At 50.2% G+C, this 284,037-nt stretch overlaps 16 protein-coding genes across 24 annotated transcripts in view; 7 read left to right on the top strand and 9 right to left on the bottom strand.

The window, feature by feature from the left end:
• LOC144945365 (fructose-bisphosphate aldolase, muscle type) overlaps positions 1–3,419 on the top strand; it is a 17,671-nt gene extending 14,252 nt beyond the window's left edge. For both annotated transcript variants that reach the window (XM_078873850.1, XM_078873851.1), the window contains exons 6-9: positions 215–298; positions 460–634; positions 1,706–1,905; positions 2,265–3,419. In XM_078873850.1, coding sequence (XP_078729976.1) covers positions 215–298; positions 460–634; positions 1,706–1,905; positions 2,265–2,357 — 552 coding nt within the window. In that variant the 3' untranslated portion in view covers positions 2,358–3,419. The remainder of the gene's footprint in view (positions 1–214; positions 299–459; positions 635–1,705; positions 1,906–2,264) is intronic.
• Positions 3,420–5,551: 2,132 nt separating this feature from the next.
• Positions 5,552–10,989, top strand: LOC144945438 (uncharacterized). Its single transcript, XM_078873958.1, has 3 exons — positions 5,552–5,762; positions 8,261–9,268; positions 10,392–10,989. Exons 1-3 carry the CDS (start codon positions 5,609–5,611, stop codon positions 10,733–10,735), a joined length of 1,506 nt encoding a protein of 501 aa, XP_078730084.1. The 5' UTR covers positions 5,552–5,608; the 3' UTR covers positions 10,736–10,989.
• Positions 10,990–13,748: 2,759 nt separating this feature from the next.
• Positions 13,749–16,594, bottom strand: LOC144945466 (uncharacterized). The gene is made up of 2 exons (XM_078873984.1): positions 15,955–16,594; positions 13,749–14,884 (listed from the first exon to the last, which is right to left on the bottom strand). Exons 1-2 carry the CDS (start codon positions 16,160–16,162, stop codon positions 13,749–13,751), a joined length of 1,344 nt encoding a protein of 447 aa, XP_078730110.1. The 5' UTR covers positions 16,163–16,594.
• Positions 16,595–75,380: 58,786 nt separating this feature from the next.
• LOC144945465 (uncharacterized) lies at positions 75,381–83,715 on the bottom strand. The gene is made up of 8 exons (XM_078873983.1): positions 83,630–83,715; positions 80,746–80,883; positions 79,712–79,985; positions 78,872–79,021; positions 78,022–78,092; positions 77,471–77,544; positions 76,866–77,016; positions 75,381–76,434 (listed from the first exon to the last, which is right to left on the bottom strand). The coding sequence occupies exons 1-8, from the start codon at positions 83,713–83,715 to the stop codon at positions 75,381–75,383; spliced, it is 1,998 nt and encodes a 665-aa protein (XP_078730109.1).
• Positions 83,716–106,562: 22,847 nt separating this feature from the next.
• SMYD4 (SET and MYND domain containing 4) lies at positions 106,563–122,241 on the bottom strand. Its single transcript, XM_078873957.1, is given in 16 exon segments — positions 106,563–107,033; positions 107,036–107,241; positions 109,961–110,084; positions 111,170–111,286; positions 112,287–112,440; positions 113,058–113,114; positions 113,116–113,219; positions 113,975–114,181; positions 115,152–115,393; positions 115,608–115,827; positions 116,355–116,617; positions 117,089–117,309; positions 117,588–117,833; positions 118,803–118,892; positions 119,431–119,575; positions 121,990–122,241. Coding segments are annotated over 16 exon segments (2,721 nt in total). The 5' UTR covers positions 122,220–122,241; the 3' UTR covers positions 106,563–106,938.
• A 1,159-nt stretch (positions 122,242–123,400) lies between these two features.
• On the bottom strand, positions 123,401–130,043 carry HSCB (HscB mitochondrial iron-sulfur cluster cochaperone). Its single transcript, XM_078873849.1, has 6 exons — positions 129,247–130,043; positions 128,047–128,143; positions 127,721–127,810; positions 126,836–126,977; positions 126,174–126,221; positions 123,401–124,275 (listed from the first exon to the last, which is right to left on the bottom strand). The coding sequence occupies exons 1-6, from the start codon at positions 129,582–129,584 to the stop codon at positions 124,181–124,183; spliced, it is 810 nt and encodes a 269-aa protein (XP_078729975.1). The 5' UTR covers positions 129,585–130,043; the 3' UTR covers positions 123,401–124,180.
• Positions 130,044–131,142: 1,099 nt separating this feature from the next.
• Positions 131,143–138,134, bottom strand: LOC144945436 (protein DGCR6-like). The gene is made up of 5 exons (XM_078873955.1): positions 138,005–138,134; positions 135,640–135,800; positions 134,455–134,555; positions 133,681–133,821; positions 131,143–132,610 (listed from the first exon to the last, which is right to left on the bottom strand). The coding sequence occupies exons 1-5, from the start codon at positions 138,079–138,081 to the stop codon at positions 132,533–132,535; spliced, it is 558 nt and encodes a 185-aa protein (XP_078730081.1). The 5' UTR covers positions 138,082–138,134; the 3' UTR covers positions 131,143–132,532.
• A 602-nt stretch (positions 138,135–138,736) lies between these two features.
• Positions 138,737–160,989, top strand: SART3 (spliceosome associated factor 3, U4/U6 recycling protein). Its single transcript, XM_078873844.1, has 20 exons — positions 138,737–139,324; positions 146,796–146,922; positions 147,302–147,406; positions 148,175–148,359; positions 149,558–149,663; positions 150,620–150,744; positions 151,844–151,999; positions 152,371–152,509; positions 152,904–153,011; positions 153,210–153,287; positions 153,772–153,830; positions 154,393–154,502; positions 155,289–155,401; positions 156,031–156,107; positions 156,297–156,447; positions 157,399–157,683; positions 158,567–158,847; positions 159,474–159,626; positions 160,003–160,184; positions 160,662–160,989. The coding sequence occupies exons 1-20, from the start codon at positions 139,112–139,114 to the stop codon at positions 160,879–160,881; spliced, it is 2,973 nt and encodes a 990-aa protein (XP_078729970.1). The 5' UTR covers positions 138,737–139,111; the 3' UTR covers positions 160,882–160,989.
• Positions 160,990–162,179: 1,190 nt separating this feature from the next.
• Positions 162,180–183,629, bottom strand: VPS9D1 (VPS9 domain containing 1). Of its 4 annotated transcripts, XM_078873847.1 has the most exons (16): positions 183,118–183,627; positions 177,574–177,670; positions 176,598–176,702; positions 175,563–175,785; positions 175,049–175,160; positions 174,717–174,779; positions 174,407–174,459; positions 173,509–173,596; positions 172,982–173,067; positions 170,293–170,741; positions 169,588–169,791; positions 168,797–168,926; positions 167,373–167,635; positions 166,724–166,802; positions 165,759–165,863; positions 162,180–164,918 (listed from the first exon to the last, which is right to left on the bottom strand). In XM_078873847.1, the coding sequence occupies exons 1-16, from the start codon at positions 183,202–183,204 to the stop codon at positions 164,819–164,821; spliced, it is 2,244 nt and encodes a 747-aa protein (XP_078729973.1). In that variant the 5' UTR covers positions 183,205–183,627; the 3' UTR covers positions 162,180–164,818. The 4 variants fall into 4 exon arrangements, with proteins under 4 accessions (XP_078729973.1, XP_078729974.1, XP_078729971.1 ...); XM_078873848.1 differs by lacking the exon at positions 166,724–166,802; XM_078873845.1 differs by lacking the exons at positions 162,180–164,918; positions 166,724–166,802 and having other exon boundaries at positions 165,452–165,863; positions 183,118–183,629.
• Positions 183,630–185,269: 1,640 nt separating this feature from the next.
• Positions 185,270–203,124, bottom strand: LOC144945360 (testin-like). Its single transcript, XM_078873843.1, has 8 exons — positions 203,076–203,124; positions 200,758–200,843; positions 198,117–198,777; positions 192,772–192,893; positions 191,435–192,239; positions 190,928–191,143; positions 190,477–190,635; positions 185,270–189,425 (listed from the first exon to the last, which is right to left on the bottom strand). The coding sequence occupies exons 1-8, from the start codon at positions 203,094–203,096 to the stop codon at positions 189,234–189,236; spliced, it is 2,262 nt and encodes a 753-aa protein (XP_078729969.1). The 5' UTR covers positions 203,097–203,124; the 3' UTR covers positions 185,270–189,233.
• Positions 203,125–206,706: 3,582 nt separating this feature from the next.
• RNF10 (ring finger protein 10) lies at positions 206,707–231,844 on the bottom strand. Of its 2 annotated transcripts, none has more exons than XM_078873841.1 (17): positions 231,491–231,844; positions 228,497–228,696; positions 226,074–226,273; positions 225,062–225,152; positions 222,749–222,933; positions 222,167–222,303; positions 220,152–220,309; positions 219,062–219,202; positions 217,969–218,215; positions 217,218–217,351; positions 216,232–216,349; positions 214,596–214,697; positions 213,116–213,283; positions 210,654–210,754; positions 209,845–209,902; positions 208,210–208,386; positions 206,707–207,028 (listed from the first exon to the last, which is right to left on the bottom strand). In XM_078873841.1, exons 1-17 carry the CDS (start codon positions 231,600–231,602, stop codon positions 206,937–206,939), a joined length of 2,421 nt encoding a protein of 806 aa, XP_078729967.1. In that variant the 5' UTR covers positions 231,603–231,844; the 3' UTR covers positions 206,707–206,936. The 2 variants fall into 2 exon arrangements, with proteins under 2 accessions (XP_078729967.1, XP_078729968.1); XM_078873842.1 differs by having other exon boundaries at positions 228,497–228,687.
• Positions 231,845–235,970: 4,126 nt separating this feature from the next.
• On the top strand, positions 235,971–241,560 carry LOC144945464 (uncharacterized). Its single transcript, XM_078873982.1, has 5 exons — positions 235,971–236,192; positions 236,973–237,096; positions 239,782–239,846; positions 240,415–240,543; positions 241,098–241,560. The coding sequence occupies exons 1-4, from the start codon at positions 235,971–235,973 to the stop codon at positions 240,451–240,453; spliced, it is 450 nt and encodes a 149-aa protein (XP_078730108.1). The 3' UTR covers positions 240,454–240,543; positions 241,098–241,560.
• Positions 241,561–246,207: 4,647 nt separating this feature from the next.
• On the bottom strand, positions 246,208–255,089 carry SIRT4 (sirtuin 4). Of its 3 annotated transcripts, none has more exons than XM_078873839.1 (6): positions 255,010–255,089; positions 253,804–253,908; positions 252,454–252,980; positions 251,503–251,616; positions 249,107–249,265; positions 246,208–248,388 (listed from the first exon to the last, which is right to left on the bottom strand). In XM_078873839.1, the coding sequence occupies exons 3-6, from the start codon at positions 252,976–252,978 to the stop codon at positions 248,230–248,232; spliced, it is 957 nt and encodes a 318-aa protein (XP_078729965.1). In that variant the 5' UTR covers positions 252,979–252,980; positions 253,804–253,908; positions 255,010–255,089; the 3' UTR covers positions 246,208–248,229. The 3 variants fall into 3 exon arrangements, with proteins under 3 accessions (XP_078729965.1, XP_078729963.1, XP_078729964.1); XM_078873837.1 differs by lacking the exon at positions 255,010–255,089 and adding an exon at positions 254,442–254,796; XM_078873838.1 differs by lacking the exon at positions 255,010–255,089 and adding an exon at positions 254,442–254,796 and having other exon boundaries at positions 253,804–253,883.
• A 610-nt stretch (positions 255,090–255,699) lies between these two features.
• Positions 255,700–263,363, top strand: NIF3L1 (NGG1 interacting factor 3 like 1). Its single transcript, XM_078873954.1, has 8 exons — positions 255,700–255,766; positions 257,333–257,573; positions 257,849–258,212; positions 258,960–259,119; positions 260,399–260,534; positions 261,243–261,381; positions 261,908–261,991; positions 262,284–263,363. Exons 2-8 carry the CDS (start codon positions 257,355–257,357, stop codon positions 262,466–262,468), a joined length of 1,287 nt encoding a protein of 428 aa, XP_078730080.1. The 5' UTR covers positions 255,700–255,766; positions 257,333–257,354; the 3' UTR covers positions 262,469–263,363.
• A 798-nt stretch (positions 263,364–264,161) lies between these two features.
• MRPL16 (mitochondrial ribosomal protein L16) lies at positions 264,162–267,889 on the top strand. 2 transcript variants are annotated; one of them, XM_078873953.1, is made up of 4 exons: positions 264,162–264,369; positions 265,677–265,748; positions 266,127–266,275; positions 267,100–267,883. In XM_078873953.1, exons 1-4 carry the CDS (start codon positions 264,273–264,275, stop codon positions 267,577–267,579), a joined length of 798 nt encoding a protein of 265 aa, XP_078730079.1. In that variant the 5' UTR covers positions 264,162–264,272; the 3' UTR covers positions 267,580–267,883. The 2 variants fall into 2 exon arrangements, with proteins under 2 accessions (XP_078730079.1, XP_078730078.1); XM_078873952.1 differs by lacking the exon at positions 264,162–264,369 and adding an exon at positions 264,451–264,627 and having other exon boundaries at positions 267,100–267,889.
• Positions 267,890–268,885: 996 nt separating this feature from the next.
• Positions 268,886–277,173, top strand: MRM3 (mitochondrial rRNA methyltransferase 3). The gene is made up of 6 exons (XM_078873836.1): positions 268,886–268,964; positions 269,301–269,780; positions 271,947–272,191; positions 272,593–272,766; positions 273,422–273,584; positions 275,252–277,173. The coding sequence occupies exons 2-6, from the start codon at positions 269,497–269,499 to the stop codon at positions 275,658–275,660; spliced, it is 1,275 nt and encodes a 424-aa protein (XP_078729962.1). The 5' UTR covers positions 268,886–268,964; positions 269,301–269,496; the 3' UTR covers positions 275,661–277,173.
• Positions 277,174–284,037: the final 6,864 nt, after the last annotated feature.

The following is a 284,037-nucleotide window of genomic DNA, read 5'->3' as shown; positions in this document are numbered from 1 at the left end:
CTTTACAACGATATTACATGGGTTTGGAATTGATGAGTGCAGTCGCGCACTGCTGGTTATTAATTGTCCGATGACGTAGGCGGTACCCCGCATCTGGCTGTTTCGTGACCTGAAGGAGGCCTGCTGTAAGTGATCGAGCCGTCGCTGCACCTCGGCCCAGTGCCCGACTCGGTCAAATGTCAGCGACGAGTAACCCGACCATTTCTTGCTGCAGAACGGCCTGGTGCCCATTGTGGAGCCCGAGATCCTCCCCGACGGAGACCATGACCTGAAGACCTGCCAGTACATCACCGAGAAGGTAGGCCAACGCACACCCTCCCCGGTGATTCAATTGTAGGCGAGTAAGGTACGCACGTCGAGGTCGTTTTCCCACCTGGAAGACCGCCGACGCTTCCTCGCGGCGCCTGAAGAGCTGTGTTTGTGTGCGCCCGCATCTCCCTTCTCCCGTCATCTCCGCAGGTGCTGGCCGCCACCTACAAGGCGCTGAGCGACCACCACGTGTACCTGGAGGGTACCCTGCTCAAGCCCAACATGGTGACCGCCGGCCACGCCAGCACCACCAAGTACACGCCCGAGCAGGTCGGCATGGCCACCCTGACCGCCCTGCGCCGCACCGTGCCGCCCGCCGTTCCCGGTAAGACTCGCCGATGCCCGGGCGCTCCTCTCTCTCGCACACTCACGCACTCGCAGCACCCCCGCAGGCAAGCCCAAAGTGGGCACCGGGTGGGCGGCGTTGTTCGTGGACGGGATTCCCCACCGCGAAGGGTTGGGCCGAACCGTAGCGTCGCAGCTTTTGTGATGCTGATTGCTGGGACGACACCTGTCGCGTAATCCCGTGGGCAGCCAAATGAGCGTAGGAAAGTACACGGACAAGCGGTTGGTGGAAAAGCTCGACCTTGCTGTGATAGGAACTAAAGTATGTTAGACACGTGCCAGTTGCGGTGGGGGGGGGGGGGGGAAACCCCAGAGAAATTGTCAAGTGTGTTAGGAAAGTGGAAGGAAAAGGAACGGGCAGACAGACCTAAGATGGACAGAGAGCATTGTAAATTTAACTTGGGAGGACAGCATCCCAGTATTTCCTGTTCTACTTTAGTCCTTTGCCCAGTGGGTAAGGTGCTTGGCTCGAATTCTCTCCATCCTGTCCGACCTTGAGCTTTTTTCTTCACCTCACTTTTCGTGGCCGCTCCCCACCAGCCTAGGACTACTTAATAAAATCCACATGTATTTATTTTTCTAGATTATTACAATTCGACTTTTGTCCTCCTATACTTGCTCCAAAAGGACCTCATCACCCTTTCCCTCCATCCCAACTGATTTGCCTCCATTTGATGCCAAAACCATCATCCCCAGACTTCCTTTCTCAGAGTAAAAGTTTATGCTGCATACAATGCCACGCTCCATACTTGAGGTCTTCAAAACTCTCTTCTACAACTTGCTGCTCACCACTGTTATTAATTAAAAAAAACACAGCATTGTGGCTCATATTTCCAGTTTGTACGGCGTATTTTTCACCATGGTGATGCCCATTTCCGACCACGTGATGAGAGCTTCTCTGGGAACCGAGCCTGCGTAGTGATAAAAACAACATTAGCCAGCACGTGAGTCTGTGGCGTACGCTGTGGGATTTGTTTTGTTTATTTCCGAGTCTTTATTCCCTGTGTGTTCTGCTGCTACTCTGCCCCGCCCGCCCTTCACCCTGACACAGGCATCACCTTCCTGTCCGGAGGACAGAGTGAGGAGGATGCCTCCATCCACCTGAACGCCATCAACAAGCTGCACCTGATCAAGCCATGGGCCCTGACCTTCTCCTACGGCCGCGCCCTGCAGGCCTCCGTGCTCAAGGCCTGGGGTGGCAAGAAAGAGAACCTGAAGGCCGCCCAGGACGAGCTGATGCGTCGTGCCAAGGTGCGAGGCGACGGAGGAGACGCGGGAACGTAACCGTGAAACGAAGAGATGTCATGGCCTCAGAGGTTGGGGTGCCAAGCCTGTTGGTGCTGCTGAGAGCCCGGGCTCGAATCTGCGTTTCGGATGCCGGTGATTGAACCGGATTCTCAAGTTGTAGCCAGCGAGTTAAAGGTCTCGGCCTGGTCCTCAATGACCCAGATGGGAAAGTGCCTCTACCCTCAACCATGTGGTCCAGGTCATGGTTGAGATTTTACAAAAATTTGGGGGTGGGGGCGCGGAACATTGGAACACAAAGATGTCCTTTAACAGCGTAACGTTTCTAACCTGCCGTGCTTCATACCCTCCCCCCCCCCAAACAGATCAACGGGCAGGCTTCCAAGGGCGAGTACAAGCCCACTGGCACCGGCGCCGCTGCCGGCGAGTCTCTGTTCGTCGCCAACCACGCCTACTAGAGCGGCCACGTGGCCCACCCCGTCCGCCCCCTTTCTGCACACGACCGCGAGAACGGCGCCCACCTGCGGTTCCCGCATGACGCCGCCTGCTGTCGACGTTACCACCACCACCACCGCCACCACCTGCGGCCGGCTTGGCAGCAAACTGTTTAGCGTCTCAATTGTACCGGAGCTCTTAAAAAAAAACACGCGACAATGGCATTCGATAAGCCAACCGTGTGTCCGATGGTTGAAATTGTATTGGCAAGGTATTGGCTTGTTCTGGTGTGTACCGGCTGATGTTTCAGGAACAACAACATCCGATGTTTTTTGAGTGGTACTTGAAAATATTGCGTTTCGAGATTGCAATACGTGTTCCAACGATCGAGAGTTCCGCCCGCAATTGAGCGCTGGCAGCACCCCCCTCCCCGTCTTCCTGTGCCGTCTGCTCTGGTGTTGCATCTCAACCCAGCCACCGTGTAGTCTCGTGTACCGTGGTCGTGTTGGTTGTGTGTTCGTGAGCTTGTACCAGCAGACATTGCTGTAATCTATACAACTTGTAGCCAATCTTGAGCAAGCAGATAAAGTAACCACCAAAAGAGTAACACTCCTGGTTCCCTGTATGCTGTTCGGTAGAAAGGAATATTTGAAATGAGGTGGACCTGTCATTTCTGAACGTATACTATAGACTGCCTATCAGAAACATAGTGGGCAAGAGAAATGTCGCAAAGGTGATGATTATTGTGACTTTAGACTGCACCAGTGGACTATTATTTGTGCGCATAGATAGATTGCTCTTCAGCTATTCCATCACGCGAAGCTAATGGGTCTAGTTATTTCACGTTTGTGCATTATCCTACTCCCCAAAGTGAGCGTGTGTGTGCGTGCGCGTGAGCGTCTTTAACCTGTTGTTGTGTTGGGTGTTGCTGCTTATTATAGAGATTATTAACATCGAGGGTTCAACCCGTCTCCCCAGGCTTATGAATGTGGCAGGCGACTGCTGGTCATGTAATGTACAGTGTCTGTGCTGTGAAGAGGTGATGTGCACTGAGCATGAGCATACAATAAAAAAGGAGACTTAGATATTGAGGGTGGTGTGTTTTTATTGTCGTCGCGAGCGAAGGGCGAGGAAATCGTAACGTCGGGCGCAATTCCAGGCTTTCGCGACCACTATTACATCCAGCGGAACGTCACGGAACTCGATTGTAAACGTTGTGGGCAACGCAACACTGGTGGGCTGAAGTGACTCTTTGGGACACGTTTTGTTTACGTGACAAGCCTTACTGGTGGTGTGGCGGCGGGTTAACGACACATTTATCCTAGCGCGTTCTAACCCAAAAACAACCTTTATTATGAATTCCAAGTTGCGTCTGCTCGTACGCGCACACATCCCCCGTTTGTCAATCCACTGCTGGATGAGGGGTCTCCCCATGCCATGATCTGCATGGCTTGGGGAATGCCCTTTGTGTCAAAGGGTGCTCAATGCACACAAGAAATTATTTTGAAATTGGGGGAAAAAAATGTAGGCAATGGGGTCCCCCAAATTTTTTATTCGAACGGTTTTTTTAATCTCATCCTCCAAAGGTTGGCGTCTGGGATTTTTGAGGGGTTCATCTTTGGGAACTGAATATCACGCCGATTATTCCTCCCGGGAAAGCTGCACTAAGTCCCATGGCTTCAGGAGGGTCCTGCCTTTGGATGTTTGACCATTTCCATTCATGGGGGGGGGGGGGGGGGGGAAGAGGTTTCGGTACCTGGACGCAGGGGATCAATCTTCCGAAGGCCACGTGCTGCGCAGTACTACCACCTCACCGGCCAGGTGTGCGATGGATTACAGGTGTGCGCCAACACTCTCGGCTCGTATATTCAACTCGTCTCCCTTCACCTTCACAATCGTAGCGAGAACCACAGAATCTAAATTGTAGGTAGCTGGAGTGTTTAATCACGTCGCAGTATTGCAATATTCCGAACGAAAAAAAAACAACCGCTTGTCTTTTCCTACTGAAGACAATTGTGGTACCGTGCGCGCACACACGTGTATCCAATATGTAGGGCGTGTGTGTGTACAGTCCACATGTTCGTCCCTTCTCGACCGCCACTGCTTGTTGAAGGCCTCTCCACGCTGTGTAGGTCACGAGGGCCTCCCAATGGAAACAAAAATGTAAATATCGTCTCCGCATTTTCCATTTTAAGCGCCCAACAATTAGGGGCTGTAGGCAAGCGGCAAACGTGTCACGTGGGAGTTGGGCTGGGGGTGACCTCGAACTGGCGAATCGTTCCCTTTGGTTGTTTAGTTTCCCAATGCACACGTTGTGTAACCGTGTAGGGGGTGCTGACCAAGCCTGTTCAACGTAACAGTACAAAGTGTCGGTACTTTGACCAAAGCTGAAATATGCTGTGTGTCTCTTTACCAGATAAACAAGTATAACCCGTAAAAACAAAGTTTTTCACTATAAATCCTTTATATGCGTGGCGGCTAGGGTCCTCTCGTCCTCTGGCTTGAGATGGCTGCCACCTATGGGTCAGATGATTGCCTGCCACCATTAAGCAATTGGTAATTAAATAGAAAACATTTTTTCCTAAAAAATGTAAAATTTTGGAAAAAAAATTTCACGAACATTAATTGTCACGCACAACGAGTCTGTGTGGAAAATGTCAGCTCGATTGGATCACGGGAAGTGGGTTAAAAAACGACCGAAAGATTTGCACGGTCGTAAGCAAGCAAGCGAACTTAATATAAAGGATTTAAAAAACATCAACATTTGGAGTGTCTGGACCCCCTGCCCAGAGGTTGATAAGTTTAACTCTGGACCGGATCAGCCTCAGAGTTCTAAATCGCTTTTTGTCTAGTGCTAACCATTTTAAAAATATGTAAAGTCTGAGAATAGGTTTTTCCCCTTTTATCTGGCAACAAAACAGGTGTGAAGTTGTTAAAACACCAAACTGGCCCAGAAGAAGGCTGATCGGATGTGTAAACAAAAAAAGGTGCAGTTCTTGTATTTTTGTTGTTGTTGGATGGACAGATATGGGAAGGAGGCGTTTTGTCTCATTGATATTGTTTACTTAAATGTTGTTTACTTGTATTGACCACAACGAGGCCAACCTTTTCACCAACTCTGCGTTGCGTGGCAAGGCCGAGCTGGACTATCGCTGGGACCCACTTTTGTTTGCACGTCGTATCGGGGTTTCTTTTTTTTTTATAAAAAAAAAACCCACACAACACACGCACACGGCAAACAGCGAGACGCGCATGGCACACACCGCTTCCCGGAATGTGTGGGATGGGAGTCTCTCGGATTAATGTGCAACCACTGGTCCGACTCACAAGGCACACGGGGGTTTATCTGGGCGGGAGGTTCCTCTCTGCTGCCGCTGCTGCTGCTTCTTCTTCTGATCGGTTCCTTTGGGAGCAGAGTGACTTACCTGGTGAGTCCCGCTGTGGAACAGCACAGGGGTGAAAGTGTGTGAGTGTTGGTGAGTGGGTGAGTGTTAGTGTGATTGGGTGTTAGAGAGTGTGTGAGTGTTGGTGTGAGTTGGTGAGTATTTTCGTTGAGTGTTAGTGTGAGTGGGTGTTAGAAAGTGTGTGAGTGTTGGTGAGTGGGTGAGTGTTAGAGAGTGTGTGAGTGTTGGTGTGAGTTGGTAAGTGTTAGTGTGATTGGGTGTTAGAGAGTGTGTGAGTGTTGGTGTGAGTGGGTGAGTGTTAGAGTGCGTCAGTGTTTGTGTGAGTGGGTGAGTTGTGAGAGATTGTTGGGGGTTGGTGTGAGTGTTGGTGAATGTTAGTGTGATTGGGTGTTAGAGAGTGTGTGAGTGTTGGTGTGAGTGGGTGAGTGTTAGAGAGTGTGTGAGTGTTGGTGTGAGTTGGTGAGTAGGTGAGTGTTTTCGTTGAGTGTGCGAGTGTTGGTGTGAGCGGGTGAGTTGTGAGAGAGTGTTGGGGGTTGGTGTGAGTTGGTGAGTGTTAGAGAGTGTGTGAGTGTTGGTGTGAGTGGGTGAGTGTTAGAGAGTGTGTGAGTGTTGGTGTGAGTGGGTGAGTGTTAGTGTGATTGGGTGTTAGAGAGTGTGTGAGTGGGTGAGTGTTAGAGAGTGTGTGAGTCATAGTAACTGAGCGTGTGAGTGTTGGTGTGAGTGGGTGAGTATTTTCGTTGAGTGTGCGAGTGTTGGTGTGGCTGTGTGGGGGTGTTCGTGGCGCAGTGGTGAGCGCGCTGCGTTACGGACGGTGTGTAGAGAAACATCGCCACTGGGGAGACAAAGGCGGCCGGGAGTGGTGCTGGCCACTCACCCCCATCGTGTGCCGTTCCAGCCTTCATAGGCGCTACTTGCTAACAGAACTTGCCCCTACAGTCTGTTCAGGCTATACGGGGGATCTTTGTCTGTGTGTGAGGCTGTGTTTGTTCAGCTCAAGGACAAAATGTCACCATCCCGACTGAGTGAAAATGAAACGAGTCAATTGGTGGTAACTTCACTGGCAGTGGCACACAAACACAACAACAACTTTTATTAATTTTTTACCTACATGACTTTACCGAAAAAACCTAAGAATAACAACAACAGCAGCAGCACTCAACGCCATCGTCAATAACAGTGGCGGCATTACAATGATATATTTATAATAAAATGATATACTGAAAATTGTAGTTATATACTCTTTGGGTCTTTCGGTAAAGTAACGTAGATAGATTTTTTTTATTATTAAAAACTAAAACATTTTTATTATTAAAATTAAAATAATAAAATTATATTTTTATAAATAATAAAATAATATTGTTTTTCCTCTATCTACGTGACTTTACCGAAAGACCCAAACAATATGAATTCCTGCAGTCACGAAAGCTTTAAGTCAAGATTGTAGTTATAAGTTTATCATTTTAAGGCAATAGCCCTTCAGCATAGCAGCGCAAATCAATGTTTATTTTAAAGGCAGTGTTATTGAGGAATGTGTTGAGCTAATACTATTAAACACACACCAAGCCGTTTGCGTACGTAGCAGGTAGCGGACTCTGATATATACATTTACTTAAAAAATTTAATAGTTGTTTTTTTTAAATCGTCTACATTGAATCGCTAGCCACGTGCTGCATTTGAGATCGTTCACGGGAATCATCCCTTAGGTCCGAGCCACTCCGCTCCCTCTCGCCGATAAGATCACCGACACGGCTCGCAGGCAATGCCATGTGCCGGAAACACATTTTGAAAACAACTTTGAGTGCGAATGTTGTCGAAGCGCACGTATTGGTTACGCGATATACCTTACACATGCGTAGCTGTTCACGTGCCAATGTAATGCTGGTCAACTGGAAAACATTTCAACATCTTAATTCTTCTCAGGGCCAGATGGACTGCATAGTTGCAGTCTTCCAAATCTTTATTTCCTCCCATCTCTCAGACCTCTCGACGTGCGATTGAAGATGGCCCATTGCCCGAAACGTCACCTATTATAATTATTTTCCTTTTTTAAGGCCACAGTGATTCTGAGTGGATTGTAAATGTTGTAGATTTGCTCTCCAACACACCGGTGTAGTGCTGGACGAGCAACGAATTGGCACGTTCTGTTTACGTGACAAACCCTGTTACTAGTTGGCTGTGTCGGGTGGTGGCGGGTTTAACGATACATTTGTATTTACGCAATCTAACCCCAAAAAAAACCTATATTATGAATATTGTTCGCGAAAGCCTCCTACTACGTTTAACACGTAGGCTTTCGCGACCAATATTATTCATAATAAAGGTTTTTGGGTTAGATCGCGTAAGTAACCCTCCACCACCCGTCACAGCCAATTAATAAGGGATTTGTCGCGTAAAACAAAACGCCAATTAGTGACGACTTCAGCCCACCGGTGTTAAACCGAGCGGAGCTCTCTCGCCACACGGCCGCCGTTGATGTACACTCTCATCACCCGCCCCCCCCCAACGCTTCTTCCCCTCCGTAGCACTGCGGTGTGCACGGTCAAGTGGGAGCATGGCCAGTCGACGAGAGATCCTCCTCCTCCTCGTCGTCCTCGCCGCGGCAGCTGCGTCGCCCTCGCTCGGCCAAACCATCTCCTGTCCGCCCGGGTGCACGTGCAGCCGCTCCAAGCACCTGGTGAGCTGCCACGGAGAGGCCCTCACCTCGCTGCCGGCCACGTTGCCGGACAACACCGACATGCTGGTCGTCAGGGGCTCGCTGCTCACGGGGGCGCTGACCTTTCCCTGCTGGTCGCACCCCCTCGACTACCTGGAGATCGCCGACAACCGGGCGGCCCTGCGGCTGGCCCACGACTCGTTCGGTAACCTGCCCCACCTCGCCCTGCTCCACTTCTCCGGCAACCGGGTGGCGGGCGGCCTGCCCGCCGGACTGCTCGTGCCCCTCAAACGACTCCGCTGGGCGGACCTGTCCAACAACAGCCTGGCCGAGCTGCCCGGCTCGCTGTTCGCGGGCGCCGCCGCGCTCGGCTACCTGGACCTCTCCAACAACGCCGTCGCCTCCCTGCCGCCGGGGATTTTTGAAGATCTCGGCAACCTCGACACGCTCTTCCTCTCCGGCAACAACCTCGCCGCGCTGCCCGGCACGGTCTTCGGCTCGCTACGCCAGCTGGAAACGCTCGACCTGTCGTACAATCGTCTCGGGTCCGTGAGCCGCGTGCACTTTGCCGCCTTGAGCGCCCTCAAGGACCTCCGTCTCAACGGCAACTTCATCCGGGCGATCGACGTTGCCGTGTTCCGGCCGCTGGCGAGCCTCGAGAGCCTGTCGCTGGCATTCAACGCGATCTCGTCGGTGCCGAGCCAGGCGTTCGACGGACTGAGGAACCTCACTCGACTGGACCTGGCTCACAACAACCTGAGCGCCGTGGCCCAAGGGCTGCTGTGCGGCGTGAAGAACCTCGAGTGGCTTTACCTGGCCAACAACTCCATCCAGGAAATCACGGCCGACATATTCGTGGAGAACGCGAAGCTCAAAGGTCAACATCGATGCGCGCGTGCATGAAGATCACAGCACGTTCTGCGGTGTTCGTACTTCCCATTCAAAAAGAAAGGAAACCCTTTTGGCAGGGGAGGGTAGGGGGGGTAGGGGAGGGGGCTTTCTGGAGCTCCGTCTAGTGGAGGCTTACTCTTTGGTTCTTTCGGTAAAGTCACGTAGGTATACAATAAAATAAATTAGATCACGACGTTTCGGGCGCAACACAAGCGTCCGTCATCAGGTGGGACAACCACAGCAAGAAACAATTGCTGAAGTGGGCAAAAGGGAAGCCGTGACAAGAGGCTATGTAGGTAAGAGAGGGCGGAGGAGCAAGTGAGGAGAGATAGAAAAAACTTCAAATCTAGATTTTAGTGGAGGCTTATTCCACCAGCAGTGGTCTGAGCAATGCATTGCAGGGCTGAACCTCTACCCTTGACTACTACTGCAGCATTATTAGCTTTACAAGACAGCTTGGGGGGCTCGGGGGGCGGCTGTGCACACAAAGACAAAGATCCCCCATATGGCCTTAAAATACTGTTGGGGCAAGTGCTATTAGCGAGCACGAAACGCCACACGAACGGGTGGGTGGCCTGCACCACGCCCGCCCGCCTTTGTCTCCCCAGTGGCGATGTTTACTACACACCGCACCAGGTACTCATTTGGGGCCGAGTCGACCTAGGGGAGGCCCAGGAGCGGTTCAGATATAATCGTTACCAGTGATGGCCGTGAGCGGGAATCGAACTCGGGCCACCGGGTTCCTAACGCAGCGTAGCGCTAACCACTGCACCACCGCTCCCCCACACACGCGCACACAAAGATCCCCCGTGTAGCCTCGACAGACTGGAGGGGCAAGTGCTGTAAGCGAGCACCTATAAAGGCCGGCACGCCACACGAGGGGGTGATTGGCCAGCACAACCTCCGACTGCCTTTGTCTCCCCAGTGGCAATGTTTACACACCGCACCAGGTACTCATTTGAGGCCAAGTCGACCTAGGGGAAGCCCAGGACTGGTTAAGACAATCGTCACCGGTGTTGATCGTGAGCGGGAATGGAACTCGGGTATCACATGCAGGCCACCACCATTGACGCCGAGGCGAATTCCCCCGTGTGTCTGGCCTCTTTCAGGGGTGCGCTTGGAGGGAAACTCTCTGCAGAGGTTGCCCGAGCAGCTGCTGCAGGGTCTCGCCTCCCTGGAGGAGCTCCACCTGAACGGCAACCGCCTCTCCGAGCTCCCCGACGGACTCCTGGCCGTGAACGAGTTGGGTGTCAAGGTGCCCGTCTTTCTCGACTTGTCGCACAACGAGCTGAGCGCCGTGCCCCAGGGGATCGCGCGAGCACTCGTCGAGCGGATGTTCATCCTCATCCTGCACGACAATCCGCTGTGCGGCGCTCCGGTGCAGGGCCCGGGCAAGGACCACGTGAAGAAGGCGTGCAAGCTCGGCACGAGCGGAGGCACGGCGAGACCGTGATGGTTGTGGTTGGAGGTGGTCCCGTGGGGTCAGATGGTCGGTGGGCCGAGATGGCACCACGGGAGACACCTGGGTTCGAGTCCAGGCTGCTTGGCGTGTGATTCATAGCGGGGGAGGGGTGTTTCAAGGGTGGTGAGTTAAGAACGGTCACATCTTGGTCACCCTAATGAATACAACACAAACACGCACGTTGTCGTGTTTACGGGACTGCTTTTGTTAATCGTTGAACGAAAGGGGCCGTCCATAAATGACGTCACGCACCTAGGGGGGGTGGGGGGGTCAGACATTTGTGACGATGTGTGACGAGGGGGGGGGGGTTGAGAAATGTGACGTCACATCAAAATGCGCAACTTTAAATAATTATAGGCAACACGTTCTGCTTAAATAAATAGACTTTTTAATAAATGTTTTCTCCTACAACATCAGAGTGCAGCGCCACATTAAATACGCACTACAATGACAATAGTTTAAAGCGGTTTTGAAGCATGTTTTATTTTGGGGGGGGGGGGGCAGAGCTTTGTGACGTTATATTTTAGGGGGGGTCTGACTTCTTGTGACGCCGTGTGACGAGGTGGGGGGGGGGGTCAAAAATCGTCCAAAATCGCGTGACGTCATTTATGGACGGCCCCAAAGTTTTAAAAAAAGTATCTCCTTCTCGTGACACGGTGCCGAGAGCGAGAGACCCGCCGCTCCTCGAAACGTTCGGTGAAAATGTGAAAGTTAAAACATTAACCCGTAAAAACTAAGTTTTTCACTATAAATCCTTTATATGCGTGGCATCGGTTTTATTTTATTATTCATTTCTGTTTTTCTTGAGTAAGAATTACAAAGAGCAAGACAATAAATTGCAGTACGTGTTCAATGGGCCACAACCCAGCCCACATTGGTCTTTGAAACGGGCGGCTAGAGTCCTCTCGTCCTCTGGCTTGAGATGGCTGCCACCTATGGGTCAGATGATTGCTTGCCACCATTAAGCAATTGGTAATTACATATAATTTTTTTTCCCTAAAAAGTGTAAAATTTAGGAAAAAAATTTTCACGAAAATTAATTGTCACGCACAACGAGTCTGTGTGGAAAATGTCAGCTCGATTGGATCACGGGAAGTGTGTTAAAAACGACCGAAAGATTTGCACGGTCGTAAGCGCGCAAGCAAGCAAGCTAACTTAATATAAAGGATTTAAAAATGGCACGGCAGCGTTTTAGGCCGTGGCCGAGGCGATGGCGTTTCCAGCACCTTCGATAAGCGCGGTCGGCCACGTGTGGTGCGCGAAAGACGCCCGGCACTTGCCCGTGGGTCGCCGTCGTCGTCGTTTCACTTGACACGATCCCTGTTGGCGCACGTGGCATGTCGGCGTTGTCGGTTGCTCCACAAGTGGATGCAAGTTGCGCCCTCTCGTGGCTGCCGTGAAGATGACAGACCGGGGGGGGTTCAACTGCAGAGGTCGCAACCGGGTACCCGATACCCGTACCCTACCCGATACCCGGCTACCCGTACCCGGCCGGGTACGGGTAACCGTTTGCGACCCTGGTGCGGCTGGGTACGGGTAGGCCGTGAGTCACTGGTGAGTCACCGTTTGTCACTCATTTCCCAACGTTTTGTCTCTTCTCACAATTCAATTTCCTAGAATCAAACCACCCGCGCCTGCAACATGGCTTCATCCCAGAGGTCGCAATCGGGTACCCGATACCCGTTTAATAAAAAAACACACATCACAGCACACGACAAAAAGTGTCGCCATTGTATATGTACATCCCTTCTGTTAATCGACTGCTGGATAACGGTTTGCCTCACCCCACGGTAGTTTGCCGAGGTAATTTTACGATTTTAAATCACACTGCGCCCCACACAGCAGCAGATTGACGCAAGCGCTGTAATGTGTTACAGGGATACAAACAAACGCCGACATATTTTGCAATTCAGGAACGTTTATTGTGAAGTTTTCCAAAAAAATAAAAAAATATTACTCATTCGCACCATTTACAGGAACGCGAGAGCCACCGGGAGGAACGAGCCCACGTCACGAAATTAAATTCTCCACTTTAGCAACAAAAACAAAAGCCTTGCAAAGTACATTTCATTGCAACAAAATACATAAACTCAATACCGAGGCCAGCTAGTTATTCCCTTTTCCTAGCTAAATCAGAGGCGGAGTAAAAAAAAGAGAAATACATCTTGAAACAATACACGGGACTACAAAAGTCTCTTGGCGAGTTTTCCCATCGATCGGCGGTGCCGTGGGCACAAAACTTGAAAACAGAAATTATAAATGTCCTCGGAGAAGCAAGAGAGGTGGGGGTATGGTTAGGGTGCTGGGCCTGTGCTGGACAGTCGCTGGGTGGATAATGAGGTTAGTATTAGGGTCTAGTTGGCTCGTTTGGGAGGTCAGGGGTTGGGGGTTAGTGTTTGGTTAGCTACTGCGGGTGTGGGTTAGGGTCTGGTTGGCAAATGCAGTTCGGCGTAGGGGCCAATGGCTGCTTGGATAGTATTGTGGTTATAGGTACTGCGAGTGGTTGACCAAGATGGTCAAGCTAACGGTGAGGATTTGTGTCTTATTGACGACTATATTCGTGTCTGTGCGTCCGTGCCGGCACGCGATCACGACAAGTTCTGCCCGTGCATTCGCTTTGATCACAGCGATCGGGGAAAACCCAACGGGTGAGCCTATCGTCGTTGACTTGCACATAAAGTAGTACTCATTCATTCGACCCAGGAGAGACGATAAGACCGAATCGACAACCCGACCAGGATTTGAACTCCCGCTTTCTTCCGACTGAGAGCCGCTTGCTCCAACGCCGAACCACCAGGACCGGATCGCCACGAGGCTACAGAGAGGAAACCGCTCAACGCGCGGCCCAACCTCGACGCGCCCCCTCGGCGCTTGCCTACCGAGCGGCCGCGTAGAGACCTGCGGGGCACCTCAAATCGATGAAAGTCCCTTCTCTCCGCCGGTGAAACCGGCCAGAGCCCTCGCCGATTGAAACCGTCGGGTGTAGGAGAGGGGACGCGCAAAGTTAGCGAGACACGTGCGCCAGGGAGCGCTCGTCTGGCTCATCGGTCGAGCGGCACGAGTGACCGCACGCCCTGCCGCCCCCCCCCCCATCGCCGCGCTCGCTCGCGCCCCGGTCGCGCGACGCCGTCTCCGCACTTCCGCGGCATCGCGGCGCCAGCGCGGCGCTCGAAGGGGACGCGGCGCCGTAACTCGCCGGGGAGGACGAGGGGATGGAAGAGGAGGAGGACGAGGACGAGGAGGAGGAACGTCTTCCGGGGGCGTCCAACTCCGTCTCCGCACTGGAGCTGGACAACAAGCTGGGCCGGCGATCGCCGCGCCGAACACGGGAGACTCCGGGAGCCATGAACATGTAGATGCTGGGCAGCGGGAGGAGGGCCGCCGTTGGGCGACGCGGGAGCGTGTCGTACGCGTCGCACGGCCTTGGTCGCCGGGCGCTGCGGCGCGCCACAGCGACGTCGCCCCACGTCGTTTCCGCCGTGCCCTCGGCATCGCTCATTCGCCCGTCAGAGAAACTGCCTGCCGCGCACCGCTGGCAAAACGCGGCCTGGTGGCGTCTCGCGTCCGCGTGCCGCATCAGCATGTACTGGCCCTGGCGGGCGACGGGCGGCGATGGAGGGTGGCCGGCTTCGTGGGTCGTCGTGGCGGCGCTGCCCCCCCGTGGTTCCCCGCGGGGCGTCACGGTGGTGCGGCGATGGCTCCAATATTGTCGAACGGCGGTCGCGCCGGCTCTCCAAAAACTTGGCGGCGGCGCCGTCGGGGAGCAATGCCCGACCCGGACCGGTTCCGCAGCCGCCTCCGCCATGCTCACGGTATTCACCGAGAAATAGGCCGAAGAGGCTTTGGCGGCTCGCCCCGCTCGCTCTGCCGACGCCTTGCTGCCGACGCGCGCCCGAGACGGCGGCGGTGATTTGTCGCTGGGGCCTTGCTCGCTGTTGTGGAACCGCTTCCGGAAGAAGGCCGTGCTGGAGGGACGGCCTTCACTCGCGGCGTCATAAGTGAGGTAGCCGGACTGAGGAACAGAGGGAGCCGCGGCCTCGCACGGTGAGAAGGGAGCGCAGGGAGAGGGGCCGGCTCTGCTGCCGACGCAGAGTGCAGCCACCAAGTCCACTTCCACGCACGGACAGTCCGCTCGTCCGTCTACACACGGGGCACAACGACAAATTGTTTGTGGAATTAGCAGCGTTTGTTTGGTTACAACCAAAACATATTATTCACTTCACGTGCACCTTTACGCAGATAATCTTATAGTTTATGATTTTTGGGTTATGCCACGTAAATATCCGGGCCAATTCGTGTCGTCAAAGACACTGCACCACGCGACACAACCAAACTATATTGTCAAGTGATGTATAAGCATTTAACGTTGTGCAAATTATCGCTTAAGGTCCCCCCGGGCGAGTCGAAGAACGATCTTCACAACCAAGTTTAGCAATTAGATATGGACGATTCGTTCGAAACTACGTCAAAAACATCATCAGGACAAGATACAGGAAGTCAAAATAGGCATGTCACCTGACCTGGCTTCATTTTAAACGCTCTTGATCTTGGGAGATCTACATAAACCACACTGACCGGCGTGGTAAAGTTAAGAGCAGTGACATTTTCTTTCAGAAAGCCTAAGGAGACAATGAGGGGAGGCATCACTGCACCAGTTTCCGCAGCGTGTGTTCAATCACCGCGAGTTCCCTGGCATTGCTAGAATAATAAAAGTCCGGAAGAATAATTGAAATCGGAAAAGTCCAGCGAGTGTTCTCGTAAAATTAAAACTGGCGAGTGGCACCGTGGTCAATTGGAAGTTTGCGAGTTCAAATCCTAGTCGGGGGTGGGGGGGGACAGATCTACTTGGGGTCTGTCATCATCAATTGCGGTTCATAAACCGAGTTATAGTTATGAGGGACTGGACTCTGATCGTAATAATGTGGAAATGTAACCGTCTCAGGACAATAAATATCAATTAATAATATTAATGAATAGTGCCCTTCACCCAGAAAATCTCGAGTCGTGCAAATATATTAAAACAACTGTACGGATCTATTTTTGGTAGAGTAATCGGAAAATACACTACAGGATGAGGGCCTCTCCACACCGTGTCCGCAATGAGGGTCGTTGAACCATACTTCACCACACTGGTCAGCGGCGGGGCTAGGGCCAGCGCTACCGCCACTCGCGCGGTAGCTCGGGCGGGCGGGCAAGCGACGGTTACGCGCCAGGCAGCTCTTGCGGCGCACGCTGCGGCAGGGCGTGCCCGCCGAGCTCGGAGCTGTCGAGACGTCTCCGCGCCGTCGACGCCGACGAGCAGAGCTTGGGCCGCGGGGGCTGCGGCCGGCTCCACATCCGGCACAGCGACAGCTCCTCCACGGCCAGCAGGAGGTTGTGATGGATCGCCGTCGCCATGGTATCATCCTCCACCTGCATCTCGCAGCGCCAACACAACGGCAACAACGGGGGCGACGGAGACTTCGCATTTTGATTTAAAGCTTTCGTGACCGCAGGGATTCATATTCTTGGTTCTTGCTGTGGATTTCACACCTTGCAGTCGAAACGTCGTGAGAATTTTTATTTTTAATATTTATATTATTTTATTATTTCCTTTCTACGCGACTTTACCGAAAGAACCAAGAATATAGGAGACTTAGCAACCGGGTGTTATCCGCGTGCGTCGTGCAGCCGTCACCGACAGACGCGCTCGCACTGCCCCGTGCGGCTGCCAACGCCTTCGCGCCGACGGCGGACTTTCTTGGCCCGCAGCACGAGTGCAGAACCCTTGCTTTGCCGAGGGCCAAAAAGGACTTTCAAACGTAATTGGTGGCCATGCGTTAGTTGACACGCCAGGATTGCATGGGTGGAGCTACAGGACGGGGGGGTGGAACTACAGGGCGGGGGGGCGGAGCTACACAACGGGGGGGGGGGTGGAGCTACTCGTCAGGGGGTGGAGCTACACGACGGAGGGTGGCGCTATGATAGGGGGTAGAGCTACACACCAGGGGGGTGGAGCTATGATAGGGGGTGGGGCTACACGCCAGGGGGTGGGGCTACACGCCAGGGGGGTGGGGCTACACGCCAGGGGGGTGGGGCTACACGCCAGGGGGGTGGGGGCTACTCGCCAGGGGGGTGGGGCTACACGATAGGGGGTGGGGCTACACGCCAGGGGGTGGAGCTACACGATAGGGGGTGGGGCTACATGCCAGGGGGTGGAGCTACACGATAGGGGGTGGGGCTACATGCCAGGGGGGTGGGACTACTGCATTTCCTTTTTTATTATTGGACGAATGTTTCGAGCTGTTGGTTAAGAAAAGTGTGCTGGGGCGGGAGGACACGTCGCCAGAAGAGAAGACAGCCGATGGGGAAAGAACGCGGCCCCAGAGTACGTCAACCGCAAGAGATCGAGCGAGTCAATCGCTTCACGTGCAGGAGTGAAGTTGAGAGTGGCATCACAGGACCACGTGGGGGCGGATGACATAGTGAGGCGACACCTTGATCCGGCTGATGATGATGATGATGTTGGTGGTGATAACACACAAATATAAATCGATTACATACCCTCATCCAGATCTGTCCTGGTCCCAGATCCGAGGAATTGCCCAAGGTGATGAAGAAGCAGTCATCGCTGTGACCAAAGTACTTGATACAAAACAGGCTGATGATCACCCTGGCGGCATCTGCAACACACAGCCACACGCCTCGCTGCATTCGACAACTTACTTTGAGATTTATTTACGAGTAACTTGGTTATCTTAGTTCTCTATTTTGCACTCCGATTGTGTTTTTGTGTATTGCTTGTTGTTGTAACTTGCTGACCCACCTCAACTGGACATGTGGAAAAAAAATCTTCACAGCTGATCGGATTCCTCCTCAAGTCTAAATGTAGATTCAGATTAATTCACAGATCCATGCTTTGTCTACAGCAGCCAGGGTCACGGTCCGAAGGGCGGTCAGGATTCATGGGTCATCATTTAAGAATCGATTTACCTATGTTTGAGTTCTTTAACTCCATAACACTAAAAACTATTTTTATTTTAACAGCCAAGGTCCACTGAGCTATGTAGCTCTTTTTCAGAAGCGACCCATCACAATTCATAGCTCAACGAAGCAGTTCAAGTGAAAACTTATAGCAGCCAAATACTCTAAATGCGCTAAATGTGGAGGGGAAAACCCGGAGGACGGAGAAAAATCCACGTGACCACAGGGAGAGAGACACGCAAACTCCAAATATACAGCAGGCGTCAAGGTCGGCACCTAACCCACGACCTCCTCCTGTATACCAGACGAGTTAACATCTCGCCACCGCACCGCCCCTGGGATAGACTTCCCTTAAACCCGGGGTGGACTTCATTGGCCTAAATGTAACATTTAGGCTGCCAGAATTTCGACGGCCTGACTATAGTAGATACTATTGACTCCATAGTCGATTTTACTGACTCCATAGTAGATTTTACTGACTCTATAGTAGGATACTGACTCTATACTGTGAAGGGTGTTGTAGGTGTATCTAGTCAGTAGATACTGTGGACTCTATTGTATATAGGGTGTGTAGGTGTATATGCCTACAAAAAATTACTTTTTGGGGGGGTGGGGGGGCATCGACAATTGTTGGAAGCCTGTTGGATCAACTTTTTATCCCCACATCTGGAGGGAGCGGGGGGGGGTCCACTTTTTATAACTCTTTGACGCAGTCCTTCTGAAAGCCTCTGATAATTTAGTTGACGGACAAACAACGCCGGGCCGTTCATATAGATAATTCGCATTTCACGTTTATAAACATCGCATTACACACGTGTGCTAAGGGGGGGGGGGGGGGGAGACATTCCTGCCCCCCCCCCTCCATCTCCTGCCCACGTCTTCGTGGCCTGGACCTCGCCGAGCCCAAGTGCAGTTGCACCGCCTGCGCACCCCGATGGCTTCGCGAGCTCGGACCGCTCGCGAGCGAATGGTTTCCCCCGCCACGGGCCAACGTGGGTCATGCTGGGCGAGACCATTCACGTGGGTGTGCAAAGACAAAGATCCTCAACCCCCCACCCACCCCCCGGTTATCAGCCTTCACCCATCACTCCATCTCTTCTCGAGCCCGTGTCACTCACCCACCCACTCACCCATCACTCCACTCACCCTCTAGCCCGTGTCACCCACTCACTCACTCACCCACCCATAACTCAATCTCTTCTCGAGCCCGTGCCTCGCCTTCAATACGGCCAAACAAAGACAAGGATCCACCGTGTAGCCTTCACAGACTGTTGGGACAAGTTCTATTAGCAAGTAGCACCTATGAAGGAGGGGGGGGGGGGCAGCACCACGCCCGGCCGCTTTTCGTCTCCCCAGTGGCGATGTTTACTACACACCGCACCAGGTACTCATTTGAGGCCAGGTCGACCTCGGGGAGGCCCACGACCGGCTCAGACTGAATCGTCGCCGGCGTTGGCCGTGAACGGGAACCGAACTCGGGTGGCCCCGAGTTCACAGCGCAGCGGTGTGCTAACCGCAGCACCACCGCTCCCCACACCCCTACCTGTCCGCGGCCCTCTGGCCGGGCTCACGTAGTGCAGGTGCTCCGCGTAGAAGAAGACCCTGCAGGGCCCCGCGGGCAACGTGGCCAGCCCCAAATCTTGGGACAGCAACTCGCCCTGCCACGCGTCCAGCAGCAGCAGCTGCTGCCGCTGCTGCTGCGTCCCAGGACCGCCGCTGCCTCCTGGCGCGACCGACAGGGCCCCCCCTCCCCACGGGCCTCCCAGCTTCGTGCCGTCGACGGCCACCAGGGCCCGCAGGGCCGAGAGCCAGGCGCGTTGCTCGGCCTCGTCGGGGGCCCCCAGGGCGAGGTACGCCGAGTCGGTGAGCAGCGCGAGGCCGTGCGGGCAGCGCTCGTCTGACCGCTCGACCACGTGCATGAGGCCGCAGAGAGGCACCACGCGTCGCGGCCGCTGGCGGAGGCCGTGCAGGTTCACGAGGGGCCAGCGAGCGAGGCGGGCCAGCGGACCGCGGGCGTCCTTGGCGGGAGGGCCCTTGCCCAGCCAGCTCTCCCGGCTGTCGTGACACTCGAGGCGGGCAGAGGCGTCCGCCCCGCGCAGCACGAAATAGCGGCGGTGGCCGCTGCGTCGCTTCGTCAAGTAGCCGCTCTTCTCCACGTCCGAGTAGAGGGCCACGTGCCAGGAGACTCGAGCCGGTGGTGATGTTGTTGTTGGTGGTGGTGGTGATGATGGTGGTGTTGTTGTTGATGGTAACGACATTGTTGAGAGGTACCACGTTGGGCCCCACGAAGAGGTGGACAATTATTGAGGCTGCCCGCCACCCACCACGCACACAATTATTGGGGTTGCTGGGAAGGTGGCGAGAAATTTCCTTCCTCGGCTCGGGAAGGCGGACTACTCCCTCGTCTTGCCCTCCCCGTAACGACGGGCAAGAGATCTCTTCCCCCCAGCCGCTCTATCTATCCTCTCTCATCTCTCTATCCTCTCTCCTCTCTCTCTCATCTCTCTCCCCTCTTTCTCAGGGCACCTGCAGGGCACCACGCGTGTTCAGCTTCGTTTCATATTCCGCCATTTGCCTCCAACGCCCCCCCACGTGGGTTTGCGGGGCAGGGCCCCCACGTGGTCTCGGGAACGGAATATCTATTTATTTATTTATTCATTTGGAATCCGATGAGCTGGAAAGCTCTTTTCTAATCGTCCAATAGGGGGCACGGGGTAAGAACGTCACAACAACAAGCAGGAACAAAAAAAAACACGGAAGTTGTGCGAAGTACAAGAAAGGTAAACATCACCCCAAAAGATAATACAAATAAAACTAAACCATCCCCATCCTACCAGGCAATGCCCACTGAGGTATAATAAACTTACTTTTCATAAGCGACCTGGCTATCAGAAACGATAGCTTCAACAAAGTGGCCCAGCATTTGGACATTTATAACAGGCAAAATAATCTCAACAATATTAATGCATGCGGGCCGGGGGCCTCACTTCCCATCAATGTCGCTTGCGTTTGGGAATCAGTTGGATTGGATGTAAAAATATACATAAAATAAAAAGTTCACCACATATTTCCGCCCCCCCCCCCCCCCATTTTTTTTTACAAGAAGTGAAAAAAATATTGTTTCAAACACTAGTTTGGTCAACTCCTGAGCTGGGATAAAACTAAAACACGCACACGATTCAAAACGTTAAATGTTGTTTTCCAACACAGATTTGGCGTGAACCCGGAAAATCGTCATTAGTTTATTTCTATTTTCTTAGAATAGTAATCTGTTTATAATCTGTTTACTTGCGCGTGTGCTTGTGGCCGCCAGAGATTCACCTGACCCTTGATGAGTGAAGAGGAGAAGGAACGAGCCGCAGGTGATACTTATCTCACGGAGCGTGCGAGAACAAAAACAATGTGAGAATGAGCATGGCCAATCAGCCCGCGGAATAATCTAGTTGTTACTTGCAGTGCCGTATTGCCAAAAAAGTGATGTAATGGAATTTGCAATGAATGAAAAGGTTCATAAACTCGCGTACATAATTAGTAATCGGGCTTTTTCTCAATTAATTCGCATGTTTGGTACGAGCCCGGGTGCAAGCAATACATTGTCAGCCCCTGTACATTTCCAACCACTTTGTAGCCCCTTCAGCCATGCTCCCCCCAGAAACATGCTTTTAGATTCTTCAAGATGCTTTGTCTGCGATACATCTCCACATGATAAGCCACTTTGTTGAGCCATCGTTTGTGATAGCCAGGTGGCTTCTAAAAAAGAGTTACATAGCTCAGTGGGTCTTGCCTGGCAACATAAAAATAGTTGATCTTCTTGGTTCTTTCGGTAAAGTTATGTAACTTTAACGAAAGAACCAAGAAGATGAATCCCTGCAGACACGAAAGCTTTAAATCGAAAAATAGTTGAGTTTTATTTGTATATATTTTTTAGTTACTTATTAACCTTTCTTATACTTTGCACTCCTATCGCGTTTCTGTATTGCTTGCTGTAACGTTCTGACCCTATGCCCCTCCTGGAACATCTGTGAAAAAAGAGCTTTATAGTTCATCGGATTCCTTCAATATAAATACATATTCAGATGCTGGTAGCACCCGCCTGCTCACGCCGCTGCTTCTCAATCGGGAACCAAGCTGTGGTTCAGAAAACAGTGATAAGCAGTTGTCCGAATATGAGTCACTCCCGCGATGGATGAGCCAGTGCCCAGATGTTGGTCGCCCTTGAGTGTGCGTCGAGCGTGAGTTCGCACGTGCACAGACCATCCCGTGTGCCAGTCCATGCGGGTCACGTTGGTTATTTGACCTTTTGTTTCGCCACATCCACCCGCCCTCCCGACTCGCCACACTGCAGGTAACAAACACTTTCCTCTTTGAATCGTCCCTCGCACTGGGCCACTTTGGAATTCACTCCCGACGTCGCTCTCCCCCAAGCTCCCTACAATGGCGCGCCACGGTGGCTAGGAGATGTTAACCACGTCGCCTGGTATTCAGGAGGTCGTGGGTTCGATCCCGACCTGGTGTATATTTGGAGTTTGCGTGTCGCTCTCCCCGTAGTCGCGTGGATTTCCTCCGGTTTTTCCCTCCGCGTTTAGAAACATGCGTTTAGAAACATGCGTTTAGAAACATGCGTTTAGAAACATGCGTTTAGAAACATGCGTTTAGAAACATGCGTTTAGAGTATTTTGATGCTACACATTTCCACGTGATAAGCCACTTTGTTGAGCTATCATCTGTGGCCCGGTCGCTTCTGACAAAGAGTTATATAGCTCAGTGGGCCCTACCTGGCAAAATAAAAAAAATCGTTTAATTAAATAACCTTGCTCATTTCAAGAAACTCGTAGCTTCTTATCTATTACAGCTTTATCACAAAATAATCGTGGCTGTAGAGAATATGAGTAACACAATTAATAAGCATATTACGCCTCCTTCACACGTAAAAAAATATATTCATATTTTTTTACAAACTCCATCGGCTACGCCACCCTGAGAGTGTGTACATTTCAGCAGCATTCGTTCAACACAGAACAACTCTAGATTGGTTTCGACATTTAATGTCTCATCAGGCTTGCGTTTAAGGCAGAGTCCAAAGAAACGGTACAAATCCGCAATAGAGATTTTCGGGTTAGATCGCGTAAATATAAATGTGTCGTTGAACCCGCCACGACCCGACATAGCCAATTAGTAAGGTTTGCCACGTAACAAAATATGCCAATTCATTACTTGTATAAATATATATACAATTATTAACACATGAAGGAAGTTACTTTACGAAAGTGATGAATGTGAAGCTTCGGAGAAGGGGAGGGGAGGCACATCCAACATCTTGTGCAGAGCCAGAGAGGAGCAGGGGGGAGATTGTCTCGCGATCTAACGCCTGAGGACGGCTGCTTGCGTTGTGGCCGAAACGTCGTGAGAATTGTTTTATTATGTTTTATTTTTATCATTTTATTACTTCCCTTCTACGTGACTTTACCGAAAGAACCAAGAAGATGAATCCCTGCAGTCACGAAAGCTTTAAATCGAAATAAAAAAAACTATTATTACGGATGATATTGATCGGGAAAGCCTCCTCCTCCTACTCGGTGTTAAACTTGACCAGGCCGATCGGTGCGGGCTGGCAACGGCGGGGGTGCATCGGCGTGGGGACGTCGTACAGCAAAAACGATGGATTTGGCTGCATTGCGTCAATGTGTAAAGGATTGAACGGAGCTCCTGTGGGTAGCTTCGATCCCGACTGCGTTCCTGGGGTGAGCAGCGCGCACTTGCTGGGTCTGCGCCTCGGTTGTGGAATTCCCTGCCGTTGGAAATTCGTTGAACCGAAAATTTGGTTACTTTTAAGTCGCGTCTAAAAACGCATTTTCTCAAGTGCGTTTATTCTATTTAGCTGCTTCTTCTCTCTTGGCCTTTATCTTAATCTTACAATGCGCCTTGAGACATTAGTGGAAGGCGCCTTACAAATACATGTAAATTATTATTACTGTATAATAGCCAAGGAGGTTATGCTCAACACAAACAATGGGTCGCAAAACGGATTGCCAAAGGCTAACAATAAAGTGCGGTCAGAATTTCCGACCACTAAAGCGGCATTGGCAAAGACAACTGCCAACATAGTATACATATTTGTTTCGGAACAAGTTGTATCAGAAAATGTATTTATTCTGGAGGAATCCGATGAGCCATAAAGCTCTTTTTTACAGATGTCCAGTCAGGGCACGGGGTAAGAACGTTACAACAACAGACTGTACAACAACACGATACAAGAAAGAAAAAAAAATCACCCAAACACAAACAAATACAACACGAAACCATCCCCATCCTACCAGGCAAAGCCCACCGAGGTATCAACTTATTTCTTCAGAAGCGTCCTCTGGCCACAAATGATGGCACAACAAAGTGACCCCATCATTTGGACACATCGATCGGAGATGACTTGAAGGTGGCGAGTGTCGTGAGTGGCTGGCATGACGCACGCCTGCTCTAGAGGCTGCTACGGCTTCGTCTCCACCAAAGCTCGTTGTGAGATCGCGAAAGACTGAGATCGCCACACGCATGCACGTGCCGGGGAGATTGTTTGTTCGTTGAGATACAAGTGTCATGATACGTGCATTGCCTTTGTACGATTCGCCTTTTGGCGTTCTCTGGTCTGACACTGGTGAGACTAGGCCATTAATCGAAGGCTGTCTCTTGTGTAGGCCAATCAGTTTCAAAGATAATGCCCATCTATTAATTATCAGAGGATGATTGTATATTTTGCCACAAGTACGTGTGGTTAATGCAGAAATTGATGTCTTGCAAAAGGTATCTCTTTGGTGTTTGAACCTCGTAACGCCTGTTTTTATTGACAGAAAAGGGTAAACACCTATTCTTATTTTTCATCATGTTGAACTTCTTTTACACCGTACTTAGCAAACCGTGCTCATCGGAGGTGCGGGGGAAAGGACAACAAACTAAACATAACAAGCAGTTCTAAAGAAACGAGTTTGTCAATCCAGATGATGATTTTAAAGTGCCATAGCTCCCGTGGCTAACATCGGAAGGAAGAGAGCGTTCCAGACGGCCGCAGGAGCGCGTCTGAAAGCGCGGCGCGATGGCCGAGTGTTGTTGTTGTACGGGACAATCACAGCAAAGTAAACAAAAAACGACACCACGGACGACGTTAGTTTGAGAGTGTAATCACGTGTTTATTTTCACATTCGTGCTTGTTAACAAACGACGCTTACACGCAGCAACGCACTGCCCACACAATAGCGGCGATACGTCGAACAAATAGCGCCTCGTGGCAAGTCAACACTGCCGTGGAGAGCCTGGACCCCGCCATAGGAATGTGGAAAGTCCCACCACCGGCTCCGGTCCACGGAGAGATGTTGACGACCACTCCAGCGACAACCGCGCTCGTTTGAGCAGGAAGTCAGTCTGACGTTTGCCCATACTCTGGCAGATGCAATTTTATTTATTTTCTTGTGGTCATGAACTCCAGTGCAGCGTCGTCGCATATCCGACTCGCAGGCGGGATGTGTAAAAAACCAACTATCAGATGCGTGAGCAATCTATAGTAGACGTTCACAGTGTGGAAGAGTAGGCCAAATACTAAAGAACTCCGTCTCTCTCTCTCTCGAGGGTATTTGGATGGCGTTCTCCCAGAAGCGTCGTTGAGCATCTGGAGGAGCTGCGTATTTTGTTTACCCCCCTGATGTGCAATGAGTGACACCACCACCACCATCGTTGCACATGCGCTGCACTGCATGCGGATGGGTTAGTAATGGGCGAGCGCGCGCGCGTGCGGTGGTCCGATACGCGACGCTGTACGGGGCCTCCCGAATGTCAACGGATGCGATGGGTGTACCTACCGTCTTGTGCCAGCCACCTCTGTGCGCGTCCCGTTCCCCGCCGCTGAACGCGTGGGGGAGCGTGGCACTCGGGCAACTGCGAACCTGGCCACCCATCCCACCCCCCTCGCTAACAGCACTTGCCCCAACAGTCTGTCAAGGCTATATGGGGGGGGGTGATCTTTTGTCTTTGTGTGTCCCCCGCGTGTCCTTTCCGGCGTGCAGAGGGGGGGGGCAGGCGGCAGGGGCTTGCGGTTGGTCGCGGCGACCCTCCGGGTTGACGCGAAGCAGCGGGAAGCAGCAAGAGAACCCTTACCATTATTGGTTACAATAATGGTAACGGTTTTATTGCCACTCCCCCAGGGTCGTTCGTCTTCTTGAGCTTCTTCCCTACATTCAAGGCCCCCCCCCTCGCCCTAAGCCCAATACCGTCATGCTATGTTACACGTGTAATGCGTATTATAGGCCGTCGTGGGTTCGCTGTGCTCTGATAGACACATTCACCACTCTTGCAGAGATAACAAACCAAAAATCAATTAGAGAGCGATAAACATGCTGGTGGACAGGTGCCATCGAGATTGTGGAGAGTCATCGAGTGTTCGTCTCTGCGTCTCCACTGAGACGGTGTTTCCCCACCTGAGTAATGTGCAGAGATATGTCAATCAGCGAATATATCAATTACTTTACAGCGAAGTCGATTCCAAAAAAAAACTAATTACAACATATCCCTGTTGGGAAACGGTTAGTTTTTTTTTAAGTTTAAAATTATCTTCTACAGAATGAATACGTTTGCTTCTATATACAATTGAGCACACACGATTTTTGTTTTACAATTCTCTAAAGTGCAATTCTCGGTCACCCTACGTCTAGATTTGGCCCTCAACTCTGGAGAAGACTGCGGGAATATCCACGACTGGCTCCGAGTGAACGCCCGCTCATCGGGAGGAAACCCTTTGAGTCTTGACTCGGGGAGGCGACGCCGTTCGTGGGCCTCGCCGACGCAGACAAGGACATAGCCCTCCGCAGCACATCATATATACTGTAATGGTTCAGCAGTGATTTACAGTATAGTATGATATCCTGCACAGACGTGCTAGTCGGGAAGTCCCGCTTGTGGCCCATGTCGAGGCCAGCTGCGTGGAGTGTGCCACCCTCCGTGCCACCCTCCACGCGTTACCTAAACGAGACAAAACAAGACGACGCGGTCTGAACGCGCGAAACATTGAAGTTTTCGATCGACGGACACTCGGCTGTTATCCGCGTCGAAGCCCCGTGGAACCGCCATAGGGCCTCGTTTCTCACTCGATATATTTTTGCATCCTTCCCGGGAACGCTGCTGACTGGCTGGCTTGGGAGTAGCGATTACCGGTGTAAGGCACTACCACTAAGAGCACAAGGTACGCCTATTAACAACAATCCCATATTATTATGGTACACCTATAATCCTACAAGTAGGTTAAGGGATATACGAGGCGGAAGGGGTGTGGATGGCGCTCCTGACTTAATGAAGCGCTGCTAGGAGGCAAATAATCCCCAACTGGAGTGGCTTGAAAAGGTCTGAAAAGGACTGAAAAGGAGTGGCGGGAAATTTGAGTTGTCGAGGAAGACGCTGATAATAATCAGTTGCACAGGGGAAGAAATTGGGGGTGAGATGACGGTTAGAGGGGGGGGTGCAAAAGGAATGTGATGAGCAAGATATGAATTAATGAATGATGCTGTAGCATCCTCTGTTTGGTGAGAACGTATCGGCCATTTCCCGCATTAACGGCAGCATGACAAAGAAAACCCCAAGACCGTGTTCGCTTAACGCAGCGGCCATGAATCGCGACCAAATGTTCGGCAAAGTCCAGCCGTAGGCAACAAAAAATTAACCCGTAACAACAAAGTTTTTCACTATAAATCCTTTATATGCGTGGTGGCTAGAGTCCTCTCGTCCTCTGGCTTGAGATGGCTGCCACCTATGGGTCAGATGATTGCCTGCCACCATTAAGCAATTGGTAATTAAATAAAAAAAAAAATTTCCTAAAAAGTGTAACATTTTGGGAACATTTTTTCACGAAAATAAATTGTCACGCACAACGAGTCTGTGTGCAAAATGTCAGCTCGATTGGATCACGGGAAATGGGTTAAAAAACGACCGAAAGATTTGCACGGTCGTAAGCGCGCAAGCAAGCAAGTGAACTTAATATAAAGGATTAAAAAAATGGGGAAACGCGAGGTTGTGTTGTTGTTTTTTTAAAACCCCGCAGGTACAAAAGGCGCGCGTCGGTTTGACTCGTGATTGGAACGTGTTGTAACTATCGGGAAGGGCACGTTACAAACTTGCGGTCATTTCCCTTCCAAGTCTGATCTTGCATCACGGCATCTAGCCCCCTCTCTCTGCACCGGCAAGCTCGTGAAATTAATGTCACCGGTGTTTTAAACTCACAGGTTCAATTTATAAAAAAAAGTTAGTAACCCATCCCGAGTTAATGATTTAACTCTAATGAACTCGTACTTAAAAAAAACATCTATAGTAATTTTGGAGCTTTCGTGACTGCAGGAATTACTCTTTGGTTCTTTCGGTAAAGTCACGTATAAAGATAAAAGAATAAATTAAATAATTATTTAGTTTATTATTATTTTATCTTTATACGTGACTTTACCGAAAGAACCAAAGAGTAACATCTATAATGCTTACATGTGTAGCTAAAGTCCCGTAAAAAAAACTAATACAAATACACCCCAATCAACATTCGGAAAATAATCCGTGCTGGAGAATGATGAACCGCACTTTCCAGCACATTCGCCGACTGTGCCTGAGCTTTATTTATTGCTTTATCCATTCAAGCTTGAGGCCACTTGACCGTTTCTCGAAGGCTTTGAACGCCTGAAATTCTCTGCGGATTGTACTCGGCCCTTGCCCGATCGGTGACGTTCGCCTTCTTCACCTGTCAACGGCCGCGCGTTTCTGTGATCCGCGCACGCGTGAGCTGGGGGGGGGGGGTGCGTTTTTGTCAATTGGTCAATCTGCCCAAAAAGGGGGTCATGGTAAGCCGGGGTCAATTGCCATTCCAAGTTAAGTAATTCTCTCCTGCAGAACATCTGAACGTAGAGTACTTTCCATTCAGGCTGAAGCCACGAGATATATCTACACCGGATGGAATGGCAAAGCGTGATTGTCGTATGTGCCGTCGTAATGATATTCATGTTCAGCATTTGGCAATCCACTGCTGGATGAAATGCCTCCCCCAACACGCCTTACTGGCCATGGGGGTTGTTGAACATACTTCACCATGCCGGTCAATGTGGGCTGGTGAAGTGGGCCGATCGGGGGGGGGGGGGGTCGCGGTTTTGGGCGGGGTGGCAAGGCCCGGGACTAGTTTGAATAACACTCGCCACTGATGTTCGCCCTGGTCACGAATCAAACGCTGAGATCCCTTAAATTAATTACTTCTGTTCCAAACAAAGTCGGGGGTGGGGAGGGGGGCATCGCTTTCCCATTCCACCCCATCACTGAGGGTAAAGTTCTCGTAATTACGTGGCAATCAAATCGCTATTTTAAAAAAAATTTCATGAGCTGGATATTTGAACGAAATAATGTGTGAAACCAAATTTACCAGCGATGGGGGATCGTTATCGGGCCGCCGGATTCGTAGTACGGTGCGCTAACCACTGCGCCACCACTCCCCACTGTACTATAGAAAAAAATCAAAGATCCCCCATATAGCTTTCACAGACTGTTGGGGCAAGTGCTGTTAGCGAGCACCTATGAAGGCCGATACGGCGCACTAGAGAGTGGGTGGCCAGCATCATGCTCGGCCGCCTTTGTCTCCTCAGTGGCGATGTTTGCACACCGCATCAGTTACTCATTTGAGGCCAAGTCGACCTCGGGGAGGCCCAGGACCGGTTCAGATAATCGTCAGCGGTGTTTCGAACTCGGGTCGCCGGGTTTGTAGCACCGCGCGCTAACCCCTGCGCCACCACGCCCCACTGTACTATTTAGCAGAGGTGTGGACTCGAGTCATGTGACTTGGACTCGAGTCAGACTCGAGTCATGAATTTGATGACTTGCGACTCGACTTGGACTTGCATAACAATGACTTTGTCCCACCTATGAGATGTGGACTCGAGTCATGTGACTTGGACTCGAGTCAGACTCGAGTCATGAATTTGATGACTTGCGACTCGACTTGGACTTGCATAACAATGACTTTGTCCCACCTCTGCTATTTAGACACACTATTAAAAGCAAAGCGCGGGGACTGCATCTTGGTTCGTGCGTTTTGAGGCGCGAAAAGCCACACCAGGAAGAAGGGCGGCTAACCGCTGAAATGTCACTTGTGCAGCCGTAAACACAATTTGATTTTTAAAAACACGTAAAGCGGAGGAATTGCAGGACGGCGATAGTTTCGTGTCCGACGGACGGGAAATGTTTCTGTGAGCACCGATGAGAGCCCCGATGAGAGCCCCGGCGAAACGTGGGCCAAGACCTGGAACAAGGGCTGCAGGAGAAACGAGTGCACACAATCGCAAAGCATGGAAATCCCGAAATTAGGCGTAATATCCGTTTAAGAGAATTTACAGTGGAGCAGTGGCGTGCCGTGGGTTTTTGTTTTTGGGGGCATGGGCCCCCCCCCCCCCGTGGTGGAAGGAATGAAAATTAAATTTGGGGCCTGCTGTCCGATTTTCCCCCTCCCTTTCCTCCTTCTTCGTAGCCTGGGCCCCTCCGGCGTGTAGGCCCCACCGGTGCAATTACACCGCCCTCGATAGCTTACGTGCCCCATGCAGTGGAAAGTATCTACACAGATCAGTAAGAAGTTTTTGAAAAATTACAACAAAGATGAAGATTAAGTGAGGTCGAAGGTAGCGCGAGAGAGGAAGCCGGTGTGCACGGGGCGAGACACGTGTCTACGCTGGCCCAAGGGTGGCCTCAGGGGCCACACATCCTCATGTGCACATAAGCATGGGACAATGCACGCGGTGGCCGCGTCGTTTAGAGACTATATTTCCATGACAAATCGTCTTTTTTGATACTCGGAGAAAATGTTACTTTCTTGGATCTCAGTACATAACGGAAATTTGGCATTTAGTTCCTCAACATATTTGCCATACGCAAGGAATGGAATGAAAGTTGATTACACTTTGTACGACAATATTTCGTTTAAAAAAAAAGCAGTGGAATTTAACTATTTTGCTTCCCAAAAGTTTGGGGATTTTTTTTATGAGCAAGCGGAGTCGCTTTGTCGGCATCGAATTCGGTGGAAATATTTTCCATTTGCCTTCTTTTATTTATTTCGCGGTTGTAAAATTTTAAAAAAATGACGGTCCATTCCCAGCAACGTTCGTCAGAAAATGTTAACTGCCGACTTCTGACGATTTAATTCGAGAATTTGAATGTTTGGTCTGCTCTCACGACCACCGTGACAACGACGATGATTCACGTTGTGAGCAGTGCTCACTCGCCACACCGCGTGGCATCTGGAGCCATTTTTTGTGGCGGCGGTGAACATTTCTAGCACGTGGTGGCTCCAGTGTTTAGTTACAAAAAAATATTTCCACCACATTTTAAACTTAATAAATGTTATAAACGAGAATAAGAGAAATGCGTGTTTACGTTTCACGTCATATGGAGTTCACGGGGTAAAAAAACAACCAACCCAATAATTATTTTTATTTTACATAACAAAAATGTTTTATCAGCTCTACCACATTTCCCCTTTTTCAACTGCAGTACGTCCATGCAGACCGTAGCTACCGTGCATAAGTACACTTCAAGGGGTCGGACTACATCGCGTTGTAAAAATTACCGAATAAGACGAAACTCCGACAAGTTCAAAAAGACGATCGTTTACCTGTGTTCGATGAATTCTGGCGACGACCGGCGAGGGGCCTCGACTTGATGTCCCCTTCTCAAAAGTGTGCCCGGTGAGAGACAGCCACAGTGGGCACGTGCTTAAGTAACCAGCGCCGGAGACGGGGGCGTCGCTGGTTGGCTGGGTGAGAGGGGCAGGCAGGGCAGGGCGGAGGAGGGGCAGGGGGGGAGGAGGGCAGGGGCGGGTGGAAAGAGGGCCCCCCCCAGTTGGGCCTGTGCGTGGAGGGCGTGAGCATGGGCACGAGCTGGGGCCGCCTGCACGACCGCTGATAAGCGCTGTGCTTGCAGTCAGTCTCCCTGACCCCCCCCCACCACCACCCCCCTTTCTCCCCTCCCCCCTGACCCAGCGAGATAACGGATGACCACAATGCTGGAGAAATTCATGCTCCGTTTTTAACTCTTTGGCGACCAGAGTGTTTTTTTGTGTGTGTGTTGTGTTGCCCACCGGCTTGTTTACTAGACATCTTCCCCGGCCCTGTCATGTCACAGGGATGAAGTTAATCTCTGGTGGTGTGGGCACACAGGTTAACACCCCATCCGGGGTCAAGAGGTGGGTCATGGTACTTTGAAGTTTGTGCAATTAATGAAATATATCTGAGAAAATAAAGTGTCTTGCTGCTCAAGCAAGGAATGGGGCAGCACTCGTCCCTACAGGTGGCCCTGAGTCGGTGTTGGGAATTCCACATTCCTATGATGAGAGGTGGGGGGGGGGGCAGTCTAGATAAAGGAATTTTAATACGTGTGAGATTCATAAATTGGACCCCAATTGAAAGTTATTGGAAAATGATCTAACGTATAAATGGTCAAGATTACATATTTATTCAGTGGCATTTTAATTACGTGGTCACAAAAAAAATTAATCCGTAAAAACTAAGTTTTTCACTATAAATCCTTTATATGCGTGGCGGCTAGAGTCCTCTCGTCCTCTGGCTTGAGATGGCTGCCACCTATGGGTCAGATGATTGCCTGCCACCATTAAGCAATTGGTAATTAAATATTTTTAAAAACTTCCTAAAAAGTGTAAAGTTATGGAAAAATGTTTTCACGAAAATAAATTGTCACGCACAACGAGTCTGTGTGCAAAATGTCAGCTCGATTGGATCAGGGGAAGTGGGTTAAAAAACGACCGAAAGATTTGCACGGTCGTAAGCGCGCAAGCAAGCAAGCAAGTGAACTTAATATAAAGGATTTAAAAACCACACGCACCCCACAGTGAAAGCCACACGGCATGAAAATTTCACTTATTTTGTAACTGGGGCTGTGTGTTGTTTTGAGCGGTAAAAGAGAGGAATCAAGGAGGCAAATTACGATTTTTTTTTGTCGACTGCGACGAAAAGAAACGCAGCTACCAAGTTGAGCAATACGACACGGGATTCTTGGAAATTGGCCGACGTACGTCCGAGCTCCGACACGGTCGGTTATTATTCCGCGTCTCAAAACCCCTTCGCCACCCTAAACCACTTTAATTGCCAGAGGCCGCAATCCACAACAACACCCACAGCGTTGATAATCTAGGCAAAAAAACATTTCCACGAACGCGTCACTGCCAAAACAAAACCTGTCTTATTTATAGATTTCATTTGCTTCACTTGGATGTGCGCGGCAATTGCATTTCTCTAAAGTTTTATATATTTACGTGTTTTTTTATATTTATATTCGCCAAAGCAACTTTAGCGATGAGCAGTGAGCGTTCTTAAGTGGGGCGTTATCAGCTGGCTCAGGGGGTTCGTCGGGCAGCGATGTGCGTGGCCGTTGGGATGGAAGGGGGGGGGCCCTGACCAGATATTAATTCTGGCAACCCCCCCCCCAACTTTCAATCTATAAAACCCGAGCGTGATGACATGAAGAGAGATGTAGCAGAAGAGATTGTTGAGAGAAGAGGAATTTCGACACGCCGTAGAGATGGAGTAGAAATGAGAGAAAGCCGATTCAGACGAGAGATTAGGGCGATTCGCCGGCTCGGGTCAACGTGCGTGTGTTGTTGAAACCTCTTCCGAGCCAATCGGAGATGCTTGCTTTTGTTTGTTTGAATTTGAGCTGATAGATTTTACGCAAACCTATTTTTTTTTCACGAATCCCCCCCACTCCCTGCTCCATTGGGCTGCTTGGGTAGGGGACGTAAATCGCTAACGTTTGACGCCGCCACGGGTCGCGAGAAGCGTCCCTTATTAGCCCCCCACCCCCACCGCTCTCAACCAACAACGCCACCGCGAGCGGGCCACTATGTGGTCTAACGAACGCCCCCCACTATCGGGCGGCAGCCACACGTGGAGACCGGGGGTGGGGTGAGGGAAGAGCGTTGGCCTCTCCCTCCGTGATACGACTCCCCCGTGCCACCACACCCACCACCGTCCCCATCTGCGCTCTAACCACCACCCCCAGCACCACCGCCACCACCACCACCGCCACCACCATCACCAACATCACCACCACCATCACCACCACCACCGCCACCACCACCAACACCGCCACCACCACCAACACCGCCACCACCACCAACACCGCCACCACCACCGCTACCATCAACACCGCCACCACAGCCATCACCACCGCCACTGCCACCACCACCGCCACCACCACCGCCACCACCACTGCCACCACCATCGTCACCGCCACCTTCCACACCTAAGCCCGCCAGTAACCAAGGATTTGGGGGTGTGGCGGAGAGGAAAATGTCTCTCAAGAACTTCTGAGAAATTTTCTTTTGTCGTTGCGGCCGTTGCGACTTTGCCGTTCGAATGCTCACAAAAAGTCTCGCCCGGCATCCCACCCACCCACCCACTCGCCGCCCCCCCCCCTCCACCCCCAAGCCGTACGGACAGAGATGATAGAGCGGCAGGCCATGCTTTCGGCTGCATCATCAACAATATTAGTATTAATATTCACATATTGTATATATCGTCCGCACAACGTGATGTCATGGATGTCTAGCAGCAGTTGTTTTCGTCCAGGGGACCTCCAAATGACAGCAATGAGAGCTGATACCTGCTCATAATTTATGCACTTCGAAATCATCTCCAATGAAAACGCATTTCTGTAGAACTGCTCTTTTGCGTTTGGTGTGTTGCCCTTCCCCGTACCTCTCGATTAGCATGTTCAGCCTCTAATCAATCCACTGCTGCATTTCTCAGGATCGTCCCCCTGTTGGGGCAGCCATCTATAGGTCTTCCTCCGACCTTAAGGGTCCCGGTTTGTGCCAAGTTGCGTAACAATTCACCACTCGAGGCACAGGCAATGATTCACAGACACGCGCCACACCTCCGATTGGCACGGTTGGCTACGTATGGTGGAAAGAAGTTGAACGCACATTCATACGTACGTGCGTGCGTCCCTTCCTCCGAGTGGAATTTAAGATCATGTTGCTCGCAGTTAAAGCTCCACTTTATATTCAGGAGCGAATTCAATCCTCTAAAAACCTTTCTTTAAAAGAAAAAATCCAATTAAAGGTTCATTCCTCTATTTTGCCACGTGCATCATTCTTTTAGTTATCGCTCCCTCTTCATTCATGGCGCCTCGATATTTGTTTGGTGTTAAGGCGCTTTATGAGTGTAAATTATTATTATTAATGAATGAATGAGTGTATGTCTCCCCACACCTTTCGGACATGAGGGCTGTTTGGCTGTTTCACCATACTTCAACACACCGGTGGTCAGCGTGGATTGGCGAAAGGGGTGGCGAGAGATGGTCAAGATATCACTTTTGCCACAACATGGTGTCCATGACCGAGACCTCAAACTCAGGCGGCTTTTGGTCCGTAGCGCAGCGCACCAACCCACCGTGCCCACGTCGCTCCGCCCAGCCGCAGCAAAGAGATGCTGAAATAAAAGAAATCACTCACAGCTCGGGACAAGCATGAAGCAGTCGAAGATCCATCCACCCACACTCGGTGACGAGACAACACATCACCAAGTCTGGACTGCGGTCGTTCGTCAAAAAATCGAAGTCTCGTACAGGACCCTACCGTCAACCTTCTACGCCGCCAATGTGTCGACCATCAACCCAATCGGGACGGGGCCACGTGGCCGCAGCGGCCACCCGATGATGCCACAAACGTCAAAGATTCGGCGGCCTGCGAGTGGTGCGGTCACGAATCCAAAACCATCGAGCGCATCGCAAACACTCCGCCGCCGCCGCTGCTGCTGTGTTCACTCCCTTCAAGGAGGAACGGCTCGGCTCTCCAACACACCGGCGCAGTGCTCGACTAGTGACGAATTGGCCACATGGTGTTTACGTGACAAACCTTACTAATTGGCTGTGTCGGGTGGTGGCGGGTTGAACGACGCATTTATCTCTTTACACGATCTAACGCAAAAAAACACCTCTGTTATGGATTATATTGGTCGCGTGTTAAACAAATCCACTCTGCTTCTCAAAAGACAATTGAGTGGATAGTAACATCTACAATTGCATGTTTCATTTTCTGCTATTAATTCGTACGAAAGAAGGGTGTATATACTCACAAGCGTCCGTTGTAGAGTGCCATTCATCCAGAATGCGTCGTCGGATGTCGTCATGATGAGTGAGAGACACGCAAACTCCAAATATACAACAGGCATTGTCAGGCTCGGGATCGAACCCACGACCTCCTGCATACCAGTGAGATAGTTAACTTATCACCACCGTGATGACGATGAGAGAGAGAGAGAGACGCAAACTTCAAATATGCAACAGGCATTGTCAGGCTCGGGATCGAACCCACGAAGCACCTGCATACGAAAGACGGAACACGCTCTCACGCTGCTGCTATTTCTCCAAGGTGGAAAGAAAACGAAGGCGAGTGAACATTTCCGCTCAAATGCGTCACGTCCAAGAACAGTCTCCCGTCTGGTCGGCGAGGAATATGATTCACCACCACCCCCTTCCTCCTCCTCCTGTGATTTCGTCGCAATTTTTGGGACGCAAATTGATTCGAATAATCGACTCAAAGAATCGACACACCCCCCCCCCCCTTCCACCACGTGTTTGTGGAATGAGATGGCAGGGGCAGCATTTCCCTACGCGGCAATCACATGTAACGTATGAAAAATAAGAGTAGGAAAATAGGCGTTGTAAGTTGTTCCAACACAAAATAGAAATCTTTTGGAAGGAATCAAGTCTGCATGTAACCACGCGTACTTGCGGTGAACATGCAAACCCACGTGCTCTGATGATAATATACGGGCATTGTCTTCGACACTGATTGGCCTACACCAGAGACAGCCTTCGATGAATGGCCTCGTCTCACCGGTGTCAGACCAGAGAACGCCAAAAGGCGAACCGTACAAAGACAATGCCACACGTATCAACACATTCCTCCTGCGGAGGGAGCTGGTAGGAACGTTGGATTGCTCGGTCAATGGCCAGGGTCAACGGCGGCGTGGTGTATTCCGCAAATATGCCCGACTGTGAGGGCGGGCACAAGCCGGCGTGAGTAGGTTAAACGTTGAGTTTTATAAGGGCACCACGAGGTGACCAGCTCCTCCCCACCCAGCCCCACCCCTCCCACCCCTCCCCACCCAGACCCTCTCCACCCTCCCCTCTCCACCCAGCCCCACCCCTCCCATTTTTGGATGCACGACGGACGGACACAATAATCCCCTGTGGGCTGGTGGAACCAGGAGGTTCCTACCAGTATGACACTTGTATCTCAACGAACAAACAATCTCCCCGGCACGTGCATGCGTGTGGCGATCTCAGTCTTTCGCGATCTCACAACGAGCTTTGGTGGAGACGAAGCCGTAGCAGCCTCTAGAGCAGGCGTGCGTCACAGACCTGGTCTTCACCTGAGGACGGCTGCTTGCGTTGTGGCCGAAACGTCGTGAGAATTATTTAATCATGTTTTATTTTTATTATTTTATTACTTCCCTTCTACGTGACTTTACCGAAAGAACCAAGAAGATGAATCCCTGCAGTCACGAAAGCTTTAAATCGAAAAAAAATATTGGGGAAGAGAGTTTAGACATAAAAAACATGATACTAGCATGGTGAACATTTTTATTCACGATTTTTTAACCTAGGTCAAAGGTCACGGGTCATCCATAGCTCATCATTACTGCCGCAGAACCCTTGTGTAAGAGATATTGTTCGGTCGACTTAAGAGTTAATTCCTTCTTGATCATGTTCAATAAATGAAATGTCCACCAATAACTATGGGACCTTTTTTCCAGTATCAAAATGATGGAAAAACAAAGATAGAATTTACCCCTTTTTGGCAATAAAACAGGAGGTATGAAGATGTTCAAATACCAAATAGATAACTATTGCAAGGCATCAGTTCCGCATTAACCACACATACTTGTGGAAAAACATGCAAACAAACATACCCTGATAATATATGCATTGCCTTTGAAACTGATGCTGGCAAAAGGTCCCGTAGATTATCTTTGTGCTGTTCGCCCTTTGTCGCCTAAAAGCGAGGCTGGGTTAACCTTTGACACGCACGGTCGATGCGGCCCACGACATCACGTGACACGTCCCATAACCACCACATCGGGCCTAGCACCGCATCGAAATGTCATTCTAACCCAAAGTTGTCCGTCACTGAAACCACATTGGTTGTGCTAATCAGGCACCAGTAGGCAATATGTTTGACCCGGCAACAGCGGTGCGTTCATCTCACTGCTTGGCCCGAAGTGCATCCCCTTCTTCGCGCTTTCTGCGCGCCGAGAGTGAGGCCTAACTGCCCGAGGTGTTTGAAAGTGTTTCGTGCGCGGCCCTCGGCAAGGAAGGCCGTTCCCTCCCACCCCCTCGGCCCGAGACACCGCAAAGCCACATTGATGGTTTTGCGCCGTTGTCTATTATTATTTAGCTCCTTGCCACATCCGCTGAGACGCCAACAGATGTGGGTGCATCCACGTTTAGCTTGGTGTAAAGCAGAAGCCCACAGTTTGCGACGCGTGTTTTAGTTCCCTTTGTTGGGGCGGCGCATGGCAACGTTAGCGATGTTAACAATATTAACGCTTTTAACGCGACCCACATCAGCGTTACAAACGCAGCGTTGCATTTCATGATAATTAAATATTGAATTAAAATTTTCTTTCAAAAAAGATCATTTTGATATTGCGATCATGATTTGCTAGCTATATGTTTGATTTCGCTTATCTGTTATTGTTCGTTATTGATTAATTTTACTGTGACTTGTTGCGTATGTCGCAGTAAGCGGTGGTGTTGTTGTTTTTGGTTGATGAAACCAGATTTAAGAGCTTCTTGGCTCACGGGGTAATTCAAAATAAACTGAACTGAACCACCAGTTCTGCCATCTCAGGGTATTTAAAGGAGCTCACACTTTTCGCGCACAGGAATTTCCCAAGGCTACGGCGTGCTGAGATGCCGAGATGTTAATTTTCCTCTCAGCCGTGGGACGTTTCGACGCTTTCCAACTAATTTTGAAAAGCATTTATGCATTAGCCCCGTCCGTCCGTGCGTAATGGTAAACTGTTAAATAACGAAATAAAAAAAAAACATTTTACCAAGAAGGGCCATCTGAGCTCTATAGATTTTTTTTTTCAGAAGCGACCTGGCCACAAATGATATCTCAACTAAGTGGCGTATGATGTGGAAATGTATCGCAGCCAAATGGCGTGTAATTGGTTCTCTGCCGGACACGTGACCAATTAGGTGCAGGGTGGCACTCTCCCAAACCCATAAATGTTTAAATCAGGTAAGGCCCACCTGAGCTTTACTCGAAAGCTTTTTTACAGAAGCGACCTGGCCACAACGAAGTCACTTACCATCATGTGGGAATTCATCGCAGCCAAATAATCTAAACGCATATTTCTAAACGTGGAGGAAAAATCCAGAGGACCCGGAGAAAAAAATCCACGTAACCACGGGGAGAGAGACACGCAAACTCCAAATATACAGCAGCAGGCGACAGGGTCGGGATCGGGATTTAACTCGTGACCTCCTGCACACCAGGTGAGGGAGATAACATCTCCTAGCCCACCGTGGCGCCTATTCAATAAGTAATTGATAACAGTGACGACGTTTAATTGACGAGAAAATGATGGAAATAACTTGGGCACAGAGGTGATGGGAGGGAATTCCAAAGTCGAGCAGTGCGAGGGAAAGCAGAATTTTTTTTCTTATGAGGTGCCGTGTGGTGATTGAATGAGTGGGTGAGTGAGTAGGTGAGTGAGTAGGTGAGTGAATAGGTGAGTGAGTAGGTGAGTGAGTAGGTGAGTGAGTGGGTGAGTGTGTAGGTGGGTGAGTGGGTGAGTGTGTAGGTGGGTGAGTAGGTGAGTGAGTAGGTGAGTGAGTAGGTGAGTGAGTGGGTGAGTGTGTAGGTGGGTGAGTGGGTGAGTGTGTAGGTGGGTGAGTAGGTGAGTGAGTAGGTGAGTGAGTAGGTGAGTGAGGAGGTGAGTGAGTAGGTGAGTGAGTAGGTGAGTGTGTTTTTGTGTTGAACGCAGTGCGGATGAGACGAAGCAGTCGGGGTTCCACAACATTTACAATCTGAGTACATCTGCTGAATACTCAGATTGTGCATCTGAGTACTCAGATTGTAAATGTTGTGGATTTGCTCTCCAACGTACCGGTGTAGTGCTGTCCTAGAAACGAATTGGCACGTTTTGTTTACGTGACAAACCTTACCAATTGGCTGTGTCGGGTGATGGCGGGTTTAACGACGCTTTTATTTCGTCCCGCAAAGCCCTTTGCGTTGCATTCCATGCATGCGTTGTGCTATGGAGGGTAAACGACGTTTTGATGAGAGTCCTCTCACCTACAGACGGTCGCTTGTGTTGCGATCGAAACGTCGTGATCTATTAATTTTCTACCCACGTGATTTTACCGAAAGAACCAAAGAGTATGGATTGCCTGCAGTCACGAAAGCTTCAAATCAAGATATGGAGGGTAAATATTCTTAGTTTTTTTCGGTAAAGTCACGTAGGCAAAAAATAAAAAATTATAAAAGTAAAATAAAAAATAAAATAAAATATTTATTTTTATTTTACTTTTATTAATTTTATTAAGAATATGAATCCTTGCAGTCACGAAAGCTTCAAATCTAGAATATGGAGGGTAAAGTTTGATCATTTGGATTTGGACTTTCGCGCCCATTCACGCAAGCCTCGTGCGCGCTCTCAGAGCCAGCGAGGTCTCTGGGGTCGGCACGTGGCATTCCCACCGCCACCACCACCGCCACCACCCCCGTGAGGCTGCAGGCGCTATCTGTGCAGGTCGGCGATAGGCGATCGGCGACAAAAGGTGCGGGGCGCAGATGCAGCGGCGCGAGATCGCGATGTGGCCCGCAGATAAAAGGTGGGGGGAGGCGGGGGGGAGCCGATGGCAGATAAAGACGGGGAGCCGTGGTGCGCGCGCGCACACACACACGTGGTGTACATACGGTGTACCCATACACACGTGGTGTACACACACGCACACGTGGTGTACACACGGTGGTGTACACCGTGCGTGCGTGTTTGTGTGTGTACACCACGTGTGTGTGTGTGTACACCACGTGGGTGTGTGTACACCACGTGGGTGTGTGTACACCACGTGTGTGTGTGTACACCACGTGTGTGTGCACCACAGCACACCGCGTTGTCCGGGCAGCAGGCTGCTGGGAGAGCGAGCCAGGGCAGTGGTCTCGGTCGACCTTTCGCAGTGACGCCGGCTACCGGAGTCGACCGCTCAAAGTTGCTGCACCTCGCAGGTGCCCCTGTGGCTCAGAGGTCAGAGGTCCCGGAGGTGCGGATGGGGACAACAAACTAAACGATGAAAATCAGTTCTAAAATAAAGAAGTTTTCAATGTAGATTTGAAAGTGCCATAGCTCCCAATAGCTTCCTAATATTGGAAGGAAGAGCGCGTTCCAGACGGCCGCAGAAACGCGGTGGTCACCGCCCTCGTTCGATGGCTTTCCAAAAGCCGCTGCTGCCGCTGCTGCGAGGATGAGTTGAGCGCACTCCCCTATTGTATGCATCAAATGTCAATTGAATGGATCTCAGATGTAGCTCTGTTATGTCCGCTTCCGTGGGCTGTTGCCTAGGTGGGGGTCGCCCTGCCGTGCGATAGATCCCAATGGATGCTTCGTCTCATGGCGCGACACAAAATGCACGATTTTGATTTTTTTTTTAAGAGCTACAGCAACAGAAGCTTCGAAAAATTGTTAATGTTTGGTTGAGGTCAAGCCTCAAGCCACTCTCATGTTAACCCACAGGTCGCAGGGGTCGACTCGCCCGATCATCGCGAAGGTGAAAGTCGTCTCCAACATCAACAAGAGTGACCAATCCTGGGGAAATCCGATTACCCCGCCGTGTGAAATGCGGATTTTCTCCCGGTGGCTTCAGACCACCTAATGACACGAGTTGCCACCTCGCTGCTCGGGATGTCCGCAAAATGTTTGTTTTCGTTCTCTGTATTTTCTGGTCAAACTGTAGCAAGGGAGCAGCGACGTTGTTTCTGCTCTTTTGTCGAGATGTCAATCTCGACATTTCACTCTTGAGACGAGTCGCTACAACCGCCTTCATCCCGAGACGCGAGTCGAGAGCGGATGCATCAGGTTCCAAGACGACAACGACGCACGGACAAATGAGAATCCCAAGCGAAAGTCTGAATTTCAATCAATCGTCTGCAGGATTTTATAATTATGATTAGTTTAGAACTGCTATCGCTGTTATTGTCGTTGTTGTTGCTTGGGTGGCCATAGTGTGTGGGTTCAAATCACTGGCCTGGTGCGTAATTGGTGGCACGTGTTTACCCGCTTGGCTTGATTACTGATCACACGTGGGGGTCCGACCACTGGCAACGTTTGTTTCAGGAGTACAATCTCGTAGGGGTATATATATATAATTATATATATAATTATATATATATATATAATTATATATATATTATTTTATATATAAAATTATATTTGTTTATAATTATATATTTCATCTTCTTGGTTCTTTAGGTAAAGTCACGTAGAATGGAAATAATAAAATGATAAAAATAAAACATAATAAAATTATTCTCACGACGTTTCGGCCACAACGCAAGCAGCCGTCCTCAGGTGAAGAACAGGTCTGTCGAGAAGACAGAGTCTGAAATTCAGACTCTGTCTTCTCGACAGACCTGTTCTTCATTATTATTTTATTATTTCCATTCTACGTGACTTTACCGAAAGAACCAAGAAGATGAATCCCTGCAGTCACGAAAGCTTTAAATCGAAATTATATATTTGTTAAAAAAGGGCACCTTACATAAATGCTCATTGCAAATGAGTTCACAATTATCACGTCGTAAATAACCCATTTAGCGGATTCTCTTTAATGCGGATAGAAAGGTCGTGGTGGTAGGCGTGGGTGAAGTGGGTGGGTTGGGGTGGGAGGTGGGTGGGGTGGGTGGGTTGGGGTGGGAGGTGGGTGGGTTGGTGGACGGGTTGGGGTGGGTGAGGTAGGTGGGGTGGGTGGGTTGCGGTGGGTAGGTGGGTTTGGGGGGTGGGATGCAACAACACGAAAGCCCCCCACGCCCCCTCCTTCCCACCATCTCACCACCGTGGGGTTGGTGGCTTATCTGAGCACATCGTGTTTCCTGGGGGGACCGCTGGGCCACCTGAAGCCAGGATGTGTAACCCACACCCCGGTGGGGGGGGGGGTCCTAGCCTCATCTCCTCCGAGGAGCGTTGCCCCCCCCCCCCCGTTCTCGCCACAACCCGCCAGGGTTTTTCCAAGCGACGGGACAGGGGCCACTTTCCATCCCACACGGGGCCACCGCATTCCTGAAGGCGCGTGATTCGCGTGTTTGTGTCAATTAAGATGGTTTTTGTTTGCACATATGCCATGAAAGAAGATGGAATGTAAACAAAAAACTTTAACCTTAAAGTGTATTTCATAATCTTGGTTCTTTCGGTAAAGTTACGTAGAAGGGAAATAATACAATGATAAAAATAAAACATAATAAAATACAATCCTCACGACGTTTCGGCCACAACGCAAGCAGCCGTCCTCAGGTGAAGAACAGGTCTGTCGGAAAGACAGCGTCTGAACAATCAAACTCGGGTGGCCGGGTTCGTAGCGCAGCGTAGCGCTAACAGCTGCACTATTAAAACACAATTTGCGTGCAATGCGTCCTTTAATAGATGTCTGCTCACAGCACTCACGCTTTGTCAGACTAAAGGGATCATCTTTGTATCGACTAAATGCTGTTACTTATTGCAGAGAAGATTGATCGTCAAACATTTTCGGTGTTCTACACATCGCAAGAGCCGTACGATTCAGCGCGACGATGCCCGCGCATTAATCTGCCCTTTCGTGCTTTCGGCCACATTTTATTTCTGTCCCAGCTGCCAACTTTCGGTCGAACATCTCTACGATCACCACGCCAGTGTGTGTGTGCTTTTTTTTAAAATCCTGGTTACCCACGTGGGCATCTCTGTGTTGCCACTGGCGAGTCGAACGGTTTCACCAATCGGCTACAACGGGCGCGGTCACGACGCATCGATCCGTTCATTCATCATCAATTGATATCGATTAACCGTGTTCGCGACGCACGACACATCGAGTGGCGAGTCTCTTGTAATTGACGCTTTTTCTTCTTCAACTTCGTGTGTGTTGCACGACGTCTCCAACTTGTGTTTGGACTCTGGTACCACGTGCTCTGCTTCTTGTTTCTCGGGGTTATTTCAAGAGCGCGCTCCTTTCCACGCTTTGCGCGCTTTTCCGATTATTTTTTTTTGGTCTTGAACGTTCATCGCGGCGAGAACTTGAAACGTCGACAAGAAACCCACGCGGGCCTGGGCAGGACGCGTCACTACAAGGGTTTGATGGCCGGTGGTCGAGGCGAGCGAAGGAGTGGCAGCTCTATACTGACAGCAACACAAACACACAGTCACACAGACGAGAGTTCAGTGTGTCGATGTTATTGTTGATGTTCTCAAGCAGTAAGTGTCAATAATGTTAGTATTCATGTGATTCATCATTATTTGTGTCATTAATTGGTAGTATGCAGTTTGCTAGAGCGTTTAATAAAATGTTACGTCACAGGAATCAAACCGTTGCTCAGATGAAGGGGAGGAAACTCTGCCCGTCCACAGTTTGATAAAAGTGGGGAAACCCCTGGACTAGATGCGACACGACGTGGACATAATCAAAGAAGACGGGACCAGTTGTCGGAACGAAAATAACAGAGAGTTTCTGCTAAACGTTTGCATAGCAATGTAGTGCATAAGTCTTTGGTTCTTTCGGTAAAGTCACGTATAAAGATAAAATAATAAATTAAATAATTGCATACGACGTTTCGATTGCAACACAAGCAATCATCATCAGGTATAAATGAAATAGCAACAAAAATCTAACCAGAAAACTATAGACAGACATATAAGCAGACAGATTTCTGTCTGCTTAAACTATAGATAGACATATAAGCAGACAGATATCTGTCTGCTTATATGTCTGTCTATAGTTTTCTGGTTAGATTTTGTTGCTATTTCATTTATACCTGGTGATGATTGCTTGTGTTGCAATCGAAACGTCGTATGCTAGTATTTAATTTAAAGCTCCAAATTAAGAACGTAGTGCATTTTTATGCAAACGTTTCATCGATTGATGGACAATTGTGGAATGAGGCCTCGATCATACTCGTCTTCAAAAAGCGTGACGACACTGCCGTGGAAGAATCCCAGGCTAGTTAGCCTCATCGCACGCGCGTAAATCATTTCACACAGAGACCACCGAGGAACATATTCATGGAAAACTTGGATGCCACGTAAACCACATGACCGAGCAGGGTTAGGAAAAGGTTTCTCGAACGTTGACCACATGCACACCAACCATCAGATTCTGGAAAATATGAAAGGATATCCAATATCCGATACCATTTTTGCTACGGGAGTTTAATTAACCATACTTCACCGTGCCGGTCGGCGCGCGTTTAGTTAATGGAGGAATGGGACCAGTGTTAGCTGGGATAGTAGCACTATTAAAATTACATTTTAAAGAAAACATCAAAACCTTTTCAACAAAACGTTTGAGATGAAGTTATTCGACCCGAGTGAGACTGAGTGAGATTGAGTGCAAACGGATCAACCGATAGCATGCTCTTTTCGTGAGCGTAAAACAGGGGAACGCATGTTGCACCTCTTTCGCACCGTACGTAACAACCCGTGCAATTCGGAGGTACTGTATGTATGTTGAACTTCTTTCGTACCGTACGTAACCAACCGCGCCAATGGGAGGTGCGGAATGTGATTGGTGCTAGTTGGGGGCCTGGATTAAGAGTCACGGAGAGCCGGAGGTGTTATACATTGAGTAGGGGGGCTAATTGTACAGTCGTACCCCGGTTTTACGTCGACTGTACCGCCTGGACGTGACACGTGACGCATGCACCACCTGCGCGTGACACGTGACGCACGCACCGCCTGCACGTGACACGTGACGCAAGCACCACCCGCACGTGACACGTGACGCATGCACCGCCTGCACGTGACACGTGACGCACGCACCGCCTGCACGTGGCACGTGACGCACGCACCGCCTGCACGTGACACGTGACGCATGCACCGCCTGCGAGTGACACGTGACGCATGCACCAACTGTACCTGGAACATGTAACGATGCATCTATGGATATTGTTTGTTATGGCTCACTACATACATCAGGTCATACGTGTAAAATTTCGATGTATTTTCTTCAATCTATGCAAAAATAAATGAAAACAAAATTGAGCGGATAAAATAATCGACAAATAAATACAATGGAGACGGTAAAAACTATACAAAGAAGATTATGTTGATTGTTGAATTGAATTATGACCCAGATTTGTGACAATTCATCGACTCGAGACGATGGTGGCGGTGATGACGATTAATAATTAATTACGAGCCTGATCTCGCTTTTTGAAAGTTTGCTGAGCTAGTGGTGGAAAGTCCACATTCCCATGGAAAAGTCGGGTCTATCCATTGGGGACTTCTGCGTTAAGGTTGGGTGCGAGATGTTGGTTGTTATTTTTTTTGACGGCTTCAATCCCCCAGCGATGAAGACGAGCCCGTTCAGCAAAAAACTAAACTTTGGAGAAGTGGGATTCGCAGTTTTACCCCCATGGGGGTGGGGGGGGGGAGATATACACTTTGCAAATGTTGAAAGTCCTCCTGGTCTTCCCTGCCTGTGGTTGCAGACTTCTATATATCAAACTGGCCTGGCTCCCAACCTCAGTTTATTTAAGTTCCTCAAATGGCAAAAGTCGAATGGAATGGTTTCGTGTGTGTGTGTGCGCGCGACATCAAGCCGGAGAGATCTTTTTGAAGCGAAACATCAACACGATCGGTAGAATTAACGCTCAAGCCACGTACTACGGTGTTTATATATACGCAATGCATATAATTTTTCAGACAAAAGCTCATCGGTATGAAGGGGCGGCCCAGAAAGAACATCGCCCCTCAGAATAACAGCCCCTTCTGACAGCCCCTTTGTCAATCCACTGCTGGATGAGGGCCTTTTTTACGCCATGTGGTGCCTGGGGCCGACGGGGGGAGGGGGGGGACTACTTACTAATACTTGGTGAAGGGGACTGACCAGGACGAGTTCAGTCACGTAGAAGGGAAATAATAAAATATAATTATTATTATTTCCCTTCTACGTGATTTTACCGAAAGAACCAAGAAGATGAATCCCTGCAGTCACGAAAGCTTTAAATCGAAAGAGTTCAGTTCAACTTCAGGCCAACTCAGCCAATCATCCGAGTCCGGTAACAAAACAAAACAAAATTGCGACTTAAAGCTTTCGTGACTGCAGGATATCATTTTCTTGGGTCTTTCGGTAAAGTCACGTAGATAGGTTCAAAGAAAATAACAAAAAATAACAAAAAGCTACGACGTTTCGACCGCTTGTGTTGCGATCGAAACGTCGTCGTTTTTTGTTATTTTTTGTTATTTCCTTTGAACCCATCTACGTGATAATCTTGATTTGAAGCTTTCGTGACTGCAGGAAGCCATACTCTTTGGTTCTTTCGGTAAAGTCACGTAGGTAGAAACAATAATAGATCAGGACGTTTCGATCGCAACAACAAGCGACCGCCTTCAGGTGACCTATTCTTTTTTCTACCTACGCAACTTTACCGAAACAACCAAAGAGTAACCATCTACGTGACTTTACCGAAAGACCCAAGAATTAAAAAAAAACATAGCGGCACGTTTTGGGAAATCAACGGCGTTTTGTGGCGTTCGGACTGAGCAATGCGGGGCACGAGAACGTTGGGCATCGCTATCGCTGGCTCAGCTGCCGCGCTGGGGAGGTGCAATCCGCGTGGGGTTCCTTTGGGCAGGGAGCGAGGCCACCTGGGGTCTTTTGCCACCGCTAGGGCGACGAGAGGACGAGGATTTGTCGAAGGCTGAAAAGTGTGCGAGGAAGCACACAGAAACGCCTGCACAGAACGACGTTGAAAGACGAGCAAAAGGGGAACGCGTGGATCGGAGGGCACACGCAGGTTAATGGCATCGTGGAAAATGTGGAGAGAATGTCGTTGACTTTTCACGCCCTACAAGGGACAGTGGCCGACCGACAAGGATGAGAACGGAGTGGCGGCCAATAAATGGAACGCGTCCGAGAGGTCTTCACTTCGCGAGGAGATGGAGCGATGAAATCGCTTGATGCGCAGGTGCCCGGTCGGATCGTTACATCGCAGGATCGTGAGATGCGGCGGCGGCCGCGGTGGCTCGGAGATGCCTTCGTTCATCCAGCAGCGGATTGAGTACGGTCGATTTGCGACGATGAATAGGACGGCATTGAGCCCCACTAGGTTTGCCGAGGTCCCGGCGTGCCCGTAAGGGTTGAGATCAGATTGGCGGGGGGCTTGAGCTGATGAGATCGACGTTTTTCCAAGGGATTGTGTAAAACCGAACGTCCCTGGCGCAAGTTGCAGGGGGGGCGAGTTTGCAAAACGGAGCGGCAGTTGATTTTATTTTTTTATTTGTTCTGCAACAGCTGCTTTTGAAACCTCGTGCCGTGAAATGACAAATAATAAACATTGCTTCGCTTGCGAGGCGGTTGCGCTCTACGTATCTGATTCTCAGTTCATCGTAGCGAGTGGTGTTGTCAAAGTAGCAAACAAAAAAAGCAAGCAAAGAAAATAAATTATCAGAGTATGTTTTTTGTTTGCATTCTGACCACAATCATTGTGGCTAATGCAGACATGATTCCTTGTAAAAGGTTTCAGTTTGGTGTTTTAACATCTTAACATCTGTTTTGTTGCCAGAAAAAAGGGGGAAACCTAATATCAAAGCAAATAAAGTGTAACATTGTTAACGTCATGTTTTTCCCTCTCTCTCTCCAATGGTCTCAACTTGGTGCTGTTAATTTTCCCGGTGAAGCTTTTCATAGAGGTTGGATTGCCCTGTAACCAGGTTTAAGGAACGATGTCGTCGTCAGCTGGACATTTGAGTCGTTTGCCGATGTCCTTCTTGGACGTAAATCAAACAATTAGAAAAAAAATTTGGAGAGAAAATTAAAATTTGCACTGCAAAGTGCCAAGTATAGTTGGAATGTGCTCAACTCGTAACGAGTTGTCGTGGTGCCTTGCGGGGAATAACATCATCATAACATCATCATACACAGGAGTGGTGGGGGGTTTTTTACCACGGGAAAATTAAATGAAGCCCACCGTGCTCATCGGAAGTGCGGGGGAAGGACAACAAACTAAACACAAAAATCAGTTCCAAATAAATTCGTTCTCAATCTAGGTGATTTTAAAGTGCATAGCCTCCAGTGGCTTCTTCCTAACATCGGAAGGAAGAGCGTTCCAGACGGCCGCAGAAGCGCATTTGAAAGCGCCGCGCAATGCGGTGACCACCGCCTTTGTTCGATGGTTGAACCAAAAGCCGCTGCTGCTGCTGTGAGGATGCACATACAGAGCCGCTCCAGGTGAAAACTAAAAGTTTAGATAAATCTCTGCACGCACGGATCTTCTTATCGCGGTGTTTCGGAGCACTCATCCCACGCGTTCCTCTTCCCATCCCTCAATGTCATTCCAAGCGTCCACCTGCCCCGTGCTTCCTGGCACACGTTCCCATTGTTTGTCCCACATTCTTTGTTAAACCTCCACGCGTGACGCTCCACGTGTCATAAGCAGGCGCCGTCGTCACTAAATCGTCGGCCGTTTCGTCACGACGCGGCAAATTGTCCCGATGAGTAAAACGATCGTGGCTTTGAAACCAAGACACGAATTTCCATCATTTGTCCATCACTCTTCTTAAACCCAAAAAATTCCCGCCTCCCCCCCTCGATACGCACAAAACAATAACTGTGGCAGCCCCAATCTTTTGGCGCCATCTCACAAGCCCCCCCATCCCCCCAGCCACCCACCCACCGCCGCCTCTGGGAACTGGGAATAGGAGGTGGCGAAGGCCCCTTTATCTGATGCACGTTGGGAAACATGGCTTACACCATAAGAAGCGATATCATTCCCGTGATAAACACACTTTGTTGTGCAGTCGTCGCTGGCTGATGGGCCAGCGTTTGGGGGCCTCGAAAACAGACGCGCGCGCGCGCGAGAGAGAACGAGAGAAAGAGTGAGAGATAGAGAGATCGAAAGAGATAACAGGGGAGCGAGAGTGAGAGATCCAAAGTGAGCGAGCGAAAGAGAGAGGGACTTGACTTTTGACTTTTAAGCCACGTTTATTGCTGCCAGCAGCAGTAGCTGTGGAGCCGCTTCCGATACGGGGTCACCAACATCGAGCAGAACGACGTCACAATTGCGGCACGTGCGCCACACCGCCACGTGCAATGCAAGCGCCGCGTCGTCACGCGCCTCGCCCACGTAAAGTCAACCGGTCAACACGTTAAAGTCAGTGCACCGTTTGTGTTGGCGCAGAGGGCTTGATCGGTCCCCCCACCGTTCAAGGAATACACACGCGACCCCGGCAGAGAGAGAGAGTGAGAGAGAGAGCGAGGTAGAGAGAGTGAGACTTTTTGGTTTTGAAACAACTTTTATTGCCGCCAGCAGCAACAGCGCTGGAGGCGATTCCGATATGAAATACACAAAGTCACCAGCGAACAAATTAAACAAACGCTATAAATCCACGCGCTGTGGCAAGATCAAGAGAGAGAGAGAGAGACGGGAGCGAGCGAGCGATCACACGCGGGGTCGCTCCCGCGATCGATGTTGGAACGCCGCGCGCTCGCTCGCGACGGTCGGCGATTGGTCGGCGAGCGATGTTGGTTTCCCTCGACGCCGTGCAAGGCGACGATTTTAGACGCGAACGTCGGTTCTTCTTACGCTCACCGACGCGTGCGTCGGTGTCGACCCCATGGCACCTGCTGGGTCTGTCTCCGACACAGCCAGTAAGGTTTTTTTGTCGGGTGGTGGAGGGCGGTACGACACATTTATGCTGACGCGATCTAACCCAAAAACCTTTACTATGAATAATATTGGTGGCGACAGCCTATACGTGTGAAACTGGGTCTGCCCCGTGACCTCCTGCCAGCGGGCGTTCGACACTTCACGTGGCCTCAAGGTGCACATAGCCTGGCACAAGCGCCGTGGTGACGTCACCGCGACTTAGTGGCGAATGACGGTTGTTGTTGTTGTTCCGTGTGTGTGAGTGTGTGTGAGTGAGTGTGTGTGTGGTCTCTGTGTGTGCACACAACTCGTGGCGTGCGGCAGTGTCGCGGTTTAGCGCTAAGCTGCGCTACGAACCCGGCGACCCGAGTTCGATTCGCGGGCTCACGGCCACCAACACCACCCAGTGACCTGAACCGGTCCTGGGCCTCCCCTAGGTCGACTCAGCCGTCAACGAGTAACCTGGCGCGGTGTGTAGTAAACATCGCCACTGGGGGAGACAAAGGCGGCCGGGCGTCGTTGCTGGCCACCCACGCCCTCGTGTGCCGTTGGCGGCCTTCATAGGTACAGCTCGCTAACAGCACTTGCCCTCAACAGGCTGTTCAGGCTACACGGGGGAACTTTGTCTTTGCTGCAAGCGCCTTCGGGCTGGTAAGGAAAACGAATGAGATGGAAGGAACGAATGAGGCCATAACGAATGAGACTGAAGGAACGAGGTGCGACAAAACGAATGAGACTGAAGGAACGAGGTGTGACGAAACGAATGAAACGGAAGGAACGAGGTGTGACGAAACGAATGAAACGGAACGAACGAGGAGCGACAAAACGAATGAGACTGAAGGAACGAGGTGTGACGAAACGAATGAAACGGAAGGAACGAGGTGTGACGAAACGAATGAAACGGAACGAACGAGGAGCGACAAAACGAATGAGACTGAAGGAACGAGGTGTGACGAAACGAATGAAACGGAAGGAACGAGGTGTGACGAAACGAATGAAACGGAACGAACGAGGAGCGACGAAACGAATGAAACGGAAGGAACGAGGTGGGACGAAACGAATGAGACGGAACGAACGATGTTTACACACCGCACCAGGTACTCATTTGAGGCTGAGTAGACCTAGGGGAGGCCCAGGACCGGCTCACATAATCGTCACCGGTGTTGGCCACGAACGCGAATTTTTATTCTGGTCGCAGGTCCGTAGCACAGTGGCGCTAACCACTGCCCCACCGCTCCCCACGTGTGCCTCACACCGCACGACACACACACACGTGTGTGTGCATATACTGGGGCAGTGGTTTACAAACTGTGGTCTGTGGACCACCAATGGTGCACAAGGCCATGGAAAGTCATCCACGGAACTGTTTCAGATTTAGTTTTTGTTCCCCCAACCCCCCCTCCCCCCCCCCAGATTTTGTTCCCGCTTGTTGGTGCGCGAAATAGTTTGTTGATGTTTGGCGGTAGTCGATTGGGGGGGGGGGTGCAGGCACTTTGGGTGGGGGCACTGATTACACTGGTCAACACACTTTTTCTGGCATAAGGTATTCCAACGGTTTTCATGTAATTTTGGGGTGCTGATTCCAAATCTGGCATCTTTTTGTCTATCGCATCAGGTTTTTGAGATATCAAATATTGCATTTTCAATAAAAACTGTAGAAGAAAAATATTAAATAAATGTGGATATTTACATAAAATGATATTATAAACACACTCTCCTAAAAATACCGCACCGTATTGTAACACTAAAGTAGTCACTGACTCGCAACAACTTGCAATCATAAGTGACAGAGTTAATTTCGGGTAAAATCAATGAAAATGGGGTATGCCGATAGCATAAAAATTAGTCTAAAACAGCTGCAAAAGTCTAGGCCAGAAATTTTTTTTTTGTTGACCAGTGTTAGCGGAGGCGTCTTGCATTGAGGCCAGATTGCTGTTGAAGTTCAGAGGGGGGTGGGTGGTGGGGGGGGGGTCTCATCCGCTGCTCGCTTGCGGCAGGGCGAGCCGGCTCTCACGGTGCCGTCAGCGGTGGCCGCGGCCCCGCGATGAATCGAACCCCACAAAGTCGATGGATTCGCACACGGAGCAGGGGGGGGGGTGGTTTTTAATTATTGTTCTTCTTCCTCCGCCGATCGGCGATCCCGCAGCTGGGCAACGCGTCCGCCAAGGTCTTCCCCTCGGTGAATCCGCGAGCGTGGCGAGCGGGGCCAATGCGCAGTCGTCGTAGGACGGCATGCAAATCCCCCGGCGATGTGTAAATCGCTTCTCAGGGTCATGCGGTGACAGCGAGCTTCGTGTGACCTTAAGAAACACATGTGGCCATTGAAACACGTGGTGGTGGTGGTGATGATGATGATGTCGCTTGATGCAGTAGCAGCGTCAGAGCGGTGGTTGGCAGGGCCCTGGATTAAGGGATTTGAATGCCCACCCGCCCTGACTGCCCTCTGCACGCTCTCCGTAAGCCCCGTGGGGCCTGGTGCAGTCACACCGCCTGCACCACTCCGATGGCTGCGGTGCTGCTACGATGGAGCTATGGATACATGGGACGGGGGTGGGGAGCTGGGTTCTGAAGTCGAGCAGTTGAGGGCAGGAGCAAGATGAGAGGGGTTGTTATCCTGCCAGTGTGTGTGTGTAAGGTGTGTGTGTAAGGTGTGTGTGTGTGTGTAGGGGGCACAGGTGGTGCATCGGCCGGTCATCTCAGCCAGTCAACCCATGGCACCACCTGGGTCTGTCCCGAGACCTCCTCCTGTCAGCAGCGAGCCTTCGACACTTCACGTGGCCTTAATGTGCACCTGGCCTGGCACAGGCGCCGTGGTGACATCACGGCCACTTAGTAGCAAATGGTGGTTGTTGTTGTTGTTGAACTTCTTTCGGGCCGTACGTAGCAAATCGTGCTAATCAGAGGCTTTGCGGCGTTGGATTGGCATCTTCACACTGAAAATTACGTTCGTGCGGCAAAATCGGTACATGGTGTGTGCATGACGCTTCGTCTCGACGCATTGGGGAAATCAGGAAGTAGGATAATAAACAGACAAGGGTCGCTTAGACCGTGTAAAGTAAAATAAAATAAACTTTAATCTGCCAACGTAGTGGCCTTCAAATACAATTAATGTTGTCAGTTTGGCTGCTTAAAGAAATGCTGCTGGAAAGTAATTGTCCGATAGGTTAATGAACAAAAATGTTGTTTATCTTGTGTTGTTGTTGTTGTTGTTGATTCACATTGTGCAACAAACCTGTGTCTGAGTCTTAATGCAGTTCAGCAATAAGGCTGCACGGTCATCGCTATCCTGAATATCGAACAGGGTTTGTCGCTTCTGTTGGACAACACTCGCTATGCGTCGCAGGGTTATGCCGGTTGGTGGTGGTGTTGTTGTTCCTGGGCACGGTGTCCGACGTTTTGCTTCGAGCGCTTGGAGCGTCTTTCGAGAGCAGAGAAGCTCCCGGCACATGGGAATGAAACGTCGACAAAGAGCATCAGCACAGAGCCGAAACACACCATGTGAGAGCTCTTACCCCGATTTAACGGCCTGATGTTTAAACGGTCTGATGAGGTCCATTTAATCACAGGTAAATAATCATTGCGCAAGCTAACGGACACGTTTTGTTCTAAGCGTGAGATGGCTTTTGATTCTAGATTTGAAGCTTTCGTGACTGCAAGGATTCATACTCTTAGGTTTTTTCGGGAATCGAATTCGGGTGGCCGGGTTCGTAGCACAGCGCGCTAACCGCTACACCACCGCTCCCCACGACACACAGGCACACACACAGACAGACACACACCACACACACACGCGCGCTTATGTAAGCGAAATGGCCATGGTTGATTTGAATATCGGTTGAATAATTTTCGTGCTTTCTTTTCGACAGAGGTTTAATAAAGCCAACCCCCCATTTGAACAGTTTCAGTTCTCTTCTCGGAATAATGTCTAAAGTTTTATTTCTCGGCAAAGCAAAGCAGGTGATGAACACATTTGGGTTGAATAAACGCATCACTTCCCCCTCGGCAACTATGGGGGATTTTTCTGTAGTGGTTTTTATAAGTTTAAAAAAAAAAATTAAATGCCCCCAATGCAAATGCAATCAATGACCACATGGGGTTCCATGCCGTCGTGGTGCGATGGATGACGCGCAGGGAATTGCAATGCAGAGTTCGCCGGTTCAATGTATCGGCTCGGCAGTGTCAACAACGGTGCATCATCAGCACACGTGCGCACCCAACAACAACAACAAAACACGAAGATCGTTTTTTGTTAACACTGAGTTGAACATTTTTCGATTTAAAGCTTTCGTGGCTGCGGGGATTCATCTTCTTGGTTTTTTCGGTAAAGTCACGTAGAATTTCTACGTGACTTTACCGAAAGAACCAAGAAGATGAGTTGAACATATTTAATTAGTAAGTAGTCTGCTTTGTTTAATTGATTGAACAATCTGTTTTGTACTCATTGGTTCTTTCGGTAAAAGTCACGTCGGTAGAAATAAAATAAAATAAAACGAATCAGACGTTTCGATCGCAACATAAGCGATCTTCATCAGGTGGGACAACCACAGCAAGAAAATGCTCAAGTCGGCGGGAGAGCTGCCGTGTTTTGTATAGACGGCATTGTTGTTGTTGTGCTGTGGTTTTCTTATCAGCCCTCTTGGGTGTCCAACCTCAGCTGCGCGCCTTTTCACCTTGTTTCGTTTCATCCGCACTGGGGTTGTCTCACACGCGTCTCCCTTTTTGATGCGAATAATAAAAACTAAATCGTAAAAAAAACCCACAATCTATATAATATATAAGAACGGGAGACAGAGCAGAGCCTCACCATTCTGGCGAATTGCCCGATGATGCTGGATGCATTTACCAGCGAAACGTCGTACTCAAAAATTGTAAATGTTGTGGTTTCACGCTTCAACACACCGGTGGGCTAAAGCAGTGAACTATTTGTCTTTTGTCAACGTGACACTTTTTTACTGATTGGCCGTGTCGGGTGATGGAGGGTTACGACACATTTATAAATAACGCGATCTAAACCCAAAAACGCTGATTATGAATAATATTGGTCGCGAAAGCCTCACACGTGTTAAACTGACACACAATCTGTTTTCTTAAAAAAAATGTCGTTGCAGACCCCGCGGTTATTAACGGCCCCACGGCCACGGGTTGTGTGAATCGGCAGGCCACGCGCAGCGCAGTGATGGGTACCGAGGACTTTCAAACTCTTCCGAGACCGTCTGGCTCAGTGGTTATTCTCAGTCTTGTTTTGGCTACTGCACCCCCCCCCCCACACTTGTTGAATTGAGTTTCAACCGAGTACCCTATGATGAGCGTCAATGTTTGAACCAATTGCGTTCATTTGTGTGAAGTATCCTAACTTCGCGAGTAACTGCTGGTTGCTCTCGGAAACCGCATCGTTTATTTCTAGATTTGATGAAGGAAGCTTGTGTTGCCTCCGAAACGTCGTGATTTTATTTAGTTGTTTTCATTAATTTTATTTTATTGATTGTTTTACCTACGTGACTTTACCGAAAAAACCAAAGAGAATGCACATTGTTTAGGATCGTCGAGTTTAGAAAAAGGAGATTTTATATCACGTTCCAGGTTCCCATATGCATTTAAATATTATCGTAGTCATTGCATATCGTCAGATTCACGCAACGTGATTGTCCCGCAATGACTCTCACGTGTGATGATAGAATTCCACGCGTTTGTAAATCTACTCGCGTAACCACGTGGGGACGTTGCCACGTGGAGACCTCCAGGAGTGCGCGTGCGCCCGGTTGAGAACCACTGGTCTGACCGGTGTGGAAGAGTAGGCCAAATACCTTCGAGAGCTTGTGAAAAAAATTACTATAAAGCTCAGTGGATCTTACTTGGCAAATGTATGTTTAATAGCTTAATAGTTTTAGTTTTTCCCGTGCTGCAGTATGAACCTGGCCAAGGCAAGCATCAATGGTGACGTCCGAACCAGTCCTCAGTTTCCTATTCATATTCTTAGGTTTCTTCTGTAAAGTCACGTAGGTAAAACATTAAAATTAATAAATGTAAAATAAAATAAAAATCACGACGTTTCGGAGGCAACACAAGCTTCCGTCTTCAGGTGGAACCGTCACAGCCACGACAGCTGTATCAAGTAAATGAGAGATTACAAGAGCTACCACTCCGTATATATAATGTTTGGAGAGGGGGAAGGGCCAAGTACGGCACACTTTTTATTAATATGGTAAGGTGAGGCTTAAGACTAAGAATAGACTGCATAACAAAAGGCTGAGCCTCAATTTCCTACCAAACCTTTACCAATCCGCCCTGAGCAGCCTGGTGAAGTATTCTCAATTAACGCTGCCCTCGCCATGGGGAGGGGGCCTTCGTCCAGCAGTGGAATGACTAAGAGCTTGAATGTTGTTTTGTGGAATGAATGAATTCGCAGGCGGTTCGTGACGGAACGAGGTGTTGGTATTTCACAATGTTCGCTATCGCGAACAGACATTGAGCAAAGCTGCTGCTGCTGCTGTTGATGTTAATCTTAAAGGAATATTCAGTTGCCCGTGATGGGCATTTCATTTGCAGCCGTTCGGATGAAGACCCTTGCCACGCCGTGTCAGCAAGGCAGTCGTGCAGGAGGGGGGCGGCGTGGGTGAGGGGGGTGAAAGAGTGGGGGTGTCTGATCTTTTGACCATACTTCACCACACTGATCAGTGGTGTGTGGTTGGGGCAGAGGCGAGCGGGCCCACTCTTGTTACCCACGGGCCCGGAATGTTAACTCGGGTGGCCGGGTTCGTAGCGCAAGCGCACGACTCACCACCCCCTGCCTACTCCACTAGCGTCGTTTGTTTTCCTTTTGAAAATATTACTGGGGTCTAAATTTCGATTTAAAGCTTTCGTGACTGCAGGGATTCATCTTCTTGGTTCTTTCGGTAAAGTCACGTAGAATGGAAATAATAAAATAAAAAAATGTAAACATAATAAAACAGTATAATAATATAACTATAAAAAAGTATCAATAATAATTTATTTAGTATTTTATTATGCTTTATTTTATTTATTTTATTATTTCCGTTCTACGTGACTTTACCGAAAGAACCAAGAAGAAAAAGATTATTGGGGGCCTCACAGTACCTGTATCCCTGGGGCCTACAAAGTCTTAATGATGCCCTGGGTGGGAGGTAGGGGGTTGGGAGGGGATCCCACTGGAGTTGTTGTTGTTGCTGCTGCTGTTGTTGTTGTTGTTGTTCGCTGCCAGTTGAGCAATGGTGAATGGAACGGCTGGCGCGTGTTGCTTGCGCAATGCGCAAGGCGCCTCTCGCGGGCTCTGCGTGCGCAAGACGGTGGAGGCGCTGCTGGAAACGAAGCCAACTCAGCAAATCGCGTAGAGGGGGCCCCGTGTGGTTCAAGGGTTGCCCCAGATTCATACAAAAAAAACATTTTTGTCTATCACATCAGGTTTTTGAGATATCAAATATTGCATTTTCAATAAAAATTGCAGAAGGAAAATATTAAATAAATGTGTATATCTGCATAAAATTATATTATAAACACACTATCCTAAAAATACAGCACCATATTTTAACACTAAAGCAGTCACTGACTCGCAACAACTTGCAATCATAAGTGACAGAGTTAATTTCGGGTAAAATCAATGAAAATGGGGTATGCCGATAGCATAAAAATGAGATGTGATAAAGCAAATCTGAGATCAGATTTGGAATCAGCACCCTGAAATTAGTCTAAAACAGCTGCAAAAGTCCAGGCCAGAATTTTTTTTTTTGACCAGTGTAATAAGCTCATCATTGTAACAACATTGTTACCATTGTTTTGATTAGTCGATCGCCTTCATTATTTCAAACAAATGTGATGCAAATTAAGATGTATAATTTAGTTGTGGGTCGATCGCGTGAGCACAATGCCAATGTGTGTGTGTCGTACACCCTCCTCCACCCCAACACAAGCCAAATAGAATATAGTTGTCACTTGAACTAGACTTATAGAGCTATATAGCTCAGTGGGCCTTAGCTGGTAAATTAAAAATAAAGTTAAAATCATGTTTACATTAACCACACTATTTGCAGTCAAATGCAAACAAAAAACAATACTCTGATAATGTATGCATTGCACCATTTGAGACTAGGCTCTAAGAAAAGCTGTCTCTGGTGTGGACCAATCAGTTTCACGGACAATGCATAAATTATCAAAGTATTGTTTTTTGTTTGCATTTGACTGCAAGTATTGTGGTTAATGTTAACACGATTCCTTGCAAAAGGTATCAGTTTTGTTGCCAGAAAAAAGGGGTAAAACCTTATTAGTATATGTTGGTACTGGCAAAGGAGGCCTCGTGATGAAAATGTACTGATGTTTGTTTTTAAACCTCATTAGAGCCACACACTGACACGTGCAATGCTTACACACAGACACACTACACCGCTCTCAGGAGTACCAGACAGCACGGGCACCATGCAGCAGCATCACTCACTCACAGGGACAGCAGAAACAGCAGCAGTAGCTGTTGCTGCTGTTTTCAAATCCTGCATGTGGCCGTGAACCCGCTCTGTCATTGAGGTCTGCACAGATCGGGGGGTGGTGGCGGATGGGGGGGGGGGGCTCTCGGCACAGCAACGTTGCCTCCTCTTCCTCCAGCAAGCGGAACATCACACGACTCATCTCAAGTTCATTTATTAGGTATAGCCCTGTGAGACATTCGGCTCTTGAATCGGGTGCAACCGCAACAAACAAAACACAAAAACATGAACAAGAAAACATCTTAAAGTGACTATGTGCAAACATAAAATCCAAGAAAAAACAGCAAAATATTGCAGAAAAAGCACCGTACATCAACGCTGTGTGCAAAAATCGCAGTGGGATGCAAGTCAAATAACAACAACAACAACAACCACAAGACAACTTAGATTAAGGCCATCAGTCTAACTCCGTAATACAACAAACAAACATGGCCAAACCAAAAAACGTTTCGAAAATCACCAAAATAAAGCCATGAATGCAATGGAACAGTGATCATAGGAACTGTCACCGAATTTTCACAATAAACCACGTCAACAACATGTACCACCAAACCCTGCAGCCATAGCTGGCTGCATGAGTCACTCCACAACAGCAGGAGCATCAGTCGGAGTGTCAACATTTTTCAATGCACCTTTAAGATCAGCGCACTAAATCAAAACACAGGTCATACTTTGCAGCGATCATCCGGAGCGAAACATTTTATTTTAGGCCACTGAATTGCAGTAGCAGCTAGGGGTGTACAACTCCTCTAAAGCATCTAAAAGAAGTCGGTAGGTGTCGCTACGATGCTGCTGAGTGGGCCCTCCAAAGTCAAAGATGTTCTTAGGTTTTTTTCGGTAAAGTCACGTAGGTAAAAAAATGTAATTCATAAAAGTAAAATAAAAATAAAATAATTTTATTTCATTTAAAAAATAAAATATTTATTTTATTTTATTTTTATTTTTATTATTTTTATTTTTTACCTACGTGACTTTACCGAAAAAAAACACCTACGAATATGTATCTTTGCAATCACGAAAGCTTCAAATCTAGAGTCAAAGATGTGGCTCGACAAATGTGCGCGCGCAGCATCCCGAATCCCGTAACGGTGATCGGTGATGACAACTGCCGCGTTGCAAGTGGCGCACACGCACACGTAAGAAACAAACAAACTAATACAACTTCTTGGTTCTTTCGGTAAAGTCACGTAGAAGGGAAGTATTAAAATAATAAAAATAAAACATAATAAAATAAAATAATATAATAATATATTATTATGTTTTATTTTTATTATTTTATTACTTCCCTTCTACGTGACTTTACCGAAAGAACCAAGAAGATGAATTCCTGCAGTCACGAAAGCTTTCAATCGAAATTTAAACTAATACAAGTAACACCTTCCTCCATAACGCTGGTGTTGCCTTAATTGGGTTAGATATATAATACGCCACGTGTTCAAGCAGTCACCATTCTTCATAGACGAGGGTGGTCCATAAATGACGTCACGCGATTTTGGACGATTTTTGACCCCCCCTCCCTCGTCACACGGCGTCACAAAAAGTCAGACCCCCCCCCCTCAAATGTGACGTCACAAAGCTCTGCCCCCCCCCCCCAAAACCATATTTCAATTTTGAAAATAAAACATGCTTCAAATCGCTTTAAACTCTTGTCATTGAAGTGCGTATTTAATGTGGCGCTGCACTCTGATGTTGTAGGAGAAAACATTTATTTAAAAGTATATTTAATTAAGCAGAATGTGTTGTCTATATTTATTTAAAGTTGCGCATTTTGACGTGACGTCACATTTCTCACCCCCCCCCCTCGTCACAAATGTCTGACCCCCCTCCCCTAGGTGCGTGACGTCATTTATGGACGGCCCCTTAATGATGAAGCACGTTGCTTATATCGGCCGACTTACGCCCGTTGTAGGCAGCAGAGGGCAGTCTCGCCAACTCGATTGTAACGCTCTGCAGTGCTGTACTGCACTTCTATGCGCCCGCGTGACATTGTATGTACCGCCACGCATGCATCGACCCGTACTGACGAGGGTTCTTGTAGGCCCTGGGCGCTTGTGTCTCGTTTGGCCTTCAGTGATAAGTCTCTACAGCTGGCACTGCTGCTGCTGCTTCCCCGTGTCACGACTATTGCAGCTGTCGCTCTGCTTGTTTCAGGTGTAGGGCAACAAGGCCGCCTTTGTCTTCCCTTGCACTGCTACTCTCTATTGAGAATGAGGTTTGTGCGCGGGGGGGGGGATACAATTCGAAGATGTTATTTGCTAATTTTGCAATTTATAAATCTTGAAAAGTTCATCGCCGGTGTTAATTTATCTCGCCTTATGAAAAAAACGACTGACACGACTCTGCCTCTTGGTATATACACTGTGCCTATCCTTGCTGTATAAATATATTGATTCAAGAAGATATTTTAGTTACATTTTTATAATACATACAAACAAAAAACCATGGTCAAAATGTGTTTTTGTAAGCCCTAAGCACAGTGGCCCTGGTGATTGAGTGAGTGGGTGAATGAGTGAGTTAGTGGGTAAATGAGTGAGTGGGTGAAGGAGCGAGTGAGTGGGTGAAGGAGTGTGTGTTTTCGTAGGCCCTAGGCACAGTGGCTACTGTGGCTTATTGGATAACACGGCCCTGGTGATTGAGTGAGTGGGTGAATGAGTGAGTGGGTGAAGGAGTGAGTGAGTGGGTGAATTAGTGAGTGGGTGAATGAGTGAGTGGGTGGGTGAAGGAGTGAGTGAGTGGGTGAATTAGTGAGTGGGTGAATGAGTGAGTCGGTGGGTGAAGGAGTAAGTGGGTAGGTGAAGGAGTGAGTGAGTGGGTGAATGAGTGAGTGGGTGAATGAGTGAGTGGATAAATAAGTGAGTGGGTGGCTGGGTGAATGAATGAGTGAGTAGGCCCAGTGCCCACTGTGGCCTATTGAATAACACGGTCCTGGCCAAGGCAGCGTCAAATGTTCAACCCCCTCGCCTCCCCATGTCAAGCGCGTCTCAGGCCGGAGCGCAGTGCGCTAACCACCGCACCGCCGCTCCTCGGGCACCAACGCTCATTCAGTCGGACGTTGGTAATTGATTCAACAACAACAACAACGAAACCGGCGAAGAAGTTGGGAGATGGAGATGATTGTCGCGGAGGTGCTGGCAATGTATCTTTGATGATGCAGGCCGCTGCTGCTCTCCACATTCAGGGGGCGGGGCCGTGTATGGCCAGATGGGCTTTGATCGTGTGGCCCTCTTGGCCCCAATGAGCTGACGGGGCAAACGGCACTTCATAGGAACCTGGAGCAGCACCCAGCACCCCCCACACACATCCCCTGCATGTGCCCCCTCCACCACCACCACTTCCACCACTTCCACATGCCACTATCACCACCACCACCACTTCCACTTGCCACGATCACCACCACCACTACCACCTCCACCACCACCTACAGCCCCATCTCTCTACCACCACCACTTCCACATGCCACGATCACCACCACTACCACCTCCACCACCTCCACCACCACCTACAGCCCCATCTTTCTACCACCACCACCACTTCCACATGCCACGATCACCACCACCTCCACCACCACCTACAACCCCATCTCTCTACCACCACCACTTCCACATGCCACGATCACCACCACCACCACCTCCACCACCACCTACAGCCCCATATCTCTACCACCACCACTTCCACATGCCACAATCACCACCACCTCCACCACCACCTACAGCGCCATCTCTCTCTACCACCACCACCACTTCCACATGCCACGATCACCACCACCACCTCCACCACCACCTACAGCCCCATCTCTCTACCACCACCACCACTTCCACATGCCACGATCACCACCACGACCCCCATCCACCATCATCACCCCCCTTCATCACTACAACGCCTTCAACCATCACAAACCACCATCACCGCCACCATCACCGCCACCATCAAAGACAAAGATCCCCCGTATAGCCTCAACAGACTGTTGGGGCAAGTACTGTTAGTGAGCACCTGTGAGTGACAGAACGGCTAACATCACGCCGCGCCGCCTTTGTCTCCCTAGTGTTTTACACACCGCACCAGGTACTAATTTCAGGCTGAGTCAACCTAGGGGAGACCCAGGACCGATTCAGATAATCGTCACCGGTGTTGGCTGTGAGCGGAAATCGATCTGGGGTCGCCGGGTTCGTAGCGCAGCGCGCTAACCGCTGCGCCACCGCTCGCCACCACCACAACTCTCTCCACCATGACCACCACCTTCACTACCACAACCCTCTCCACCATCACTACTACCACCCCGGCCATCACATTCCACCACCATCCCATCCCACTTCCCTCCATCACTACGTCGACCAGCACAATGACACCATCACCACCATCATCACCAGCACAATGACACCATCATCATCATCACCACCAACACAATGACACCACCACCATCATCACCAACACAATTCCATCACCACCATCATCATCATCACCATCAACACAAGGCCACCATCACCACCATCATCTCCCCCACCACCAGCACAGACCACATTTCACCACCACCCCTTTTCACCAGTACCAGCTCTACCACTACCACCTCAACCACAACCACCACGGCGCTTGTGCCATGCTAGGTGCACATTAAGGCCACGTGAAGTGTCGAAGGCCCTCCGGCAGGAGGTCACGGGTCGACTGACTGTGGTGACTGGCAAATGCACCAACTGTGCTGCTAAGGCAAATATCCCCCGTGTAGCCTGAACGGACTGTTGGGGCAAGTGCTGTGATCGAGCAGCACCTATGAAGGCCGGCACTGTGGAAACACGAGGCGGGGTGGGTGGGGTGGCCAGCACCACGACCTCCACCACCAACCCCCATGACCACCACCCCCTCCGCGTCTGCTCTCTGTGTGTGTGTCTCTCTGTCTCTTAGAGGCTGGGCGTGTCACGCCGCTCTTAATGAAAGGGTAGCAGTGGCAGCAGCAGTTGTTAGCGAGTCTCTGTGACTCGCGATGCGCCTGTGATGTTGTCGCTGACTGCACGGGTCGTGCCGCCGCTGCTGCTGCTACTGATGATGCTGCTGATTACTCGTAGGTGGGCAAATGCTCTCTCTCTCTCTCTGCCTTTGTAGTGAGGGTAGCAACATGGCAGGGCAGACAGAGACCACGGGGCCCACCCGTTGGCATGGAGCGTGTGCGTTTGTGTTGTTTTGTTTGTTTATATCCGTGTGTGGTGCGTGCGTGTGTCTAGTGAGGAGCGGTGGTGTAGCGGTTAGCGCGCTGCCCGTATAAACACGGCGACCCGAGTTCGATTCCCGCTCACGGCCAACGCCAGTGACGATTATTTGAGCCGGTCCTGGGCCTCCCCTAGGTCGACTCAGCCTCAAACGAGTACCTGGTATGGTGTGCAAACATCGCCGCTGGGGAGACAAAGGCGGCCGGGCGTGGTGCTGCTACTCCTCAAGATGTGGCAATGCCAACACCAGATGCGTTGGCCTGTACAGAATATTGGGGAAACCATCCCCCTGTCAAACCCCTCGTCAGTGGCCCTGCCTTATTACAGACCAACTCAGACCTTATTGGTAACCCCCGTGCACTTATAAATCTCAACGTTCATCTTACAAAGTGCCATCAAAAGGGAAAAACACAAACAAATAGACAAAGAAAATAATCTAGATTTGAAGCTTTCGTGACTGCAATGATTCATATTCTTAGGTTTATTCGGTAAAGTCACGTAGGTAAAAAATTAAAATTAATAAAAGTAAAATAAAAATAAAATAAATAAATAAAAAAGCAAATATTGCCCGTATTGAAACGCCTTACGCCGTATGGACCTGAAAACTGAATTTCCCCGTACAAGAATACGGAGGAAAGCGTGTGGGTTGACAGGCATGGAAAAGACTCCGTGTAGAGGTTGGACAGGAGACGCGATACGGAGAACACCACCTTGCTACTACTGCACTAGGGTTGCCACATCTGAGGTTACAAAAAGAAAACGCGAAACATGTCACGGGAATAATAAGAATAAGACGATCCCACGTTAGGGGCCGTCCATAAATGACGTCACGCACCTAGGGGGCGGGTCAGACATTTGTGACGATGTGTGACGATGTGTGACGAGTGGGGGGGGGGATTTGAGAAACGTGACGTCACATAAATAAATATCGAATTGTTATAACAACACTCCTACAACATCAGAGTGCAGATAGTGCCCCACGAAGAGGAACACCTGGGACAACCGGAACAGGTGTTTTTGTGTGAGTCTCTGTGTGTGTTTGTGTGTGTGTCTATGTATGGTTGTGTGTGTGTCTTTGTGTGCCTCTGCGTGTGTGTGTTTGTGTATGGGTCTGTGTGTGTCTCTGTGTGTGTGTCTGTGTGTGTCTGTGTGTGTCTGTGTGTGTCTGTGTGTGTCTCTCTATGGGTCTGTGTGTGTCTGTGTGTGTGTCTGTGTATGGGTCTGTGTGTGTCTCTGTGTGTGTTTGTGTATGGATCTGTGTGTATCTGTGTGTGTGTGTCTGTGTATGGGTCTGTATGGGTCTGTGTGTGTCTGTGTGTGTGTCTGTGTATGGGTCTGTGTGTGTCTCTGTGTGAGTCTGTGTGTGTGTGTATACTGGGGAGCGGTAGTGTAGTGGTCATCTGCGCTATATAACCGGTGACCCAAGTTCGATTCCCGCTCACGGCCCACACCAGTGACTATTATCTGAACCGGTCGTGGGACTCCCCTAGGTAGCCTCAGCCTCAAATGAGTACTCAGCGAGGTGTGTAACCGTCGCCACAACGGCGGTCGGGCGTGGTGCTGGCTACCCACCCCCTCGTGTGCCGTTCCGGCCTTCGTAGGTTCTCGCTAACAGCACTTGCCCCAATAGTCTGTTACAGGCTATACGGGGGATCTTTGTCCACTGAACAATACAGCGGTTCCGCAAATTAAGACCACTCCTGCCCCCCCCCCATCACACAACTAAGGCCGCTAAGGCCACGATACAGAGACGTCGCGTGCCCGCGCCTCTCGTCAACGCGGCGTTCCTAAATCGTCGCTGCTCCAAGTGCATCTTGTGTTGTTGCTGGGCCGTTCGCTTCGCTTTGCCCATCGGTGGTGTAGCTTTGTCGCGACGACGCGGCGCTGACGTTTCGCGCTCGCATTCATAGCTTACCCTGCACGGTATCCACGCCGCAGGCTGCGTTCCTCCCTCTGAAACAAACAAACAAAAATATTTTTAAAAAAAATATTATATTATTTTATTATATGATATTATTTTATTATTTTATTATATTATTTTATTTTATTATGTTTTATTTTTCTTATTTTATAATTTCCCTTCTACGTGACTTTACCGAAAGAACCAAGAAGAAAAAAAACACAAATATCCCACCCCCAAAAAGTCGGAGTACTAAAGGAAGTTGGCGCGCCTATGAGCGTGTTGTAATTACCGTGAGCGGGCGGGCGGGCGAGTGGGTTATGAGTGATGAGCGCGGCTGTTGGTCATTAAGGGACAGCTCGCGCGGAGCAGGAGGAGGAGGAAGTGGCATGGAAGTGGCATGGGGGCTGTAGATCCTGGGAGGCCATAAAGAAGCCGATGTCCTCCCGCTAAAGTCCACTTGGCACCTCGCTAATGCTGGCGTCTGCCGCTGCCCATAGATTTCTGTCACAGGGTCAATAAACATCGCCTCCCCTCCAACATCGTCACCTCCCTGCACTTTCTCTTCATCAACCCCTGCATTAATTGAACCGCCCTGCCCTAGTGTATAGAAATAACCAACACGCGATAAAGAATAACGCGTGAATTACATTGGCCTGCTCTGTGGATTTTAGGCCAAGTCTCCTATTCATATCCGTAGCAGCGATGTCGTTGATTTATCATGGGCGTTATACCTTTAAGAGTCATCTCTGCATTCGGTTATTGCAGCCAACAATCCCTTGATTAAAGTCGTCGCCTCTCCAGCAAAGCGTTACTGAGCCTCAAAACTCGTTTTTGTTGTTGCAAATTCACGTTTGACCAATTCATGTTTCAATATTATTAATGTCATCTACCTTTGCAGGAAAAATGTTCGAAGAGTTTCAAGATGGTGTTTTGTTATCAGGATTGAGCGGTCATTGAGATGTTTAGCCAGTTTCGTTTTGAAGGAGTGTGGGGACATACCAGGAGATAATCAAAGATCCGCACAGATGGATTTGCGAACCCACTCTCTGTGCCACCTTTATCATGATCATACTGCCAGCCCAAAAGCTCGAGAATCTCACTGTTCTTTGTGATCTCTGCGTAATCCATCAACTCTGTCACCAACATACATGCCTGGTTGATCTTTTTTAATGTAATATTCACTTATAAGACCAAAAGAGATTGACAGCTTCATCGGATTACTAAGGTATACATAAATCTCCTGATTCTGCAGCTACCCAGAGCTTCCCAGCAGTAATGTACTGCCTTTAACGTGGACGTCCATAATTATTGCAATTAAACGAAAGGGAATAGATGTCGGCCGATGGGCTTCCCAGAACCGATACTAATCAGCAGCAATCGTTGAACAAAGCAAACTCAGCAGAGTTACAATTGTTAAACTTTACCGCTGGGTTGATGGCCAAATGCTATTGGATACGACACTCTACACGACGGGGCCGTGTATCTATTCCAAAAAAGATAAATATAATTAAAACTATATTCTTAGGTTTTTTCGGTAAAGTCACGTAGGTAAAAAATTAAAATTAATGAAAGTAAAATAAAAAATAAAATAAAAATCACGACGTTTCGGAGGCAACACAAGCTTCCGTCTTCAGGTGGAACAGTCACAGCACGATAGCTGTATCAAGTATCAAGTGATACAGCTATCGTGGCTGTGACTTTTCCACCTGAAGACGGAAGCTTGTGTTGCCTCCGAAACGTCGTGATTTTTATTTTATTTTACTTTTATTAATTTAAATTTTTTACCTACGTGACTTTACCGAAAAAACCTAGGAATATGAATCATTGCAGTCACGAAAGCTTCAAATCTAGAATCATTAAAACTTACTTAAGTTGATTTTCGTCTCTCCACGTGAAAGAAAAGAAACTTGTCTCTCGGCCCCATGGGGGTTTTATCCGATAAATATTCGATCATTATTTAGCATCCTCTTCCAGGACGGTTCTGTAACGCAAGGTGGGTTCCGAATGGCAGTCTCTTCATCTCGTGACTTGATGCTAACACACAAAAAACACGATTTGAATATAAATAGGAGAATACGACTACATCACAAACGGCCGAGAACAACCTGCCCTTCAACACGTAGCATCTGCAAGCAGAAATCAACAAATAGTCGGTATCCCGTCGACGTCTTTGATTCCACATCGCTCCTCGCCGTTCGCCCCCTTTGCCCTGCCTTTCGGATCCTGCAACTGTTGCGCAGCTGACACGCCCAGCTTCAAAGGTCTTGCCTGTGCAGTGTCCCACCATCTGGCTCGAGGCCTCCCCCCCCCCTCCTCTTTGACACATCCCTGAAGCCCGTCCCACCACATGGCTCCAGAACTTGTCCGCTTGGGCACCGCGTTTCCGGCTGCCACCCTCCAATGACTCTGTCGGGCAAATTGGCCCTCCTGCCACTGTGCACCACACGTGTCTCCACTCCCCTCGATGGCATCCGACGTCAGGGATCTATCTGTGCATTATTCCGTCTGGCTCTCACCCCCCCCACACACACACATCGGAGCCTTCAGATGTGCTGACGGTTTGCCACGGACTGACTGCCAAAGCGCCGATGTTGGCAAAGCAGGCCAAAGTTAAAGGGGAGGTCACGCTGAAGCTGACTCTGCCGCCGTTGTTGTTGCGTTGATTAGGAAGAAACTGGGAGCTATTGCACTGTCACAGAGATGTTGAAAACTCATTTCTTCAGAACTGAATTAGCACGGTGTTTGGCTACGTACGGTGCAAAAGCAACCCCCCGCCCACCTCCTACGCATTTCACAAGTAGTACTAATCACATATCTGCATTTCCCAAAAATATGCTAAATTCATCTTGATATGCAAATTCTTTTGTCAAGGCGCTCTTCCCCTTCCAACCCAGCTTAAATATACGCTCCAAGCGTGGTGGTGTTTCATTCAGACGCTGTCTCCCCGACAGACCTGGTCTTCACCTGAGGACGGCTGCTTGCGTTGTGGCCGAAACGTCGTGAGAATTATTTTATTATGTTTTATTTGTATTATTTTATGTTTTCCCTTCTACGTGACTTTACCGAAAGAACCAAGAAGATGAATCCGTGAAGTCACGAAAGAAGCTTCAAATCGAAATTTACGTTCAACATAGTACATATATTTGACTCTCTCTTTAACCCCTCTAACGCTTCCCTCCCAGGGTGGTCACCCTTTGAAAACAAAATCGCTCTCCCGCTCCATTGGTTCCGACACCGGGTGAACAGACAGACACGAAACTAACACCACGATGCCACGTCCATCTGCAGTGCTCGCTTCCACTTCATCAGCACGGTCGGCTACGTGCGGTGCGAAAGAAGTTCAACACACGCGCACGTGACGGTGCATCAATTGACATCGTTCCTTACGGCTCACGCCATGACATCGAGTCAAAACCCGTGCCGGAATATCCTCGTAGCAAAAGTAGCTACATATGTAGCTACATATGTAGCAAAAGTAGCTACATATGTAGCTACTTTTACAGATGTAGCTACTACATATGTAGTAGTAGCTACGGGCCCCGCACTTTCAAGGGCCCCGCGCTAAACGCTTTCAAGCTATCAATCCCGATTCAGTGATTCTGCACTTGCTCTATTAATATAGTACTATACCGCCTTCAACTTTTATGAACGACTGGGTGTTTAAGGTTAGCGATTTGTCGTATTTTCTGGCTGTATAGCAAATGAAAAAATACAATTACTTTACTATGCAAGTAAAAAAAACGTGTTTGAATATGTACGTGTTTTTATTTTATTTAAGGCCCCTTTGTAACATATGCTACAGGCCCCGCACTATAGCTTCATCCGGCACTGGTCATAACCTGTTTAAAATGTCGCTTCACGTCAGCGTTCGTGCGGCTCTCTGCCCCGTGCAGTAAACACACAGACGCTGCGGGCTCTCAGCCTCCAAGGCCGACGTGGCCGCAAGTTCCCTCCGCCGATCCTGCCCCGACATCTCGAGCGACCGCAATTCACCGACAGTCAAAGGGCCCACGGGTGGACGGGGGGTGTGGGTGCCTTCTCTTCTCGCGTCTTTGTTAAGTAACAGCGAGCGTTTTGCGATAAACACCCCAAAAGTGATATCACCCTAGGGTGCGGATGGGGGGGGGGGCTTTCGCGTCCTGAAGCAGCAGACATTAAGAGGCGAGAGAGAGAATTACTTTGCGCGATAATGGCCTCACCTCTGCTGACCCTCTGCCCATCTCCCACCGCTCGATACCCTCCTCCTGCTCCTGCATGCAGCTCTGTGCCCAGACACTTGCTGCGTCCGCTTGATTCACTCATTTGTAACGGGGCAGCTTTACGAGCCCTGCCTCGGTCTGGGAGAGAGTTTAGTGTCTCAAGTGCTCCGGTTAGCCACCGCCAACCCAACCACCCCCTCCATCATCATCTCGCTCACCCCCACCCCCCCCCCCTAAGGACCGGCTTAAAAAAAAGAGGTAATTTCACGCCACTCACTCTGTACGAGTGGGTGGGTGGGTGGGAGCGAGAGCAGAAAATTGGTCGCTAATGCGTCCTGGGGACACCTCCAATTCCCCCCCACCCCCCACTCCCTTCGTAAGCGTCGCCCTCGCAGCAAGCGAGGTGGTGGCAAAACCCGGCGCCTGATGGCTGAGTTATGGAAATGCGCGCGGCTGCATCGTCGTGAAAGCGTCGCAAATCGAAACCTCTCCACACCATCCCCCCCGCCCCTCCCTGGCACGCGCGCACGCAAAACAAAGACAAAGATCCCCCCTATAGTCTGAACAGACCGTTGGGGCAAGTGCTGTTGGCGAGTAGCACCTATTGAAGGCACGCACGGCACACGAGGGGGTGGCGTGGCCAGCAACCACGCCCGCCCGCCCTTGTCTCCCCTGTGGCGATGGTTACGCAGCGCGTACTCATTTGAGGCTGAGTCGACCTAGGAGAGGCCCAGGACCGGTTCAGATTATCGCTACTGGTGTTGGCCGTGAGCGGGAATCGAACCCGGGACGCCGGGTTCATTGCGCAGCGCGCTACCCGCTACACTACCACTCCACACGCACACAGACACACACGCACAAACACACACGCACAAACACACACGCACACACAAACACACGCACACACACAAACACACACAAACACACGCACACACACGCACACACACAAACACACGCACACACACACGCACACACACAAACACACACACACATACACGCACACACAAACACACGCAAACACAGGCACACACACACGCACACACGCACACACACGCAAACACACACGCAAACACGCACACGCACACACGCACACACACAAACACACACACACATACACGCACACACAAACACACGCAAACACACGCAAACACACGCACACACGCACACACGCACACACACGCAAACACACACGCAAACACACACACGCACACACACACACGCACACACACAAACACACACACACATACACGCACACACAAACACACGCAAACACACGCAAACACACGCACACACACACGCACACACACGCAAACACACACGCAAACACACACACGCACACACGCACACACGCAAACACACACGCAAACACACACGCAAACACACACACGCACACACACACACGCACACACACAAACACACACACACATACACGCACACACAAACACACGCAAACACACGCAAACACACGCACACACAACGATCTCAATAACAGCGCGCGAGTGAATCTCTTGCGCGTCGCTGAGATGCAGCAGAGTTGGTGGACTAGAGTCATGACAGGTGGACACGGATTGGTGGGATTATTATGGAAGACTCGGGTAGCTCAGGTTTTCGTGCGTTGTTGATGTCATTACCATTATTTTCAAATCGATCTAGTCGTTGTGAATGTAATCACCGTCAGCATGTGACACGCGTGAGAGTGGCCCGCTACCCTTTGTTCTTTCGGTAAAGTCACGTAGGAAGAAAAGAAAAAATAAAATAAAACAAAAAATAAAACATCACGACGTTTCGATCGCAACACAAGCGATCGTCCTCGGGCTGAAAAAAATAATCGAGCAGTGGAACTGCTGAACCCAAGTCATCACGAACCACAATTTGATCCGGGGGGGGATCTTCGATGAGTCCCAAGACTCGTCGCAGGAATGGTCCTGCCGCCTTGGGACGCCCGGCGACTAACCTGGGCTCGTGGGTGTCTTGCTTGTGGAGGGTGAACGGGGAGGACGAACAGGCCAATTGCTCAGAGAGCGTCACGCACAGCTACCTGGCACGTAGTTTCGTGAGTTTACCACGCAGTTGGCTTTCGCCAAAAAAAATATGATTATCCATAATAAGAGGTTTTGTTTGGGTTAGATCGCATGAATGTAAATGCGTCGTTAAACCCGCCACCACCCGACACATCCGATTAGTAAAGGGCTGTCACGTAAATAAATCGTGCCAATTCGTTACTAGTGCAGCACACCGGTGTGTTTTAAACGTTGTGAGTTTACTCTCCAACACACCGGTGTGCTGTACTAGCGACGAATTGGCCACGTTCTGTTCACGTCAAAAAACCCTTACTAATTGGCTGTGTCGGGTGGTGGCGGGTTTAACGGCACATTTATAATTACGCGATCTCACCCAAAACAATAAAACCTCTATTATGGAGGATTTCGTGAATCCGTTTCTTGAACTGCCCTGGCCACCTCGCCAACACAGCGAGGCCGAGGGGAGTCCGACACACACCGTGAGTTCCAGAGTTTAGCAACGTGGGGTCGGCAACCAAAACATCAAGAAGAGACATTTTAGTAATAGGTTTTTACCCCTTCAACTGGTACAAAAACTGACACCTTTATACAAGGGATCATGTTTGCAATAACCACAACACAAGCAGTTAAAATGCAAACAAAAATTAACAACTCTGATAATGATAATGATATGCACAGAGTTGTTTCTTTTTGTTTGCATTTTGACTGCTTGTGTTGTGGTTATTGCAAACATGATCCCTTGTATAAAGGTGTCAGTTTTTGTGCCAGTTGAAAGGGTAAAACCCTACTACTATATTTTGCCACTGGTAAAAGAGGTTCTCATAGTGAGAAGATAAATTTTGTTTTCGAATTGAGTAAGAAACTCAATATTTCAAGGGCCGTAATGCCACGTGGTGAACACGTGACACACGATGGCCCCTTAATAAATCACGGTGACCAAGCAGCTCCTTAAAGAGCCGCAAGTTGTCGACACTCTTGGCCTAGCGAACAGTGGCGGATGATCCTAGTAGCAAAAGTAGCTACAAATGATACGGGCCCCGCACTTTCAAGGGCCCCGGGCTAAATGCTTTTAAGCTATCAATTCCGGTTCAGTCGGGTGTTTAAGGTTAAAACAGTCTGCCTCAGCAGCAGACCACGCTTTCCCACCTGACGATGGACGCTTGTGTTGCGCCCGAAACGTCGTGATTTATTTTATTTTACACCTACGTGACTTTACCGAAAGAACCAAAGAGGTGGGGCAAAGTTGAGAAGCTTCGAGAAACCACCAAACACGACACGCCAGTCGATGGAATTACGATGGTTATGACGATGACCATTTGAAATAATTATTGATTTGGCGTTTAGAGCAATAGTCGTTTCAATATTTCAAATTAATAACAAACAAAAAACCCTGTGAGTCATTTACAGCAATAATCGTTTCAATATTTTTTTTTAAAATGTATAATAAAAACCTGTGAGTCACCGAAACAATGCCACGTGTCAGATCATGGGACAATTAAAGTTTATTTTAAATAAGCGGAAACTTTACACAATATACACCCACACACACACACGCGTATAACTTACAATCATAATAATAATACTCTCTCGGCAACATGCGCACGCAAGCCATAAAATTAAATTACAGGTCACACGACGAAATGTACACTTAGACTTCTACGCGAGCGACACTTTCGCAAATGATCGCTTCGCAACATCGGTGCAACACTTAAGAGGACGGCGGCACGATCATCTATCGGATAATGTTTCGTTATCGTACACCTTTTGCTATTGGCGTTACGTCGTCAGAGGCAACAGCGTCCGCCCGGTAGCGCTAATCAGCGAGTAGCGCACCACCACTCCCTCCCCGGGTATACAGGAGGTCGTGGGTTCGATCCCGACCCTGACACCTATATATTTTAAATGTGCGTGTTTCTCTCCCTCTCTCTCTCCCCGTGGTCGCGTGGATTTTTCTCCTTTTACATTGAAAAACATGCCTTTAGAGTTTCGATTTAATTCTTTCGTGACTGCAGGGATTCATATTCTTGGTTCTTTCGGTAAAGTCACATAAAACATGCCTTTAGAGTGTTACTGCTATAAATATCCACGTTGATAAGCCACTTCGTTGGGCTATCATTTCTGAAAAAGAGCTATACAGCTCAGTAGGCCTAACCTGGTAAAATAAAAAAGTTTATTTTTTTATAGGAAATGAACCCCCCCCCCACCCCCGGAAGATTTACTTAATCTCAAAAGTGTGACTTTAGCTGCCTCCCGATTCTGTCTACACGATCCACCGCTGACACCCTCTGCCCAAGTGTGTTCACTGCACAGCATTATTTTCCCACGTGGGAACGGTGAAACAACCCTTCAACCGTTCACTTCGACGGCTACTGTTGTGGTGACATCGTAGGCGACGTCTCGGAATGCCCGTTCAACAACGGGCGGCTCAAACCGGGATTGAACCCCGAGAGGTCAGCAGCAATTGAGCAGCTCTGCGCTCTTGACGTGTTCGATACAAACTCATCACCCCCCCCAACACCCACCCACCTCCGAAGCCACCCAATCACCGCTGCGTCACTGGGATTATGTTGAGTTATAAATAATCACGAACGCAAAACGATGTCTCGGTCAGAGCTCGGTGTGACTCGTGCCATTTGCGGTTTGGCACCACCTGGAGAGCTAAACTCAGACCGCGGTGGCGATGGGTGAGGCTGTGAGGTCACGTGGCTGACTGCCGGCAATGTCAGTGTTTGGCGGACGGAACTGCGCATTGGCGACGTGCGGTGGCTTCAATGTCACTGTCCATGATGATATTGATAATAATAATAATAATAAAAATGTCATTTATTTATCCAGAAAAAAAAAACTAATTCAGGAGGGTTTTTCATTGACCAAGTCCATTCACGATGACTTCTTGACCTCGATCTTCAGGGTGTGTGGGGCCCAGTCGCTGCCGCTGCTGCTGCTCGTGCTGCGAGCTCAGTGGATGAAGGCCGGCCCCGAGCACTGGCTGTACCAGGCAGCACGCGGCAGCTCGCAGCTCGAGTAGGGCATCTGTGCGGCGGCGGCGGCGCTGGTGGCGGCGGCGGCGGGCTGGTACATGCTGTAGAGGTCGTAGAGCGGGGCCGTCCCCGCCCCGTGCGTCGCGAAGCCTCCCAGCAGCAGGCCCTGGCTCACGGAGGACTGCCCGCCCAGCGCCGGCGCCGCTGCCACCGCCGCCGCCGCCGCGTTACAGCCCTGCCCGCCGTACGCTTGGTTGGCGCTCGGAAACGCCCGGCCGGCGTAGGCCTGGCTCAGCACCGGCGCCTGGTAGCCGAACGCTTGGCTCCCGTACGCTTGGCTCCCAAATGACTGGCTCCCGAAGCTCTGGCTGCCAAATCCCTGGCTCCCGAAGCTCTGGCTGCCAAATCCCTGGCTCCCGAAGCTCTGGCTCCCGAAGCTCTGGCTCGGGAAGTTCTGGCTCGCGAAGGTCTGGCCGAAAGCGGCGGCCGCCGCGGCAGCGGCCGATGCGGCCGCCGCGTTCGCGTTGCTCTGCGTCACCTGGCCGCACGCGAGCGGGGCGCCGGGCTGGAACCCCGGGGCTTGGCCGCCAAGGGCTACGGGGGAGGTCTGACTCTGGGTGCTCTGGCTGTGCGCGGCGCCGTGGCTGTCGCTGTCGGCGCGACAGCCGCCGGCGGGAGAGACGCTCGTCTGGCTGGAGTACGAGTGGCCGCTGGAGGAGCTGTGGCTGCTGAAGGGATGGTCGTCGGGCGAGCTGCAGGCGTGGCTGGCGGGGCTCGGCCCGTGGTCTCCCGCAAGGCTCTCCATGGGCGCCGCTGCTTCGGCGACGGGGCACTCGAGCCAGGAGCCACCGGTCACGGCGCCGGCGAAGGCGGTGGACGAGGCAGGGAGGGACGCCGGGCAGGCGGGCAGCGCGGGAGGGAACGGCAGCCCGGGCAGCGAGGATGGAGAGGTGAAGTCCCCGCCCAGCTGCTCGGGAAACGCGCTGGAGCACGGGGCGACCTGGTCCTCCAGGGGACTCATGTGGTGGGCGCTGCGGAAGCAAAACGAATCGGCGCGTTAACACGGACGCCGCACAGACAGCGGAAGGGGGTCGCTCGCTTCCAGCGTGCGGAAACACAGCCGCACAAAGTGTGGTTTATAAAGAGCAGACGGTGTGGTTGTGGCCATCGGATCGGTGTCCCCCCCCCCCAATCATGCCTTTCGTGTCACGTGACACCACCGTGCTCTGTATGATTTCCAATCGAGTGACCGGGGCGTCAATGAGACGAAATGAACCGTGCACATTGCATCGCTTTCTGAGATTCCCGACACCTCCTGGGCTAACCAAGCCGGTCGTCGAACCAATCGCTGGCACTGCCTGGCGTCTGTGCCCAAGGCAATGCCCCTTGTCCCATCCTCAACTTGCAGCGGGCCCAACCGCTTCCCGGGCACCGCCCCGGTGACGGCTGGAGCGGCTCTCACCTGGACAGCAGCCGGTGGTGCTGCTCGCCGGGCGTGCCGCTGCCGAACGCGTGGATGGGGTTGGTCTGGGAGCCCCCCCGGTACAGCTGCGCCTCCTCGCCGGTGTCGGCGTCACCGCCACCGTAGCCGTCGGAGCGAAGCTGCTTGGCCTCTGAGGGCAGAGGAACGGGGCAAGGGGGGTTAGCGCGCTGCGATCACCAACCGGTGGTCGCCACCTTGTGCTGGCTTCTCTGAAGTGGCTGTTCGCCCTCTTTGTTTAGCTCGCTGCTGTACAGGGACAAGTCCCTAGGGGCGATTTTAAAGGTCCCGGTTTTTGCCACTTGAGTAAAAACGTATCACTCAAAACGACGCATTTCAACGTAGATATCCACCAGTACCGCTGTGAGTTATTCTTTCCAATGCACCTTAGAGGTGGCAAAACCCGACAGGGGCAACTATCTGGACCCGGTCCCGTGGTGCCCCTCGGTCGACTGGGCGTTAAACAAGAAAAAGAAGAATAAGCGTCACCTATTAAGTAACGCGTCTCATAAGTTGTCTCCGTTAACCGCGCGCTCGCCCCCCACTGCGGGAACGGCGTGGTCACTGCCTCCAGGGTGTCATCCTACCTGATGCCTCGTCTGCGCCCTCGTCCTTGCCCAGGGGCCGCTTGGTCGCATTTCTTGATCTCAGCTTCCGAATTCTGGCAAAGGGAGAGGGAGAGAGGGAGAGAGATCACGGTCATCGTCTGTACACGGCACTCATGGCGCTGTGGACGGACCGCGTGTATGCCTGGCAACAAGTATTACGGACTGTGGGTTTAACCTCTCATACGTGTCAACTGTAGATGATGTATCGGCCCTCTTGCACCGTACAGGTGACGAGTGATATCCCAAACTGGTCCCGCGGTTCTCCACGCATGTAAAATGTGTATGGCCCCCTTTGTCAATCCGACGGCACAGATGGAGATCAGTCCACATGTTGCCGTGCCGACTTCTCCGGAAACGCCTGCTCGGCAGGGGGTTTCACGGTCACCCGTGCGCTCCGCCAACCCTCGCTGCGCGTGCCCCACGTGTGCCATCACGATCACGACGATGGCGATGACGGCGATGTGAACACGGCCGAGCAAGATCTCCGAGCGCGTGATAAAAAATAAAATGTTCTTTGCGTGCAAATTCACCTCTCGTGGTTGAGTCCGTCCTCCCTGAAGCCCTTGGCGAAGGGATTGGTGGCGATTTTTAGCTTCGTGATCTGTCAAGAGAACAACAACACGGCCGTGATTATAGCGCAATGGGGGCATCGCAGCTAGAGCGCTGTGCGTGTACGCGCTGTGCGTGTACGCACTGTGCGTGCTTGGAGCGGTAAAGTATTTACAGGCTGCGGGTTAAACGTCGTACTCAGATTGTAAATGTTGTGGCTTGGCTCTCCAACACACCGGTGTGCTGTACTCGTGACGAATTGGCACGTTCTGTTAACGTGACAACCCTTACTAGTTGTCTGTGTCGGGTGGCGGTGGGTTTAACGACACATTTACATCTTGATTTGAAGCTTTCGTGACTGCAGGAATCCATACTCTTTGGTTCTTTTGGTAAAATCACGTAGCGGTGAGCGCTGCGCTACAGACCCGGCGGCCCGAGTTCGATTCCCGCTCACGGCCAACACCGGTGACGATTATCAGAACCGGTCCTAGGTCGACTCAGCCTCAAATTAGTACCCGGTGCAATGCGTAAACATCGCCACCGGGGAAACAAAGGCGGCCGGGCGTGGTGTTGGCCACCCACCCACCCCCTCGTGTGCCGTTCAGGCCTTCATAGGTGCTCGCTAAAATAGCACTTGCCCCTACGGTCTGTTACAAACTACACGGGGGGGGGGATCTTTGTCCACGTGTCTGTGCAGCTACATGCTGGTCCCCACGGTCTGTTAAAGGCCACGCGGGAGGTATGGTGAGTGGGTGGGTGGTGGGGGACCTTTGTGTGTTTTTATTTTATTTTTCCCCGTAGCCGCGTGCATCCGAAGGGTGTTAGACTCACCAAGCTGTTCTGGTAGGCGGTGACGGCGATGAACGTGGTGTCGGGGAAGCTGAAGGTGAGCGGGCTGTGCGCCGCCGCCACGCCGCGCCAGTCCGTGTCGCGGACCACGTAGAAGCAGGGCTGGTACTTGTGCATGGAGTGCAGGATCAGCTGTGAGATAGAGTTGGGGGAGGGGGGGGGTGGCACGCGTTAATATTGACCACGGTGCTTTGTGATGGTGATTGCAACAGCGGCGAGGACGGCAGCGGCGGTGGCGGTGGTGGCATGAAAAATAAAAATTGGTGTGTTACCCTTTTCTAGAAATAAAACTGGAGGTGTTCAGATTTTTCAAATGCCAAGTTGAGAGCTTTTGCAAGGCGTCAAGTACTGGACTAAGCACACGCAGTGGTTCTGTGGTCTAGCATCCGTTCGTGCGCAGCGTGAGTGTGCGAGTGGTGGGGAGCGGTGGTGCAGCGGTTAGCGCGCTGCGGCCACGAACCCCGGCAACCCCAGTTCCATTCCCGCTCACGGCCCACTAACACCAGTGACGGTCACGGGCCTCCCCTAGGTCGACTCGGCCTCAAATTAATACCTGGTGCTGTGTGTAGTAAACATCGCCACTGGGGAGACAAAGACGGCCGGGGCGTGGTGCTGGCCCACCCACCCCCTCGTGTGTCACAGTGCCGGCCTTCATACGCGCTGCTCGCTAACAGCACGTGCCCCCACAGTCTATCACAAGCTACCCGGGGGGGAATTCTCCACGTGTGCGCGCGTGTACCTAGCGTGGCACGGGCGCCGTGGCGATGTCACTACCACTTCGTTGGGTGTTGTTGTGCGCGCGCGCGTGTGCGTTCTGCTCACGTGTCCGCTCTTGCTGAGCGCGTTGTTGGTGAGCTTCGCCTTGTGGAAGGACACGGGCTGGCGCATCCACTGCGCCCCGCTGCTGGGCGAGCTGGGGTGCACGTAGAGGCGGCTGGGCATGCTGAGCTCCGCGGGACCGCTCGCCTCCCAGCGCCCCTCCGCCTCGCGCCACTTGTACTTGACCTCGTCGGCCGGCACGAGCTCCATCAGCATGAAGTAGTTGGCGTTGGGGTCCAGGCCGGAGAAACGCAGCTTGCACGGGGGGAACGAGCGCCTGGGTGGTGGTGGTGACGGCGGGGGTGGGGGGGGAGAGATTTGCTTAACAGGGAACCCTCAACATCGCAAAGCTGCCCCTCCCGCTATCACCACCACTATCACCACCCCTTCCGTTGAATCTCAGCTCAATCATTCCGATCCTCTGCCATCATCGCAATCATTTCAACGCAGCCTCGGAGGCTGATGGTGATATTGGCGGGGGTAGGTGAGCGTGATGGTCGTGGATATGGTGGTGGTGTTGGCATAGAGATGAATGGCAGGAAGGTGATGATGATGATGGCCATCCCGTTTACTATGGGAGTCCAGTTTACCATGGGAGTCGAGTTTACCATAGGAGTCCAGTTTACTATGGGAGTCCAGTTTACCATGGTAGTCCAGTTTACATGGAAGTCCAGTTTACTATGGAAGTCCAGTTTACCATGGGAGTCCAGTTTACCATGGGAGTCCAGTTTACCATGGGAGTCCAGTTTACCATGGAAGTCCAGTTTACCATGGGCAGGGCGGCTCATTAAGGACTGCTTCGTGACCGTTATTTATCAAGGACCACACCGTTTCGTATTCACCACCGCAATGCATTGTGGCCTCTTGAAAATATAGATTTTTTTTTTTTACCGATTTCTAAAAAACGAATGTCTCGACTTCTTGTTATTGTTTTGGTTTGCCGACCCCTGGGGCTCAGGGCAATCACCCACTTGCTGTACTGCCATCACTGCAACGGGCCCGCCTCGGGCGTGCGTAGCCGCGCTCCCCGGCCTCACCTGCCACTCTTGGTGATGATCATCTCCGTGCCGATGGCGTTGAACTTCCTCCACAGCTCCGCGTTGTCGAGCGTGGCGGCCACGCCGCTCTGCGCCGAGCCCGGGAAGGGAGTCGAACCGGCAGTGGCCTGCAGGCAGCTGAGCGGCAGGGAGGGCGGAGCGTGGCGGGGGGCAGCCCAGTCTGGTGGTGGGGGGCCGATGGCAAGGAGGAGGGGGGGGGCAGAGAGAAAGGAGGAGGAGGGGGGGTGATGGAGAGACGAGACAGAACGAGAGCAACGTGAATGAGCGCACCTTCCGAATGGCTACGGTTGGCTACGTACGGTGCGAACGAAGTTCAACATACATATATATACACGCACAAATCGACCCAATGCGATGCACGTAATAGTTCAATTCCCGCTCACGGCGAAATATCTCAACCGCCTTTGGGCCTCCCCTAGGTCGGCTCAGCATTAAATGAGTTACGGTACCTGGTGCGGTAAAAAAATCAGTACAGGGGAAACAAAGGCGGTCGGGCGTGGTGCTGGCCACCCCCCCTCCCCACCTCGTGTGCCGTTCCGGCCTTCATAGGCGTTGATGTTCAGGCTGCAATGCGGGGGGTGGGTGCGACCTCTGTCTTTGCGTATTTGAGTGTGAAAGTGTAGTGGTGGTGGCGATGATGGTGGTGGCGGTGGTGGTGGTGGTGGCGGTGGTGGCGGTGGTGTTGGTGTTGGGGCAGGCAGGTCGGCAGTGTAGGTATTCGCGCCTGCGGGGGTGTAGTTAGTTAGTAGTTGTTGTTGTTGTTGATGGTGGTGTGGTGGTGGTGGGGTGGGTAAAAGAGTCCGCGCCGTGATTCACTCCCCCGCGCGCCTGTGAAGCTCCTTTCGCGTGAGCGTGCGAATGAGTCGACACCCGCCCGCCTGGAGGTTAACAGACAGCAGCGACTGCTCCCCCCCCCGGGTAGACTTGGCCTCGCCGCGGGCACGTGGAATGTTCGCCACAACCCAGAAGTTCGTTGGAGCCGGGGGGAGATGTCAACGGGGGACTTTTTAGTTTTGTTTTTGGCAGTCTCAAAGTGTGGAAAATAAGAGTTGGGTTTTAATTCCTTTCGATTCCCGCTCACGGCCAACACCAGTGACGATGATCAGAACCAAACTTGGTCCTCCCCTAGGTCGACTCAGCCTAAAACGAGTACCTTGGGGCGGTGTGTAAACATCGCCAATGGGGAGACAAAGGCGGCCGGGCATGGTGTTGGCCACCCACTCCCTCGTGTCATAGGTGCTCGCTAACAGCACTTGCCCCAACAGTCTGTCAAGGCTACACTATGGGATCTTTGTGTGTGCACGTGTGTGTGTGTGCGTGGTCTATCATGGAAAATGAAAGTGGCGTAACAGATGACGCTTCGAGCAATGTTGGGTCTTCACGGCACAAATATAGCGAGGCGAGAGAGAGAGAACGCGTGGGGATCATCCGAGCTGGGGACTGAACTTCACACCATGGATCCTGATGACAATTTTATTTGTTTCCAATGTTTTACAGATGGACAGGTTTTTTTTGTGTGTTTATGTTTTAAATTGTCATATGAATAGAGTTATCGTCGGTAGTAGCTTTTGCCAGATACATGCTTCAATGCTCAAAGGATATATTACGAAATTGACTAATATATCCTTTGAGCATTGAAGCATGTATCTGGCAAAAGCTACTACGAAATTGACTAATTTGTATATTTTAAAGAAACTCAATACGTTCGTCGATGACAGTATGCACTATGCGACGTTTCGGGTAATGGCCCTTCGTCACAGCACATAGCCTACGTGCTTGTGAATGGGGGGGGGAGGGCACGTCAGTGCTCTTAACCAACGTGTTGAGTCCTGTTTGGTTTTTAATTTGTCTGTTTAGTTATTTAGCTGTGAGCGTAGCCTCGACGATATTTGTCTCAACATTTCAAATGTCTCCCCCACCGAGAACACCGCAGTGAGTGTGCCCACTGCACCGTCGTTGTCCGTGTGCGCGTGTGTCTACACGCGTGTGAGTTTACGTGCGTGGGGTGATTCATGTACCGTTGGCCTATGTACGTGCGCACGCTTGTACGCATTTAGGCATGGATGTCATCTGGTATACATAGATGCGTTTAGTCCTACACACATGCGGTCCGCGAATGGGGAGATAATCATGAAATAATATCGCGTAGACTGCACGAACGGCAAAAGGAGTAATGAATGGCAAGATTCGATACGATCTGGAGACCATACTGAACATGTTAAGAACATGCGTGTTAAGTACAACTGTGCATGCCTGCGAGACTTGGACATTGAAACAGACTGACAGAGGTGAGATATTGGCACTCCAAATGTATTGCCACGGAAGGATACTGCCTCTAAACTGGACCCAAAGAATGACCCAAACGTGCTCAAATCATACACACACGCGCTCATATCACACTTATACCCGGAGACGGTCGTGGCTGAGTGAGTGATGCAAATTCTAATGATGCCCTCTAAGGGATGGACATCTATCTGCAATGTGTCACAAATGTAAAGCTGCGTCTATGCTTACAACCTCGCGAAATCACATAACAAATGTTGGCAGTGTTTTGCCAACCAAACGTTCTGGACAATCTTTTTTTTAAACATGATTTTATATATTTCCAACCTGGGCTCACGAAAGTTTGAATGTGGAAGCTTGAACATCACTTTTCGGACACTTTTTCAAGTGTGCGCGCGCGTGTCTACACACACACACGTGTGTGTGTAAGTGTCTGCATGTGCATGAGCGTGGATAGTCAGTCGCACGTATGCGCTGCTCACCTCTGGAGAAGGCTGCTCCGTCTCCCACGTGCTGATGATGATGATGTTGCTGCTGCTGCGGATGATGCTGCTGCTGATGATGATGTTGATGCTGTTGCCTGCACATCCCCGCGCAAGGACCAGTGGTCATTGGCGCCAGGGGCAGCGGCCGGTGGAACGGCATGAGCTCTCCCGTCTCAAACATTGTCTCACGACTCGCTCTTTCTCACGACTCTCTCACGGCTACTCTGTCTCACGGCTCCTCTGTCTCACGGCTCCTCTGTCCCAAGACTGCCTCTCCAGGGATGCGCGACTGCTCGCTCTGTGCGAGTCTACGAGGCTGACGGCGCAATTTGTAAAAGGTGGAACTCCTTTGATCCTCACTTCAACTCCTCCCACCCAACTTCGCTCCTCCTCTTCATCCACGATCCCAACATCCCCCCACCACGACCGCGCCTTGTGGTCGCTAGATCATAGCGGATCTTCCGATCGTTTCATAGGTCCATCCGCCCTCCACCCACCCCCCCACCCAAAGCTAATGACAACTCTCCCAGCAATAACCGCGCCATGTGGTCTCTTCAATGTCCAGCAGCAATGTGTGGAGGTGTGAAAGGCGGCTGGTGGTGGTGGTGGTTGTGTCCATGGGCCCTGCAAGGCACCGGGCCGCGTTGCGCCTTTGAAGTCGCGTGCGACATCGAGAGACAACAACATCATCATCATCATCACTGACCGACCGGGCTGCCACCGTCATAGGAATGTGGATTTGTCAACAGCTGATTCAGTACGCGGGCGATAGGGGCTGAGCACCGCTCGCTTGAGCAGAGACACTGAGTTATAGACTTTATTTCAATTTCTTCTCCACCTGGGTCAATTCGCCCGTTAACGCATCTGATTTTTTGTTATCCACTACTCAAACCCAGCGTATTAATTCCTTAAACAACATCGTGTACTCGTTCTTTACTTATCTAGGAAATTCTCGGCGAATTTTAAGACTCTTTTTAAGAGGGTTACTGCGTTAGGGTGTTTTGTCCAATTTATCTTCAAACACGTGCGGAGTATATATGTTCTTGTTTTGATATATATTTACACGGCTGATTTAATTTGCTGTTATCCTTAATACAAATTATTCGAAACCTTTTATTAAATCGTAATAATTATAACAATTACGCAACCGTGATTATTCGTTCAAAATTATAAAAACCGTTGACTGGACATCAATTAGTCTGCACGTAATGGAAGTTAGTCTATCCGTACAAAATAATACCTTAATTTGCCTAAACTCTAAACCCAGGTCCATAGAGTAAGTTGCATTACACGCGACACGTGCAATACCCCGTGTGGATTAATCTCGCACATCGCGTCTTGTTCTTGAGGAGTGGTGGCACAGCGGATCACATGCCGCGCTACGAACCCGATTCCCTGCTCACGGCCAACAGCAGTGACGATTATCTGGACCGGTCCTCGGCCTCCCCTAGGTCGACTCAGCCTCGAATGAGTACTTGGTGCGGTGTGTAAATATCGCCATTGGAGAGACAAAGGCGGCCGGGCGTGGTTGCTGGCCACCCACCCCCTCGTGTGCCGTGCCGGCCTTCATAGGTGCTCGCTAACAGCACTTGCCCCAACAGTCTGTTAAGGCTATACTGGGGGGGTGTCTCTATCTGTGCATCCTCGCAGCAGCAATAGCGGCTTCTGGTTGTCCATCGAACCAAGACGGTGGTCACCGCATCGAGCGCCGTCACACGCCGCTTCTGTGGCCGTCTGGAACGCGCTCGTCCTTCCGATATTAGGACACCGCTGAAGCTATGGCACTTTGGAAATCGTCGAGATTGAAAACCTCATTTCTTTGGGACTGCTTCTTGTGTTTAGTTTGTTGTCCTTCCCCCGCACCTCCCATTTGCAGGGTTGGCTACGTGCGGTGCGAAAGAAGTTCAACGTACTTACATATGCAGTATAAATATAAATAAGTATTGTCCTAAGGAGACAATGCACTTACAAGGAATGTTACGATGCGACTCGCCATCGGACAAATATTGACACGCGCTTTCGTAATTGGTGGATAAATTCAACTATATATTCAATAAATACTTGCGGGACAGTGATTCATTCACTCGGTTAATAATTATAAGATATAATCTTTGCGTGCGACAAACGGCGAACGAACGCGCGCCACTGCTGAGCCGGGTCGCTGCCCCGAAACGTTTGAGACGGGGATGTGAAACTCTGAAATACCCGAAACGTCGCCTATTACATATATATTGTTTTCATTGTAAGGCCACGCAGTGTCGTTATTGACAAATGTGTTGTTGTTAATTGCGTTTGTACACCACTGCCAAAGCAGCAGCAACAGCAGCAGCGGCACCATCGCTACCACCAAATAATGTGTTCATTATTGCGGCGTAGGATGGATGAACACACACACACATATATATACAACCCGATAAAAGCGTCGGAGTTGAACAGCGAACTCGTCTCGAGCGTTATTCGCCCCATCGGTCTTTCTTTCGAGTACCCTGCCGCGTGCAACAGCCAATGAACGAGGGATTGCCCGAGCGTGCCAACGCGATGCCCCTGCCGAAAATGTATTCGTGTGTACGTTGAACTTCTTTAGCGCCGTACGTAGTCAACCCGTGCTGATCGGAGATGCGGGGAAAGACAACAAACTAAAACAGTACACATATATGCAGTATACATACAGTGTATGTACACAGTATACGTGTGTAGTGTTAGATCCTTCCAAACAACTATTCTCTGCGCACAAGCGGCATGGAAATGCAAATGCGCACCTTTAGCAATTTTTCTTTGGAATGAACGCAACGCGTGACGCAGGGACACGTGGCATCGTGCACGGCGCGGCGCAAGATGCACTGCTCACGTCCCTGGCGAGTGACATTTGTGAACCGCTTCTCATTGGGGGGGGGGCTCTTGGAGGGGGGGGGCTCCTGGAGGGGGGGGCTGAGTTGACCTAGGGGAGGCCCAGGACCGGTTCAGATAATAGTTACTGGTGTTTGGCCGTAAGCGGGAATCGAACCCGAGTCGCCGGGTTCGTAGCGCAGCGCAGCGCTAATCACTGCACCACCGCTCCCCCATACAATACATAGGCACGTGGAGCTGCGGTAGGTCACCTGTCGACGTCAAAGTTCGTAACTGGCTGAACAAAAACAGCGAAATGCCGCGTGGAGCAACATCGCCGATGACCGCCCAACACAACACGCGTATCCTGGTGAAACAACCGGAGCCCGACTCAGCTACCAACCTCGCATGCTATCGTGCAATGGCTTTAGAACATTCGCATTCTATTGCAGGCACGCAGAACATGGGTTGGATTCGAGCGGGGCTGCGTGCCGGATGCGGCACGGAGCCGCTCGTGAGAGGCTGGAACAGAAGAGAGAGAGAAGGGGGTGGGGGGTGGGGGGGTGGGTTGGGGGTGTTGGCCGACGTGGTCCATGCGGGACCCCGCGGGGAGCCGCGTCGCACGCACGCGGCACACGCAGGCGACAACCGCCGGTTGTACCGGGGCAGCTGGGGGGTGGTGGGGTGGTAAGGGAGGAGGAAGGGGGGGGTGTGCCCTGGAGGTAGCCGCCTTGAAAGCGACTTGAGCCGTGGAATTCTGGATTTGAAGTTTTCGTGACTGCAAGGATTCATACTCTTAGTTCGTTCGGTAAAGTCACGTAGGTAAAAAAAAATGATGACGGAGACTTGTGTTGCCTCCGAAACGTCGTGAGTTTATTATTTTATTTTTATTAATTTTAATTTCATTTTTTTTTTACCTACGTGACTTTACCGAAAGAACTAAGAGTTTGAGCCGTGGAAGTCCACGAGTGCGATGGGTTGGAAAACCTCGCGGCTCAGGAGGAGGCACATGCGGCTCTTCAAGGACCGTCTCGGGGTCCCCCGCCGACACTACGGTGTGGACCATGAGTCTGGAATCATAGAGAGGGAAATAACGAATTCATATTGTTGGGATCTTTCGGTAAAGTCACGTAGATAGGTTGTTATTTTCTTTCAAGCAATCTAAGTGACTTTACCGAAAGACCCCCCAAAATATGAATTCCTGCAGTCACGAAAGCTTCAAGTCAAGATTGAACTCGTTCATATGTTTTTTGTTTTGTTTATGCAAGTTCAAGATGTATCTGAGTAAGGAAGAACGAGTCTAGATTGTTCCACTCGTAGGAAATCGGAGACGGAGGGAGGTCGCTGTTGAATTGAACAGACTTTGCATCCAGACCGCGAGCCAATGACATAGAGCTGTGTTAGCGAACTTGTTGCAAAGTTTCGGGAAACGGGATCCACAAAGCATAAACCGCGCAGCGGAGCTTGGAGGAGTTGTGTAGCAGGAACAACGATAAACACACCGAGCACGTTCCGTGAATACAAGCGTTGTCATTGCCTTGTTTGTATTATGTGTCCCATGTTTCCAGACGTATGCGACTCCCTGTATAATTGCAGAGTAAAGCATAAAACGAACCCCCTTCTAATAATTTTCCAACGTCGAAAAAAACCCGTCGGTGATTTGTAACGCGGCATTATTACAAATCACCGTACGTGTGCTGTTCTTAAACAAATATAAAGTCTCGATTTAAAGCTTTCGTGACTGCAGGGATTCATCTTCTTGGTTCTATCGGTAAAGTCACGTCGAATGGAAATAATAAAATAATAAAAATTAAACATACTAAAATATTATTTTATTATGTTTTATTATTTGATTGTTTTATTTTTATTATTTTATTATTTCCATTCTACGTGACTTTACCGAAAGAACCAAGAAGAGAAATATAAAGTCTTCACGACAAAATAAATGGTTCGAAGTTATTCGTAAAGTACCGTCTCGGATTCACGCGCATGGCGAATCTGGTGAGTTCTTTGGGGTTTTTTTTTGTTGCTCCTCTCCTTTATTTGTGTTGCCGATCCCACGCGCTCAGGATGAAGACTCCGTCAAAGAATCGTCGACTCGAGTCAGCGGCTGCCGAAATGATGCACTCCCAGAAGAGCGTCTGGCTGACGTGACATGCATATCAACGTCCCTGTCGATTCAGTGCCCTGCCTTATCACAGACCAATTCAGACCTTGGTGGTCACCCCGTGCCCCTTATACATCTCAACGTTCATCCTCCAAAGTGCCATCACAAGGGAGAAACACAAACACATAGACAAAGAAAATGTTTGCCGTATTGAAACGGCTGTACGTGTGAGGGTCGCTAGCCCCCGCGATCCCTCCCTCGGTACCCCTAACGGCCGGGTTAACCTCATTACTCGCCCCCTCGCTGCTAGGCAAACCGCTGCTGCGTTCTTCACCCATGGGGTGAGAGCCGTCGCTCCAGGATTCCCCTCCCCCGCGGGTCCGCGTAGTAGGCATGTTTAATTACGTACGCGCACACCCACACACAGCTCTGCGCGGCACTCACTCAACCCTGACCACTCACGCTAGGATCGCGCACCTGTATTATACACGTCGTGAACGTGCGCGCACACACGCATACAGCTCCACACGCGATACCCACTCTTGCGCCACTCTGCGCCGCGCTCGCCGCTCACGTTATGATCGCGCACCTGGGGTACGCTGATTACGCACGCCGCGAGCTTACGCATACACAGTACCACACGCGTTCACACTTATAACACGAGATCACACGAGGCCACGATCAGCTATTAATGATTTATTGTCTGCTACGTGGGACTGGTTGTTGAGTCAGTATGAATCGACGAGGCTGCCTACTCTACTAACCCGGAACCTATTCCCTATTTATCGTTCACGAAACACTTTTACCTCCTTACTCACGGTTTGAGGCACTCGACGTTCCGTGGGTTTTCCTCGCTGCTTGCCTCGACATGTCGCACGGACGTCCGGAGGGCAGAGCTGGGGCAGTCCTGGACGTTGGCTTCTCGGAGCAAGAGAGCGATTTCCCCTTTGCGCTCCCCATTTATCCTCCCTACCTCAAAGGGAATGCGACTCTGGACAATAGGCTCGCGACCCTCTCGCATGCGCACCGCCGTTCCGGGCGCTTTTGATATGCTACTTAATGCTCTACCTGCGCGGCGCAAATTCCAATCAATCCGCTTTTGATATGCTAATTAATGCTCAACCTGCGCGGCGCAAATTCCAATCAATCCCTTTCTCACGCAGGCCCCCCCCCATTATCGCAGTTTATGCGGCGGCGTCCGTCACAAAGGTGCGCCGTGGGAATTTGTGCACGGCTCCCCGCGTGACCCCGCTCTCCCGATTACTCATACTAACAGCCTTATCCTTTAACTCCCCTAACAATGGTGCCTGCGTGTTTTCTAATGATGCTCCTCCATCACAATGCTTATTCCCTCTGCCTGCCCCGTCGATACTTGCGTGTGTGGGGTGTGTGAGATGCGTTTCCCCCGCGGTGGCCGAGTGGCCCCTCGCTGCGACCTTGCAACCTTAAGGCCGGTCGCAGCGCCGCGGTGCAAAGTAGCGTCGGGGGAGGTCGTCCAATTCCCTGGTCGCCGGAAACCGTGAAAGTTTAGTCCCGATAAGGGCTTCTCGAATAAAAACCGGTCGGCCAGGTGACCTCCCCACGGAGCTCTATGGGGGGGGGGGGAATGCGTGCGGGTGTGTTCGTGTGAGGTGAGGTGAGGGGGACGCGGGGTCGGCTCCGTCGCTTGGTGGTGGCGAGGTCTTAGATGGGGCGCCTGCTGAACGGCTTCGTGGCGGCGGCATGACATAGCCCCCTGAGGTGCTGGTCTCCGTCCCGGGTTGACTGGAGCACCTTGCTTGAGCCGCGCCCACGAGGAAACGCTGCGGGGTCCGGGGGGTCCGTCCGGCCCTCGTGGCTGGTCTCGGGGTGGGTGGCTCCGTCCTCTGCAGCTCCTGCGGCGGCCTCCTACTCCACTCCAGCGGCTCTCCCTGTACCTCGGTACCTGCGGGCTGGGGTACAAACTCAGAAGCTGAGGGGTTTAGGGGCCGTCGTCCGCGCCGTCCCCTGGCGGGGTCGGGGCGTCTCGGGGGCCCGGCGGGGCCCATGTAGGGTGCAAGACCCCCCAACACGAGGGGTGCGGGTACTCCGGGATTACGGGGCCTTCGAGTGACGGGGTTCTCTCTCGCCGGGGCCGCTTTCCACGGTTTTAAGCGGCGGACGTTGACCACCGTCTCTCGATCCCTCTCCCCGCCATAAATTAGTACCGTCCAGGGGGAGATCTGTCGCACCACGGTCCAGGGTCCCCGCCAGTAGGTCGTCAGTTTCCCCACCTGCCCGGCCCCGACACGAGGGGTGTGTAGCCACACCTTAGCGCCTGTCAGGAATAAGGGGGGTTCCATGCGGGGTCGGGTGCCCTGTTCCTGCCGCCGATGCGCGGCTTCCCCTTGCGGGTATGCTCGGCCTCGGGCTTCTCGCAGGGTCTCCAACAGGTGTTCCACGGGGCGGCTTCCCTCCTCCGGCTGGGGGGAAGGGACGCCGAATAGCAGATCTGCGGGTAAACGAGACTCACGGCCGAACATCATTAAAAACGGGGTTTGTCCCGTCGACGTGTGTACGGTGGTGGCGTAGGCGAAAAGGGCGTAGGGGAGGTGTTCGTCCCAATCCCGTTGATTTGCGGCCGCCATACGTTTGAGTTTCCCCGCTAGGGTCTGATTCATGCGCTCCACCATACCGTTCGCTTGGGGGTGGTACGCTGTGGTTCGGTCCTTCTGGATTCCGAACTCTCGGCACAGTGCCTGGAACAACTCGGCCTCGAACTCGCTACCCTGGTCGGTGAGGACTCGTTCTGGGATCCCGTGCTTAAGTACGTAGTGTTCCACGAATGCCCGGGCCACCACCAAGGCCGTTTTATCAGGGATGGCCACTGCCACGGGGTAGCGGGTGAAATACTCTACTGCGACTAGGATATATCGGTTGCCTCGATGGGATCGCGGGAATGGCCCCTGTAGGTCAATCCCGACCAGCTGATTCGTGCGGCTGACGCGGAACGGCCTTAGGGGTACCTGGTATCGTGCCGGTTTCGGCCCGCACTGCTGACAGGCGCGGCAGCCCTGTACCCAGGCCGCCACGTCTTGTGCCAATTTGGGCCAGAGATACTGGCGACGCAGGGTTTCTCGAGTGCGTCGTTCCCCATCGTGGCCCCCGAGTGGGTGGTCATGCACCAGCCGAAGCAGCTGGGGTCGCACCTGGGCAGGAACACAGATGCACCCCGGCTGGCCGGCCTCGGTTAACTCCCGTACCACTCCGTTCTGCACACACAACCGGGCATACAAACCGCTCCAGGGTCCTGGTAGGGCGCTCTTTTCCTCCCGCAGTGCCGCCTCCACTGCCGCCAGATCGGGATCTCGCTGCTGGGTCTGTCTCAGCTGCTCGTCGTTCAGGCCCGGGAAGGCGCAGCCGACGTCCTCCTGGATCCGTCCGATCGGGTCCCGAGCCGCGGGTCCCGCGCTTGCCGTGCGGTCGACGGGATCCTCGGTGCCACCTGTGAGGGCCTCTGTGGCGCACACTGCACTCTCTCTCGCTGGGGGGGGGTCAGTGGCCGCGGCCGCTCGGGGGTCCGTTGCCTGCCGGCAGCGTCCCCCCGTGAAGCACGGGCAGGCCTCCTCCGCCCTTGTCTCGGCGTCCACCGTGGGTCGCCTCGACAAGGCGTCCGCGTTTGCATGCGTCCGGCCAGCCCGATACTCGATTTGCAGGTTGTACTCCTGCAACTGCACCAACCACCGGGCCATCTGCCCCCGCGGCTCCTTGAATGTAAGAAGGAACTGCAGAGCATAATGGTCAGTGCGTACGCGACATTTCCTGCCGTACAAATACGGCCGGAACTGCTTACATGCGAAAATCACGGCGTACAACTCTTGGCGGGTCACGCAATAGTTAAGCTCGGCCCCACTCAAGGTCCGGCTGGCGTACGCGATGACTCGTTCCGTCCCATCCTGTACCTGTGACAACACCGCGCCCAGCCCGCTGCTGCAGGCGTCGGTGTCCAAAATAAAATCGGTGGTAAAATCGGGGAAAGCGAGGGTGGGGGCGTGGGTGAGGTGGTCTTTGAGAGTGGTGAAGGCCATCTGGCAGGCCCCCGTCCACTGGTAGGGGTGCTTAGGGGAGGTGAGTTGGGTGAGGGGGCGTGCAATCTCGCTGAATCCCTTTACAAATCGACGATAATAGGTGGCGAGCCCCAAAAATGATCTGATCTCCGTCAGATTCCTTGGCCGTGGCCACTCCACTACGGCGCGTACCTTCTCCGGATCGGTGTGCACACCTGCCTCGCTGACGCGATGCCCGAGGTACCCCACCTCGCGTTGTGCGATGTAACACTTACGTGGCTTGAGCTTGAGATGAGCCGCTCGCAGTCGCTGGAACACCTCTCGAAGCCTGGACCAATGCTCAGACAAAGATCTACTGAACACTATCACATCGTCCAAGTAAATCAGGCACTGTTCCCATTGCAAGCCCCGCATCACCAACTCCATCAGCCGCTGGAACGTCGCGGGCGCATTGGTGAGTCCGAACGGGAGTACTCGAAACTCGAATAGCCCCATCGGGGTGGTGAATGCGGTTTTCGGCCGATCCTCCTCCGCCATCTCCACCTGCCAGTACCCGGACGCGAGATCGAGGGTGGAAAAATATCGCGCTCCAGCGAGGCTGTCGAAGGTGTCGTCGATGCGGGGTATGGGGAAGGCATCGCCGAGCGTGACTGCATTTAGTTTACGGTAATCGACGCAGAACCGGGTTGACCCATCCTTTTTCGTCACTAGTACCACTGGGGCTGACCAGGGGCTCGCCGAGGGCTGAATTATGTTATCGCGAAGCATGTCCCCAACTGCCTCTTTGATTTGGGCGCGTTCGGGTGCGCCCACTCGGTACGCAGGGAGTTTGATGGGTCGGGCTGCACCGGTGTCAATTTGGTGCTTAACAAGATCGGTCCGGCCCACGTCCGAGTCGTGTTCACTGAATACGTCGGCGTACTCCCGCAGTAACTCGCGCAGCCGATCGGCCTCTCCCTTAGGTAAATCCGCCCATGGTACATGTAACGCGTCGAGCAGGGGAATGACCTCGGCTCGGGGAGTCGGGCCGACTCGCCAGGCCAGGTCCTGGTCACCCTCAGAACGACCGGGGTCCTCAGCCCAGAGTGCGAACACCGAGTCGTTAGAGTGGCGTGCGTGCAGGGGGTGTACGGTGGCTATCGGGGTGCGCCGCCGCAGTATCGCTGGGGTACTGTGGGGGTTAAACATCCGCATAAACAATCGGTCCCCATCTGCGTTTACCAACGTGGCGGATCCCACGACCCCATACCGTTTTGCCAACTCCGGGTGAGGAGTTAGCATTACCTCTCCTGATGGTCGGAGCGTGGGGTCGGTGGGGGATGTTGCCACCGGCACCAGCATCTCGGTGAGCGGGCCGATGGTGACTGCCGTCGCCAGGATAGCGGCCACAGGTGCGAAGCGGGGGCGCGTCGGTTCTCGTCCCAAGAATGGTATCCGCTCGCCGTTGCTCTCCATGGTGGCGCATCGCTGGCGGGGTTGCACGTTGAGTCCTAGCCGTTCTAAGAGGTCGGTACCTGCGATACACTCGTGACACAACGCACTCGACACGTAGAACTCCTGGGTGCACACCTGACTGCCTATGCGGACCTCTAGGGTGGCTCTCCCCAGCAGCCCCATTCCGGCTCCGCTCGCCGTGTGCAGCGCGCGGTCCGGTGCCTGCAGGTGACGCACGTCGACCCCGATCGCGCTGCAGTGCGCTACGCTCACGAGCGAGGCCACCGCCCCCGTGTCCAGCAGGATTCGGGTACACACTCCGTTTACCTCCCCTTCCACCAGCGACGTGGCCCCCGTGATCCCTGCCACCAGCTCCCGTAGCCAGTCGCCAGGAGTCACCGTTTCCGTGGGCGTTGTTGCTGGAACCTGTGTGGAGATCACTCGCTCGCCATTATTCTCATCATCGTCTATTTGTATCGGGACCGCGTCGATTGCACCCCTAGTTGGTCCGCTCTCTAGGGGGCGTTGGAGTTTAACCCCCGCGTCTGCCTAGCTCGGGTGATTTCAGGACAGTCCCTCACTAGATGCCCTCGGCGATCGCACATATAACATGCCCGGGGAGGGGGGGCGGCTCCGTAGTGGGCCCCCTGCCCGCTCCCTCTCCCAGTTTGTCGCTGCCTGGACTCCACCTCTAGTTGGGTTACCCTTCCCGTTAGCCCTCCCACCGTGGCGCGCAGCTCCCCCATCTCGGACTGGATGGCCTCAACGGAGGACTGCAGCTTGGTCATATTTTTATTCGCTTCCTCGCGTATATCTCCTATGCCAGCCTGTAACCCGGCTACCCACCCTGGGGTGGTCTCGCTGGGTCTCTGGGGCTCCCTTGCCTGTCCCCTTACTGCGATGGCGATCTCTTCCTCCTCGTCGGAGAGTAGGCTCGCCACGGCGCACTCTCGTCCCCTCCCTCGAGGCTGCGCGCGCTCACCTGAGAGTTTCTCGCATTTGCGCGCGCGCTCGACGAGGGTGTTAAAGGGGAGGCGTGCACCGTCTACATTTGGCTGCCACCACGGGGTGCGTGCCAAATATCGTTGGATTTTACCGGCGGCGAGGCCCTCAATTATTTTGGCCTCGTACTCTGGGTACGCGAGCTGGGTCAACATGCGTACATCCTCGGCGTAATCTCGCAGATCCTCGCCGGGTTGACGACGGCGTGCCTCTAAGGCCGCCTGCGCATCCTCCTCGTCATAGGCGCCGAAGCGCCGTTCGAGTTCGCACATTAATTTTTCCCACTGATTTTGTGCGCTTGCGGGCAAAGCTTCCACAAAGTCAGCTGCCCGCCCATCTAAATGTAACTCTAACTGCTGCAACGCCTCCTCATCTGACCACCCATTAACTTTTTTAGCCCCTCTGATGCTGCGGGCAAACGATTTCCATGATGGAATTCCTTTGCCCGTAAATGTGCATTTGATTTTAATCTGGGTTGGGGGGCCTCTTTCCCTTGGGGGTGCGGGGGATCGTCCCGTTTCTGACACCAATATGTGAGGGTCGCTAGCCCCCGCGATCCCTCCCTCGGTACCCCTAACGGCCGGGTTAACCTCATTACTCGCCCCCTCGCTGCTAGGCAAACCGCTGCTGCGTTCTTCACCCATGGGGTGAGAGCCGTCGCTCCAGGATTCCCCTCCCCCGCGGGTCCGCGTAGTAGGCATGTTTAATTACGTACGCGCACACCCACACACAGCTCTGCGCGGCACTCACTCAACCCTGACCACTCACGCTAGGATCGCGCACCTGTATTATACACGTCGTGAACGTGCGCGCACACACGCATACAGCTCCACACGCGATACCCACTCTTGCGCCACTCTGCGCCGCGCTCGCCGCTCACGTTATGATCGCGCACCTGGGGTACGCTGATTACGCACGCCGCGAGCTTACGCATACACAGTACCACACGCGTTCACACTTATAACACGAGATCACACGAGGCCACGATCAGCTATTAATGATTTATTGTCTGCTACGTGGGACTGGTTGTTGAGTCAGTATGAATCGACGAGGCTGCCTACTCTACTAACCCGGAACCTATTCCCTATTTATCGTTCACGAAACACTTTTACCTCCTTACTCACGGTTTGAGGCACTCGACGTTCCGTGGGTTTTCCTCGCTGCTTGCCTCGACATGTCGCACGGACGTCCGGAGGGCAGAGCTGGGGCAGTCCTGGACGTTGGCTTCTCGGAGCAAGAGAGCGATTTCCCCTTTGCGCTCCCCATTTATCCTCCCTACCTCAAAGGGAATGCGACTCTGGACAATAGGCTCGCGACCCTCTCGCATGCGCACCGCCGTTCCGGGCGCTTTTGATATGCTACTTAATGCTCTACCTGCGCGGCGCAAATTCCAATCAATCCGCTTTTGATATGCTAATTAATGCTCAACCTGCGCGGCGCAAATTCCAATCAATCCCTTTCTCACGCAGGCCCCCCCCCATTATCGCAGTTTATGCGGCGGCGTCCGTCACAAAGGTGCGCCGTGGGAATTTGTGCACGGCTCCCCGCGTGACCCCGCTCTCCCGATTACTCATACTAACAGCCTTATCCTTTAACTCCCCTAACAATGGTGCCTGCGTGTTTTCTAATGATGCTCCTCCATCACAATGCTTATTCCCTCTGCCTGCCCCGTCGATACTTGCGTGTGTGGGGTGTGTGAGATGCGTTTCCCCCGCGGTGGCCGAGTGGCCCCTCGCTGCGACCTTGCAACCTTAAGGCCGGTCGCAGCGCCGCGGTGCAAAGTAGCGTCGGGGGAGGTCGTCCAATTCCCTGGTCGCCGGAAACCGTGAAAGTTTAGTCCCGATAAGGGCTTCTCGGATAAAAACCGGTCGGCCAGGTGACCTCCCCACGGAGCTCTATGGGGGGGGGGGGGGGAATGCGTGCGGGTGTGTTCGTGTGAGGTGAGGTGAGGGGGACGCGGGGTCGGCTCCGTCGCTTGGTGGTGGCGAGGTCTTAGATGGGGCGCCTGCTGAACGGCTTCGTGGCGGCGGCATGACATACGCCGTCTGGACCTGAAAACTGAATTTCCCCGTACAAGAATACGGAGTACAGCGTGTAGGTTGACAACTATGTGTTTAAATTTTGATTTAAAGCTTTCGTGACTGCAGGGATTCATATTCTTGGTTCTTGCTGTGGATTTCACACACGATGATGATTGCTTGTGTTGCAGTCGAAACGTCGTGAGAATTTTATTGTTTTATATATTTGTTATTTTTTTATTTCCCTTCTACGTGACTTTACCGAAAGAACCAAGAATATAACTACGTGTATATAATATATATGTGTATGTGGAAGGATAGTTACGTGAAAGTAAGGCATACGTCAAGTGTAGCACGTAGGCTTTCGCGACCAATATTATACAACGACACATTAATATATTTACGCGATCTAATCTAAAAAAAAACCTGCGTTATGTAAGGCGTACGGTCTGATTCGAATTATTGTGTAACTGACACGTGATTGAGGGCGTGACGTCACCACGCACGAACCCGGCTCAACGCTGTGGGATGCGGGTGACGTAATCACGTAGACGTGCGCGGTTACGTCACCACAGCGCACTTGTCCACCCGTGCAGCCAGCCAGCCAGCAAAACTTTTTTTTTCTTTTTAAACGCACAAAACACCGCGTGGTAAAAGGGGTAAAGGTGCAGCCCTGCAATTGCTCGCTCACTCCACTGCTGGCGGAAGGCCCTCCGACTTAGAGATGGAGCTCTAGAGATGGCAAATCAAATCTGGAGTGGGATTTGGCCTACTCTTCCACGTTGACAAGACATCTCGAAGAGAGGGTGGGAGTTTCGTTTTAAACCTTTCGTGACTGCAGGGATTCATATTCTTGGTTCTTTCGGTAAAGTCACGTAGGTATAAAATAAAATAGATTAAATCACGACGTATCGATCGCAACAAAAGCAATCATCATTATCAGGTGGGAAAACCACAGCAAGATACATTTCTCTCTCCCACTTCAGCAAAACATTTCTTGCTGTGGTTTTCCCACCTGATGATGATTGCTTGTGTTGCGATCGAAACGTCGTGCTTTAATCCATTTTATTTTATGCCCACGTGACTTTACCGAAAGAACCAAAGAGTAAGAAGAACCGTTTACCCTTGCTGGCAGTGCAACAGCAAGTGCTAAGATGTTCAAACACCAAATATATACCTATTCTTAGGTTTTCTTCGGTAAAGTCACGTAGGTGTTGCCTCCGAAACGTCGTGATTTTTATTTTATTTTTATTTTACTTTTATTAATTTTAATTTTAATTTTTTTTACCTACGTGACTTTACCGAAAAAAAACCCTAAGAATATGAATCCTTGCAGTCACGAAAGCTTCAAATCTAAAATAGATACCTGTTTGTTTTCGAGGAATCAAGTAATGGCATTAACCACAAACGGTACTTGCGATGAACACGCATACAAAACATGCTCTGACATAAATAATTAAAAACACCAGAGTCAGCAGACCTTCTTTGTGGCTTTATCTTAGATAACAACGCCACAAGGCGAACGGTACAAAGGCAAAGCACATATCAGAGCATGTGAAGCTCGGGGTGGGCAGCTGTATCACGGGGTACATTTTGATACTGGCAACAAAAAGTCCCATGGCGTTGCATTGTTGTTGTTGTTAACTGGAATCAAACCAGGCGACCTCTGCAATGCAAACACATCCAGTGTGAGCTGACCATGAACATCGCCACTGGGGCAGCTTCTTCTGTTCCTTAGCTGATTTAAAAAAGATATATTTATTGGTGCAACATTGTGCGGCTAACCGTTAAACGGGTTTTACCGGTTTTAATGCGGTTACTGGTTTTGCAAAACAAAACAGGGCTTCACAACCCTTGTCAATATTGCGGGAGACGGGACTTACCTCTCACCCGCAATGAATTGCAAATCTCGATTGTTTTTAATCCAAGAACATTTTTTTTATTTTGTGCTATGCTGGCATTAAGTTGAAATAAAAAACATCGTCCATCCTGCCTCGTCTGCACAGTCAACCTCGCACGGAATAGGTTCGGCACGCGAAATCAAATCGTCGCGTGCAGAGAGATATCGTGTGAAAAAATAAATATGAAATCGGTTTGACCCTTTCTGGCAATACAACAGAACTAGAGTGGTTCGCGCGAAGCTGCAAGATGAACACGGCGACCCGAGCTCGATTCCCAAGCAGTGCCGGATTAAGCTCTTTATAACACATGCCTGTAGCATGTGTTATAAATGGACCCTAAATTAAAAAAAACACGTAAATATTAAAACACACATGTTTTTACTTGCATAGTAAAGTGCTTGTGTTTTTTTAAATGCTATACAGCCAGATAATACGACACATCGCTAACCTTAAACGCCCAGTCGTTCGTAAAAGTTGAAGGCGGTATAGTACTATAGTAGTAGAGCAAGTGCAGAATCACTGAACCGGAATTGATCGCTTGAAAGCGTTTAGCGCGGGGCCCTTGAAAGTGCGGGGCCCGTAGCATGTGTAGATACTCTTGCTACTGGGATCATCCGGCACTGCTCCCAAGCACGGCTCACGTTAGTGGCGAGCGAGATGGGAACCGCTCCTTGAGAGGCCATTCATCCACCAATGGATTGACCGAGGGCTGTGAACAGGGACGGCGAAACTGTGGGGTGAGCGTGGCAGCGTGGATGCGACGCATAGGGGTTCGAGTCCGTCACAAAGGGGGCCCAGAATCAACAGATAAAAAAGAGTTTAAAAAAAAAAACAACGTTAAGAAAATAAAATAACAAAATATTGTTTTCAAAAATATCAGCAACCCCGCGCCATCAGGAGCCGCATGCTGATGGGCTCTTTAAGGAACTGCTGCTGCTGCTTCTAGGGACGTTATTTGTTAAGGAACCGCCCACCATCTCGTGTAGATAGGTTCAATTTTCTTTGGTTCAATTTTCCTTGAACCTATCTACGTGACTTTACCGAAAGACCCAAGATTATTGATTTGAAGCTTTCGTGACTGCAGGAATCCATACTCTGTGGTTCTTTCGGTAAAGTCACGTAGGTAGAAAACATTATAGATCACGACGTTTCGATCGCCACACAAGACGATTGCTTGACAACCGTCGTGGTCTATTATTTTTTCGACCTACGTGCCTTTCACCGAAAGAACCAAAGAGTACCCAAGATTATTGCGATTTTTTTTTGCCCGAATTCGAACCCAAAGAGAACAATTGCCTCTTCTCGCGATGTTGGCGACGCAACGCTTTTTTGTCGCGACGTTGCTAGCTCGATCCCCCGCACCGCCCCACCTCCTCTGACCGCGATTTGAACTCCGTAACCTTGAGTAGCGGATCCCACGGATTCAGCACCCTCACCCCCTCCCTCCTCCACCTCTTCTCTGCAGGACTTTTGACGACGGCAGATTTCGCGTCTTCTCGAATGGGCTCTCCCCTGGGCGTCTCGGTCCGCGTTGTCTGCGCCACGCACGCGCGCGCGCGCCTCTAATGGGATTAGCACGAAGTTGTCAACTCGAGTACCACCCGCCTGGGAGTTGAACTCGTCACCCTTGCGACTGCGTTGACGCGCGGCACCTCTGATCACTACGTCTGCCCCCCCCCCCACGAGATTACAACGCGATTACAACGATTTACAGCCAGGGGCAACGACGACCTATTTTCAACGTTGAGTGATGTTTTTTGTGTGTTTAACTCCTTGTTTACAATATTATGCGAGGCTAGAACTCTGAGCATTATTTTCGTTGCACCCGTGCATTGGGTGTTAGGATTCTCTCTGAAAGCGGCGTGGATCGTGCAACTTGATGCTGCTCTAGATTTGAAGCTTTCGTGACTGCAAGGATTTATATTTTTAGGTTTTTTCGGTAAAGTCACGTAGGTAAAAAATTAAAATTAATAAAAGTAAAATAAAAAATAAAATAATTTTACTATTATTATGTTTATTTTACTTTTATTAATTTTCATAATAATAAAATATTCTATTTTTATTTTACTTTTATTAATTTTAACTTGACTTTACCGAAAAAACTAAGAATTTGATGCTGCTCTGTTGATACGACGATTGCCGGACGCGTTAATCGCTCGTGCTCGGTGCACGATAGACCGCGGGTGAATGTTTTTTTAATGAACACATTTTTTCGTTTAATAATTTTTCTTAAATCGTTTTACTTGTTTTATCTGTTTCATTCAGGGTCCCCTTGTGGTTTCCTGGACCCCGATGCGTCGCATCAGGCTGCCGTGAACCCCCACACATTATTGTCCCCCCCCCCCCTCCTGTTTACAGCCCTCCCCAGGAGCAGTTCCCATTTCACTCGCCACTGATATTAGCCGTGGCCGGGAATCGAGCTCGGATCACCCACCGAGTCCGTCTCGCAGCGCCGCCCCCATCACTGAAGCTCCCTGCACGCGGCTACCTGATATTTAGGAACGAAACGGGAGGATTTCTCCACAAATATGGCTGTCACCTGATGATGCTGGTTGTAATTGCAGGCGAAACGTCGTACTGGAATTGTAAATGTTGCGGGTTTACTCTCGAACACACAACCGGTGCGCTGCACTCGTAACGATTTGGCCACGTTCTGTTTACGTGAAAAAACATTACCAATTGGCTGTGTCGGGTGGTGGCGGGTTTAGCGACACATTTATATTTACGCGATCTGACCCCAAAATAACCGTCTATGATGAACGCAAGTCCTGCATTAAGAGACGACTATTGTGAACTCAACACGTTCCCTGTCAATAACAGTTGCCACCGTAATAGGGGGACGTATAGAAAGCGACGTTTCGGGTAACGACCCTTCTACATAGCACAATGGCTACTATTCAAACTCGATTATGTTGATGCCCCTATAGAGTTGTGTTTCCGTGTGCGTGCGTGTGTGCAAGCGTGGGGAGCGGTGGTGCAGCGGTTAGCGCGCTGCGCTACGAACCCGGCGACCCGAGTTCCATTCCCGCTCACGGCCACCACCATCTGAACCGGTCCTGTGCCTCCCCTAGCTCGACTCAGCCTGAAACGAGTCCCTGGTGCGGTGTGTAGAAAAACATCGCCACTGGGAGATACAAAGGCGGTCGGGCGTGGTTCTAGTCACCACTGCTAATCGCCAACAGCGCTTGCCCCAACAGTCATCTACAGGCTACCACGATAGTGGGGGGGGGGGGAGCTTTTGTTTGTCTTTGGAACCCGGCGTCGAGTTTAATAAACACGCAGCGCTGCATCTGTCGGCTACCGCGCGAACACCGCAGGGGGCGTGGGGAGGGGTGGCAGAGGGAAAGAAGCGGTGGTCGCTCTCCCAGCCGAGCTCCGCACACCCCCCCCCCCCCCCCAGGTCTAGGAGGAGACACTTTTGGCAGCTCCGCGTGTGAAGGCGACACCGCGCAAAGAGCAGAACAACAAACTAGGCCGGTGCGAGGAAGAGCTGCTGAGAGAGAAAGCGAGACGAGAAGAGAAGACCACGAGGCGAGCGAGCCAGCAGCAGCTGCTGCTGTGGTTTTGTGTTGGTGGTGGCGTGCAGCCCCGAGACAGAATCTTTATTTTTCCTGGAGAAATCCGATGAGCCGTGAAGCTCTTTTGTAACCGGGTGGGTCAGAAAGTTACGGCAGCAAATAATAACGCAACAAGGAAAAAAACTACTGGAGCGAAACATCACTAAAAATGAATACGTAAAAAAGATGAGATATCTAAGTACAAATTTCCAAAGTATATTCAGAACCGCGGGGTAATCCTCCCCACTGCCGCCTACGTAGCTTGCTTGCAGTGAATTCATGCTGCTGAAATTACGCACTCCCAGAAGGCCGTGCGGCTGATGGGCTGTGTAGAAGACATCCGCCTCCTCTACCGACGGCGTGGGAGGTTTTCCGTCGCTCTCCGGTGTGCTTGCGGATTGTACCGCGCGTTGGTCAGCACCGTGTCCGACGTTTCGTTCCGTGGTGCTGGGAGCTCCTTCAGGATGCCTATTGTGGAGCAGCTCCATTCCAAATGAATAATAACGTACAACTGCCGTTCATAGCCCCCCCGCGCGCACATCCAGACGCCGGGATTCCAAGTCTGGCCACACGTAACACGGCCACCGTTTGACTTGCTCCCAAAGAGGTACTGATTTTATCCACTCCCAGGAGGAACGATGGGCTGAGTCAACCCCCAATCACCGCACCCCCCCCCACACCCCAACCAGGAATTGAACTCGCAACCTATACCCCGATTGTGAAGACGCTCGCTCTACCTTCTGAAGCAAGCACCTGGCCCATTCTATCCAAATCCACGGGACCACACTGGAAACGAAAATGTAAGCAAAAGCAACTGTTTTCGCTGTTTGTTGTCCCCACCTGATGACGGACGCTTGTGTTGCGCCCGAAACGTCGTGATGTAATTTAGTTATTTTTCTTTTTATTTTCACCTTCGTGACTTTACCGAAAGAACCAAAAAGTACAAAAGTTGAAAGGTGCACAAAGGGGGCCTGGGGGAGGTGACCTCTTGAAATTTCGCCGAGAGACGGGAAGACGAACCACGTGGACGAGGCAGCGAGCGCCAATGAGAGACATCACCTTGACCGAGTCACGGATGGGTTTTTTTTTTTCCTTTGGGGGGTGGTTTGATGATCAGGGCCAGAATCTGCGTCGTCAAAACGCAGCTGACTGACGATGTAAATGTATGGACGACGGTGCTTCAGGGCATTTATGGATGCTGTTCTTTCATTTTCCCTCCGTCCCTCCCTCTCTCTCTCCCTCTCTCTCTCTCAAAGTTTCATTGAAACCATCGAGGCAGCTTCGACCCATCACCCATCGCCATCCTCCCCATCGTCGTCTAAGATCGCCAGGTACTAACGGCAGTGTTGCGCCACCGGCCCCTTCCCCCGGTTTTTTCCCAAGATCATCTCTATTCTTCTTTTTTGATGGGTTAGCTCTCCCCGGGAATTTCTGCAAGTCTTCCCGGGACGTTACGAGTCAGTTTTTGTCAATTCCGCGTTACCACGTCACTCAAAGGCAACGCATCCACCACGCGATTCGCCCCCTCCCCACGCCCCCCGCCAGCACCGTGAGATATTCTACCTCCCATGACTCGTCCCGGTGCTTGTTTTTGTTGGTTTGTTTGTCCGTCAGAGGTGGCAACGCCGGCTTGCTGCTCGGTGTAAACCAGGGGTGGGGAACCTTTTTTCTGCCAAGGGCCAATTGGATATGTATAACATCATTCGCGGGCCATACAAAATTATCAACTTAAAAATTAGCCTGTTATATTTGGTCAAACATTTAATTAACTCACCCCTAATGCGATGGCTGGAACTGCTTCTCTTTGGCGAGGCGTGTGATGATGTTAGCTGCTATTGATGATGTTGCTACTCGCAACTGCTTTTCCAGGTTTGCTCCTAGAGATTGATTGAATTTCGAGTCCAGCCTGCGGTTGCCTTGGCAGGGCCACACCAAATGATTTTGCGGGGCCTCATACGGCCCGCGCGCCGGACGTTCCCCATCCCTGGTGAAGTCCTGGGAAAGGGAGAAAAAAACAAAATGACCCGCCATCGAACCTGTTTATTTTCTTCCAAGTTCATATGACGTTTGTTTATCGATGTCTCGAGCCAGGCGCGCGGTGGGCATCGGGGGCAGTGGGCGCGTTTGGGGGTGGCGGGAGGGCTGGGAACCCGAGGGTCAGGGAAGACCCCGTCTCCGAAGATGGCTGGGAGAATCCACGGGCTCGAGGTGTCACCCACGGGCTCGAGGTGTCACCCACGGGCTCGAGGTGTCACCCACGGGCAGATGGGCCCCCCATGTGAGAGCGAGAGAGGGGATGGGCGCCGCGGTTGGCGGAGTGTGGGAACGCGAGGCCATCCTCCTCCTCGTCGTCGTTCCTCGTCAGCCTTCACACCTCCGCAGATTCCACTCGAGGCATAAACCAGCCGCGCAGGTTTTACTTCGCGACCGACTGCGTCCCAGGGTTTTCGCGGTTTCGCGGAGGTCATCACTCCCGGCGTGGTTTCGTGTCGAGCGAACGGCACAGTCACGAAACAAGGAGTCTGGAGTCGAAACGGCGAACTCTTCCCCCGCGGGCATCGCCCCTCGGGCCCCCTCCGAGTAGTACCCTGACCGAACATGCCAATGCAATGTCCCTACCGAAAATGTATGTGTACGTACGCTAAACTTCTTTCACACCGTAAGTAGCCAAACCGCGCTAATCGGATGTGCAGGGGGTGGGGGGGATAGGAACAAACTAAACACAAAACGCAGTTGTGAAGAAATGAGTTTTCAATCTGGATTTAAAAGTGCATAGCTCCAGTGGCTTCCGAATATTGGAAGAGCGTTCCAGACGGCCACAGATTTAAACTGAACACCGCTCATGAATGCAATTGAGTGCTAGAGAAACCTTATTATTCATCTTCATATCGCGCACGCGCACCTCACATTTTATTTCTCAGATTTCTCCACCTCAGGAATGTAAGGAAGTTACACCCCTGACATTGAAATGGTGATTGGGCCGAGGAATGCTCTGCCGGGTGGATTGTACCTTGTTCTTACAAGAACAAATCTTCCCGTCATGCAACGTGCCAGCAACATTTTATGCTACTTTTAACATGCGTTTATTTAGTAGTCGTTTCTTTAATTTTAATTGAGGAGTTGCCTGTTACTCGATAGCTATTAATAGTGAACATATTCATGTCAACATGAAACGTAGTCAAACAAAAGCATGTGTTATTGTTTTAATTCTCATCAGGCCACAGTGTGTAAACAAGTGCAGTCTCCACACTCGAATAATCCACTCTCTCTCTCCCATTCTGGCCTCTTTATATTTCTGTGCTATGAAGAAGTGTCATTGCCCCCAAAACGTCACCTATTATATTATTTTCATTTTAAGACCGTAGTCTTATTGACAGAATGTGTCGCGTCGAGTTCATCTGCTGAACAGATGCCATTTTTTTATTTAAAGCTTTTGTGACTGCAGACATTCATATTCTTGGTTCTTTCGGTAAAGTCACGTAGAAGGGAAGATTTGTTCTTGTATATTTTTATTCTTTTATTATTTCCCTTCTACGTGACTTTACCGAAAGAACCAATAATAAGATGCCATTTTCTTAATTCATGAATTCATGACCCGCCCACCCCGAGTGTAAACATTTTTTTTCAGGAGCGTCTCACATTGGCACGATGACAAAAAATTCCTCCGTTTTATTTCATTCGTCAAAAAGCTGTGGGAGGGGAGGGGGTGGCAACCAGAACCGTCTCGGCGACGCTTTTCCTGGATAAACCCGAGTGGCTAATTCATAAACCGAGGAGCGACAATTTCACACGCCTCCTCCCTCGCCCCCCACCCCCCCCATGTTTCCAGCCACATCCCAGGTGTCGCTGACGCCTCTAGTTTACACCGGGCGAGAACCCCGACTGCTGTAAGAGGGACACGTCATTAGGTGACGATGATGATGATGATGCGGTGGTGCACAGAGCACAAACAAACTCAACACGATCGTAAATCTCACTGCGGCTTAACAACAACGAAATCACTGGCGATTTAACGCGTAGTAGACTTTCGCGACCAATATCATCCATCCAAATACAGTTTTTTGTGGTTAGATCGTGTAAATTTAGATCGCGTAAATTTTTGATCACTTAAATTTACGCGATCTTAAATTTAGATCGCGTAAATTTACTACTAAAGGCACTCTTTGACACAAACCTAAAAAAACCTTCAATATTGATCACTGGCAATGTTTCAGGCAACACGCCTTCTTCACAGTGCATAAAGAGCTCAGAAGGGTAGAGTGGCCTCTCTTTGCGATGTGAAGAAGGGCCAATGCCTGAAACGTCACCTATAAACCTTCTCTGTCCAAGGCCACAGTGTTATTGAAGGAATGAGTTGAGTAAAAAAAATTCTCTATACAAAATATAAAAGGGAAATGCACTGCGGGGCCTTCCTATCAAAGAGTGCGTTTAGTGTTTCTCGACAAAGGACAATAATTACCAGCGGCGGTCTCCTGCCATGGGAATGTGGAGTTGCCAATCACAGGGCTCGGTGGTCAGTGATGGAGAGGACGATTTAACTTTCGCTCGACTCGCCGTGGCCAAAGAGGCAAGCTTCGGTCGCACCACGGTCCGTCGCGTCTCCCACACCTCTGCCCCTCCGAGCTCCCCGTGTGTTTAATGAACTTCCAGCGGGACCGTTAAACACGTGTGTGCAGGGAGCGTGGGAGTTTCCCTCGACGATCTTGCCAACAACGACCGCGGCGAGAACCACTTAATGCGCGTCAACCGAGCGGCGCTCCTGCGCTGGGGCGTTCGCACCTCGGCGCCTGGGCCATCGCGAGACGTGTCGGCCTCCCACAGGGAACCTCTGGTGGAGCTGCACGGGAAGGTGGGAGGGTGCGATGGGGGAGGAGGGGGGGGTGGTAGGAGGAGGAGGGGGGGGTGGCGGGGGGCTTGGTCAGGGGAGACAGGGGCGCGAGCAACCTCACGGTGTTTGACTAAATTTTAAAAAGATGAAGAGTATATTGGCAGCGGTGCACACGTACAAAAAACAAAAGACGTTTCAGACAATGACCTCTGACCGTGGCTCTTCATCACTTTGCAATGGAGGAGGGCTCCAGTGCCCACAACGTCACTGATTCTGTGTATTTTTGTACTCTTGAGGGGCAGTGTTATTGACAAATGTGTTGCGTTTTTGTTGTTTTACAGACAGGTCGTGCCCGGATACCAGAGGTCCAAAGTATCTCCCTGGGTAAAATGAACATGGGGAAAACAATTTTTTTCTATTGGCATGCTGGTGGTGGAAACTCCACATTCTTACGTAAGAAAGCGATGTCTGCAGGACAACGGTTTCCATCCCACACAGTGGTTCTAGTTTTATGAACCCTGCAGAGAGGATGACGATCATTGACCAAGCCAGACTATGATAGACATTTGAGCTTTCATTTTATTTTTCTACCTACGTGACTTTACCGAAAGAACCAAAGAGTATGGATTCCTGCGGTAACGAAAGCTTCAAATCAAGATTTAGCTTTCAACTTTGCAATTGCGATTTGAGTGCCCGTTTGCCCGTAGTGGTAGCTGCACTTGGGCTGTTTGTGGTTGTTCGGTGACAAAACTGGAAAATGCAGAGAGACTCCCCGAATATGAATCACGACTGCCTGCAAATTTCGTGCACATCGTCCTGGAAAATTCCGGTCGTAACCATTCGGAATGCTCGAAAATGTCTGCTACTGCGCGAAATGAACCTGCCGACTTGACATCCTTGCGCACCGTTCGCCACCGGCTCATCGATGGCCTCGCTGCGTGTTCCCTTAACGTGCGGGGGCTCTCACGAGGGCTTTGTGCCGCTATTTTTTATTTAACATTTTAATTTTGTTAACAGCCTCGACCGAAACGCGTCGCTGCCGTCGTGCCGGACGATAACCGACCGCGTTCACGCAGCGTTAGCCGCGCGGCACCGAGGTTCAAGGGACTCCCTCCTCCTCCGCGTGCCGCCCGACACCCGGCGGGGAAGCTTCTCACAGCCAGGGCGTAACATCGCCACGCGCGGTGCGGACGGTGCGACTTTGCGATAAGCACACGTGGCGGCTCGTCGTCGCTCGTGGCACGCGCGCCCCCTCCACCCCCCCCCCGCCCCAACCACGCTCCTCCCCTGGACCCCAACGACGGCGAGTGTCACGCTACCGAGCTGACACCTCTCGAGACGCCGGGTCAAAAGTCCCGGTCACGTCCGGGGTGCTCAAGTGCGGTGGAGTTGGCGGCCGGAGCGCGGTCACCGCCCATGACTGTACAAAGAAATCGCATTTAATCCAATTTGGTTTTACACGTGAGCTGCCTTACTTGCGGGCCATGACAACTCGATAGTGCAATCGCGATGTAGAGAGCAACTGGTAATGACAACCGCATCCTAAGATGCTGCTCAAAGCAAGTGAGGGAACTGCGTCCCGGGGGAAAATCAACAGCTGCAAATATTTTGGACTCTGTATGGCCAAAGGTAAAGGTGCGGCCCTGCAACTGCTGGCTCACGGCGCCGCTGGTAGAGCGGCCTCCACCCAACGGAGCTCACAAGGCTATTGTATATACTGCATTGGAACGCTCTTCCTTCCGATATTAGGAAGCCACTGGAGCTATGCACTTTTAAATCATCATCTAGATTGAAAACTAATTTCTTAAAAACTGCTTTTAGTGTTTAGTTTGTTGTCCTTCCCACGCACCTCCGATTAGCACCACTCGCGACGTACGGTGCAAAAGAAGTTCAACATACATATATATATACCATTTATATGAAGAGGCGTGATTGCCACGTGATGAACGCTGCAGGGCACATACAAGGCGCTGCTCCTTCGTGTTGATAAGAGTCTTTGGTACGGCTTAGGCAGAGCAAGCGTTACACCCACCCAGCGCCCCACCAATCCACGTGAATTTTTGGGGTGTGACGATATGTGCCCCGCGCTTCGGAGTTGGTAGCCGCAGTTGCACACCGTCTACTGCAGCGACTCCAGAAGTAGTTCTTCCACGTCACCTTACGGTTGGGGGGAGGGGAGGGGGGGGAGGTGATTCTCTGACACCGCCGCCTGCCGCCAAGCTGCGGACGGAGAAATCCTGGTCTCGTGGGCGCGTTGCCGACAGAACGTAGCTCGTTTGGGAATAAACGGAAAACCCGCCGCGGCCCACTACGACGCGGAGGAGCGGGAGAGGAAGGCGAGCAGGCAGCGGCGCATGTCACGCAGCTCCTGCACGGGGGGGTGGTCCTCGCCAAAGTGGAGGCTGAGCAGGGCGGCCGCTCTCTCTTCCACCTCCAACGCCTCCCGCACCTGGCGCCTGGACGACAGCAGCACACGAGCATCGTCGTGGGTGAGGCGGGTAACGAACCGTTCGGGGGGGAGGGGGGGCGCGGGGGGACCCATAACACCTGGGTCTGTCCCGTGACCTCTCGTCAGCGAAACGTCGACACTTCACGTGGCCTCAACGTGCACCGAGTCTGGCACAAGCGCCGTGGTGACGTCAGCGCCACTTAGTGGCGAATGGCGGCTGTTGTTGTTGTTTGTGTGCATGTGTGTACACGTGCGTACACGATGTGTGCTGCGAGTTACCCGTTGAAGAGGAGCTGCGTGAGCTTGAAGAGCTCGTAAGCCGTCTCGGGGCTGCCGGGCCCAAACCGCGCCTCCACGGACACCAAGCTGCTGCGGAGGTGGCGAGCCGCATCCTCCCACCGCCCTGCAGCCACCAACGCAGACGCGCGCATTAGCACGGCGGCATGGAGGTTCCTGGCACACCATGAGTTCGTCACACCGCGGGCTCTATCACAAAACAAGGTCGGCCACACCATGGGCTGGACACACCGGCGGACCAGCTGCACCATGGGGTTGGGCCCACTCCATGTGAGCGGCCACAACACGAGGTTTGGACACTCCGTGAGACTGGGCGGTATAAGAAACCGATCACATTACAAGGTTCGGCCACCTGGCGAGGCTGGGAACACCACGGCGTAGGGCGTGGTGGCAAAGGAGATCCATTGCTTTGGAGGCGAGCGTTGGTGGATCACGTGCAGATTTGCAAACGTGGGCTCCATGGTTGACCAAGAAATGGCAGTACAGCAAGTGGGTTGGTGAATGCATTTGTCGTGACCTTTTGAGTCTTGTTCGCCTTGCTACGAATATTCAGTTTCCTCTGCAGTCTACAAAGCTCTGCGGTCTACAAAGCTAAACGCTCATCATTAAAGTGCGATTGGTCAAACAACCCCAAGCAGGACCCCCATAGCATTACTGGGTGCTGCTGGTGTCTGATGCCTGGCCAGCCTATGCTGCTTGTTTCCTTCATCTGGGAGGAAAAAGCAGTACCCAGAATTCAACAAAGCGGTACAACCCGCACCTCTGATTAGTACGGTTGGCTACTTATAGTGAGAAAGAAATTCAACATACTCACGATTTAACTTTTTATTTTTTTATTTTATCAGGTAAGGCCCACTGAGCTATATAGGTCTTTTTTAGAAGCGGCCTGGCTACAAATTATAGCTCAACGAAGTGGCTTATCACGTGGAATTTTATAGACAGCCAAAAACTCTAAACGCATGTTTCTAAATGTGGAGGGGAAAAACGAGAGGATCCGGAGAAAAGTCCACGTCACTACAAATATACAGCAGCAGGCGTCAGGGTCAGGATCGAACCCACGACCTCCTGCACACCAGGCGAGGTAGTCAACATCTCACCACCGTGGCGCCCGCACTCATACATCACGGGACGGTGCACGACACCGCCGCACAAACGCACGCGGCGGAGACGCAGCCCGGTTGCTATGGTTACCTTGTACGGCGAGCACCTGCGCGAGGCAGTCCGAGGCCTCGCCCAGAGTGGCGTGGAGAGGGTTCAGCAGGCCACGGCCGCGGCGCAGACACTCGCCCAGCACCTCGGACGCGACCTCTGACCGCACGGGAGGAAGGGTGCGCACGGTGGTGGGGGGTGGGGGGAGGGCGGCACCGATAACCGAGTCACCTGACCGCCTTCCGCCGCTCCGTAAGCGTCGCCGACGGGAAACGAAGCTACGTCGGCAGCCTCTGGTCTGGGCCGAGTTTGCCGGTGCTATGCGCACCGCTTTTCAGTATCTAATAACAGGTCAGCTCGCACACTGTTGAACTTTTGAACTTCTGGGGTGTGATTTGAACTCCCATCCCCCCCATCCCCCCAGTATTTTTAAAAATTTTGGGTCCCCAGAAAACCCGTTGTGTGTACAGGTTTGTGTGTGCGTGCAGAGGTGTCTGTGTGTGCTAACAGGTGTGTACAGGTGTGTGTGGGTTTACAGTCGTGTACAGGTAAGAATATATGTACAGATGTGCATACAGGTGTGCATGGCATACAGATGTCTACATAGGTGTATCCAGGTGTGTGTGTGTGTACAGGTGTGAGTACAGGTGTGTGTATGCTGGTGAGCATGTCTGTACAGCTGTTTGTGCTGGTGAGGGTGTTTGTACAGGTGCGTGTACACGTGTATGTGTACAGGTATGTGCGTGTACAGTGGTGGCAAAATGGGCACTGCGTTTCAATCCCGGCGACGTGATATTGATTCCCGCTCACAGCTCGCATTTGCGACGAATATTAGAACTGAATCAGAATATTTGTTTTTACTGGAGGAATCCGATGAGCTATGAAGCTCTTTTTGCACAGATGTCCAGCAATGTGTTAATAGGCTGTAACTGATCCCGTGACTCCCCTAGGTCGACTCATCCGTAAATTAGTACCCGGAGAGTTACCGGGGAGGTAACGGCGGCCTTTGTCGTGTTGGCCACCCACAACATATTGTGCCGTGTACCGACTCGCGTTCCCCAACAGCACTTGCCGCCCGACAGTCTGGCAAGGGCTATCCGGGGGATCTTTGCCTTCGGTGCGTTGCACGGTGAGCGCGCGGCGGGGGGGGGTGCCTCACCGGGTTTCCCGTGCTCCTCGAACGCGCTCCGAGCGCGAGCGACCAGCGCACGCAGCTCCGCGTGCGACGCCAGGAGTGGCGCGCGTGGGAAGCGGAGCCCGCAGCGCACGGACGAGCACTCCATCTCCTCCACGGGCGTGCTCTCAACCCCGCGCTGTTGGCAGCAGAAGTGCGTCACGAGCCGTGTTAGTGAGCTGTGTGTCATGATATGTGTTGTAAGCTGGTCTTAGGCCTCCCCTTGGTCGACTCAGCCTCAAATTAGCACCTGGTGCGGTGTGTAAACATCGCCTACTAGAAAGACAAAGGCGGCCAGGCGTGGTGCTGGCCACCCACCCACTTCGTGTGCCGTGCCGACCTTCATAGTTGCTGCTCGCTAAAAGCACTTGCCCCAACAGTCTGCAAAGGTCACACGGGGGCAGCTTTGGCTTTTGTTTGTTTTTGAACCCAGCATCGAGTTTAATAAACACGCCGCGTTGCATCTGTCGGCTGCCGTGCTGCCGACACGGCGGGGGGCGGAGGGAAAGGAGCGATGGCCGCTCTCCCAGTCGAGCACCGCTCACCCCAGAGGCGACACTTTTGACAGGTCCACGTGTGAACGGGCGTGGTGCTGGCCACCCACCCCCCTCATGCACCGTGCCGGCCTTCATGGACGCTGCTCGCGAACGGCACTTGCCCCAACAGTCCGTTCAAGCAATACGGGGGTGGGGGGCGGGATCTTTGTCTTTGCGTGCGCGTGCGTGTGTACCCTGAGCGTGATATCTGTGAGCCGACCTTCAGGAAGGAGCCGCAGCTCTCGCAGAGGAACGCGTCGTGGGGGGGCGGCCCCCCCCCTCTCCTCCTCCTCCGCGCACGCCGCACACGCGCACTCGAAGCGGTACTGTGAGCGCAGCAGCCGCCGCCGCTCCGGCCCCTCCATCCGCTCCGCCTGCGGCCCTGGTACACGGTACACGCATACACGAACACGCATACTCCCTTAACCTAAGTTTCTCTTCCCCTACTTTTCCCTTCCCACATGAAAGTACACGCACACACGTCGCGCTCGGTCCCCACTCGGTGGGGCAGTGAGTCCAATCTCCTCCCTCCTCGACGGTATTTAGGTCTCCGGGATTTCTTTACCCCCCCCTCCCCCGCCCTACGTCGCGGTTCGTGCTCTGTATCGGGTTCTAAATAAAAGAAGAAAGAAAATCGGTTCGGATGGAACGCTACCTGCTGCTGCGAAAGTGCAGCGCCGGGACGGTGATGCTGGCCGCCGATTTTCGCGAGCACGGCTAAATCCCCGACCCGGAATAATCCGCCCCGCAGGTGACAACTCCATAGCTGTCAATCCGTACAATTCACCCCGTATTCTTGTACAGGGAAATTGAGTTTTCAGGTTCACACAGCGTACAACCGTTTCAATATGGACAACATTTTTTCAATATTTGTTTGTGTTTCTCCCTCGTGATGCGACTTTGTCGGATGAACGTTGAGATTTACAAGGGGCAGGGGGTGACCAATAAAGTCTGAAATGGTCTGTAGTAAGGCAGGGCGCTGACAAGGAGTTGACAGGTATGCAACTCCCTGGGTCGATCGTACGAGCGCATGGCTCGCGCGACCACCACCGTGCCCACCCCCCGCCCAGCCCGCCCCCCCCCCCGCCCGCCCAGCCCGCCCCCCCCCCCGCCCAGCCCGCCCCCGTGTGCGCCCACCGTAGCAGTGGAGCAGCTGCTCGCCGGCGAGGATCGGCGCGGCGGCCCGCACGGTGAGGACGGCGCCACGGAACGCGAGGCTCACGTTGGGGCGGCACGCGTGGTTGAGCAGGCTCGCCACGGGGAACAGCGCCACCGCCACGCGCCGATGCTCGCTGCTCTCCACCGCCGTCCCCGCCGCCGAGGGAGAGCGGGGCGCGGGGAAAGCTGCAAAGGTGGGGGGTGAGTGGTTATGTAGCAGTGGCGAGCGCCCAACAGGCATACGCCGCACATCACATACGCTGCACATACAACACACGAAACACGTATCGGTTTAACACGTGGTAGGCTTTCGCGACCAATATTATTCATGATCAACGTTTTTGGGTTTAGATCGCGTTATTTACAAATGTGTCGTAACCCTCCACCACCCGACACGTATGTGGAACTTATTTCGCGCCGTACATAGCCAACCGTTCTAATCGCAGGTGCGGAGGATATAATGATACAATGATCACCGGTCCGAGTCACATCTCACTCCAGTTCAGTATTGGCCAGGAGATTGTGGAGGACGGTGTGGGCGTGATGAGACCACATCGTGAGCCGCGCCCTCGTTTCACTCGCTCTTATATTCATTTCTACTCTCCGCTACGTCACCGTTGTGAAATTTGAACAAATCGGCCCCATGGGCCACGAGGGTGCGTGGCATTCCACTCATCCCGTTCTATCTCCATGCACTGTTGAAGCGCGAATTTTGATTGAAATCAAAGCGTCACGCAAAATGATTGTTTCTTGTCAGCATGGATCAGAGGTCGCAAACGGGTTTTGATTCCTTACCCGTACCCGTACCCGGCCGCACCAAGGTCACAAATGGGTACCCGTACCCGTATCCGGCCGGGTACGGGTACCCGTTCCCTACCTGTACCCGTACCCTACTCGAAATGAGTGACAAACGGTTACTCACCAGTGACTCACGGCCTACCCGTACCCGGCCGCACCAGGGTCGCAAACGGCTACCCGTACCCGTACCCGGCCGGGTACGGGTAGCCGGGTATCATATAGGGTACGGGTATCGGGTATCCGGTTGCGACCTGTGGCATGGATACACGTGCGGTGGTCAGACAGCAAAGACGGGCAACAGGGACACACAACACGTGTCATCGCGCAGCGCGGTGACGGGGCGCACGAACGACATCACCTGTGCCGCTGCTCAGCGTGGTCACGGCGTACGCGTTGCACCACAGCTGCAGCAGGTGGCGCAGCAGCAGCGTCCCCACCAGCAGCAGCTCGCCCTGGAGCTCGGCGGGTGCGACCCCGTGACCCCCGGCCCCCGTCGCCCCCTCGTCCTCTCGCCCGGCGCCGCTCCGCCCCGACTCCGGTGATGGCGCCGTACCGCCCGGCGCTCCGCTCAGAAAGGAGAAGCCCAGCTCGTGGAGGTGCCTGCTCACGACGACCATCGCACGGAATTTAAACCGGAGCGGGGGGAGTGGGCGGGAATCTACAGAGCCGCCCATTCCGGTTGTACGCACGCACCCACCGGTACGTATGCCCGTCACACCGCTGTGTGCCGTCATTCACACTACCACCGCCCCCCCTCCCCTCCAAAGAGGTGGTGGTGTTGCCCCCCCCTGACCCCCCGCCCCCCACCCCGTACCTGCACACGGCAGCCGCGGCCCAGGCAAGGGGCAGGATGTGCGCGGTGTCGCGCGCATCCGCGTGAGTCACCAGGTGGTAGGTGGCTCGGTAGTCGCTGCGATAAACCGCGTCCTCCCCGCACCCGGCGATCTTCACCGCGGACGCAGCCGCCGATACCGTCGGAGTTTTATCCACACGCGGTGTTTCGGCGGCAGCCGATCTCGGCGCCGGCGTTCCAGCTGCGTCCGTGGGCAGCGTTACGGGGATGTCATGGACGGACAAGTAAATTCAAATCCGTATTACATGAGACAATAGTGAGGACAGGCAACGGCAAATGAATCTAAAACACGGAATTATGCAAAGTGTGTGTCCATTAGCTCCCCGTTGTGTTTTCGTGTCATGCCGCGGGTTTTTCGGTGTCATGTCCAACGTTTTTGCCCCGCGTGCTAGGAGCTTCTTCAGGATTTGAATTCCTAAAGCAGCTCCCGGCAGGTGGACCGAAACGTCGGACATTACACCGAACAACACACGGGTACCACCCGATAACATGTCAGAGTTAAGCGGCACGACAGAGAAAACTGACTCAGTGGTATTTGCAAACGGAGTTGCAGCTGGGCTCATTTGCAGTCGCACCTCTAGAGCATTGTTCTTCACTCATTTTCAGAAGGGGGGCCGCACGTAAGGCCACCAGGGCCGCCAGTGGCCCGCGGGGCCTTGCAACGAAGACCGCTGCTCTAGAGGGAGTCGGTTTCCGCACGGTCCGTACCTATCTCCGCTTCGCTGCCGGCGCCACTGGGCGCGTCGCGCAGGAAGTCGGCGCACGTCCGCGCGATCTCCTCGTCGCCCCCGCTGGCTTCTCCGCTCACGGCGGCCGCGACGTCATGCGGCCCGGCGATGAGCAGAGTCCTGAGGCTCGCCTGTACGAAGGGGCCCAGGCCCTGCAGGAGGCCACGGCGCGCGAGGGCACACTCCACGCTGCCGTGATGGCGGCTCCGCACCGCCGCGTCCCGGCACGACTCCCCACAGAACCTGAAAGAGGCCAAGAGTGGCGCTCGATGGGCATTGAGATTCTAGTGGAGGTCAACAGGCTCTGCTTTAATCATGACAATAATTACTTAATCGTCCTCATGATCATCAGCGGCAGCCACGATCAAACTACTTTGGGACGGAGGCCTCCCCGTGCCTTGGGGGTCATGGGCATTATCTGAATATGCTTCACCACACTGGTCAGCTGGAGTTGGTGGTGGGGAGCAGGCGCTGTGAGCATAGAAGTACACTCCAACATTAAATTTTTCTGCACTGCCTCCTGCTGATAACGTCACCCTATAACATAGCCTTCATCACGGTCTAAACGAACGCCCGTCTACTCATGCCCCGGTCATTCTCGAGTGGCAGGAACATTGATGATTGGCTGATAGCACCGGTGACACGGACGACAGTAAGAGTCAGGGGGGTGTTTTTGTATCCGGGCATCATTAAGAGGCGATGCTCTTGGCTCACCGTGCGTAGCTGCAGCGCTGGCACGGCACCGGCAGCACTGGCTCGGCCTCGCGCAGGCAGCGGTGGCAGCAGCGCTCCTCCGGGGGCAGGGCCCCCTCGCGCTCCGCGTCGGCGTCGGGGGCGACGGCGCTGGCGAACGCCGGCTCCACGAGGAGCGACTCCCCCGGGTGGAGGTCGCGCGCCGCCACCAAATGCCTCCCCGAGTGCTCGCTCCAGCGCAACTGGAAGCAAAGGGCAGCGTCGGGAAAGGTCACAGGTTTCCTTCACAACTCACCCTTCCATTCAATTAATTTCTTAGGTGTCAATGTTATAACGATTTGGTTATGCACCAAATGATTGCTTTTAAATACGGGGAAAACTGCATCATAACTCAGAGAACACGGTAATCACATGGCAATCAAACTGAGCATTTTTAATCTCCGCTCTTGGACACGTCGAATTAGACTTCTCCGCGTGTCGCCCCTTGTGTCTCAGCTGGATGCCGCTTTTATCCTCGTACCTCCACAGACACTCGCTCCCCCGCGCCTCCTCCGTTCTCCGTGAGCGTCTCGTCACGCCAACAACCCCCGGCGCCCGAGACGTCCGGATTGCCCACGGCGGCGGCAGCGGCAGTGGGATTGTCGCCTGGGTTTTGCCGCGCGCGCTCCAGCGCGGCTAGAGCATCCGCGCGACGAGACAGTAGCTTGTGGGCGAGGCGCGCGGGGTAGCCGTTCGCCAGCGCGCGGCCGATGTCGTCCAGACAGGCCTGGCCATTCCCCCATAACGGGGGGGGGGGGGGGAGGAATTTCGTGAGTGAGGCCACAGCGCGCGACCCGCATTACAACTGCCAAAGTAAAACGCCCCGTTGCCCCCTTTCTGCGGCCTCCGTAGGGTCTAATGAGGGCGGGTGAGAGTGACGGCCGCCACGGGGGCAGTGGCGTCAGAAGTGAAGAGAATTTTGGACCACTGGGACACGATCGTTTCCTTCACCGATATCTCCTGGCAGTGTCTCTCCACTGCCCTCAGCCCGTCGCTGCGTACTTCGACTGAGACAGCTTCCATCCTGTCCAATGTCTAATGCATGAAATCAAGCACTAGCCCTGCCTTTGCCAAATTAGCCAATCAGGCACTATTGCTGCTATAAGGAAACCAGTCAAATCAGACACCACTTTTGCCGGACTGACAAATACACTACCCATACACCTGACCTTAGACCCATTCGCCTTAATGGCACTGGACCACTACACCTTAGCCCTGCTCATCTCTACTAAGAGGAGCCAGATGCTCACCTGCATCCATCATCGAGCCCTCACACCCTAGTCCTCAGACCCTTCTAATGGCTCCCAATACAAGCCCGGATCGACTACAAGATCGCACTGTCCTCAAAATCCTCCATTGCCTCGGCCATTTTCATCGTGCTTGACTCCCCTCCACGTGCGCTCCACTCCAGCAACTCGTGCCTCGTGTCAAAAACCTCCGAACCTTTAAACGGGAGGTCACTCTCCTGGGCGTCTCCATGTGTGTGCCTGCACTTCTGAAACCCTTCCTCTGTTCAAGTTGGGGCTCGCTGCACCGCTGGGTGAATTGTGCAGTTATGTTGAATTGTGCGATTATGGTTAACTGTGTGGTTCTGGTGAACTGTGTGGTTATGGTGAACTGTGTGGTTATGGTGAACTGTGTGGTTATGGTGAACTGTGTGGTTAACCGTGGGCATGAGTGTGTGAGAGCAGTGCACCTGGTGATGCTGCATGTGAAAGAGGGCGGCCGATCGGTTGGCGAATGCCAGGGCCTGCTCCTCGCTGCCCGGGGTTGCCAGGCAGATGCTCTGCGGTGGCACAAGATTGGTACGAGGAGGCACGAAACAGAAACGGCGATCAAATCAGAATCAGAATTATGAGCTATAAAGCTCTTTTTCTCAAATGTATGTCCAGTAGGGGCAGGTCAGAACGTTACAACAACACATAATACAAAAACTCAATAGAAGTACAAAGTATTGGAAACGTAAGAAAATCCATGAAAGAATATACAAGATTTAACTTGTTTTTCAGAAGTGACCTGGCCACAAATGACAGCTCAACGAAGTGGCCCATGATGTGAAGACTTATAGCATTCACGAGAGGTGTAGCAGCCAAATTCCTGAAAAAGCTTCCAGCACGTGGAGCGAATCGTCGGACATCATGCCAACAAACTATGCGCGGTACAACCCGGAAAAACATCATAAAGCAATACAGCACAAACCCAAAAACCCACGCAGTGGCTTTTAACATTGGTTGGAAATCGTGAATAAACGGCGCAGTCGCAAACGGTCTCTGTGCCCAGAGAGACGTGGAGCATGGGACCCCTCTGGGTGCCCGAGTGGTTACCCTGGAGTAGCAGGACGCAGCTCGGCCGTTCTGCTCCTGCTGGAAGAAGCGGTTTCCTTCCTGGCGGTGGCGCAGGGCGTCTGCGGGGTCCTTGGCGGCGGCGAGCGGCGCGCACGTGCGACGCAGCAGCGCCTCGTCCTGCTCGCTGTTGGCATCACGCGGCACGGAGAATGACGGCGGGTCACGGCGACGCACGCAACACACGCAGCACCCGCGCCGTGTCCTGTCTGGACGTCCAGGCAACTCTCGACTGGAGCCTGGACGATTGACTGAAAATGACAATCCATTACTTTTTTCCTGATCGATTACTGGGTGGCCCAAGCAATTTATCAGGAAAAAAGTAATGGAAAACCGTTGATCAATTACTGGGTGGCCCAAGTAATTTATCAACGGTTTTCCTGTTACCTGATTAGTCAAGTAATCAAAATGCTAATTGGTCGATAATACTCAGTGTTTATTCCCTGGTATGCATGGATATTCTCTGCCTACCCAGGTGTCCTCCCACATGTCAAACTCTCATAAATGGAAATGGCCTAACATCGCAATATAGGACCCTCCTGAAAGTGTTGAGATTCAGCAGTGATTTTTTTAATGGACAAATAACATCACTGTTATTTATTGGGAGTGCATTGCTGTTCCACTCTCATTTTAAATGGATTGAATATTTAATTTAAATTTTCATGACTCAAACATGTTTTCCTTGCATTAATCTTGAACGGTAGTTTACGTTCTGTTTTGCACGGGGTATATTTTACGTTTACGCTTGGCAGCAGTTTAAAGTTTGGGTGCCACGCAAGTCAATCGTTATTGCAAGGGCCTCTCGCACCGACAGAAGTGACGGAGGAGTGTGGCCAGCAAAAGGTATTTGATGGTCCTGTTTGGCCCTAAGTAAGGACAAGGGTCCCCCAACCCTGTGGGACAGGACCCGTACTCCCCACTTCACGTCGACTGCCACGGCTGGCTACGTACGGTGCGAAAGAATCCCAACGTACACACAGCACGCGCAACGCCCCTGCCAAGTCACGCACGAGCTTTGCACACTCGGCAAACCTCCAACACACCTACGTACTCATGCACACAGTTGACATCTTCCACACGAGGCGACACAGCACACACGTCGTGCCACGCTCCTCCCATCACATCCTCACTTGCACGCTCTGTCTCACATCTTGGAGGTGGCCGGGTGGCTCAAGAGGTCAGAGGGTGCCTAGCCTGGTACCGCTGAGATTCACGGTTCGAATCCAGTTTATCAGCAACAGGTGAACCCGTGTTTTAAACTGGCTTCCCAAGCGTAGTAAAGTTGATGGTCTCAGCCCGGCTCACCAATGTTCGCACACGATAAAAACCCATCACATGACAGTTGGTTTTTCACTTAATTTGGCTAAACCATCCTGTGCATTAGCGAGTTCTGGCAGAGATGTGAGAAAGGTCACTTAAAAGTAATTTCAGTAGAAGATCCGTGCCATCAGCATTGCTGGGTCGCTAACGAGGCTTGGCACTGCTCCCAGAGGGGTTTTTGTTTTGCCTCCGGACGTGCCGGCAGCACTTGGAGAAACACGCGCCCCTTCACACGATCACTGTAGTGGACTGGAGACTCCATGTGATCAGGTGCGAACTGACAGACAAAAAAACCACACCAGGATGAATCTCATTTGCAAGTGAGCGAGTGACCTGGGCCATTCGTGTGCCGGTAAGGAAGTCGATGATTTTAATGTAGCCCCAAAACTCGAGGACCCTGACGCCAGCTCTGGCCCACTTGAGCTATGTCGCTCTTTTTCAGAAGCGACCTGGCGACAAATGATAGCCCAATTATGTGTTTAATCGTGTGGAAATGCATAGCAGCCAAATACTTAACGCGTGATTTCGATTTAAAGCTTTCGTGACTGCAGAGATTCATCTTCTTGGTTCTTTCGGTAAAGTCACGTAGAAAACGCGTGATGTTTAATTCTAAATGTGGAGGGAAAAGCGGAGAAAACTCCACGCGACCAAGGACACGCAGGCTCCAAATATACAGCGGCAGGCGTCATGGTCGTGATCGAACCCACACAACCCCCCCGTGTGTGCCAGGCGATGTAGTTAACGTGACACCCGTAAGGCTGAATTCACATCGTACAACTACCGCCATTCGCCACTAAGTGGCGTAGACGTCACCACGACGCTTGTGCCAGGCCATGTGCACCTTGAGGCCACGTGAAGTGTCACATCGTACAACTACCGCCATTCGCCACTAGGTGGCGTAGACGTCACCACGACGCTTGTGCCAGGCGATATGCACCTTGAGGCCACGTGAAGTTGTCACATCGTACACGCACCCCGACACAATCACTCCAGTGGCGGAAATTCCACATTCTCACGGCGGAATGCGGGCTGGTTGAAAGGGATGAGGAGGGGGGGGGGAGAACCAGGCACAAGCAATGGAGAGAAGAAAGAGTGGCCATTCTTTTGCAAACACACCACACTGGCCCCCCAGTCGTGGGAATATGGAATTTCCACGAGGGTAGGTGGGGGGGGAGTCACTTGAACAAGGGGTTCCATCATCTCAATGGGTCCGGGCCCCACCTCCACTGCGACCAGCACCGGCGGACGAGCTTCGAGAGCGACGGATCGCCACGCTCCGTCTCATCTCTATCCCGCTCCCCCCTCTCATCCCCTCGGCTCCCCCGACCGCCCGGCTCCCTCTCGTCGCGCCCCGCGTCTATCCGCTCCCTGCTCCCCTTCTCGTCAACTCGCTCCGAGCCCCGAGCCTCGAGCGCGGCGCTCAGAGCCCTCGGCAGCAGCGGAGAAGCCATGCGGCCGGGGATGGATGGGGGTACACGCCGTGAACGCACTGTACGTACAGTACGCGCACGTGCTTATAGAGCCCCGCCCGCGCGCTAGCCCCGCCCACCAGCTAGCCCTACCCGCTAGCCCCGCCCGCTAGCCCCGCCCGCCCGCTAACCCCGCCCACCCGCTAGCCCCGCGCGCTTTAAACTATGACGTCACATCAAAATGCGCAACTTTAAATAAATATAGACGACACGTGCTACTTAATTAAATAGACTTTTTAATGCATGTTTTCTCCTACAACATCAGAGTGCAGCGCCACATTAAATACGCACTACAATGACAATAGTGTAAAGCGATTTGAAGCATGTTTTATTTATTTTGGGGGGGGGGGGGGGGGGCAGAGCTTTGTGACGTCATATTTGAGGGGGGGGGGTCTGACTTTTTGTGACGACGGGGGGGGGGGTAAAAATCGTCCAAAATCGCGTGACGTCATTTATGGACGGCCCCTTAGGTTTCAGGGATGTCTGTTCGCAAGTCTCAACTTTACTCCTGTCGATTCCAAACACTTTGTACACTAAACACGGGAAATGGCTTTAAAAGTTGTATGATCTCCTGTAGACGCCACTGGCTCTTCACGTTCTGCAGATGTAGATGCCACCACCGCCATCTATTGCGCGGCGGTTGAACTTACGACTTTCGGTCCGAACAGGCAACTGGACATCCAGACCGGTTTGTTCGTATCTCTGAAAGTTATCAAGTCGAATGTTTGTTAGCAGAGGAGTCTCTGTAAATCGCAAGTATTTATACTGGAGGATTCCGATGAGCAATGAAGCTCTTGTTTTCCCACAGATGCCCAGGGAACATATAAGGCAGCCATAAATGATGAGGCGAGCTTGGGCAGGACGTGTTGCTTAGATATGATGGCCAGTGGTCAATACTTAACGTTTGATTGGCAATGAAAGGAGAGAAAGTGCCATAAAAAGTGTTCCCACTACAGAAATGTGCTTGGTGGGTCGCTATATTGGAGGATTGTGAGATGACAACAGGATTGGGGCGTGGTCCCAATGCAGGAGTGGAACGATCGTGGTTGATGATGAGGACGATGTTGGTTTTAAGTCCAGGCTGTTGGCAATTTGGATGACTCCAATCGCTTGCAGCCATTTGTCAAAAGAATATTATACATCGTACGGACGACAGATTTTTGCAATGTCTTTTATTAAAACCAAATAAAACTCTCATATCCTTACACTCACTTTCATAAATATCAACTTCAAACGTTAAAATTACTGGACGCATTCCGCAGGTCCTTTTGTGCGTGCATTAAGCTTAAGTGCTATGCCACAAATGCCAATTCTGGAATCTCAAACAGCAGTGTATGAAATGGACCAAAACAATACTGTTGCCACACGTTAGTTTAAATGCTCACCTCAACTTGGTCTTCATATCCCTGTGTGACGCAGATCTAAACGGTGTCCAACCACCTCTGTATGCAAGAGTGTTTTCTGCAGACGTTACAGACTAGTGCCTTGCACAGTTTGAGGTGCAGTGCTCGCTATCCGCAGCAAATGGGCAAGGTCACATCTGTCTATTGTTGTGCGAGACAGAAGCAAACAAGGTTGATCTGAAACGTGAATAAAACATTTTGATAAGAGCTTTAAAAATTTAACAATACTTACATGTGATAAGGGGGGGGGGGGGGAACAGTGCCCCCCCGGTTAGTGCAGTGCGATAAACTCGGCAAACTTAGCTCCATTCCTGTCCACAGCTAAACATCAGTGGCAAGCGTGCATGGTGAAGTATGGTAAAACAATTCGCATGACCAAAACAGCATGAGAAACCTAGCACCAAGCAGTATTTACAATGGGTTGTAGATTATCTACGTTATCATCAAGTGCTTACCAACAAATACTATTCCCAATGAAATCAATTGTGCATCACGAGTTTCCCGCGAGTAGTTCGTGGAGCGAGCGGCGTGATCGTCCGCTCAAGAGTACTGCAGCCTCTTCTCCTTCACCTTCTCATCGATGTTGGTGAAGTAATTCATCTTGGTGAGGAGCAAACGCGCCAACGGGAAGTTGCCTGTGCCGAACACACGCAATGGAGGGGACGGATTTAGGATGGAACACACGCGTCAATTGTTCACCATCATCGTGGAATTTTTCATGACACGCTTTTCCACGTCATTACATCTCACCAGATCTATAAAACAACCAATCGTTTTATAAAGAAGCTTACTAAATGAAATGCAATGTATCAAAATGAGCGATTGGTGACCATCCGTTTCCTCGTATAAATGCACACGAGTCATTGTTCACAGCTAAATGGGAAGAAAAAATCTCAAGTCTGGAATGGAATTCATAGAAGCTTGACAATGCAGTACTACTGTGAGTCAGACCCTTCCATAACATCCACGCAATTATAGTACAAGGCACGCTCTGCAGTTATGTTGCGAGGTATCTTTAGAACGGTTGATAAATCTTCTTTTTGTCCTGTTTTTGGTGAAAATATGCCAGTGTCAACAACAACAGATAAAATGTCTATGATCATACATTTTGGCCATTTTATCAAGGTATTAATCTAGCCCACTGTCTCCATACTTAAGTGGGCATGTAATCGCTCGTTAAATTATAGTCTTACATTTACAAAAAATTGCATCAGACTCTGTAAGAATAATTTCAGATGTATTTAGAACTTTTATGCAACTATATTTTTATCACTATTCTACACGCACAAGGGTAAAATATCAATTTGTGAATCGACTCATGACCCCAAATCATGACAATAAAATCGTGCATGGGGCGATTCATTATTTATATAACCATGTTTCATCATGCTCATATCCATGAATAGCCATAGACATTCCATTTACTTAATGCGAAGGCAGTTTTTCCAAATATATCAAATTATATTTTCCACTTGGCTTTTCTCTGAAATGTTGAAAATGTCAATACAACAAAATATCAAGACAACAGGAGACATTTGTTGTGAATTGTTAGAATACCACTAGTCGCAGCTCTTTGCTGCCAGCTTCACCGTGAGCCACAATGTTACAGCGCCCTCCAGTGGCCAATCCCCTGCTCTGATCATAGGTTGGCAGAACAAAGTCATTTTAGTGGGAGGATGCGGCCCACCCGAGATGGCTAGGACAAGCGTGGAGATTGGCAAAATGAGTGGTGGGGGCAGGACAAGACGGTCACCAACAGCTGCAGTGAAAGAGTCAAAGAAAGAGACGCAAGACAGACAGAAAATACACAGGGAGACGGAGAGGCACAAAACACAAGAGGGATATAAGCCTTGCCCAAGATTAAGTATTGAGGAATAAAAATGGGGCACCCTATCCAATTTTCTCCATCTCCGCAACCTGGCACCTGAGCCCCAGTAATTGCACCGCTGGACACTGCCATGGGCCGAACTGGGTGTAATAGTAACTGTAACTGCTCCTGATACTCATGTTGTTAAGGAGTGACTCATGCAGCCAGCTATGGCTGCAAAGTTTGGTCGTACATGTTATGTATATCGTTTATTGTTAAATTTGAATCACAGTTCCTATAATCACTGTTACATTGTTTTTATAGCTTTATTTTGGTGATTTTTAAAACATTTTGGTTTAGCCATGTTTGTTTGTTGTAGTACAGAGTTAGCCTGATAACTTTAATCTACATTGCCTTATGGTTGTTATTGTTTGACTTGCATCCCACTGGGATTTTTGCACACAGCGTTGAAATACGGTGCTTTTTCTGGAAGACTTTGCTGTTTTTTCCAGGATGTTTCTGTTGCGTGTAGTCACTTTAAGATGTTTCTTGTTCATGTTTTTGTTTTGTTGCGGTTGCACCCGAGTCAAGAGCCGCATGGCTCACAGGGTTATACCTAATAAATGAAACCAAAAACTGAAACTGAACTAGGGTGCTGGAGTGGTGCGTGTGTGTGTGCGTGCGTGAGTCCGGTCAACAGTTCGAAAGATTGTGCACTTTGCTCACCTGCGTCGAATGCCTGCATGACCTCCTGCGTCAGCTCCTGCAGCTTCTCTGCAAAATAACGCAGATCCTGACTGTGACTTACATGGACGTGAATGCAAGGGCACTGCGGTGCCAAACACTGCTGCCATCAAAACAATAATGCAGCCAATCTGTTAGCACTAGCCAGGTCACGATTTACGGTGAAGGTGCGCTCATTAACGCACTTAGAACTATTCACCCCCGGGGCCCAAAATTAATGACGACCCAGGAATGGCCGTGAGCCCAACTCAACAGGGCATGATTTAAAATCGAATATGTTGGTTGGGTGGAGCAATTAAAATAAGGGAGCAAACATCTCTTTTCCACGGTGGTGTTGTAAAGCATAATTGTTATTTTTATGCTATAATAATTGTATCACCCACTTGGCTAAAATGTCATAGTGATTATCATTGTTATTTTATTAAATTTTTCCTGAAAATATTTCTGAAAAACTCATTCAACTTGAAAATAATTTGCACATTGTCATTAATTTAGTGGTTTCAAAATAGTTTTGCGGAGTAATTAACTGCATGCCGATTACATAACGTAATTTCCATAAAGGACATCGGGGCATCCCCCATGGCCAGTATCTACGCTGTCTCTGAAACGGAGTCACGTCGCTTCTTGGGGGCGAGCAGACTCACCCAGGTTGCTCCTGGAGATGTCTTCGATCTCCTGTAAGGAGTCGGCATCCTCAAGGTCCTCGTTGATCTCCATGATCTCCATCAGGAACTCGGGGTCCATGTCCTCCGTTGTGTCCTCCAACGATAGCCCATGCCGCTCCAGCTGAAACCCGTAAATACAAAAGGTCCCTCCCCATTCAGTTACGTGGAATTCAACAGCAGGTGATGTCAGTAGGCACCTATTTAAGTCAGCGCAGCACATAGGAGAGGGCGCAGTGGCATTAACCACGGCTACACGTGGTGCAGCGCCGATGTTGTCCCACATCACAACGAGTGCCCCAATGATTAGTGATGTTAGGCTGCGTCAATCAATGTAGAAGAAGCCCAGGCTGGTTTAATTACCACTCACCACGAGTTCAATGAAAAACAAATAAAAGCACTGTGTTGGCAAAGAAAATTACATTCGTTTCTCATTCAAAATACAGCGCAAGAGAAGCGTCGTTAGAAACCTAGCTTGGGTCACCAAGATAGCAGTCCAACAAGCTAACAAGCCTGCATTTGACACGGGGATAAAAAAAACGTAAACAGAGGAAACAACGGAGTAGGTTACCCCTGTTGGGCTGATGTTTTCTCCACACGGAGTGGGTAACATCGGACATCATGCAGAATATCACGTGGCACAACCCAACAATGCATTGGACAGCGAATAGAAAGTGATTGTTGTGAATTGCCAATAAGCCACAGATGCACGTGATAACTGGGCTATGCAAACATGCACTGCTGCAGTTCTTGCCGACAGCAAGCAGTGTGTGTGTGTGTCTGTGTCGAGGGGTCGAAGCACCCTCAAACGAGTGTCTGGTGCTATTTGTTTGTGTGTTGGGGGGTGAATTTAATCGGTTAACTTGCCAAGTAGACACCCCTGGGCAGCGGCTTCAGCAGCGTGTTGTAGGCCTTGTTCACAAGTGCAGACTGCTGCTGCGACAGGTCAAGCTCCCTCTGCACACACAAGAAACATGGGTGAAATGCCAATTACTTTAATGCAATGCAGATGAACAATTAACCATGCCCTGTATAATACGAATTGCCCATTACTTTAGGTGCGTAATTTAAACACCAATTATAAAATTTACATTTAAATTAATGTCATTCAGATACCGTCCATCTCCAGGTCCATGATTAGTAATAAGCGCAGTGCATTAACCACTGTGCCAGCACTCTTGGCAAAACATTACCTGGGACTTTTGGCTGAAGTTGTCTGGGTGCAACTGCCTCTGCAGGGCAAGGTAGGCCTGTTGTAGTTTCTGTAGGTTCACCGAAAAGGACTCGTTGCTGAAATGACAAAGGCCGCATGCCGAGTATTAAATAGCACAGAGGGCTTTATATTTAATCTCCGAGTGGCACTGGATAGGTTAACCCAGTTTTTAAGAGTGTTTTAACAAGTTTCACGCGTGGATTCAATGACAATATATTGAAGTTGTTTGTCATTCAATAAAGCGAGTGCATGTAGGCGTTACAAAAGTTATTTCATTTCAATTAACGTGTCGGTGTTTAATTAAACCCTTGCTGCACAATGACACTCGTTGATCCTGTGCGTCATATTTTGTTTAAATAATCTTTGTGTAGTGGTGTCAGCTTGCTAGAGATTTATATTTGTATGATGGGTTTGGGATTTTCTTCGTGCACGTTTCAGCTTCCATTGAATGTCCTTCATCGGTGTCCACGTTTCTGATCAATATGTAATAAATTGGTAATACGCACTCACTGGAAACCTTCCTCTGTAGGCACATTGGTAAAATGCTTTTCATGATCAAGTTCTGTTTTCCCAAAAGCACTCAAGACTTTTTCGCTTTTACAATTCCTCTTTCACAATTTGTATCCCGGGCTGCCTTCACAGTGTGTGCGATTTGTTTTCTATGTAACGTCGTCTTTTATACAAATTGCATCTAACAATAATTGCGGAACCGCTCACAAAGCACAACAGCTGATGCCAGCTATTTGTCAAAGCTCTTCAGTCCTATAGAGTATATATAACTGTTTTAATTCAATTAATGAGTGTTCACACACTCAATAACTGTCTGAGGTATACACACACCGACCGATTTCGCAAACGTGTTCACAACTTTTACTCATTTATCTCCACTCTACAGCCTTCTTTATCAAGTTATTATATATAATTTCCTCACTCCACTTATGATACACATTACTACATTCGTCATGTAACCCCAGCTGAGCCACTTCGTTCTCGTGACGGATATTAACTCCTGTAATTTCGAAACACTCCTGATGATTTTAGAGCCACGGTTTTGTGGGAGCTCGAACGAAGAATCAACAACGCTCCCCATATTCCAGTCAACATCCCCCCCCCCGTCCCCACATGTCCGTGCGGTGATTTCTTTCTCCACCACCCCCTAGGCTCCCCACTCGTCCCTCACCAGCCCAGCAGCTGGAAGAGCGAGGCCCCGGGTCGAGGGGGTTGCACCGAATGGCAGCGGGAACAGAAGAAGACGGAGTCGGCACCGACATCGCTCCGGCAACCCCAGCACCGCGACGATGCCTCCACGCCGGGCTCCCCGACCTGGCTGGCGCCGCACAGACGCCTCACGGGGCTCGGACACGGCCTCGGCCTCGCCGACGAAGAGACGGGGGAGGTGGTGATGGAGGAGGCGAAGACGACGGAGGAGGGAGGATGAGGAGGAGGACACGCCGCCGTCCTCGCGCGCAGTGTCCCTCTGGCCAACGCCGGCCACAGCCGCGCCACGCAGGGCAGCATTGTAAGTAAGGGGCAGCCGAGGGCTTGAGCAGGAGCCAGAGGAGAGAGACGAGATGGAGGGAGGTGTTATAAGCGGCGGTTCTCTTGGATCTGTGTCTTCTAAAGTGATGTCTCCGCCGACCCGGCCCACCTCGTACGGTAGCGATCTCCTGCGTGCGGCCTAGTCTCTTACGCGGCAAGGGCGCGCCTTCCCCCAGCAGGAATCTAGGCGAGGTCGGTGGTCGTCGAGGAGTCGCGCTGTCGACACTTTTGTTTACAGTAAGTTGAATGTAAACGAGCCCGTTGTTGTTGTTTGTTGCTTGTGTCGTTGTTGCTTTCTCCTACGGGGAAGATGCGTGGATTCGGCGGCGAGGCTAAGAACGATTGTGGTGATGTTGTTGTTGGCTCCGGCTTGTATCGATTCGTCAATTCAGTTGCGTTGGACCGAACCTCCCTCTTATAGCGCGTGAATCGAATCGGACGAGTGTGAGGGGCTTTGGCGATTACGTACAGGCAGTCCCCGTGTTACGGAAGGGTTAGGGTCGTCGAGAACGATCCGTAACCCGAATTCTCCGTATGTCGGGCACTGAACAATTTCCCACCAAAATCAAAGATAAAATCCCATGGCGGGTAATAGTTGTGCCTCCCCTATCCGATTGCTGGGTTGGTTTTCTCTCAGTGCTGCATCGCACTGCCGTCCGTTTTCTATCGCTGCCCGTATCGTATCGCAGTACATATGCTCTGCACTTCCTACGATTCTTTCATTTAATCGAATATCTACCCTAACACTACACATAATTATACTAATGGAACATACACTGTACTGTCTCCAATTTGTTTTTGAATACCACGAAGCAGAGAAAACAATTATTCTTTTTCACGCGATCATTGGATAACACGAAGGAGAGTGTGGTAACGTGTAGGCCTGCCAACGTTCTATTTGGCTCTCGTTACAGAGTGATTGAAGGAGATCGAGACAGGAAACACGAGGTTCACAGTGCAGACGAGACAAGACTGAAGACGAGCTGCAGGGTACACTCGAGAACAAGAGAAATACCGAGTACAAAAGAACCAGTACAAATGTAAATATACATGGGTCCGAGCAAATTTGAAAGCTCCGAGGCAGACAGAACAATGCAAATATGAGACGTAAAGACTTAAAAGTAGGATTCTGGACAGGTCATACCAGACATGACAAAACAGTACAAATAGTATGGGAGATTTGCGCTGTGCATGCCAAAACCCTCACTTCTGACCATGTGATCTAATATATAAAGGTGGTATGGTCCTCAACATGAGGTTGACTCTACATAGATAAGGCATGGTAATCATAGACGTGGTCATGCCCTCACAATTCTTAATAAGGCCTCATAATTCCAAGTGTTTTTTTCTTTTCTGGAAGTGCATGATCCTAGACACAGCCATGCCCTTGCATCTAAGAGGCGTGAAATAAATATATGTATTAAGTGTTGACACTTAAAAAAAACCATTATTACTAACTTGGTCACAATAAATCACAAAACCGGCAAACACACATTTGCTCTCCATAATTTATTCATCAGAATTTAGTAATCATCATACTAAAAACACATGCAGACATCTTTCACAAAAATCAGATTTTCACAGTAAATGGTCATTTCTGGCCAACTTAACATGACCATAATGCATGGTGAGGTCATACAAAAAGCTGTACTCTTAACAATGCAAAATAACGGATTTAATTCTCCACGCAGGTATTACACCTGCCCGGGCAGTGAGCAAACCCTGCGGACACCGTACTTCACGCATCACAAACGGATTCCCGTAACCTTGACGTTAAATTAAGCGGGGGGCTGGGTGACCTCAGTTGTTGCGAGAGATGTTACGTGAAGGTCACCTTGCAAAAGCAAGTTGGTGTTGTTGATGTTGTGTCAAGCACTGTCACGTTCCCACGAGCCACGGAACTTAGGGCTTGCCCTAAAGTCCGTGTGAGAATTTAGGACGAGCGCAGATACATCACCAAATACGGTTGGAAGTGGAAAAGTTTAATTTGCTAATAAACGTTTAGTTTTTGTCGAAAAGAATCTTGAACTTTTAACGGAAGTATTTCTGGGAAACACCTGCCCTACCCATGTGAAAACTCAAGTTATACTGGTAGGAACGAAGTGGACCAGACCACCAATAGATTATATCGTCCGTCCGTCCGTCCGTGTATCAACATCGCCCCCTACTGCAAACACTTGCCAGGACCCTACAAAAACCTTTTGACTCAGTGGGGCTTTCCTGGCTTAACAAGTGTAATAATACATTATGTTTATATTCTTTGGTTATTCGTTCCTACCAGCCCACCCCGCAGGGTCCTGTTTCTGAAAGTGGAAATTCCAAATTACCACGATGTCTCAGAATGATCACTGTTGACATTCCTCAAAGTGGTACTCACCTCATTCCTGCTACAGGGATGTTTATGAACAAATAACCCATAGTACACCCAATGTCTTAATAACAATTTCATTGTATATACCATCATTAATTGCTATATATGATCTCAGAAGCTAAGCAGGCTTGCACGTGATTATTGCTTGAATTGGCGAGCAGCATACCATGACGAGTGTTGGCAGTGCACAAAATCCAATGCTTCCATATCTTCACTGCCCGCCTTCAACAATCTGCATTTACCAGTGTGGTGAAGTATGGTCATATACCCCCATGGCTCGCATGGCATGGGGAAGCCCTCAACCAGCACTGGATTGACATAAGGCTGCACACATTCAGATTAGGATGATAGTTTGACACCCAGGTATGATTTGAACCCACAACCTTATGATCGTGAGTCAAGCACTCTATCACAGTGCCACGAAGATAACTGAACAGTCCACATGCTCATAGTCAGTGGCGTCCTCCACTTTGCCAAATTCAAACACAGAGGTGGGTGTGGTGCAGTTGTTGTTTGCCTCTTGACGGCATCGCGCCAAGATGGAGCGTCACGGCCATCACGTTCCTTCTTGCTCCGTGTGGCCCTCCTGCACTTTCATGATGAGGGACAGCAGCTGCAGCTGCAGCGTGATCTCCTGCCACAGGAAGCACGTGGGGACAGCACGAGTAACGGCACGGGTGAGAGCAAGTACTTAACGAAGAACAATGTCCACATTTACAGCTGGAGCCAAAGTGATGTAAGAATTTACAAGTTGATTTGTTTTACCCGGTGACTACTGAAGAGGCCAGGATTGTCTCAGTTGCAAGAGGGACCTGGTCATTGGTGATGAAGCAGACCTTTATCCACCACGGCAGTGAATATGACATCGTATAAAAAGTGGTTTACCAAATATAATTAATTAGCATTTTGTCATAAAATGGATAACATAAGGACAAAAACAGCTATTATGTTGTCACCCCAGACAAAAACTGTAGCAGGCTACTAAAGGGTGACTAAACGTCTCTTTAAAATTTTGTTACATGACGAAGTTTAAAAGTCATGCCAGACAGCCTGGAATGCACGACCTTGGTAAATACAGCCGTTATTTTTCTTGCATTGCATCTTCCTTTAAGATAAAGCTGCAAGATGCGAACAGTTTAAATATACAAAACACGCAAATAATAAAAACGGGAAAATCTCACTGCCAAGCTAAGCCAAACATCCAATTAATGTATAGGCATCGCAGCATGAATGAGAAACCAGCATCATTTAATAATTTTCCCTTTTATATAAATTACTTTATTTAGTCGTTATACTTTTTCATTTTTGAAGGGCTTGTCTGGTACTCAATAGCTCCTATTAACTAACAATGTATAAGCTTATTTAAAAACTGGGCATCAGAAAATATGTTTAAAATGTAATAATTATCAGGCCCCATGGTGTTAATTGCAGTCTTCAACCCTTTACTAATTTCAACTTTCTGGCCTCTCTATTTACGTGAGAAGGCCGTATCTTCAAACATAGCCAATGATACATTTTTTTTATTTTAATGTGTTGTTACTAATGAAAGTATTGAGTTGGTTTTGTTACTTGTGCTTGCGCACCCACTGCCAAAGCAGAAACACCAAACAATTTGTTTAAGTTTGTTCAGGTCAGTAACAAAGCACAAGCTCCGAATGCTGCCCTCATTATTGCGCGCGTCTGGAGCGAGTGTATTTCTGGTACTTGTGGATTCTGTGTGACGTAGAACCCAGGAACTCCGGACTTCTCGAGGGTACTCTGCTGATCCTCCACCTTTTGGTCCAGCTCCAACACAACATGCTCGTCCATGCTCTTCTGCTCTGCTTTTATCCTCTTCTCAAGAGCCTGACGTGCGCGCACACACACACACCGACACACACGTATACACAACATTGACGTCACCACAGCTCTTGTTCCAGGTTACGTGCACTTGGAGGCCACATGAAGTGTTGAAGACTTGCTGGCAGCAGGTCACGGGACAGACCCAGATTCTATGGTTTGACTGAGATGACAGGGAGGTGCACCAATTGTGCTCCCCACTGCGGCACCTATACACACATACTGATACATAAACATACATACTTTTGCACCTACACACAGACATACAAAATAAAGATCCCATAGAGCCTGTCATGGACTATTGCGGCAAGCTGTTAACGAGCACCTATCTAGGCTGATATGGCACACACGGGGGTCCTGGCCCGCACCACGCCCTACCACCTTTTTCTCCCCAGCACCCATGTCTACACACCATGCTAGGTATGATTCACTTAGACGTAGTAAACCCGAGTGAAAGTCCAGGACCGGTTTATACATTTGACACTAATACTCACCATAAATATATATATATACACACACACACACATACCAGTATGCACTCACAAAAACACACATCCATATACACATCATTTTGTAAATGACAGATTGATGTATATATGCAAGTGCATGATCCTAGACACACGAATACAGACGCATTACCTCCATCTCCCGCTGCTGGGCTGACTGCAGCAGAGCCGTGTTGTGAGGCTTGCAGCTCTGCAGCGCCTCATGCTGCCTCCGCAGCAGATCTTGCTTTAAGACTGCACACAGACATCACCGTACAGATTGATCGTGAAGGGAACTAAACCACAAAGCACACAACAACACTTTTATGTAAACATATTGGTAACTGAAAGGCATTATTGTCCCAAATACTAATTTTCCTTTCCACCCTTCACGGAACGCGCAAGTAGGAATAAGCGGTTGTGCGGCAGCCTCAGCGTAGCATCACATAAGGTGGGACGATGCTTATAGATGCGCTGTTTGCAGAGCCGTGCAATAATCAAACCGTGATAAGCTTGGCCTCGCGACATGTATGAAGCCGACTCGGAGCTAAGCTGGACCAGGGGTGCGGATAATGAAGCGTTCATGGCGTGTGACAGGCGTGCATTGGAAAAACAGCCTGGCGCTTTCTGAGCCGTGCCAAGTGCGACTCGGCACGGCCCCAGCGCGGCCCAGTTGTACAGTGGGAAACAGGTACAGTCTGTTCTCCTATAAAGCGTTTTTTCATGACGCGAATTGAATATAACGCGACGAATGTATCAGGGAACACATTTTTTATAACGCGGATGCGAACTGGATATAACGCGATTAAGTGAACGGCTGCATCACACAAAGCGGGATGCTGCTGGATGCTTCCCACACGCGCCTCAATCTTTGTTCAGCCTGCGTACGCATCTCACGTGTTATCGTGGACTGTGCTCTACCACGTATTATATATTATTTCTTATAACGCCATTTTCCATAACGCTGTGTTCTTTAGGAACGCAACTACCGCATTATAGGAAAACAGACTATAAATTTCGATTTAAAGCTTTCGTGACTGCAGGAATTCATCTTCTTGGTTCTTTCGGTAAAGTCACGTAGAAGACACTGTCTTTCCGACAGACCTGTTCTTCACCTGAGGACAGCTGCTTGCGTTGTGGCCGAAACGTGAGAATTGTATTTTACGATGTTTTATTTTTCTTATTTTATTATTTCCCTTCTACGTGACTTTACCGAAAGAACCAAGAAGAAAAAAACAGACTATATTATGTAAACAAAAAAGTGAACTGAACACTCATCAACAGACACGAGGAAGCGCACACTCCCCCTTAACCCAGTACTGGCAGTGGCAGCAGCTACCCCGGTGCTGGTTGTGCAGCTTCAGGCGCTGGCTGTAGAGGTTCTTCTCCGTCAGCTGTTGGATGTCTTTGAGGCCCTGTACGATTTCGTAGACGGTACCGTCAATGAGCGCCAGCGCGAGGTCGCTCAGCATGTCGTAAGTCAGCCGCTGCTGGTAGACACTGCGAACGCAGGGACACGCCGGCAGGACTTTCACGAAGGATGCTGCAGCCGAGTTACATTTTGACTAAAAGTTACACAACTCAAGGCAACCCAGAAATAAAAACATTGAGATATAAATACTGGTGAATTATGATGCATTTATAAGATGCATTTTCATACCTGTCAACCCCTTATCAGTGCCTACCTTATTACAGACCAATTGAGACCGTATTGGTTACCCCGTGCCCTTATAAATCTCAACGTGTATCCTACAAAGCCTGTATTGAAACAGCTGTATGCCGTATGGACCTGAAAACTCACTTTCCCTGTACAAGAATACGGTTAAACCGTATGAGTTGACAGGCGTACATTTTGTATATGTTTAGCCCTTTTGTAAATCCACTGATGGATGGTCAACACCGCACGCCATTCGCGACGAGGTTATGTGACCACCCTGCTGATCAGTGCGAGTTGGTGAAGGGGACGGCACAGACGCGGGATTGTATAGAGCCCAGAGCAAACCTGGATTTTGCTGTGGTGCCCTCTGCTACATTACTTAGAAAGAATTAGCCAAACACCCCCATTCAGATCTCTCCTGAAAACGTGTCTAGATTTTCGGGAGTAAATGCTTTTTAGAACAGACATTTGTTTTTGCAACTCTCGGGGGGGTCTCAATATTATTCCTTCTTGCGAGTGCGTTTGGCCAATTTGTTTTATTCCTCAAAGCAAAATTTGACAACACTCTAGAAATGGGGTGGCGCTCATCTCTCTTGGGAGACCTGAATCGGTGGTGGACATTCCACATTCCCTTGGCAGGGGTCAGTCGATCCATAGGATGACCACTCTTGACTAAACTTATTTTATTGTACTAGGCAAGGTCCACTAAGCTGTATAAGCTCTTTTAGAAGCGACCTGGTAACCTATGATAGCCCGACAAAGTGGCTTATCATGTGGAAATGTATAGCTGTCAAATACTCGAGGTGCATATTTCTAAATGTTGAGAGGAAAACCCGGAGAACCCGGAGAAAAATCCACGCAACCACGGGGAGAGAGAGACACGCAAACTCCAAATAAACAGCAGCAGGCGTCAAGGTCAGGATCGAACCCACGACCTCCTGTAGACCAGGCGAGAAAGTTGACATCTCCTAGCTACCGTGATGATGATGAGAGAGAGACGCAAACTCCAAATATACAGCCGCAGGCGTCAGGGTCGGGATCCAACCCACGACCTCCTGTACACCAGGCGAGGTAGTTAACATCTCATCAGCAAGACTCCCCTTATTTTTAATTGGCCATGAAGGTGCCAACAACGCTTGCTTCTAGCTGGCGGTACACGGCACCAGCAATAACCCCGTGAGGGTGTCACACACACATCTTCACTGTTACTAGAGCCATCGTCGACATCCCCTCAACGCACTGCTGAGTGAGAAACCCATTAGACGCGAGCATTGAATCGAACTTTGTGGCAAATGTATAAGTTTTATGGCTTTTTTTTCTTCTCGTATTTCTGTTATTCGCGCCATTCTCGCATTGAAAAATGCTACGGGACATACGAAAACTATTGCAATTCACGCAAACCCTTCGTGTTTGCACCTATTGGATTGACATCGCAAAACAAGCGAGACACAAGACTACGCCACCAGGCCAAGCAAAACACAGAGATAACACTGGTCAACACACTTTTTCTGGCATAAGGTATTCCAACGGGTTTAAGGTAATTTTGGAGTGCCGATTCCAAATCTGGCATCAGTTTTTGTCTATCACATCAGGTTTTTGAGATATGAAATATTGCATTTTCAATAAAAACTGCAGAAGAAAAATATTAACTAAATGTGGATATCTACATAAAATGATATTATAAACACACTATCCTAAAAACACAGCACCATATTTTAACACTAAAGCAGTCACTGACTCGCAACAACTTGCAATCATAAGTGACAGAGTTAATTTCGGGTAAAATCAATGAAAATGGGGTATGCCGATAGCATAAAAATGAGATGTAATAGAGCAAATCTGAGATCAGATTTGGAATCAGCACCCTGAAATTAGTATAAAACAGCTGCAAAAGTCCAGGCCAGAAAAAAATGCTTTTTTTTTTGTTGACCAGTGTTATCGATTCCAGAGGCGATCAAACTATGACACAACTCGTGAAAATCGAATCGCCTTCCACGCCCGCCACTTGCCCCACAACGTCACCAACCCCGCCGGCTGCCCTGCTCACCTGGGCAGCTCTCTGAGGCGCAGCTGCAGCTGCCCCAGCAGCTGGTAGTGGCGCGCCTGCTGCTCCTCCGCCTCCATGCCCGACAACTTTCCCGCCTTCCACTGTCGCCACTGCCGCAGCCTCACCAAATTCCCTAACGCGCATAAGCGCCCTTGTCGCACGCCATTGGCCCGCGGAACGTCAGGGGGGCGGGGGAAGAGAGTGGTGGGGGGGCGGTACCTCGCACGCGATTGGCTTAATCTGCCCCCACCGACCAACCCGCCCGCCCCCCGAGCCTCTCGACCAATGGGAAATCGCGGTCCGGGCCCTGCGCCGCCGGTGCGCGGTGGGAATTCGAGTCGCTATGCGCGGGGTCTCCCCCCCCGGCCACCCCGGCCGCCCCCACCCCTCATCCCCCGACTCAGCGAGCGCGCGCCCGCCCAGAGCCGCCGTCACGTGATCCGGCGCGAGGCCGGCTCGGGCGCCATATTGCGTGAGGAAGTGGTGGTGGTGTGGGGCTCCCGTTTGATTTGCATTGCGAGAGCTGCTGCGGTGACGTCACCAGAAGGGGAGCGGTGGGACCGCCCCGCCCTCTTACCCCCACCCTCGCCCTGCCCATCCCTCCCCACCCCACTGCCCCTCCCCCTCGCCCAATAAATGAAAGCGGAGACAACACAAGATGGCCGAGGCGCGGCTTCAGCCTGTGACGCGCGCCCCGCGCACGTGGCGCCGCCTCTCGGCTGCGCTGCGCGCTCGACTGCGTCTCTCGCTCCGAGTCCGGGGACTACTGCGAGAGGAGGAGGAGGGGGGGGAGTGCAGCGCGGGGCCTCGCGAGGACTTTGCGGCCAAGAGCCACCGACTTGAACCCCCAGCCTTCCACGAAGCCTTGGGATTCGAGGCAGCGTCGTTGGACTGCGAACCCCCCTTCCACCAAATCAGCATTGAAACCCAGCAAGCAGTCGGACCCTAAAGGCAGGAAGCGGCTGGGTTTCAGAGCTCTGAGCCACGGGCCTTGAGCCCGGAGCCAGGATATACCCCCACACACCCCAGCCAAGTAAAGACCCGCTCCCGGGAAAATATAAGGGGAGAAGGGAGGCAGAGGAGTGGATTGCCGAGGTCGTGATCCCCATGGCGGAGCAGGAACGAGACGAGCTGCCCGGGAAGGAACAGAAGCAGCAGCAGGAGAAGGAGGACGAACAGGAGATGGAGGAGATGGAGGCGGAGAGTGGCTCCGAGGCCGGCTCCGCGGGGCCCGCACCGGGGCCCGGCACCGACTCCGACTCGGAGTCCGAGACGGATGAAAGTGAGAAGGAGGCGGAGGTGCAGCGGCTGGAGGAGCAGGTGGGGACCACGAGGGCCGGGTCGTGGAAGGATGGGGGGTGGGGGAATGATCGAAACCTGGGTCAGGTTGGGTCAACTGTGCCGTGGTTCGGGTCGGTGGTGCTAAGTTCAGGTGCGGGGTAACTTGCTGTGGAGTGGCGGTCGAGGCATTTGGTCAACTCATGGGGGTTGTGTGTCGTCGTCGTCCCCCCCCCCCCCAGTCAAGCGATGTGCTGCGTTCAAGTCGGGCCACGACCAGGGGTAGTCGAGACCCCGGGTTGTTGCCACTCTGTAGCTCGGGCACAATAAACTGCGTTAGGGTCGCGTTAAGAGTGGCGTCGGGGTCAAGTCGGCTTGATTATACTGTGAATCAAGGTCACCGTAACTGTGCCTTGTATATGTTTTTGTAAACACTTTGTATTGTAACGTACACCCCTTTGTCAAGTCGACTGCGAGGTGAAAGGCCGTGGTGGTTGTTTGACCACACACACTTCACGGGCTGGTCAGTGCGTGTCGGTGAACGGATCAGATGTAACTCGCCACTGATGTTAGCCGTGATCGGGAATGGAACTCGGGTCAACCGGGGTCACAGGGCAATGCCTTAACCCTCGATTGGGCCACCGTTCCCCCAGGGAGATTGTGATTAATGGTGATTTTTTTTCTTTATATACTGGTATGTGCATGGCGATTTTGCAAGTTGTCGATGGGTGGTGATGTGCGATAACCGCTGCATCACCGCTCCCCCCCGTGGCTTCCTGGGTTTTCGAAATGTTTTGATTGTTCGTCCTGGGACGATGGCTCTTGTCGCATGTGAATGATTGGACGCCTTCCCGCTTAAGTGTACGTATCCCACTTTAGTTTGTCATTCATAGCGGTGCTCAAGTTAAGGGAAGAGAGAGAGAGTGAAAAAAATCCGCTTAATGTGCTAGAGGGGGGGCCGAATTGTAGGTGAGAGTGGGGGGGGGTCGCGACGGACGCGTGGCGGCCCTTGCAGAGCGTCCCTCGCGAGCCCCCCCACCGCTTCTGGGATACCCCCCGCATTGTCTCGGCCACTGCTTTGTCCGCTCAGCTGCTGCTGCTGCCACCCGCTAATGCTGCACCGTTCCTATTGTGCAGGGCGCACCGGGGCGCCCAGCATTTAGGGGGAGATGGTAAGGGGACAGGGGGGGCGGTGACACTTCATGAAACGGCCTCATAACACCCAGCAGCAGCAGCATTCCCATGCAGAATTCCCAAGGGAGAATTCCCATGCATGATTATTACATTCCTATGCACCGGCGGTACCCTGCACCACGATCAGGCTCCAACATCGTCCACATTTACCACGCATCAGCTCCATGCAGAATTCCCGTGCATCGGCATCCTTACAGAATTTCCACGCATCAACAGCAGGCAGAATTTCATTCATTCACACCCTGCAGAATTCTCATGAATCAGCACCCTGCAGAATCCGATATATCAGCTCCCTGCACAATTGCCATTCATCATTACATTATCATGCATCAGCACACTGCACTTGTGACCGTGATCTGTAGAAATATGTATCGCCATCTTTATACTGGTAGGAACCACATGGTTCCACCAGCCCACAGGGGATTATTGTGTCCGTCCGTCGTGCATCAAAAAATTGGGAGGGGTGGGGCTGGGTAGAGAGGGGAGGGACTGGGTGGGACTGGGTGGGGGGTGGGAGGGGTGGGGCTGGGTGTCGAGGGGCTGGTCACTCCGTGGTGCCCTATAAAACTCAACGTTTAACCTACTCACGCCGGCTTATGCCCGCCCTCACAGTCGGGCATATTTGCGGAATACACCACGCCGCCGTTGACCCTGGCCATTGACCGAGCAACCCCACGTTCCTACCAGCTCCCTCCGCAGGAATGTGTTTGTAACAATGCATTAGCACCCTGCACAATTATCTTGCATCGTTATTTTCGCAGAGGCAGTGAACCTGGTTAACCTAAGTTTGATTCACATGTGGACATGCACACACATGCACACATCGTGTGCATGTCCACATGCATCTTTGCCAGCACACTTCCACTCCTGTGATCTACCCACGTCTGGGTAAATCATCGACGTTGTTTGGCCATACTTCACCACGCTGGTCAGTGCTGGTTGGTGAAGGCGGGGGAGCATACTACAGAACAACAATTAGAGGTTTGCCGCACTGTTCCCCCTGTGCTGTCAATCGCACAGTCCCGCAGTTGTATAGTACAGCCTGCCGTGTGCATGGTGGTCACCCATCCAAGCACTATCCAGGCTCAAACGTGCTTTCAAGATTTAACGAGATCAAGTGCATTTCCAGGTGTTTTAAAATTATTAACGAAATTGTTATTGGTAATTGTTGAGTTGAGAAATATCTGTAACGCTGCCGGAGAAAGGTCAAAGCTGGCAGTGGTGTTCCTGTGTGGTCCACGGTTTGAAATTGGTGATCACAATCTTCATGGCCCATGAGTGTTGCAGCAGGTAGGGGCACCTGTTATGTGCTGAGTCGTTCCTACATTTCGTAAGCATTCCAACTCGTTCAAGTTTCAGTGCAATTAGGAATGTTTAACGTTTTAAAAAATCGAATAGAAACTGAATACGCCCACATTTAGATTGTCTTAAATCATTACACGTTTCCTACTCCTTTTTTAGATTAAAAGCAAATAGTTATCCATATTTGAGCAGATCAATAACAAACCACATAAGCAGGCAATGTCTCCTTTACACGTCCGTCTCTCGGAATGAGGAGAAATTGAAAGTGTTTCTTACACAAACCATCAGCCGGGCGCACGCCGTCTCCGCCGGTTATCACGCGTTCGGAATAAACGCAGGCAGGATGCGCCGCCGTGCCTCACGTGTAATGGAATTTTCTTTCGTGGGTAGACCGTGAAAAAAAAATGGGGAACAAATTGAAAATCACGCTGAAGAGAAGCCGGTAGATTGAGCGGCGCGCAAAGCAATGCTGGCTCACCACCGCTGGCGTACACCACGAGCTGGATATGGTCTAGATGTTCTTCCTTCGTGGAAATAACGGGGATTTGTCCAGGAAATTATTATTACAATATTTCGCCCGGACGGTGAATCCCTTCATTGAGATGGAACGGTTTGCAAGGGTGCGCAAGATGTCACATGACGCGGGCAAAGCAAAGACGTAATGGTACTTGCACACAGATCATTTGTGCAATGAAATGGCTACTATCAATAAAATTAGTGATTTGTCAAACTTTTTTTTTTATCCAGAGTAATCGACGGGTTATGTCGATAATGTGACAACATCAGTTTTTGACAGCATGTGCCGGAAAAAGTGAAGTGTCAGTTTTATTGGATCACACCCTCCTCCCAAATGGTTACCTTTGATGTAAAAGTCACCCGTTGAGAATCTCATTCTCCTCTGTTCATAGTTATTTACAGGATGTGCTGGATCCCCTCCTCTTCTTCTCTGCATCTATGCCTCCGCCATGCCTCTCGAGTGCATCGACCATCATGCATATTTCAACTCTTTCGAGCACTGAGTAAACCTTGGACGTCCGTGTGTGCTTTTGGTGAACTTCTTTTGCGCCGTACGCAGCCATCCTACAGTTAAACAGCAAAGAATAAAAACCAGGAAGTGGGGCCTTGCAAACAACAAACATGGATTTTGAGTGGCACCCGATAAAGAGTCACATTTAAGGAATCGGCATTTGTGCTTGATGTACGTCAAAGGACAAAAAACAACATGTGAAAATGAGAAGAACACTTCTCAATTTTCGATTTAAATCTTTCGTGACTGCAGGGATTCATATTCTCGGTTCTTTCGGTAAAGTCACGTAGAAGGGAATAAAATAAAATTCTCACGACGTTTCGGGCCACAACACAAGCAGCCGTCGTGAGAATTTTATTTTATTCCCTTCTACGTGACTTTACCAAAAGAACCAAGAATATGAACACTTCTCAAGTTAAGAGCAACCGATGTGACGACAATGGTCAAAGCGTGACATTTTACGTCGCACGGTATCCTGCAAAAAATGGTGTCGTGGCAAACTTAGTACAGAGCTTCGGTGCTGGCGCTGCTTGCTCTGGCATGGGATGGCATCGCGCCGCACTTTTACCAAGTTAACCACCAGCACGTGCCGTGGCACACCTTGCTTTTTGGCATATTGGATGTTATGCCAGACGGCCAATTCGGATTGGGAGAAATTTATTTTCATTTTTGAAACGTCGAAGCAGATTGATGCGCATCGCAGCCACCGAGTTTGTGGCTTATCGTGACACAGCTTAAATGTCGTAACATTTAGCAACTCGGTATTGCGGGGAATGGTTTTGATTCGTTAATAGAAAGAGGCGGTAACAAGGGGACGAGCAAAGCAGCGGAGGCTCTGCTGAGGACAGTGAAAGTCAACTCTCAATTACCCACGTGCGGATTATATCCGAGTGTCAAGGTAAAGCTTGCTTGCAAGAAAAATAATTGAAGATCTTTCGGCGAGCACCGGTTTTAATGAATACTTGCTTGTCGGTGGCCAGTTTAATGGCGAGTAAAGCGAGATTAGCCGCCCACACCCAGTGCGCGGTGCCTGTGTGCGGTGCAGCTGTAATTTTTGCTAGATGTTCACGCACGACAGTGTATTCTTAATCTCGCGTACATACATACATACATTTGCTCCCTTCTCAAGCACAGAAAAGCACGTCCCTCCCGCGTGTAACGCAGTTTGTGCTGTATTTATTTCCGTCCAGTAACCTATTTGTGCACACACGGTCGTGCACTTTTTGTCGATGTTCGCACATCCGATGTTGCCGCGTATCCGACCTCTGCCTCCGTGCCCGGCGAGTCTCCTGGCCACCTCATTTCCACAGCGAGTTTCACAAAATCCGCGCACGATCCGCTGACCCTCGCCTCGGAGCCTGTTGGATTGCAGCGGCACGCCACCGCGCCCAGCTGCAGCAAAGTTGGTCGGCGCATCGGCAACGCCGATCCGTGTTCGGCCGTTTTCATCGTCAACCTGTGAAGTCGGTCCGGTTACCTGCCAATTCTCGAGAGCGATATTTCGCCTGCTGTTCTCCGTTCCCATGCCAACGCACACGCTGAAGTCAACAACAATAATAATACTATTTATTTGTCGCTTTTCATCAAGGATCTCAAAGCGCTGTACGGGACACAGCAGCAGGAGACAATCGGCATAAAAATATCCATAATGAAGGAGTTTTTTTTGGGGTTAGATCACGAAAATATATAAATGTGTCGTTAAACCCGCCACCACCCGACACAGCCAATTAGAAGGGGTTGTCACGTAGACAGAACATGCCAATGCGTCACTAGTACAGCACAACGGTGTGTTGGAGAGCAAAGCCACAACATTTACAATCTTGAATGGTGGCAGGTTTAACGACACATTTATATATTTACGCAATCTAACCTACAAAAAACCTGTTTTGGATGATATTGGTCGCGAAAGCCTACGTGTTAAACTAAGGATACAATATTATAATCCATTTACTAAATGAACAAAAAATGTAATAAGCGTAATAAATAGGTTTTAAGACGCTTTAAAAAAATGTCCATAGACTCGGAGATCGCTGATATCTTATAGAAGGGCGTTCCGTAGCCTGGGGGCTACACGGGAAAAATTTTGGTCACACATGGGCCGAAGAAGTCTCCAGCTGGGAATGCAGAGAAGATCTGCATCCCCAGATCTTAGGGACCTTGAGGGGACACGTGGGTGCAGCATGTCATTGATGTAGGCAGGGGCAAGATGGTTCACCGCTTTGTAAGTGAACAAAATTAACTGCGGCATGTGGATGCCTCAATACGGCAGTGGATTGGATGAAAGGGCTAAACATTATAATTATTGTTTCGTACAAACCTCCATGGCCTTTGACCAGATCGCCTGGAATGGGATCGATCTCATTGGAAGCTCAGAAGCTAAGGAGGATTCAGCCTGGGTATGTGATCTTGACGGACGACCGCCACTGCACATACTACGGGTGTCGTACACATACGCTGTTGTGGGGCCCCGCTGTGTACGGTGCGAAAGAAGTTCAACATACATAGATGCACGCGTGTGTGTAAAACGCTCCGAGGTCTCTGCTTCCCCACCTTTGACCAACCTCCACTGAACCAACCACAGCGGTTCACGGATTGCGCTATAAACTTGGCGACCCGAGTTCCACCCGTGGTCGCGGCGAATACATCAGTGGCGAGTGATGTGCGATCCGGCCCTCGGCCTCCCAGGCCCAACGTCGTGAAATTTATGGTCAATTAATCCCGACGTGGCATAGGGAAGAACCCTCATTCAAGGGTTGTGAATTATTGTCGTCGTTGTCAATCGTCGGTAGGTGTTGGGTGCGACGCTTGTATCTGTTTAGCCCTGTTTCGCCTGGCACCTCCTCCTTGCCGTTTGCAACAGTTGCATCACCAATGTGCATGAATTGTAGCTGTTGTGGGTTTACTCTCCAACACACCGCTGGTGCTGAACCAGTAACGAATTGGCACGTTTTGTTTACGTGACAAACCTTGCTAATTGTCCGTGTCTTGTGGCGGCGGGTTCAACGACACATTTATGTTATTTACACGATCTAACCCAACAAAAACCTCTTGTGCATGGTGTCGCGCGCGTCCTGGGACGGCCTGCGGTGGCTGTTTGTGAAAGGCCCAAGGCCTTGGCTTCCCGCCCGCGGGTGCGATCTCCTTTAAACGATTCATTCGTCCGCGGCACAGATCATCGCGAGCGTTGATGACACTTGATGGTTTCATTCGGAGCGCCGTACCCCAGAGGCTCGCCCTGAGTAACGGCACCGGCTCGAGCGGAATTGATGGCCCTTTGCCGAGCGGGGGGGTGGGGTGCCCTGTCACACCAGGAATTGCTTTTTCCGTTATCATTGACAAGGTGGTTTGAAACAATGGTGGCAAGTGTCTTAAATCCCCACCCCCCTACCGCCTCTGTCCACCCGGCGCTATAGATGGATTAAGTCCAAGAGGCCGGTCGTGTTTATCCGGGGGGGGGGGCGGGTGGGGGGTAAGTTGTGAGTGCTACATACAATAGTAGTATCTACTATAGAGTTATTACACCTACACACGCTACATACACACCCTACATACTGTAGAGTCAGTGGTATCTACTATAGAGTCAGTAGTAACTGCTCACATTGGTTGGGGGGGGGGGGAAGAAGAGGACATCAGTGGGGGCACCGGGTGAGGCGGTCACAGGAGTTGTCGGCTGCTGCAGGTTTTCACGTTGTCAGCAAGGGATTGCTGCAGCAAAATACAATGTTGTACTGTACTATGCTGCTACTTAGTTGCTCCCCCACCCACTTTCACCAACCTGCTACTGACCAGTGTGGTCAAACAACCCACCCCCCCATGGTAGGTGCTCATCCAGCAGTGGATTGACAAAAGGGCTGTACGTGTACATTCGTAATAAAACAAAATTGTACAGCGCCTTGAGATGCTGTCGTATTTTACATGCCGTGCGAATCCTCGTTGTTTATTGTTTTTGTTTGCGTTGTTTATTGTTGTTGTTTGCGTTGTTTGGTGCAGCTCTCCATCAATGCCCACGACTACAACTGCCACACGGACCTCATCAAGTTGCTGCAGCAGCTCGGTGAGCTCGAGAGGCTGGCCAAGGCACGGCAGAAGATGAGCGAGCTCTTCCCGCTCACCGAGGGTGAGTGCGCGCTCCCAAGGTTCATTCTGTTGTCCCGTTTAAGCCAGGCGAGGGGTCGAGAGCAATCCGGGGGGTCACCGAAATGACGGAAAGCAGAACGTGTAAATACACGCAAAATAAAGTACAGAGGTGACGGAGATAGAAATCGAAGGAAAGATAACTGGTGTCGCATGGCCATGTCTGTTTCCGTACGCTCATGTCTATTCCTGTGCATCCTTGTGTATGTCCCCATGTTCTTGCGTGTTCCTTCTCGTCTCTGTGTGTCCCCCCCGTGTGTCCCCCGTGTGTCTCCCGTGTCCCGCCCGTGTTCCCCGCGTGTTCCCCGCATGTCCTCCGCGCCCCCGCCCCGCGCGTCCTCCCGCGTGGCTTCTCCCGGCAGAGCTATGGCTGGACTGGCTCAAGGACGAGATCCGCATGGGCACAGACGAGGCGGAGCGAGACCGGGTGTCAAGCCTGTTCGAGAGGGCCGTGAAGGACTACCTGTGTGAGTGTCCCTCCCTCTCCACACTCTCCCCGTGTGAGCAGTGGCTCCGTGCGTTGCCTGCGACCGGGTCGCGCTTTAGGTCAGACGTCCTGTCGAGAGGCTGTAAGACTCTCTAATCGGTGTACCTCTTGGCGATCGCCTCGGCACGACGGGTTGTTGGCGAAGGGAGACTCCGTTGACTCGGCCCAGTTCGAACGTCGGGCCGGGAAAGGGGAGGAGGGGGAGAAGGAATGACCGGGCCAAGATGTCAGGAGGAGCGGGCGATGATGGGAGGGGAGGGAGAAGCGAGAAGGAAAGAGGGGGCAGACGCGAGCTGACAATCGGAGCGGCGTTTTGTTTTCACAGGGAGAGGGGGGGGTTGAGAGTTGGGGGTGGCCACACAGAAGTCAGGTGATTTGCGGGAGGCTTTGGATGATATATAAACACTTCCATCCCTATGTATATTACGCTCGAGTGTGTGTGGGCGCGTGTGTGTGGCCACGTGGTGCTAGCCACCCACCCCCTCGTGTGCCGTGCCGTACGTATGTTGAACTTCTTTCGCACACTACGTTGCCATCCGTGCTAATCGGACGTGGTGGGGAAGGACAACAAACTCAACGCAAGAAGCAGTTCTAAAGAAATTAGTTTTCAATCTCCGTGATTTAAAAGTGCACGGCTCCAGCGGCTTCCTCATATCGGAAGGGAGAAGCGTTCCAGACGTCCGCAGAAAGCGCATCTGCCGTTAAAAGGCTACGCGGCGGGTGGCTCTTCGTCTTCGTGTGGCCGCAGGTCCGGAGATCTGGCTGGAGTACGCGCAGTACTCGATCGGCGGCATGGGCCAGGCGGGCGGGGTGGAGCGAGTGCGCGCCGTGTTCGAGCGAGCACTCACCGCCGTCGGCCTGCACGTCACCAAGGGCAGCGCCGTGTGGGACGCCTACCGCGAGTTCGAGAACGCCGTGCTCGGCATGATGCAGGTGCACGCTCCGTAGTCGCCCGTCCGGTGGTGGGCGGGGGGGGGGAGGAGTAAAGGGGGGGTGGTAGTGGGGGGGGGGGTTGTGGGGGGGGTGAGTAATGGGGGGGTGGTAGTGGGGGGGGGGGGTTGTGGGGTTGTGGGGTTGTGGGGGGAGTGGTAGTTGGGGGGGGGGGGTTGTGGTGGTGGGTGGTGGTGGAGGTTGGTGGTGGGTGTGAGTTGGTGGTAGTGGGTGGGGGGTGGTGGTGAGTGGGGATGGGGGATGGTGGTGGGTGGGGATGGGGGGTAGTGGTGGGTGGGGATGGGGGTGGTGGTGGGCGGGGGGGGGGGGTGGTGGTGGGTGGTGGTGGGTGGTGGGGGGTGGGGATGGTGGTGGGCAGGGGGGGTGGTGGGAAGTGGTTGGGGTGGGTGGTGGGGTAGCACTAGCAGCGGCCACGCACATAAATGACCGCTACTCTATAATAATCAATACTGTACTACTTTTATTACAATGCCGCTAAGGCCAGCGCAGTCCAGTCCAGTGTAGCTGGGAGTAGAAGGAAGGGGGTGGATCGAGGGGGAGTCTTCCGATGTGTCTCCACCACCATTAGCGAGCGTGCCCATCGGCCCAGGGATGGCCCCATTCACCGCCGCTTCGTGGCGAATGGTGGTGGTTGTTATTGTCGCTGTGCATCACCGTTGGTCTGTTGCTGTGTGTCATCTCGTGTGTGTGTGTGTTTTGGTGTCACTGAGTACGTCACTTCGGAGCGTCTCATGTGCGTCACATTTGGTGTGTCCGCTGTTTCTCAGTGGTTCACGCACTGCGCTACGAACTCGGCAACCCGAGTTCAGGAACGACTATTGGAACTGGTCCTGGGCCTCCTTTAGGTAGACTCAGCCTCAAATGAGCACCTTGTGCGATGTGAAAACCTCGCCACTGGCGAAATAAAGGCAGCCGGGCGTGGTGTTGGCCACCCACCCCCTCGTGTGCGGTGCCGGCATTTCGTAGGTGCTCGCAAACATCGCACTTGGCAAAACGGTGTTACAGGCTATACGGGGTGGGGGATCTTTGTCTTTTGCCTAGGTGTGTCACCGTGTACGTATGTATGTTGAACTTCTTTCGCGTCGATTCTCGCTCACGGCCAACACCAGCGACGACCACCACCGCTCTTGTGTGTGCCTCTGCGCGTCGCTGCCCGTGCCGTCGTGTTGCGCTAGCGCAGCCGGTGCTGGGCGTTGTGCTGAGCGCCGTGCAGCAGGAGCAGCTGAAGGCGCAGACGGAGCGCCTGAACACCCTGTTTCGCCGCCAGCTGTCTCTGCCTCTCATGGGTGAGTCCAAGCGGTAACAACAGAGCCCTTGTTCACAACCTCTCCGTCCCGCCCGTCTGTCCTCCGCTGTCACCGTCCGTCTCTCTGGTCGAGTGCCTCTTAACTGTGGGTCACAATAACTCCCCCTAAAGATGATCTATGTATGCATCGAAAAAGAATAATGAATGTTTAAACAAAAAAACATTTCAAGCTTAATTGCGTGACCTTCAAGATCACAAGTCACTCTAACTGGCTGGCTATGTGCTGTGAAGAAGGGCCGTTACCCATAACGTCGCCTGTTATAAACCATTTTTTTTAAAGGTCACGCAGTGCTTATTGACGAATGTTTTGAGTAGCTTCGTTGTTTGTGCTTTTTTGCACTACCACCAACGCAGCGTCAGCAGCATCACCAAGTAACCGTGACCCTGATCCACCGCTGGAGGCTTGCTGTGAGTGCGTATATTGTGAGACGCCGATTCGTGCTGAGTGGGTGTTGTATGGTCGAGAACCATTGGTTCGTGCTACTCATTTTCTGTACCAGCATCAGTCGGTAGATGTATGCTATGAGTGAGTGTGTGTATGAGTATAGTGTACCGGTTAGCGCGCTGCAGTACAAACCTGGCGACCCGAGTTCGATTCCCGCTCATGGCCAACACCAGTGACGATTATCTGAACCAGTCCCCTAGGTCGACTCAGCCTCAAAGGAGTACTTCTGTCGGTTGTGTAAACATCGCCACTAGGGAGACAAAGGCGGCAGGGCGTGGTGCTGGCCACCCACCCCCTCCTGTGCCGTGCCAGCCTTCATCGGTTCTACTCGCTAACAGCACTTGCCCCAACAGTCTGTCAAGGCTATACGGGTGAATCTTTGAGTCACAGAGAAGCATGTCGTGCAATACGCGTGTTGTTGTTGTCGTTGTAGTACGCGAGTCACGTGAGTTCACGCTGCGAGTGGGGGTTGTTTGCGCGCGTCTTTCCAGACATGGAGGCGTGCTTCACGGAGTACGAGGAGTGGTTGGAGAGCCCCGTGGAGGCCTCTGTGAGGCAGGCGCATGGCAAGGCACTGAAGCAGCTGGAGAAGTACAAGTCCTTCGAGAACGCCCTGGTAACCGCCCCCCCACCCCCACCACGTGCCGCCAAAACACGCGCGGCACGACGACTCCAGTAAACGCATTGCTGGTGTGTTTCGTCGCTTCGCCATGGATCTCCAACACCCAGCGACTTTGTTCAAGCGCCTTTTAATGGAAATTCGTTTCGTTGCACGTGCAAACAGTCGGGGTCATCCAAAGTTCGTCGTAGGCCGAGGTCGTTCCTTGGCTTGCCTAGGTCCTTTGCTGGGCTCCCTGGGGCCCAGGTCGTGATTGTGTTGGCTCGATAATAAAAGTATGGTTTGGTAACTTATGACCGGTAAACCAATGACTGGTTTTCATCATCTATTTATCACTTTGAAAAGTCGGGAGCAGTGGAATTTTAGTAAGGAATGCATCGATTGGCACGCGCCAAAACGTGTAAACCGCACACCGGCAGGCTAAGTCTCTCCTCTTCCACACCGAGCGGACGTTGTTGGGAGAGTTGGGCGTACCCACACTTTGTACACGTGCGGCAAAACCGATAACTGTGCGAAAACAATGATTTTGACAACCCTGGTAATAAGTAAGCTAATTATTTGGTGACGATGCCGCTGCTGCTGCGTTGGCAGTGGTTGCTGAAGGCCGAATAACAAAACAACTCCACGCATTCTTCAATAACACCGTGCGGCCATAAAAACCAAAATCCATATTAAACGTAACGACCCTTCTCCATCGCATTGCATATGTGCTATGAAGAAGCGTCATTGCTGGGAAACATCGCCTGTTGCTTACCTCTCCTTGTGACAAATGTGTTGAGTCTCTGGTAATAATTTCTATCGAACTGTTTTGTTTGTGTTGAATGTGTTCTCCTTACCCCGCGCATCTGCTTGGCACAGTTGGCTTGTACGGTGCAAAGGAAGCTCCGCATACTTACATATGCAGTATAAATTCCTTATGGAGACAATACACTTATCAGGAAAGTGATGATGCCACTCGCCACTGGACAAATATCGACACGCGCCTTCGTAATTGCTGGTTAAACTAAACTACGTATTCAAAAAGTAATACAGTACGTACAGTCGGTGACCTCGTTACCAAGCAGAAGCAACCGATCCGCTTGTCTTTGCCTCCCAGCTGGTGGCAGAGCCCCCGAAGATGGCGGAGTACCAGGCCTACATCGAGTGCGAGCTGAAGGAGGGCGACCCGGCGCGCGTGCAGCTCGTGTTCGAGCGAGCGCTCGCCGACAACTGCCTGGTGCCCGACCTCTGGGCGCAGTACACCAAGTACCTTGTGAGTGTGCGCCACAGGAGGCGTCGTGCGCCGACGCTTCTCCTGCCGCCCTCCCCTCCCATCTCACATCCGGTGCGGCAACCCGCACCATTTGTAAAGCGACATCTGTTTCAGGGCTCACGGAGTCGAACTAAATGTCCGCGCGATAAGCCGCTCCGTTGAGCTATTATTTGTGGCCAGGTCGCTCCTGAAAAAGAGCTACGTAGCTCAGTGGGCTTTATCTGGTAAAATAAAAAAATTTTTTATAGTGCACAGCCTGATTGTTGAGGAAACAATGGTGGGGGGGGCCTCCATCCCATCCCCCCCCCCCCCGGTCACCGTCCGTGCGAGCCCAAGCGGTTGCCGTGTGTCGCCGGCTGCGTCGCGCGCAGGACATGCAGCTCAAGATCAAGGAGGTGGTGCTGCCTGCTCACCGCCGCGCCACCAGGAACTGCCCCTGGGCCACGAGCCTGTGGAAGTCCTACCTGCTGGCTCTGGAGCGGCATCACGCGGAGCACGACACAGTGCGCGGTCCGTCTCTCCTCGCGACGTCTCCTCCCCTGCCGACATCTCCTCTCCCCTAGTGATGCAGCATCTCCTCCTAATGGTTTCTCCTCTCCCCTAGCGACGTCACTTCCCCCCAAGCGACGTCACCTCCCCGCTAGCGACGTCTCCTCCCCCCTAGCAACATCTCCTCTCCCCTAGTGATGCAGCATCTCCTCCTCGTGGTATCTCTTCTCTCCTAGCGACGTCTCCTCCCCCCTAGCGACGTCTCCTCCCCCCCCCTAGCGACGTCTCCCTTCAGGACCATTCCCCAAAGCATCCGCATGCTGCATATTTGTCTATCGTAGGGCGGTGTTAGTGACGAATGTTCCTCGCGAGCCTCTGGCTGTGCGGCTCCGTTAACGACGGCTTCTCTCGGCAGAGGTGTTCGACAAGGCGCTCGAGTCGGGCTTCATGCAGGCCACCGACTACACGGAGCTCTGGCAGACCTACATCGACTACCTGCGACGGCGCGTCGACTTCACGCAAGGTGGGGGCGATACGCCTGTAAGGTGGTAGGCCGCTTGTGGCTTTCGGCCTGTACTCCGGGATTCGGGTTACAGGCGTTCACCGCCGTGCTGAATGGTTGCCAGTGTCGATTATTTTGACCCGACGCGTCAATCAATTATCGCTTTCACAGAACGCACAGCCGAGCTGGCTTGTCTGTGCTCGTGGTCGCTGTGTGCAGGTTCGAGCCAGGAGCTGGAGGAGCTGCGGATGACCTTCCATCGTGCAGTGGAGAGCATCCGGCAGGAGGTGGCGCAGCGTGAGTAACCTCTCACCGTTGAAGATGATGATGATGATATTGATTTGCTTACGATAGGGCTTCCTCCTCTACTCCGGCACATCTCAGAGCACGTGACATCGCATCTCAGCACATTTGAAAGGACGCCCCCAGCGGCAGCCGTCCCCCGTGCGCTCAAGGTGACTCGGCACTTCGCCTGCAAACAGGCGTTCGTCCGGCAGTAGGGAGCCCATGGTAGCTGCTATGTATGTTATCCCAATTGAGTACATTTCGCGGGTGATTATTGAATTTGACAAAAGTGCGCGGTGACGGCCGGCACACAGTGCTCTACTCTTGAGAGCGACGTCAAGGGGCATGTCTAACGTCGACGACGACGACGATGATGGGTGGTACCGATGGTTGGTACCGATGGTGTGTGTGTGAGTGGGACGTCGAATCGGTGGCGGCGGTGTTGGGGACACTTTGGCCAACGCGCCCCCCCCCCCACCTGTGCTGCGCGTTCCAGGCTGTGCGGAGGGAGGGGATTCCTCGAGCGCCATCCTGCAGCACTGGGCCAGGATAGAGGTGAGAGGTTGTTTTTGCTCTGCTCGTGTAACGCTCCCTCTAACGTGCCGCGCGGAGATGTCTTGAATCGAGTGACGGAAGCTGTCGGTGCCAAAATCCGTTTGCATATTCACAACTGTTTGGTTTTGGTTTGTTTGTCTTTCAAGTGTTTGTTTATTGAGTAAACCTCAGATCGATGTGGCCCAATTGCAATTGGGTAGGTAGGAAACCAAGTAGAGTAGACTCCCAGTTGGGTAAATCACCAGTAGAGTACATCCCCAGTAGGGTAGGTCCCCAGTACGGTAGGTCCCTAGTAGGGTCGGTCCCTAGTAGGGTAGGTTCCCAGTTGCACTACACCACTCGGGACGACGACGATGACACACGTACGCACACACACACGCACACACGCACACACACGCACACATGCACACACACACACGCACATACGTGCTCTTCTCCCGCTCTGCCGGCAATGGCCGAGACGTTCAGCCCTCCCCGTGGTGGCGGCGGCGGCGGCGACCCCGGAGGTAAAAGCGTGCGGCGTGGCGGCGCGACGCCGTCTGTGCGTGTCCACGGCGAGCAGGCGAACCACTGCCACAACGTGCAGAAGGCGCGCGAGCTCTGGGACCAGGTGATGTCGCAGGGGAACGCCAAGTACGGCAACATGTGGCTCGAGTATTACCACCTGGAGAGGTGAGGCCTCCCCACGAGCACCGCACCACGGGTACAGCGCGAGACTTTCTTTTTTTTTGTGTGGTGGGGAGCGATAGTGTAGCGGTTAGCACGCTGCACTACGAACCTGGTGACCCGGGTTCGATTCCCGCTCACGGCAAACACCAGTGACGATTATCTGAACCGGTCCCGGGCTTCCCCTGGGTCGACTCAGCCTCAAATGAGTACCTGGTGTGGTGTGTAAACATTGCCACTAGGGAGACAAAGGCGGTCGGGCGTGGTGCTGGCCACCCACCCCCTCGTGTACCGTTCCGGCCATCATAGGTGCTCGCTAACAGCACTTGCCCCTACAGTCTGTTAAGGCTATACGGGGGATCTTTGTCTTTGTGCGTGTGTGTGGGGAGCGGTGGTGCAGCGGTTAGCACACCACGCTACGAACCCGTCGACCCGAGTTCAATTTCCGCTCATGGCCAACACCGGGCTTCTCCTAGGTTGACTCGGCCTCAAATGAGTACCTGGTGCGGTGTGTAATCATTGCCACTGGGGAGATAAAGGCGGCCGCGTGTGGTGCTGGCCACACCCACCCCCTCGTGTGCCGTGTCGCCCTTCATAGGTGCTCGCTTGCAGCACTTGCCCCGACAGTCTGTTCAGGCTACACGGGGGATCTTTGTCTTTTGAACGTCTTTCACACCGTACATAGCCAACTGTGCTGGTCAGAAGTTGTGAAATAGGAGGCGTAGAACGCGAGTGGTTTATTTAACGGTATATTTTTTTTGTGCTCGCGACCCCGGGGGCGGCTCTGCGCAGGGCATTTGGCGACGTGCAGCATGCACGCAGGGCTCTGCACCGTGCCGTGCAGTGCACCAGCGACTACCCGGAGCACATCTGTGAGGCGCTGCTCACCTTCGAGAGGGAGGAGGGTGCGTTGGGCTCACTCGCCACACACACACCGCCCGAAAAATTAAAATACCGTAATGTTATCCTCTTAATGATCCCAGGTAAGCCCCTGACTGGGCCACAAGACTATTTTTCAGGACCACTCCCGCATTCAAATGTTTGGCCTTGTTTGGCACGGCAGTGCGACCATTCGTGTTGGACAATGGCCCACAGAAGTGGATATCAAAGGACTCCTTCCGAGATCTCTTCTCAAGTGACCTTTGTGACTCTCAACGGAGATCAGCAGCGCCCTGCCGCTGAGAGTAACGTTTTGTTACGTCATAGTTCAATTGATGTGTTCATTCTCAGGAGCTGAAATTAAATGCGGAAGGAAAAGAAGTGCAAAACCAAATTTAACGTGATAGCTTTTTCACGTGTGTGCATACGTACGTGTGTTGAACTTCTTCTACACTGTACGTAGCCAACCGTGCCGGTCGGATGTGCGGCATTGGCGACCTCGATGAGACCATCTGCTCGCTGCATCCCCGAGAGCCCGGTTCTAGTGTCACAGGCGGCCGGAAGCCGGATTGGAGCCCCCACGATGCCCGGCGGTGCCATTACGGTCTTGGTAACGCTGCGGTTGCCGTTGTGGCGCGCGTCGGCGTGTGCGCAGGCACGCTGGAGGACTGGGACGCCGCCTGCCAGAAGATCGAGACCAAGCTGAAGCGCGTGAGCGAGCAGAGGGCCAAGGTGAGGACTTTGCGAGATCTGCCGTGGACGGTCCCCAATCCCCGTGGCGCCGCTGTAGATTCTGCGTTCGGAGTAAAGCGTCCGGGTCGTACGTCTGCGTGGGTTTTCGCGTGTGTGTGTGCGCGCACGTGGCTTTACGTGTGGCTGCGTGCGCAGATGAGTGTGTGACTGTGCGTGTTCTCCGCGCAGGCTGCGGAGAAGGAGGCCCAGAGGCAGAGGCAGGAGGAGGAGCGCGCTAAAGCCAAGCTGGAGAGCAAGGGAGGCAAGAAGTCCCAGAAGAAGGAGCAGCACATCTCCTCGGGCAAGCGCAAGGCCGAGCCCGAGTGGGGCCACGAAGCCGGTGAGTGCCTCTTCCTCCTCCTCCTCTTCCTCCTTTTCATCACTCCTCTTCCTCCTCCTCTTCCTCCTCTTCCTCCTCCTTCTCCTCCTCTTCCTCCTCCTCTTCCTCCTTTTCATCACTCCTCTTCCTCCTCCTCCTCTTCTTCCTCTTCCTCCTCCTCCTCCTCCTCGTCTTCTTCCTCCTCCAAGTTGATTTTGATTTTAAGCGGCCGAGAACTCAAGGGACCATGGTTAGTCTCATTTGCAATAATGACTTGGGGTTGTACAGTCGAACTCCTCTTAACGACCACCCCTGTTAACAACTAATCGCTTCACGAAGGGCCTCCATAGAGACCAATGTGTCGTGTGTAGTAGTGTCGTGTGTAGTAGTGTCGTGTTTAGTAGTGTAGCGTATAGTGGTGTAGTGTGTAGTAGTATCGTGTATAGTAGTGTACTGCCTCCATAGAGCCCAATGTGTTGGTTTACCGACCATTCCCCTGTTGTCGGTACAGTCAATATTCATTAATGCATTGATTAGCCATGTTTATTTTAATGTGTTTATAATGTCAGTATCTTTATGCATTAATATCCATATCTTTTATATTGTAAAGTACTTTTTTGGGTGAAAAAGGGGTAACTGTCGATCAGAACGAATCGAGCCTTTAACGTGTATTTCCTATACTCGCTTAATGACCAAATCACTTGACGACATTTGGTTTCGTACGAATTTGGCAAAAATTCCAGCTCGTAATCATTTTGCCCGCGACGAACATTGCTCTCCGGTGGCGGGGCGGTTGGGAAAGTTCTTTAAAAGGTCGCTGGAAGGGCATCCTGGCGGGATAACCGCGCCGGCGCTAGCGGCTCGCAACGGGGGCCGCTCGCGTGACCTCCGCGGGATTAAAACGTGCGCGGGAGGAAGAGGTGACGGACGAGCGTTCGACCGAACGGCCGCTTTAATCTCGGCGACCCGCAGCCCAGGCGAGCAAGCGCATCCGCGAGGAGGCGGGCGGCGGCGTCCCGTGGGAGGAGGACGACGACGAGGACGAGGAGTCGAAGGGCCGCGACGCGGGCGCCATGGTGCACGCCAGCCTGGGCCTCTTCGGGTGCGCCCCCCCGTCGGCCGCCGGCAGGGCGTCCGGCCCGGGGTCGTCGGCGAGGCCCGGCCCGTCGCGCGCCGCTCCCGGCTTCCCCAAGGGCAAGGCGGAGAAGAAGGGCAAGGCGGCCGAGCAAGCTCCCACCACCACCAAGTTCACCCCGGGTACGATGGCCTTGCCCCCCACCCCCCTCGTTCGTTCGTTCGTCACGCGTAGTTAGAGAAGGGCCCTCGCGCCAAAACGTGCGACCCCCTTGCCGCGGCGTTCGCCGTGAGCTGCTCTTGGCCTGCCGTGCACCGGCGTCTCGAGGGATTTGTTTGATCCACGGATCACGGGGGGGGGGGGGGGGGGCGACCACGGTGGGGTGGCGCCATTCCTTTGAGGGTCGCGGCCTCTCACTTGGAACGTCGACAGCCGACTCAAGTGGTCCCTCGCCTCCCTCCCGTTATCCGCTGTGGACAATCGCCCGCTTGGTCGTGAGTGGTCCCTTATAATAATGACTCAACATCTATCATGTAATATCAACTACATCGATACCAAACAACGATTTGACATGACAACAATGACCAATATCGATAATATCACATATCAAACAACAATATTATTTTCGTTCATATCAACTTCAACAGGAATAATTTAACAATATCACTCAACAATGTCACATCCATATAAATAATACAGGGTCACGGTTCGATTTATGCACAGATTCTTTGTTTTACTGTTACGTTTGTATTTTTTTGTTACATTTTATAAGTATAGTTTTGATACCTCTATTAGCTTAATGGTTAACATTAGCATATAATTTGCATGAACGATGATAAAAAAAAATTTACCCAACTCCGCGTCCCGTGTCGTGAGCATCGAACTCCATGCTGGATTCATTCCTACTGATGGACTCGTTGCTCACGGGTCAACATCTCATCGATCATCTCCGCAGTATTCCTGCACCCATCGCCAGCCCACAGCAGTCCTTCAGCAGGACACGCCGCTTCCCCGCCCGCCATACTAATGTGGAATTTCCCACCGCCACCGACGCGCCCTACGCAGGCGCGGAGTCGTGCACGGTGTTCGTGAGCAACATGGCTTACTCGCTGGCGGACCCCAACGCTCGCCTGCGTGAGGCGCTGGCGCCGTGCGGAACCATCGCGGAGGTGCGCCCAGTCTACTCGCACTCCCACCACTTCCGCGGCTACTGCTACGTGCAGTTCGACACGGAGGAGGGGGCGCGCGGGGCGCTCGCCATGGACCGCACGTCGATCGACGGCCGGCCCATGTTCATCAGCCCCTGCGTGGACAAGACCAAGCAGCAGGAGCAGCAGCCCAACAAGGCGAGGGAGTCGAACGCGGTGGTCGATGTTGCGTGTTGCGGCTCGTAAGGGAGCGAGTCGTTGGTCGGAATCGCTACCTTGGTTTGTTTTTTACGTTCAAACACCAAATGGGTTTCTATTTGGTGTTGGAACATCTTAGCGCTTGCAGTTTTATTGCCGGAAAGTTTAAACCCTATTCTTATATTTCATACTTTGATGCTTCAGTTGCACTATGCATTCTTTAGTCCATCTCAATCTTTGTCTTCCTTCGCTTCTTTGTTTCTCTTGTTGGAGTATTCGATTGCTATGTAGGTTGTTATGGTGTCTTTCTCGTATTAATTCGCAAAACTTGTCTCGATGGATAGCTCTCCGATGCGTTTTCGAGTTGTACCGCGTTTTGTACGGCGCGACGTTCGACGTTTCCCTCCACGTGCCGGGCGCTCCTTCGGAAAAACTGAACTCCCAAGGGGGGGGGCACGCCGGGGGGGAGGGGGGGGTGAAAGGTCGGGCGTCGTGCCGAACAAAACGCGGCGCGACCCTGAAAACCCTTTGGTAGAGTCACGCGGCCCGACCGCGTAGAAATCACCGGGAGGCGGCGGCCGTACGTCCGTGCCTCGTCAAGGTCCTCACAAAATTATCGCCTGCAGGCATTCAAGTACAGCACAGACCTGGAGAAGCACAAGCTGTTCGTGTCGGGCCTCCCGTTCTCCTGCACCAAGGGCGAGCTCGAGGAGATGTTCGGGAAGCACGGAAGCATCCGCGAGACGAGGATGGTCACGACGCGCGCCGGGAAGTTCAAGGTGACGCCTGGCGGGTGGCGCGGGTCCCCTCCCCCACTCCTCTTCCTGAGAGAGGCGGCGGTCCGGTTCGATCGCGATTCGAGTGAAGCGGCGTTGGAGCCGCTGCGCGCGGGCGCTCGCCCCTCACCGCTTGGTCGGGCACTGCGGTGACCGTAGTGCTCGTGGCGAGATGTTAACGACCTCGCCAGGTATGCAGGAGATCGTGGGTTCGATCCCGACCCTGACACCTGCGTTTGTAGTTTGCATGTTCTCTTTGTGGTCGTGTGCATTTATCTCTGGGTCCTCAAGTTATTCCCTCCACATTTAGAAACATGCGTTTACAGTATTTGGCTGCTGGAGGTTGCTGGGCCTTGCATCGTCCGCGTCCGTTACGCAGGGCCTGGCGTACATCGAGTACGAGACCGTGAGCCAAGCGGCGCAGGCCGTGCTCAACCTCAACGGCACCACGGTGAGGGACAGCGTCGTCAGCGTGGCCATCAGCAACCCACCGGCGCGGCGCCGCACCGACCAGCAGCAGCAGCAGCAGCCAGCGATGCCACCACGCAGCGTGTACGGAGCGTACGTCACCACCCCGCCCCACACACCCCACCACTGCCCAACCCCTCCACCCCCCCCGCCCCCCCCGGGCGAATGATCGGCCCGATGGTGACTTTAGCCAATGATCGACGCGGCTGAGCGGCGGGGCGCGTTTGCCGCTCTTGCCGCTCGTTGCAGAGGTCGACGGTACGAGCTCCGTAGACACCCCGGTTAAACCTGCGGGCGTATATATTAACCACGCACAGCGAAACTCTCACGAATGGAATTGACCAAAAACATTCCCTCACGCACGACCCTCCCGAGAGCAAGCGAGGCTTTCCCTGGGCATTGTAACTCTTCCCACGCATCCCCCGGGAGAGTTCCCGGGGAGCACTCTGCTCACTTTCTTCTTCCCCTGCTCCAGCCCCGAGCCGCCCGGCACCCGACACGGCCGCGCCCCGAGCTCCCGGGCATCCCCGGCGCTCCGCTAACGAGCGCACGCGTCTCTCTCCCCCGCAGGAGGGGCAAGGGCCGCACGCAGCTGGCGCTCGTTCCCCGCGCTCTGCAGCGGCGGAACGCGGGCGGCAGCAAGTCCCAGAACGGCACGGCGGCGGGGGGGGCGCCGGCAGCGGGCGCGCTCGACGGGGCCGGCGACGCGGCGGCCGGCAGCGACGCCACGCCCGCCGCCGGGCCCATGATGAGCAACGCCGACTTTGCGCGGATGCTGCTGAGGAAGTGAGAGGAGGAGCAGTCGCCCCTCGGAGTTTGCCGCCGGCGCTTCCCCCCACACCCCCCCCCCCCACCACCGGCGTGGCAGCCGTTCGCAGATTTTTGTTTCAGTCGCCCTTCCCGATCCAAAAACGGCGAATTCGTTTCGTCGGCGGATAATGTTTATCGTTCAAATCATTCCCTTTCGACCGTCCTCGGAAGAGTTCGTGTTGCGCGCGTACACACGAGGGGCGGCGGAAGAGTCCACGGCTCGCGTTTACCTGGGAGTTGCCACGCACTCCTCCGTCGCCCCTTGTCACACGGAAGCGATGTGGCAGAAAGGTGGGAGGGATTTCAAGGTGAAGGTGGCGTTAGCACGGCGTTGGCCCCGGTGACCCGATGACCTATTTGTATTTGCTTATAATCGGGCCAAGTGGTGTTATCGTCAACGTGCCGTTGGCAATACGAGCTCTACTTGTAAGTGGTCGGCCTACGGAACATCTGGCCACCACCACCATGGGGTTGTGAAGTCTCCGCTGGCTCGCCACTGCTGCCAATGGAGATGAGCCACCCACCCGAGAACACATTTTCTTCCGCACATGATCCGGCCAAATTCCAACTCCGAGAATCAACTTATCAGTTGTACTGCCGTGCGATCAACGTTACCCACATTCTGAGCGCGTGAGGGTGCTGCCCTCTTCGACTGTGCCACGCCAGAAATCGCTTGGAACAGATCTCAGATCGCGGGAACTCTGCGATATCCCGCTTTTGCGAAATTAAGAGCGAGCAGATACGTTTTCTCGCGGGTAAGTGCAGTTGAGATTTAATATTCTTGAGAAAAGAAAAAAAAATTCTCGGGTGCTTGACAACACTCCCTCACCTTGCAAACTTACCTTCCACCGCCCCACACGCTTACCCCCCCCCCTTCGCGCGCCATTCGCTTTTCTACAGCAACAGAGACCTCCTCCCCCGCCCCTTTTTGTATGCGTTGTGTGTTGCTTGAGCCGGGGTGAATTATTTGTTCCGTTGTTTCAATTGTGATTCCAACCCCGAGCCGTTGCCGTTGGGAGGTGTTCTTTGTGATGTTCACGTTCATCTTTATTTTTAAGTTTTATCCATTGTGGGGAAGGGGGGGGGGAAGAGTTTATGATTGTTTTTTCTTTCACACGTAGTTTCCCGTGTGGTTTCGCCTTCCGCAAGTTGGGGCGCCCCTTGTAGCACTCGCTGATAGTGCATCACCCCCCCCCCACCCAACCACCCACACCCCATTTTTCATTTGGTTTCTCGAGAAACCGAGAAAACCATAATCGATGTGAATCCTTCGAGACATGTAAGGTTTCTAAATATCTGCGGATGTAATTGTCGAGTCTTCATGTACGAGTCATTTAGTGTTGAGCAATAGTCATTTTGAATACTGGTTTGTGCCGTTTTTATTTAATATTTGATATGCCGTTCAATAGCTAGTGTGCCCACAGCCATTGCGTGGGGAGCTTGTGGTTTCTGATGTGGTTTGTTCGGGACATTACGTCTGCATATCCAGGCACGTAACGACGATGCACCTGTTAAAATCAAATCCTCGAGCTCACGGTATGAGCATCATTTCACACCTACGATTAGCACGGGTGGCTACGTGCGGTGCGAAAGAAGTTGAACCTGTATGCATCATTGGGTCGTTTGCATAGCCATCAACTATTTACAATGCATGGAAATTACATGCAGATGATGTTAATTTGAAGAGCTTGCATTTTCGTGAATACTTCTCTGGGGCTCAGGCTCCGATAGCTCCGGCCGAAATTAAGTCCTGCTTTTTTGACCATGTTTCCAAAACGTGTGCCGATCCAATCAGAGAGAAGCTAAACAAGGCTTCGAAGCCTCGATACCGCTCGGATGGGCGACCATCACGCACAAACGACGGACGCAGTCTGTGTTGTGGTCAGCAGAGAGCAGTGCAGCGAATCCACTGTTCTGTACTCGCCACGCAGTGCGTCGTGATGCCCTCGTCCGGCAGTGCATTGTCAAACATGGCATTTATATTTCCTCCTCGATAGGTTACCGTTGCATTTCGGCTCCAACTTACAAACGACACGGGGAAGAAAACAATAACCCACGGTGTACTGTATAAACGATACAGTAAAAATACTAAATTGTTGAAGATAATTGTGGCAAACCCCTGACCTCGTGGTGCGCCAGGTGTGTCCGTTACATGCCTGATATTTACACCTCTCTGTATCCAGTAAAACTCCATAAAACTGGTCTTATATTGAACAAAAAGAGTGAATAAAACGTACCATTTGTATTATGGTTTCATTCACATTTGGAAGGAAAAAAAGAGGGGCAACGTTCCATCCTGTTGGTTGTAACTCGGTTGCAATCCCTGGCGAGTGGCAAGGGGCGGCCCATTTGGAGCCACTGACCTCGTGACGACAGGCAAGCGGTCACGGGTCTCGGTGTTGTCGCTGAACAGTTGCCGTCCCTGCAGCTCTCGTTACCCAGTGTTCTTGAATACAAGTGCATCAACCCAGCGCTCTCTGCCAGTGTCCATTATTAAACCCACGGGCATCATTTTATTACTTTGCAGGTGGCTGTGCGCGGTCAGCGACTGACTCGCAAGTGAGAGGCAAAGTTCAGTCTCCATGGGGGGGGGGCTCTCCACCCATTGTCGTCGTCATCATCAATTGTCCATCCCATCAAACTAATTGTTGTCATCGTGAACATCGGTCATCCATGGCTCCGTTCAATTCGCTGATCCCCGAATTCAGGACACCGATTGACCATTATCTATCGTGCCTGACCCGCTTTGCATGTTGTAGCTTTGGGGGCTTTGCAAATGTGATTTTTAAAAAATGCACACTACAGAACTGCATAACCGTTAGGCTTCTATTATATAATAATCTGTCTGGATGAGAAGTCTCTTCTTGACGCACATTGGTTTGTGGGCTTCAGGCCATCTTCTGCACGCGATGAACCCCATCGCTGCACTTGCCATAAAAGCAAGCGGCAATATGGCTTTCTTAACCCGGCAACATCAACAATAACACAATTGCACAAAACTACATATTCCTTCTTTTACAGAAATTGTAATTACAGCATTGGTGCACAGTTTTTTTTTCACTTACGTACCTCGAAGATTTGTGGTGAGTGTTTTGCTTTGTGATGGCAAGTACCACTGCATTAGAAGTTGTTTCATTATTTTGTACGGTATATTTGGTTTGACCTGCCTATGATCAAATCACCCGGAGAATACGGCAGATCTCCAAAACTTATCGGGGTTGACCATGGATATGTGACTGCCAAGTATATGTATACAAGGTGTTATAGGCGGCAGGACTACGTTATGGGCGACAGAGGGAAGTGCAGCAGAACACATTGCTGTACTGTACTTCTATGCTCCCCGTTGGTCTGCTCACCACGATCCCCGTACGACAGGAGGGCCAGAGCCCAGAAGTGGATTGATGAAAGGGATGTAGCTGTACTGTACATGAGATCACGTGACACAATCGGCCTTCTTGCAGCTGTGATGTTTTTCCCCACTGATTCCACTGACGGAGAGGAGCCAAAACTGAGGCATTCTGCTCTTCAGTGATGTCATTTATCTTGCTGCCGGAGATACGCAGAGAAAGAAGGGGGGGTTGGGGGCGGGTGGTGAGCGGTGGCGGCTTGAGGAGGCGTTCTCCTCATGTGGTGGCCGATTGTTGCAACTCGGTAGGGGCAGCAGCGTTAAAACCCTGCAGCCGCATGGCTGCGATCGCCGCGGGTGTCGCGCGAACGCCTCGCGGCGTGGCACCAAGACGTCTTGGCATCAACCGCTGGAGACGCGCGAAGACAGAACACGGGGAGGGCCCTTGCCGACCACTCGTCACCCCAGATTGCACGTGGGTCTCCCCTGTCGCGCTTCTGCTCGGCGTTTGGTGACGGCCCCGAGGAGGGACGGTGCTGAGGCGTGGATCCGCGGCCGTGAGGAGGTGGCGCTACGTTGGCGGCTGTCCGCAAGGTATGGGAAGCGATGTCACCGAGTTGAGCGCCGTCTGCACGGATGTGAGGCAGTAGCCCTCCTCCCCCATCAGGTATCTGTCCAGGGTCAGAGGCACGTGCACGCACCGGTCATGCACATACAACAACAGCCGCCATTCGCCTCCTAAGTGGCGGTGGCGTCACCACGGCTAGGTGGACTTTGGAGGCCTTCGTGTGCGGTGTGGTAGGCTCTGCTGGCGGGAGGTCACGGGACAACAGACCCAGATGTTATGGTTTGACCGACCAAGTTGGTTGGCAGATGCCCCACCTGTGCTCCCCACGATGCCAAAAATACAAAGAAAAAAATCCCCCGTGTAGCCTGAACAGACTGTTGGGCCAAGTGCTGTTAGCGAGCACCTATGAAGGCCGGAACGGTACACGAGGGGGTGTTTGGCCAGCACCACGCCCGACCGCCTTTGTCTCCCCAGTGGCGATGTTTATGCACCAGGACCGGTTCAGATAATCGTCACCGGTGTTGGCCGTGAGCGGGAATCGAACTCTGGCCGCCACATTCGTAGCGCAGCGCGTTAACCGCTACATATACGTGCACATAAACATGCACAAACCAGGCATGCGCCACACACATGTTAGAGAGCCTTGTGGCAAAACGTAACTTGATGCACTACAATTGGAAGCAAAGTTTTTTTTTCCATTTTAAAAATATTCCACAATTGTAGCCGATTAGTGGAGGCATGATTTCTGCGGTAATAACATCGTTGGGCGGGCCCGCTTCAAAGTGCCTGGGCCTCGTGAAAAGAGTTGCACGGCCTGGTACATGCACCCGAGCAGTGTGAAATGAATTTGAGGGCAGTGTGAAATTAAGTCGTGGGACGGTTTCTGGCCTGTGAGCCGCAGTAGGCTCTCCCCGCCCTTGCCGTGTCGCGGTGAGAAGTTTACCCTTCGTGGATGAACTCTTCGAGAGCGGCGCACTCGGAGATGAGCTGGGGCAGCTGACTCCGCAGCACCACGAACGCGAGGATGGGCAGCAGATCGTCCGCCCCACTACGCGCGCACAAAACAAAGATCCCCCGTATAGCCTTAACAGACTGTAGGGGCAAGTGCTGTTAGCGAGCACCTATGAAGGCCGGAACGGTACACGAGGGGGTGGGTGGGCCAGCACCACGCCCGACCGCCTTTGTCTCCCCAGTGGCGATGTTTACACATCGCACCAGGTACTCATTTAAGGCTGAGTCGACCTAGGGGAGGCCCAGGACTGGTTCAGATAATTGTCACTGGTGTTAGCCGTGAGCGGGAATCGAACTCGGGTTGCCAGGTTCATAGCGCAGCGCGCTAACCGCTACACTACCGCTCCCCACGCGCGCACACACACACACACGGACGGGAACACACCACACCAGAGTTGTCCTTCCCCCGCACCTCCAGTTAGCACGGTTGGCTACGTAGGATGCAAAAGACGCTGTCTTTCCGACAGACCTGTTCTTCACCTGAGGACGGCTGCTTGCGTTGTGGCCGAAACGTCGTGAGAATTGTATTTTATTATGTTTTATTTGTATTACTTTATTATTTCCCTTCTACGTGACTTTACCGAAAGAACCAAGAAGATGCAAAAGAAGTTTAACATCATACATACGTGCCTATAAATGGTAGCAATACACATTCTAATGCTCTGGCTTTAAATATAAAATTACCAACAATGTTTATCATAGTGCGACAGTCTTGAATTTTAACCATAAATCATTACATCACACACGTTGCATAAATATAATCACTAAAGAAAAAAAAACCTACATACATACTTTACATACACCACAGTAAATACACACCCACAGGGCCGTACTGGAGATGATAATGGCACTGTGTGTGTGTGTGTGTTTGCTGGGTGAGCGCTTCGCTCCTCTTACATGGCGGGTGGACTCAAGGCAGCTTCCTGGTGCTCGTAGAAGCTCTCCACGCACTCGCACACTTGTCTCGTGGTCCGCACTGCGGCACAACACGCCACACACACGCCACAAACACGCCACACACACGCAATAAACACGCATGTGTGGTGAACTTGTTTACCGCCCGTACGTAGCCAACCGAGCTACTTGGATGTGCGGGGGGGAAGGACAACAAATCAAATACAAAAAGGAGTTTTCAAAAAACGGGTTTTCAATCTAGATTAAAAAAAACCGTTCACAAAGATCTCCCAAAAGAGCCTTGATAGGCAGCGGTACTCAGCCCAAGGGTTGTGCCCCCACAAAAGCCTTTTGGAGGAGGAAGGGGGGGGGGGGTGCAGGATGCAGCATGCATACTGTGCAGGAGAACATCTGGGGGTACGTTCGTCCCACATCGCGGCGACAAAACACACCGATACACGACACGAAACAAATGCCGAACTCCATTTAATAGAGACGTGGGCATGCGACCTGCGTACCGTAACCTGAGGGGGGTGGGGGGTGCGCAGGCGTTGAGAAGGAGGGTGTGGGGGGCCAAGTGATCTTGATTAGGGGGGGCCGCCGCACAAAGCAAGTGTGAAAGCCACTGCTTTGCCAAACGCGCGCGTCTTACCGATGCAGTCGAGTTTGCGCTGCGGGCAGCAGTGCTGGGCGAGGTTCCTCAGCTCCTCCACCGCGGCGCCGTACGGGAAATCAACTCGCCCGTCGCCCTCCGAGGAGGAGACGTCGGCCGCGGCTTCGCCGGGGGGGCCGGCCGCGTGGCCGCAGCCCGGCACGAGCCACAGCTCGGGGGGCACCCCGAGGTCGCCGGGCGTCGCGAGGGCGTACGCCGCCATCCACGTCGCCAGCGCCCGCTCCTCCGCGCCGTGAACCATCCTGAGCGGAGGGGGGAGAAATGCAGAGGGGGGTCACCCAACCCCGCCAGCGGCTCGTGCTTTATTTTAGTGCAGCTCGACACGACAAAGCGGCGGTCACAATGCAAGGTGGGGGGGGGGGGGGGCAACCGAAGCTCCCCATGGACACGCCAGGGGCTTCACGAGAGGGGGGGGGGGGGCGCTCGCAAGAACCTGGAAGCGTCGGTGGCTCGTCAAGACGCCGAGAAGCGCTAAAGCCGCACCGCGCTTGTCCTATGAAGAGGGGCCCCGCTGCTCAAAATGTCGCCGATTTTTGTCTGCGCATATCCATGGGACTTTTTTGCCAGTATGAAGTTTGGTGAAAAAGACCATCAGACATTGCCCTTGTTTGCATGTTTTTGCCGCAAGTGCGTGTTGGTTAGTGGAGACGTGATGCTCTGCAATAGGTAGCTATTTGGTGTTTGAATATCTTAACACCTCCTGTTTTATTGCCAGAAAGAGTAAAGCCGACTATATAGTTCGTTTTAAGGCCCCACAGTGTTGCGTTCTTTTCATCATTGTTTAACGTGTAGCAGAATAGTCGCGCAGGAGTGACAATGTGGATTCATGCGAATGTCTCAAGGCAGATGCGTCTCAACACGGTGGACTGCAGTCGTTCTTAACCCTCACTGTAGCTTTGCACCCCATTGGTTCTCAATCTTTAAGACGTTTATAATGTTAGTACGTGGGTCGCGTGATGAAACAAAGTCATTGTTACCTACATCATTTGTGTTTTCGATGATTTACCTTCTAAACAAAAATCTGGCCATGCCTCGCACCCCCCAGCATCTCGGACTCGATCATTTTGTCCCGTCAATTTCGTCTCGTCAGTCGGGCTCTAGTCTGGGGTGGGTTAACGTCGTCATCATCAGCGTTCCACCATTCGCAGCCCTCATCGACTTAAAATCGTCGCAAATTTCACGACGATAATTGACACTTGCTTGCCGTTTCATTGCCCGCAGCTGCGGGGAGCGTGCACCCCAGGGTAAGGAGAACCACCTGTGTACAGAAACCGTGAGACGATGCCCATCACGCAGATGGCTCCACACATTGCTATTCCGGAGGAGCGGCAGGTCAGTCGGTCGTAGCCAGAACAACGCGTTGGGGTCTTGAGCCTGGACTTGGGCAGGAAGGGGACAGAGACCTGAAGAGGGCGAGGAGGGGAGGCCACAGGGGCTTGAAGAAGGCCTCCTCCAGACTCGCCAGGCACTGATCGCGCCCCGCAGGAGACTCCAGCTGCTCGAACGCCAGGACGCACAGCTCCAGCAGAGAGTCTGCAGCACACACAGTACGCACACAGCGCACAGTACACACGCAGTACACACACAGCACACAGCTCCAGCAGAGAGTCTGCAGCACACACAGTACACACGCAGCACACAGACAGCTCCAGCAGAGAGTCTGCAGCACAGAGAGTACACACGCAGCACAGACAGCTCCAGCAGAGAGTCTGCAGCACACGCAGCACACACGCAGTACACACGCAGTACACGCAGCACACACATAGTACACACGCAGTACACACACAGTACACACATAGTACACAGCTCCAGCAGAGAATCTGCAGCACACGCAGCACACAGCACACAGACAGCTCCGGCAGAGTGCAGCACACAGACAAAAGGCAGTACACACAGAGCACACACTCATGCAGGTGCTTAATTACCGTCTAGACAAAGGCCCTCTTGCGCGTGTTACGACGACCATGAATTCTACTCCATGCAGATGATTATAACCATTCACCCACGCAGGCGGTACGTGATAAATGATGATGACAATAATATAGATGACGACCATTATGACGATGTTTACGAAGGATTGACACCCGTGCAGGTGTAAACGACGATTACGAAGGCTATCAAACGCACGCAGAGATACGTAATGGATGGTGACGATGGTGACGATGGTGACGATGATGACGCGGGCTATAGTCACCCATGCAGGTGTGCACATCGTTGACGATGATCTTCAGGTGCTCTCGCAGTGCTTGCTCCTCCATGAAGCGCAGGGCGGCATTCCCCCTCCCCTCCTCGTCCTCCTCGTCGTCGTCATCGCCGCCACGAAGCAGTTCGCCCTCACGCCCGGTCAGCTCCACGCCCAGCTCCTCGAAGGAGCCGTCTCTGGGCACTCCTCGGGCGTCTGGCGGCAGACGGGACGCACCGGCCACTCAATGTACACACCAGCGCTTGAGAGCCTCATCTAAAGCACGTTCCACTGCCCGAGGGGGGAATTTCTAAACGTTAAGAATACCAGTGGACTGGTGGCTGGAAAGACGAGAGAACACGTTTTTTTGTTTTTACAAAAATACAGTCCACTGCTGGATGAAGGCACCCCCCACACCGTGTTTTGCCATACTTCACCAAACTGATCAGTGTGGGTTGGGCGAAAGGGGGTGATGTATCTGACCCTTGTCTATTTCTGCAATCACAGTCGCAAAGAGCCGTAGAAACGTGGAATGTTTAAGCCACGAACGTAAAAGAGGCCGCGCGATGCTAAATTGAGCAGAGAGACTTTGATTGTAAAAGCTGGTGGGGTTCAGCATGGACACTCCGTGCAGACAACGCCTCTCCTCGCGATTATCTGCTGCGAGTGACGCGCACGCACGCACCTACGTACGCACCTACGTACGCACGCACGCACCTTCCACACGGGAGTCTGGGGACGCTCCCCAGCCTGCCTTGACGCTCGGTCTCTCTTCCCCAGACTCTGGTGCCAACTTCTGCACCACGACGGCCCGCTTGGTTCTCTCCGTTATCCCACAATCCGCGCCGTGCGAAGCCACGTCTGGGCCGAGGGGAGAGCGAGCACTGGGCGCAGGTGCTGCTGCTGCTGGTGCTGCTGCTGCTGGTGCTGCTGCTGCTGGTGCTGCTGTTGCTGCTGGTGCTGCTGCTGCTGGTGCTGCTGCTGGTGGTGGTGCTGCTGCTGCTGCTGCTGGTGCTGCCTCCGGGGTGCCGCTGCCACCACTGTCGCCGCCGTCGCCGTCGTCCCCGAGTTGACCCTGGGTGGCTTTGCTCACAAGGGGGTGCAGCTTCTTGTAGACTCTCAGCTGCTGCTCCTGCAGCAGCTGAGTCAGGGGGTGCTCCCCGCAGCTGCGGGCGATGAAACGCCAAGCAAGTGTCAATTATCGTCGTGAAATTTGCGACGATTTTAAGTCGATGAGGGCTGCGAGTGGACCGGGTAATGGTGGAACGCTGATGATGATGACGGTAACCCACCCTAGACTAGAGCCTGACTGACGAGACGAAATTGACGGGACAAAATGATCGAGTCCGTATAAAGACGCAGACTGCGATAAATTAGGAACGTCGTTAGAGACCGCAAGTGAACTGAGGAAGCCCAAATACGGTAGTGGGCCAAATGTGTTTATGAAAGGATTTACAATAGAACCCCTCTTAACGACCACCGCTGTTAATGACTAATCACTTAACGACGGACCTCCATAGAGCCCAACGTGTTCGCTTACCGACCTTTCCCCCGTTAACGACGGGCTGCTGTCGGAACAGTAAATATTAATGCATCGATTAATCATGTTCCTTTTAAGATTATGTGTTTATAATGTTTGTTTGCATTCTGACCACAAGTATTGTGGTTAATGCAGACATGATTCCTTTTTTTTTTTTAAAGCTTTCGTGACCGCAGGGATTCATATTCTTGGTTCTTTCCGTAAAGTCACGTAGAAGGGAAATAATAAAATAATATAAATATATTATTGAAATAATATAAATATACTATTTTATTATTTCCCTTCTACGCGACTTTACCGAAAGAACCAAGAACATGATTCCTTCTAAAAAGGTTTCAGTTTTGTTGCCAGAAAAAAAGGGAAAACCCTATTAGTATATTTTGATACTGGCAAAGGAGGTCCCATGATGTAGATGCTCACCCCGAGCTCTCATTACTCTGATAGTGCGTTGACTTTGTGCTGTACGTCTTTTGGCGTCCTCTGGTCTGACACCGTTTGAAATGAGGCTCAAAAGAAAGCGGTCTCTGGTGTGGACCAATCAGTTTCAAGGACAATGCATAAATTATCAGAGTATGTTTTTTGTTTGTATTCTGAACACAAGTATTGTGGTTAATGCAGACATGATTTCTCGTGAAAAGGTTTCAGTTTTGTTGCCAGAAAAAAGGGGAAAACCCTATTCTTATGTGTTTATAATGTTATTAGTATTATCATGGGACCTCCTTATTAGTATTTTTACGTAATGTCCATTGTGTATAAATAATGTAAAGTACGTTTTTTGGGTGAAAAGGTAACTTTTGATTCTGTCGGAACGAATTAAGCCAATGACGTGCATCTCTTATACTCACATAACGACCAAATCACTTTACGACCAGTTTCATGGAATCAATTACCGTCCTTAAGTGGAGGGGGTATACTGTACAGAGTTCACCGATATGCTGATCTTATGATATGGGAACGGGAGGGGATATCGTGCACCCAAAGTCTACATTAAATCACCAAGAGTGGACACAATGTTTGACTGCTTCAGTCGACCAGACTAAGAGAGTGATGACATGAATTAAACCGATGAGACTTGGGACTGAAATTTCAAATGCACACGCATGAATGCGTGCGCACACACACAGCTCTTAAGACAAGCTCTGCTATAAAACAAAGAGCCAATAAGTCTAAAAAAGCCCCTTAAGGGTACAAAATTCACTCGTCTCAAAGTCAATAAGAGGGTTTATTGCAGCGCTTTATTTTCAACGCCGTGTATATACTGCGGAGAGACAGTTCAAACGCCGAAATAACGACCCACATCGTCCTCAACAACACGGTCATTATAGCCCAACACTGCCCGCTATTCATCGCCCTCACCACCACCTCAGGGAAACTGCAACATTCCCATCAATTGGCAAGGTCTACCGAGCCCAATATAGGTGCCGGTTAAGAGCTTTGACGATCCGACCACACGGGGGAAAGTTTGTTGGCAACAGGAGCAAGTGTCAGTTCCTCGTCGGCCTTACAAGCAGACTACTGGGTGCGTCGCGTCTAATACGTAGCATTGAGACGCAGCTAACACTGCTTTGCACGCCATTTAAGTCTTCATCTTCGAGAGAGGAAACTATATTTTATGTTATATTTAAATTTTAAGGGGATTACACTCCCCCTCCCCCCTCCCCGCCCCACCAAAATAAAAAGACACGGGACGGACGGACTGGCTTTTGCTATCGGAATGTGAAATTTCCAACGCTGGCTCTGGGTTGCGAGTGGTGATGAGCGCGCTGCCCCCCCCCCACTCCCTCGTGCTCGGCTGAGCAGGGGGACGCCGCGAGCCACGTCGCTCTGGAGTTGTAACAGAGGCAGAGCAAGGAGACCGAGCGGCACCTGAGCAGCGTGGAGATGAGAGCCGAGACCAGCGCGGAGTCGTCGGGGCGCTCCCGGAGCCGAGCCTTCCACTGCCTCGGCCACTCCTGGCATCCCACACAAGCGCACAAAGACACAGACACACGCGCACAAAGAGCATAAACACGGGCACATGCATGCAGACACATACACGCATAAGTACAGAGTATAAGCACACGCACACATACCCACACACACACACGTACAAGGCGCAGACGCGCGCACACTGAAACACAAAACAACACATAAGCGCACACTGAAGTGAGCAACACAGGCATCAACAAATATAATACACAAACACGAGATTACTTGAAAGCAGCGGTACACGCCAACACACACACACACGACACAGAAATCACAGGATGTACAAACGCGCGAGCGAAACACGGTTAAGGCCACCAAAACGGTGGCCGGCTCCCCGTGTGAACAACTCCAAGAGCCCTCGTTCACTTTGGTTCCACCAGGAGAGTGGAGGAGCCGTGCGAGCGGAGGAGCGGAGAGAGACTCACGTTGTCCTGCTCGTACTCCAGCACGCGGGCCAACACGCTGCGTCGCTCCGGCTCCGTGGCCGACAGTGCGGCATTCTGGGAGAGGCGCCTGCCACCCACAGGGGAGAAGGGGACGTCAGCGACGCGTTTGCTTTGTGCGTTCGTTTGGCGTTTGTGTGAACGTCGCCCGAGAATGTGAAGAGATCGGTGTCGATGTGCGTGTATGCGTGCGTGTGTGCGTGTGTGCGTGCGTGCATGCGTGCGTGCATGCGTGCGTGCATGCGTGCGTGCATGCGTGCGTGCATGCGTGCGTGCATGCGTGTGTGCATGCGTGTGTGCATGCGTGTGTGCACGTTTCAGGACCGTATTGAGGGTGGAGCGGTGGTGCAGTGCTAAGCGCACCGCGCTACGAGCCTGGTGACCAGAGTTCAATTCCTGGCCACAGCTAACATCAGCGGTGATGTTGAATCCAGTCCTGGGCCTACTCCAGACAGCCGTGAGCTTCTGGTGGCTGTATTGACGAGTCCTAATATTGACGAAGCCAGGCTACAGTTGCCGCTTTGTCTAACTGCTGCCCGTCGGATGGTCACATTGTCTCAATTTTATTGATGCTGACTTCAGACAAGATGACCAAAATGCAGTTCTTCAGGAACTGGTGGCTTTTGCATTATGCACGAGGCTGAGAGCATTTGTGCATACAGTGCACGTTGTAGTGTACTGTCGAAACCGTTTGTTTCCGGGCTTGCGCTAACGCTGATGTGATGAATTTCCTCATCATTTACAGATTTAAACTGCCTTCCGGAAAGTTTTTTGGGGGGGGGACGTTGACAATTTGTTTAGGGGAGCTTTGGAGAGACCCAACAGATTTACCACACAGGGAGGCAGCGAATTCCCAGGGGCCCATTGCCGGTGAGCTCACCTGTCAGCCTCCTCCCTCAGCCTCTGTCTTCGCTCCACCATCTTCCGCTGCAGCTGAGAGATGGTTCTCGTCAAGGCACGACTGTAGGAACCGGCCACAGTGTTTGCGCAGAACAGGAGGGAGGACAGACAAACTCCACGAAGAAAGGCGACCGATTTGGGAATTGAACCTCGGACCCTCCTTGCTACGAGACACGAGTGTTACCACTGCGTTGCCAAACTGCCGCCGCCCAACCCCAACGCCGAGTGGTGTTCAAGAGCAGAGGCGCGACCCATGGGCCACGGAGATTAAGAGCCAGGGGGTAGGATACGGCGGTCTCCTGCGCCTTGGCAATGAGAAGATTCTCCATCATTCGCCGCTCCAAGCTCAGGTTCTGTATGGGTCACACGCAACAACCCTGAGCTCGTACATATTTTCATTCATTTCCCGCCAATTGCATTGCGGGGGCAGTGAGTGCACGGTGGGGAGTAGGTTGAGATGAGATGGGAGAGGTAAGCGGGGGGGGGGGGGGGGGGGTGAGTCGATGGAGAATGCTGAAGATGGTGCGATCTTGAAATTGATTCGGGATTGGGAACCAGTGGACGGAAATGGTCAGCCATGGGCAGAGGAAGCGAGACTTTACGAGGCGCGTGTATAACTCACGAGCGCAGTCTTGGCGGACGCGTGCCGTGGGTTGAGTCGAGACATGCGTGCGCGGTATGCCGCCATCAGCTTCATGTTCTGCACACGTGCCTCCTCTACCGGGCCCAACTTCCTGCCACCGCAAACAATTCAACGTTGAGAGTTGCGTCCCTGACAACAGCCATCTTGGCATCACCAAAACAAGTGCAATTATTGCCAGGCAGCTGCATTAACAATCGAATAGCGTGGCCCCCGAATCGTGTAACATGTATGCGTGCCGCAGGCAAACGTGTAAGATAACCGGAACGAACAGGACAGAAGAAACGGCGACGACAATACAAGCAAGACGGCACGAACGAGAGAAGTTGCCGCGACACCACTCGCCGTCGGCTCAGGTCACCGATCCATAGCGGAGGTGCAAGAACCACTCTGCCATTGCTCTTCCAAAAAAATCATTACCCTGCCTAAGTTCAAATAAAGATGAGCTACGACTACGGATACTGTGCTCAACAGCAGCGACAGAAAAATAAATCACCTCTTGAAGGAGACCGATGATTCCTGCTGCTGTTTCTGGAAGAGCGTCGGGGAGGGGAAGGCTCGGAGGATGTTCGTTCGAGGCTTGGGCAGCGGCCGGTCGCCCTCAACTGTGGACTCCGGGCCTGGCTGTGCCGCCGTCTTCACGCTGGGAGGGCAGCCACCGTCCGCGTCTGCGCCGCGTTCTCCTGCACCGCCAGCCACGTGCACGTCTCTGCACCCATCTGTACAGCAGCGCCGGAGGTTACTACCAGGCATCGCCGGCGCACGTGCACGCGCGCACACACTGCGCGTCATTTGAAGCATTTTAATCAGGGCTTGATTAGGAATGTAATAATGCCATATCATGTCACGTGGTCCGTGAGCAGACGCTAGCCGAACCCTGAAATACGACATATACAATTGAAACGCTTCATTAATATGCACAATTGGGTGCATGTATCGTGTGTGCTAGCAATGTTTTTTTTTTATTTTAATCTATAAATCGTTCGATTATTAGATGCCTAAGTACGATGATAGATGGAGAGCACAGAGAAGCAGGGACCTCCTCCTGTGTTCAGTGATAAGTACTCAGTGCTCGCTTACATCTTCCACGGAGGCGAGAGTTAACGTGATCGGTTGACGTAATGCACAACAAGAAAATCACCGAATTCCGAATCAAATCACGATCCTTAACCGCGACGAAATGGTCAACCGACTCCGGTTGGGGGAAGCGGGGTGCAGGGGTGTTGCGGTGAACCTTTGCAAGAACCTTCATTACGACCGATGGCAAGTAAAAAAACCCCAACTAAGAATTAATACACATAGATAAATAAAAAAACTACCAATACATGGCCAAAGAAATTTTTGTATGTCTATAGGCAATGTCTACAGTATATGTCTACAGTGTATGTCTACAGTGTATGTCTACAGTATATGTCTATAGTATATGATGTGGGTAATTGTTGGTCATTGCCGTCCAGTGGATCGCAGGGCCCATTGAGATCCACCAAAAGGTTGCCCGCAGCGCTTGGCGAAGTGTCCAGCGCTGCCTTACCGGCACAGTGGTCACGCTGCGCCGGCAGACTTGTGCCTGTCGCCCGCGCACGCTCCACGCTGTGCTCCACCAGCCTCAGCAGCTTGTCCTCCAGGACAGAGAGGCCTGCGGGGTAAAGAGAACACCACTCTGCACTCTGCACAGGACACAGCGGTGGCAGCGATACGCCACTCGTCGTCGTCGTCATCATCATAATCATCATCCATGATAATTCATCTGCCGGATGAAGGCATCTCCAAGCTTGTCAAGTTTAAGTTTATTTTGTTGACCCGGGTGAAAATTCAAGAGACCAGGATGAGTCTCATGTGCGAGTGACTTGGGTCACAAATATTACTCTGCAAGACCAGTCAATAAATCAGCCAATGAAGCAAATAGAATCAGAATAAAAGCAACTGTGTCATATCAGAAGGTAAAAAAATATTGCTTGTATATACCAGTCAAACAATTAATCACTTGTAGCATGAGTATACTCGGGCAGATTATGTTTATACTGATCATATTAATATAAATTAATTTACAGAAACATTAAATAGAACGTGTGACTATTCTACAACCATGTAAACAAACAAGGATATACGTATGCTGCAAGTCGCCATCTCTCATGGTCTCCAAAGTGCTCTTGCTGTTCTGACCTAACGAGCCTTAATAAGCAATGCTTTGTGCTTACAACTTGTAGGAAATGAGCATTGACTCGGTAAACCCAGCTTTGACTTGGTGTGGGGTACTATAGCAAGTAATATCCTTACGTAAAATGCCTCTGTGTAAACGAAAACTGCACTATCACTATGGCAAAGGTCAGTCTTGCCAAAAGACAGGATGATATTGGAGGACCTAGAAAAAAACCCACACATTCGATCAGATATCACTCAAAGGTCTGCACAGACGGTGGTCAGAAGCCAAATTGCTATACAGTACTGCAATCTCCTGGCCACCGTGCAATGCGATCAGTGTGGCTGTATTCGCCCCCACGTCTTACCAGCAGTGGCCCCATTGGCTGCCGGTCTCTCTTCAGCGACGGTGAGCAGCGCCTGGCTAACGTGGGCGATGCTGGAGAGGTAGGCGCGGTACGCGTCCTGCAGACAACCACACGTGCTCGTCAGCTCCGGATACAAACCTTGTGGGGGCTTCAACATCGCCAACTCACACACAACTCGAGACACTTCTAGATTTGAAGCTTTCGTGACTGCAAGAATTCATACTCTTAGGTTTTTTCGGTAAAGTCACGTAGGTCAAAAAAAAAATTCTAATAAAAGCTTCAAATCTAGAATGAATACCCTCTATGGGGAGGAATTCCACCTATCTGTTAGAGTTTTTAACAGTGTTTTGTTATGTGTTCATAGTGCGGTCTACAAACAACATACAACATGGGGTGGGGAACCTTTTCATTAACGAGGGCCGAACAGGAATTTCAAATATCGTTAGAAGTCCCACGTTAACTCACACCTCGGCGTCATCCAATAATAACGCAAATTGTACGGGAGCGTCTGCCACCGCATGAGGTCTTTGCAGTGTTCGAAGTGACTGAGTGTGCTAAAAACATAAACACGGTGTTGCCAGGTTGAACACATTCCTGCGGAGGGAGCTGGTAGGAACGTTGGGTTGCTCGGTCAATGGTCAGGGTCAACGGCGGTGTGGTGTATTCCGCAAATATGGCCGAATGTGAGGGCGGGCACAAGCCGGCGTGAGTAGGTTAAACGTTGAGTTTTATAAGGGCACCACGGGGTGACCAGCCCCTCCCCACCCAGCCCCACCCCTCCCACCCCCCACCCAGCCCCACCCTCCCCACCCAGCCCCTCCCCACCCTCCCCAGCCAGCCCCTCCCTCCCCACCCAGCCCTCCCTGTATGACAGACGAACGGACACAATAATCCCTTGTGGGCTGGTGTAACCAGGAGGTTCCTACCAGTATGATTCCCCTCTAGTACCCAATCAATGCAGCTGAGATGCAGGCCTCATGTGGCTGGGGGCAGTATGAAATGAGGTTTTGGTCATAGGACCGTGGGTTTCCCAACCCTGCCCTCCAAAACGTAAACACGCATAAGCCTCAAATGCTGGCACAGTGTTCACAGACTGTGACCATCAGCATTCCTTGAATTGTGTGTCAACAAATACTGTAACAAGCTTGAAAATAGGTTACATCCCTCTTGGTACAGATCTTTTTGGTGAAATAGTTTAAAGAAGAGTGCAATTCCCCATATATATGTGCAGAGCTCGCATTTAGACGTACCGCTAGGCAAGCCCACACTCTAAACATAACCTCACTCGACCTTCCACGGTCACCGGCAGATGGGCTCAGCAGAGGTCGCAAACGGGTTTTGATTCCTTACCCGTACCCGTACCTGGCCGCACCAGGGTCGTAAATGGGTACCCGTTCCCTACCCGTACCGGTAACCTACCCGAAATGAGTAACAAACGGTTACTCACCAGTGACTCACGGCCTACCCGTACCCGGCCGCACCAGGGTCGCAAACGGGTGCCCGTACCCGGCCGGGTACTGGTAGCCGGGTATCGGGTAGGGTACTGGTATCGGGTACCCGGTTGCGACCTCTGGGGCTCAGTGACCCAGGAATGGCCCAGAATTGTCTGATATGTCTCCCAATGCTTCACGCGCTCAGAGGCACCTTGGGGTATCATCTCGCGAACCGAGTTCGCTCACCGCCCAGCGGTCGTGGAATTCCCCTCATCCAAGCACCCCTTCACGTCAACACATTTCGCTTGACATCAATTACAAGCACTACACATGTTTACAATTACAAGCACTGCACAACTCTGGCTGTCGCCTGATGATGCTGGTTGTTGTAATTACCGGCAAAACGTCACAGTACTCAAATTGTAAACGTTGTTGTGGGTTTACTCTCCAACACACCGGTGTGCTGTACTAGTAATGAATTGGCAAGTTTTGTTTCCGTGACAAACCTTACTAATTGGCTGCGTCGGGTGTTTGCGGGTTTAACGACACATTCATATTCATGCGATCTTACCCAGAAAACCTATATTATGGACTACACACGTCACAACTAATGCACCTACCACAATTAATCTCCACATAATACACAACGGTTGCATGAGGACAAAGATACATCAACTGGCTTTTGGTCAATTCTAAGAAGGGTTGAAGGCCTAAGTTTGAATTCTGTACATCAGAGTCAATGGAGTAGTCAAGACAAATCTACAAACCCTCCTCCCTCGGATTCTTCTGGGCCCTTACAGAGAAGAGACCACGAACAATCTGAGCCTCTGGCACTACGAATGCCCCCACAGATTTGTGTTAACTGATAGCCCACATTTTTTGACCACAGGGATTTCTTGAGTGTCAGTTCATGAAATACAGTAGTTAAGGGATGTCATTTAAATCGTTTTTTTGTGTGTAGGGTTAAGGCGTTAGGGTTTAGGGTTACACGTTTTTGTGTGTTGTTTAAAACGTAAGATTTAGAGGTTAAGATTGGGAGCCAGCGGTTAGGGGTTCGTTATGCAGCTTTATGGGTAGGGGTTAGGGTTTTACGGGTTAGCGTTTTAGAGTTAGGAGTTAGTGGTTATAGATATGGGGTTGTGGTTTAAGGGTAGGGTTTTGGGATAAGGGGTTAGGGTGTTGGATTATAAGTCAGTCTTTAGGGGTTAGGCGTTGGGTTTTGTGGGCTCAGGATTAAGATGTAGTTAATAATTAGGAATAGGGGTCAATGGTTAGGGGTCAGGAACAAGATTTTAAGGTTAAGCATAATGATTTCATTTTAGGGGTAGTCCTGTACCTAACGTACATATCTGCCCTCACATCTAAAACATGGGGACAGTAGACTAAGTCTATGCAGAATGACAAGTCTGTAATAAATTAGAGAGTTCAATGCACGGTGATTTCCTATACGAGATAAATGCCCAACACAACATTGTACTACACAACGTTGTGTTTTTTTTATGTTAACATTAGCGCACCTAAAAATGTCTGTAATGACAATCGAAAATCGTTAACAAAACAATCGTACACAATTCGATGATTTTAAACAACAGTACTAACTCATTACATTTTTGGATTTTCATGCAACGCAGGGTGATGCAGGTGACCCCCCCCCCCCAATGAATTGACCCCTAACAATTTTGTTCCTTTGCATATTCATTCCTGTTTAAAAATAAATAAAGTTTGATCAAATGAAGTGGGGGTCACAAGACATCTGGACCGCCATGTACAAAAGCGCACAAAGATTGTATACTCCGACACACACCTCTCCATACTGTTGTTCTACGTTTGACACATCAATACCCCAAAGATAACCACCTTTTCCTATACCCCCCCGCACCCCCCATCCCCTACAAACACATCTTATACATCTCAACATTCGTTGTTGCCACACATGGCCTACGGTATAATATACGTGGGGAAACTGTTTTTCCCTTGCTGGGGATCGAATAAGAAGGAGGACTTTTTAAGATGCATTTGGGGGCTGGCTCCACTCGAACAGCAGGGCACGGGAAACTCCCTGTCACTCACGTGGACAGGGCCGCCCTGTAGTGTCACACATCGGCTGGGAGCACGAACAATTAATTGATTGAACATACACCCCGGGTTGGCAGGTAGAAGGCGATTCCCCCCTCTATCAGGACCGGAGGAAGGTTCTTTGTAGACCCTGGGCACTTGTGTTTCGTGGACCTTCAGTGACAACTCTCTACAGCTGACGCTGCTGCTGCTGTTGCCCCGTGTCACTACTACCACCGCTGTCATTCGCTTGACTGTGCGAAGAACACAATTTGAAGGTGTCATTTGCTAATTTTGCAATGGAAAAAAAGTCTCGAAAATTTCAACTCCGGTGGTTAATTTCTCTCACCTTATTACAAAATAAAAACGACTGACATGACACTGCATATTTGTATATAAACTGTGCCTATGCTTGCTATGTAAATATATTCATTCAAGAAGATATTTTGGTTACATTATTTATCATACAAACAAAAAAACATGTTAATATTTGTTTTTGTAGGCCCTAGGCACAATGACTGTGGCCTTTTGGATAATACGGCCCCTGTGGGTGAGTGGGTGGCTGGATGAATGGGTGGTTGGGTAAATGAGTGGATGAGTGGGTGAATGGGTGGTTGGGTGAATGAGTGGGTGGCTGGGTGAATGGGTGGTTGGGTGAATGGGTGGTTGGGTGAATGAGTGAGTGGGTGGCTGGATGAGTGAGTCGGCTCTAGGCACAGTGCCTACTGTGGCCTATTGGATAATACGGCCCTGGTGAATGAGTGGGTGAATAGATGAGTGAGTAGGTGAATAAGTGGGTGAGTGGGTGGCTGGGTGAGTGGGTGGCTGGGTGAGTGGGTGGCTGGGTGAGTGGGTGAGTGGGTGGCTGGGTGAGTGGGTGAATGGGTGAGTAGGTGGCTGGGTGAGTGGGTGAGTGGGTGGCTGGGTGAGTGGGTGAGTGGGTGGCTGGGTGAGTGGGTGAGTGGGTGGCTGGGTGAGTGGGTGGCTGGGTGAATGGGTGGTTGGGTGAGTGGGTGGCTGGGTGAGTAGGTGAGTAGGCACTAGGCACACAGTGCCTACTCATCCATCCACATCCAGTACTATACAGGATGGCCCAAAAATCAGGACACGTATGACGATTATATTATTTGAACAAATCACATCGGGGTTATTTCATGCATTATAACAACATGTTCGGACTGAATTCCATTTACATTAACGCATGCTTGAATTATCTTCTGAAATTAATGTAGGAGTTTGTTTTTAAATATTACAGCTTCCTTCTTTGGCAATCATAAACGCGAATTGAACTCGTTCGTCTTTAGTCAAATGTTCTTTCTATTTTTAAATGTCATCTGAAAAGGAAGGCTGAACAATGTTTCGATATTAACAACGATAACAGATTAAACATTAACTTAAAGAATAAACGACGCAATTTTGTTTTAATGTCGGTGTTAATATAAACCAAGATAACCACGCGTCCCGACTTGTTCCAGCACTCCGTTATCTCCATCCCTTACAATCTGAGAAATCCGATGAGCACCAAAGCTCTTTTCCACAGGTGTTTCGTATGGAGCGGGTAGTGATGCTCCCACCATCCCCTTCAAGTTCATGTATTAGGTATAGCCCTGTGAGCCATTCGGCTCTTGCATCGGGTGCAACCACAAAAACATGAACAAGAAAACATCTTAAAGTGAATATGTGACTAAGTGCAAACAGAAAATCCAAGAAAAGACAGCAAAATATTGCAGAAAAAACATCGTGTACACCAACGCTGTGTGCAAACATCCCAGTGGGATGCAAGTCAAACAACAACAACAACCACAAGACAACTTAGATTAAGGTCATCAGTCTAACTCTGTACTACAACAAACAAACATGGCTAAACCACTTTTCGAAATCACCAAAATAAAGCCATGAAAGCAATGAAAAAGCGATCATAGGAACTGTGACGGAATTTTCACAATAAATGGCATAAACACCCCAAGGGTTTTGTCAACCCCCTATCCCACCGTGATCGATACGAATCGAACCCCCCGATCCCCATCCCCTCGAGACCCCCGTGCCCTTCTCTCACCAGGGCCCTCCCCTCGGCGTCGAGCTGCACGGCCGCCTTCACCATCCTCATGGCGCCCTGCAGGGGGCACCCCTCCCGCTCCGACATCGCGGGCAGGGGCCCGGCTCACACACAACACACACACACCTCCCACACACCACACACACATACACACACAGACACACACACACACTACACAGACACACACACAGACAGACACACACACCACACACACACACCTCCCACACACAGACAGACACCACACACAGACACACACAGATACCAACACCACCTACAGACACAGACCACACACACAGACACACACAGACAGACACACACGCCTCCCACACACACACACAGACACACACACCACCTACACAGACACAGACACACACAACACACACACAGAGACACACTACACACACAGACACCACACACACACACAGACCCCCCTCCCACACACACCACACAGACACACACACCACACCACCTACACACACAGACACACACACACTACACACACAGACACACACACACAGACACACTACACGCACAGACCCCCACACACAACCACACCCCCCCCCCACACACACCACCCCCACACACACCACCCCCACAGACCCCCCACGCACCACCCCAGGCCCCGAGGCCGCTCCGCCCGCGTCGGGAAGGCGACGGGGCGGGCGAGGAGACGGCGTCGAGGTGTGGGGGTCTCGGGGAGAGACAGTCGGGGTAGGGGTCCTGGGGTAGAGGGGGGCTCGGGGAGAGCCAGGGACCCCGGGGGTGACGAGGGGGAGAGGGGGGAGCCAGGGACCCCGGGGTAGAGAGGCAGAGAGAGGCAGAGGCCGAGACTCCGATGCGAAACTGCAGCGGTAACGAGGGGGTCGCCCTGGCTGGGGCAGTGGTGAGAAGCAGCGAGACTCCTCCTCCTACTACTGCTCTGTCTCCTCCTCCTCCTCTTCATCACTCCCCCTACTCCTGTCCACTCCTCCTCCTACTCTGTCTCCTCCTCTCCCTCCTCCTCTTCATCACTCCTCCTCCTACTACTACTATCCACTCCTCTTCATCACTCCTCCTCCTACTACTACTATCCACTCCTCTTCATCACTCCTCCTACTCTCTCCACTCCTCTTCCTCCTCACTTCTCTTCCTCTCCATCACTCATCCTCCTACTACTCTCTCCACTCCTCTTCATCACGTCTCCTCCTCTTCCTCACTCCTACTCTCTACTCCTCTTCATCACTCATCCTCCTACTCTCTCCACTCATCATCACGTCTCCTCCTGTCCACTCCTCTTCCTCACGTCTCCTACTCTCTCCACTCCTCCTCTCCATCACTCCTCCTCCTACTCTCTCCACTCTTCCTCACGTCTCCTCCTCTGTCTCCCCCTCTTCTTCATCACTCCTCCTCCTCTCTCCACTCCTCTTCATCACTCCTCCTCCTACTCTCTCCACTCCTCGTCATCACGTCTCAACCTCTTTGCTATTCAGACCCCCACATCTTCACCTTCACCCTCCCACACAGGATCTGTGCGCAAGTCGTCAACACGATCCTCTCTCCCGCTTCACATCCTCTCTTCCTCAAACCGTCTCCTCCTCCTCCTCTTCCTCCTGCTGCTGCTTCTCTTTCATTATCATCACTCCCCCCCCCCGTCGCCTCCTCGTCGCCAATTGAGCAACGCAGCCTCCTGCTCCTTCCACGTGTCCAATGATTTTTTGTTTATTTGTGTTTTTATTACTAATATTGTACTGTTAATGTAACTGTACAGCAAGGCCGTAATTTATATAAATATTGGGGGGGGGGACACATCCCCCCCCCCCAATATTCAAATATGCTCAAAATGTCCCCCCCCAATATATTGCTACAAAATAGATTTCTGTTTATACGATTGTGGTTATGGTTGTACTTTATTAATCCATAATTTCTGCCATTACATACAATGAAACAAGAAAAGGTAAAAAAACGTAAAAACAGAGCAATGTAATACAATACACTATTAGACATTATTGTAAAAAATAAATAAAAAGTCCATCCCATGTGTTAGTGATTTTTTTAATATTTTAGGCAGTAAATAATTATTATACTTAGATTTTTTTTTCTGGGTTGGGACCCCCAGACACCCTGGAAGATTTGGTCCCCCCCCCCCCCCCCCGATGTTGACTCCATGGCTACGGCCTTGCTGTGCATACTTAGAAGGCGATCCTATCTCGGGGGACCTCGCTGAGAGTTCCTGCCTTTCTATTGCGGGGCTGACTCAATGATGACAGCAGCCGCAGAGAAACGGTGCCCTTGGCAAGAGCAGCCTCTTGGTCTGAGGCAGGGCCGGATTCAGAAGGTTTTTGTAGGGCCTTCAGTGATTTCGCCTGGTTCCTTGCGCTATTCTCCAATGAGATTGTGCGAAAAACACCATTTGAAGATGTTATTTGAAAATCTTGCAATGAAAAAAAAAATCGAAAAAGTCATCTTCGGTCTTAATTTCTCTCACCTTATGAAAAAAACTGATTGAAATGACTCTGCCTCTTTGTATAAAAAACAGTGCCAATCCTTGCTATATAAATATATTTATTCAAGAAGATATCTTGGTTCCATTTTTGTTATCATACAAAAAACCCAAAAAACATGGTCACATTTTTTTCCCTAGGCCCTTTTAGTTTGCGTAGGCCCTAGACAGTGCCTACTGTGGCCTACTGGCTAACACGGCCCTGGTTTGGGAGACAGCGAGCAGGTTGAGGGATTAGGTCCTTGGGTTTGTTGGAGGCCCATGTATTTGAGTAGGACGGAAAGATAATGTGTTAAAGACCATGCATGAGAGAGCACCATGACAAAGGGATGGCAATCTTGAACTTAGTCCGTAGATCGATGATGGGGGGGGGAGCCAGTGTAAGCATTTGAACGCGGCAGGTTGTGTGATCTTGGTCGTTACCCACCGATTTGGGGTTCCAACCGATGGCTCACACCGACATATTTCAAAGCACGTTTGCAATCGACAATGTTTGAAAATCAAACCATACCTTTATTTTTTTATAACCTACACATAAAACGCCATACCCGACTACAAAAAAGAAATCCCTCAAATAGCACATGTCCATGATAAAGTACAATACAGTACACTTCATTCGCACTCCAGTTATTTTAAACTAGGACCCGACATGTTTTGGGTGGACTGGCCCTTGTCACATGAACGTGGAATTCCCATCACTGGTTCAGGGCGGCCGATGGAGATGCACGACCCCCTTCATTGGTCATTTGAGCAGGAAGACATTTTCATTTCTGGCGTCAGATGTCATAAGCTAAGCAGTTGAGTCTGGTTGCGTTAAAAAACAGGTTTTATAGGTGGGCAGGGTCAGATAGATAACCCTCACTACCCGCAAGGCATGAGGGTATTCAGTCAGCAGTAAAACTGCAAAGGCAGTGAGATTGCTCAAATGTTATTTGACTTTTCGTCATCAAGCCAGGCCTCACTGAATATCAAGATTATTGTTCACGATGGGGCCTGCATTTGGAGTATGTGGCAGAGAAAACCTAGAGTGTACGAGGGGATAACACTCAATGGTGAGCACACAGACTCACAACAACTGCTTCACTGCCTGGCGCCACCTTTCAGCCCAGAGGGTTTGCGTTTCACAAATTTCTATGTGATTCACCAACCGTTTTCTACCAAAATGATGAATCACAGGTGTAAACACCATGGCCTGGCAATTTGCGATTTAACTTTTTTGTTACTGGATTGTCTTTCCTGCACGAGAATATTAAGAACAAAAAAAAAACATTTCTGAAATAAGGTTGTACCTTACATTTAATTACCTTCACACGTAACCTTAAATAAATTTGCTCCAAAAACGTGCAACAGTGCTAAAAACAAAGACAAAACCGTGTAAGGCCTAGAGTGTGTTCAAGTTGCAGTAAAGGCACTCACAGTTGACGGTAACTCAGCAGATACAGTGCATAATGAAAGAGGAACTTTCCTTGTTTCACATTCTTAAAGAATGAAACCTGATGCCCAGTGTATTGCTATCCAATTTTGTGCACCATAACAGAAGACCTTTTTTTTAAACATTCACAAGACAGCCAAACATTACACCCTCACCCCTCACTAGTCTTTACTAATAACGCCAACACCATTATTATTATTATTCACCAACGTAAAGCAGTGATGTGCTAACCAGTAGTTATGCAACGCCGCGTAGAATTACACAGCCGCGAAATTAAAAATAGTAAAAAAAACCACCCCTAGCACGTGCTAGTTTGTGCACCAAAATAAACCGCAAGCTACATTTCAAAACAAAAAAAGAGGGAAAGAAGCAGGGCAAGCAACAATCTTTCACGCTGAACTCTGATAAATCTCATGGGGTTCCTGATTCTGGTCCCTGTGAGCCTCAGGAATTAACATGAACTCGTGATCCTGAAGGAAGGCTTAGCCTGGTCCTGTGAACCTCCGAAATGGGCCTTATTCCGGTTTTATCAGCAGCAGGAATTAGCAATCGACACTTAAAATACAGAGAGCCTTAGTCTGGTTCTGCGAGCCTCTCGAACCCTTAGAGTCATAAAGCCTTTTAATAAAATATCCTTTTCAATCTTCGTCAGGCGTTTAACAATATAAATGTGCTTCCACAGAACCGTACCCTCATCACCACCAAGATAAAAATGTGAATTATTATCTTTAAAAACTGCACTCAAGTGCTTAGCCTATTAATAATAGGAATAAAACACACGTGACATTCCAACCAATTGCAGGCGGCTGTAATCACAAGGCTACTGTGAAAGCAATGCCTAAATGACAGTAGACGATACTAGTAGTGGTTGCTCAGGAAAAACAAGTCTATTTTGTGAAATGAAAATGTACTTAAATCTTATTTTTTAAATATCATATTTGAATAAACCGAGTTCTATTTATCCTACTTCTCAATGGAAAAAAAGTGTCAGCCTGGCTCTGTGACCATCCGGAACTAAAACCGAACCCTCAGCGTGTTTTGTAGGCTCCGAAAAAGGGGTTGCACATCAATAGCCACAGATCCACAGCCAACGTCGCCTCATTCATGAAAAAAATAAACACTGATCAGGAGCATTCACCCAGAAAACAGAAGAGACTGCTTATCAAATATAACAGTTGCAGCTATGCAATGCCCACACAGAACTTGACTTGCATTACTTCACATTTTACCCACGAGGGCTAATCCAAAAGCTCACGAAATAATTTTATCACGATAATAGGGCGTTAAATAAATGGCCTGCGCTTCTTGCTAATATGTAACCTGGATCATCATCGTTACCACCTCCTCAATTGTGTGAAAGCAGTCGTGTGCTTCGGCGGGGCCAATCGCACCGCAGGGCCCGTCAGTCAGTGCGAGTTTGGAACCACGTGAGGGTTATCGCGCGTAGACCGAGCAATGACGTCGACGCAAAATTCCGTGTTCAACTGGGGGGGGCGTCACACATATTAGAAACTACGGACAAGACAAAAAACACTGCCTTGTAAGGAAAATATCTACAATAGGTGATGTTACCAACAATGGCCCTTCTCCATTGCACACGAAGGAGGTCATTACCCAAAACTTTGCCAATTATATATGTTTAATATTAAGCCCACACGGTGTTATTTGACAATTGATTTTTTTCTCTGTTAACTCTGCTTGTGCACTACGACTGACACAGTATCAAACAATTTGTGATAAAATCATTTTCACAAGCTTTTTGACCACACCTCATACGTAAAACATCATCCACTTTTTTCCAGCCGCCGCTTTGTAATTGGTAATTTACATTGTAGGGATGATTTCAAAGTAATCAATCTATGATCACCAAGTACTTGAAGTTCAAAAAATTACTATTCAACATATCGTGCATTTTATAACCTTTAACGATTTTTTTTTACATTCCCACCACACGGTTAGCGTCATGACAACGCCACGCATGGGGTTACGTCATGCCGCTGCTAAAAGCCTCAAGTACTCGGCAATCGAAAATTTATTACACGTCCCAAAATCGCCAACTTCAGCCACGATTCCAGTGCGGTTTCCTTGGTTGGGCCGTGTGTTGAGCCCCGAAGACACTCCCCGGCCCACAGATACGTATAATCATCACCCATTATCGATTCAATGCTGGTTGAAGGCCTCTCCAAAAAGGCCCTTCCGTGGGGCTCAGCCCACGACCTTGCCACGGCAGTCGGCGGAGCAGAAGATCATGGCCTGGTGCGGCAGGAAGCGCAGTCCGACGAGCGGGATGCCGCAGCAGGAGCACAGGAAGCAGGTGGGATCGGCGTGCCAGCTGAACTCCCCCAGCGTCACGCGCTGAGCCTCCGGCTCAATGCTGCCCTGGCAAGACTGGCATGACTGCCAGGCCGGTGAGACGTCAGGGGAGAGAAAGAGAGCAAGGATGAGAAATTGACGTTAATGTTGATGCACGAAACTTGCCGGGAAAAGATTCGCACCTTTCCCGAAAACGCACTGCATCGCCTCGCTAATCTGTGCCGTTGTTGGCGATGAGGCAGATCAACGCATTTTCGCCAAAAATCTGGAAAAAATGAACATTGGCCATCAGTGTCGCGTCGTGAGACAAGGTATCCACCAATTGTTCGCCCTTGCAGAGCAGTGCAACCCTTCATGTTCGAGAACAGCCCATGTAAGTGGATATCGAATAACTCAGGCAGGACTTAAATTGTATGGGCGGGAAAGTTCTGCTCCCTACTCTGTCAGTAGGGGGCAGCCCTTTCCCACACAGCCAAATTGTCGAGAGCCAACATTTCACGTGACGCTTTTTCGTGCAGTCACCGGTGACTGAGCCGAGACCAGCAACTAAAAATACTTAAGAATCAGCTTCAATCACAAGCGGCTGCCTGGATATGAACTCAGGCTCTCAGTGGTGCCAGTCTGGTGATCTGACGTCTGAGCCACCTCTACTCAAGGGACACAATGTCAGGCAAGGAGTTCAATCCACTGAGCGAGGTTGTCCCCCTCAAAAGGGGTTTATAATGGCCATGTCAGAGACACTGAAAATGATCAACATTTCATAAACATGCACATCCTATTGACAGATGAAGGCCTTTATCCATTCCACATTGGTCACGGGGGTTGTTTAACCACATTTCACCACGCTGGTCAACGGGGGTTGGTGAAAGGGTCAGGCTCGGGACCGCTTCAGATAGCGCTCACCACAGCTTGTTAGACGTGGCCAGGAATCGCACTGCACTAACCACTACATCGAGTGTGCAGGCGGTGCAACTGCACCAGGGCAAGGGAGCTTTATTCGGCAACTTCCAGCGCACGTGCGGTGAAACGTCGGACATCAAACAATGTGCGGCAAAAAAGGCGCCCCCCTCCCCCAACGGCTGCCAGGCGCGGTGGCCGAGCGGCTACGGCGTGTGTGTGTGTGTGCGTGGCGTACCCGTGCGTATTTCTTCATGTAGCAGGGCTTGCACACGGGCTTGTCCTGCTCCATCACGTAGATCTCTCCGGCAAGAACGCAGTCACACTCGAAGCAGCAGAAGTGCTTGAGGTGCCAGTTCTGCTCCTCCGCCTGCGTGTACTCCTTGGAGAATATCAACTGTGTCCACACAAACAACAAAAACAAAGGTCCCCCCGTATAGCCTTAAGAGACTGCTGGGGTAAGTGCTGTTCGCGAGTAGCACCTATGAAGGCCGGCACGGCACACGAGGTGGGGTGGGGTGGCCAGCACCACGCCCGGCCGACTTTGTCTCCCTCGTGGCGATGTTTACACTGCACGCCTTAGTACCACGGGATGGGAACTGCTAGGCCACCCCGCGCACGCAGTGGGAACACGGCCGCGGAGAAGAACCACGGCGTGGCGGAGAAGAACCACGGCGTGGCGGAGAGACCTCGTCGCAGCCTCCGCAGCGGGGCCGCTCCGTGTCGCAGTAGTGGCGGCCGCAGTAGAGCTTCCCGCGCTTCCAGAAGTAGACGAGGTCGACGAGGATCTCATCGCACGCCGAGCAGCAGAAGCAGCCGGGGTGCCACAGGTGCTGCGAGCCGGCGCGCTCCGCAAACACCGCGGGGTCGCCCTGCTGCATCGGCTGCTTGCAGCGGTTGCAGCGCTGGGGAATGGCGGTTGGAGGGGAGGGGAGAGGAGGCAGCAGTGTTCATTTGTCAACACGCACGCGGGGGCAACCTCTGGAGAAGTCAAGTCTGTGGATTCTCTTCACGCATCTATGATAGGTGCGACATTCACCACAATGGCAAACATAATAAAAAAAAAATAGTTTTTAACTGAATAATGGACCCTGAACCATGAATCACAAGAATGCAAGGATTGTGGATGGGGTGGGTGAATAATTATTAAATGCCTCTCACGGATTATGACATTCGCCAGAGGTGCCACGACTTACATAGTCTCTCTGCGCCTGTGCCGCTCCATCTCCGACTCCTCGTTCACCGACGGAAGCGTCCCCAGCTGCTTGGGCAAAGGCAGCTGAACCTCCAACCCAACCGGCACCACCGCCGGCACCACCGCCGGCACCACCACCAGCACCACCACCAGCACCACCACCAGCACCACCACCAGCACCAGCACCACCACCAGCACCACCACCAGCACCACCACCAGCGCCGCCACCGCCAGCGGCACCACCACCACCAGCACCACCAGCGCCACCACCAGCGGCACCAGCAATACCACCACCAGCGGCACTACCAAAACCACCGCTGGCACCAGCACCGCCAGCACTACCAGCAACACCAGCAGCACCAGCACCACCCCTCTGGCTTGACCCTCCACCTGCTGCCTGGTTCCATGAGCCACTCTTCAGCCCCGCGGCTCCCGACTGGCCAGACAAGCCCTCGTTGTCCGCTTGCGATTGGTCAGCAGCTCCGGCTCCGGGCTTCCTCCCCGCGATGAAGAGAGACGCCGTGACCCTCTTGCGAGACGGGCTGTCGGCCGCTCCTCCGGCGAGCTCGCCACCGACCGGCGGTGCAGAGGGATGACCACCGCTGCCGGCGCCACTGCCGTGCGCTGAACTCGCAGAGCCTGTGGCCCCTGGGCCCATCCCATGGGTAAAGCCGCCACCGACACCACCCTGGATGAGCAGCACCTGGTGGGGCAGCATAACATCCCCGACACCCAGCGCCTCCGCCTTGTACTTCTTGACGAAGTCCTCCATCTGCTTCACCTCGGCCGCAGAGAGGTCGTGGCACCTGCGCGAGACGCCCATCATCAACCTGTTTATTATTTGCCCCAAATGTTATCCTGGCTGTGCTGTCAGCATCACGTCACGTCGAAGAATCCAACCGGTAGACTCACAGAGCGCAGTGCGAACCCGACACATTGAAGAGCGGCCCATGGAGGTGGATACCGCAGAGTTGCCTCCAAGTTCCTGCAAGTGACCTCTATTTCACACACAATAGGGGGCAGCATTTTCCCATCCGCCCTGCCTCTGAGCGTAACGTCCGTCACATGACCGATATATTTAATTCTCCCAGACGGGAGTGTAGACAAATTAAGTCCAGACAAAACTTAAGCCTAATGGTTTTGTTGCGCTGTCAACTGTGGCCAAGCTGAGACCGGACAGATCTATGAAGGAGATGTGTTGCCTATATTCATTTATTTCGAAACCATCAACTCAATAGACCTGAAAAGCCAGTGTAATCGCAGGAGTTTACCCGGATTCGAATGTGTTTAGCAACATCAGTGGCGGTGATACATCGTCATCGGTCGCGCGAGCCTCACCTGCTGGGGTCCTGGTCGTGCTCTGGCAGCTGTCTGGCCAGCTGCCTGCGCCGATACATGGCGCCCTGGCTGCCCTCGATGGGCTGCTTGTCTCTGGGCAGCAGCTCGATGTAGCGCCGCGCCTGCAGGATGGCAGAAGTGGAGGGGGAGTCGGAGATGTCACGGAGCAGATTTGTTATTTTATTATTTGCGATGTTCACCCAGGAAAGTCTTACTGAGAATCTCAAGATTATAGTTATTTCAGGAAGGTCCGACCAGGTTTTCGCAGAAGGGGCCGCTGTTCCGAGGAGTCTGTACGTTGAAATTCTTTCGCACCGTATGTAGCCAACCGTGCGAATCGGAGGTGCGGTGGGGGGGGTAATCCCAGAGTACTTTGCAGGTACATTTGCAGCATTGGGATGTTTTGGCCAATACCATTTACAATGTGTGGGGGGGGGGGGGGGGTTGGCCATTGGAAGAATCCAAAGCACCCGGAGGAAACCCATGCAGAATAGTAGAGAACATCCAAAACTCCACACAGAATAATATTCGTGTCGAGCATCGAACCGACGCCCTTCTTGCTGCGAGGCACGAGTCACCACCACGCCACCCGGCCGTGGCAGCAGCTCGCCTTCACAAGTCCTTGCTCCACCACGCGCCGTGCAGAATGCATCGCACATCATCCCCTTGTGCGCGTGTCACGAGATGCGATCTCACTCGTATCCTTTGCAGATATGCAGCCCTTTTTGTCACTCCACTGCCGGTCTAGGGGCCTCCCCATGCCATGCGGGTCATATGTGTTGAACTTATTTCGCACCGTACGTAGGCACCCGTCCTAACTGGAGGTGCATATGTATGTTGAACTTATTTCGTACCGTGCGTAGGCAACAGTGCGAATCGAAGGTGCGATGGAAGGACAAACTAAACACAAAAAGCAGCTTATTCGAACATTTTTCAACATTGCTGGTAAGTGCAGAATGGCAAACGTGGGAGCACAGAAAGTACAGCGCAACAACGGGTTTTGCCGTACTGCCTTCTAATGCCCACCAGGGTGCTGAATTATAGATCACAGGTGATGAATTTGGCAATGGCCCCACCCTCTCTCATCTGCTATGGGGAAGGGGCATTGCCCAAAACGTCTCCCCTTACAGCAGACCCTCGGTTAACGTTTTTAATCCGTTCCACGAAAACTACCGTTATCCGAAATAACTGTTAATCAAATATGGGAATTGCATGTTAAAAGCATTAATCCGTTCCGAGACGATCGGAAGTTGAACTTAATAAGATCCTGCTTTGCTTTGAGGCTAATTACTTTCCTACTCCTCTCTTTCTCTTGCGAATTCACTTTAGGGGGCCATTGAAGAATAAGTCTGCAAGAGAGCCATTTCCACTGCCAAAACATAATGTAAACAGTGGAGGCGAAAATGCTCATAAATGGACGTCGCTGATTGGCTGAGGGCATGGTTCAGCCCTGCTTACGAGCGCTCGGATTGGCCGAAATTGGCGCCCACATGCCTAAAGTAAACGTACCGTTAATTAAAATTATAATGAGAGTCGAAACCATTGGGTCCTCGGGGGAGGCGAAACGTCAACTGAAAAGCCGTGAACCGATGTCGCTGTTAACCGAGAGACAATTTTCCCTTTCAAGGGGCGTTCCTTACAGAATGTGCCGAGCCGTTTTTGTTGGTCGCGCTCATAGACCACTGCCAACACAGGGCAGCATCCCCCGGATAATTTGCTTACGCGCGCCGGTCGCCCATCCAAACACTTTGCGGGCTGAACCCTGCTTTGCCCCTGACGAGGTTGGGCGCATTCCGGGTGACTCTCGTGTGTGCTTTAAAGCCTCAGAGTCCAACTGAAAACACAAACATGGCCGTATTTATCTTTCAGATCACGGACTCCGGCCATTCCCTTCAGATGGCTCTTTTGAGTTGGTGGTCTCGACAAGGCTGACGGGGGGGGGGGGGGGGGGGTTTCATGCAATGTGGTGGTCGCATGACAACGTGCATGCAGGGCACACGGAGGGGGAGGTGTGCCCCTCCTTAGCCGGGCGGCGGTGGCGCACGCCCGGAATCCAGCACTGCTGGAGGCGAGGGTTGGCGGATATCACAAATGTTGCGGAACTTCCTCTCCGTGGGCGTCCAGGCAGAGCCATACCCTGGCTTTCCCGGAGAAGGCGGAGCAGCGGAGTGCAGACGAATGTCGTCTGTCCCTTCGGCATGGGACAGAGGGCTGTCCCCTCGCACGCATGGGTTTACCTCGGGTGCTCCGGTTTCCTCCCACACGTATAAAACGCTCGTAAATTGCCTGAAAAGCATCTTAATATATAGGACTGCAGAGTTTGGGCAATTTCTGGTACCGGCTGCCTTCCAGCTTGTCTGTGGTTCCTCAGCGATTGTGAAAGATTTGCATGAACTACGACGCTGTATATAAAACTGAAAATTATTATTATTATTTCCGCTGTTTGGAAGCAGACACCTTAGCGTGCATTTGTTCTCAACCGGCACGTTGCATTCTAGTGTTGTGACGATGGGGGTTTTGTCGTCATTTTCAGAGACGGGTGGACATCACAGGCCAACAATCACTACGATCTCCGTGCTGTTGTTGTTGTGAGGTTAACTTACAACGCCTGTACAAGGCCACCCTTAACAAGCGTCAGTGCGACCATAAATACTGCAGGAGAAATCTTCAGCCGTGCAAACCTTTTCAACTGCCATACGCGCGCGGCCCTTTTTGGCAATTTGCTGGTGGATGAAGGCCTGTTCACAACACTGTGCAGGTCGCGGGGAAGGGGGGGGGTTTATGTGACCATACTTCACCGCGCTGGTGTGTGCGGGTCGGTGAATGGTGGGGAGCGGACGTGAGACCTCAGAAGTACAGTAGAATATTGGACGTTGCTGCACCACCCTCTGCTGCCAACCAAGTAACCCATCCAAGCAACTACTCATAGCAATCGTCGCCCCCAACTGCAAAAACTTAGCAGAAACCTTCTGAAAAAGAGTCATGAGACTCAGGCTATGCTGGGTAAACAAGCGTAGTAGTAAGAATAATATCCACGCTCAGCCACGCTTATCTTCGGATGTCGTGGGTGATTTGATCAGTTTAAATCCTCTGCTCTCTCTCTGCTATGAACAAAAGTCACTGCTCAAAACCTCAGCCGACTCAATTGTAGTTTTCTGTCATAATGGCAGCAGTAATGATTGAGGTTTTGTGTTAATTTCGATCCGTCTCTTTGCATGTCAGTCATCGCAGTCGAGATTGCTTTAATCCACTCACGGTGAGCACGTACGTCCGGAATGCAGCGCCGTTGTAGAACAGTTTATGCCAGGAGGTGAGAAAAACCTTCTCATTACCGTGGCCCAAATAAGGACTTTTAAATAACCTTTGGCAGGCCACACATTAACGCAGGCATTGACGTTATCCAGTCATAACAAGGAAAACAGCGGGGGGGGGGGGGGGGCTCACCTTCACTTGGTGCAATAAAATCTTACAAACACGGTGTTGCCACGGTGGAAACATTTTCTCCGCAAGTAACCAATTAGTGCGAATACTGCCGTGGTGCTAATGATTCACACAACGGACTTGCAATCCAGAGGTCGCCAGTTCGATTTCCATCTCGTGGCTCAGCGATTGAAACGGTGGGGCAAGTTGCTCAAAACCTTCCCCCGCTCCGCCTCCGTCCACCCAGCAGGGTAAATGGCGACGCCATAGTTAAGTCAATCGGCAGGTCGCGGTGTGGCGGGGATATATGTGGGCACAGTACTCCTATTCCAAGATGTCTGATCGGCGTGGAAGAGGAGACCAAATACCCACTCGAGGGGGCTTTCAAGAGACCCTTCTGCCAGCAGTGGCAGAAGCAATATTTTGCAGGGCTGCGCCATTGCCATCTTTTACCCAATTTATGCGGCTAAGATGCAGCTTGCAGTGGACGCACACATATCGCTTAAGTGGTAGGCCCTCATGTGGCCGGCGGGCTATGTGAAATAAGGTCCAGCCCATGGGCCATATGTCCCTCAAATCAACACCCAGATTACCCGGTGGGCCATCATCACCGCTGGATCCGTGAGGCATCGGCAATGTTCTCCCGTTGGATGTCCCTGCCATCAGCGGGCGGGAATCCGCAGTCGGAAGGTCGCGAGTTAGAATCTCGGTTCAACGGTCAATTCAGAATATCGTGGGGATCACAAATGTGCATCTACAGGGCTGTTAAATACCCCAGGATCTCAAAGCTCCCTACACCACATCTCATTCCAATTCTCGGCTGCAGTCACGACAAGGGGAAAACCACAGACGGCAGCCGTCTCTCTGCGGCGCAGAGAAACGGCTGCGCACGCACCAGCCCGGCAAACAGCACCACCATCACCACCATCACCATCAACCGCCTATGGTCATCGTACGGCTAGACCGACCTCGGCCACGAGAATGTGTAATTTCCATCACTGGCTCAAGCCTGCCGACTTAGATGAGCGTCCCGCCCAATCTGCTCTTGCGAGCAATGAAATGATTCGATAATGTAAACGATGGCACGCGGGAGCAGCCGGAGCAAAGGTTGGCAGCGCTCGCTTCAGCAGAGGAGGGCGTAGCGTTGCCACAGTGAATCTGCCACCTCCGAGCGGAGGGCACTGTATATGCAAGGATGACCTCACGAGACCAGAATCACTCGAGGTCCTTTGTTACAGTTTTGCAGTGGCATGTGCCCATATCTGGTTAAAGCTTGCAGAACAACCGGATTTCGTGTCATTACATTGGCGATATATTATCCCCACGCTTCAATACATGAACTGTATAAGCAATGGGACAATCCTTAATAATAATAATAATAATGCCAAATATTTAATAAGGAAAGTCTTATCGAATCGATGTGCTTTGAAACAGGGGCGTTGCCTCCTCTTATCTAGTTTTTCTTTTAATGTCGGTGCTCTTGATGAACGTATTGAGTTTCTTGTTGCTATTTGTGCTTGTGCACCACTGCCAATGCAGAATCGCCAAATCATTTAATGAATGAGTGGCTTCATGTGGGTCACACTCACTGCCATCTCCTGGCCACCTCGTTCCGGATTTAATTTTGAAAAACGAAATTAGCGACGGAAACATATTCACCACAAAGTTATTGTTGTTTTTATCTTCAAATCAGACAAAACCTCGACGAAGACTCCACCCGGTTGCCGTCGGCTAAAGACTAAAATAAGAAATAATAAAATAATAAAAAGAAAACATAATAAAATAAAAATATTTTATTTTCCATTCTACGTGACTTTACCAAAAGAACCAAGAAGATGAATCCCTTCAGTCACGAAAGCTTCAAATCGAAATAAAACTAAAATAAGAATTGCAGACGACACGAGCACCGCCTCCACGATTCTTACCACGGCCCTCTCGAGCCCGGGAGGCGCCCACTCCAGCACCACCGCGGTCCGAACGTCCCCCCCGGCCACCGTGGCGCCCGCCGCGCCGGGGCCGCCGCCTCCTCCGGGGACGCGGCTCGGAACACCGCCAGCGGGTGGAGCCGTACTCGACCCAGAAAGTTGCACAGAGCCAGGACCACCAGGAGAGCCACCCACACCCACGGAACCGCCAGTTTTAGAATCCCGGCCCGTCGCGGCCCCCGGTGCGGAACCAGGGGCTCGGGGCAATCCAGGTTCTCCACCGGCAGCAGAACCGGAGACCTTTCCATCTCCGGGACCAGCGCCGGCAGACCTGGGCATTCCGGAGCCGGAGCTTGCGAGCGAAGCGGAGTCGAAGCCAGAGTCGAAATTGGAGGAGGAGCTGGAGGAGGATCCGATGGAGAGGGAGCTGAAGGAGAGCTGGGCGGAGGGAGAGCGGTCGTCCAAGACGATGCGGTGGTTGTGGCCGCCCACTCCCCGCGGCTGCTGCTGTTCGAGCCGCGTCTCCATGTCGGAGCGGATTCTATCGGCCACCCCGGCGTAGCGAGAATCCTCAAACAGCCGCCCCACCTTGCGCTGCGCCTCCTCCTCCATCTGGATGTCATGCTCCTCAAGGCCGCACTTGCAGTTGCGGCAGATCTTCCTGCACGACGAAGGGCACAGGACGCTTGGCGTGAGTAAAACGCGACGATATCAGCAGTGGTGAGGTGTGCGAGCGACGGTTTGCTAAGTACTCTCCAGTCCGTGTTTACAAGTATAAATAAAATCCGCTGGAGTCCAGCCGCCTATTGGCTTTCCAGACCAATGTCATCCAGTAGTATTTGTTTTGGGCAAACACCTTTAAGTATCTTATCACTTTTTGATTCTCAGCTACTCGAACGGTTAATATTTAACAATCGCTGCTGGCACATGCAACTTTCAGTTTGTCAAAACTTTAACGCACTGTCTTGACACATTGATAAAATACACTGAGGAGTGTTTGCTTGCTGCGTTTCAACAAATGCTGCAGGACAAACACTGGCGGGCAAAAGGCCGCTGGTCAATAAAATTAAAGGTTTTATTTTGGCGATAATAGGTACGCTAAACTTTGATCATTAGATGTGCTTTACAAACATAAAATATACTTTTCAACTTCACTTAATCGTGGACACCCCATGCTTTCCTGTTTGAGAAACTTATCCAAAACCATAACCAACCACACTAATCACGCAGTAGCGGGAAGTAACAGAACGCTGGTTTCCGATTGACAACAAATGTTACAATAGAGTTCAAGCGGACGTGTGTTCGTGTCTGCATGTAATTCCATATAGCCTCAACGCGCACTTAGTCTGGCACGAGCAGTATGGTGACATCACCGCCACTGGCGGTTAAATCGCAGCTGTTGTCGCTCTATGTGCTGAGCGACTTGTACCACAACGCCCGCAGGCTGGAAGGGTCGCAGCGATGCAGGAGTTCCCACACAGCGCGATGAACCCAACGCGACCGGCCTTCGATTCGCATCGCAGCTGACATCAGCGGTGAGCAATATCTAAACCGGTCCTGGGCCTCCCCTAGTCGCACCTCCGATTGGCACGGTTGGCTACGTTCGGTGCGAAAGAAGTTCAACGTACACACGCACATACAGTCCAACTCGGCCTCATGTGAGTACCCGGTGCCGTACGTAAACACGAGCACTGGGTTGGCAAAGGCGGCCAGGCAGGGGGCTGTCCCAAGCCACCTCCCCTCGTGTCGTGCAGGCCTTATTTGGCACCGGATAAAGGCACTTACATGTTTTCAAGGTTTAAAGAAGAGATATCTTTACAATTATTTACCGCGTTCCAATGTGGGGAAACCACTCGTTGTGTACATAGCTGGGTTGAGTGCTACCCACACCCTGAAGGGGGAGGAGGGGGAGGGGCGGTCGGTGCCGGACCCCGGCGGTGGCGAGCTGAGAAATGACCTCACAGTTCCGCTCCGCACCAAAGTTCCACGTGTCTGCGTTACGTCTCCGACGCCCACTGATGGACCGGGCCATATAGGGGTCCACGTCCATTGAGGGGTACTTGTGCATTCAGGACAGAGCTAATTCAGTCAGCATTTTGTTTGTTATATGAGTCACAGTCTCGGTCTGGTCGACGGCAACCGGTGGAGTCTTAGGCAAGTCTTATTTCTGTGGATGGTCGACTAAAGCCGTCACACATGAGTCAAACTCTTTGGGCTATTAAATGTTGATGTGAGGGGCGGGAAACTCCACCCCCCGCCCCTGCCAATTATATTAAATTATTTGGTGATGCCGCTGCTGCGTTGGCAGTGATGCACATAAGAAAAAATAACCTCAAAATATAGACATTCGTCCATAACGCTGCGTGGCCTTAAAAGGTAAGCATTATTATTGGCGACTCTTTGCGCGATGGCCTCTCTTATTGGTGCTATAAAGAATGGCTTATTGCCTCAAAAGTCGTCTATATTGTTAGGTGAGCCCGTCCGTGAACTCAGTAAATATTTTCAAGAACACACATAGCCAATTCAAATGTTGGGTCATCCTCAGCGCACTGCACTGAAGAAGGCGGCCAAAAGAACAAAGACGAAGGGAGTTCATTGGGGTCCCCGTGGCGTTGACGATCGTGTGCGGTAAGCACTGCACCTCCAGAAGTGCAGCTCGAAGCCCTCGCACTTCTCCCGGCACTTGAGGCACGGCGCTCCCGCGCCCAGCTCGTGGGAAATGGTCCCCTGGCCAGAGAGACAGGCCGAGGAATCGGGAGGCAAGCGGGGAAAAGAGAGTTCATCGTGAGATGGGGAGACAGGGGAAGTGGGGGACAAGGAGACAGGGGAAATGGTGAGACAGCGAGATAGGGCAGAGACAAGACCGGGAGATGGGGAGAGAGGAGACAGACAGCACATGGCACCATGAGTCATGGGGCGTGGGCGATTAGATGTGTACCGAATCAGCTCGCACGCCAGACCAAACTTCACATCCATATACTTGCTGATAAAACAGATGTGCAGGCTACATGGGCAATATTACACAGCTACACAAGCTACATCATAGAGATGCACAACATTTCTGTACTCAGAACACCACACCCAATATTCCACTCGTGATGGATGTGGCTACTAGTTATGTGCCTACTCTAGTCTGTAAGTAATGTGGAGAATAATCAGTGAGAAATTTATACACGGGCTCCACTACACACCCCCACGTTAAGGCTTCCACAAACAACTGGCAGACCACCCACAACTCTCCAGCACTCTCCAGCACTCACCAGCACTCACCAGCACTCTCTAGCACTCTCTACCACAACACTCCAGCAACCACCACTCTCCTGCAATCGCCACTCACCACAGCTCACAAATCACCACCACTCTACTCTGCTCAGAGATAACAGAAGATAAAGTTTAATTGCGCTGCCAGATGGACAAAATATCTCGGTAAAACTGTCAACAGATCTCTGTTTAATCGAGCGATGGAGCAGTGCTCATCTCCGTTGGTGGCCTGAAGCCAGTAGTGGAAATTCCCCATTCCCGTGGCCAGGACCAATTATATCCATAGATGGTCACTGATGACTTTATGCAAAATGTATCCTAATTTGAATGACCCATGGGGAGTTGGAACGGCCAATGTTATTGCATTACGCATGTAAAAATAAGTCAACACGATTGTTAATAACACTGCCTTGAAACGAAAACATATGATAGGTTAAGTTGCGGGCAAGGCCCTTCTTTACAGCCTGAATTGGAGAATTGCCATTGCCTGAAAAGTTGCCGATTATGTATTTGTCCTTTTAAGGTCACAGTGCTATTGGCAAATGTGTCGAGTTATTTTTTATTTTGTCTTGTGCACCACTGCCAACGCAGACGCATCAACAATAATTGATATTAACGATGAATATTGTTCTGAGTTTACTCAACAGTGATTCCGCCTATCATCACTTCGGGATCGATAAAATTTAGTACCACGTTAGCGAACTCAACTGTGGTCACTCTACTGAGGCACTACATCGCACCCATCACATATCAACATAGTGTTCACCTATCATCACGTATCATTCACCACACAACCACCATCACACATCATTCACCACACAACCACCATCACAGATCATTCACCACACAACCACCATTACACATCAACCACCAAACAACCACCATCAACCCACAATCAAATTTGGACTACACGATGATTTCTCATGTATTAGTGACTTATTATTCATGCACATTCCAGTGAATCTAACAAATGGTACAAATTAGACAAACATAAAATATTGTTTTAAAACTCGATCATTCATCACGTATCACCATACTACAACGTTAAAAATAATCACAAATGATCTGTTACCATCATCACACAACTTCACGGCACTGACCCACCATCCTTCTCACTCATCACCCACATCATTTTCAAACTCTACAAATTACCATCGCACATCGATCACGACACACCGTCATCATCACCCCATCTCCATAACCCATCCACATCATCACCTCCGATTAGCACGGTCGGCTACGTACGGAGCGAAAGAAGTTCAACATACATCAACAACCACATCGCACATCACAACAGACATCGTCAACCATCATCATCATCACTACCATGCATCACGACATCACCTTCACGCAACCCACAAAGAGACCCCTCCTGGTATAGCCTGAACAGACTGTTGGGACAAGTGCTGTTAAGCGAGCGCCTATGAAGGGTGGACATCACCACGCACGGCCGCCTTTGTCTCCCCGGCGGTGATGTTTAGAGCCTGAATGGAGAAGTGCCATTGTCCCGGGACGGTTAAAAAAAAGTGGAATTCGGGTGGCACGATTTGTATGGCGGCGCGCTAACCACTACACTACAGCTCCCCCCACACAACCCACATCACCACCATCACAACCACCATCACCACCACAACAACCATCGCTATCACATCACGCTACGCCAGAACACACCACCACAAGGCAACCATCGCAACGCACCTTCTTTTGCTCTCGCTCCATTGTTGGTCGCTCCGTCTGACTTCTGTGGCACGGGTGGGGCGGGGGCGGGAATATGAGTAGTTGGGGGCGTGGCCACGAGTAACAAAGAGGGCGGGGCCATAAGTAGTTGGGGGCGTGGCCATGAGTAGCAGGGGGCGGGGCATACGTAGTATGGGCGGGGTTATAGATAGCAGGGGCGGTTTCATGAATAACAGGAGGGCGGGGCTATGAATATCAGGGGAAGGAGCAAGGGTGGAATGGGCGTGGCTACTCACGCGGTTGGAAGCGTCTGGGCTGGGGGCGGCAATATTATGGTAATAAAAGGGCGGGGCTTAATTTGTGCTGGGCGGAGCTTGCTGAGAGGGGCGTGGTCGTGCTTTGTAATTAAAACAAACTCAACACAAGCAGCCATCCTCAGGTGGAGAACAGGTCTGTCGAGGAGACAGAGTCTGAGATTTTATTGTTTAATTTTCATTATTTTATTATTTCCATTCTACGTGACTTTACCGAAAGAACCAAGAAGATGAATCCCTGCAGTCACGAAAGATTTAAATCGAAATTTAAACTCAACACATTTCATCCAACACATTCCTGCGGAGGGAGCTGGTAGGAACGTTGGGTCAATGGCCAGGGTCAACGGCGGCGTGGTGTATTCCGCAAATATGCCCGACTGTGAGGGCGGGCACAAGCCGGCGTGAGTAGGTTAAACGTTGAGTTTTAAAAGGGCACCACGGGGTGACCAAAATCCACGTGACCACGGGGGGAGAGAGAGACACGCAAACTCCAAATATACAGCAGCAGGCGTCAGGGTCTGGATCAAACCCACGACCTCCTGCACACCAGATGAGGTAGTTAACATCTCATAGCCACCGTGATGATGATGAAAGAGAGACACGCAAACTCCAAATATACAGCAGCAGGCGTCAGGGTCTGGATCAAACCCACGACCTCCTGTATACCAGGCGAGGTAGTCAACATCTCCTAGCCACCGTGATGATGATGAGAGAGAGACACGCAAACTCCAGACAGCAGGCGTCAGGGTCTGGATCAAACCCGCGACCTTCTGCACACCAGGAGAGGTAGTTAACATCTCCTAGCCACCGTGATGATGATGAAAGAGACACGCAAACTCCAAATATACAGCAGCAGACGTCAAGATCGGGATCAAACCCACGACCCCTGCACACCAGGCGAGGTAGTTAACATCTCCTAGCCACCATGATGATGATGATGAGACGCAAACTCCAGACAGCAGGCGTCATGGTCTGGATCAAACCCACGACCTCCTGCACACCAGGCGAGGTAGTCAACATCTCACCACCACCGCGGTGATGAGAGAGACGCAAACTCCAAATATACAGCAGCAGGCGTCAGGGTCGGGATCAAACCCGCGACCTCCTGCACACCAAGCGAGGTAGTCAACATCTCCTAGCCACCGTGATGATGATGAGAGAGAGAGACACGCAAACTCCAAACAGACAGCAGCAGCAGACGTCAAGGTCTGGATCAAACCCACGACCTCCTGCACACCAAGCGAGGTAGTCAACATCTCCTAGCCACCGTGATGATGATGATGAGAGAGACGCAAACTCCAAACAGACAGCAGGCATCAGGGTCTGGATCAAACCCACGACCTCCTGCACACCAGGCGAGGTAGTCAACATCTCACCACCACCACGGTGCATCAAGCGGCGCACTCGGACGAGGCCACGCCACGGCGTCACCACCAGCGAGACGGAGCCACGCAGGTCGTGGGCGAGGCGCGAGCGGTGGGTGCGGTGCCCCGCCACCAGCCCCGCGTCAACGACCGCGGGGCATAATGGGGACAATGGGGGGAGGTAAAAGTGGACCTCGAGGGAGGAAGTTTAAAAAGTCGCCGTTCAAAACTTTCGTGGGTGCGGCGGTTGCCATCACTACTGGTGGTGCGCCCAGCCAGGGAGTTTGGCGTTTATTCCACCGTCCGATAGCGATGAAACAAATGGGTATTTGGCGATGCCGCCTGCGTTGGCAGTCGGGCACAAGCACAATTAACACTGCCTTAAAACGCATGGGTGTTGAACTTTTTCCGCGCCGTACGTAGCCAGCCGTGCTAATCGGAGGTGCGGAAAAATATAGGCAACGTTTTGGGCAATGGCCCTTTTTAATAGAAGACAATTGCGGAAGGACAATTTACACATTCCTGCGGCGGGAGCTGGTAGGAACGTTGGGTTGCTCGGTCAATGGCCAGGGTCAACAGCGGCGTGCTGTATTCCGCAAATATGCCCGACTGTGAGGGCGGGCACAAGCCGGCGTGAGTAGGTTAAACGTTGAGTTTTATAAGGGCACCACGGGGTGATCAGCCCCTCCCACCCAGCCCCACCCCTCCCACCCTCCCCACCCAGCCGCTCCCTCCCCACCCAGCCCCTCCTTGCACGACGGACACAATAATCCCCTGTGGGCTGGTGTAGCCTGGAGGTTCCTACCAGTAATAGGTTAATGTAATTGTGAGCGGTAGCACGGTCACAACTTGTTGCAGATGTTCGCAGTTTACATCCAGCGGCCACCCTAATTAATATTGCAGGTGTAATAACCATGATACGAGGCGCCGTTTGCTTCACAGTGGACGTAAACAATAGATCCCCTGGCGTGATTCGCAGGAATATGCCACGTCTCACGGTCCTGCGCTGCAGCAAACCATCTCGCGCCTGCTGCACACGAGCCGATTTTCACTGCTCCATGTCCACGGTGGATATTCAGCCACGTTACCTCTTCTGGCTGCCACGTGACTTTATTATTGACCGCCGGCCATCATCCCTTCCAGTGACGTGTCTTGCCCAAGCCTGAGTCATCCTGGTAGGAACCTTCTTATCACACCAGCCCACAGGAGATTAGTGTCCGTCCGTCGTGCATCCAAAAATGGGAGGGAGCGGCTGGGTGGGGAGGGTGGGGCTGGGTGGGGGGTGGGAGGGGTGGGGCTGGGTGGGGAGGGGCTGGTCACTCCGTGGTGCCCTTATAAAACTCAACGTTTAACCTACTCACGCCGGCTTGTGCCCGCCCTCACAGTCGGGCATATTTGCGGAATACACCACGCCGCCGTTGACCCTGGCCATTGACCGAGCAACCCAACGTTCCTACCAGCTCCCTCCGCAGGAGGAATGTTTTAATATGGGCACCACCGGGAGGATTTTTCAAGTTGACCCATGACTACACGTGTGACATGAACGCGAGTCGAATGCTCTACAGTTGACACCCTGTCTGATAGGGCAGAGTTAAAGAATTTGTGGATACAAACAGGCAAATTTCGTCACGAGAAGTATAAGCAGGGCCATGTCGTAGCAACGGGGCAGTGCAATAAAAATCGATTGTACTAAATACCACCCCCTATCTTGTGCTCCCTATCTTAGTAAACCCACACTGACCAGTATGATGGAATCATGGAAGTGCACGCCATGGGGGAGGGGTCCTCATCCAGCAACTGATTAACAAAAATTTGTGTGCACGTGCGTTTCTCTCTCGTCCTGGATTATTTCACAAAGAAGCGAGCGTTTATGTAGCCAGTACCACGATCCGTATTTGTTTCTTGGGTTAGGCCATGACATTCCAACCAACCAACATTTTACAGGTCAAAACAAAACAGGAAAAAAGCGTAAAGTTGAAATGACACCATTATTACTTTTTATTAAGGTTTCAATCGCCATCATTACAAACTCTACAAGCTTTGCAATACAAGTCGTAATGCTCTAAACACACCAATGCCAGACCTCTACAACCAGTCTGTAGTCTGGGGCATACCAAGTAATCACATGAGGCCAGTCGCCATGTTTAAGTAATATGCAGCAGCAGCAGCACACGTTGACAAACAAGCATTTGTTAAATTCACTTTCAATTAATTTTTCCATGGAACACAGAGCTGCTGAAGAGTAATTTCATCTGCTTTTTCTTCTTTTTTCCACCTTTTCCTTGCGCGGGGCAGTCTGCGAACAACAACGGAGCAAACGGTTGAGTGCAAGCAGGCACACCACGAGGACGCAAATGTTATTTACGATATCAGAAGTTGAGTTGAGCAGCTCAGAAGTTTATTTCCCGAGCAAAGCCCCGTTGATCTATACAAACTCTTATTCAAGGGTCACTGCCAGAAGATAACAATAGGACAGTGGTTGCGTGTGCTCAACAGTATGCCAACTGGTGTCGTTTGTTCAGGGGTGTAATGAAAGAGTTGGATTTCAAGAAAATGTTAATTTAAATATCTTAAAACTCGCCATCTCCATGGTGAACAAGTAAAAGTCACACGTCAACAACACTGGCTTAAAAATGTCAAAATATAATGTAACAGGTGACACTGAGCACTTTCTCCATAGCACATGAAAGGCCCATTGCCTGAAACGTCGCTTTTATGTATGTTTTATTTTAAAGCAGCGTTATTGAAAAATGTTTTCATATTTTTTTAATCCGTTGTCCCAGATTTTCCAGGGTCAGCGGGGAAGGGATGTGGGAGGTGACGAGTGACGATGACATCATGTTGCTGGGGTGCAGGAGCTTTCAAAACTTTTGTTTTGGAAGCTCGCTGTTTTGGAAATGTCTTGTTTTAAAGGCTCAAAGTGGACAGTTTCCTTTGCTTCTTGAGCCAATAAAGTAACCCAATTGTGTCATTCTAACCTGTTGTTTTTCAGATGACAAATGGTCTCCCTTTGCTTAAATAACAGAACTGAAAGCAAAGTTAAAACAAAGCTCCACTTAACCTACTTCACCGTGTGCTCTTAAACAAGATGTAACGTGTCTGGACTTGCGTATACAACTGGTAATAAATTAGCAGGCAAGACATCTGTTTCAATGCCTAAAAAAAATACATTTCATCCTCCTTGGTTTAAAGTGTGTAACTAATCATTTGCTTCCTCAAAGGCAAACTGTAGCCAAATTAAGCACAACATCAAATTGAACGGGATAGATTTTTTTCATTCTGCGAGTTCTCTTGGTGGCCAGGCTGAGACCCATCAACCCCATGCACCTCTGGGAGCACAGTTTTAATCTGGAATTAAACACAGGATATCTAGCAACAGTGCCCGCGAGTGCTCCGACCTCCGGAGCAAAACCCGGCCAGCCTCAGCACGTCATTAAGTTCACGTTGCAAGGCGAGAGGTGCCAGCCTGTACAACACCTGATGATGGCGCTGCCTTGGTTTCATCAGCAGCAGCAGCAGCCTCCAGAGTGAGCAGTGCAGACTCCAGGCTCTGGCTGAACGAGTTCTGAAAGCTGGGCACAGGCATGCCCTCCGAGTCGCTCTCGGCATCGCTATCCACACCGGAACCCACCGCCGCTGCTGCGTGAGCTGGTGCTGAGCAGTGGGGGGAGGGGGGCGGCCACACCTTGAGAATTGCACATCACGTACATCACGTTGTAGTATACAATCCTTCTGGTCAAGTGATTTCGAAAAGTGTATTGGTTTAGCCATGTTTGTTTGTTGTCGTACAGAGTTAGACTGATGGCCTTAATCTAAGTTGTCTTGTTGTTGGTTGACTTGCATCCCACTGGGATTTTTGCACACAGCGTTGGTGTACGGTGTTTTTTCTGCAATATTTTGCTGTCTTTAATTGGATTTTCTGTTTGCACTCGGTCACATATTCACTTTAAGATGTTTTTTTGTTCATGTTTTTGTTTTTTGCGGTTGCACCCGATTCAAGAGCCGAATGGCTCACAGGGTTATACCTAATAAATTAACTTCAAGTCAATGGTTGATAATTGCTTTTTTAACCCTTTAATCTGGCAACAAAATGGACACCTCTTTTTTACAAGGAGTCATTTTTGCATTTACCACAATACCTGCGGTCGGAATGCAAACAAAAAACACAACTCTGATAATGTATGCACTGTCCTTGAAATTGATTGGTCCACACCCGAGACAGCTTTTCTTAGAGCCTAGTCTCACATGGTGTTGGACCAAATGACGCCAAAAGGCGCACTGTTTTGTTTGCATTCCGACCGCAGGTATTGTGGTCAATGCAAACATGACTCCTTGTAAAAAAAGGTGTCCGTTTTGTTGCCAGATAAAAGGGTAAAAAACAATTATCATATTTTGCTACTGGCAAGGGAGGTTCCAATGGTGTAAAGTCAATGGTTGATGGATGAGGGCAAGTCAAGTTAATTTGTTTAACCAGGTCACAGCTCAAGAGGCCAGTGTATTTTTGTTTGCAAGTGACCCAGGCTCCCCATGCCATGCCAGGTAATAGGGTTCTTTTTTAAATCGTACTCCACCACATCGATTGTTGCACGTTGATGGTGGAGGGCAATGAACTGATTTATTTTGCTGCACCACACTCTGCTGCCCCCACGGCCCTATGACAATCTGCTTTGTGTACGGTGGTCACCCATCAATGATCCTCACCCCCCCTGTAGCCTTTACAGACTCTTGGGGCAAGTACTGTTTGCGAGCACCTATGAATGCCAACACGGCACACGAGGAGGTGGGGTGACCAACACTACGCCCGGCCGCCTTTGTCTCCCCAGTGACGATGTTTACACACCGCACCAGGTACTCATGAAGCCGAGTCAACCGAGGGGAGGCCCATGCCCAGTTCAGATAACCATCACTGGCGGTGACCGCAAGCAGGAATCGAACTCGGGTGGCCGGGTTCCTAGCGCACCGCGCTAACCGCTGCGCCGCCACTCTCCCCAAACCGTATGCAAGCATCTCGCTTTGGAAGTAGCTAAAAGGATTAACATTCATCACGCTGCACGTTTCATAGGGACAGGTATATAGTCGGTGCTTCTGAAAGAAAACGTGTAACTCGCGTACCTCTCTTGTCCACATTCCTCTGCCAGGCATCCGATTTAGCTTTTCCATCCTTAAGCATCTGCACGTCACGAGAGAGAAGCACATCCAGTATGACGGCTGCCACTGCAACGAATGAGTATGTGGGTGCACGATTGGATGCGTTTGAAAACGTGTACATGTTACCAGATTTTCATCTGAGCTGTACGCGTTTGAACGTACGAAAAGGTGAGCGAACGGGTAAGTGTGAACATTGGACATGCACAAACTCACACACGTGTGTGTGTGTGAACACACGTCTGAATGTGCGTTTTACGAGCAGGTGTGCTTGTGAATTAACGTATTAACTTGTGTACGTGTCCATGTGTGCAGGAATATGCGTGCGTAAACATGTGTCGATGGAAGGGAATGGGGCTGTTTGAAGGTGGACGAATGGTATCCACTCAATTGAGCAGTATCAATTCGGAGGTGTGGGGAATTAAACAATTTGAGTTGCAACAGGAAGAATTCCGTTGAGTGTTATGATGCCAATTAGGACAACTGGAATATAAGCGCCTCCGATTAGCATGGTTGGCTACATATGGTGTGAAAGGAGTTCAACACAAGTACATACATAAGCAGGAAAATTATAAACATAAAAAAATAATCAGGAAGCCACCCTTTGCAACACAAAGCTAAATGACCGAGCACACTAAATTAAGAATTCAGAGGCCGTTAAAATTAGCTCTAAATCTCACTCAAAACACGTGCAGTATGGAAACACCGATGGAGCTGTCGAGTTAAGTAGTGCATGTTGCATACCACCCATAGCCCCTTCCCCTTTGAGCTGTTACCTGTGCAAAGGAAGGTAGGTGAGACTCATCCTCAACAATGCTCTCCACGGCAGAAGGACTGCCAGGAACAAAGGCTGGTGCCAACGGGCTCAGGAATGATCCTAGAATTTGACACACAAGTCAGCAAGTCAGTACAAGCTCTAAACACCCAACACACACCTCCACAAGACACTCCTCCGTTACTTGACAAGACTTTAGGTCTATTTTTGATTGGTTAGAAAAGCCACCTGTGTAGAATAAAATCACAGGTTTATAAAGTCAGGTTTCTGCCAGCACGGTCGACTTCATTTTCTATGACGCTTCCCTCCAAGGTGGACTAAAAATGGGGACACAACGAATGCGTTGGGAGAACATTCCAGATTATACAACGTGTGGAGCTTGCCGATGTCTACGTATGACAGACCTCCATAACGGGACGTCTGGTCACAATGAGCTCTTACTCGGTTATACATTTTTATTAGGTACAACTGTAAACGTAGGCTACCGTTTACAGTGTGAAAAGGACACGTAGAGGTATTTTGGGAGAGGTCACGTGACCAATCTTATCCGAGACCCAGGTGTTGCGATAGTTCTCAAACACGCGCGTCTGGTCCGTATAAATTTTTTGTCCACGCTGAAAACGCTTCATCAACTCGTTCAATCCTCTGCATTTCCTCTTGGTACCTGCCGTGAGAATGTGAAAGTTCAACGGCTGGCTCAAGGCCCTAAACGGAAATAAACAACCACTCCCACCACCGCCTTATTGCTCCCTTGAGCAGGGAGACACTTTGTTACTTTTTTTAACTGTTTTTATTTCTTCTTTTGGTAAACGATTACAAACATTTGCTTGGCCAGACCTAACGTGACGGGTATGTTAAGTAAACACCAACTAACCAACTCTGCACGCTACTTAAAGAGTTTGTCAGAACCAACACAGAGTCGATGTCAATAACGGACTAACCTTTTTTTTACATCCTAGGTACTAAACGTCAAGATTCGTGAAACATTGGCTCCCAGTAACCTACAATGAATAACATCCATTACACAAACATGGAATCTGAACAGCTGCCAATTTGAGAAAAAAAAATGCAACACCATTTCCCGTCATGTTTTAATGGAAAAAAAGACGCTTTATACTATTTTAGAAAATCGTTTTCTGGCTGGATTCCGTGATGGATTGTCGTCTGCCTGCTTCCCTTGTGGGCAAGTGCCCTTGCACGCATTGGTGAACATTGCCGCGCACCATCTGCGTGATGACGTCACCTGTAACCCACAAGCATTGAGAGCCAGGTTCGCCCATTGTCGTGACATCACGCCTCCCCCCCCCACCCTCCATCCCAGCTGTAAACCCCCCCGCGCAAACGTGATAAAAGCAAGGAGACAGAGGAGGATGAGAAATGGAGACAGAGTAGAGTGATAGCGGAGGGAGGTGAGGGAGACAAGAGGAGGAAGTTGAACAAGAAGGAGGGAAGATTTGTGACAGAGAGATGGAGGGAGGTGAAGGAGGGAGATAGAGGAAGGGGGTGAGGGAGGAAACGTTCTAGGGGAGCCTTAATTTGACTGTGTGAGCCTCAGGAGATTATATTCAACCATATGAACTGCAAAGGCACCTCTGAATATTACCCATTAATTTAATGTTTTACAAATCATTTTCCAGACTAAATGACATGTCGGTTGCTACATCACTATTTCAGTTGTGTATTTCATGGATTTCATTATTTAGTGCATGTGCGTTATAAGCGTCATAGATTGTGAAGTTGCAATAATTAGGAGACTTGTTGCAGGCTTATGTTAAGTAATCTGCAGTTGAAGAACTTTTAAATAATATTTAACTGTACTGCAAGTGCACAAAAACATAAAACCAATGAATAAAAAACATAATTATGAAATTATGAAACACTGATATTGCGATTCATTAACATTTTATTTTCATTCCGTTTGTTTTAACCAGGAAAAACTCGCCGAGTCTCAAGACTTATTTCTGGAGGGTCCTCCCCAGAATTCACAGTCGTGGCCCATGCTGCTCTCTTCTAATCCCAACTGAGTAATTTTGCAGGTAGCTTTTCAGCCTTGCCATGTTTGGCCAACACCACTTACAAAGTATGTGGTTTTTTTTAGCTATGGGAGGAAGCCAATGCAGAATAGGGGGTGATCATACAAACTCCCCACAAAAAGGCACCTGAGTCAGGAATCGAACCTGGGCCCTTATTGCTGTCAGGAACGAGTGTTACCACACAGCCACCCAGCCGGGCCAGTAACTTGTTAACATCAGTTCTTGTGTTTATATAATTTTTACTTTTAGGGCTACGGTGTTATTGACAAGTGTGTTGAGTTGTTGGTTATTTGTGCTTGCGCACCACTGCCAATCCATCAAGGTCATCATTACACGTGCTGGGCCTAACCAAGGCTCAGCGTATTTTTCAGGACTCACAGCCACGTTTGCCAAGCATCACTCTTAAACAATCGGGGCCGGGGAGGGTCACCTGCTGCGGAACTGTTGCTGCTGCTGTCCTGTGGAGAGTGCAGCACGGCGGGTGAGCTCATCTCCATCACCACGGTGTCGTCTGTGGGGCCGCCCGGGCCGCACTCGGGACTCGAGCCAAACGATGGAAACTGGCGGAGGTTTTCCAGCGGAACACGCATCCCGGGATCTGCCGCGGGCAAAGCGCGGTGAACGTAAGAGCTCCGTAAGAAAAGCATCATAACAAGGCGGCATTCAAAATAGTGCCTCTGTACGGAGCCTGCCGACAGGCCTAAGTGGAAAAATAGGTGTGCAATAGTTCATCAGCTCGTCAATTTGAAAGATTCTTACGGTCACAATGCACGAACCAAATCGTGCGTCCAATAATCAATTATTTGTGACGTATGCAAATCTTAAGCACACAATGAATTTAGAATATTCGAGTGGACAACACTGTAACAAGCACAAGAGAATACATGAGAAATAATACAAACAAGATATAACAAATGAGACCACTGAGAATAAACTCTTCAAGACAATTCAAGTGGATCATGACATCCACACTCTCTGCTTTCAAAGTGCACCGATGAGCAAGGTGAAAAATAAAGGTGTACCCCCACCCCTGATATACGTTAATTCGATTAAAGGCGATTCTTCCACTTATCATAAATTAACTCTTAGGTTTACTTTTCAATTTAAAGCTTTCGTGACTGCAGGGATTCATATTCTTGGTTCTTTTGGTAAAGTCACGTAGGTTTACGTCTCGTTTGTTTTTATGTTTTTATTCTTATTTCTATTTTTGGTGGAAAATAATCAAAGTGTGTACCAAGAGTAAATACACGTTATGTTGCAAAGACGGTCACCGCATCACGTTTTTTAAAAATCCTTTATATTAAGTTCACTTGCTTGCTTGCGCGCTTACGACCGTGCAAATCTTTCGGTCGTTTTTTAACCCGCTTCCCGTGATCCAATCGAGTTGACATTTTGCACACAGACTCGTTGTGCGTTACAATTAATTTTCGTGAAAATTTTTTTCCAAAATGTTACACTTTTTAGGAAAAAATACATTATATTTAATTACCAATTGCATAATGGTGGCAGGCAATCATCTGACCATTGGTGGCAGCCATCTCAAGCCAGAGGACGAGAGGACTCTAGCCGCCACGCATATAAAGGATTTATAGTGAAAAACTTTGTTTTTACGGGTTAATTTTTTTTAGATGCGCTTTTGCGGTCGTATGAAACGCTCAATTCTTCCGATATTAGGATGACTGTGGAGCTATGCGCTTTTAAATCAAGATTGAAAACTCGTTTCTTTAGAACTGCTTTGTGTTTGGTTTGCTGTCCTTCCCCCGCACCGCTGATTGGCTACATACGGCGCGAAAGAAGCTCAAGCATACATCTACCACGCTTTGGACTGTACCAGCGGTTGATTGCCAAAAAATGCCGTAGACGATGTGTACTAACGACGTGAAAGTAATAAAAGGTGGTGCATCACTTACAAATCCCATGTTTCTTGTTCTCTTCCATTTCGATTTTTCTCTCCCTGCGGCGCTCATCGCGCGCTTTCTTCTGCCGCAGGACCCTGCGTCTCTCGATGTCCGCTGTTGGCGGGGCGGAGAGAAGCACCGCAGCAGCGTCAGGCGGCGGGCGTCAAAACCCAACGTGGCACACGCAAGTGCCAACACGCCAGACAGAGAGACAGAGGGTGACGTCAGAAAAAAAATTGTGCCAAATCTTAGCTTGGTGTTGTTTTGATGCTGTATTTAAATAGCATCACAGTTATACATTAGTTAATTGTATAAGGGAGGTGAACTTTCAAAACCATATGAACATGCGCATCTGGAGCAACAATGTTGGTTTAATTATCACGAGCAATAGACTTGGAGATAACAATTACACAATAGCCAAAGGATCAGACCAAATGCAACGCATCAGTTAAATTATGTTGTAAGTTATTTGGTTGTTTAAAGACTACATGTGCATGTATAATTGTATTATATGGAGCAAAACAATTAGAAACATCGAAGACAATACTCAACCAGTCACAATTAAATGTACAAAAACAGCGATTGTGAGCAATAAGCCAGATCCCGCAATTGTCTATTCTTATAGCTCAAAAGTCTAGAATTCACCGAATCATCAGTAGGTGAATTGTTACACCCACTATACCAAACGTTAGAATAGTGCACACAGCCAGAATTCATAATAATAAAAATAACAATGCTGCTGTTCATTTACCCTCTCAAAATGCTATTTTAAGGTGGCTTGCACAATGGTATGTTTGGCCAATTAAAAAATTAGTTTGGGCTCGAGGTGACTCCGACACTTATGATGATTTTTTTGTTTCAACGATACACTCATCCAAGCGTTATTAAGACAAACATCACAGCATTCATTCACATCATATAAAATTAAATAAAAATGCATCTGAACATCTGCATTAAAAAGCAGCAGGAAAATTCAAACAGTAATTAAACATTTTTTATGGGAAACTGTGGTCATTTAGCTTAGTGTTTCACATTTCTGAGATGACAGGCCTGATTATCCATAAGAGTTTTTTTGTGGGTTAGATCATGTTAATATAAATGTGTCGTAAAAACCGCCACCACCCGACACAGCCAATTAGTAAGGTTTGCCACATAAACAGAACGTGGCCAATTCGTTACTAGTACAAGCACTACACCGGTGGGTTGGAGAGAAATTCCACAACATTTGCAATGTGAGTACAATGTTTCGCCAGTAATTACAACCATCGTCATCAGGCGGCAGCCAGATTTGTGGCTGTGTCGGGTGGTGGCAGGCTTAACATTTATATTTACGTCATCTAAACCAAAAAAACCTGAATTATGAATATTGGTCGCGAAATGTCTGATATGTTAACCTTAGGCTGGGCAGAGATATATACCATACCCCTCCCTGCTGTCAAGAGGTTAGAGCTACACTTCCCTACTTGGCTTGGGAGGGAAGTGCTCCACTTTAAGGAATTTAACAGTTCAGGATTATTACATGAGGCTTACAGAGACGGTTTCTTTAGTGACATAGCAGTCGAAAACCGGCTAGTGTTACAAAAAATACAGGAGCGTACGACTGACAGAAGCAGTAGTCGTGGAAGGTGCACAGAGCAGGCTAATCTACCTGTGAAGTATTGGAGAGTGGCTTGGGTGACCAGGGGAGGTTGCAGGGCCACCTCGCAGAAGCTGATCTCACAGGTGAGGGGCAAGTGGTCCAGGTAGTTGTAACGTTTACGGTGATACTGCAAACAGCAAGGGAGGAAAGTTCGAAATTAATTCATTACAGGTGTCATCCTCTATTTCGTTCATTCAAGAATCCAAAGTGCCTCAGCTCAAACAAGCGCGTGGCGGCGCTCATGCCTGAGTCGGTGGTGGAAATGTCACACTCCCGCGGTGTGGGGGGGGTGTCAGTCTTCCCAAAGGTGAAAGCACTTTTGACTTTGCACAAAGCAACGACTCATTTCATGAACCCCAAAGACATGACTGGCCGAGCCGATTTGGACTCTGCACTTAAATTTGGCTAAATTCCAGTTCTCAGAAATATCAGTTTTACTGTCGTCATGCAACAAACATTACTCTCATACACGGGGCGCTTGGGGGGCAGTGCCTCCCCAGGCTGCCTGGACCATAGGTAACTTGAACGAATCGTCTTAGTAGCTCTCCGATATCTGGTTCCGTGGGCCGTTCTCTGCTACGGAGGGTCGCACTGCTCTGCGAGAGATTCTAAATGGATATTTCATCTCATGTCCAGACACCGAAAACCACAAATAGAATACAATTGGGGGGGGGGAAGCATAATTGTGAACCCTTACGGTTTACCCTGTATTCTTGTAAAGGAAAATTTAGTTTTCAGGTCCATACGGCGTACAGGCATTTCAATACGGGCAAAACATACTTTTGTCTATTTGTTGTGTTTCTCTCCTTGTGATGGGACTTTGTAGGATGAGGGTTGAGATTTATAAGGGCAAGGGGTGACCAATAAGGTCTGCATTGGTCTATAATAAGGTCGGCACTGATTGACAGGTATGGAAAAGGACAAATAAATAAAAACCTGCCAAGCGAGGGACGCGGTGAGATGGAGATAGTGCGAATCGTGCAGAAGATGCTCACCTCGGTCATGGAGAAGCTCTCGATGTCCATGATGTGAGCCGTGACGCGGTCTGGGCATCCCTCGGGGCCACCGTGCTCCTGCAGGAGGCAGCGGCGGTTCATGGGCAGCATGTACATGTGCTGCCCGTCCTCCGCTGCACAGGGAACACCGGCACACACACAGCGCACACACACAGCGCACACACACAGCGCACACACACAGCGCACACACACAGCGCACACAGCGGACAGGGTGAGTAGCTGGGCACAGAGTATTTGTAGACAACAACAACAACCGCCATTCGCCACTAAGTGGTGGTGACGTCACCACGGCGCTTGTGCCAGGCTGTGCACTTTACAGAAAAAGACAAAGATCCCCCGTATAGCCTTAACAGACTGTTGGAGCAAGTGCTGTTAAGCGAGCACCTATGAAGGCCGAAATGGCACACGAGGTGGGTGGCCAACACCACGCCCAGATGCCTTTGTCTCACTCATGGCGATGTTTACACATCGCACCAGGTACTAGTTTGAGGCTGAGTAGACCTAGGGGAGGCCCAGGATCGGTTCAGATAATCGTCACTGGTGTTGACCGTGAGCGGGAATCGAACTCGGGTCGCCAGGTTCATAGCGCAGTGCGCCAACGGCAACACTACCGCTCGCCTCCCTACCATACACACACCTACAGACATACACCCCACTAGCACATTCAACAAATTCCCCCCCGCCTCTTGTACAAGGATAACATTGCAAATGAATGGCAGGAGGAAATCACCTTGGTAGTAGTAGTGGTGTAGGTTGTTCTGGGAGCTGGCCTCCTCTTCCTCTAGCACCTCACACCCGTGCCCCTCTTGCTGTAAGCATTGCTGCTGCTGCTGCTGCTGCTCCTGTTCAGTCGCAGCTAGACCTGCAGCTCCTTCCAGCTGCACCTCCTCCTCTTGTGCGCCGTCTGGCTCGGCAGCTTCTTTGGCGACCTCCTCCTCAAACTCTTCGTCGAACGCCGAAGCGTACCTATGCACAGCCTGTCAATCAAAAAAAAGGTCTCAAAATTGTGCAGAGGTGACTGAAAAAAATATAGAGGGATACACACCAACCACGGCTGGCGATAGCAAACAGGAAAAAAGCTACAGTGGTTCGGCCGTGTGACTCAAAGCGCCAAGGGGTACTCTCTTTCCAGCCATGTCCTACATGGCCCAGTCAGAGGGAGGATGGGGAGAGGTTGGCCAAGGACCAGATGGATAAAAAAAACCCACCATGGTTTGGATGAGGTGGTCAGATGTTGTTCATATAACAAAAGATTATCTGGCACCACCACAACCCCCACGGTTAAGGGATTGATTGTGATTATGAATTATTATTCACCAACATCCTATATTTTAACCACATCAGTTGCCAGCGAGAGTTTCTATCCTAATAGCAATTGGCACTCGAGTACCCATATTTGCATGGAGGTAGTTAAATGACAATGTAACAGACTCGTCAATGTCCACTGTGCAGCAGTCTGGGGGGAGCGAGGGCGTTGTGGTTTGTGCCAGTGGCACAGGAAAGGCCGGCGAGTTCAAACTCCAGATCACGTTTTTGAGTAATTGAGCATCCCTCGCTCATACCGGACATCTGTGGGGGATAAAGAGCTTCATAGCTCATCGGATTCCTCGTGCAGTCTACATAAAGAGTCTGAAGTCAACAGTGCTTGTCCTCGGGAAACAATAGGTCCCTGCAGTGGGAATGTACAATTTTCACCATTAGCTTCACGTCTCCAAGAGACACCAGCACCACCCAATGTGAAATTAAAACAGAGAGATAAATAAAATACAGTTTTTGTTTTTTTACAGGATTGTGTGAGATCATTCAATCAAAAATTATTTAACCTGTTTGTTGCAGTTGGTCAAACTTGTTGGTTCTTTCACTTCGTGAGAATCTGGCTCTGAAGCTTCGGCAAGAGACAGGTTTTGCATCTCCAGAGTAGTACCCACATCTGCACCTGCATCTTCAAAGCACTTCAGCTGGTTCTGCACACGCGCGCACACAGCCAAAAAACCCCATTTAGCCTCAGAGATGACAGGCGTTCGTGCATTCAGCGAGTATACAGTAATTAAGGCTGGTATGACAAAAAAACAATGGTGCGTGTAGAACTATGGCTGACCACATTGGTTTCCCCAGCGCTGATATTTACACATTGAACCAGGTACTCATATAAGGCGAGAGACGACCTAGGAGAGGCCCAGGATCAAATCAGATAATCACCACTTGCGCGCACTAGTGCAGTGTGCGCACCACTATGCTTACCGCTACATAGACAAGACAAAGATTGCCCGACTAGCCTTAAAATACTTTGGGAGCAAGTGCTGTTAGTGAGCACCTACGAATGCTGATACGCATACGAGTGGGTGTGGGTGGACAGCACCACGCTTGGCCGCCTTACTGCTCCACCCACATCCACACACTGCACAAACCAAAGACAGAGCCATGCATAGCTTTACAGACCGTTGGGCCAAGTGTTGCTGTTAAAAAGCACATATGAAGGCTAAATACCGTATTTCTGAGGCACACGCAGGGGATGATGTGGCCAGCACTACAACACCCTATAGAAGACAAAGACCCCCGTATAGCCTGTAAGACTGTTGGGGCAAGTGATGTTAGCAAGCACCTACACCCTATACACATCCACACACACAAGCAAGCACAGGGTGAATCTTGATTTGAAGCTTACGCGATTGCAGGAATCCATACTCTTTGTTTCTTTCGGAAAAGTCACACGTGACTTTACCGAAAGAACCAAAGAGTAAGCACAGGGTCACACATTCTTACACAAACTCGTGCAGACAGACACAGACACACAGGGCTTGCATCATTTTAGATATTATGCAACACCAAAGTGCAATGGCGATGCTCGGTCAACCACCACCACCAGGGCCCGCCACGTCTGTCTGCAAGCAGCAACAAGCAAGCGGCGCGCACCTGCAGCTCGCCGAGCGCCGCCTGCACGAAGCAGGCCTCGGCCGTGTCGCTCTCCTCGAGGAGCTGCTGCACAAGCTGCTCCTGCTCCAGGGAGAGGCTCGTCTGCACGTCGGCCCGGCTTGCCAGCAGCAGCTTGCAGTGGTGCGAGTTCTGCGCGTCTGCGACACAACCGGCCGACCACGCGACCAGAGGCCCGCACGCACGTCACAATGCGCCCCTCCTCCCCTAACCGCGCTCGCGTTTCAAAACTATACATTCGTCGTAGTCGTCATCAGCCACAATCACAACGGGACAAAGGCCTCCCAATGCCATGTATGTATGTTGATCTTCTTCCGCGCCGCAAGTAGCGAACCGTGCTAATCGGGAGTAAGGGGGGGGACAACTAAACAAAATAATTATTTAAATTTATAAAGCGCCTTTAAACAATCGTTCTCCGATGGTATAACTGTAGATGTCAAAGATGCAGGACAAGTTGTTGGAACACAATTCGCAGCGCGATTTACCCAAGGAAACTTTATTAATAGGGACAATAATAATGTAATTTGTTTGTCCAGGAAAGCCTCTCAGGAGGGTTGTGCATCGCAACGTTTAGCCTCTTCCATGTTAAAAACTAATATTTTTACACAAAATAATACAAATATCAAAAAAACTTCTGACTAAATGTTTCAACGCTATAAACTACGTCTGTGCGGTGAGTAATAATATGCAACATTTTGAGAGGTATAGTAATAATCTTATTTTACAAAAATGGTAAATAGTTGCACTACATGAGCTTTATTTTCCTTTACATAAAAAGGACTGCTCTTTGGGACTGGCCACAGGAAACCCACACACACGAGGAAATAACTCTACAAAGTCCGTGCAGATGAGATGCGTCGCAACCAATTTTGCTGTGCCAACAATGTATGGGGCACTGCAAGCACACGTAGGGTGCACGAGTCTCACGCTTGACGTAACTTTTCTCCATTAACTCACAAAATAAAGAAGCAGGCGACCTCTCCTTCCCATATCAGTCTCTCAACAAAACAAAATTAATTATTACAAAACCCACCAGCCACGGGCGGCCACCTGGGAGTGCATAATTTCGGCTGCATTGATTCACTACCAAGCAAACCATGGGCCAGTTTCGACATGAAAGGCCTCTCAAAACCAATGCCATCCCCCTACTTCCACAGGGCTGGATTACAGGCATGCCCCAACACGCCTGTGGAGCTGCTTTGCCGAGCGTTAGGTGGGTCGTGTAGAGATTGTTTCACGATTGGTTCAGAAAACCTGCCATCTAAAACCATCTGGAACACCCTTTGTTATGCACCCACCTAACGCTTATCGTGCCGTACAATTTAATTCACCATGTTAAAAAGCGCTCTCCTCACAGCGTTCAATATCAGCTAACGCCCGCCCCATAGCGCCACGGCACAACACTCTGCCCATTCAATACACCCCCCTGCATGGGCACAACGCACACACGCACACAAAAGTCCACAATTAAAAAAACTGTCTTAATGACAGTGCGAGACATTCTAGATTTGAAGTTTTAACGACTGCAGGGATCCATACTCTTTGGTTCTTTCGGTAAAGTCACGTAGGTAGAAAATAAATTAAATTAAATCACAGTGCAAGACAACCGACTTATATCTTCTTGGTTCTTTCGGTAAAGTAACGTAGAAGGGAAATCAAAATAAAACATAATACATTAAATAATTCTCACGACGTTTCGGCCACAACGCAAGCAGCTGTCCTCAGGTGAAGAACAGGTCTGTCGGAAAGACAGACCTGTTCTTCACTGTTAGACATCAGATGTTTAGACAGACGCTGTCTTTCCGACAGACCTGTTCTTCACCTGAAGACGGCTGCTTGCGTTGTGGCCGAAACGCCGTGATAATTATTTTATTATGTTTTATTATTTAATTATTTCCCTTTTACGTGACTTTACCGAAAGAACCAAGAAGATGAATCCCTGCAGTCACGAAAGCTTTAAATCTAAGTTTAACCGACTTATAGTTAAGAGATCTCACCGATAACTGACAGAGGCTTGTCCACCTGGAACCACTGGCTACGAGGCAGAGCGATGGCGCTACCCTTCTCTCTCTTCATCAGCTGCAGGGTGATGGTGTCTCCCACTGCGAACTGGTGGGTCTCTTTCGTAACCACGCTGCACAGAAACACAGCAACACTTGGGAGTCAGTGCCACCGGTCAAAAAGACATAGCACGAGCACTACACTCATAGCAAACAAACTGGAATTAACAAAACTTCACATTTCATCAGCGTTAATTCTGATACAGGGCAAGGCATGGCATTAAAGCACTCATGATAAAATCACTAATTTTAAACAAGGGGCGTCATGTTAGTCCCAATTATGGTCAATTTAACTTGGCACTGTTAGACATCAGATGTTTATTTGGTTACAACTCTCCGATTATAGTTTTGGCCGATGTTGTACATTTCAATGTCCCCATCATCAACTTCAAGCCATCACCACCCTACATGGTCCTGTCATGAATGATCGCTGCAATCTCGGTCTCCAAGGAACAAATACGCCGCGTGTTTGCACACGGAGAGGGGGGGAGGGGACTCGGCCCGTGGTGCCATCTTCACCTGCGCAGGTGCTTCTTGTGCACGGCCTCATAGCAGATGGGGCACTTCCTCCAGGGCTCGTCGCTCAGAGCGAGGTAGTGCAGGATGCAGGGCCAGCAAAAGACATGGCCGCAGCGCGTGATCCTGGCGGCCGTGGGCGGGTACAAGCAGATGGGGCAGGAGAGCACCCCGTGGCTCAGCAGCCGCTGTTCACAAAAGGCAACCGCCACCACAAACGCCAAACAGTGTTACGGGGTTACTTTACCACCACCACCACACACAAACACCAAACAAAGTAAACATTATTCTAACATTCTTGGTTCTTTTGGTAAAGTCACGTAGAAGGGAAATAATAAAATAATATAAATATATATTATTGAATCGCTGCAGTCACGAAAGCTTTAAATCAAAAATCATTCTAACATCTTCTGTAAAAAAAAAAGATGAGAAACTCCTCCGCCAGAAACGTGAATGCAGGCTAGAATAACCGCAACACCACATGCATAACGTGATTTATAAACGGCAAGAGATGCAATGGAAACTGAGCTCGGTTCTCCCATTATTCTTGACCACTGTATGCAAGTAGCAATGTTACGAACAAAACTACCACCGTTGGACACAAACACCGACCAGAGTTCCACATACTTCACAACCCTGACCACAGACAAATGTCCACTAATGTTACACATCCATCAGCACATTGGCCCTCAGGGCCAATGATTTCCAGGAGCATCTGTTGAGGAAGGAATAACTCTGGAATAGTTTCGACTTTGTGAATCTCTTCAGCAGTTTGCAGTGTTGAATAAACAACGGGTTGCCAAATGTCAGAGTTGAGCACTCCATCTACACCGAGGCAGATTCAGCGTTCAAGCAGCATAGCTACACAAAACTCAATACGCACTGTCAATCGTTCAATATTACAGTCACTCACTATGCAACAAGCTTTTATCAGGCATTTCAATAAGCTACTATAAGTATCTTCTTGGTTCTTTCGGTAAAGTCACGTAGAAGGGAAATAATAAAATAAAAAAAGCAGCCGTCCTCAGGTGAAGAACAAGTCTGTCGGAAAGACAGCGTCTGAGGACGGCTGCTTGCATTGTGGCTGAAACGTCGTGAGAATTGTATTTTATTATGTTTTATTTTTATTATTTCCCTTCTACGTGACTTTACCGAAAGAACCAAGAAGATGAATCCCTGCAGTCACGAAAGCTTTAAATAGAAATCTACTATAAGCAATTCTACTCTATAATTCTGGTCACAATCCTGGATAGTGGGAAAATGCTGTTGCTATGTAGAAGTCCGTAACCTGGCTATCAACATCGAGATTCCACACAGCAACTGGCACAACCACGAGGGAGGGGAGAGGGCACAACTCTGTATCAGAGGACGCCTGCATTGCAAAACTCTTTCCACAATTTTGCAACTACAGAAGGCTGCAATCTTATTCATGTGGATCTTGCAGTTCAGTTCTTGTTGCACAGCAAGACGACTTTGCGATATAAATAGCCAAATAAACTTGAAACAACATTGTTTGCAGTATATAAATGCCACATTTAAATTCTGCTTGTATTTATTGGAAATGGCGATATTTTTTTCAGGAAAAAACTCTTTACAGCATTGGCATCGCCACAGCATTTACCGCTGCTTCAGCATTAAAACCAAATGGACAACGTTGCCATTTCAAACGACGTGTCCCTTTACTTCTTAACAGCGAAGCAATGAGCATGTGAAATGCTGTCACGTGCTCAAAAGTGGTCAAAATACTTCTTGAGCAGGGTTGGATGGATTTTTGTGGGGGGATGGACATGCAGTGCCTCTTCCCTTGTCAACTCATTGCACTGCAAGGCCTTGCGATACTTATATTGGTGGGGTGATATGACTGTGGGGTCGGTAATAATGAACGGCGAGTGGTCTATGCACCTCGAGCAGCGTGTGCCTCATTTCAGCAAACACTACTTGACGGTAATATGCCTCGATCTGGTAAATATTATAAGAATCAATTTAAAGATTTGTGTTTTTCATTTAAAAGATTGCATTTACAATGTATCGTGCGTGTACTTATTATTCGTGCTTGTGCACCACTGTCAATGCAACATCATACAACAATGTTATCGTAAACCCTTGCTAATTCGACACATGGGGCTCTGGCCTTGCCAAATTATCAACATTTACGAATGATCAAATACCAAAATAATGAGCTTTTACTGTACGTGACGTATGATGGAGGGAGTGGCCCTCACCGTAGGAATGTGGATATTTGCACCCACTGCATAAGTCGTAATTGGAGAAAAGCATCACCCCGTCACTCGCAAAAAACAGCACAAAGATACTCACCACTTGCTGCACTAAATCCCAGTCGACCAGTGTGTCGGGGTCCGCCAGATACACGCTATAATCACACTGATCCAGTACCACAAATTGGCAGCTGCAACAAAACAAAATGTGGCATATTGTTATTCCAAATGCTATGATAAGATTGTTCTTATCATGTTAAAAAGGCAATGGAACTCCACTGGAGCACAAATTCCACTGACAGTCATACACAATGTTATCCCTGTAACTTGGAAGTATGGTATGGTACGTGGCAAGGAAGCGATGAGAGCTCTAGCCGAAGGAGTAATGGAATGGTGAGGAGTGGTGGCATCAACGACACTGACAACAATGACCGATTGACTTAGCGGGGTAATTTTTTTGACAGGAACACATTGTTAAGCACCTCAAGTCAAAAAACACCCACAGCTGGGGTTCTCAACAGGATGTACATTGAACACACTTAACCACAGAAATATTAAAGGGTAATGACCAAATCGCCCCGTCAAATTTTGGAAACTAAGCAGGCTCGAGCATGGGCAGAGCTTGCACGGTTTACCGCCATGCACAACAGGTTGTCATAGGCTTCCAATGCTACATAGTGGGTAGTAGTAAGGGGGGCAGTGCAGCAAAACTCATGGTTGTTCTGCACTTCGATGCATGCTTCCACATCTGTGCTCCCCACATTCACCAATTTGCACTGATCAGCACGATGAAGTATGAGCAATTAACCTAAAAGACCTGGAAGGCATGGGGTGGCTCCCTTTCAGCAGCAGATGGATAGACAAAAAGGGGTCTACGTCTAAGTGATAATAATTTGTGAAATGGCTATAGCCACAATTTTGACCATGCCAAGAAGTCCATTGCAAACAAATCCAAAGCTAGTGTGGATGCATACACACCCAATTGATGGGGGGCGACTGGGCAAATTTCAATATCGATGGGTGTAGAAAACCAAGAGTGTTAGTTGTTGGGGTGCGTTGACACGGATTGTGAACCCGCTCGTGTCTCTCTGGGATGGTGCGAGGGGTCGTACTTGGCCTGCAGGAACAGCTCCTTGTTGAACGGCTTCTGCTTCTGGCCCCACCAGGCGCCCCCCTTGCGGCTCCACGTGCTGGGATGGTACGGAGAGAATCGCTCGCGCGGCTCCAGCGTGAAGTTGAACAGGTGATTCACATTCACCTTCTTACGTCCACGTGCCAGGTCGGCTAACTCCGTCTGCTGATCATACATCACCTGTAAAGGCAGACCATATCACAGTAAAATGGGTCACTGCCCCAAACATTCACCGATTATACTCTTCAGTTGTCATAAAAGGCTGTGACCTGCAACAACTACCAGTCATTAAGATATATAAACAGAACTCTGTTCTGTTTCCATATACGACTTACGAACATAATTAGTTCCTGATATACGTTTGTAAGTCGAACGGTTAGTAAGTCAGAACACAATAATGTACTTATTTAAATAACCGCCATTCGCCACTTAGTGGCGGTGATGTCACCATGGTGTTTGTGCCTGGCTATGTGCACGTTAAAGCCACGTGAAGTTGGCACAGGTGGTGCATCGGCCAGTCATCTCAGTCACTTGGGTCTGTCCCATGACCTCCTGCCAGCGGGGTTCGACACTTCACGTGGCCTTATTTAAATGCCCACACACACTCCCAGCATGAGGCTGACTCGTTACATCTCGGAGGATCGCTCAACTGACGAAAATAGTTCCGCGGTTCAATTTGCAAGTACGAGTTCGTGTTTTAAGTTCATGTTAAAATATATATATTTCATAGAAACTGGTTCGTGAGTGCCTGTAAACATGTTTCTTTGGCCTATTGGAATTCCATACCAACACTGTCAAGCAGCATTATTTCGGAAAACTCTGGACAGGTTTCTACCTTCTGATGTCACCAGCAGAGATGGGCTTGGTAAACAAATGTTGTTGGATTACCAGGCGTCATTGGCAAGAGCACTCCATATAAACTACAGGACCCCGTTCCGAAGATCGCAGATGTTTTCACCGGAGACCTAAAGCCTCCCATCAAAAGGAGACTTTGCATCTTTGGGCTTTCGCCTATTTATAAATTAAGGACTACATTGTCTGATAATATAATTAATGTGTTTTACTTTGAATGGTTGTAATGTAGAGTTCAGATCTTCATCAGGGGTCAATTAATCATCACCACCATTGTGCTGTTATCAAAGAGCACCACTCTGCGTGAAGGCAACAGTGGCCGTGGCATGGAGACAGGTCCCCACTGTAATAATGTGAACTTTCCAGTGATGACCTCAAGTGACCACTAGCAGAGACTTGTACTGGCTAAAACTCGTGTGAGCAGGGATACACTTTGCCAAGTAGAAACAGATAACATCAACTGTGGTTATTCTACTGAATGATTTAGTACTTAAGTGTTCAGATTCAAAACAATGCCATAAAAGAACGTTGCAAAGATTTAATTCTGTAACATTTTATGTAAACCCTAGTAGAAACTGTTTAAATACAAATTGGGTATGTGGATATAGAACATCCTTTTAATAACCTACCAATACTATTCCCCAACATAAACAGGAAATGTTTCTAAATTCACTAGCATTACATGCTCACAACTGGCATACACTGACATAATCGTCTGGGCAAGTTTGAACGTTATAAAGTTGTCTTGTAAAATTTTACTTTTGTGTAGGGCTAGAATATCCCACAAGGTGTCATAGATTTTTCCTACGATTCCTGAATATAAAACCATTCCCACCTGTTTGAGGATTACAAGTTGCCGATACGGTTAGATCACTGCAGCTTTAATGGACATTGATTAGTTTCAGATTCATGCAAAAGAACGTGAAGGTGACCAAAGTCATAATGGCGCCTCCTGTCATAAGGTGCATTAGAACAGCGACAATGTATGTTTGCCGACACTACTGTGCGAGTCAGCATGTCCTCATTCAGCAATAATCATGCTGACTCAGTACCATTGCAATTAAAATTTGATTTCTAACCTATGCATGTATAATGTCCTGGAAATAATACCAATTCAGGGGCAGGGTGCCCTAGTATATCCATATTCTTCACATTTCCACTTTTGCCTAATCAACTGTTATGTTATTTATATTGTTTTATATTATTCAAATTAAATAACCGTGTAAATAAACGGCACTTAACACCACCAAAAAAACCCCAGCAATTGTGGACCACATAATCTAATGCTAGAGTAGGTACTGTATAGTAAATACTTTAGCATTAGATGATAACTTTCATTTTAAAGGTTCCCAACCCCTCCCCCCTCCTGTTATATTCAGAACATGTATTATCTACCCACGTTATTTTGAGGACGCAACAATAACAGGTTTGTGTTGTATTTTTACTGTTGATTACCAGAGACGAAAGACCTGTCCTTGGCAACTTGATGACCAATGCAAACTTTGCAAACCAATGAGTGTATGCAAATCCTCCCATGGGGCATGGCCTCACCTCCTCTCGTCCTCCACCAACAGTAAAAGTGCCAGCGGGTTTCCCAGCGCCGCGAGTCGGGGGTCTCTTATCAAACGTCTTGTTCTTCTGGGGTGCGGCGCGGCGGTTCGCGCCCGCCACCACCTCGGGCTTGGGGAAGGGCTGCGGCACCTCTCGCTTGCGCCCATGCCGGAGCCTCCCTCCACCACCAGCTTTAGCATCTAGTGCAATGCGCACCATGACACGCACGGGTCAGGAGAGCAAGCATGTCAATAAGTCAACGTCACAGGCCAGAGTTGTATCAATAAGCACAAAATTAATAAAAATAACACTCACATTTTTTTTAAAGAAATTTACTTTTTCCCCTTAATGATTAATCAGGTCCCTTTAAAAATGGTGGACACCCCCGCATTCAGTATCACCAAGGCCGGACACCCTCTACAGCATGATACAAAAAACTATTCTCGTTAACCCGCACCTTCCGATACATCGGGACAAACCCAGCGCCGCCTATTCGCCTAAAACCACGCCACCCCTTTTCTGGATCGCAGCAGCAGCACACTCCACGCCACAAATACAAATGAAGGCGAGAGGTGAAAGCAAGTCCGGACTGTGGCCGACGTCAAAAATCAACATCTCGTACAGGACCCTACCGTCGAACCTCCCCGGTTTCAACCTTCCACGCTGCCAATGGTCGACCATCAACCGAATCAAGACCAGCCATGTGGTCCTCCAAAACAGGACTTTGTAAGTGCGTCCATGGTCTTCATACACAATGGTGACACAAATTAATGCTGTTAAAGGGGCATTCTGCTCTCCAGAGAGGACAAAGTACAAAGGCTTTGGCGACGGAGTACGTAAGGGGCCAGAATTAAGTCCCTACCTCTACTTGTCCTTGACACTCCAGACAGGGGAAGACACACAAAGCAACACCATGGCGCGCATTGTTTGCCAATAACATTGTGGTATGCAGGGAGGTCGTGGAGAAAGACCTTAAATGATGCCTGGAAACAACGCATGGTATGAGGATATACATAAAATGTGACAACTAAATTCAGACAGGAGGACAAAGATAGTGTGTGGGGTGTGTAATGGGCACTCAGCTGAAATGCACACCTGTGACGCAGTGCTTTGGAAACCAGGGTTAGTGGACCAGACGGATAAACGTGGCCAAATTATAGTTGTACAGCAATAGGAATTCGTGACCATGAAGCCACTTATGAATATTAAATGGAGAAAACATGTACGCAAAACCCTCTTTCAAGATTGGTTTTTTTTCTGAAGTTAGTATTCAATAATGTTTTTTTCACGTGTATTCTACATTCTTTAAGTTTATCTCGAGACGGGGGGTCGTTAAAAAAAGGCTAACCCGTGTTTAAATGTTGACACATAGCGTAATCTTATTTAAGCTGTTTTTTTGAAGTCCTGGCTTTCAATAAATATGCTGTGACATGAGGCCTCCTTTGCCAGTAGCAAAATATAATAATTGTTTTTTGACCCTTTTTTCTGGCAACAAAACTGAAACCTTTTTTTTACAAGGAGTCATGTTTGCATAGACCACAATACCTGCAGTCAGAATGCAAACAAAAAAACACACTCTGATAATGTATGCACCGTCCTTGAAATTGATTGGTCCACACCAGAGACAGCTTTCCTTAGAGCCTAGTCTCACATGGTGTTCGACCAGAAGACGCCAAAAGGCGCACAACTCAAAGACAACGCACCATCAGTAATGAGGGCTTGGGGTAAGCATTTACATCATGATTCCTCCTTTGCCAGTAGCAAAGTATAATAATAGCTTTCAGTTTTGTTGCCAGAAAAAAGGGTAAAAAAAACCTATTATTATTAAATATGCTGTGGTTGTTAAATACAATAAGTGGACTTGTTACACAATTACTGTACTGCACAGACACACAGCACACGAGGCCCTCTGCAATACGATACAGCCCAGGCACGCGGTCGGCAATCTGCGGGGTCCGGATCCGCACGTGGTCGGCTCTTTAAAGACCGACCTGCACTGCGGCTCTAGAAATACCGCATGGGATTTTTTGTTGTTGTACCAAATTTGAAAGAAAAAAAAAGGTCTCGTTATTTTGGTTGTCGACCCCTGCTTGGTATTGCCGTTTCGCCCAACCAGGCAGCACCACCTCCACCACCACCACCACCCATGCAGCCACGATTCACGCGGAGGGTCGCCCCGCACTGCTGCATTCCAGGTACAGTAGTGGACGTGCAGTTTCCACACGGGCGAGGCGTGTAGCTACGCAGCACTTAGCTCTGCCACTAAGCCCACACCCCGCCCCACCTTTAACTGGGGCACCAATTCTCAAAGCAATTGAATGACTGCATACGTTATACATAATTTCTAATTTAGAAAGAATTACATGTGCACCGAGTAAAGGGCCATTGGCCGAAACGTCGCCTATTTAGTTGTTTTAATGTCAGGCATGGACTTGGGGGAGGGGGCCACCCCCAAGGGCCCGCGCTGCCCTCAGCCCCCCAACTTGCACCTCCACCCCCAATGCCATCCTGGTCATGCCCCCCGCCATGCCCCCCCCGCCATCCGGGTCCTGGCCCCCCCTCCTGACACATCCACATCCGGGTCCTGCCCCCACGCCATCCGGGTCCTGCCCCCCCCTAACGCAATCCGGGTCATGCCCCCCCGCCATGCCCCCACACGCCATCCGGGTCCTGGCCCCCCCTCCCGACACATCCACATCCGGGTCCTGCCCCCACGCCATCCGGGTCCTGGCCCCCCACGCCATCCGGGTCCTGCCCCCCCCCAACGCCATCCGGGTCATGCCCCCCCCCCCAAACGCCATCCGGGTTCTGCCCCCCCTCCCGACACATCCACATCCGGGTCCTGCCCCCACGCCATCCGGGTCATGCCCCCCCCCCCCCCCACCACGCCATCCGGGTCATGTCCCCCCCCCCCCACCACGCCATCCGGGTCATGTCCCCCCCCTCACCACGCCATCCGGGTCATGCCCCCCCACCCCCCAGACATCCTCTCACCGGGCTTCGCATCTCTAATGGCGTCGCGCGACGGCGGGGCCGGAGTCACGTGGCCCGCGCGCGCGCTCGCTCTCCGCTCCATCACGTGACTCCCGTCGGGGCTCTCCGTCATAAGCGGGGCCGCTCCGTCTCCCTGTCTTCTCGATCGCGACCATTATAGCGACCTCGACATGGCGACAACACAAGGAGAAAAAAATTAAAACCTGCGAGTAAACAATTTACAACGGCCAACGGATCCGCTTCGGGCTAAGCCGAACCGACGCAGGAGAATAAGCGGAGAGAAGGGGTCGCGAGACCCCCTGCTCCACTCTGCCTCTACCCCACCACAGGCCACCGCGCATGCGCGAGACAGAAAGCCCGGATGCGCACCGACTGCGCATGCGCAGGGCGGGGGTAGCGGCTCGTTTTGCCGCGACCCGGATGTTGGGGCGCGTGCGCATGCGTGGGTGGGAGGGGTGTGCAAGTCCAAGCCCCGCCCACACTAAGCCCCGCCCCTCCTCACTTTCCCCCCACACATGCATTGAACTTGGACGGCTGTTGGATTCAACCAGAATAAAATAAAGATTATGAATTATTTGGTGATGCTGCTTCGTTGGCAGTGGTGCACCAGCACAGTTAACAACAAAACACAAGTCAAAAGATTCGTCAATAACGTGTGTTTGCCCTTCAAAGAGAAATGCAACGTTTCGGGGTTATGGCCCTTCGCAGCACATAGGAGGCCCTCGACCTCTGGTAGTCTCTCGTGGGTTCGATCCCTAACCCTGACGCCTGCTGCTGTATATTTGTAGTTTGCGTGTCTCTCTCATCATGACGGTGGCTAGGAGATGTTAACTACCTCGCCTGGTATGCAGGAGGTCGTGGGGTTGACCCCGATCCTGGTAATATCTGCATTGTCTTTGCAACTTGATTGGTCTACACCAGACAGCTTTCTTTAGGACCGAGCCTCAACTAGTGTTAGACAAGAGAACGCCAAAACGCGAACAGCCAAAAGGCCCTAAAGAAGGCTGCCTCTGGTGTAGACCACCAATCAGTTTCAAAGTCAATGCATTTCAGACAATGCATTAACTAACAGAGCACGTTTTTGTTTTCATGTTCACCATAAATGTGTGGTTAATGCAGGCTTGATTCCTTGCAAAAGGTTTTCCGTTTGGTGTTTTAACATCTTAACACCTGATTTATTCTTAGGTTTTTTCGGTAAAGTCACGTAGGTAAAAAATTAAAATTAATAAAAGTACCTACGTGACTTTACCGAAAAAAATTAAGAATATGAATACTTGCAGTCACGAAAGCTTCAAATCTAGAATTAAAACCTCCTGGTTTACTCAGAAAGTGTAAAACCTACTCTTATACTTTGATACTGCCAAGAAAGGTCCCATGTTGTTGTTGTTGTTATTGGGCTGTTTACATTGTTGACGCGTGACGTCACACCCAGCCGGGCCCCGCCCCCTCTCGGTGATCCCGCGCGCTGATTGGCCGTCGACCTTCAAACTGGAGGCGCGTGCCCAACGGTCACCGCGCGCGCGCTCCCCCAACCTCCACTCACGGCGTGGACCGACTCACGGTCACCTGCACGGCAACCACTAACAACTACCACTAACTACTATTACTAACTACTACTACTATCACTACCAACTACTAACAACTACTACACTCACGGTCACCTGCACAGTAACCACTAACAACTATTACTAACTACTACTATCACTACTTACTACTAACAACTACTACACTCACGGTCACCTGCACAGTAACCACTAACAATTATTACTAACTACTATTACTAACTACCACTACTAACAACTACTACACTCACGGTCACCTTGCACAGTAACCACTAACAACTACCACTAACTACTATTACTAACTACCACGAACAACTACTACACACACGGTCACCTTGCACAGTAACCACTAACAACTACCACTAACTACTATCACTACTACTACTAACAACTACACCTACTACACACACGGTCACCTGCACAGTAACCACTAACTACTACTACCACTACTAACTACCAACTACTAACTACCACTACTACTAACACACGTTTCACCTGCTCCACTACCTACACACACGTGTACACTGCCGTGTACACAACACACACTTCAAGGGAAGCTCACTCACATCGCCATTCTCAGCCTCTCACAACCACGTGGAAGTGAAAGTGGTGAGTGAGAGAGAAACCCCGACAGAGATCATCTACGACTTCTCTACGACTGCTACTACTCATCACAAGGCGCGTATGCAAGTCGTGTACACGCAGAGATGTGTGTGTGTGTGCATAGCTAGCAACCCGTAAGGTTTACTCCGTATTCTTGCACAGGGAAATTGACTTTTCAGGTGCAGCCGTTTCAAGAAGGCAAAAAAACAACTTTTCTTTGTCTATTTGTGTTTATCCCTTGTGATCAATAAGGTCTGAATTGGTATTGTAATGAGGTAGGGCACTGATAAGGGGTTGGCAGGTGTGTGAGTGTGTGGCGGTGGAGGTGAAATAAGAGTTGAGCTTTCTTATGTCGATTTCGTCTCAACGCGATTGTTAAGTCGGTGTGATTATTGTTATCGTTGTTATTATACTGGTAGGAACCACCTGGTTCCACCAGCCCACAGGGGATTATTGTGTCCGTCCGTCCGTCGTGCAAGGAGGGGCTAGGTTGAGAGGGGCTGGGTGGGGAAGGTGGGAGGGGTGGGGATGGTGGGGTGGGACTGGGTTGGGAGGGAGCTGGTAGGAACGTTGGGTTGTTCGGTCAATGGCCAGGGTCAACGGCGGCGTGGTGTATTCCGCAAATATGCCCGACTGTGAGGGCGGGCACAAGCCGGCGTGAGTAGGTTAAACGTTGATTTTTATAAGGGCATCACGGGGTGACCAGCCCCTCCCCACCCAGCCCCACCCCTCCCAGCCCCTTCCCACCCAGCCCCACCCCTCCCAGCCCCTCCCCACCCAGCCCCACCCCTCCCAGCCCCTCCCCACCCAGCCCCTCCCTCCCTGCACGACGGACACAATAATCCCCTGTGGGCTGGTGTAACCAGGAGGTTCCTACTAGTATAACATCTGTAGCTCAGTGGAGCCTTACCTGGTAAAATATAAAAAAAATGTGTGTGCGATTTGCACTCGCATCGTGGGTGTTGTATTGTTTGTTGGAAGGTTCTGACCCGCATCTATTGGACAACTGTGAATAAGAGCTTTGCAGCTCATGGGATTCCTCCAGGATGAATACTCCGATTCCAATTATTCTGTCATAATCAGAGGCGTGTGCGCCGACTCGCTATCTCGTCCGAGGGCAACATAAACTCCCGAATAAACAATACACAAACATACTCTTACGTCCAGTATTTGACTTTAATTAACCACCCATAACCATATCACCCGCAAATCTACGTGCAATACGTAGTTTTTTTTTACTTCTTTCGGCACCGTGCGTGCGTAGCCAACCGTGCTAATCAGATGTGCCCGGGGGGGATACAAAAAGCAATCAAATAACGTCACCAAATCTGGGAAGCTGAAGGCATCGTTGAGTGTAGATGGCTGCTTGGATCGGCTTCCCCCATGCATGCCCAGTTGTCACAGAGCTGCTACGCAGCTGGCTATTTAGGGGCCATCCTTTTAGTACGTACGCACGGAGGGGGGAGAGGGGGTTAACCCAAATGCGTTCAGGTTTCAGTTTCATTTATTTGGTATAGCCCTGTGAGCCATTCGGCTCTTGAATCGGGTGCAACCGCAACAAACAAAAACATGAACAAGAAAAGATCTTAAAGTGACTATGTGACTGCGCAACAGAAAAATTCAGGAAAAAACTGCAAAGTCTTCCAGAAAAAATAAGCACCGTACACCAACGCTGTGCAAAAATCCCAGTGGGATGCAAGTCAAACAACAACAACCACAAGACAACTTAGATTAAAGCGTTTGGGGGGTTTACTGACAATGTACGCATAGGAAATGGGGGTGGGGGAGGTGAAGCCTCGACAATAATCTGTCTACATTGGCCCTCAAATGAGTTAGATAGTCCGGCGGTGGACTGTCTGTTTGCTTGAACACGTTAATATCATGAATCCTCGATAATTTCTTGCGTGGATTAAATATCGTCCGTTCTATAGGATTCGGGGGGGGGGGTGCGTCAAGCGAACGTACGCAGGTGGTGGGGGGGGGTAAAAAGTCCGCATGCATACAGGGAGGGGGGTAGGGGTCAAGTTTTGACAGCTTTTTTTCGTGCCTACTCAATGGATGGCCCCTTAAGGGGCAGCAGAGAGAGCAGTTGCAGCATTGTACCGGGGCTGCAAGTCGCGTGTGGTGGGGTAAACGGCGGGCGCTCCCACCTCTTGCAAGACATCTGGCCAGCGTGGAAGATTAGACCAAACACCCCCTACAGTGGGGCTGTTCACAACTCCCTCTAGCGGCAGCCGTACCACCGGCAGTGGCACGAGCAAATTGCAGGGCCGCACGTTTACCCTTCCTATAACCCTCTGCTCCGACCCCACAGCATGGAGTGCATGGACGAGTTTGACCCCGAGGTGCCGCTGCGCGTCACCTACTGCCACACGCTGAGCCAAGAGGAGTTTGAGGAGCAGGCCTCGGTGCACACGAGCGCCGCGCTCGCCGAGCTGAGCCGCACGCTGGCGCAGCAACCGCAGCTGCACGCGCGCACGCTCAGGCGCCGGCGGCAGGAGCAGGCCGAGGAGGCGGGCGTCTTTTCGTTCATCAAGGTGGTGGCACGGCCCGGACGGAGTGCATTCACCCGCTCGTGGCGGAGGGTCGAGTACACCGCGGTTCTAATTCCAGCGGACGGCCCTAGTCGTTACTGCGGTAGCGTTAACCATGAAGACGCTGCGCCCCGTCCGCTTCCCTCACAGTGGACGTTAGAGAACCCGTGACGCCATTCGGAAGAGTCGGCCATTGTGTGCCGGCGTCACAGTCCACGTTTGCCAGAGTTGAAAAATGACACTGCAAGTTACAAACATTAGGATTACGTGTAACAATCATCGCAACATACTGCAAAACCTTGGTATTTTAAAGCCACGCAGTGTTATTTGTGAACGTGTTGAGTTTTTATATTATTTGTGCTTTTGCACCACTGCCAATGCAGTATCAACAAATAACTTGTGTTGGACAAAAATCACTTGAAGAGGGATCGCAGAGTTATTTCTGTGATCTGTAATATCTACTTCTGTGGGCCACTTTCTAACACGGAGGGTAGCACTGCTCTGTGCGGAGTTCCGAATGGAATCTTTGTTTTCATGATGCACCATCAACAGCAAAATCATGGGGAAAATGTGGTGCAATAACTAAAAAAAACTAATTATTTTGTGAATTTAAACACCAGACGAAGGTAACATTTTCTTTATCTTAAATGGTGTACGGGCAACCCTTTGCAAATTATCGTATCCTTTAACCCTGTGCGACCAAATCATCGGGGATTTTAAAAAATGGGGGAATTTGTACAGCGTTAACATTTGCGCTTGCTTTTTTCATCTTTAAATTCTCAGGCCAAGTTCTACTTGCTGGTTCAAGGGGAGAACAACGAATGCAGTACCGTGGGCAACGAGGAGCTGCAGAGGGAGATCGAGGCCCTTCGCGAGAAGATGAACCGAGCCTTCGAGCACGCGCAAGGTGGGCCCTCGCGCACAGTGGGCATGTCAGTCCACTGCTGGGGGGTTATTTGACCATACCTCACCACGCGTCGGTTGATGAAGGTGGGCAGAATATGCACTGGAACGTATAAGTGCCTTACAACAATGTTTTCTTGTTGGCTGCTGTACTGTTCACTAAGTAGGCCCAGCAGCAACCTTTTACGTAAGTGGTCGCTCCATCCATGCGCTGTCCAGGTTTATGGCCTGCTTAGCTTCTGAGATCGGTCGAGGTCGGGCGTAATCCGGGTAATGTGGTCATAGGCGGGATGGGGACTCTAAGATGCTGATAAATGTGACAAGCAGGTGGTGAGTACGTAGAGTATTTGAAGTTTTCGTGACTGCAGGGATCCATATTCTTTCGGTAAGGTCACGTAGGTATAAAATAAATTAAATCACGACGTTTAAGGCGCAACACAAGCGTCTGTCATCAGGTGGGACAACCACAGCATGAAACAAATGCTGTAGAGTACGTCGTGTATGTAGAGCATGCATCGACATTATTGGGCTGCTATGAATTTCCCCACGGTACGCCACTTCATTGAGCTATCAATCGTGGCCAGGTCACTTCTTTACAGCGCAGTGGGCCTTACTTGGTAAAATAAAAAAAGTTTAGTCACTGCTGGCCGTGTTTACTGCCAGCATCACAACCTTTGTGGCTATGTGCCTGCGTCACTTGACTTGCAATCAGAAAGTTGCCACTTCACATCCTGGTAGGAGATTGCAAACAGCGGTAGCAGCAGCATCCTTCTGTGTTCGATGAAATACAGTCACTTCTCAATTATCCAGGGTAATAGGGAAGGAAATAGTGGGGTCCTGTATGAAACAAATATAAGGCTATGGCTATAAAATCGCGTTTCTTGTCTACCTACGTGCAATGGCAGTGAAGACGTAGAATGTGTCTTCTGTCTTCGTTGTTTTCGTAAAGTAAAGAGTTCACTTGGCGACGAGTGTGCGGTCACACCTCATATACTTTTTAAGATAGTGTTACTGACGAACGTGTCCATTTTTGTTCTTGTGCACCACTGCTAGTCCAACAGCATCACCAGGAAATTTGTCTAAATATGACCAAAAGGTTTGCCCACTGCCAGCGCCCGACAGCGCATCACATTTGGCATTCCTCTCTCCGTGCCCTTTGGCAGAGGCCAAGGACGGCAGACGAAGATTCTCCAAGCGGCTCGCAGAAAAGCAGACGAACTGCATGCCCCCTCCCACCACAGCCCCTCCCCCCACAGCCCTTCCCCCCTTAGCCCCTCCCCCTACAGCCCCTCCCCCACCGCCTCCAGCCCCTCCCCTACCCAAGGCTCAAGTACCTCTGAGGGAGAGGACCAATCCCATGGCGGTAAGACCACTCAGTCCACTGTGTCCACTGCCTATACACAATAATAATAGATTGCAGTACTTTATCATTTAACTTTTTTGATGGTCTCTCCCACACCGTGTTGATTGTGGGGGCTGGTGACGACTTAACCACAATATTCAATGCGGGTTGGTGAAGCGGCAGCGCTAAAACCAGTTCAAATATCACCCACCGCTGGTGGCCTGAAATCGAACACGGTTTGCCGGTTTCATAGCGGAGTGCGCTAACCACTATGCCACCACTCCACACGCTATCTTTATTAAATGCACACCATTTACCTTGATTTCCGGTAAGACAGCGAGTCTGCCAATTGGTGTCTGGTGAAATCCAAGTACCAGAAATGTGTAATAAAGGACTCTTTCTCAGTGTCGATCTCCGTTGTCCTTTATTTGGGTTCGTATAAATCTCGCTCACACGGCGTCCTCGCTCAGGCCCGCGTCTCCTCCGACGATCACTCCACATCCACCCTGCTGCTCCGTTCTGCAGCCACACTGCTGCTCCGCCCTGCAGCCACACTGCTGCTCCGCCCTGCAGCCACCCTGCTGCTCCGCTCTGCAGCCACCCTGCTTCTCCGCTCTGCAGCTAGCCTTCCACAGCCCGCTAGCCCTCTGCGTCCTGACACCGATGGCTGACGGTGCCGACGTCTCCCAACACGTGGCGATCGCGCCACCCTCCCCGTACTGCCCAGCGTGGCCTCCTCCCGTTTCACTCCGTTTCAACTCCCCGATCCCCTTCCGGTTCTCCCCCTAAATCCTCTCCCCCACGTGACCTTAACTCCTCCCTCTCCTCACGTGACCCAGACTCCGCCCCCCCTCAATCCTTGCTCGCATTACACATGTATCAGTAACTTCATGAATCGTCTAAAATATATTCTTGCGCTCGTGATGCGTGCCGTAAAATTGTGTGGGTAAGAAGAAATAATTTAAGAATTTAGAAAAGTATGCGTTGGTTCGCAGAAATTTGGAAAGGCACAACACAGTAATGCGTTGTGGATGTAATTATGAAGAGGAGGTTGCCATGGGTGGGGCAACCTGTGCAGGGTGGAGGAGGGCAGGTTACTGCCGAGACTGGCAATGGAGTGGCATCCAGAGGCGTTGGGGTGGCAATGAGCAAGGAGAAGACCGGAGCCTGTAAAAGAGTGGTCCTTGTAGGTCAGGTGTTGATTGTGCAAACAGCTGCAAGATCTGGTTGAGGAAGGAAGCTCTGGAGAGATGTTGTGGCATTGGCCGTGATTGTCCTCTTGACCTTGTGAGTCGTGACATTGTGTATTCAATCGTAACATTGGTGTGTGCTTTCCTGCCTTTGCAGAATGCAGTTGCTCAGACCCCAGAGCTGCTGAAGAGCTACGGTCTGACGAGCCTCAACAAAAAACGGTAGATGCTTAATTTTAAACGCATTTAAACGAAGGTCGAAAGTGATTAATGAATTCATACTCCGGCGAGTGAGGAGCAGCTAATAGTGCATGGCGAAAGATGTTTGATTAATTTTTTCACAAACGCGGTTAATCTGCGACCCGGATAATCCGTCGACGATCAAGCTTTAATGGTATTGCTTTTCCCTCTAGCGGCAGCAGTCGGGATGTTGCCGTGGTGTTATGATTAGCACAACAGGACTTGGAATCCAGAGGTCGGCAGTTCAATTCCATATCCCGAGGGAGGGCGTCAGTTGAAACAATGGTGCAGGCTTGTTAAATCCTCCCCCCGCGCCTCCGTCCGACCAGCAGTAACAATTGGGTATGCCAAAGTAGATCGGCAGGTCATGTGTGGAGAGGTTAAGTGTGGGTACTGACACCTCTGGCACAGTGCAGAAAAGCAGACCAGAAACCTTCTCTCTGGGCTCTCTCGGGCTACCTCGAGGCGGGAGACCCTTCCGCCGGCAGTAGTGCGAGCTAGTAATCGTACGGGGGCCGCACCTTTATCTTTCACTTGTTGCTTTCGGCAGCAGTGTAGGGGACACAAAGACGTTGCGCAACGCCGGTGAAAGTCTGGCTGTGTGCGCCGCTGCAAACTGGCAAGACGAGCTGGTGTCGTCTTTAAAGAGCAAGAGGCTGAAGACAACCGGTGCGGTCAGGTGAGTAATCGTAACAATAATAACAATAATTTACTATTTCTATAGAAAAGTCACACTAGAGCTGGGCTGCAATCAAATTGTTCAAGTAATAGATTACTCTACCCGTTAGCAGTGTTATCGCCCGACTAATAGGACAACACAAGCATTTGGGAAATATAAAAAGTGTTGCCTCTGTTCCCACGTGTGCTGCTGGACGAGAGGTGGTGGGCAGAGCGTGGCGAAGTCATCGGCATCATCATCAGCCTTGTTGCGTTGGGCTTGGCTTGTTGGGGGTTCCCTGACTTCAGGAGCCAGGATGTGGGAGTTTCTACCATTTTTAAAGGGGCCCAAATAATCCAGCACAAGATATAATTTTGACTTAATAAACTTAACAGGCTAATCGTCCCAGATCTACATGAAACTTTACTTTTTTGCTAAGCTAGTAATATGGGATTCCAGTGTTGGCTGAATCCCACCAATGGAGATGAACAGTTCCCAGCACGTGTGTGTGCAGGGGCACATGCGCCCATCAACGCTGACTCAAATCCCCCTTTCTTTGGAATTTCCCCCCCCAGGTCTCCCGGTGGCACCCCGGCGGATGCGGCGGTGAAGGGGAGAGACTCCATTCACAATAATATGTCTCCTGCCTCCACGATCAAGGCTGCGCTGATTACCAAGTTCCAAAACGTGTCGTCTCCTGCCAGCTCTGATCGGTCCTGGTACAGTCTCAACGGCAGCTTCCTGTGAGCCAACACCGCACCGGGCAGCGTCAGGGCTTGGGACCTCGGGCTGCCGCGTATTTTTACGCTGCGAGTTGCGTTGAACGGCATGGATATTGCAAAACTAAAAGAGTGCGGCATCCTCACGTGTGTTCTACGGGATGTGTCTCTGATCAGCTCCGTGTTCTTGATTTTACTGTAATGCTGCGCATATTCTTAAAGATGAATTGGACATCTGAACGGATTTTTTTTAGTTTTTTTGTAACTGTTAAATTCTGCCATTACTCTGTGTGTGTCTTTGTTACGTAAAAAGTCGTTTATAGCCGGGGAAAGAAGCCAAAACAGTTAAGTGAGGGAGGAGAGGTAGCCGGGATAAAATAAAAAAAACTGGAGCATGCAAAACGTACGTTAACTTGGCTATAAAGAGGTTTACTTGCCGATTCGTTCGCAGTCACGTGGGCACTGGGTCAATGACCCTCAAGTCAGGAGCAGCTAACAATAGAGTCGGTGCATGAAAAAGGCGAGGATGAATATGGTTATTGCATAACCCAGATAACCCTCCCATGGATTCTCTTTCTTGGGAGACTTGGGTTTGCAGAGGTAATAGAACAAAAAAAAAATCCGAAATTATCACAGTGCACCTTCCTAACATATCACACGAAACAATGCAGTCAATGCAAAAACTATATTTCAAAAGTTACATTTAGAAACGACTAAGTAAATACAAACACTTATAAATTGTAAGAATACCCAAATTAAATGTATTCAAAGTATATTTGTTTTTTTGTTACACTATGAACCGGGCAACCTGAGATCGATTCCCACTCATGGCCAACACCAGTGGCGAATATCTAAACCGGGTCTAGCCCTCCTCTAGATTGGCTCAGCATAAAATGAGTACCTGGTGCTATGTCTAAACATCGCTACTAGGGAGACAAAGGCGTGGTGCTGGTCCACCAACCCCCTCGTATGCCGTGCTAGCCCTCATAGGTTCTGCTACTCGCTAATACCACTTGACCCAACAGTCTGTTAAGGCTATACGGGGTATATATTCTTAGGTTTTTTCGGTAAAGTCACGTAGGTAAAACATTAAAATTAATGAAAGTAAAATAAAAATCACGACGTTTATTTTATTTTACTTTCATTAATTTTAATGTTTTACCTACGTGACTTTACCGAAAAAACCTAAGAATATGAATCCTTGCAGTCACGAAAGCTTCAAATCTATACGGGGTATCTTTGTCTTGTTGTGCTTATGTGTTATTCGAAAGCCTTTTTAGGGGGTGTGCAGGCTGCTGCATGGATCCCGTGCAGGAGTATTTTCTTAATGCCTGCACCACATGGTCACGGCAAATCAAAGACACCAACGTGAAACAAATGCCTTGCCAACACTCATGTTGATGCGTTGACATGTGGCCCCTCTGTATTGTGACCTTGGAAACTCGGGGGGAAGGAGGCTGGGTGCTGGGTTCCAGGTGTCGGGACCAATGGTCCTGATTTGAGTGGGCCATCATACCAAAAAGGTTGAGAACCATTGCTTTTTAACATTTGTTTGAAATCACAGTAAAGTCCATAAAGTGTGTCTGGATGCAAGGTTTGGTAGTAAAGTTTTTTTTATCTTTTTATATTACACTGCTATATATATATGTTTCACCGAGTGCTTCAACTGGCCAGATGGCACTGTGTGGTTCGTGTCCGATACACGATGGTGAAGTTGCGAGTTCAGTGTTTCTCTCGGTCCATCATCATCAAAAAACGTATACCATTTTGTAGTTATCCTTCGGAGGAGAGGCTGGACCCAGCAATAGGAATGTGGAATTTCCGCTGCCGGCTGAAGGCTACCAGCAGATGTTATCACTGCCCTGTGCTCAACTTGCACATGGGTACACTGTATTTTAACACACCCATGTTTACTAACCAGCTTCTGCTTAGTTACATCTCGAGTATGATTTCACATGGCCTCGCATTTTATGCATTGCGAGGGCGTAGTTTCCATATAATTAATTCTTACACTTAAAAATGTGTGTAGGAAATAACGCTGCTTTGTAGCCGTCTAATTATGCATGATGTATTGCAACTAGTGTAGCGTTTAGGCTATCAAACTGCGTGAGACAACGCAGCATTAATTTGTGTAGGAAAAAGTAAAAGCTTTTACAGTCGAAGTATGTGCGACTCTACATCGGCGGTTGGTGGTAATGTAAAATACCCTCGTCTCGTGGTTGTGGTTCTGTCACTGCATAACTCGGGGGATCTTCAGGCTCCTACAAATGAAAGGCACATTCGTAACTTTAACAAAATTAGCCTGGTATCAGATGCTTTTTGTTTTTTTTGGAAGTTAAATGTGAAATGATCAGCTGGGGGTGGGGAACAAGACTGGATAACCAGACAAAAGTACCTTTTTGTATGAAGCTTGCCTGGGTCACATTCGATTTGTGGTCTTAGAACGGCTCGGTTTAACTGGAATATATAAACCCCGTATCGCTACGGACACAATCCTGCTAGTGTACCTAGTCTGTCACAGGCTATATATTGCCGTGGCTGTTGGTGTGTATTGTGTGTGCTCTTTCTGAGAGCCACGTGCTTATTTAGGGTGTACACTCCGGTGGTGACGGTGTCTTCGCGCGTTATATTTTTACATTGTCCATTTTGGCATTTTAAGCAGCAACGAATAACACGTGGAGAGAGTTAAGAGTGTATATTGAACTTCTTTGGCACCGTGCTAATCGGAGGTGCAAAGTGAATTACTTTGTGGACAGACTGTGCTTTCCCACCATAGAAATGCTGAGATTTCCACCACTGGTTCAGGACTATCAATTTACACAAAACACCACCTCCTTTGAACTGGGAGACACTTGAACATTTTTAATGCACAAGGCCAAATGCACAAGGCATGAGTTTGTGAACATTTTTTGTGTGTGGCCAGTGTCATTATTTAGACCAGGGAAGCCCATGCAGCCAAAGCACGTCGCATTCATCGTCGTCACCTTCAACAGACTTAATGCAGTGTTGTCCTCGATGTAACATTTGCGGATATACCGTGTCCTGCATTTAACGGGGGTTTTTTTGGGTTACCACCAAAAACAGAAAAAAATTGAAATCTAAAAATCTCACTCCTGAACCTCATCAAATTAACAGAATCCTCCACGCAGCAGTAAATTGGCCAACTTTTGGTCTTCATAGAAATAACGGGATGGCTAAGAAATCAGGATATACCAGATCCACCACGCCCCTGAATTTCCCCGGTATTGAGGACACTTGGTGTGAAGAACACTATCTTCTTCCCACACTAAGGAGACTTCCGTAACACGAGTAGCACACCCACACGCACAAACATTATCTGGAAACTGGATTTAGAAAATGTGTAAAGTGGGTATGTAAAGCTCAACGTACATGCTTCGAATCACGTGTAAAATATAGTATTTCACACACGATTGAACATGCAATTCATTGAAAATTATGTGAATCCATGCATGCCTAGTGTTGATTCAGGTGCATCTTAAAATAATCACATTTACTTAAAAAACTGAAAGTTATGGTGCCCTACATACTATACATTCCATGCATCTGTTGTGTCGAAGTTTTAAAATATCTGTCACGTGAAATTAAATCTTTGAAGGCTCCTTTCTTCTTGCGTGAGCTTCTTTCACCAAATGTTTAGCGTTTCGCAGTGCGGTCCGGTATGATGTACTTTTCTCCCACGAGGGAAACATAACTCATGTTGGCGTCGGTAAGAAGTGCGTGTGTAAGTCTTACACACTGGACAGACGTCGCAGAAGATGTGGGAGCCCGCCCCACACTTTACCCCACCACACGCGACCAGCCAGTTGACTGGTGAACCCAACTTATACTAGATTTGAAGTTTTCGTGACTGCAAGGATCCATACTCTTTGATTCTTTCGGTAAAGTCACGTAGGTAAAAAAATAATATAAATTAAATTAAATCTCGACGTTTCGGGCGCAACACAAGCGCTAGTCATCAGGTGGGACCACCACAGCTAGAAGCAACTGCTGGAATGGGTAAGAGAGCTGTAGTGAAATAAGACGCAGTGAAACAAGACGCTATATATAGAAATTTATACCGCTGGGCGTATATCGAGGGTTAACTGGCGTGAAAGCAGATGGCATCCATCTCTTGGATGCTCACAATCATTAACACTGCAACAGCTCCCTTCGTTTCTCAGCAAAGTAATAAGTGATTTTTATTGCTAGACATTTCTATATGTGTGTGGCAAACCAGTAACCAGTTGTTTTTTTTACAAGTTAACCAAATGTTTTATTATCGGAGCATGTGTGTTTGCATGTTTTGACACGAGTACGTGTGGTTAATGCAGATTTGATGCCTTGTAAAAGGTATATATTTGAACATCCTTAACTCCTGTTTTATTGCCAGAAATGGGTCAAGCCTATTGCGATATTTTTCATCATTTTGATAGTGGCAACGTCTCATAGATAACACATTCCTGCGGAGGGAGCTGGTAAGAACGTTGGGTTGCTCGGTCAATGGCCAGGGTCAACGGCGGCGTGATGTATTCCGCAAATATGGCCGACTGAGGGCGGGCACAAGCCGGCGTGAGTAGGTTAAACGTTGAGTTTTATAAGGGCACCACGGGGTGACCAGCCCCTCCTCACCCAGCCCCACCCTCCCCACCCAGCCCCACCCTCCACACCCAGCCCCTCCCCACCCTCCCCACCCAGCCCCACCCTCCCTACCCAGCCCCTCCCCACCCTCCCCTCCCCAACCAGCCCTTCCCTCCCCACCCAGCCCCTCCCTGCACGACGGAAACAATAATCCCCTATGGGCTGGTGTAACCAGGAGGTTCCTACCAGTATAACCAAATGTTTTCTTGATGCTGCTGCTTGAATTTGGCAGTGGTGCACAGGTAACATTCATAATAAACACTGCCTTAAAAGCAATATATACATGTTGTGCTATGAAGAGTAATTGCCCGAAATGTCATCTATTATATATATTTTTTATTTCAAGGTCACACTGCTCTTGACAAATGCATCGAAGTAATGCAAAACACGATCATAACAACCCCGCTCGGTACACACCGTTATAAACCATTCCCCTCATTGCTCGTACCGTCAATACAATTTCACAAGCGTCGCTTTCATTTAACAAAACATGTCTTAATACGACAGTGTATTTTCCTGTTTTAAATATAACAATGTTAATATACCCATTAGCGTGTACAGAATATGTGTGTACAGAAGCCCGCCTAAGAAGGCGAAGTGCTTATTGAATTCCACACTGCTCCAAACATCAGGACTTGTTTTACCACTATAAGAACACAAGTCATGTGTAGGTAGAAAACAAGTTAAATGTTATTCAAGGCGTTTTAAAAGGTCTGCAGATTTCTGCAAATTCAGACCTTTTCCTGAAAAAACTCGACAGAAAACCATTTTTCACCCTGTTTAACACATTGGCTTTCACGACCAGTATTATCCACAATAGAGGTTTTTGTGTTAGATCACCTAACTAAAAAGTGTCGTTAAATCCGCCACCCCCCCCCCCGACACGGCCAATTAGTAAAGTTTGTCAAGTAAACAGAATGTGCCACTTCGTCGGTGTGTTGAAGAGTAAACCCACAACATTTACAATTCGAGGACGACGTTTCACCAGTAATTACAAACAGCATCATCAGGCGGCATACCTAATATGAATCAGGCCGTCTATCTCAGTGATCATATTGTCATCTGGGTAAAAATCTATATATTAGCAAAACTGTCATACCGTCTCTCCACAGATAAATAAATATAAGTTACAGTCCATTAGCCTATTGGGTTTGCACACCGATATTTTGTAGTGACATTTGTTTTGGCAAGCAATTTCTGGTTTCAACCTTCTGGGTCACATCGGCAGTCATGCTTATGAAACCAATTTTGGCGGATCACCAGATATTACTTGCAAAAGAACGCCATCGAAACTCAAAAAGCAACACCATACACAAAGCATGACGCGTTACCACAATGTGTAAACCGCATACGGCAAACCCTCTTCTCTATCCGCGAGGGTTTACGCTCTTGAAAAACGCTCGCGAGTGCAGAAAACTTGTTGCTCCAAAAACAGGGTTACATTCCTGGTACGAGTGAACATAGGGGGGATGGTAAATGTTTAATAACAATGACAGCTATAAATAAATAATAAATTAAGCTTAACTACAAATGTATTGCCTCCAAATATACAGGCGCCAGGGTTGGGATCGAACCCACGACCTCCTGCATACCAGGCGAGGGAATTAACATCTCACCACCGCAGCACCCCTCATGGCGTCGTTTTTCAGGTGACGTTATAAAACTACTCTGTGAGAGTTCCAAATGGAAATGTCTTTGTTTTGTGACAAGACGGTGTGTGAGGAGGTCTTTCTTCAGCAGTGGATAGACCATGGGGTGATGTCAGATAAAATCAAATAAAGACAATGCCCCATTCACAGCGGAATACTCAGCTGCTTTCTCTGCCATCAGAACACAGTGTCGCTGGGTTTGTAATCCAGCTTCCGCTTAACATTAATAAATGTGCTATTGAAGGATCCCCAGAATTTGCTGATGGGGTAAGTAACTTGGAAGTTCAGAACAAACCATAGCAGGAACGTACTGCAGATAGAGAAAGCCTTCTCGTTGCAATTAGGATGCCGAAGCGGGTGGCACGTGTGCACGGCGGACGAGAGTAGATTGGCGAGCCAGGGACTGGAGTGGCACCCACAGGTCGGTGGCCAAGGTGAAGACCTAAACCCAGTTGTGGTGGCGATGATGAGACTCTAGAAGCAACTCTTGAAGCACACGGCAACTGCATCAACAACAAGAAGCAAAGTTGACGCTGGGACACCGAACGTGGCTGGGCATGGACTGCGCGCTCGTGCAGGATCTCGCGAGAGAACGCGATGGCAGGGCCGTGGTGACACCAGAGTCATTGCCCATGCTGACCTCTTGACCAAATGCCTCTTAAGTTTATACCCGTGTGCAGCTCGGCTCCGGCCCAGGTGGCTCAGTGGGAGCCCGGCAGCATGAGCGGCAGGACGTCCCCGCAGCGAGAGCTCACCTTCAGCTGCGCCAGCGCATCGGCGCGCGTCGGCCCAATGTTCAAGATGGCGATGGGAATCTTCTCTTCATAGGCGGCGCGGATGAACCTGTATCCGGAGTAAACCTGCAGCGGTAGCAGCAGCAGCAGCAGCACGGCCACCAGGCACGGGTCAGGGTGGCGATAAGAGCAGCTTGGTACCGGGAAGAGGGACGTCAATTTAAAAGGTAAAGATGTGACCCTGCAAATGCTAAGGCCACTGCTGGCAGAAACGCGTCCACCAGGGCCAACTGTGGAGGGTATTTAGTCTCCCCTTGTTGACCAGACGTCATGGAACAGGTGGGAGCACCCACACTTTAGCCCACCGCACATGACCTGACAATGGATTAACTGTGGTTACCTCTGGGTGAACAGATGTGGGGGTCTTTTTAACTTTCCCATTCAGAGATGTCTGCAAGTTGCAGGGTGTGGGTGTCCCGTTCACTGCTGAATCTCGGAATGTGCAAGCGGTTCAGCGTTAATTTTATTTAGAGAAGCATAGCACCGCTGGTTTTTAAAGACATTGTACTCACCGCGGAGAGCTGTAGCAACACGACCGCACTAACTGGTGTCAAACCGTGCCATGCGCCCTCCCGCATTGGCCTTTTGCTTCCGATTTCTTTCCGATGACGTTGCACGGACATCATCGGAACACGTACGTCATCGGAACATGTACGTCATCGGAATGGGAAAGGGATTAAAAAAAACTGCCCCATTAATTTCATCGAACATTACACAGCGGCAGCACGTGATACGTGGACCGATCGCGAATGAAAACGACCCTGCAGGGAGGAGACGAACTGACCTGCAGGGAGGAGCCGGCCACCAGCACGGTGTCCGACTCCCACAGCCTCTGGTAGACGTCGTCCACCGTCCTCCGATCTACGTTGTCCCCGAAGAAGGTGACCTCGGGCTTGAGGGGCCCACCACAGGAGCGGCACGGGGGCACACGGAAACTCTCCACCTGCGGGGCCAGAGCGGTGGAAATGCAGGTGCCAAACCCACGGTCGGTTTACCATCGAGTGGCATGGCCCATATTGCAAAACTGGTCACGTGGAGGCCGGAGAGTGAAGAGACTGGAACAGCCATGTCGGGAAGATGCACGGAGTCTTTTCTCAAGTAAGATGGTCAATGCGTCGCGCGCTTTCAGATGCGCTCATGCGGCCGTCTGGAACGCTCTTCCTTCCGATAGTTGGAAGCTACTGAAGCTGTGCGCCTTTAAATCTAAATTGACAAACTCATTTATTCAAAACTGCTTTTTGTGTTTAGTTTGTTGTCCTTCGCCCGCACCTCCGGTTAGCGAAGTTGACTACATATGGTGTGAAAGATGTTCAATATATACACATTCAAGGAAGAATCCGTTTGATATTTGTGCCGAAGGACAGGCGTAAATAGTTTCATTTACTACAGTGCCTATAATAATAAAAGTATTACTGTATTAAAAAAATGGTGGAAATTGGTTAAATTATCTTAAAGTGAACACCAGTACAGATAATGTACAGTATTGGTATAGATATGTGCTATATGTTGTATAAACAAACAAAATGTTGACTGGTTTAAAATATTCCAATTATTTGTTTTCATTTTGGGTGAATATCGTGACTGAGAAGGAACTGTCACGTGTTAAGAAGTTCAGAAAATACTTCCCATCAGATATTACGAGGATATATCATTGAGGAAACTCACAGACTTAATATCACCGTGAGGGAGAAATATTGGTGGGTGTAATGGGTCACTCGACAAAGGATTTGTTTGTGATGGTGAACTATAATAAGTGACAAAGTGGTGTGCCCATTGTCACAGCCGCGCTATGTGGAGCAGAAGCCAATGAGAGGCTGAAGAGGAGGTGGATGAGGTGGTGACTCTGCTTAGAACATCATCAAGGAGAGGGCCATCGGACCTCCTGATCGTCTTCGGGACGCCCGCTAATACGGCTGTCATAGCAACTACGTCCCAGTCGCAGAGACAGTGGTCAGAGAATTGAAGCTCCACGAAAGTTGTGTCACTGCTGCCCTTCTGTGTGGACTTCAGAATCAGAATAAATATTTATATACTGCAGGTAAGAACGTTACAACAACAAATACGAAAGCATGATAGGAGTGCAAAGTACAAGAAAGGTAAACAAATCGGTTCTTTCGGTAAAGTCGGTAAAGTCACGTAGATAGAACTTAAAAATAAACCAAAGAGTATGGATTCCTGCAGTCACGAAAGCTTCAAATTAAGACTAAATCACCCAAACATACAAGTAAAAATAAAGCATCCCCATCCAATCAGTTTAAAGCCCACTGAGATATTAACATATTTTTCATGAGCGACCTGGCCACAAATGATAGCTCAACAAAGTGGCCCATCATTTGGACATTTATAGCACCAAAATAATATGAATAATCTCAATGCAGCAGGGCAGCTGAGTGTGTCTATCATTGCTGTCGAGCAAAGACAGGCTTCACGTTAAATAGTTGTCTTTTTGTTTTTTTCGGTAAAGTCACGTAGGTAAAAAATTTAAATAAATTAAATCACGACGTTTCGGGCGCAACACAAGCGTCCTTCTTCAGGTGGGGACAACGTAGCGAAAGCACACCGCTTAAGTGTGTCTCAGAGGTGGCTGTGACGAGTAATTATATAGTCGCGGGGGGTGTGCTTTCGCTGAAGGACGCTTGTGTTGCGCCCAAAATGTCGTGATTTAATTTATTTTAAAAAATTTACCTACGTGACTTTACCGAAAAAACCAAAGAGTATGAATCCTTGCAGTCACGAAAACTTCAAATCTACAATTCTTGATGCATATTGTTCACGCTTGCATTCTAAATACGAGGTACAGTAAATGGCTCTCGGTCTTTGCGTCCACCCTCCTCACCCATCAACCCTCGCGCAGCCCGAGACGCAATCAGTTCCACTCCGTAACAAGTGCGCTAAGGAAGCGTGGAGAGATGCAAGCTTGAAATTACGTTGAGAGAAAGTCACACATGGATCAGAGAACATATGGAGGTTACTGAAATGTTGAGAAAAGTAAGTGGGTCTTAGGCACGGCACATCGGCAAGAGGGGATGAATGCTGGAGAACGAGCGATAAAATCACCTCGTGCGCAGGTGACTAGACAGATTATTACATCACATGACCGCAGGCAGTTTCGACAGCTTGGAAAGGCCTTCAGCCAGCAGTGGATTAAGCATGGCTGATGAGCAGACGAAGTATCGGTACCTGGCTGTCGGACAATAAGACGTCTCCGTCAGGAGCGATGGCCTGCTCATGCTGCTGCTGCCAGCCTGGGTTCATGTCGACCATCCGCTGCTGCAGTTCCGTTCGTTGCGTAACCTGGGTGGAAGGGACGCGCCGTTATTCTCGCACACAATGTGAGCCACCCCCCTTCCGAGGGCCCGGAGCATTTCATGGTTCGGCACTAAAAGAACGATGGCGGGAGCTTTGGACAAACAAGCTATCAAAAAATGTCTCATCACTGACCCAACTATTGAACCACCCTGGATTAGAACCACCTCCAAAACAATGATGTAAGCTGAGCTGAATAAACATTGTTGAACCTGAACCAATATCCAGATTTTAACAAATGCTTCAGGACACCCCTGAAAATGGGTCTGTCCCAACCAAACCAGGAGATTATCTTGAAATATGTAAACGTGTATCTCCACATATAGTATCTCAATAATTAGTTGCTGGATCAACACAATCAGTATCATCCCATAAGGTAAAAGCCATACAGAATAAAATTATATCCACTTGAGGAATCTGACAGATGTCAGAGTTACAACAACAAACAATACAAAAACACGATAGGAGTCCAAAGTATAGGAAACATAAGTCACTAAAAATATCAATGGCCAATCAATGGGGAATTGTAAATCATAATTAGGTGGCTCAGTGGTAGAGTGAGCAGCTCGCGATCGTTTAAATCCTGGTTGGAGTTTGACTCAGCCCATCTTCCCTCCCGGGTCGTTAAAACGGGTACCACTTTGTGGGGAAGTCAAAAGTGGTGGACTCGCCCCCGTCACATGAATGTGGAATGTCCGCCACTGGCTCGGAGCTGCAAATAGAAGCAAGCACCTCCTAGATGCTAATATTTTGCGCAGGAAATCACTTTCACTTTTTAACCATAACGTCTCCCCACGGCTTCACCACAGTCCGCACTCAACGCACCTCCTTGCACTCCAAGCAAACCACGCGATGGGAGCACCCGTGGAGCTCCGTGATTCGCCGGCTGCCGGCCTTGGCGTGCAGCGCGTCCACGTTCTGCGTGACGAGCCAGTGCAGCCGGCCCTGCTGCTCCCAGCGACCAAGGGCGAGGTGCGCCGCGTTGGGGCGCCGGCTGCTGAACCGCGGCCAGCCGGTGAAGTTGCGCGCCCAGTAACGGCGGCGGGCGGCGGCGCTGCGCACAAACTCGGCGTGCTGCATGGGTCGACGCGACGTGCGCGCATAGAGCCCCACGCCCTCCGAGCGGTAGTCGGGGATGCCCGACTCGGTCGACAGCCCGGCGCCCGCCAGCACGAAGAGGCGCCGGGACTTGGCGAGGAAGTCCTGCAGCTGCCCGCACTGCTGCGTGCCCGCGGGGGCGCACGCCGGCACGAAGGCGAGGTCAGGGGACGCGGCCGGTGAGGAGCACCATCTCGCACGGAGGTCGGGCCGCTTAAGGGCTCGGGCCAGTGACAGCACCAACCACACCATGCCTAATAGAGGTTTTTTTTTGGGTTAGATTGCGTACATATGAATGTGTCGTTAAACCCGCCACCACCCGACACAGCCAATTAGTAAGGTTTGTCACGTAAACGGAACGTGCTAATTTGTTACTAGTACAGCACACCGGTGTGTTGGAGAGAAAATTTACAACATTTACAATTTGAGTACAGCGTTTCGCCAGTAAGTACAAATACCATCATCAGGCAGACAGTCAAAATGTATGGCTGTCGGCCTGATGATGCTAGTTGTAATTACTTGCGAAACAAATCTGGCGGGTAATAGAAATATTGCGCAATTAAAAAAAACAATGTTAAATAATACATTTCCTGTTACGTAATGCTGATTTTTTTTTGTAGACGGGTCATATTACAATTACAATCGAGTTACAGAAATATTAATGAGATGTAGATATGTAATAAGTAATATTAAAAAAATAGTTTTTTTTAACACGCTTTAATGAAATTTACCCTACTCGTAATGGCAGAACTCCACGACTCCAGGAAGTGGCCCCAAAGCTTGCTATAACGTAAGGGACCATTGTGATTTACAGCCAACGTCAGTTGAGCGTGGACAATTAGACCCAAGCCGACACATAACATATAAAAATCAATGTTTAAATATACTTTTTTTTTTATAGAATATAGTATTGTCATCAGTATGACATAAGTATACCAAGTTTGCAGTCGATGCCACATTGGGAAGTGGGTTAAAATTGAGTTACAGGATTTGAGGATACGACAACAACAGAGTGAGTTAAATACAAGCGTGTAATAAAAAAGACAAGGATATGTAGCAAATCGGTGTCTATCGAACCTGTGTTGAGTTGAATCTGAATGTGGTGGTCTTGACGACAGCGCGGATGGGTGAACAAGATCGGAGTTCAGTCAGGAGACCTGCTCACACCGCCAGACGAGAGCACTGGGACAAAACGATCCCCACGTATGGCACTTAACAGGCTTTCGGTAAAGTCACGTAGATAGAAAACATAACAATACAATAATAAAATAATCACAACACAAGCAATCACACAGACACGTGCACAGAGTGACAGAGTGAAACACACACAGCAATACCTTGTATAGCGATAATGTTGGGGCAAGGAGTGTGAAACACGGACACACTTTGACACATACCGAGACACAATGGCAGACACTCATCGATACACATTGAAACACTGACGACAACAACCGCCATTCGCCACTAAGTTGCGGTGACGTCACCACGACGCTTGTGCCAGGCTAGGTGCACGTTGAGGCCACGTGAAGTGTCGAAAGCCAGCTGGCAGGTCACGGGCAGACCCTGCAAGTGCCACGGGTCGACTGACTGAGATGACCGAGATGAGTGGCTGATGCACCACCTGTGCCCCCTACACTGACACACGTTGTGACACACTGGCGCACACACACACTCTGATGCCCTCCAACACACCGTGACACACCGGCTACACGTACCGAGACATCAACAGACTGAGTTGACGTCTTCCCCCGGGGCTGCTGTGAGCGACCGCCCTCAAAGACGCCGCGCGCGGACGACCAAACACCAACTCACTGTCCACAGAGCACGTGACCCCCACACTGTAAAAGCACGTGACCCCGATGCCGGGCGGCGCCATGTTGGTACTCCCGTTAAACGAATACAGTGCTGTACTTATTATTGGTTCTTTCGGTAAAGTCACGTGGATAGAAAATAAAAATAATAAAATACAAATCTATTTTTTTTAGAATAAAATTTCAATAATAAAAGCAAAAAAACCCACGACGTTTCTATCGCAACACAAGCGGTCTTCATCAGGCGGAGAGAAAAGAGGGGGGGGGGCAAGCCTCCAACTTCGCCCCCCCCGCATGCCCCCCCCCGCATGCCCCCCCCGCCCCGCATGCCCCCCCCGCCCCGCATGCCCCCCCCGCCCCGCATGCCCCCCCCGCCCCGCATGCCCCCCCCGCCCCGCATGCCCCCCCCGCCCCGCATGCCCCCCCCGCCCCGCATGCCCCCCCCGCCCCGCATGCCCCCCCCGCTCGCTACCAATCACAGGCCGTCCTTCTCCCCACGTGTCGCGTGCCAAGGTCGCAGCCAATCGCCGTGGCGGGAGTAAGATGGCCGGCTAAAGGCGTCGCGTGCAGGAGTCGATTCCACCGATCCATCCTGGTAATCGATTTCTCAGAATCGGAATATTTATTACTGCAGCAAGGGGAATCCGAAGAGCTATGAAGCGCTTTTTGTTACAGATGTCCACCAGTAGGGGGCACGTGGTAAGAACGTTCAAAAGTACAAGAAAGGTAAACACAATCACCCTAAACACACACCCGCTGCAGATAGAGCGAATTTTAATTCGACGAGAGAAAAATCGATGCATCGTTCAATGCATTACAAGCAGCAACAACAATAACAACAACCGCCATTCACCACTAAGTGCTCCTGACATCACCACTGCGCTTGCATAACAAGCAAATTAAAATAGTCAACAACCACGTGTGTGTTTTTGCACTCCTGATGTGTCTTCGTATTCTTGTAACGTTCTGACCCGGCCCTTACTGGACATCTGTTTTTTAAAAAAAAGCGCTTCATAGCTCATCGGATTCCTCCCTGCAGCCTAAATAAATAAATAATATCATTCTGTTGCAAAATTCAGCACCACATTCACAGGTCTACGGGGAATCGATTATTGAAGGTAATCGTGACGTCGATTTTTATAGATTCCCCTGAGTGTGAATCGAGGAATCGATTCTCCACGTTGTCAAGCAAGAGTGCAGGGCGCTTGGAAGCCGGCGAGAGTTTCCCCGTAATTATAATAATTATATAATAGTGTTAGTTGTACAATACTTATAATTACATTGTCGCGCAATGAAGCCAACAACCCGCGATCGATTCCCTGCCGCAGCTAACGTTAGTGGCGAATGTAATCCGAACCGGTTCTGCAACACCGTACTGACCAGCGTGGTGAAGTATGGTCAAACCACGATCACTGCAACCACCACGACCGATGCGACATAGGGAGGCCTTCATCCGGTAGTGCATTGACAAAGGGCGGCAGTAAGAGTGACCTTCGTTGTACCCGGGGAAGGCCCCGCCGAATGTCCCAGACTCTTTGCCGAGAGGGCCTTGCTACATTGACTGATTCGTCGCTTAATGAAAGTTTTGACTTTTGGTGGGAGGAAAACAGAGAACCCGGAGAAAATGCACCAAGACACTTAAAAATGTCTGGGTGTTCACGATCCCACGTGCTGCATGGGATGTCACACCCCATGAAGTGGCCGGGAGATGGCAGAGCAGCATTGGATTCTTGAATCCATCTGTGCGGATAATTGAGCGTTACTCCCCTCTCACAGCAGTGAATTTCATCCGGTCTCCCGCCTCCCACAATCCACTCATTAATAGAAATCGGCCAAACATTCCAATGTAGAAGGTCCCTCCCAAAAATATAGTTTTGAGATGGAAAACAAATTAACGGGATCTTATTAATTAATTTTGATTTATTGTATTTCTATTCTATTATTTTTTATGATTATTTATTATTTATTTTTTACCTACGTGACTTTACCGAAAAAACCTAAGAGTATGAATCCTTGCAGTCAGGAAAGCTTCAAATCTAGAATTCTTCACATTAAATCCAGCTGCTTGGCACGCAGTTAACTTTACAACCACTGTCAATCCACTGCTGGAGCCTTAGGTCAACATCGGTCGTGGGGTGCTGATCGAACTTCTCTACACTGGTCCAGTGCTGGTTTGAGAAGGAGCGGACACCAGGACGAGTTCGGATACTAATCGCTGTTATTAGTCGCCGCTGAGTTCGAACTACAACGCACGAACCACTGCGGCCACTCTATCCTGGCGCTATAAATAGGAGGGACCTTTTACATTGGGATGTTAATAAAAAAAATTCAGGTCAGGTTACAACTCTAGGTCGGGGTAACAATTCCACCCGTCATCATAGGCCCCTCCAGGTTTAGATATTGAACTACTACTCTGTGTCAAGTCAAAACTGGTGGTTTTATGGGTAAACTAACCCTGCCATACGCATGGAGAACTTCCAACACTGTTTCAGTGTTCACTCATTTTCAGAGGAGGGCCACTTTCGACGATAAGTCATCGTCAGTGTGAGGGCCAATACACATTTGAAACCATTGGTTTTAATATGATGATGGGGGGGTGTCTTTACATTCGTGTATTTATCGGGGCTGCATGTCAGGGGCAGCACTTAAGGCCACCAGGGGCGGCCAGTGGCCCGTGGGCGTTGCAATGAAGAACATTGCTGCTTCAGACAGATGACCACCACCCCATTCTTGTTTGAGCGAGGAGACCCTTTGACTTGCCTCGCCTCTTAACGACATCCCTCGCTTTTTCACAGAGCGCCACGCTGAGCAGAGTGGATGTCTTGGGTGAATGTCCTCCCCGCGACGAAACATCCCTTCTTCAAGACATCCCTCGGCTTCGCAAGACGTTCATTCAGCAGACGTCTGCAGCGGCCGTCACCGCAACTGAAATCTCTACTAACCTCCGCCCACTGGCCCACGCCATCTCCTGGCTGTTCTTTCGCTGGGCGTTGTTGGAGGCTGGCCACTCCCTGTAGCAGCAGCAGCACCAACAGTGTGAGTGCAGCAGGAGAAGTAGGGTTCCCACGATATAATATTTCACGATAATATCTACATCAATCGTCGGCCATGGCCATTCCACTGCTTGATGAAGGCCTCCCAAAGCTATCGCCATCGCTAATTATCAGATTTAAAATATATACAAAATTATTTTGAATATTTGTTTCAGAATTTTATCAAAGTGCGATTTTATGACTTCCAATGGGGGAGTGGATTGACCGTGGCCTGATAACGATGACGATCATTGTATTGTCACGTTGCCGCATTCCTAGGTGGCAGGGATGGAGCTGCACGCGGTGGTGCGTACGTTGGAGGAGCTGGCACCCCCGGCTCTGGCCGAGAGCTGGGATAACGTGGGGCTGCTGGTGGAACCGAGCCCGCCGCACTGCGTCTCGACCCTGCTGCTCACCAATGACCTGACGGAGGAGGTCTTGCAGGAGGCCGTGCGACTGCCCGCCCAGATGGTGCTCTCCTACCACCCGCCCGTGTTCGCACCCCTGCGCTCGCTCACCATGCGCTCCTGGAAGGAGAGGCTAGTGGTGACGGCGCTGGAGAACAGGGTGGCTGTCTACTCGCCACACACCTGCTACGACGCCCTGCGCGGCGGAGTCAACGATTGGCTGGCAGAGGGCCTCGGTATGGGATTGCTCATTGTCGTGTGCTGCGTAGGTTTTCGCAGTTGTGCTGTACAGCCCTCCGATGTTTACGGGTTGTGCCACGTGTTGTTTGGCACAATGGGTCAGCACGTTTCGCCCCGCGTGCTGGGAGCTTCTTCAGGAACTAAGAAGTAAAGGTGCTACCATGGTGTAATGGTTATCACACTGGACCTTTTGAAATATTTGGTCACTTCCATTGACGGGCGTTTGGCTTCATGTGGGAGGAAACTGGAGAACTGGGAGAAAGTCCACCATAATATATGAGGGGGTGACACAGGTCTGCCCATATACGTTTACGATCCCCCTTAAAGAGTGAAAGATTTCATATCTGTATGTATACAGACTGCTGCGGTATAATGGTTAGCAGACTGGACTTTAAATCCGGAGATCGCCAGCTTCATCTCCCAGTGCAGCAGTGGAAAGAATGATGGTACAAGGTTGTTAAATCAATTCACCGTCCACCCAGCAGTATAAATAGCAACAACGCTATTGACCGTCAGTTCGCATGTGGCGGGGTAAAGTGTGAGTACTCCCAAATCATCCAAGATGTGTGTCCAGCATGTAACCTCGAGAAGGACTCTTTAAAGCTGCCTCTAATGGAGGCTTGACCGTCAAAAGTGGCGTGAGCAAGAAATTGTATTGCCGCACTTTTTCCCTTCAGCGAGAATTGGTTTTAAACGGTGATACATTGACGCACGTGTTGCGGCCTCACGATTGTGTCGTGCAGGCAAGGGCTCCGTGACCCCACTGAAGACATCCGAGGCCTTGAAGCATCTGAGCCAGGGGAGCGTGCACGTGACGAGCGCTGCCAAAGCGGCGGACTGGCCCTCGCTGGCCGCCCAGCTGAGGGCCGTGTCTGGGCTCGTTCTCCACACCCTGCCCCTGCAGTACGTACGCACACCTTTAAATTTCAGTTAAATTTATTTGGTATAGCCCTGTGAGCCATTCGGCTCTTGTATCGTTGTGCAACCGCAACAAACAAAAGACAAAAACATGAACAAGAAAACATCTTAAAGGGACTGTGACTATGTGCACGCAGAAAATGTAGGGGAAAAAAACCAGCAAAATATTCCAGAAAAAGCACCGTGCACGCACAGCCCCTTTTTGTCGGTCCACTGCTGGATTTAGGGCCCCCTCACAGCGCGCGGGTTATGGGGGTCATTGAGCCATACTTCACCGCGCTCTTCAATGCGAGTCGATGCAGGGAGCATGGATGTTGAAGTGTCGGCGAACAGTAAGCCAATGGATTTTTCCGCACTGCCCTCTGCTTTCCGCCACATAGACCGAGAGCCTTCAACAGCGTGTTATGTATGGTAGTCAACCATCCAAGCACCATCCAGGCTAAACCCTACTTCTGAGTTTGGATGAGATTGGACACATTCTGGGTGATTTCGTCACGGGCAAACCCACCGAGCGATGTTTATATTTTATCCGCCACGCTGGAGGAATGCAAGGCTGATGCGACCCCTCAGTGGGATTTTAACTGCATTCTGCATGCGAGCCTTGCACTGCGCTACTCTGCGCATTGATCGAATTTTGACTTTTTTTAGGTTTATAAATTGGGATGTTCGTTTGGTCAGGTCTGATCATCAGTGTTTTGCATTTGGAAGTAATTCAGAGTACCCAGAGAGAAGCTACCATGCATACAAGTGAATGATAGTCAAAAGCACGCACAGAAGGGTTCACGAAACGTACCTGCTGTACTCTTACCTGTTAGCCACCTCACAGCCAAGCGAGTTTGGGACTAGCAACTATACGTGATCCACAAACCCTTGCATCCAATATATCAGATCGGAGGTGTACATTTGGAATATGTTTCCAATTTTCATACTTATAAAAAATATGAAAATGGTACCTAGATTTGAAATTTTTGATGATCCTAACATGTCTTTGCTTCGGATTAACCTGAAAGCATGACGTTGCAGGAAATTACATTACTTTCATGACATCACTTGCGCACTTTTCCTGCCAAAAGTGGTGTCACCTGTCATGTAAATGATCCGCATATATGAAAAAGAAACTAAAGTGTTCTTAACTAAATAAATAAAAATCTAAATGCAGATTTGATTTTTTTAATCCAAAACTCGTTCCCTAGCGTGCGCTACCAATACCACACCCGTCCTCGTCAGCGTAACGACTCTCGATCGACGCCTGTATCGTCTGCAGGACTGCGAATGAGGGGGAAGAGTCGGCGGTGATGCTCAGCATGAACTGCACGGAGGGAGCCTTGCCCGAGACGCTGGCTTGCCTGTCCAACAACGAGCACGCGCACCGCCACACGGAGATCACCGCCCTGCGCAAGGTCGGTCCAAATGCAGAGGGAGCCCAAGAGCAGGGCCTGGGAACACCTTGGAAATATTCTGAAACGTTTCGGCCAGCCGGGAGGCACACGGTCGCACACATATACATAGACCAACATTGGCATAGGTAGATATGGTAGTATACACAAAGACGAATATCTCCCCTGTAGCAGTAACAGAATGTTGTGGTAGCTATCATGAGAGACATGGTGTGGCAAAGCCCTCATCCAGAAGTGGATTGACAAAAGGGCTGTACACGTACATGTTACACAGTACCTGCTAAGACAGATGATGGGAATATCTATTAAGAGAAAGGTGGTAGAATTAAGATGTTGAGAGGCTTAGCGGGGGCTACTAATAGTCTCAAGAAGGTAAGGGAGGGTGGCCTCAGATTGATTGGATCATTCGTTGAGAAGCGACAAAGAAGGTCCAATTCGATGGGTGATGGAGGTGTCAGAGGTGCTGAACAGAAGGAGCAGAGAGGGGCTGAGGAGGAGATGGGAGGATGTTGTGGAATGAGATATGAGGACAGTGGATATGAATAGAGATGAGGCGGAGGATAGTACGTGGAGGGATAAAATCCGAGCCGCTGACCCCACACACACATTTATGGGACTTTTGTATCAGATTAAGAAGATCGACTCCATGATACACGTCACATAAGAGGTGTGGTACGTGAGCAGCGCGTGTTTTCCCTTCTTGTCCCATAGCCACCGTTCCCCGGCACCGGCATGGGCCGACTGTGCACGCTCACCGAGCCGGTATCCACATCCACGCTGGTGTCGCGCATCAAGCAGCACCTCAAGCTGCCCCACGTGAGGCTAGCGCTGGGAGCCGGGAAGTCGCCAGGTAACCATTGCCATGTCAGTCATCATTGGGTCATGTGCAAGAAGAAGTTGTGTTGTGTGCTATAGATTTACAAGTTCTATGTTACAGACACGGCGATGCTATGTGCTGTGTACTAGAGGCTCAGATGAAGCCCAGGTCGCCTTTGCCAAAGAGGCAATGTTTCACGTGCCTCAATGATATTCTTGGTTCTTTCGGTAAAGTCACGTAGAAGGGAAATAATAAAATAATATTAATATAAAACAATAAAATCTATTATATAAATATTATTTTATTATTTCCCTTGTACGTGACTTTACCGAAAGAACCAAGAATATGAATCCCTGCAGTCACGAAAGCTTTAAATCAAAAGTGCCTCAATGAGTTTCGTTTATCTCCTGGTTAAATAAACGATACGAATATGTGCGATGTGTTATATGCTAACAGTGGCGCTGTGTACTGTGTGCCACAGGGCTCAGTGCTGCTGTATTCTACATAGGAGTGCTATGTGCTACAATCTCAACGGTGGTGTGTGTGATGTGTTCTACAGACTCGACAGTGCAGACCGTGGCATTGTGTGCCGGCTCTGGGGGCAGTGTGCTCAAGGGTGTTCAGGCTGACCTCTACCTTACAGGTGCAGCACCACACATCACTCACCTTAATGCTGTCTCGACCTGCAGTTTCAATCCTGGGTCATTAGCACCCCACCAAATAATTATAATCACCACGCCGGGCAGTGCTGTGGTAGAGTGCTCCGCTCCCGGTTGTAAGTTGGTGAATTAGAATCGTGGGTCATGGGTCGATTCAATCCATCATTCCTTCAGGGTCAATAAAATTAGTACTATTTCATGACTGGTACATTGTGGTGGTCCCTTAAAACCGACCCATTTTCTCCACTACTCTCGTCTGTGCTGTGTACGTGGCAGGGGAACTGTCGCACCACGAGGTGCTGGATGCAGTGTCGCGGGGTGTCAGCGTCATTCTCTGCGAGCACAGCAACACCGAGCGTGGCTTCCTGCCCCGCCTGCGTCTCCTGCTGCTCGACAAGCTACAGCACAAACTCCACATTCACGTGTCTGAGGTCGACCGCGACCCCCTGACCGTCGTCTGAGAACGCCGGAGAGTTCTCTTTGGTTTCCATCAGTTTATTTCAACGAGGGGCTGTTATTATACTATCATGCAGGTTGTTGCAGTCGTGCTGTACATCTCTGCGATGTACTTATGGGTTGTACCACGTGCTGTTTGGCATGATGTCAGATGTTTTGCTCCACATGCTGCAAACTTCTTCAGCAACTGAATTGAGTTTCTGATGAAGCTCCCAGTACGTGGGACAGTACAACTCGAAAAGACATTGGAGAGCTGTACAGTACAACCACTATGGCCTCCGCAGTGGTAAGTTTTAGCCTCCCCCTGGTCTATATTTGAAGAATTAGAACTGCGCTTAATTGCTGTCATTTTTCATGCTAAAACACATTTTGAAAGCGAGTCATCTTATGCAGGAATGCCTCACTGAGTTGTAAAGACTTCTTTGACAGGAGGATCCCACATTGGAATGTTTGGTTGATTCCTGTGAGTGCAAATCAATATTAAAACTCAACATGCTATAACGTATAACTGTAAATGGCTAAAATGTATGCCAACGACCCTTTACAATATTCTATTTAGAGTGTGGCCTTACTCTTAGGAAGGGCTTTTGCATTAAATGTTTGCCTAATGACGTAAAATGTGCTTTTGCACCTTTCCAAAAACTGTCCTTTATTTTTTTTTTCTGTTACACGAGGCTAGAGTTCCTTCGACAAAATCAACATACGTGATAGGATGTGGGTAAAATCGGTTCATATAGGCCAGTGACCTACTTGGTGTACTGTCTATTGTCAAGCTCGTATTCCTGGTGGTTGAGTCACTCATGCCGCGATGAATCAGTTGAAAATTATTAAGTATTGAATAAATGTGGTTGAAAATAATGGATTAAAAACAAGATGTAAACACTCACTGCCTCTTTTCTGATTAACAATCCTCTGGCCAGGCATGTTCCAATTGTGAATGAAGAAAGTACAAAAAGGTAGTCAAGGTGACACGCGTTCGATAAAAGTTATTCACAATGACATTTGAAGATATTTTCTGAAAATTTGGATTAACAAAAGGCAAAACTAGAAAAAAATATATTAATCATTTCATATTTACTAGTGACTTAGTCATAATGGGAATTAATTTCAGGAAAGGCTGTAAAGTTACATCGGGGCCGTCCATAAATGACGTCACGCACCGAGGGGGGGGGTTTGATAAATGTGACGTCACATCAAAATAAATGTAGACAACACTGAGACCACCTTTACCAGTGGCAAAATATAGTAATAGGTTTTTACCCTTTCAACTGGTACAAAACTGACACCTTTATACAAGGCATCATGCTTGCAATAACCACAACACAAGCAGTCAAAATGCAAAAAAAAAGAAAACTGATGATAATGATATGCACTGTCCTTGAAGTTGATTGGTCCACACCCGAGACAGCTTTCCTTAGAGCCTAGTCTCCATTTGTGTTGGACCAGATGACGCCAAAAGGCGTACAACTCAAAAACAGCGCACTACCAGAGTATTGAGAGCTCGGGGTAAGCATTTACACTATGAGACCTCCTTTACCAGTGGCAAAATATAGTACAGTAGTAGGTTTTTACCCTTTCACATTTCTCAAACCCCTCGTCACGCGTCACAAATGTGTGACCCCCCCCCCAGGCATGACGTCATTCATGTACGGCCCCTAATGTCAAGGGGGCCCGCAACTGAAGGCCACCAGGGGGCGCCGCAGTGGCCCGCGGTACCTTGCGACCGCTCTTCGGTGGCACCAGCAGGGGCCGCGGTGTTGACCCGCGCGTGTCCCGTCCGAGTCCGCTGTCGGGGTCGAGCGGGTGGGTATGGCCGCGTTGCTGGGCCGAGCCCTGGGCGTCCTCACCGCGGGAGGAAGAGGAGGAGGAGGAGGCGGCTGCTTCTGCTCCGCGCTGCGTGCTGCAGGTAACCCGGCCCAAGGCCCTAGGCTCTCTTTAGGCCTCGCATTGCATCTTCTACTGCTGTTGGGCGACAGCCGGGGATCGGCGGCCGCCGATTGGCCGTCGTCGAGGGCGTGGTTTGGAGAGCTCCGATGTGATTGGCGCGCTTGCTCGAGCGCGATGCGGCGCCGCGCGTTAGTGCTGGGAAATGTGAAGTCGTGGCCGCACGCGCGTTGGGGGTCATTTGAATGGGACCCACCGACCTCTGAAGGCGGACAGGCTGGTGAGTGGGTAGATGGGTGAGTGGGTGGGTAGGTGGATGAGTGAGTGGGTAGGTGAGTGAGTGGGTGGGTAGGTGTGTGAGTGAGTGGGTAGGTTGGTGAGTGGGTAGGTGGGTGGGTAAGTGGGGTAGGTGGGTGAGTGTGGCGGGTGAGTGAGCAGGTGGCTGGGTAGGTGGATGCGTGAGTGAGTGAGTGGGTAGGTGGGTGAGTGAGTGGGTAGGTGAGTGAGTGGGTGGGTGAGTGGGCAGGTGGGTGGGTGAGTGAGTGGGCAGGTGGGCGAGTGAGTGAGTGGGTGAGTGAGTGGGTAGGTGGGTGGGTGGGTGGGTGAGTAAGTGGGTCGGTGGGTGAGTGAGCAGGTGGGTGTTCAGGTGGGTGAGTGAGTGGATAGGTGAGTGAGTGGGTGGGTGGATGAGTGGGTAGGTGGGTGAGTGTGGCGGGTGGGTGAGTGAGCGGGTAGGTGGATGAGTGGGTAGGTGAGTGGGTAGGTGGGTGGGTGATTGGGTGAGCGAGTTGGTGGGCGAGTGGTTGGGTGAGTGGACGGGTGGCGGTGGACATTTCCACATTGCCGTGGTCAGAGCGAGTAACATCCACAAGACGATCACAAACGTGACAATCGCGCTTTGACAACCTCGGTGGATTGATGGCGATTTCCCGAGTGTGCCTGCCGTCGTGGTGTGCCAATATCACCAAATTTGGAAAATTATCCGTGAATTGCCCTTTTGCAATTTTACAGTACTGTCCTGGGTAAAACAAGCATAAATTATAACGTGTGTGTGGGTGCTTGCCCCGGCATGGTAATGTGGAATTGACCCAGATGGCTCAGCACAGACTGACAGAGTTGGCACGCAATTAGTCGCCGTAGCGAGAGGTCGTATACTGGATGTGGTGTACTGGGTGTTAGGAATACTTTTTTCGCATCACATACCCAGCTGAAAGTTAAGCCCTGGGTCAACACTGGACCGTTGACTGCTGCATTAGGCAATCACTTCAGTGATTCGTTAATGAGTTAATACCCTTGTGCTTAACACCACATTGCTCGTTTTTCCTGCAGGTGTACCCTTCCGCGTGCCTGCGGTGTTCACAGCGGGACTCAGAATCTTCCCGCAACCTGAGAAATTTGATGGTAAAAAAGTGTGATTTCAGTCGCCATTTATTTAAACTGATTGTAGGTTATAAGTAGTGGCAAACCTGCAGCAAACACCATCCATTCGCTCAGCCTCTTGCACCTCTTTACATGATCAATGGCTTTTAACGAGAATGGCGCCAGAAGGGTTGTGATGTTGCTGGTTTGTAATTATGGGATTACAAAACTCTCTTGGTGTGTTTCCGGGTAGAACCACGTGTTGTTTGGCATGATGGCCATCGTTTTACTCCACATTCCAGAAGGCTCTTTAGAAACTGAACATCATACATCAGAGAGCCTATACAGCACAACCGTTAAATTCGATGCAGTTAGTACACGATTGTAAAGTCTACTTCTTGTTTTCTTTTTCTCTCCCAGATGTGATCATTCCTACGAAAAACAAGCTTAAATTTGTCAGCAAAGTTCCCAACTACAAGAAAGCACGAAAATGGACCAAACAGTTGTCGGATATTCGGGGTCCCGCCAGAGGAAACACCACGTTCACCAACGGCAAATTTGGAATCGTGGTAAGTTTTAGCGTCGGTGGCTTTCACACAACCTCTGGTGCAAGAAATTAAACGGAGGGGAGGCCCCCTGTCCCCAATTATTCCCTTCCCGCTTTGTAGCCCGGTGCCTGAGCCACTCCGACCCGTGGCCCCTGGTGCAGTTGCACCGCCTGTACACCGGATAGCTACGCCACTGCCGGGGTGGCGCAAGTGGTTAGTGCAGTGCACTCACGATATTAATTAATACAGGTAGGAACAACAGTTCCACACTGCCCACCAGGGATTATTTGTCTGTCGTGCATAGCCACGCCCTCGATTTGTATTTCATAGAGCGCTTCGGGCGGGCTCAGCACCACGTGACGCGCCGCCCCACGCAGCTTGTGCCGCGTGACACGGATCGCACGAATGCGCTGTCCAACCAAGTTCCTACCTGCCCACTCCGAAGGAATGTGTTGTAGCGACCTGAGTTCAATTCCTGGCCACGAATAACTTCAGTGGTGCTGTGATGTCTGAACCAGTACTAAAGCCATTGACCAACGTGGTGAAGTATTATCAAACAGCCCCTTCTCACTGACAGCATCTAGCAGTGGATTGATGTTTTATAAGGGCACCACGGGGTGACCAGCCCCTCCCCACCCAGCCCCACCCTCCCCACCCAGCCCCTCCCCACCCAGCCCCTCCCCACCCAGCCCCACCCAACCACCCAGCCCCTCCCCACTAATCTCCTGCTTTAAGCCTCAAGGCTTAAAGCAGGAGATTAGCACCGCTATCAATGCACATTTGAGCAATGCATAACTTTTGACTTTTAGCCATTTCTGACATCGTTCTTTTTCTTGCACTTTAAGGCTCTGGGAGGCGGGTACCTCCACTGGGGCCACATGGAGATGATGAGGCTCGCCATCAACCGTAAGATGGACAGCAAGAACATGTTCGCGCGCTGGCGTGTTCGAGCTCCGTACAAGCCGCTCACGCGCAAGGGCCTGGGCCAGCGCATGGGCGGTGGCAAGGGCGCCATCGATCACTACGTTACGCCCGTCAAGTATGGGCAGCTGGTGGTGGAGGTGGGCGGCCGTGCCGAGTTCACGGAGGCGGAGGGCTGGCTCGTCGAGGTGGCCAACAAGCTCCCCTTCCCCGCCAAGGCGGTGAGCAGCGAGCAGCTGGAGGAGATGCAGAAGACGGAGGAGTGGCGCATGGAAAACAACGAGAACCCGTGGACGTTCAAACGCATCGTGGACAACAACATGCTGGGCCTGCGCTTCACGTTGAGCCCCTATGACATTCGCTACTTCGGTAGATTCTGGGGCAAGTTCAAGCTGCCCTCCTGATCGCGTGCGATTGCCGCTTTTGCGTTTATAATCGGCGAACGGCATCACATTTGTTTGAGCGCGCGCGGTGTACGGTTGCTGAATTAAATCTGGCCTGTGTTCGTTGTCTTTAAAGTGTCGCTGTATTGTAATGCAGTTTTCATGACAAAATGAGCACTCTTCAATAAAAGACGTTATCGCCTTCACCTGGTGGTTCTCAACCTTTTTGGTGTGGTGGCCCCCCTCATAACCCCCGTAAACCGTGCTCGCATCAACTCACAAGTTGCAAATGTTCAGTGAGGATTTTAAAACGTAGCCACATAACACCTGTGATAGATTATGGGACCTCCCTCGCCAGTATCAAAATAAGAATAGGTTTTACCCTTTCGTCCTTGCAAAAACTGGAACCTTTTGCAAGGAATTATGTCTGCAGTATTCCTGGCAAAAAGGTTTAAGTTTGGTTTTTTAACATCTTAACACCTGTTTTATTGCCATAAATTGTAAAACCTATTCTTATAACTGTGATAGAATTATTGCTATAATAATGGCACATCCTAAATTGGTTTATTTAATCTTAAGTATTGTTCTTCTTGGTTCTTTCGGTAAAGTCACGTAGAAGGGAAATAATAAAAATAAAACAATACAATTAAATATTGTTTTAGAAACAAAATAAATGTTTTTCTTTTATTATGTTTTCTTTTATTTGTTTTATTATTTCCCTTCTACGTGACTTTACCGAAAGAACCAAGAAGATGAATCCCTGCAGTGATGGGACTTTGTAGGATTAACGTTAAGATGTATAAGGGCACGGGGTGACCAATAAGGTCTGAATTGGTTTGTAGTAAGGGGCCGTCCATAAATGACGTCACGCGATTTTGGACGATTTTGACCCCCCCCTTCGTCACATGACGTCACAAGAAGTCAGATCCCCCCCTCAAATATGACGTCACAAAGCTCTGCCCCCCCCCCAAATTATAACATGCTTCACATCGCTTTCAACTATTGTCATTGTAGTGCGTATTTAATGTGGCGCTGCACTTTGATGTTGTAGGAGAAAACATTTATTAAAAAGTCTATTTAATTAAATAAAACGTGTTGTCTATATTTATTTAAAGTTGCGCATTTTGATGTGACGTCACATTTCTCACCCCCCCCCCCTCGTCACACATCGTCACAAATGTGTGACCCCCCCCCCCCCTAGGTGCGTGACGTCATTTATGGACTGTAGGGCCCTCAATTGTAATCCCCGTTACACGACAGCCGTTGCAGCGCGGTTACCGTGGTAATGCCCCCCCCCCCACGTGACTTGGCAGGCCCCCACGTGACCGGAAGCACGTGTGAGCACCCGAACTCGGGGTTAGTTCACGGTGACGAGGTTGGTGGTGGTCGTCGTGGAGAGGGACAAGGTTGGTGGTTATGGTGGTGGTCGTGGTTGTGGTGGTGGTTGTGGTGGTGGTTGTGGTGGTGGTCGTGGTGGTGGTCGTGGTGGTGGCGGAGAGGGACGAGGTTGGTGGTTGTGGTGGTTGTGGTGGTTGTGGTGGTGGTCGTAGTTGTGGTCGCGCGGTGGTGATTGGTGACTTTACCGAAAGAACCAAAGAATAATTCCTGCAGTCACGAAAGCTCCAAATTAAGTTTGATTGGTGTAGCGGTTAGCACGCTGCGCTACGAACCGGACCACCCAGGTTCGATTCCCGCCCACGGCGAACACCACTGACGATTATCCCCCCCCCTCCCTCCCCTAGGTCGACTCAGCCTCAATTGAGTACCAGTGCAAAACAGCACCGCCACTGGGGGAGACAAAGGCGGCCGGGCGTAGTGTTGACCACCCACTTGCCCCCCTCGTGTGCCGTGCCACGGCCTTCATAGGTGCTCCTCGCAAACAGCATTTGCCCCAACAGTCTATTGAGGCTATAACGTGGGAAATCTTTGGTGGTGGTGATGGTGATGATGATGACGGCGGTGACGACGCCCGCTCTAGCCGCGTACTGGCGGTGGCTGTCGGTGAGGACGGCGAGGGGCTGGAGGAGGCCGAGGGAGTCGGCCACAGCAACGGCCTCGGACTCCCCCCTCGGGAGGCCGCAGGTCGCGACTCGGCCCGAACAGCTGGGGCCACGTGGAGCCGCGCGTGCTCAGGACACGTGGAGGAGGGATGAGCGCGGTGCGGTGTTGGGCTTGGAAGATCTGCGGTTCGAGAGAGCGGGTCCTGACGACAAGAGGCTCAGGTGAGCAATGGGAGGTAGGAGAGAGACGTTTTCTTGGGACAGAGGGTGATGTCCGTAATGACACTCGTCTCGGGGTCATTGAGGTTCTCTGGGGTCAATTACAGCTGTGGCTGCAGGGTTTTTTGGTAGTACATGTTGTTTGTCGTTTATTGTGAAAATTCCGTCACAGTTTCTATGATCACTGTTTCATTGCTTTATTTTGGTGATTTCGAAAAGTTTATTGGTTTGGCCATGTTTGTTGTAGTACGGAGTAAGACTGATGGCCTTAATCTAAGTTGTCTTGTGGTTGTTGTTGTTTGACTTGCATCCCACTGGGATTTTTGCACAGCGTTGGTGTACGGTGTTTTTTCTGCAATATTTTGCTTTCATTTCTTGGATTTTCTGTTTGCGCTTAGTCACATATTCACTTTGAGATGTTTTCTTGTTCATGTTTTTGTTTTTTGTTTGTTGCGGTTGCACCCGATTCAAGAGCCGAATGGCTCACAGGGCTATACCTAATAAATTAACTTGAACTTGAATTACATGGGGCTGGGTCACTGCCAGGTTCATTATGGTCGTGTCCAAGTTACGTATTGAGATGCTGGGTTCAAGATCTGGTGACTGTCTCATGGGTTAATGATGTGCAAATTGTTTTACCCGCAATTAATTTTCACGGTGATTTCCCTAAATGTGTCATGTTTTAAGAGTGCGTGTGTTAAACGTATGCTGTTTGTAAGGTTTTCAAATTCGCATGTGTTTCTCCTGCTTTGAGTTGTCGCGATTGTCAAAAGCAATCCCAACCTACTCTCTCGTGAGCCACTTTATTGCAGAATCTCATCTTGCCAAACGATGAAAAGTAACAGACTATCGTCACACCAAGGCCTTTGAAGAAGAAAGTTTTAAATCGGTGTATACTATCCGAGCGCATATTTGCACGTGCATCTAACTTTTTTTTGGCGCTGCTTGCCTTCATTCTCTGTGCACAGTTTAGTTTTTTTCTATTTTGTGTGCGTTTTATTTACGACCGTTTAATACCTCGTTTGTTGTACAATACTCTTTAAGGACCCCGCACTCGTTCCCCTGCAATGCCCTATGCTCACGCACCACGCATCTCCCTGGTAACAAAATAGCCGGGGAAACTGACAAAACCCGGGCTCATCCCTTATAACAAATCAACAAAAATCATGCTCACGACGCACAGCGCAAGAAGCGTGATCGTTAAGCGACGACGACGACAAAACATAAAAGTGAAAACGGCAAGATGCAGCCATGGAGAGGAGATGATCCACGCTTGAAATATTGAAAGAGCAACAATGTGTTCCACCTTGTTCGCTCATCCGTGTAATTTTAGAGAACGTAGTGGGGGGTTAAAGAAATTATCTCGATCCTTAAACGGTGCGTGGGCTGAAGCAGCGATCGTTTAACAGTCTTGTTTACATGCTTTTCAAATCAAATTGTTCGTGTATTCATTGAAAATAATGAGAAATCAGAGTAACACAGATTAATCATGAGATTACATTTGAATGCATACGTAAAAGAATCTGGAGAAAAGTTATGGAATGCAGAGAAAATAAAGAGTTCCTGACCTAGCCACGAATGCCTCTCACTAATTTCCACAGATCAACAATCGATTGCTGATTTTCTAGTGACAAGTAACACGTGCTGTGAGTCATCGAAGGAGCAAAGCAGAGTACTTATGTTTGGGGATTAAAGTCTCAGGGTCATTGATGGATAAAGGAAAACCATACAGAGAAGTAATACGGTTGTCAGAGCACACAGACCTTTGATGCACCTCATGTATACATGCAATAACAGCAGTTATAACCCATCATTGCCTCAACAAAACAACCCAGAATGCACCTGAATTTGACAGATCTCGGAAGCTAACCAGGGTTGAGCCTGGACAGTGCTTGGATTGGTGAACTCCGTGCACAAACTAGTCTCCGTGAGGCTGTGGGGCTCTTTTATGGGCAGGAGAGGACAGGGGGAAAAAATCCACAGCTGGAATTCTGCTCTCACGTCCGTGCTCCCCGCCTTCACCAACCCGCACTGACCAGCATGGCGAAGCATGGTCAAACAACCTCCCACGATCTTCACAGTGCCGGGAAACCCGCATCCAGCGATGGATCAACGAACGTGCCTGTACACATGTGCACGGCCCGTCGGTGTGCCCCCTTTACCATTCAGGACGGTGGTGACGATTGCCAAGTCGCGCCAGTACCGGGAGAAGCACGGCAAGATCTTGCTGGAGGGCACGCGACTCATTCGGGACGCATTGGAAGCCGGTGCAGTTCTGCAGACGATATTCTTCGACAGCACGACCCAGCTGCAGGAGCTGCCCCTCGAGCTCATCGCCAGAGCTGCCCTCATCCGCGTGCGCATGAGGGACATCAGGCTGTGGTCGGACCTTGTCACCCCGCAGGGCATCCTGGGTAAGTGGAGGAACTCCAGGGGATTGGGAGCTACACAGTACGGCAGAGTCCTCAACATGAGTGGATTAATCGGTGCGTGAAGTACAGGGGAATTGTAACCATGGTGGTAGCTATACCAGAGTGATAAGGAGGCTCCTCACCAACGGTGCATCATCAATCAACCTTACTATGTTTAATTATATAACTTACAACCACTGTTGACTCTCCCACAGAGTAATACCTATTTTATGCACCTTGGAGGGATGATGGGTTGAGTCAACCCCGAACCGGAAATTTAACTCGCAACCTTCTGATTGCCGTCCGCTCACTCTACCGCTGAGCCACCTGGCTGATATAAGTAAAGCTGTCTCTCGTCTGGTTATACGTTAATATTTTGTGTATGTGTGCATGCATCATTACAGCCATCTTTAGGAGACCTGACTATGTATCTGACAAGGAGCTGAGGAGTAGAGCAGAAGGCAGTGAGTGTCTTCCCATCTCGCTCGTGTGTGACAACGTCCGTGACCCTGGAAACATGGGGACCATTATCCGCTCGGCCGCTGCTGTTGGCTGCTCCAAGGTGCTTCTTATCAAGGGTAGGTTATGACCTTGGTGACCTCATACGGGCCAGTGTTCTTCATTGCAAGGCCTGCGGGCCACTGGCGGCCCTGGTGGCCTTTAGTGCGGCCCCTGATGCGTGGCCCCTGACGCGCAACCCCCAACAATGCACAAATGTGACAACACCCCCATTATCACGTTGTCAAACCCCAATGGTTTCAAATGGTGTGGCGGCCCTCGCACTGATTATGTCTTATCTGTGAAAGTGCCCCCCGCCTCCTCTGAAAATTAGTGAAGAACACTGATCTGAGCCATTGCCCGAGACCGCCTATTACATATATTTGTGTTGTTGACGAATGTGTTGTGTTCTCTCATAGAATTTTAGATCTCCCTAAAAAGTTTATCGTTTTTAGTAAACTACCAACTTTTTACTTTACGAGGTAAGGCCCAATGAGCTTTTCTCTCATTTTCAGAAGCGATCTGGCCACAAATAATAGCTCAACGAAATGGCTGATAATGGGCAAATTTATTGCGGCCAAATATTCTAAACCGGAGGATCCCGGAGAAAAATCCACGCGACCACAGGGAGAACATGCAAACTCCAAATTTGCAGGGTCGGGTTCGAACCCACGACCTCCTGCACGCCAGGCGACGAGCCTTCTCACTCGTGCACCCTCACTGCGACCCGTCCAGGCTGCGTCGACGTGTGGGAGCCGAAGGTGCTGCGAGCCGGGGCCGGTGCTCACTTCCGCGTGCCGCTGCTGCCCGGCCTGCGCTGGAAGGACGTGCCGGAGGTCCTCGGAGTGCACGCCGTGGTGCACGTCGCTGACAACCGGCCGACCGGGCACACGTTAAGGTGAGCGGGGCTGGTTCCCAGCTAGCAAGGAGCGGATAAGAACCCTCACCACGTCTTCATTTACACTGCCGCTTCTAACAAAATACATGTCGAGTAGACAACAGAGAGGGGTAAATACTAGCCCTGCTGTTAATTTTAGCATTTAAAATGCAATTTGGCCTGAAAGCTGCCCATTGGCTTCCGTGACTAATAAATACAGAATCAGAATTTTTATTTGGACTGCAAGAGGAATTCGATAAGCTATGAACCTCTTTTTTTCCACAGATGTCCAGTATGGTTGGGTCAGCAAAATACTTCTGGAGAAAATTGAACGTTCAAAAGTGTTTCGTAATCCATGCGTACTCGTGATTTTTCTTCCTTGTTTCGTTCACTTAAAATTTTTATTTCAACATGCTTAATATTTGGCATGATAGCCTTATTACCTACTATAATCAACCAGAAATGTCTGTCCATCACGTGCCTGACGTCACTCCACATGAGGCCCATCCCCCCTCATTAATATTCATGAGTTGGTTAAGTTTTACACTAACGCAGAGGAAGGTCGAGCTAAATTAAATAATTTATTACGCAAGTCACTTCAAATACGACGTTTCTTTACAGAAAGTGACGGTAAAAAATAAATCTACGAAGCACAGTGCTGCATCCGTGCGTGACGTCACTGCAAAAGAGCCCCCCCCCCCCCTTCATTAATATTCATGCCCGCGTGGAAATTTACAGGAACGCACAAGAAGGTCGCCTACTCCACATGCCGCACCCCTCCCCTCATTAATAATCATGAGCGGGTGACGTCACTCCACATGCCGCACCCCTCCCCAATAACCACGAGGGGGTGACGTCACTCCACACGAGGCAACCCCCCCCCCTCATTAATAATCATGAGCTGAACAATTTTTCTATACTGAAATACGCACCCATCCTTGGATGGGCAAAAAAGCTAGTGATTTGTAACAACTTACATTTGTAATGCACCCATGTTTCCCTTGCAATAAGAACTTTTAATCTGGCTCTTGCTTGCATCTCAATAAAAGTTGTACTATTGAATTTAATGATGTTAACGAAGTCATGTTAATGAAATTGGTAAATTATCCCCACTGGGTTCACCTCACGGTTGTGGCTTCTGCCTCAAGAGATACAAAGTATGAACCATGGAAATTGGTACCATCTGGAGATCTTACAAAAAAAATGGCTATAAATTCACTTGGAAGCAATTTAATACGAGTCATATTTGCCGTTATTTAACAGGCGATAAAAGCAATATTTGTAGCAGTAGTTGCTTTCATTGAGAGAGCTTCACTTAGCTCCACCACCATAATTTAGACAGTCTCCTTCTAACAGTAAGAAGTGGGCTTTATCGGTTTAACAGGTCATCTAGCTGACAAACCGTGGCCACATTTAGGTTCAACGATATAATCGATGCCGTTTAACGTTGGGGTGAGCATAGCGGCCTCTCGTGGCACCTGGGACGACGTGAACCGATTTGCACACAATTCCAACTGAAGCACGTCTGTTCTCGCATGCACAATTCGAGGCATGCATCTTACGTTTTTAAGATTCGATATAGATGAGTCTGCATAACTACACGTCCAATTGCTTGGCACTTCTGATAATGCTTTGTGCCGACGAATACCCGTAATGCGTTGCCCTTTCTTCTGATGCCCTATGCGTAGTGCACTCGACGACGAAGACGTACACGACATGTCTGGCGATGAAGGTTACGAAGACGACGAAGACGACGAGAGAGAAAAAGAAATGTTGCGCAAACTATCGTCCATGCCAGCCCACGCCTACACGCAGCCGTGGGCTGGCTCCGGCCCCGGCGGTGAAGACGGCGCACGCGAGACGGCGCTGGTCGTGAGCGGGGAAGCGCAGGGGCTGGGCCTCGAGGCCCTGCGCCTGGCCGAGGGCACGGGCGGCCGCCGCCTGCACGTGGGGATGGCCGCCGGCGTGGAGAGCCTCAATGTGGGCGTGGCGGCCAGCGTGCTGCTATTCGAGGCGCGGCGGCAGCTGACGATGCGGCGCCGCGAAGCCGCGGCTCAGGGCGGCGCGGGGTCACAGGCGAGGAGGACGCGCCGCTGACGCGCCGCTGACGCCGACGATGGCAGTCACGGCAACACGGTGCCCTTGCAGATGTCAACGGCTTAGATATGCCTTTAGTCAGCAGTGGATAAAATGGCTTGAGGAGGTGACATGGCCTTGTGCACAGGTCGGCAACCATTTTTTTTATCGAAATAGATGTCTCTTCTTGCATGTGGTGAATACGAGACCGTGGCCCTCAATAAAGAACGTCACGAAGCAGCTCCTTAAAGAGCCGTGTGCAGCACCGGAGCCGCAGGTTGGTGACCCCTGGCCTAGCGGTAGCGCGTTCTCCGCTTGTTGCAGAGATTCGCCGTTCTAATGCAGTGGCCGCCGTGGTCGATGCCGTGGGTGTATATTAACCGTTAAACGCGCACCGTCTGCTTTCCAGCGGGCGTTCAAGTTCTGTTCTCCAGCAGAAAATTAGATATGTGCGATTTGAATTCACTCGTACGCTACCTCGACGTGGGACGACATTGTGTGTGTACCGTGTAAGTCCCGTGTGTGTGTGTGTGTACCGTGTGCGTGTACCGTGTGCGTGTACCGTGTGCGTGTACCGTGTGCGTGTACCGTGTGCGTGTACCGTGTGTGTGCGTGTACCGTGTGCGTGTACCGTGTGCGTGTACCGTGTGTACCGTGTGTGTGCGTGTACCGTGTGCGTGTACCGTGTGTGTGTACCGTGTGTACCGTGTGTGTGCGTGTACCGTGTGTGTGTACCGTGTGCGTGTACCGTGTGTACCGTGTGCGCTACTTGGCAGGCGGCCGTCTCCCCCGCGCGCTTTTGCTTTTTTGCGCCCTTTTCTTGGAACGCATCGACTGCGGCCGCGTAAGAGCGAGGGAAACCTGTACACTGTTTGAGATTGATGACCACAGTTGCATTGGAGGCTATTTTGAATTCTCCATTCGTGAGGAGATGGGCGCATCTGATGTGCGGTTTGTCACGTGGTTCAAAACGGATTTTTATTTGCAGGGTTGCCGGGATGTTTTTCTGGTGAAGTTCTCTTTCGGGGACCTTGGAACGCGTTTGCACTGTGTGGGTTGCCAACGGAAATATCATTGGTTCTGCTGGATGCATATATATACCGCATTGCAGTATATAGAAATACAAAGTTTGCATATTCACTGCTTGTATAACATGTTTGTGCCTTGTATTTTACACAGAGAAATGCCAGTTACCAGTACACACTTGTCAGCATAGAGATGAATAAAAATGTCTTTCATTTACCTCCGTATCGAAAATATTGCCCAGTTATGTTTGATTCATTTCATGTGTATGCTTTTACGACCGGTATTATTGGTTTCCCTTTGACCGTGCAGGTACAATAATGCCAACGAAGAGCTGTGACCCCTCCACCACACCCGACAAAGAAAAACAAATGAAGTTGCCACGTGGGCAAATTTTCCAAGCGATTCTGTTATTCGGCAAACTGGAATGTTGGGAGAATACACCCGGTATCATCACGCGACCTCCGATCTCGAGTTGAATGCACTGACCGGTCTGCATCCTCAAGTCGATGTCAACACAATGTACCTGAATAAAGTATAATTAAGAATATTCTGTTTTCTCTTTCCGTCGCGTGACGATACAGGGTGTAGCACCTTCACCCATGTGACAACTTGGTTTATTTGGCTGTCGGGTGGTGCAAGGTTTCTGTTGAATTGTGATTTTTGTTATGGTTAAGTAAGACGGGTGGAGTGGTGGTGCTCTGGCTTGTGCACTAAATAACGAACCCGAGTTTAACTGAACATCAGTGATGTTGATAATTGTTTTTTTACCCTTCTATCTGGCAACAAAACTGACACCTTTTTACAAGGAGTCATGTTTGCATAGACCACAATACCTGCAGTCATAATGCAAACAAAAAACATAACTCTGATAATGTGCACTGTCCTTGAAGTTGATTGGTCCACACCCGAGACAGCTTTCCTTAGAGCCTAGTCTGCGCCTTTTGGCGTCATCTGGTCCAACACTGTGAGACTAGGCTCTAAGGAAAGCTGTCTCGGGTGTGGACCAATCAACTTCAAGGACAGTGCACATTATCAGAGTTATGTTTTTTGTTTGCATTATGACTGCAGGTATTGTGGTCTATGCAAACATGACTCCTTGTAAAAAGGTGTCAGTTTTGTTGCCAGATAGAAGGGTAAAAAACAAATCATATTTTTACTGGCAAATGAGGTTCCAATGGTGTGAATCCATGATGTTCCTTCGCCTGCACTGACCAGCATGATGGTGACTGGTGAGATATTCAAATGGATACTTCGTTTGATGGCACGAGAGCAATTAGAATGAGCAGGATAAACATTTTGAAATAAATTATTTTAGGGAGGGCACGTGACAGTGATCCTAATTTAAATTGTCAAATCAGTTTACCTGGGGACTCTTTTCCGATGTTGATAAATACAATGTCCAAACACGTTAGGTTTGTGAATAGTTTTATTAGTTGTTTTTGCAGAATACAAGATTGCCCACAGCTTGCATACAATAGGTGGCTGTTCAAGCTATATGCACACACACGCACACAATTTCACACGTTCACGCCAGCAATAAGCGACTTCATGACAACATAAGCATTATAATAATAAAGGAATAAAATCTTATCACCCGCTCAACGATCAGGTGTAGTCTGGAATAAGCCACATCAAGCGTGTACAATAATACATCAAAATGACCTGTAATCGGTAACACTATAAAGGTGAGGGCGAATAATTGGCTGTCCTATCGCAGTCGCTTCATTGCTACCAGGGGGTGGGGGGGGGGTCGATCGTGTTGGGGTGTCACGATGCTCGGACGATGCTATGGCGGGCCCGGGACCTGCAGACTGGATGCAGTTGCTTCTGAGTTTGTTTTTTGTTATTGTTGTTGCTGTAAGTAGAAAGAAAAAAAAACAACTTCACGTCCACGCGCGTCACAGACTTTTCGAAAGTGGCAGCCGCACAAAATGGGACGTGTGGAGTGATGATCGCGGCTTGCGCTCTTGGTTTCGCACGCGCGCAGGTCTCTTGCACGCGTGTGAAATCGGTACCTTTTCATCCCGCGAATTACGGCTGAGATGTATTTTAGTCGGTAAAGTCACGGGAGTTCGAAATAAAATAAAACGGCGTGACTTTACCGAAAGAATCAAAAGAGTGTGGATTCCTGCAGTCACGAAAGCTTCAAATCAACACTTTTTGGTTCTTTCGGTAAAGTTACGTAGGTATAAAATACAATTTAAAAAAATCAAGATTATGTATTTAGCCGTTGGAAAAGTTAGGATCGACAATTTTTTTTGCGTCCGAAAATTTACTCCGCACCTTTCAAAATTGCAAGCCCCCAGCACGACGAGGTCATTGACGAGGTCAATGACGAGGTCCCCTTTAGCCTGAGGTCCATCGCCCTCCGTCCAGCGGGAACGGAACCGGATCCCTTTCTTTCGTGAACTATGTTCGCTGTGTCCAATTCGTCGAGCAATGGAACTGATTTATCGGCGGTAGTCATCGTTCGCACAGTCCAGCTCCACTGTTGAGCATAGCTGTACCTACCATAGCGATACCTACCATAGCGATACCTACCCATCCAACCTACCATACTGATACCCATCCATCATCCAACCTCCCAAAGCGATATCTACCCATTCTCCAACATACCATACTGATACCCACCCATCCTGCAACCTACCATAGCGATACCTACCATAGTGATACCCATCCAACAAACCTACCACACTGATACCCATCCATCCTCCAAGCCACTGTCCGCCGCCTGCTTGAGCGGTCTCGGCCGACGGCGTAACAGCAGAAAAAATTGTCACAAACTTAAGCGGGTCTGTCCTTCATGAAAGGACAGACCCAGCGTTCATATTGTCCACAGCACAGCTGTTCCACGCGTGCTATTCTTTCTGGTTGGTGACAGTACTCGCCATTTTTTGTTTACATACATTTCAAGTGTTATCATAACAGCGTTTTTCTTATTTTTTATATATTCGTGGTCATGGTCACGGCCATGAAAGGGCCTTTCCGCCAGCCATGATGTTAAGCCCATTCACTACCAGTCTTCTCAATTGTAGATTACAATTAGGTATCACAAAATGTTAAATTGTATCGACACATTTTGCCAAAGTACCAAAAGGAAAACATAATTGGGTCGACTGAAAACCACTACGTGCTATAAACTACTGGTACAGCATTTGAGTTGAGCCAATTCACGAAGCGTGTCAGGCAAGCTGCCATCCTTCAGCATTCGACCTCTCTGGGACCAGACGAAGAGATTCTACCGCGTATATACACGAACGAATTTTAGCGAGATCAATGATCACAGGGAGGAGCCGTGTGGAGGCATTCGACACTTGTTGAATACGACCACTTTGCACACTTTCCAAAAGCCACTCCACGAACACAGAAAGGCAGAGAGCCTGATTGGGTTTAGCTCTGTTTTACACACAGAGTCGGTGGCTTTCACGACCAATATTATCCAAGGTAGAGGTTTTCTGGGTTAGATAGGGTAGATATAAATGTGTCGTTAGACCCCACCACCACATGACACGGTGTGAGTTTACTCTCCAACACACCGGTGTGCTGAACTAGTAACGAATTGGCACGTTTTGTTAACGTGACGAACCTTACCAAATTGGCTGTGTCGGGTGGTGGCGGGTTTAACGACACATTTATATTTATGCGATCTAACCCCCCCAAAAAAACTTCTTATGGGTTGGCTCTGTGCATGGACGTGGCTTGTGCCATGGTATCGTGGACACCCTTGGCAAATTCACCTCACCCCCGCCACGAATGCGGTGTTGGTCGGTGTTGGTGGAGTGGATTTGTACTCCGCCTATTTCACAGAGCACACTGGCGTCCGAAAATAGTTTTCCGTTGACAGAATTTTCTCCACAACCGGAATCCGTTATGGTTATGAATCAGCCCGCAAAACGTTTGAAGAAAAACAATCAACTCTTTTATCAGCCTGGCAATGCGACTGGCAGCATAAAATGAATGTAGACACATTCTACGATCATGCACTGGCTGGGATTTAAAATGACTATCAGCCATAACAAAATAACAAAAGTTTAAACGAAACAAAATGCACTTGCCTCTCCTCTTAATTCTGTACATATTCATGTTTTGGACATGACCATCGAATTAGACCAATGTAAAATATTAAGGTAAGAAAATATTCCTTTTCCTTCCCTCATTCGTCAAAAAAATAACCTTTCACTGCCTCGGTATTTAAGCATTGTTGAATAGTTGCATATGAACTTTTTTTGTATTTGTTTTCATGAAAAATGATGGAATGATCTTAATTTAGGAGCTTTCGTGACTGCAGGAATTATTCTTTGGTTCTTTTCGGTTAAGTCACGTCTAAAAATAAAATAATAAATTAAAATAACATATTACGACGTTTCGATTGCAACACAAGCAATCATCATCAGGTATAAAAGAAATAGCAACAAAAAATCTAACTAGAAAACTATAGACAGACATACAAGCAGACAGACATCACAACGGCACACAGAGAGAGGACACACATCTGTGTGCCGTTGTGATGTCTGTCTGCTTGTATGTCTGTCTATAGTTTTCTAGTTAGATTTTTTGTTGCTATTTCTTTTATACCTGATGATGATTGCTTGTGTTGCAATCGAAACGTCGTAATATGTTATTTTAATTTATTATTTTATTTTTAGACGTGACTTAACCGAAAAGAACCAAAGAATGATGGAATGCTTTACCGGTGAGATGGACAGTAATTTGAAGGGTTTATAATGTGAGCATTCATTGCTAAATATTGCCATTGTTTTGGGGGTATCTTTCATGCATGTTGAAGCATGTTGGATATCACTTAAATGACCGACTGTGCCTTTTATTGCTTTCCATAATGTGACATCAAGTAGGGCTTGTGAGGCGCTTGGAATTAGCAGTGCCGATCCATATTCAACTAGCCTTCGTTACTCAGTCCGTTATTTAATTGACAAAAGCATGGGCGCATCACTGTTTTGGGATCCGAGAAAACAATGTTTCACTGTTGAATATATTTAAATAATTGTGTGTACGTGCCCTATTATCGCGTAGAAATAAATTGCTTACGACAATCATTGGGAACAAATTGGTGACCGATGTTTGAGGCCAGTTCAGTACAGATGGCTCTACCATCAACTATTTATATATACACACAGTAAAACATTTTTAAGTTTGGACTTGGTGAAGCCAGATTTGCGGTCGTGGCAGGAAATTTTGGAATTTTTTTCACGAAAATTCATTGTCACGCACAAAGAGTCTGTGTGCAAAATGTCAGCTCGATTGGATCACGGGAAGTGGGTTAAAAAAACGACCGAAAGATTTGCACGGTCCTAAGCAAGCAAGCAAGCGAACTTAATATAAAGGATTAATCAACACTGCTCACATGCTCATCAAGCTGTGCCTGGAAGGATTCGGGGATCTGTGATCATCCCACGTGACGTCAAATGGCACGGGTTCACTGAATCTATCAGTCTACCACATAGCCTGGACATTAACTTCGTTAGTAAAGAAAATATATATATTGTATGCACTGTTAAATATATTTCACTTATTATCCAAACGCATTTATTTCAGCATTTTTGGTGATTAAATGGACTCTGTGGGGATGATTGACATGTTATTAATTAGTAAATATTTTGTTAACAGGTATTAAGTGTTAATAACATTAAAATATTAGGTGGCAATTACATGCACATTTGGTTATATACTTAAATTTTAGTGGACCGAAAAACTCCCAATTCACCAAATAAAGGCTTTCCCTTCAGCTGCCAAATGTGTCACTGCAATATCGAACGGTTTATGGAAAACAACCAACTCATTAAATACCATGATGCGTAACTTTGTTGAATATGAAGAGACACTTGACTGTGGAAATTGATGCAGTAATCTAAACCATTACAACATGTACTGATTGAAGTATGTAAACATACATTAAGGTGCGTAAAACAAACAGCAAGTACAAAAAGCCGAGAACAAATAGTGAACATAATTTTTGTTTGTTCCATTAACACCGAATATTGAAGATATTCGAATTTAAAATATTCGTTCTGTTAGTGGAACAAAACCTTTAAAATATATCCCATAGAACAATCATTAAAGGTGCACGGGGGATCAAAAATGAATGAGAGAACGAGAGGAAAACGTGAATGGGTTGGCGCACTTTGTTGGAGAGCTAAACTTGAACGAAAAGCTACCGTACCAATGCGGCGAAACGTACAACACCGCGCGCGAATCGATACAGATTAATGCATCGTCACGCCGCTATTGAATTTGAGCACTACCCAGTCGGGAGATTTTTTGGGGGTTTTTTTTCTTCCTACACGATGACACGCGCTCGCCGTTCCATGCGACGAGTCAAAGAACGAGCGTCGGTTGCGTTTAAAACACTCGCTTGACGATCCCCGCATTTGTCTTGGCGATATTTTAGTGTTAATATATCCCACGTGAATTGTATATGCCCCGTTCGAAAACGTTAAAATCAAATTAACTGTCAAGATACATTCAATACTGTACAAATGTCACGAAAACGATCGGCTTCCACTATTCAAGTTTGTAAGTCAACAGCAGAGTATTCTAAAACTAAATTTTTTTTAATTTCACTATCTCACGCGGAGGAAGCCTCCCTAAGCACTACACACGCGCACGCACACACGATAACCCGCATTTCTATTTCTCTACGAGCCAAAACGTGGAGGTGCTTTGACTGGTGATGGAAGTTGTCTTGGCAGCTACGGTCACACCATCGTTTACAATAGTAGAGCAAACAAAAAAAAGGTCGACGTTACAGGCACTGCAAGATCCACTTGGGAATACGTAACTGTTGACTGGCTTAAGAGTTCTATTACAAAAAGCAGGAAGGGTAAATTACACTGTACAGTCAAATGCAGCTTAGGTAGTATGTTAGACTCAAAATACAGGACCATCTCCACGTGCCAAAAGAAATACCTATCCTTAAAAAAAATCTAAGAATTGTTTTCTCATTTTCCAAGAACGGCAGGGGAAAAAAAAACATTGGATTGCACACACAGAACCTATATCTCTACTAGTTATGTGGGTGCGTGTGTGATTTATCTCTCGGAATGAAACAGATAATATATGCTGTGCTGTTACCCACATTGATGTGGCATGTATACTCCCCTTTCAAACTGGCACAGCCGTGCCGGGTCAGCGTAGAGGTTTTCGTGGTTACAGGTGGGTTTGTGTTCCAATTGTTGTTCATAGTGCCGAGTCAGATCCAAACTGTTGTTGGCTGGTCCAACAAGACATCCGAATCGTGAGTCTGGGCCAAGCGGGGCCAGATCAATAATTTTCTTCGCACGTTGCATCAGTCCGTACACTGGAACGTGTGATATCAGCAGCAGCCGTAATAGTTTTTGTTTTGTTTGGGTCAGAT

Source organism: Lampetra fluviatilis, chromosome 37 (assembly GCF_964198595.1).
Source record: "Lampetra fluviatilis chromosome 37, kcLamFluv1.1, whole genome shotgun sequence".
Taxonomy (NCBI): Eukaryota; Metazoa; Chordata; class Hyperoartia; order Petromyzontiformes; family Petromyzontidae; genus Lampetra; species Lampetra fluviatilis.
Note: the sequence above shows the minus strand (reverse complement) of the source record. Positions and strands in the feature narration are given on the sequence as shown.

Excerpts from the sequence above, each read along its gene's own strand:
- RNF10 (XM_078873841.1), bottom strand. The coding sequence starts at position 231,602 with ATGACGGAGAGCCCCGACGGGAGTCACGTGATGGAGCGGAGAGCGAGC. Across the intron at positions 219,203-220,151 it reads CGGCGCTCGGCGAGCTGCAG|AACCAGCTGAAGTGCTTTGA; the intron begins GTGCGCGCCGCT and ends GCGCGTGTGCAG. Across the intron at positions 214,698-216,231 it reads CACTCTCCAATACTTCACAG|CGGACATCGAGAGACGCAGG; the intron begins GTAGATTAGCCT and ends CCCCGCCAACAG.
- LOC144945360 (XM_078873843.1), bottom strand. The coding sequence starts at position 203,096 with ATGGAGCGAGAGCAAAAGAAG. Across the intron at positions 190,636-190,927 it reads GCTGCGGAGGCTGCGACGAG|TTGATATTCTCCAAGGAGTA; the intron begins GTCTCTCCGCCA and ends GTGTGGACACAG. Across the intron at positions 189,426-190,476 it reads ACATGAAGAAATACGCACGG|TCATGCCAGTCTTGCCAGGG; the intron begins GTACGCCACGCA and ends CCGGCCTGGCAG.
- LOC144945466 (XM_078873984.1), bottom strand. The coding sequence starts at position 16,162 with ATGCAGGTGGAGGATGATACCATGGCGACGGCGATCCATCACAACCTC. Across the intron at positions 14,885-15,954 it reads TGCGCCGCAAGAGCTGCCTG|ACGGACGAGCGGACTGTCCG; the intron begins GCGCGTAACCGT and ends CCCCGTGTGTAG.
- SART3 (XM_078873844.1), top strand. The coding sequence starts at position 139,112 with ATGGCGGAGCAGGAACGAGACGAGCTGCCCGGGAAGGAACAGAAGCAG. Across the intron at positions 148,360-149,557 it reads CCGTGCTCGGCATGATGCAG|CCGGTGCTGGGCGTTGTGCT; the intron begins GTGCACGCTCCG and ends GCGCTAGCGCAG. Across the intron at positions 158,848-159,473 it reads AGGAGCAGCAGCCCAACAAG|GCATTCAAGTACAGCACAGA; the intron begins GCGAGGGAGTCG and ends TATCGCCTGCAG.
- VPS9D1 (XM_078873845.1), bottom strand. The coding sequence starts at position 183,204 with ATGTCGGAGCGGGAGGGGTGCCCCCTGCAGGGCGCCATGAGGATGGTG. Across the intron at positions 176,703-177,573 it reads AGCCAATGGGGCCACTGCTG|GCCTCTCTGTCCTGGAGGAC; the intron begins GTAAGACGTGGG and ends TTTACCCCGCAG. Across the intron at positions 168,927-169,587 it reads CGATGTGCACACCTGCATGG|ACTCTCTGCTGGAGCTGTGC; the intron begins GTGACTATAGCC and ends TGTGTGCTGCAG.
- NIF3L1 (XM_078873954.1), top strand. The coding sequence starts at position 257,355 with ATGTCTTGGGTGAATGTCCTCCCCGCGACGAAACATCCCTTCTTCAAG. Across the intron at positions 261,382-261,907 it reads GGGAGCCGGGAAGTCGCCAG|ACTCGACAGTGCAGACCGTG; the intron begins GTAACCATTGCC and ends TGTGTTCTACAG. Across the intron at positions 261,992-262,283 it reads GGCTGACCTCTACCTTACAG|GGGAACTGTCGCACCACGAG; the intron begins GTGCAGCACCAC and ends TGTACGTGGCAG.
- MRM3 (XM_078873836.1), top strand. The coding sequence starts at position 269,497 with ATGGTGATGATGATGACGGCGGTGACGACGCCCGCTCTAGCCGCGTAC. Across the intron at positions 269,781-271,946 it reads CCTGACGACAAGAGGCTCAG|GACGGTGGTGACGATTGCCA; the intron begins GTGAGCAATGGG and ends TTTACCATTCAG. Across the intron at positions 272,767-273,421 it reads CAAGGTGCTTCTTATCAAGG|GCTGCGTCGACGTGTGGGAG; the intron begins GTAGGTTATGAC and ends CGACCCGTCCAG.
- LOC144945464 (XM_078873982.1), top strand. The coding sequence starts at position 235,971 with ATGGAGTGCATGGACGAGTTTGACCCCGAGGTGCCGCTGCGCGTCACC. Across the intron at positions 236,193-236,972 it reads GCGTCTTTTCGTTCATCAAG|GCCAAGTTCTACTTGCTGGT; the intron begins GTGGTGGCACGG and ends TTAAATTCTCAG. Across the intron at positions 237,097-239,781 it reads AGCCTTCGAGCACGCGCAAG|AATGCAGTTGCTCAGACCCC; the intron begins GTGGGCCCTCGC and ends CTGCCTTTGCAG.
- LOC144945465 (XM_078873983.1), bottom strand. The coding sequence starts at position 83,715 with ATGTTTGAGACGGGAGAGCTCATGCCGTTCCACCGGCCGCTGCCCCTG. Across the intron at positions 80,884-83,629 it reads CCTTGCGCGGGGATGTGCAG|CTGCCTGCAGGCCACTGCCG; the intron begins GCAACAGCATCA and ends CCTGCCGCTCAG. Across the intron at positions 77,545-78,021 it reads GACGGACTCAACCACGAGAG|AATTCGGAAGCTGAGATCAA; the intron begins GTGAATTTGCAC and ends TCCCTTTGCCAG.
- LOC144945438 (XM_078873958.1), top strand. The coding sequence starts at position 5,609 with ATGTGTGGGATGGGAGTCTCTCGGATTAATGTGCAACCACTGGTCCGA. Across the intron at positions 5,763-8,260 it reads GGAGCAGAGTGACTTACCTG|CACTGCGGTGTGCACGGTCA; the intron begins GTGAGTCCCGCT and ends TCCCCTCCGTAG. Across the intron at positions 9,269-10,391 it reads GGAGAACGCGAAGCTCAAAG|GGGTGCGCTTGGAGGGAAAC; the intron begins GTCAACATCGAT and ends GGCCTCTTTCAG.
- SIRT4 (XM_078873839.1), bottom strand. The coding sequence starts at position 252,978 with ATGGTGTGGTTGGTGCTGTCACTGGCCCGAGCCCTTAAGCGGCCCGAC. Across the intron at positions 251,617-252,453 it reads TTTGCTTGGAGTGCAAGGAG|GTTACGCAACGAACGGAACT; the intron begins GTGCGTTGAGTG and ends CCTTCCACCCAG. Across the intron at positions 248,389-249,106 it reads TGGCCGGCTCCTCCCTGCAG|GTTTACTCCGGATACAGGTT; the intron begins GTCAGTTCGTCT and ends CTACCGCTGCAG.
- MRPL16 (XM_078873952.1), top strand. The coding sequence starts at position 264,525 with ATGCGGCGCCGCGCGTTAGTGCTGGGAAATGTGAAGTCGTGGCCGCAC. Across the intron at positions 265,749-266,126 it reads GCAACCTGAGAAATTTGATG|ATGTGATCATTCCTACGAAA; the intron begins GTAAAAAAGTGT and ends TTTCTCTCCCAG. Across the intron at positions 266,276-267,099 it reads ACGGCAAATTTGGAATCGTG|GCTCTGGGAGGCGGGTACCT; the intron begins GTAAGTTTTAGC and ends TTGCACTTTAAG.
- HSCB (XM_078873849.1), bottom strand. The coding sequence starts at position 129,584 with ATGCTGCCCTGCGTGGCGCGGCTGTGGCCGGCGTTGGCCAGAGGGACA. Across the intron at positions 126,978-127,720 it reads TGCCCAGGGGTGTCTACTTG|CTGGAGCGGCATGGGCTATC; the intron begins GCAAGTTAACCG and ends TACGGGTTTCAG. Across the intron at positions 126,222-126,835 it reads CATCTCCAGGAGCAACCTGG|AGAAGCTGCAGGAGCTGACG; the intron begins GTGAGTCTGCTC and ends GTTATTTTGCAG.
- LOC144945436 (XM_078873955.1), bottom strand. The coding sequence starts at position 138,081 with ATGGAGGCGGAGGAGCAGCAGGCGCGCCACTACCAGCTGCTGGGGCAG. Across the intron at positions 133,822-134,454 it reads CCCAGCAGCGGGAGATGGAG|GCTCTTGAGAAGAGGATAAA; the intron begins GTAATGCGTCTG and ends CGCGCACGTCAG. Across the intron at positions 132,611-133,680 it reads ACGTCACACAGAATCCACAA|GAGATCACGCTGCAGCTGCA; the intron begins GTACCAGAAATA and ends TTCCTGTGGCAG.